Here is a 267,737-nt window from a genome sequence, read left to right on the forward strand (position 1 = left end):
CCCTGACTGAATAAGTTCCCTGCTTATTTTACTGAATTGCTCCATTTATGCACAACTGAAATTCATAAATACTGTATTGGATTTGATTTAAATACTTTAGAACCCGAGGAAGCCTGACGATCTAGTTGTCAATAACAACAACTATAAAATGTACTTAACCTTTGTAGTGAGTTCATTGAAAGGTGACTGTCAGAGTCAATACTTTACTTGACAGAATGTCAAATTCTCCCTTTATTTTGTGGGATTTCAGGATTTTTTTTAAAACAAGTGCTTTGGTGCTTTTGTCCCATTATTACCAAAATCTTCTCCATTCCTGTCCTGTGACATGAGAATCATAAAATGTTACAGCTTGGCAGACTCAAGCTCATCGAAGGAGACATTCATTTACTTGCATTCCTTCCTCGTACCTTTTTTATCTTTCATGTATTCATCCCTTCTCTTTTAAAGCAGCAACAAACCAAGGCTCCTTCGACAGCACCTTCCAAACCCATGACCTCTACCAACTAGAAGGACAAGGGCAGTATTCGCATGGGAACACCACCACCTGCAAGTTCCTATCCAAGCCATAAACAACCTGACTTGGAACTATAATCGCTGTTCCTTCACTGTCGCTGGGTCAAAATTCTGGAACTCCCTAACAGCACTGTGGGTGCACCTACCCCACATGGACTGCAGCAGTTCAAGAAGGCAGCTCACCACCACCTTCTCATGGGACAATTAGGGATGGGCAATAAATGCTGGCCTTGCCCGTGACACCCATAACCCCCGAACAAATTTTAAAAAGATGCTTTGATAGGATCTACCATGTAGTAACAATTTCCTGTCTTATTTATACAGTATGCCTGCATTCTACCACGGTCCATGATGGTTTATCCTGTTTAATTTGTAGATTGCTGCTTGGTTCGTTCCCATTACATAACATCAGATGTTAGAACAGTTAAAGACCTATTTGAACTGAACAGAGACATGAAATTTTACTTTAGTCCCTTGTTTGGATGTACATTGTCACTTTAGTATGTAACTCATAACACCCTAAACAGAAATAAGCAGAATATACCAAAGGGCAGTTCCATAAATAAATTGTTTATTTTTTCCTCTTAAAAAATTAAATCTATGTACATTTCATTCCAGTATGACATTTTTTTCTGCATCCCAATAGAATTTGCTACATTTTTGATAAATAATGCAACATTGGAAGGATATACTGCAGGATTTGTAAGAACTGATTCTGTTTGCTGTGCTATGCATATTAGACAGCTGTAGCTTTAACAGAGTTGGTTACTAGCTGCCACATAACATGAGCTATTCAGCTCACATCAGAAAATAATGTGACCCACATCCAGCTTGTGTAAGCAAACCAACACAATTTGCTCAGGAAATCTGACCATTATTACATTTTCAATTACAACCATGTTTTCACACAAGCACTTGATAAAAGACAATACACTGCTAATGATACATGTTAAGACATTATATAATAATACAAATATACATCGCTTTGTTACAAATAGAACAAAAACTGGGAAAACTATGCTCCAAAATGAAGCTATCTCCTCGCTCCAATAAATTGAAGCTTTCATTTAACCTTGAGGGTTCACTGTTCCCTCAGTCTCAGTTGCCACCAAGGGCAATGCTGCACAGTGCATATAGGTATAGCTACAGTATAATAACAATCACTGACCAACCCCTCCCCTTCCCTTTTCGCATTGTTGCATGTATGATGTGTAAAAATTTTTTTTTTTTTAAACTACACAACAGCCCCTTTCTAAAACCCCAGTCTTCTCAAAAGCATTCACCAATTCCAACATTAAGTTGGAACTGATATGGCATTGAGTTGGGGAAAACATAGCTGGGGCAAGTGCAAAAAGGTATATAGATACGATTTGTGCAGGTTATTCATATAACCATGACAAAACCTATCTCTTTCAAAGTGAAAAAAGAAAAAAAAGAAAATAATTCCTGCTCCTTTAAGAGCTGCATTGCCATCCCATTTTGATTACATCCCTTTTTTCTAATTCATGCTGCCCAGTTGACTCTTCCTCTACCTGCCCATTCCTGCCTCATCCCAACGCCACTACCTACACAGCTCGTCAATCTAGGAACTTGTGAATGTCGTTGTGCAACATGACGTAAGGATTGGAGGCCTCATTATAGTGGGGGCAGTTGTAATTGCATCTACAGGACTGAATCATCATCATGTTCTTGGTGAAGGTCTCCCCATCATCGCAGCGGAAGCGAATGCGAACAGTTCGGGTCAGTTGGGGGGTGCAACAACGTCCATCAACACATGAACCACAGTGCTTGGAACGGTATCTCTTCACACTGGCACAACCCGCATAGGTGAAGTGCACCGCTGTACTGGATTTCTTGGTTCTGTAGCACTTCTTTCCTTTCTGGGATGGCAGGAGGTGCAATAAGAAAAAGAGGAAAGACAATTAGCAAATGTATGGATTTGTTCCAGATTAGAGTTACTTGAACATCATAGAGTCGCATGCTTGCTCTGGTTGTGGAGGAGCGGAGCTTACTTTAAGGTTAGGAGACGCCGACTGGTCGCAAGGACGGATTTCACAGATTCTTGTCTCTTTTCGAAGTTTGCAGTCAGGGTTGTCATTGGTGACTCTTGTGGAGATGCCTGTCCCACAGGTCCTGGAACACTGCGACCATTCGGTTGTCTGAACAAAACATTTGGGTCTCCAAGCTGAAACAACAGAAATTGGAACGAAGACTGTTTAGAAACTGGAGAGAAACAATGGTTTTTCAAGGCATTTTTACAAAACATTGTCCTGTTTCAATAGTTATACGCAAGGCTTTTATTGCCGTTTGACGCAGTTTATGGTGTACACCAACGTGAGTGTCTGCCTAAGAAAGGCTTGTACAGCTGGGCTATTGGAAAGTATCCATTTCAATTCATAACTTCTGGCAGTTTTCCAAAACCTTACTAACTTGTAAGCATGGCGCCTGTTGATGATGTCATTCCTGTTGCTGGTTCAACATGTACATTTGGATTTTTCAACCCTTTTTAAGACCTAATTTCCTGAAGTAGATGGTGGTTCAGAGATCATGAAGATCAAAGTTTAGTGCTTGCAGTAAACATTGGCAATAAACCTCAGGGAGTATCAATGCGTGCCTGTACAGTACAGCAAAAGGAATGACAGGCTCTCAGACCAGAAAGATATAAAATAATCTATAATAATGCTAGCTGGTGTAGACACTATAATGGAGAACTGGATGCACCTTACTATTGGAGCTATGTGCAGCATTTACAAATGGAGCTCATAAAATTAGGTGACATTGAATTAAGGTGATTGCCAAAAGAAGCAGAGGGGAAATGTGTTTTTTTTTTAAAAACACAGTGAATAGTTGGAATCTGGAACGCGCTGCCTGAAAGGGCGGTGGAAGTAGATTCAATAATAACTTTCGAAAGGCAATTGGATAAATACTTGAAGAGGAAAGCACTGGAGATCTCTGGGGGAAAGAGTAGGGGGATTGGGGTGAATTGGATCGCTCTTTCTAAGAGCAGCAAAGCCATGATGGACAGAATGACCTCCTTCTGTGCTGTAAAAATCGATAACTTACCAGGTAGTCTCTTGAGACCGCCTCTGAGTAGAGAGAGTAATTCATTGTTGTAGAGTGCTCCATTCTGCCATGGCTTTACCACAGTCTCTTGACTGAAGTGGTCCTCCGTGTCCTCAGCCTCCGACACTGCTTTGGTTCCGTCACAAACCCATTCCTCGCAGCACTGGCCTGGGACCTTAAGCAGCCGTGGGTTAGGGCAGCCCATATTGGGCAGTGAGAGTTCCTGAGGGCAGAGAGGGATACAGCCCACTGCTCCGTCGATACAAGTGCACTGATGCTTGCAATTGGGCTGAAAGATCTCCCCATTTTGATAAATTTTACTGTTGTACTCACAAGGTCTTCCTTCAGCTCTGGCTGTGAAAACACAAAGTAAATAGAAAGAACTTTAAAAAATAATTTGGGAACAGATGGGCCTCTCACATTCATTAAATGAAGACTGGTTTGTGCTGCTCACATATACATATATATTTAAAAGTGTGGAAATTCTAAGCACAGGTCCCTGGAGGCATGCAGGAACTGAACAATGGATTACTCAGGAATCACTTTCCCTTCAAACATCCAAACACAGTGAATTACATTCCTGACTGCTGAAATCACATGCCTTACTGCCAATAGATGGCCAAAGAACAATAAAACATAACCATACATGGTTTTAAAAATGACAGAACTCCTTTTTTTTTTGGACTAGACTAAACGGCAGGAGACATTCCCAACGGTTTTAATAAGTTCTGAATAAGCCACAAGAATCTTACCTCTGCAGATCCCCTGAAGAGCGCTGGGACTTGCGCCGAAATTACACTGCAGCCCCTTGGTGTGATCACAGGGCTGCGCTTTGCTGCAATCTTCATTTAACTGCTTGGCACAGACCCGGCAACATCCACAGCCATCCAGAACCAGGCTGACCCCTGGGGGGCACCTTGGCATCTCCTGAGGGCACTGACATCCCAGCGGGCAGGCAAATATCACCTGTGGGGACAAGGCAACAAACACACTGCTCAGTCTCCTTGCAATCAAGGTATAACATGGCGAAGCACTTAGCAGATACAAATACCCCCCCCAAAGACATCATAAAAGTTTTTTTAAAAATCAGTGAGGCCATTCGAGCCATCCTGCCTGTGCTGGTTTTTTTTGAAAGAGCTATTCAATTATTTCCATTCGCCCACCCCCCCCCATCCCCAATTGCCCTGCAAAAATAAAACCCCATCAAGTATTTCTCCAACTCCCCTCTGAAAGTTATTATTGAATCTGCTCCCATCACCCTTTCAGGCAGTTACATTGGTTTGTATATAAATTACAGAGGGTTTCTAAACGAGGAGACTCACCTTCACCATGAGCAGGACAGCGATGGCTGTAAAGTGGATCATTTTGAGGATGACTCCAAGTTCTTCTCTGAAATGGCACAATCTGATTTTCAAGGAGTTGCTGATCTCCCCTCTGTTGAATCTCTCTGTGTGTCTGTGTCTCTGTTTCCCTTTCTGTGTGTCTTTATGTGATTCTCTCTCTGTGTGTCTCACTCTCTCTGTCTCTTTGTGATTCTGTCTGTGTGTCTCACTCTCTGTATGTGTCTCACTCTCTCTTTGTGATTCTGTCTGTGTGTCTCACTCTCTCTGTGTGTCTCACTCTCTCTTTGTGATTCTGTCTGTGTGTCTCACTCTCTCTGTGTGTCTCACTCTCTCTTTGTGATTCTGTCTGTGTGTGTCTAACTCTGTCTCTCTCTCTGTGCCTCACTGTGTGTGTCTCTCTCTCTCTCTGCCTTACTCTCTGTGTCTGTGTGTTTCTTTCTGAGTCTGTCTCTATCTGTCTGTCTGCAGGCTGCTCTCAGTGGTTTTGCCGCTGGCTGCTCCTCTCCTCTCCTCTCCTGTTCTGTTATGTAGCTGCCGACCGAAGTTAAACCCTGGGCAGTCTGCTTGCCTCTGGCTGCTTTGTGCCGAGGCCGCCGAAGTGCTGCTGTTTTTATAAGCGACTGGACTGTGTCGGCTGACGTTCCCCCGGCTGTCTGGGGCTTGTTTGATTTCAGTAACAAGAATGTCAGGAATGTTTCTGGCGCGTTTTTCTCAGACACCGCCCCAGCTGAACAGGGAGAGGGGTGGAGAGAGGGAGAGAGAGAGAGAGAATTTCCAAGTTCTTCTCAGCTTTTCCCTCATCTCAGCCAAATTAAAACACCACCAGCATTGGAGCAGGAAATTGGGGGGAAATACTTTGAAGTTTGCATAATAAATAATTTACAAAATCATTTCGTTTTCACTACAGAGTGGGAAAGTTTATGGCTTCTATTCTTGGCCTCTTTTCCTTTTTCCCATCCCTCTTAAGTATTTCCAGATGAATTATCTACCACGACGTAACATTATTTCCATATTTGGTAGTGCAGAAGTCTGCCTTTTCCACATTTTTTTTGCCTGCCTTTCGACCACAAAGTATTGTTGACATCTCGAGACTTCTTTTAATATGAAAGGGTTTGATTGATGCTGCAGTGAGGGATCAGTTTGAAAGATTCCTCGCCTTGTATGATTTTGCTTTTCATTGCAGCTATGTAATTTACTGGGAGAGATTGGGGGGGGGGGGTGTTTGGGGGGGGAGAGTTACTAACTTTGACACTTACAAAGCTCATGTTATATTTTACACACTAAGGAATGCGGTTTAAGATCTATCACAGTCACATGTGAATAACGAGCCACATTACCAGGAGGGTTTACAAACAATTTAACGCCTTTAAGTGGCGGCTTTTGTTTCCGAAGAGTGATTCATTCAGAGATAACATGTAGCCCCACATGCACAAGATTGTGCAGTGAATGGTACTGGATCTGTGCTGGGACTGTGCTGGAACTGTAGTGGATCTGTGCTGGGGCCGATCTGTGCTGGGTCTGTGCTGGGATTGTACTGGATCTGTGCTGGAACTGTGCTGGGACTGTTCTGGATCTGTGCTGGGACTGTAGTGAATGTGTGCTGGGATTGTGCTGGTGCCGATCTGTGCTGGGTCTGTTCTGGATGTGTGCTGGGGCCCACCTATGATCTGTGCTGGATCTCTGCTGGGATTGCGAAGGGCTCACCTGAAGGGACTTAAATGAATACGTCATGTTTCTAGAAAGACCACAGTGATACTTGGAGACTCATTCCTCTTTTATTAAAGGGAAAAAAACGTTACTGAAAGCCTTTTTTATCGTGGATAAAATTCCAAGAATTTTCCTTGGCCGAAGATCAGATGAGGGTTACAGGCAAATTCAGTCTCAGGATGTTGTCAGGATGAGTTTTAACCTCAAATGCGTAACATATTAAAGATCTGATCAGGAATGCAAGAGCAATCCTATGGATTTGTGAGGCTGGTGCGGACTTTGAAGGGGTAAGTTTGCCTTTCCATTTAATTAGTGGATGTTGACTTTCATGTTCAAGATGAAACTCCGTTACACAACAGTCCTGTTCAAGCACTGCTGCAGTGTAAGAGACAGTGAATGGAGATTACCCTGTGCGGAATGGATCAATTCAATCTGATAGGAGGAAATGTTTGTTCGGATCAGTGGGAAACAAGACTTAGTAGTTCTATAAATGTGTTTGTCATTAATAGGAATGTTATTCCTTTTAATAAGCAGCGTTAATATAGAGTCTTTGTTGGGAAATCTCCAGTAATGCACTCTTGCTGATTGTCTATTATTGTGGAGAGGTGCGAAATTCTGTAGATTGTTCCCTTTAATGAGATTCTGAGATGTTCTGAAGTTTTCTTTGAAGTTACTCCCAGAACTCGTCGGCCAGGAAATACCAAATAAGCACATCTTAGTTCCGAGACAGTCTCTGTCAAGGTTCAGTGACGATGTGTTCTATACTTGTCTAATACTTGACGCTGTCTTTTGCCTTGAATTTTATTTTTTCAAAGTTATCAACTTTTTTTTTACACAAACTGGACAAGTTGCCATTTCAGTCCTGATTTCTGATGCGACTATTTAAATTCGAGATGATTTTTCTCTGAATGAATCCTGTACCGGATACACTGCCGGGATAGTTGGATCTGGTATGGTCCCGTTTGACTGGAGAGGGGAAACTCCAGTGCAGCACAGAGGGAGCCCTACACTGCCTGAAGTGCCATCTTTCAGATGAGACTTTGAACTGAGGCCTGATTTGCCCTCCCAGGTGGATGTAAAAGATCCCATAACACTATATTGAAGAAAAGCAGGAGAGTTATTTAGAGATACAGCAGTGAAACAGGCCCTTCGGCCCACCGAGTCTGTGCCAACCAACAACCCTACAGTAATCCCATATTCCCTCCCTACACTAGGGGCAATTTACAACAGCCAATTTACCTATCACCTGCAAGTCTTTGGATGTGGGAGGAAACCGGAGCACCCGGCAAAAACCCACGCAGACACAGGGAGAACTTCCAAACTCCACACAGACAGTACCCAGAATCGAACCTGGGTCCCTACAGCTGTGAGGCTGCAGTGCTAACCACTGCGCCACTGTGCCACCTGTAGGATAGTGCAGGAAAATGGTGTTGAATTACAAGATCAACCATTGAATGGCAGAGAAGGCTGGAGGGGCTGAATGGCCTGCTCCCGCTCCTATTTCTTATGTTCCTATCCCTCAGTCAATATCACAAAAACAGATAATCTGGTCATTATCACATTGCTGTTTGTGGGAGCTTGCTGTGCTGTCACTTGTACTGCTGTACTTATGTGGCTAATACTAATGTATTAGCCACGCATACTGGCTGTCACGTTTCCTACATTACAACAGTGACTACACTTCAAAAAATACTTCATTGACTGTAAAGCACTTTGAGGTGTCCGGTGGTCACAAAAGGTGCTATATAAAGGCAAGACCTTTTTTTCTGCTTCAGTAAAATATTGAGAATTCAGAAGTAGGTGTACTGTAGATTATGGTCAAGAAGGATTTAGAGAGGGTGCAGAAAAGATTTACAAGAATGCTTCCAGGGATGAGGGACTTCAGTTCCATGGATATATCAGAGAAACTGGGGCTGTTCTTCTTGGAGAAGAGAAAGTTGGGGGGAGATTTGATAAAGTCATGAGGGGTCTGGACAGAGTAGATAGACAGAACCTGTTCCCATTGGCCGAAGGGTCAAGAACCAGAGGACACTGATATAAGGTGATTGGCAAAAGAACCAATGGCGACATGAGGGAAAACATTTTTACACAGTGAGTGTTTAGGATCTGGAATGCGCTGCCTGAGAGTGCGGTGGAGGCAGATTCAATCGGGGCTTTCAAAAGGGAATTGGATAATTATCTGAAGAGAAAAAATTTGCAGGGCTATCGGTAAAAGGGCAGGGGGGTGGGACTAGGTGAGTTGCTCTTACAGAGAGCTGGCATGGACATGATGGGCCAAATGGCCTTCTTCTGTGCTGTAACCATTCTATGATTCTATGACAATCTTTCTGGAGGTGCACTTTCCAGGAAATGTAATATTATTGACACTTTTTTGTGTTTTTTTTCACTGTTTTGATACGTTTTCCATATCCATAAAGATTTTACTCTGCATCACGATAAGACAAAACATCATACAGTTTAAAGACACTGAACCTGTTCTCTGAATTTTATCGAGTGAGCAATTAAGACTTACAGACTAGCTCACCCACTATTGACTATCTGCTGCCAAATTCCACCTGCATATACCCACAAGCTATGAGCAGAAGCCAGAAGTAGCACCACCAGCAGGCTGGTGACTAGAGAGATCCTAATAACCACTAGAGGTCACTCATTCAGAAGCAGCAGCAGCCAAACCAAGTCACCGAGACATCTATCAGCAGCCAGACAAGTTTAGTCACTCAGACACCCACCCAAATAAAGAACCTGCATTTATATAGCACCCTTCGCAACCTCAGGATGCCCCAAATTGCTTTGCAGCCAATGAAGTAGTATTTTGAAGTGTAATCACTGTTGTGATGTCGAAAATGCAGCAGTCAATGCGCACACAGCAAGATCCCACAAACAGCAATTTGATCATGAACAGATCATCTGTCTTGAGTGATGTTGTTTAAGTGATAACTATCGGCCAGGACACTGGAGAGAATGCCCCTGCTCTTCTTGTAAAGTGCTATGGGATCTTTTATATCCACCTGAGGGCTGACAGAGCCTCTGCTCAACATCTCCTCTGAAAGACAGACCTCCAACGATGCACCACTCCTTCAGGACTGCACAGAAATCTCAGCCTAGATTACAAGCTCAAGTCTCTGTAGTGGAACTTGAACTCCTAACTCTCTGACTCCGAGGCAAGAGTGCGGCCGTTGTGTCATGGCTGACTCCACCATCAGTTAGCTAACCCCTTTCTCCTTGGCCATCCACCATCTGACCATTTGCTCCACATCATCAGCAAACAGTCCACAGGAAGCTGACAGGAGAGAGCTTGTGATGTCAGGGGAGAGGCAAGGGATGAGATTGGGAGCTGACAGTCCAGCAGAGAGTTCACGTCTCTGACTTGTGAAGAAGGCCACAGATTGTTATCGATGTGAAGGGTCATTCAATTCATCTTAATTCATCAATCCAGAGAGGTCCAATCCCCTTTCACACTGTAGCATCCAATAGTTTCTTAAATAATGCCAGGATTGTTGCTCCCACTGTTGCATCCGTCTTTTGAATGAGATATTAAACTGAAGCTCCGTCTGCCCTCTCAGATGAACATGAAAGATCCCATGACACTATTTCGAAGAAGAGCAGGGGAGTTCTTCCTGGTGTTCTGGTCAATATTTATCCTTCGATCAACATCACTAAAACAGATTATCTGGTCATTATCACTTTGCTGTTTGTGGGAGCTTCCTGGGTGCAAATTGGTTGCTGTGTTTCCTATATTATAACAGTGACTATACTTCAAAAGTACTCCATTGGCTGTAAAGCACTTTGGGGAAGTCCTGAGGTTGTGAAACGTGCTATAGAAATGCACGTCTTTCTTTCTTTTTACTGCTGTAGACGGATGACAATTCCGTATGTTGTCACTCTGTGTGTGAAGAAGAATTTCCTGAAATCTGTCTGAAAACTACCCTACTCTTGATTGATCTTCTGCCCACTAGTTCTACACCTGAAATTTTTTTGCTTTATTCATTCATTCACAAAATATGGGCATTCCTACAAGGCCAGCACGTATTAATCAACCTTAGTTGCCCTTGAGAAGGTGGTGGTGAGCTGCCTTCTTGAACCGCTGCAGTCCATGTGGGGAAGTTTACACCCACAGTGCTGTTAGGAAGGGAGTTCCAGGATTTTGACTCAGCGACAGTGAAGGAGCAGCGATACAGTTCCAAGTCAAGATGGTGTGTGACTTGGAGGGTAAATTGCAGGTGGTGGTGTTCCCATGCGTCTGCTGCCTTTGTCCTTCTAGAGTCATAGAGTCATAGAGTTGTACAGCATAGAAACAGGCCCTTCAGCCCACTGCGTCCATGCCGACTATAATGCCTTTACTAATCCCACCTGCCTGCATTAATTTCTAGTTGGTAGAGGTCACGGGTTTGGAAGGTGCTGTCTAAGGAGCCTTGGTGCATTGCTGCAGTGCATCTTGTAGATGGTACACACTGCTGCCACTGTGCGTCGGTGGTGGAGGGAGTGAATGTTGTGGATGGGGTGCCAATCGTCCTGGATGGTATCGAGCTTGTTGAGTGTTGTTGGAGCTGCACCCATCCAAGCGACAACAACAATTTGCATTTATATAGTGCCTCTAATGTAATAAAGTGTCCCAAGGTGCTTCACAGATGCATTATAAAGCAAAATAGGACACTGTTCCACATAAGGGGATATTAGGTCAGGTGACCAAAAGCTTGGTCAAAGAGGTAGATTTTAAGGAGTGGCTTAAGGAAGAGGGAGAAGTAGAGAGGCAGAGATGTTTAGGGAAGGAATTTAAAAGCTTACGGTAGCAGAAGGCATGGCCACCTGGTGTAGCAATTAAAATCAGGGATGTTCCAGAGGCCGGAATTAGATAAGTGCAGATATCGCGGAGGGTTGTGGGGCTGGAGGAGTTTACAGAGATAGGGAGGAGCAAGGCCATGGAGGGATTTGAAAACAAGGATGTGAATTTTAAAATCGAGGTGTTGCTTAACCAGGAGCCAATGTAGGTCAGCAAGCACAGGGGATGATGGGTGAACGGCATTTAGTGCAAGTTAGGACACAGGCAGCAGATGTTTGGATAACCTCAAGTTTATGGAGGATAAAATGTAGGAGGCCATCCACGTGTGCATTGGAATAATAAGCCCAGAGATAACAAAGGCATGTATGAGGGTTTCAGCAGCAGAAGAGTTGAGATAGGGATGTACGCAGGCGATACTACAGAGGTGGAAATAGGCAGTCTTCATGACAGCGTTGTTATGACCAGGTGAGAAAGGGGTCTAGGGGTTCCCTCTCAGCCTTTGCCTGGTTTGACTGTAACAGGGTTTAATTTTTAAAACACCGCGTTTTTAGCTCCGCCTCAGTGAATCCTTGTTCACTGCTCTCCAATTGTAAGGCAAAGAAATCAACCAGACATGTTTTCTTAGATTTAAACAAGAAAGGTGTAAGTTTATTAACATTAAACTCTAATTCGGTTAAAGACTATGAATACGTGACGTGACCATGCTAGCATGCATACGCGATAAACACACGCAGATAGAGACAGAAAAGTAGAAAGAATAAAGGGGAAAAGTTCAAGGCTGGGATTTATTTATAGTCCTTTGAGTTTGATGTAGAGTCTTTGATTACCGGTAAGTCTTTCGTTGGGGCCCAGTGCATGCATTAAAACTTGTTTTGATGTAGGAGACATTTCTCTCTTGAGGTTTAAATGACTTCAATGGATCCGGAGATTCATGAGAGAGAGAGAGAGAGAGCTAGCCAGGAGAGAGGCTCTCTTCTTCCAAATTCAGTTATAATCTGACCCAAACTGTGCTGTGAGCAGTTCAAACAAAAACCTGGGTGACTAGCTGTTTTAACTAACTCCTGCATTTGTGAATTCTCCATCTTAGCAGACACCCTGGAATGCTGGCTTTCTTACACATTCAATGTCTGGTGATCAAAATCCATTTGGGTTAATTGGATCGGGTAGCAGTTCTATTGTCTCTCTAGGCAACTGTCTCTTAGTATGCAAATTTTTCCAGCCACCGCTGATCTCTTTAAACAAGTCATCTCTTCATTCCAGCAACAGTTTAAAATTAATGTTCATATGATGAAATTAATATGCCTCATTCTTGGCAGGTGGGGTCTTCATGACAGCATGGATATGTAGTTGAAAGCTCATTTCAGGGTTAAATATGACATTGAGGTTGTGACCAGTCTGCTTCAGCCTCGGAGAGTTGCTAGGGAGAGGGTGAAATCAGTGGTGAGGGAGTGGAGTTTGTGGTGGGAAATGAAGACAATAGCTTCAATCTTCCCAATATTTAATTGGAGGAAATTTCTGCATGTCCAGAACTGACAACTGGAAAGTATTCCATCACATTCCTGACTTACATACAAACATACAAATTAGCAGCAGGTATAGGCCATTCAGCCCCTTGAACCTGCTCCACCATTTAAGAAGATCATGGTTGATCTGATTGTGGCCTCAACCCCACTTTCCTGCCTTCCCTTTGACTCCCTTGTTCGTCAATAATTTATGTACCTCTGCCTTAAAAATACTCAATGACCCTGCCTCCACCACTCTCTGGGGAAGAGAGTTCCAAAGACTTGCAACCCTCTGAGAGAAAACATTTCTCCTCATCTCTGTCTTAAATGGGAGACCCTTTATTTTTAAACGGTGTCCCCTAGTTCTAGATTCTCCCACAAGGGGAAAACATCCTTTCAGCATCCACCCTGTCAAGTCCCCTCGGGATCTTGTATGCTTCTAAACTCCAATGGATCCAGACCCAACCTGTCCAACCTTTCATCATAAGATAACCTCCCTCCAAACCACCCCCACCCCCCCCCCCACCCCCCAATCCCAGGTATCAGTCGACTGAACCTTTTCTGAACTGCCTCTAACACATTTATAGCCTTTCTTAAATAAGGAGACCAAACGAGTACACAGTACTTCAGATGTGCTCTCTATATACCAATACCCTATACAACTGTAGCAAAACATCCCTATTTTTATATTCCATTCTCCTCGCAATAAATATCAACATTCCATTTGCCTTCCTAATCACTTGTGCCTTGTAGATGGTGGACAGACTTTGGGGAGTCAGGAGGTGGGTTACCTGCTGCAGAATTCCTCTTGTAGCTATAGCATTTAGGTGATTGGCCAGTTAAGTTTCTGGTCAATAGTGATCCCCATCATGTTGACAGTAGGAGATTCAGTGATAGTGATACCATTGAATTAGACTCTCTCTTGTTGGAATCATTCCAATGATCTCCTGGCTAGCCTCCAAACTTGCATCCGCTATAGACTTGAGCTCATCCAGAACTGTAACCCAACTCAAACCAAGTCCCATTCAACAATCATCCCTGTGCTCGCTGACCTACATTGGCTCCCAGTCCGGCAATTCCTTGATTTTAAAATTCTTATCCTTGTTTTGAATTTCCTCCATGGCCTCACCTCTCCCTATCTCTGTAACCTCTTCCAGTCCTACAACCTTCTGAGATCTCTGCATTCCTGCAATTCTGCCTCCACCATTATAATTCCCTGCCTAAGCCTTTCATCTCTCTCTCCTCCTTTAGACACTCCTTTACAACTTACTACTTTGACCAAGCTTCTGGTCACCTGCCCTAATATCTCCTTATGTGGCTCAATGTCAAATTTTGGTTTGACCATTGATCCTGCGAAATACCTTGGAATGTTTCACTACAGTAAAGACACTAAAATAAATGTTGTTGCAGTTTAATTTAAAGTAACATGGGGAGGTGGTGGTGTAGTGGTAATGTCACTAGACTTGTAACCCAGAGCCCCAGGCTTATGCTCTGGGGGACCATGGGTTCGAATCCCACCACAGCAAATGATCGAATTTGAATCCAATTCATAAATCTGGAATTAAAAAGCTAGTCTAGTGGTGACCATGAAACCATTGTTGATTGTTGTAAAAACCCATCTGGTTCACTAATGTCCTTTAGGGAAGGAGATCTGCGGTCTTACCTGGTCTGGCCTATTTATTTATTTAGAAATACAGCACTGAAACAGGCCCTTCGGCCCACCAAGTCTGTGCCAACCAACAACCACCCATTTATACTAACCCTACAGTAATCCCATATTTCCTCCACCTACCTACACTAGGGGCAATTTACAACAGCCAATTTACCTATCACCTGCAAGTCTTTGGCTGTGGGAGGAAACCCGGAGCACCCGGTGAAAACCCACGCGGCCACAAGAAGAACTTGCAAACGCCGCACAGGCAGTACCCAGAATCGAACCCAGGTCCCTGGAGTTGTGAGGCTGCGGTGCTAACCACTGCGCCACTGTGTCGCCCTACATGTGACTCCAGACCCACAGCAATGTGGTTGACTCTTAAATGCCCTCTGAAATGGCCTATCAAGCCACTCAGTTGTATTTAACCGCTACAAAGTCTAAGAAAAGGAATGAAACTAGACGGACAACCCAGCATCGACCGAGGCACTGGAAACAATGGTAAACCCAGCCCTGTTGACCCTGCAAAGTCATCCTTGCTAATATCTGGGGGATTGTGCCAAAATTGGGATAGCTGTCATACCTTGCAGACAATATCCCAGCCACCACCATCACCATCCCTGGGTATATCCTGTCCCACCGGCAGGACAGAGCCACTGGAGGTGGTATACAGTCGGGAGGGAGTGGCCCTGGGAGTCCTCAATATTGACTCTGTACCCCATGACGTCTCATGGCATCAGCTCAAACATGGGCAAGGAAACCTCCTGCTGATTACCACCTACCGCGCCCACTCGACTGATGAATCTGTACTCCTCGATGTTGAACGCGAGTTGGAAGAAGCTCTGAGGGTAGTAAGGACACTAAATGTACTCTGGGTGGGGGACTTCAATGTCCATTCCCAAGAGTGACTCAGTAGCATCACGACTGGCCGAGTCCTAAAGGACATATCTGCTAGACTGGGTCTACGGTAGGTGGTGAGGGAAAAACATACTTGAACTCATTCTCACCAATCTGCCTGCTGCAGATGCATCTGTCCATGACAGTATTGGTAGGAGTGACCACCGCACAGTCCTTGTGGAGACAAAGCCCCGTCTTCACATTGAGGGTACGCTCCATTGTGTTGTGGGGCACTATCACCGTGCTAGATAGGATAGATTTCGAACAGATCTAGCAACTCAAGGCTGGCCTGGATGTGTGCACCACCAACAACACTCAAGAAGCTCGAAACCATCCAGGACAAAGCTGCCCGTTTGATTGGCACCTCATCCACAAACATTCACTCCCTCCACCAGCGATGCACAGTGGCAGCATTGTGTACCATCTACAAGATGTACTGCAGCAACTCACCAAGGCTCCTTCGACAGCACCTTGGAAACCCACAACCTCTACCACCTAGAAGGAGAAGGGCAGCAGATGCATGGGAACACCACCACCTGCAAGTTGCCCTCCAAGTCACACACCATCCTGACTTGGAACTATATCACCGTTCCTTCACTGTCGCTGGGTCAAAATCCTGGAACTCCCTTCCTAACAGCACTGTGGGTGTACCTACCACAAATGGACTGCAGCGGTTCACGAAGGCAGCTCACCACCACCTTCCCAAGGGCAATTAGGGATGGGCAATAAATGCTCGCCTGGCCAGCAATGCCCAAATCCCATTAACGGATAAAAAAAACGAACAAAATCTAAGCTCTGCAGTCCTGTCAGTTGTGAATGGTGGTGGACAATTGAACAACTAACAGGAAGAGGAGGCTCCACAAACATCCCCATCCTCAATGATGGGGGAGCCCAGCACATCAGTGCAAAAGACAAGGCTGAAGCATTTGCATCAATCTTCAGCCAGAAGTGCCGAGTGGTTGATCCATCTCGGCCTCCTCCTGAGGTCCCCAGCATCACACATGCCAGTCTTCAGCCAATCAGATTCACTCCACGTGACAGCAATAAAAGCTAATACTGCTAAAGACTATGGGCCCTGACAATATTCCGGCAATAGTACTGAAGACGTGCTCAGAACTAGCCACACCCCTACCGGTACAGCACTGGCATCTACCCAACAGTGTGGAAAATTGCCCAGGTATGTCCAGTGCACCAAAAACAGGACAAATCCAACCTGGCCAATTACCGCCCTATTACCGCCAATCATCAGTGAAGTGATGGAAGGGATCATCGACAGTGCTATCAAGCGGCACTTGCTTAGCAATAACCTGCTCAGCGATGCTCAGTTTGGGTTCCGCCAGGGCCACTCAGCTATTGACCTCATTACAGCCTTGGTTCAAACATGGACAAAAGAGCTGAACTCAAGAGGTGAGGTGACAGTGACTGCCCTTGACATCAAGGCAGCATTTGACCGAGTATGGCATCAAAGAACCCTAGCCAAACTGGAGTCAGTGGGAATCAGGGGAAAGGTCTCCGCTGGTTGGAATTATATCTACTGCAAAGGAAGATGGTCCTGGTTATTGGAGGTCAAACATCTCAGTCGCAGGACATCACTGCAGGAGTTCCTCAGGGTAGTGTCCTAAGTCCAACCATCTTCAGCTGCTTCATCTATGACCTTCCATCCATCATAAGGTCTGAAGTGGGGATGTTTGTTGATGATTGCACAATGTTCAACGACTCCTCAGATACTGAAGCAGTCCGTGTAGAAATGCAGCAAGACCTGGACAATAACCAGGCTTGGGCTGATAAGTGGCAAGTAACATTCACACCACACAAGTGCCAGGCAATGACCATCTCAAACAACAGCAAGTCTAACCACCTCCCTTTGATGTTCAATGAAATTACGATCACTGAATCCCCTACTATCAACATCCTGGGGGTTATCATTGACCAGAAACTGAACTGGACCAGCCACATAAATGCTGTGGCTACAAAAGCAGGTCAGAAGCTGGGAATTCTGTGGTGAGTAACTCACTTCCTGTCTCCTCAATGCCTGTCCACCATCTACAAGGCACAAGTCAGGAGTGTGATGGAATACTTTCCATTTGCCTGGATGGGTGCAGCTCCAACAACATTCAAGCAGCTCGACACTATCCAGGACAAAGCAGCCCTCTTGATTGGCATCCCATCCACAAACATTCATTCCCTCCACCGCCGATGCACAGTGGCAGTAGTGTGTACCATCTACAAGATGCACTGCAGCAACTCACCAAGGCTCCTTAGACAGCACCTTCCAAACCCGCAACCTCTACCAACTAGAAGGACAAGGGCAGCAGATGCATAGGAACACTATATCGCCGTTCCTTCCCTGTCACGGGGTCAAAATCCTGGAACTCCCTTCCTAACAGCACGGTGGGTGTACCTACCCCACATGGACTGCAGCGGTTCAAGAAGGCAGCTCACCACCACCTTCTCAAGGGCAATTAGGGATAGGCAATAAATGTAGGCCGAGCCAGTGTTGCCCACACCTCAGAAACAAATAAAAAAAATAATGCCAGGTTAAATTTGCTGTACCCTTAACAATCTTGCACACCTCTAAATGATCACCTCTTGGGTATGCCCTTTCCAGGATATATAGCCCAAGTTTCTTTCGTGCTTTCTCATAACTCAGACCCTGCCATTGCGAATCAGCCTGGTGGCTTTTCTCTACATTATCTCAAATGGTTCAATGTCCCACTTTCTTCCTTGTTTCTTGGTAGCCGGAGCTGGTTGCAATATTCAAGGTGTGGTCTGATAGAAGAACTCTAAAGTTTGGTCACTGCCTCTTATGATTTTTATTTTGGTTTCGTAGTTCAATGTTATATAGGCTTTGTTGGTTGCTGCTGATTTCAGCTGGTAACACTCTTGCCTCTAAGTCTGAAGTTTGTGGGTTCAGCTCCCACTCCAGAGACTTGAGCACAACAATCTAGGCTGATGCTCCTCGTGCAGTACAGAGGGAGTACTGCATTATCAGAGGTGTTGTCCTTCGGATGAGATCATAAACCAAGGCCTCCTATCTGCTCTCTTAGGTGGATGTAAAAGATCCCATGGCACTATTTCAAGGAAGATCAGGAGAGTTCTCCCCGGTATCATGGCCAATATATATCCCTGAATAAACATCCCTAAAATGTATGATCGGGTCATTATGACATTGATGTTTGTGGGAGCTTGCTGTGTGAAAATTGGCTGTTGGGTTTCCTACCTTACAACAATGACTACACTTAAAAAAGTATTGCATTGGCTATAAAGCCTTTTGGGATGTCCTAAGATTGAGAAAGGCACTATAGAAACGCAAATCTTTTTTGCTCTGCATTGGTTAGAAATGTTTAATATTATGTCTAATAAGGTTAACAGGTCTCTCTTAATTTCACCATAAGATACTTGAATACCATTTATGGAATCTGGGTGTTGTCCAATTTTCCTTCCTTTGTGTAGCACTTAATACTTGTTTACATTGTATTTTATCTGACATTATTCTGTCCAACTCATTCTATTCATTCTGTAATTTGCACTGCCCTCCTAGTTCAGTATCATTTTCAAATTTCAATTATTTAGGAACAGCAGTAGGCCATTCAGCCCCTCGAATCTGCTCTGCCATTCTATTACATCGCGGTTGATCTGCGCCTCAACACATTTAATCTCCTTTGCTCCATGTCCTTTGATAGTCTCACCCAACAAAAATCTATTGCTCTCACTGTCAAAAGCTCCAATTGCACCCCCCGCCCCCAGCATCAACATGCATGCTGGGAGGCAGGGGGGCACAAAGTGGGTTGGCATCAGGTGGCATGCCCAACATTGTCCTGTCCGCCATGTCATTTTGTCCATGGCGGGCACCGCAGGGATGGGATGTCCGCCGGGCGGCAAATTAAGCCACTGAAGCGGTCATTAAGGGCCGCCTCCCACCTACGCTGGGATTTAGGAGTCAATGTCAGAGGGGCCCGTCACCTTGTGGAGACACCACCAGGTGAAACCTTGCTGCCTACTAGTGAGCTGCGGGTGGGTCCCTCCTTTGGGGGCAATCCATGTCTCATAGAGGGCCCTCCCAAGGCGATAGCCACCCCCATGGCAAGATTCCCACCCCCAGATACCCCCACCCTCACCAACCGCCCCTGTAGTATATTGTAATAGCTGAGCATTTTGTTATACTGCCCTCTCTGCTGCCCTCTCTGTTGGGGAGGTGTAAATAAAGTTCATTCAATAGTGGCTGCTTGATGTGAGTCCACATGTTAGTCTTACTCAATGAAATACAGAACAATTGCCCCCACCCCTCCCCTCCAACCCTCTTGCTTGAGTCTGCCTGAGTGCCTCTGGTGAGCCCGACCCCACTTACCTTGGTTCCAGCGTCACCTCCTTCCTCACTGTTCCGGGCCTCCTGCAGTACCGGCAGTGGCCACTGGGCCCAGTAATGCTGCTGGTACTGATGAGCTGCCAGGCCTCTGATTGGCCGGTTGCTGTTGGCAGTGGGATTTTGTCCCTTAAAGGGACGGCGTCTCCAACGGTGGGCAGTTAATTGCCTGCCTGCCATTGAATTTGGACAGGGTTCCAATGGAGGGCAGAGGCAGGGTGGTCCCCTGACATCTGGCTCGTTGCCGGGTCCCCCATCACCCATATAAAATACAGCCCAACATTTCAGGTCGATGTCCTTTCATCAGAACTGTGAAAACTTGAAGAGGGAAAAGCCTTTATATAGCTGTTTCCAGCAATTTATTACAGTTTTCCAGCATCTGCAGAGTTTGGTTTTTGCTCTAAATTTGCAAACTGCTCACGTAGCCCCAGTGAGCACTTTTTAAATCAGATGTCGAAGCTCTTGTGTCCAGGTGGATGCCAGACAGCCTCCTCCAGACTCTGCTCAGAATCTGACTCTGTGACCATGCATAACTGCAAAGCAAAAACAGCTTCACAAATAATTGCACCTCAGCTTTCCCAGTGGCTTAGCAATTAAGTGGCCTTGTGTATCTGAACAGTATGGATCAGAAGTTTCCAGATTCGACCCTTCGTAAACTTGAGGTCATTCAAAACTCTGATGCCCATACCCTAACTTGCACCAAATCCCATTCCCCTATCATCCCTGTGCTCTTTGACCCACATTGGCTCCCGGTTAAGTAATGTCTCAATTTCTAGAGTATGTTCATGAGAATTTTCTACATCAGTGTGTATCTAGTCCAACGAGGAAGGAGGCATTGCTGTATCTGGTTCTGGGGAATGAATTGAGTCAAATGAATCAAGTGTCAGTAGGGGAACACTTAGGAAACAGCGATTATAGCATCATAAGGTGTAGGTTGGCTATGGAAAAGGACAAGGAACAATCCAGGGGAGGGCCAACTTCAAAGGGGTAACTAAGGTTGTGGCCCAGATAAATTGGAATCAAAGATTGGGAGGCAAAACTGTAACAGAGCAATGGGCTGCCTTTAAAGAGGAGATGGTTCAGGTGCAGTTGAGGTACATTTCCACAAGGGGGACAAATCCAGAGCTCCCTGGATGACGAAAGAGATAGAGAGTAAGATGAAGCAGAAAAAGGGTGCAAATGATAGATGTCAGGTGGATGATACAATTGAAAATCGGTCAGTATTTTTTTGCCAGTTCTTGAGACACAGCCCCTAAGCTTCAAAATTCACCAGCCAATCATCTACCTGCTTCCCTGTAATGTCATACCTCTTTTTTCTCTTTCCGAATGTGGGCTCCGCTGGTCGCGCTGATTCACGTTGCTTGGACCGAGCTCTCTCCTTCCTTCTCCTTGCTGTTTATGGCCTCGCTGGTCTCGCTGTTTTGCATTGGTTAACTGGGATAGTTTTAGTGTTAAAGGAATTGAGCGAGCAGAATTCTTGAGGAGAACATTTTTGGCCAGTATGTAGCAAGTCCAACTAGAGACGGCACAATTTTAGACTTAGTTTTAGGAAATGAAGCTGGGCAGGTGGAAGGAGTGGCAGTGCGAGAGCACTTTTTTTAAAGAGATACAGCACTGAAACAGGCCCTTCGGCCCACCGAGTCTGTGCCGACCATCAACTACCCATTTATACTAATCCTACATTAATCCCATTGCCCTCTCACATCCCCACCTTCCACCTATATTAGGGGCAATTTACCTATCAACCTGCAAGTCTTTGGCTGTGGGAGGAAACCGGAGCACCCAGCGGAAACCCATGCAGTCATAGGGAGAACTTGCAAACTCCACACAGGCAGTACCCAGAATCGAACCCGGGTCACTGGAGCTGTGAGGCTGCGGTGCTAACCACTGCGCCACTGTGCCGCCTATTTTGGTGGCAGTGATCATAATTCACTCATTTTTAACATAGTTATGGAAAAGGACAGAGATAGAACAGGAGTTAGAGTTCTAGAGTTGGGAGGACTAGCAAGGCAAGGGAATACACAATGGATGGTAGGACCGTAGGAAGTACAGAGGGTCAGAGGGACCTTGGTGTACTTGTCCATAGATCACTGACGGCAACTGCACAGGTAGATATGGTGGTTAGGAAGGCATATGGAATACTTGCCTTTATTAGCCGAGGCACAGAATATAAGAGCAGGGAGGTTATGATGGAGCTAAAACACTAGTTAGGCCACAGCTGGAGTACTGTGTACAGTTCTGGTCACCACACTATAGGAAGGATGTGATTGCACTGGAGAGGGTGCAGAGGAGATTCACTAGGATGTTGCCTGGGCTGGAGCATTTCAGCTATGAAGAGAGACTGGATAGGCTAGGCTTGTTTTCCTTGGAGCAGAGAAGGCTGAGGGGGGACCTGATTGAGGTATACAAAATTATGAGGGGCAATGATAAGATAGATAGGAAGAAACTTTTTCCCTTAGCGGAGGTGTCAATAACCAGGGAGCATAGATTTAAGGTAAGGGGCAGGAGGTTTAGAGGGGATTTAAGGATTTTATTGTTTCACCCAAAGGGTGGTTGGACTCTAGAACACACTGCCTGAAGGGGTGGTGGAGGCAGGAACTCTCACAACATTTAAGAAGTATTTACATGAGTACTTGAAATGCCATAGCATACAAGGCTACGGGCCAAGTGCTGGAAAATGGGATTAGAATAGATGTGCTAGATGGCTGGCAGGGACACGATGGGCCGAAGGGCCTGTTTCAGTGCTGGATATCTCTATGGCTCTAAGACTCAATTAGGGCAAGGTCAATTTTACTAAACTAAGGAGTGATTTAGTGAAAGTGGACTGGAAACAGCTACTTGAAGGTAAACCAGTGCCAGAACAGTAGGAGGCATTCAAAGGGGTGATTCAAGGGGTTCAGAGTAAACATGTTCCCACAAAGAGAAAGGATGAGATGGCAAAATCTAGAGCCCCATGGATGACAAGCAGCCTGCCTGGTAAGATAAAGCAGAAAAGGAAAGCTTATGTCCAACACCGACAACTCAATACTACAGAAAGCCGAGAGAAGTATAGAAAGTGAAGGGATGAAATCAAAACGGAAATTAGGAAAGCTAAGAGAGGGCGTGAAAGAATATTGGCAAGCAAAATCAAGGTGAACCCAAAAATGTTTTATCAATACATTAAGAGTAAGAGGATAACTAAGGAGAGAATAGGGCCCATAAAAGACCAAAAAGGTAACCTACGTGCAGGGGCAGAAGCTGTTGGTATTGCTCTTAATGAATACTTTGCGTCTATCTTCACAAAAGAGGGGGACAATGCAGATAGTTAAGGAAGAGGGGGTGTGAAGTACTGGATGCGATAAACATAGGGAGAGAGGAAGTATTAATGGGATTAGCATCCTTGAAAGTTGATAAACCACCAGGGCCAGATGAAATGTACGTGAGGCTGTTAAAAGAAGCCAGAGAGGAAATAGCAGAAGGTCTGATCATCATTTTCCAGTCCTCACTGGATACAGGTGTGGTGCCAGAGAACTGCTCACGTTGTACCTATTTAAAAAGGGAGCGAGGGGTAGACTGAATAATTACAGGCCAGTCAGTCTAACTTCAGTAGTGGGCAAATTATTGGAATCTATTCTGAGAGACAGGATAAACTGTCACTTAGAAAGGCACAGGTTAATCAAGGATAGTCAGCATGGATTTGTTAAGGGAAGATCTTGTCTGACCAACTTGATTGAATTTTTTGAAGAAGTAACAAGGAAGATAGATGAGTGTAGTGCAGTTGATGTTGTCTACATGGATTTTTGCAAGGCTTTTGACAAGGTCCCACATGGCAGACTGGTTAAAAAAATAAAATCCCATAGGATCCAGGGAAATGCAGCTTGGTGGATACAAAATTAGCTCAGTGGCAGGAAACAAAGGGTAATTGTTGACATCTGTGAGATGCTGCCAGACCTGCTGAGTGGTTCCAGCATTTCTTGTTTTTATTTCAGATTTCCAGCATCCGCAGTATTTTGCTTTTATTTTCAGGCAATTGTTGACGGGTGTTTTTGCGACTGGAGGCTGTTTCCAGTGAGGTTTTGCAGGGCTCAGGACTGGGTCCCCTGCTTTTTGTGGTGTATATTAACGATTTGGACGTAAATGTAGGGGGCATGATCAAGAAGTTTGCAGACGACACAAAGATTGGCCGTGTGGTAGATGGTGAGGAGGATAACTGTAGCCTGCAGGAAGATATTGATGATCTGGTCAGATGGACAGAAAAATGGCAAATGGAATTCAACCTGGAGAAGTGTGAGGTGATGCATTTGGGGAGGTCAAACAAGGCAAAGGAATACACGATTAATGGGAAAATACTGAGAGGTGTAGAGCAAGTGAGGGACCTTGGAGTGAATGTCCACAGATCCCTGAAGGTAGCAGGACAGGTCGATAGGGTGGTTAAGAAGGCATATGGAATCCTTTCCTTTATTAGCCGAGGTATAGAATATAAGAGCAGGGAGGTTATGCTGGAACTGTATAAATCATTGGTTAGGCCACAACCTGAGTACTGTGTGCAGTTCTGGTCACCTCATTACAGAAAGGATGTAATTACACTAGAGAGGGTACAGAGGAGATTTACGAGGATGTTGCCAGGACTGGAAAAATGCAGCTATGAGGAAAGATTGGATAGGCTGGGGTTGTTCTCCTTGGAATAGAGAAGGCAGAGGGGAGATCTGATTGAAATGTACAAAATTGTTAGGGGCCTGGATAGAGTGGAGGTGAAGGGTCTATTTACCTTAACAAAGAGGTCAGTGACGAGGGGGCATAGATTTAAGGTGATTGGTAGAAAAATTAAAGGGGAGATGAGGAAAAGTTTTTTCACCCAGAGGATGGTAGGGGTCTGGAACTCACTAACTGAATGGGTAGTTGAGGCAGAAACCCTCAACTCATTCAAAAGGAGTCTGGAGATGCACCTCAAGTGCGGTAATCTGCAGAGCTACGGACCAAATGCTGGAATGTGGGATTAGAATAGATGGATCGTTTTTCGGCTGGCACAAACACGATGGGCCAAGTGGCCTCTTTCTGTGTTTTAAACTTTCTATGATTCTAAGAGACTGGCAGCTAACATAAAAGGGAATCCAAAAGTCTTCTATAGGCATATAAATCGTAAAAGGGTGGTAAAAGGGGGAGTCGACTGATTAGAGACCAAATAGGGGATTTACACAGGGAGTCAGGGGTCATGGCTGAGGTACTAAATGAGTACTTTGCATCTGTCTTTACCAAGGAAGAAGATACTGCCAAAGTCATCGTGAAAGAGTAGGTTTCTGAGACACTGAATGGGCTAAACATTGATAAAGAGGAGGTGTTATAGGTTGGCTGTACTTAAAGTTGTAAAGTCACCAGTACCAAATGAGATGCATCCAAGGTGACTGAGGAAAGTAAGGGTACAAATTGCAGAAGCACTGGCTATAATCTTCCAATCCTCCTTAGATACAGGGATGGTGCCAGAGAACTGGAGAATTGCAAGTATTACACAACGGTGCAAGGATAAGCCCAGCAACTACAGGGCAGTCAGTTTAACCTCAGTGGTGGGAAAACTTTTAGAAATGATAATCTGTATTAAAATTAACAGTCACTTGGACAAATGTAGATTAATTAAGGAAAGCCAGCACGGATTTGTTAAAGGAAAATTGTGTTTAACTCACTTGCATAAGTTTTTTTGATAAGGTAACAAAGAGGGTTGATGAGGGTAATACAGTTGATGTGGTATGCATGATCTTCCAAAAGGTATTTGATAAAGTGCCACTTCACAGGCTTGACAGCAAAGTTAGAGCCCATGGAATAAACGAGACAGCAGAGCATGGATACGAAGTTGGCTGAGTGACAGGAGACAGAGTAGTTGTGAATGGTTGTTTTTCAGCCTGGACTAGGGTATATATTGGAGTTCCCCAGGGGTCGGTGTTAGGAAACCTGTTTTTCTTGATATATATTAATGACCTAGACCTGCGCATACAGGGGAGAATGTCAAAATTTGCAGATGACACATAACTTGGAAGTATTGTGAACTGTGAGGAGGATACTGTGTCCTCAGTACCTTGCTCTATGGCAGCAAGGCCTGGACAACGTATGTCAGCCAAGAGCGACGTCTCAATTAATTCCATCTTCGCTGCCCCTGGAGAATCCTTGGCATCAGGTGGCAGGACCGTATCTCCAACACAGAAGTCCTCGAGGCGGCCAACATCCCCAGCATATACACCCTACTGAGCCAGCGGCGCCTGAGATGGCTTGGCCATGTGAGCCACATGGAAGATGGCAGGATCCCCAAGGACACATTGTACAGCGAGCTCGTCACTGGTATCAGACCCACTGGCCATCCATGTCTCCGCTTTAAAGATGTCTGCAAACGCGACATGAAGTCCTGTGACATTGACCATAAGTCGTGGGAATCAGTTGCCAGTGATCCCCAGAGCTGGCGGGCAGCCATAAAGGCGGGGCTAAAGAGTGGCGAGTCGAAGAGACTTAGCAGTTGGCAGGAAAAAAGACAGAAGCGCAAGGGGAGAGCCAACCGTGTAACAGCCCCGACAACCAATTTTATCTGCAGCACCTGTGGAAGAGCCTGTCACTCTAGAATTGGCCTTTATAGCCAGTCCAGGCGCTGCTCCACAAACCACTGACCACCTCCAGGTGCTTACCCATTGTCTCTCGAGACAAGGAGGCCAAAGAAGAAGAAGAAGAAGAAGAAGAAGAAGAAGAAGAAGAGGTGGATAGTGATAAACTTCAAGAGGACGTAGACAGGCTGGTGGAATGGGTGGTCAGGGTGGCAGATAAAATTTAATACAGAGAAGTGTGAGGTGATTCATTTTGGTAGGAAGAACAAGGAGAGTCAATGTAAAACAAAAGGGTACAATTCTAAAGGGGGTGCAGGAGCAGAGAGACCTTGGGGTATCTGTGCACAAATAACTGAAGGTGGCAGGACAGGCTGAGAGAGCGTTTAATAAAGCATGTGGGATCCTGGGCTTTATAAACAGGGGCATAGTGTACAAGGACAAGGAAGTTATGATAAACTTGTATAAAACACTGGTTTGGCCTCAACTGGAGTATTGTGTCCAGTTCTGGGCACCACACCTTAGGAAGGATGTGAAGGCATTAGAGAGGGTGCAGAGAAGATTCTTGAGAATGGTTCCAGGGATGAGGAACTTCAGTTACATGGATAGGTTAGAGAAGCTGAGATTGTCGTCCTTGGAGAAGAGAAGATTTGTTAGAGGTGTTCAAAATGATGAGGGGTCTGGACAGAGTAGATAGGGAGAAACGCTTCCTGTTGGTGAAAGGATCGAGAACCAGAGGACACCAATTTTAAAAAAAGCCACAGTGACCTGAGGAAAAACATTTTTCACAGCGAGTGGTTAGGAACTGGAATGCACCGCCTGAGTGTGTGGTGGAGGCAGATTCAATCGAGACCTTCAAAAGAGAATTAGATAATTATCTGAAGAGGAAAAATTGGCAGGACTACAGTGAAAAGGTGGGGGAGTGGGACGAGGTGAGCTGCTCTTGCAGAGAGCTGACATGAACGTGATGGGCTGAATGGCCTCCTTCTGTGCTGTAGCTATTCCACAATTCTATGATCGCAATATAAGTTGTTGATTTATTCCCACCACGTGCTATGTTCAGCCAGGTGGCTGGAGAAACATCATATTTGACCTCCGTGTTTTGGGAAAAAAAGCCAGCCCTGTCTACTATCTACCAACCCTCGCTAAAAATGATGTTGAGGTGCCAGGTGTGGCTCAATGGATAGCACTCACACCTGTAACGTAGAAGGTTGTGGGTTCAATTCTCACTCCAGAGATGTAAGGACAAAAATCTAGACTGACACCACCCCTGCACACCAACCCCACCCCCCCAACACCAACTGCACAAGTGAGGGAGTGCTGCACTGTCACTGATACTGTCTTTTGGAAGTGATATTAAACTGAGGCCCTGCCCTTTTAGGTGGATGTAAAAGATCCCAAGGCACTATTTGCCTTGCCTTTCACAACCTCAAGGGTGTTGCAAACAAAGAGCTTTTTAGCCAATGAAGTACTTTCAAAGTGTGGTCACTGTGGTAATGTAGGAAAAACAGCAGCCAGTTTGCACACAGCAAGATCCCACAAACAATAGTGTGCAGATAATCTGTTTTTCAATGAGGTTGATTGACAGATACATTTTGGCCAGTACACCAGGGAGAATTCTCCTGCTCGTCTTCAAAATAGTGCCACGGAGTCCTTAACGTCGACCTAAGAAAGCTGGGGATGGGGGGATGGTGTCTTGGTTTAATATCTTATTCAAAAGGAAGGACCTCTGATGGAGTACTGCACGCACACTGCAGCAGAGCAGCAGCCTAGACTATGTGCACAAGTCTCTGGAGTAGAACTTGAACCCATGCCCTTCTGACTCAGAGGTGGGAATGCCTCTCACTGAGCCATGGCTCGCCCAAGAGCAGAGATGTTCCTCTTGCTACTGTGTTTCCTAAATTACAACAGCGACTACCCTTGAAACATATTCCGTTAATCGTAAAGTGCTTTAGGAAGTCATGAAAAGCGCTATATAAATTCAAGTCTTTCTTATTACATGAAGGCAGGATTTGTCTTACTCATTCTTGAGATGTGAGCATTGCAGTCAAGGCCAGCATTTATTACCCATCCCTAATTGCCCTTGAGAAGGTGGTAGTGAGCCGCCTTCTTGAACCACTGCAGTACTTGCGATGTAGGTATACCCATGGTGCTGTTAGGGAGGGAGTTCGAGGATTTTGGCCCACCAACAGTGAAGGAATGGTGATATGTTTCCAGGTCAGGATGGTGTGTGACTTGGAGGGGAACTTGCAGGTGGTGGTGTTCCCATGCACCTGCTGCCCTTGTCCTTCTAGGTGGTGAAGGTTGTGGGTTTGGAAGGCTCTGTCGAAGGAGCCTTGGTGTGTTGCTGCAATGTATCTTGTAGATGGTACACACTGCTGCCACTGTGCGTTGGTGGTGAGGGAGTGAATGTTTGTGGATGGGGTGATAATCAAGTGGGCTGCTTTGTCCTGGATGGTGTCGAGCTTCTTGAGTTTTGTTGGAGCTGCACTCATCTAGGCAAGTGGAGAGTATTCCATCACACTCCTGACTTGTGCCTTGGACAGGCTTTGGGGATGCAGAAGGTGCATCCTTGCCACAGAATTCCCAGCCTCTGAGATTGTAGCCACAGCATTTATGTGGCTGCTCCAGTTAAGTTTCTGGTCAATGGTAACCCCCAGGATGATGATGGGGGGGGGGGGGGGGGGGGGGGGAGGGGAACTCAGCGATGGTAATGCCATTGAATACCAAGGGGAGATGGTTAGAGTCTCTCTTGTTTGAGATGGCCATTGCCTGGCACTTGTGTGGCAGGAATGTTTTTTGCCACTTATCAACCCAAGACTGAATGTTGTCCAGGTCTTGCTGCATGTGGGCATGAGGAGTTGCTAAATGGTACTAAATGTTGTGCAATCATCAGTGAACATTCATCACCTGATCTTATGATGGAGGGAAGGTCCCTGATGAAGCATCTGAAAATGTTTGGGCCTAGGACACTACCTTGAGGAACTGCTGCAACAAAATCCTGGAGCTGAGATAATTGGCTTCCAACAACCACAACCATCATCCTTTACACTAAGTATAGCTTCAACCAGTGAAGGTTTTCCCCCCGATTCCCATTTACTTCAATCTTGCTAGGGCTCCTTGATGCCATATTCGGTCAAATGCTGCCTTGATTTCAAGGGCAGTCACTCTCACCTCATCTCTGGAATTCAGCTCTTTTGTCCATGTTTGGTCCAAGGCTGTAATGAGGTCTGGAGCCAAGTGGCCCTGGCAGAACCCAAACTGAGAATTGGTGAGAAGGTTATTGCTGTATAAGTGCCGTTTGATAGCATTGTCGATGACACCTCCCATCGCTTTACTGATGATTGAAAGTAGACTGATGGGGCGGTAATTGGCCAGATTGGAGTTATCCTGATTTTTGTTTACAGCACAAACCTGGGAAATTTTCCACATTGCCGGGTAGATGCCAGTGTTCTAGCTGTACTGGAACAACTTGGCTGGGAACGCGGCTAGTTCTGGAGTACAGTTCTATAGCCAGGATGTTGTCAGGGCCCATAGCCTTTGCAGTATCCAGTGCCTTCAGCCTTGTCTTTTGCACTGATGTGCTGGGATCCCCCACCATTGAGGATGGGGATGTTTTCGGAGCCTCCTCCTTTGGTTAGTTGTTTAATTGTCCACCACCATTCACGACTTGATGTGCAGGACCGCAGAGATTAGATGCTATCTGTTGGTTGTGGATCGCTAAGCTCTGTCTATTGCATGCTGCTTCTGCTTCTGCTGTTTAGCATGCAAGTAGTCCTGGGTTGCCGCTTTCCCAGGTATCACCTGACCCTGAAAACCATGATTAGGATCTACTGCTCTGAGTATCCATATGACTAAGACAGGGGTTTAGGTTTCCTGCTATTTGTGACCAGGGACTCTCCAGGTGGGTCCACGGCTTCTGTTCTAAGTCTATCCCATTTAGCACCGTGGTAGTGCCACTTAATGGGGGTGTCCGCAATGTTAAAATGGGACGACGTCTCTATAACGACTGTGTGGTGGTCACACCTACCAATACTGTCATGGGCAGATGCATCTGCGACATGACAGGTAGATTGGTGAGGATGAGGTCAAGTAGGTTGTTCCCTCATGTCGGTTTCCTCACCACCTGCCACAGACCCAGTCTAGCAGCTATGTCCTTTAGGACTCGGCCAGCTCGGTCAGTAGTGGTGCTACCGAGCCACTCTTGGTGATGGACATTGAAGTCCCCCACCCAGAGTACATTCTGTGCTCTTGCCTCCCTCAGTGCTTCCTCCAAGTGCTGTTCAACATGGAGGAGTACTGATTCATCAGCTGAGGGAGGGCAGTAGGTGGTAATCAGCAGGAGATTTCCTTGTCCATGTTTGACCTGATGCCATGAGAATTCATGGGGTCCAGAGTCAATGCTGAAGACTCTCAGGGCCACTCCTTCCCAACTGTATACCACTGTGCCGCCACCTCTGGTGGGTCTTTCCTGCCGAAGGGACAGGACATACCCAGGAAAGGTGATCTTGGTGTCTGGAACATTGTCTGTAAGGTATGATTCTATGAGTATGCCTATGTCAGGCTGTTGCTCGACTAGTCTGTGGGACAGCTCTCCCAACTTTGGCACAAGCCCCCAGATGTTAGTGAGGAGGACTTTGCAGGGTCGACAGGGCTGGGTATCCTTTGTCATTTCCGATACCTAGGTTGATGGCAGATGGTCCGTCCAGTTTTATTCTTATTTGACCTTTCTGTAGCACTTAGTACAACTGAGTGTCTTGCTAGGCCGTTTCAGAGGGCAGTTAAGAGTCAATCACATTGCTGTGGGTCTGGAGTCACATGTAGGCCAGACTGGGTAAGGACAGCAGATTTCCTTCCCTGAAGGACATTAGTGAACCAGATGGATTTTTTTAATAATCCAACAGTTTCATGATCATTATTAGTGGCTCTAGCATTTTATTCCAGTTTTAATTAATTTAATTTAAATTCCCCCAGCCACCATGGTGGGATTTGAACTCAAGCATTAGCCTCGATTTTGGGATTATCAGTCCAGTAACATTACCACTATTCTACTAACCCCATTATTGGTTTAGAGTCTTGGCTGTGATGCCTCTCATGGTGGGATAGCCCACCGACACTCACTGCCTGAGCACAGACTCACCACTTTGACAAGTTACTAGGAGGCTGCCGGAAATGGCTAATTGAGGCCCAGCAAGGAGTCAATGGCCCACATTTTGCAGACAGCGGTGAAGCAAGGGCACTTACCATTGTCTGCGAAAGAGGATTCACTGAGAGCTTTAAATCTCTCACTGTATAATTGACTGTAGCATTGTTTCATAGAGATTCCCTGTGTAGAGTAGCACTGATGGCACAAAACTATCCAGGAAGCCAATCACATTCAATAATTTTTATAGACAGTCAACCAAGAGATGAAAAGCACTAATAATCAAATCATTGAAAACATTTTTTATAGGGAGCACAATGACGTTTGGGACATACACATATGGTGAAGGTAGAAGCTGAAATATCATGAACAAACTTTAAAAAAATGTTAAAATCTAGTTTAAAAATCTAGTAATTCATTATAATGGAAACATTTTAACAATATTCCATAAATATAAAATTATTTTTTCAGGGCTAGATAAGTTGATCAGTAGTAATTATTCAGATCACCGTTAAAAACCCAGTTACACCTGTTACGAACAGGTAGTTCATTTTGAAAAAAAAAATCTCTATATGTTCAACAACCTGTCCGTAAGCAGATTGTGATTTACATTTTTTTCTTTTTTTAAAAAAAAAAAGGAAAATCCCGATGGTGTATTTCTCCACTCCCTCAGTTTGTGAACCCTGATTTGTAAAGGACAGCAACAACACTGTTGTTAAAGTTAAAATAAAGAAGTAAGGTTTATTAACACACACTCTTAAACTCGGGAGGGAGTTAACTTTGCAACGCATGCTTACAAAAATACAAGGAAAGGTAAAGGCATCAAAAGGGCGAGGACATTTACCAAATAGAAAATAGCTTAACGACAAATTAATGGGAGTTCCAGTCGAAACCAGAGTCCATTTTTAATTAACATAAAGTCCAAAGCTGGAGTTAACCAACTGGAAATGCCGAGTGGGGTTAGAGTCGTAGAAAACCTTGTCTTTTACACTTTCTTCTTCTTGCACTTTCGGAGATAAGCTGAGGAAGCTTAGTTTCTGATTTCACCCTTTTCATCGAGAGAGAAACTGGCAGCGAGCAGAGAGATTTTCCTGCTGCTTTGCAAACTGTGGCTTCTTCTTCTTGCAGGCAGGCCCCAGAGATAGGCAGGTGCACAGCTTCCAGGCAGCTGCTTTCCTGTACGAGCTGTTCCCTCCAACTGAAGCTTTTTCAAAACCAGGTTGAAATAAGGGTGGCTTCTAGGTCATGTGACTGGACCCCTTCAAGTAGCTGTCCCACCTCCTGCTGGTGAAGTGATCTCCCCCCTCCATTTTAAACAAGTTGAACACAGAAATAAATCAACTTAACATGCTGTGAATAATGGCAGCTGACAATAATACCCAAGTGCGCAAAAACACAATTTACAGTTGGTTCTCATCTGTTCATGACACCGTTCCTCCTCGGAGAAAAAAACTGAATTCTACTTCATTTCTTTTTCTTCACATGTTTTTCATTAAGAGGAAAGAAAGAAGTAAAGAGGTATTCATTCTCTCATTCACACTTAAAGGTTTGCTGAAGTCTGGAGCAGCTAATACGGGCTCACTTACTAGGATGGTTTTCAGTTTTGTAAATGCATCCTGGCACACCTCTGTCCATACCACCTTTGCTTTTTTTCATTGCATCTATTATGGGGCGGATAGGGTGCTAAGGTTTGGGACAAACTTTCTGTAATCAATACAGAACCGTGTAGATCCTTCCGGCTTTGGCACCAGTACAATAGGGGAACTCCAACTACTATGGCTAGGCTCAATTATGTCATTATCCAGCATGTACTGGATTTCCTGCCTAACCTGTGTTAGCTTGTCTGGGCTCAGCCGCTAGGGGTTTTGTTTGAATAGTGATATGAGTCCCACATCCACGTCGTGAACTGCTAGGGCGGTACCCCTGGCTGATCTTTACAGATCTCCTTAAATTTTCCCAGCAGGGTGGACACGTCCTCCTGCTGCTTTTGGGTGTGGTGTGTCAGCTGGGTGGTTAAGTCTTTCAACACTTCCACGTTTGCCAGTCTGATAGCTGGGGTTCAACAGGACTCTCCTCCTCCTCGACTAACTCATCCTGGCTGCCCTCAGATGTTTCCACCCTCTGGCAAACACCCACCGGCTGACTGGGCTGTCGGCTGTAATATTTCATAAGCATGTCAATGTGTCATAACTGGTGCTTCTTCCTCCTTTCAGGGGTGTGGATCAGGTAATTAACTGTGCTGACTCATTTGGCCACTTGATATGGGCCACTGAATGTGGCTCGGAAAGGGTCAGTAGGTAGGGATAGTAGCACCAGGACCTGGTCTCCTGGTTGAAGGGCATGCCTGTCTGCTTGTTGTTTCATGAATTTCTGAGAGGTTTTTATATGCTCTTTGGCCGCTGCGCAGGCATTGAAGAGACATTCCCGGAAGATGGAAAGATACTCCCACGTGGAGGTATCCTCCAGGTATTCCAGCAATTTCTCTTTCAGGAGCTTAAATGCCCCGCACCTCATTCCCCTAAATTAATTCGAAGGGGTTGAAGCCGTGGACCCACCTGGAGAGTCCCTGGTCACAAATAGCAGGAAACCTAAACCCCTGTCTTAGTCATATGGATACTCAGAGCAGTAGATCCTAATCATGGTTTTCAGGGTCAGGTGATACCTCTCTAGCACTCCCTGGGACTGAGGGTGATACGCCGAGGACTTCAGCTGGCTGATTCTTAAGCCATGTACGACCTCCTGAAACACTCAGGACATGCAGTTGGATCCCTGTTCTGATTGGATCTCCCTCAGAAGACCTTACTGGGTGAAGAACTGGGTTAGTCTTTTGATCAGGGTGTTAAATTTGAACAAAAGAAATTATGATGGTATAAGGGGCAAATTGGCTGAGGTGGATTGGGACAATACATTATAAAGTATAAGTATAAAAGTATAAGTTTATTCCTTGTTCCCAGATGAGAATTCAACAAATTGTGTACTGACCAAAATGCTATCCTCGGGGCATATGAATTAGTACCCGAAGCCTACTGCCAAAAGTTTAGAACCCTCAAAAAGCAAGTTAATCAAACTTATCTGGAGTTTAAAAGAAGTAAGCAGCTGGCTTTTGACCAGTGGCTGAGGGCTCTTAAAATACAGCTCAGCTGTGAGAATCTCAGAGAAGTAATTCTGTTAGAGGAATTTAAAAACTCTCTCCCACTCTCAATAAAGACCCATGTAGAGGAGCAGGGGGTTCAGGGAGCCTGGCAAGCGGCCGTTCTGTTCAATCAGTTTGCTTTAATTTATAAGTCGGTTTCCCAGGGGAGAACCTTCCCTAATCACCCCCACAAATCCAAAAAGGATTTTTGATATCTGCCCAGACAATCCTGGAAGAGAAAGGAAAGCAGGAGACACAGGGGGCATTCCTTCAGCCAAAAGGGAAGGTGCTGTGAGTAAGAGTGAGACCCGGAGACCTGTGTGCTTCCATTGTAATAAAGCAGGGCATTTAAAAGCTGACTGCTGGAAACTAAAGGGAAAACCAGTTGGGTTAATCAGGGCACACCCACTCAGTGAAGACAGGGACCCAAAACAAAGCACAGCAGAATAAGCTGTGGCTTTAACTGCAGTAAGAGTGCAACCCAGGAAGCTTACCACGGACAGTGCAGGAAAAGTTAATAGGATTCCTGAAGGCTATCAGGGTTTTGTGTCTGAAGGGAGATTAACCCCACACCCCTCGAGTGTGGCAGGCAAGCCCATAGTGATCCTCAGGGACATAGTGGCCTCTAGATCTCTTCTACTGGGAAAAGGCCTAACCTTTGCCCCAAAGAGTGCAGTGAACACCAAAATGGTGGTGAATGGTATTGGAGGGCAGTGTATGCCTGTACCTGTACACCGGGTGCACCTGGAGTGCGACCCAGTTTCAGGAACGGTAACTGTAGGGATTGTCCCTAGTTTGCCTGTGGACAGAGTTGACCTGCTCCGAGGTAATGACCTGGTGGGAGTGAAGGTGGTAGCCCCCACATTAGTGAAAGAAAGATCGCAGGAGGTCAGAGAGACAGGGCGATGACAGGAGATGGTCTCCTGTAGTTTCCCTGAATGCGTAGTGGATCAGGCCATGATCAAACCAGCTCCCCCAAGCAGGCGCATGACCATGAGGTCTGTCTGTCGGAGACTTTCTTTGGAAAGTTAGGAGACTCAGGGATTGAATTAATGGATTTTCCCTTGCTGAGGCTCAGCGAGCCGACCCAGTATTGTGAGAGTTAGCACAGGCTGCCCAGTCTGAAAGTGAAGCTGAGGGAGTCCCTGATTGCTACCATTTAAAGAATGAGGTACTGATGAGGAAATGGAGTTCTCCTCACAGACCTGAGGACAAGGAGTGGACAGTGGTTCACCAGTTAGTGATGCCGGAGAGGTACCGGGGAGAAATATTAAGAAGGGCCCAGGAGACCACAGTAGCTGTACATACTGTGAGGGAGGGAGGGGGAAGGGCAGGAGGGGGAGGTGGAGGAGGGGGAGAACGGGGAGAACGGGGAGGGGGCGGAGAAGGCGGAGGGGGAGAAGGCGGAGGGGGAGAAGGCGGAGGGGGAGAAGGCGGAGGGGGAGAAGGCGGAGGGGGAGAAGGCGGAGGGGGAGAAGGGGGAGGGGGAGAAGGGGGAGGGGGAGAAGGGGGAGGGGGAGAAGGGGGAGGGGGAGAAGGGGGAGGGGGAGAAGGGGAGGGGGAGAAGGGGGAGGGGGAGAAGGGGGAGGGGGAGAAGGGGGAGGGGGAGAAGGGGGAGGGGGAGAAGGGGGAGGTGGTGACCAAACAGGTGGATGAGGGTAAAGCAGTGGATGTGGTGTATATGGATTTCAGTAAGGCGTTTGATAAGGTTCCCCACGGTAGGCTATTGCAGAAAATACGGAAGTATGGGGTTGAAGGTGATTTAGAGCTTTGGATCAGAAATTGGCTAGCTGAAAGAAGACAGAGGGTGGTGGTTGAAGGCAAATGTTCATCCTGGAGTTTAGTTACTAGTGGTGTACCGCAAGGATCTGTTTTGGGGCCACTGCTGTTTGTCATTTTTATAAATGACCTGGAAGAAGGTGTAGAAGGGTGGGTTAGTAAATTTGCGGATGACACGAAGGTCGGTGGAGTTGTGGATAGTGCCGAAGGATGTTGTAGGTTACAGAGGGACATAGATAGGCTGCAGAGCTGGGCTGAGAGATGGCAAATGGAGTTTAATGCGGAAAAGTGTGAGGTGATTCACTTTGGAAGGAGTAACAGGAATGCAGAGTACTGGGCTAATGGGAAGATTCTTGGTAGTGTAGATGAACAGAGAGATCTTGGTGTCCAGGTACATAAATCCCTGAAGGTTGCTACCCAGGTTAATAGGGCTGTTAAGAAGGCATATGGTGTGTTCGCTTTTATTAGTAGGGGGATCGAGTTTCGGAGCCACGAGGTCATGCTGCAGCTGTACAAAACTCTGGTGAGACTGCACCTAGAGTATTGCGTGCAGTTCTGGTCACCGCATTATAGGAAGGATGTGGAAGCTTTGGAAAGGGTGCAGAGGAGATTTACTAGGATGTTGCCTGGTATGGAGGGAAGGTCTTACGAGGAAAGGCTGAGGGACTTGAGGTCGTTTTTGTTAGAAAGAAGGAGGAGGAGAGGTGACTTAATAGAGACATATAAGATAATCAGAGGGTTAGATAGGGTGGATAGTGAGAGTCTTTTTCCTCGGATGGTGATGGCAAACACGAGGGGACATAGCTTTAAGTTGAGGGGTGATAGATATAGGACAGATGTGAGAGGTAGTTTCTTTACTCAGAGAGTAGTAGGGGCGTGGAACGCCCTGCCTGCAGCAGTAGTAGACTCGCCAACTTTAAGGGCATTTAAATGGTCATTGGATAGACATATGGATGAAAATGGAATAGTGCAGGTCAGATGGTTTCACAGGTCGGCGCAACATCGAGGGCCGAAGGGCCTGTACTGCGCTGTAATGTTCTAATTCTAATCTAATCTAAGGGGGAGAAGGGGAGGGGGAAGGGGGTGAAGGGGAGGGGGAAGGGGGAAGAGAAGGGGGAAGAGGCGGAGGAAGGGGTGGAGGGGGAGAAGGTGGTGTGGAGAAGGTTGGAGGGGGAGGAGGTGGGAGGGGGAGGAGGTGGGAGGGGGAGGAAGGGGGGAGGGGGAGGAAGGGGGGAGGGGGAGGAAGGGGGGAGGGGGAGGAAGGGGGGAGGGGGAGGAAGGGGGGAGGGGGAGGAAGGGGGGAGGGGGAGGAAGGGGGGAGGGGGAGGGGAGGAAGGGGGGAGGGGGAGGAAGGGGAGGGGAGGGAAGGGGAGGAAGGGGAGGAAGGGGAGGAAGGGGAGGAAGGGGAGGAAGGGGAGGAAGGGGAGGGGGAAGGAGGGAGGAGGAAGGGAGGGGGAAGGAGGGAGGAGGAAGGGAGGGAGGAGGAAGGGAGGGGGAAGGGGGGGAGGGAGGGAGGGAGGAGGGAGGGAGGGAGGGAGGGGAAGGGGGAGGAGGGCAGGAGGGGAGGGGGGAGGAGGGCAGGAGGGGAGGGGGGAGGAGGGCAGGAGGGGAGACGAGGGGAGGGGGTGAGGCGGGGAGGGGGAGAGAGGGGGAGAGGGGAGGAGGAGAGGGGGAGGGGTGGAGAGGGGGAGGGGTGGAGAGGAGAGGGGGAGGGGTGGAGAGGGGGAAGGGGGTCGGGGAGGAGAGGGGGAAGGGGGTCGGGGAGGAGAGGGGGAAGGGGGTCGGGGAGGAGAGGGGGAAGGGGGTCGGGGAGAGAGGGGGAAGGGGGTCGGGGAGAGAGGGGGAAGGGGGTCGGGGAGAGAGGGGGAAGGGGGTCGGGGAGAGAGGGGGAAGGGGGTCGGTGAAGAGAGGGGGAAGGGGGTCGGGGAAGAGAGGGGGAAGGGGGTCGGGGAAGAGAGGGGGAAGGGGGTCGGGGAAGAGAGGGGGAAGGGGGTCGGGGAAGAGAGGGGGAAGGGGGTCGGGGAAGAGAGGGGGAAGGGGGTCGGGGAAGAGAGGGGGACGGGGGGGGGGCGAGAAGGGGACGGGGTGTGGGAGAAGGGGACGGGGTGTGGGAGAAGGGGACGGGGTGTGGGAGAAGGGGACGGGGTGTGGGAAAGAGGACGGGGAGTGGAAAGAGAAGGGACGGGGTGTGGGAAAGAGAAGGGGACGGGGTGTGGGAAAGAGAAGGGGACGGGGTGTGGGAAAAGAGAGGGGACGGGGTGTGGGAAAGAGAAGGGGACGGGGTGTGGGAAAGAGAAGGGGACGGGTGTGGGAAAGAGAAGGGACGGGTGTGGGAAAGAGAAGGGGACGGGGTGTGGAAAGAGAAGGGGACGGGGTGTGGGAAAGAGAAGGGGACGGGGTGTGGGAAAGAAGGGGACGGGGTGTGGGAAAGAGAAGGGGACGGGTGTGGGAAAGAGAAGGGGACGGGGTTGTGGAAAGAGAAGGGGCCGGGGGGGGGAAAGAGAAGGGACGGGGGGGGGGAAGAGAAGGGGTCGGGGGAGGGGAGGGGAAGGGACGGGGGAGGGGGGAGGAGGACGAGAGAAGGGACGGGGGGAGGGGGAGAGACGGGGGGAGGGAGGAAGGGCGGGGGGAGGGGGAGAGAAGGGACGGGGGGAGGGGGAGAGAAAGGGGACGTGGGGAGGGGGAGAGAAGGGGACGGGGGGAGGGGAGAGAAGGGGACGGGGGGAGGGGGAGAGAGGGGCCGGGGGGAGGGGAGAGAAGGGGACGGGGGGAGGGGGAGAGAAGGGGACGGGGGGAGGGGGAGAGAAGGGGACGGGGGGAGGGGAGAGGAAGGGGACGGGGGGAGGGGAGAGGAAGGGGACGGGGGGAGGGGGAGGAAGGGGACGGGGGGAGGGGGAGAGAAGGGGACGGGGGGAGGGGGAGAGAAGGGGACGGGGGGAGGGGGAGAGAATGGGGACGGGGAGAGAAGAGGGGGAGAGAAGGGGACGGGGGAGGGGGAGAGAAGGGACGGGGGGAGGGGAGAGAAGGAGGGGCGGGGGGAGGGGGAGAGAAGGGGACGGGGGGAGGGAGAGAAGGGGACGGGGGGAGGGGAGAGAAGGGGACGGGGGGAGGGGATGGAGAAGGGGACGGGGGGGAGGGGGAGAAGGGGACGGGGGAGGGGAGAAGGACGGGGGAGGGGGAGAGAAGGGGACGGGGGGAGGGGGAGAGAAGGGGACGGGGGGGAGGGGGAGAGAGGGGACGGGGGGAGGGGGGAGAAGGGGACGGGGGGAGGGAGAGAAGGGGACGGGGGGAGGGGGAGAGAAGGGGACGGGGGGAGGGGGAGAGAAGGGGACAGGGGGGAATGGATGGGTGATGGGGGGATGGGAAGAGGGTGGAGAAGAAGAAGAGGAAGAGGGAGGGAGGAAAGTTTCAGTCAGAGGAGAGAGTGAGGGGAAGGGACAGACGTGATTGAGGGCGGAGTGAGTAAGGAGCGGGGCCGCGCAGAGGTGTGTTTGCGCGCTCCCGGAAGCTTGATCCAGTAAGAGAGCGGGAGACAGTAACAGTGTGAGTGTTACAGTGAGAGTATTGATACACTGTGATACAGAGTGTCTATTTCACAGTAACAGTGTCTATTACACAGTAACAGTGTCTATTACACAGTAACATTGTCTATTTCACAGTAACATTGTCTATTTCACAGTACTGACCATGGCCGGGGCTCCTGTCTTTGGTACTTGTACCCATGCTGTGGTGCGGGATATCGCGGACTCTCTGGGTGCAGAGGCGTTGCGGATGAGCGGAGGGAAGACGGTGGATATGGAGCGGGCTCGGAAGGAGCACCAAGTCTATACCGAGTGTCTGCGCTACAAGCTGGGTCTGGAGGTGCTGCAGCTGCCGGCCGATCTCAGCCTCCCGGACTGCGTCTTCGTGGAAGACACTGCGGTGGTTTGCGGCGACACCGCTTTACTCACCCGAAGCGGGGCACTCAGCCGGCGCAGAGAGGTAACATCCTCAATCCTCTCCTCCATCCCCTTCCTGTGTCAATCTTCATCTTGCATTCCTCTATCTTGTGTCTCTCCATCCCCATCCTGCATTCCCGCTCCCTTCTATCCCTCCACCTCTCTCTGTGTCCTTCCTGCACCTCTCCTCCACTCTTCCCCACCATCCCTGCAACCCCTCTTCCTCCTCTCTCCCCTCAGTGCACCTCCTCTTGTTCTTTCTGCATTCATTCAGATGGAGAACTCTCTGGGATCACGTGTGCTTTTCACCCTTTCGAGGAACTTCCAGATTTTATTTTTTGTGCAAGTCCGTCAAGAGACTGTTTCCTTTGCTTCTCACTCTCGCCCAACCTTTACGCTCCCTCACTCTCTTTCCACGCTCCCTCACTCTCCTTACAAGTTAAACATTAATATTGATCATACATTAATTCAAATGTGTACCTGATGAATTAACCTTCTTTCTCCCAGATGCTTGTGCAAATGACACCTCCTTCGAAAACGAAGTCAATCAATGCTTGCCCCCCCCCCCCCCCCCCCCCCAGTTCTGCAGTTTGATCCTTGGTTTGTTAACTGTCTATTTAAATCTAGTTAATTATTTCCCTTAGTGTAGTGGGTGTTTTTCGGCTGTGAACACTGTTGTGCTATTGAGTCTATTTACTGATGTGTATGTGAATTAACTTTTGATATTTCTGAGCCACTGGCTGGTTTGAAATTTAAAATGTGAATAAATGTACAATAAGATCTTTTGAAATCCTTTCATTTCAGAGATGTAAGGGGCAGGTAGTTACCAGGAATGATTTACTATGGAAAGCTAATGGAGCAAGGTGACAATTTAATTGAGAAAATGACCACCCGCATTACAAGCTGTGTCTTTTTTATGAAGCTGCTGAAAATTGGCTTCCATTTTTTGTTACTTTCCATTAAGTGGAGTTGGTACTGATCAAAACAGCAAATGCTGAGCTTCCATGTTACTTTTAGAATAAGGGGTCGGCCATTTAGGACTTAGATGAGGAGAAATGTTTTTGCTCAGAGGGATTTGAATCTTTGGAATTCTCTATCCCAGTGAGCTGTGAATCCTCAGTCGTGGTATATATTCAAACGATAGATTTTGTCTATTCAGGGATATGGGGATAGTATAGGAAGGTGCAGTTGAGGTAGAGGATCGGCCATGGTCTTGTTGAATGGCGGAGCAGGCTCGAAGGGCCAAATGGCCTCCTCCTACTCTTTCTTATATTTTGTGCTTCAGTATAGAGGGCTACACGAGCTTTCAGAGAATGAGAAATGTAATCATTGTTTTGTTTTTAAGCATGTTGAATAAGTCTTACTTTTCCTCCCGAATGTTTTCAAAAGCGGGTATTTCAAACTGTAGATTAGTTCGGGTTGATGCGATGTAGCAATTTTTAAATATTACATTGCAATCTGAAGGGCCTAGTTTTCCTTATCTAATGTATCGTGTCTACAAGTCTCAGCTGTTTTGGGAATAAAAATCATTCATGAGGTGAAGCTGTTTCTTTGAGCAAAACCTCAGCCTTTGGAATACATGTGTGTGGGATTGTGTTGTTACATTATAGTCAGTGCTGCAAAATTGCACATTCCGACAGTGGCTTTATTTCTTTCACTTCACCAAATGTATCTATGACAGTAAAAATAAGGAAACAAAATCGGCTATAGATACCACACACACAAAGAGGTTCAAAAATACCTTTTTAGCAGCTTAAGTGCTGTGTTTGAATGGTTAACATTTCAGTTCGATGTTAAATAACTCTTTTATAATCTACTCTAGTGTTAAGACCTTGGTATTGTATATGAAAAGCTGGGTGTTTCATGAGGATTATAGGTCTTGGCAACAGTCTATCTGTTTCAGGAACTGATGCAATCTAACTTAGCAGAACAGGACGTTTTTCTTTTTGGAAAAAGTGCAACGTTTCATTTCTCAACGAGAATTAATGGGACTAAAGGCTGACAAGTCCCCTGGATGTGATGGCCTGCGTCCTAGCATCTTAAAATAAGTGGCTGCAGAGATAGTGGATGCATTGGTTGTAATCTTGCAAAATTCTCTAGATTCTGGAAATGTCCCAGCAGACTGGAAAACCGCAAATGTGATGCCCCTATTCAAGAAAGGAGAGAGACAGAAAGCAGGAAACCATAGGCCGTTTAACCCAGCGTCTGTCATTGGAACAATGCTAGAATCCATTGTTAAGGAAGTAGTAGTATTTAGAAAATCATAAAGCAATCAGGCAGAGTCAACATGGTTTTATGGAAGGGAAATTGGGATTGACAATTTTATTAGAATTCTTCAAGCAGGGTGGATTAAAGAGAACCAGTAGATGTAGTATATTTGTATTTCCAAAATGTATTCGATAAGGTCCCACATAAAAGGTGGTTGCACGAGATAAGAGCTCATGATGTTGGCAGTAATATATTAGCATGGATAGAGGATTGGCTAACTCACAGGAAACAGAAGAGTCAGGATAAATGGAGCATTTTCAGGTTGTAAAACTGTAACTAGTTCCACAGGGATCAGCGCTATTTATGATCTGAAGTAATGATTTGGATGAAGGGACCGAGTGTATTGTAGCCAAGTTTGCGAATGATAAAGATAGGTGGGAAAGCACATTTCAAGGAGGACACACAGTGTCTGCAAAGGGATATAGAGAGTGGGCTAGTGAGTGGGCAAAAATCTGGTAGATGGAGTATAATGTGGAAAATGTGAGGTTGTCCATTTTGGTGGGAAAAATAGAAAAGCAGAATATTATTTGAATGGAGAGAGACTGCAGAATGCTGCGGTACAAGGGGATCTGGGTGTCCTTGTACATGAATCACAAAATATTAGCTTGGAGGTACAGCAAATAATTAGGAAGGCAAATGGAATGTTGGCCTTTATTACAAGTGAGATGGAGTATAAAAGTAGGGAAGTCTTGCTACAACTGTAAAGAGCATTGGTGAGACCACACCTAGAGTACTGTGTACAGTTTTGGTCTGCTTATTTAAGGAGGGATATACTTGCATTGAAGGCAGTTCAGAGAAGGATCACTAGGCAGTTTCCTGGGATGAAGGGATTACATAGAACATAGAACATAGAACATAGAACATACAGCACAGAACAGGCCCTTCGGCCCACAATGTTGTGCCGATCCTTTGTCCTCTGTCAAGGACAATTTAATCTATACCCCATCATTCTCCTTTATCCATATACCTATCCAAAAGCCTTTTGAAAGTCCCTAAAGTTTCTGACTCAACAACTTCCCCGGGCAAGGCATTCCATGCCTCGACCACTCTCTGGGTAAAGAACCTTCCCCTGACATCCCCCTTATATCTCCCACCCTTCACCTTAAATTTATGACCCCTTGTAACGCTTTGCTCCACCCGGGGAAAAAGTTTCTGACTGTCTACCCTATCTATTCCCCTGATCATCTTATAAACCTCTATCATGTCACCCCTCATCCTTCTCCTTTCTAATGAGAAGAGGCCTAGAATGTTCAGCCTTTCCTCGTAAGACTTATTCTCCATTCCAGGCAACATCCTGGTAAATCTCCTCTGCACCCTCTCCAAGGCTTCCACATCCTTCCTAAAATGAGGCGACCAGAACTGCACACAGTACTCCAAATGAGGCCTTACCAAGGTCCTGTACAGCTGCATCATCACCTCACGGCTCTTAAATTCAATCCCTCTGCTAATGAACGCTAACACCCCATATGCCTTCTTCACAGCCCTATCCACTTGAGTTGCAACTTTCAATGATCTATGCACATAGACCCCAAGGTCTCTCTGCTCCTCCACATGCCCAAGAACCCTACCGTTAACCCAGTATTTTGCATTCATGTTTGTCCTTCCAAAATGGACGACCTCACACTTTTCAGGGTTAAACTCCATCTGCCACTTTTCAGCCCAGCACTGCAACCTATCCAAGTCCCTTTGCAGACGACAATAGCCCTCCTCGGTATCCACAACTCCACCAACCTTTGTATCATCTGCAAATTTACTGACCCACCCTTCGACTTCCTCATCCAAGTCGTTAATAAAAATCACAAACAGGAGAGGACCCAGAACTGATCCCTGTGGCACGCCACTGGTAACTGGGCTCCAGGCTGAGTATTTACCATCTAAGACCACTCTCTGCCTTCTATCAGTTAGCCAATTCTTAATCCAACTGGCCACATTCCCCACTATCCCATGCCTCCTGACTTTCTCCATAAGTCTACCATGGGGGATTGTCTTATGAGGAAAGGTTGAGAAGGTTGGGCCTATACTTATTGGACTTTGGAAGAATGAGAGGTGATCTTACTGAAAGATATAAGATTCTGAGGGGGCTTGACAGGGTAGATGCTGAGAGGATGTTTCCCCTCATGGGGGAATCTAGAACTAGGGGGTGCAGTGTCAAAATAAGGGGTCTCCCATTTAAGACAGAAATGAGGAGGAATTTCTTCTCTCAACAGGTCATTAATCTTTGGAATTCTCTTCCCCAGAGAACAGGGCTGGGTCATTGAATATGTTCAAGGGTAAGTTGGACAGATTTTTGATCTACGAGGGAGTCGAGCATTATGGGGGAAGGCAGGAAAGTGGAGTTAAGGCTACAATCAGATCAGATCTTATTGAATGGCGGAGCAGGCTCGAGGGACTGAATGGCCTACTCCTGCTCTATTTCTTATGATCTTATGCTGTGTAATACCCCAAGCAAATGTGGTATGTGGAACATTCAGATAGGAACTCATTGAGACTAATGATTAGGTTAAATTATGCTTCATTCTCTTTTGACTCTTTAGATATGGAATGTAACGTCTTCTATTTAGGAACAGGAGTAGGTCATTCAGTCCCTGAAGCCTCTTCCTTCAAATTTTCCAGTTAACACTTGTTGAGCAATGAAAGGAACTCACCAAGCTTTATTTATCATTGTATTAAGTTTGTCAGGCAACCACCACCACCCCCCCCCCCCCCCCCCCCAAAGACTGAGGCACACATTATTTCGCCACATGAACAAAAACTTAAAAATTGCAAGCCCTGACTGGAAGGACATTTGCATAGTACCAGACAATGTTGAAACAAGGGGGACTTCAAAACATAGAAGTGGTCAGTTCCGAAGAAGGGTCACTGCTTCTCTTTCCACAGATGCTGCCAGACCTGCTGAGTGATTCCAGCATTTCTTGTTTTTGTTTCAGATTTCCAGCATCCGCAGTATTTTGCTTTTATTATAGAAGTGGTCAGACCAGTTTTAGTCACATGATTATGGCTGTTGCAGAGAATTTGTATTTTAGTCACATGACTATGGCTGTTGCAGAGAATCCAACAAAGGATTTTGAATAGACTGTTCCATATAAGGAGTTAGTCAAATGACTCGCCTGCTGGGCAACCTGGGAGGTTTTGTTTTTGATTTGAATAGAGACAAACCCGTGTGCTCGTGGAGTAAAGATCTCTCTTGGGACTGAGAACATCTCTCCTGTCTGCCTGCTTCATCTCTTCCCACAGAACTGACTCTTGTGAACACAGGTGAAACTCAAAGAGAGAACAGTTTCCTATGTGAAAAGGTTTTTAAGTAGACTACTGGGCCCCAACGAAATGCAAGACTATATCTTCAATCAAGGACTACAGAGAGCTTGAGAAACAATAACAAGATATTGCCTCAAACTGTTCTACTTATCTTTTCTTCTCTTTTCTATCCCTATCTGCATGTTTATATTGCGTTTGGGGGTGCATTGTATATCCATAGGTGTGAACAGTATTAGATTTTTAAGTTTAAGGTTTAATACATTTCATCATCTTTAATCCTGTTTTTGTTAATTTCTTTGCCTTATAATTGGAAAGTTGTGAACAAGGATTCACAAAGGGGGAGCTTAAAACTCATTGTGTTTAAAATTAAATTCTATTACAGTAAGACCAGGTAAAGACAGCAAAAGACTCCTATACACATTGCTCACCTGGTCGGAACAAGTTGAACAGACATTCCAGAGATGATTTCTAAAATGTAAACAAATTAGGCTTCAGCTGAAGTATTGCACACAGATCTACGTCACGTGTTCTAAGGAAGATACTGGGGAGACAAAGTGAGGATGCATATTATCGTTATGAAAGTTGGCAAAATGATTTTTTTTTTCATTGGAACAGAGAAAATTAAGGACTAGTTTGGGTCTAATAGAGGTTCCCAATTATGATCTTTGAAAGGGAGAACAGCAAAAGATTGTTGAGTTGGTAAACCAGAAATAGCATGGGAAGTTAGCATTTATTTGTCAACAGATGGTCATTCGAACAAGGAATGCATTGCCATGAGTGGCTGATTGGGGCACAGCCTATAGTATAATTTAAAAGGAAATTCGAGAGCTGTTTGAGAAGGTAATTACACAGCAAAAATTCCTGTTGTAAAAGCAAATACTGCATCATTTCGCAAAAGAAACACGCCTTGTTCTGATAAATCAGGTTGCGTCACTAACTGACATGGATATATAGATGCCAAGACCTATAATCCTTACAAAGGAGCAGGCAATGGTCAGTGAAGACTCAGTGGTTGACAGGAGAGCTGGATACTTTTCTTCACTGCTGTAATTTCTGGGATTTTTTGAAATTTAATATTGATCCACTGTTTGGTTTCACCATGATTTCTGTGAAAAATTAGGTCCCATCATTTTCTGTCGACTTGTTGTACAGCCTTAAAGGATCCTCTACTAGTTAAAACGCCAAATGCTTGTTGTCCTGTTCTGCGGTCCAGTGTAGAGGGCAGTTTCTATATAAAACAACACTGGGTCTCGGACAATGAGAAATGTAGACATGGTCTTTTTTAAACCAAGTTTTTCCTCCCACTCAGAAGTGACTAATTTTCTTTACCTAATTTATGGTGTCTACATGTCTCAGCTGTGTTTGGGGGGAAAAAAATGATCATTAACGAGATGAAGCAATTCATTTCACGGAACAAAACGCCCATCTTTGAAATATACTTGTGTGGGATTATGTGCACAGTTACGTAATAGCCGCCCTGGTATTCTAGGTGATATCTCTCCCTCAAACAACATCACTAAAACAGATTATCTGGTCATTATCACATTACTGTTTGTGGGAGCTTGCTGTGTGCAATTAGCTGCTGCGTTTCCTACATCACAACAGTGACTACACTTCAAAATAACTCCATTGGCTGTAACACTTTTTGTGTTGTGCTGAGATGGTGAAAGGCACTATATAAATGCAAGTCTTTTCTTCCCTCAGTACCACTGCATTGTCAGCCTAGATTTTGAGTTCAAATTCCCTGGAGTGCGGCTTGAATCTGTAACCTTCCTTTGCCAAAGTGGGTGGAGTATAAAAGTAGGGAAGTCTTGCTACAGCTAAACAGGGTGTTTGTGAGGCCACACATTGAGTACTGCATACAGTTTTGGTCTCCATATTTAAGGAGATATACTTGCATTGGAAGCAGTTTAGAGAAGGTTCACAAGGTTGATTCCTGGGATGAGAGGTTTGTCTTATGAGGAAAGGTTGAGCAGGTTGGGCCTATACTCATTCAGGTTTAGAAGAATGAGAGGTGATATTATTGAAACGTATAGGATTCTGAAGGGGCTTGACAGGGTCGATGCTGAGAGGGGAAATCTAGAACGAGGGGGCACAGTTTCAGTATAAGGGGTCTCCCAATTAAGGCAGAGATGAAGTGGAATTTCTTCTCTCAGGGTTGTTAATCTTTGGAATTCTCTTCCCCAGAGAGCAGTGGAGGCTGGGTCATTGAATATATTCAAGGTTGAGTTAGACTGATTTTGGATCTATAAAGGAGTCAAGGTTTATAGGGGGCAAGCAGGAAAGTGGTGTTAAGGCCACAATCTTATTGATTGGTGAAGCAGGCTTGAGGGGTTGAATGGCCTACTCCTGTTCCTGATGTTCATAGTGTCATGCTCATGTGAAGTGCAACCAGGACAGAACCAAACTGAAGACTTATAAAAATTGGAACATTTTTTAAAAGACTGGTACATGAGCTGTCAACAAAATGGAGGACAAGACCCATGAGTCTCAACATCTCTTGCACTCAAATCCATATCCATGTATCTTCTTTTCTTCTTTGGCCTCCTTGTCTCGAGAGACAATGGATACGCGCCTGGAGGTGGTCAGTGGTTTGTGGAGCAGCGCCTGGAGTGGCTATAAAGGCCAATTCTAGAGTGACAGACTCTTCCACAGGTGCTGCAGATAAAAATTTGTTTGTCGGTGCTGTTACACAGTTGGCTCTCTCCTTGCGCTCCTGTCTTTTTTCCTGCCAACTGCTAAGTCTCTTCGACTCGCCACACTTTAGCCCCGCCTTTATGGCTGCCCGCCAGCTCTGGTGATCATATCCATGTATAATAAGACAGAAAAGCAATTAAGCCCCGCCTGCATGGAAATGCAATAGATAATCACACTTGGAGGTGAGCCATACTCAAAACACAATAGGACAAAACCTTTCGCAGACTTCTCGTCTCTGAATAATCGCCATTATAATGGAGACTGAACCAACCTCATCTTCTCAGAATGGGGCCATCGTCAAGTCCAGCCAGGACCGAAACCTGAAGTCACATGGGCGAAGCCAACCCTTGTAAAATTCACCTGAAAAGATAATAGGTTTGAGTAACAAAGGGGATTCTTTACAGGACAGGACTACAGACAACAATATCAGTCTGGTCTCTCCTCAGCCACACAGTGCAACAAAATGCCATCTTGAATTCAGCAAGGCTGAGCGAGCGAGAGATCATTTCCAGCCAATTGAACAGTTGAACCCTGCTGCGACAAGTTGGAAGCTAGCGACAGCAGAGTTAAGAGAGTGCCTTTGTAAAAATGACTTTTCTATTGATGTGAATTGACCTAAGACATCAGCACCATCTTCAACCCAAAGGGAACTGCCCGGAGACAGTAACAGCCCAACGAATACCAGTCAACCAGCAAACAGGCCTTCGACTTTAAAATTCACCTCCCGAGGGCATCCCACAGGTTATTCCTGAAACAACAGACTTTTACAACCTGAACTCTGGATACCTTTTACCTTGTACTTTTCTATCTGTGGATTCTTGAGAGTGCATGTGAGGGTGAATGCGTGTGCACATAGTGTTGCAATCATTTCGGGATTTGTTTTAAAATAAATAGTTATCTTTTTTTACCTACCAGAAAACCTGTTATCTGTGTGGTTATTTCACAAATGGAACACAAAGGGTTAAAACACTAGTTTTAACACAAGGGGCGGCACAGTGGCGCTACGGTTTCCTCCCACCACCAAAAGACTTGCAGGTTGATAGGTAAATTGGCCATTATAAACTGCCCCTAGTATAGGTAGGTGGTAGGGAAATATAGGGGGAGGTGGTGGAATATGGAATTAGTGTAGGATTAGTATAAATGGGTGGTTGATGGTCGGCACAGACTCGGTGGGCCGAAGGGCCTGTTTCAGTGCTGTATCTCTAAACTAAACTAAACTAGTAACAAAAACTCTTGCTGTGGTCAGTTGGCAGGTGAACAATGGAAACTAGTCATGCCATCACCCACCAGGTCATAACAATAGTGAGAGTGCCACCACTGAGGCAAGGCTGACACATTAAAAGGGAATCGGGAAGCTATTTGAAAAGGATATTGCACAACCAGAATTCTAGTTGAGAAATCAAAAGTTGCACTTTTCCCAAAACAAAGGCATCTTGTTCTCCAAATTAGATTGCCCAATATTTGAAATGGACACATAGTTGTCTGGATGTGTAGGCTTATGAAATAAATGTAATGTTGAGATGCTATTTGATTTCACTGTAACTTTTGAGGATGAGCTGCCATTATATTTATACCTTTTTAATATTGCCCATCTCCACCCCTGCTTCAACCCATCTTCGATGCTTTCACTGAAACACTTTATTCGTGATTTTGCTACCTCTAGACTCAACTATTCCAACACTTTCCTGGATATCTTCTCTTGTCTTCCACACTCCCTAAACCTGAGGTCATTCGCTGCTGGCTGTATTCTAACTGGCACCAAGTCCCGTTCACCCATCACCCCTGTGCTTTCTGGCCTACATTGACTCACAGTCCTCCTATGTTTCAATTTTAAAAATCTCATCTTCTTCATGTTTCTATCCATCCGTGTCCTCGCCCCTCCCTATCTCTGTAACCTTCACCAGCTCTACAGCCCTCCAAGACCTTATCACTCATCCAAATCTAGCCTCTTGTACAAACACCCCACTTCCTAAGTCTCACCACTGGCAGCCGTACCTCCGGCTGCCTGGGCCCAAGACTCTGGAGTTCCCTCCCTAAACCTCTCCACCTCTCCTCTTTTGTTATCTTTGTCCTCTTTGAAACACAGGATCAGCTGCAACCAGTCTGGTGGGTATGTTGAGTTTAATCGGAGTTTAAAACGAGATATAACACACTAGTTATACAGCAAAAACATACAACTGTGATAAGTAGCAAGTACTGATCTAGATTAGCCAGGACGACTGGCTGGTGCAAACAGCTCTTGTTCTCTTCCTTTTTTCTTCTCAGTACCTTACTTCTTCTCAGAGTCTTTTCAAAATACCCGAGCATTAGACAGAAGTCAGCATAGATCCACTCTTGGGAGTCCTCCCCGTCACATGCTACTACACTAGTGCCCTTCCAAACCTTTTGCCTTTATACCCTTTTTCAGGGGCGGACCTGGGGTCATGATTGACAAGACCTCATCGTCCAATAGAGGTTCCCCTTTAACACAAGGTGCCCAATAGTAAATCCAATTCTTTATTCAAACCATGGAGAAAAGCCCACCCTTATCATGCCCTTAGAGCATGCTAAGGACTGTTTCCCCATGATCATAGGAACAGGAATAGGTCATTCAGCCCGTCAAGCCTGCCCCGCCATTCAAACAGATCATGGCTGATCTACCTCTGTGCCATTTTTCCCCACTATCCCCATATGCCTTGATGTCATTAGTATTTAGAAATCTATCGATTTCTGTCTTGAACATGCTCAATGATTAAGCTTCCACAGCCCTCTGGGGTAGAGAATTCCACAGATTCACCATCCTCCGAGTGAAGAAATTCTTCCTCATCTCGGTCTTAAATGGCCTACCCCTTATTATGAGACTGTGTCCCCTGGTTCTGGACTCACCAGCCAGGGGAAACATCCTATCTATATCCACCCTGTTACGCCCTGTAAGAATTTTGTAAGTTTCAATGAGATCACCTCTAGAGAACACAGGCCCAGTTTCTGCAATCTCTCCTCATAAGACAATCCCGCCATCCCAGGAATCAGTCTGGTGAACAGCAGTTGCACTCGCTCTGTGGCAAGTATATCCTTCCTTAGATGAGGAGACCAAAACTGTACACAATGTGTTCTCTAGAAACACATCAGCCTTCAAATTTAGTCAGCATCCCCATTCTTTGTTTCTGTCTGTTATCACTTGTTTGTGCTTAGAGCTGCTCATAGGCCAGTCGTCCAGTCTGACTCTTTTACTTCCTGCTCAAACTATTTTACCATAGAATGATTCACTATGTTTAAAAAAAACCCCCCACCTATTTTCACACAATTCTTAAATTTATGCATTTTAGCAAACATCCTTGTTGAACAAGGTTAAAAGATAATCCTAACACAGCTTTATAATATGTTTGTTTATTTAGCCATCTACCCAGTTACTTTTGCACTGTTGCAGAGACATTGTTTGGCCACGCCCCCATGCCCAGCCTCCTGGGGCCATTGTTATATTACTATATTAATAATTTCACCATTGTTAGACTGATATCTCTATTAACATCAATGTGTCAGAAAAGATGGTGAAAAACAGATGCCTATATCAATCTGTCTGCCTGTCTGTTAAATGTACTTACCACAGTCAACTGAGACTCAGTGATTTAAAGTTGCACCATCAATGGAATCAATACAAGAAAGAAAGATTTGCATTTATATAGTTCCTTTCAGGACATCCCAAAGCACTTTCCAGCCGATTAAGTACTTTTTGAAGTGTACTCGTTATTGTGACGTAGGAAATGCGGAAACTAATGTGTGCACAGCAAGCTGCCACAAACAGCAATGTGATAATGAACAGATAATTTGTTTTAATGATGTTGGTTGAGGGATGAATATTTGCCTCAGGACACTGAGGATAAATCCCCTGTTCTTCGAAATTGTGCCAGGGGATCTTTACATCACCCATCCTTGTGCCTTCCCACAGCCAATCGGAAAGCAAACAGACACTTTATCTGATTGGATGATTCTTGATATGTTATTCAACAGCTTTTTTTTGGTATAATTAGTAATATTGCAGAGGCTGATTTTTCACCTGTGAGGCATGCTCACCAACAATAAACTAACTTCATCCAATCTGACGCTGAATGAACTGTCATAAAGTGCCCCACACATTGACATTAGTGCATGCCCACAGATTCATAGGTGCCCAACGTCAATACAAGCCATTCACAAACCAGAGATCAACTAAAGTGCACAGATGCTATTTATATGTCAATGCATCAATCCATCAGGTTGAGGCACTCAAATAATCAAGCAGGAAAAAAATAAACTATGCCCTTCACATGACCAGTGACCCACTTCTTACATGTGAATAGATATGTTAAGTAATTTTGTGGGATAAAGTTAAATATTGCCTGTCACTCCACCAGCCCTATCAGCTTTACTATGATTTGCAGAGCCCATCGGCTTGTAGTATTTCTCTCATATTTATAAATATCCACATTGGTTGTAAAAACAGAAAGGCAGATTATTATCTGAATGGTGATAGATTGGGAAAGGAGGAGGTGTAATGAGACCTGGGTGTCCTTGTACCAGTTGTATTCAAAGAATAAATAAAAGAAAAATACTGCATATGCTGGAAATCTGAAATAAAAACAGAAATTGCTGGAAATACCTTGCAGAGGCTGAGTGCCAAGTCTCTCACACTTCTTCCTACCTTCCCCTGGACCATCACCCCACCACAGAACATCAAGCTACTATCCACAGGACTGTCACTGACCTCATCTCCTCTGGAAATCTTCCCTCTACAGCATCCAACCTTATAGTCCCACAATCCCGGACAGCCCACTTCTACCTCCTTCATAAAATCCACAAATAGGACTGTCCTGGTAGACCCATCATTTCAGCCTGTTCCTGCCCCACTGAACTTATTTCTTCCTATCTTGAATCTATCTTTTCTCCCCTGGTCCAGTCTCTTCCCATCTACATCCATGACTCTTCGGAAACCCTATGTCGTTTCCAAGTTTGCACACAAAGCTGGAGGGAAATGTGAGCTGTGAGGAGGATGCAAAGAGGCTCCAATGTGATTTGGACAAGTTGGGTGAGTGAGCAAATGCATGGCAGATGCAGCATAATGTGGATAAATGTGAGGTTATCCACTTTGGTTGTAAAAACAGAAAGGCAGATTATTATCTGAATGGAGATAGATTGGGAAAGGGGGTTGGGGTGCAACGAGACCTGGGTGTCATTGTACACCAGTCGCTGAAAGCAAGCATTCAGGTGCAGCAAGCAATTAGGAAGACGAATGGTATGTTGGCCTTCATTGCAAGGGGGTTTGAGTACAGGAGCAAGGATGTCTTACTGCAGTTGTACAGGGCCTTGGTGAGACCACATCTGGAGTATTGTGTGCAGTTTTGGTCTCCTTATCTGAGGAAGGATGTTCTTGCCATGGAGGGAGTGCAAAGAAGATTTACTAGGCTGATTCCTGGGATGGCATGATTGGTGTATAAGGAGAGATTGGGTTGACTAGGCCTATATTCACTAGAGTTTAGAAGAATGAGAGGGGATCTCATAGAAACCTATAAAATTCTAACAGGACTAGACAGGCTAGATGCAGGGAGGATGTTTCCAATGGCTGAGGAGTCCAGAACCAGGGGTCACAGTCTCAGGATATGGGGAATGCCATGTAGAACCGAGATGAGGAGAAATTTCTTCACTCAGAGGGTGGTAAACCTGTGGAATTCTCTACTGCAGAAGGCAGTGGAGGCCAAGTCATTAAATATATTCAAGAAGGAGATAGATATATTTCTTAATGCCAAAGGGATCAAGGGATGTGGGGAAAAAGTGGGAACAGGGTACTGAATTAGACCACCAGCCATGATCTTTTTTGAATGGTGGAGCAGGCCCGAAGGGCCAAATGGCCTACTCCTGCTCCTATTTTCTATGTTTCTATGACAATTTCCAGTTTCTTGGCCCTAACCGCCGCCTCTTCAGTGTGGACGTCCAATCTTTCTACACTTCTGTCCGCGACCAGGACGGTTTGAGGGCTCTCCGCTTCTTCCATGAACAGAGAGCCAACCAGTCCCCATCCACCACCACCCTCCTCTGCCTGTCTGAACTTGTTCTTACATTGAACAACTTCTCCTTCAACCCCACTCACCTCCTTTAAATAATAGGTGTTGCTATGGATACCTGCATGGGTCCTAGTTATGCCTGTCTTTTTGTGGGGTGTGTTGAACATTCCGTGTTCCAGTCCCATTCAGGCCCCCTCCCTCACCTCTTTTTCCGGTATTCAAAGAAAACATGGGGAAAAAACTTCAACCGCTCAATGATTTTTCTCCTCGGACTTTGCTCGCCGCAGTTTCCTGGAGATTAATCTTCAACTCCTGGAGACACAAGGTCAATCCTGCAGGATTGACAACTCTGATCCCAGCTGGTCAAGATTTGGATGGTAGAGAATAAGAAAGACGAGGTGAGGATGCTATAGCAATTCCAGCGCATGTCTGAACCCAGGAGGCCTGAGGTTGGCCTGAAATTAGACCTCAGACCTCATGGTAATAATTTCAGTGAGCTGTCAGCACCAGTTCTGCAGAAGAGTCATATCCAACTTGAAATGTTAACTCTGCTTCTCTCTCAACAGATGCTGCCAGACCTGCTGAGTATTTCCCGCATTTTCTGTTTTTATTTCAGATTTCCAGCATCCGCAGGACTTTGCTCTTGTGTTGACGTTCTGTAAAATGTTGCCTTTAGCAGATATAGCTACAGTCAAAGGAGAAATGTCTGTAGATAGATGACAGGTACAAAATGCCCATGTAATGGGGTAACATTGCAATCAACTGGAGTCAAAATCTGTTTTGAGAGTTGCTCAGGGCTATTTGATTTGCACGAAGAGTGCCACAAGTATGTACTCCAGAAATGTACAACTCTAGATTTTACCTCAATGCTATCACCAAGAGTAAACTTTTGACAATAGTGCGTTGATTGCCAAGACACTGTAGTGTGCCATTACCTCAGTTGCTGGCAAATTTATGTCGGTAGAAAGCACTCTGCCATAGAATCATACAAAAAGATAACATGGTACAGTACAGTGGAGTAGTGACTGATACATATCACAGAATTTTCTTTTCATATATTTCAATGTATTGTAGAACACTGGGGAATTGATTTGAAGTGAAAAGAAATTCTGTTTCAGTATCGTAACAGACAAATCTTTTATTCTCTGGAAGTTCCACAATTGCAACAACAACTTGCATTTACATTGCATCTTTAGCATAATAAAATGACCTCAGGTACTTCACAGGAATGTTATAGAGCGAAATCTGACTCTGAGCCGCAGAAGCAGATATTAGGACAGATGACCAAAGGCTTGGTGAAAGAGGTAGGTGTTAAGTATCATCTTAAAGGAGGAGAGAGAGGTAGAAAGGCAGAGAGGTTTAGGGAGGGAATTCCAGAGCTTCGGGCCCCAGGCAGCTGAAGGCACGGCTGCCAATGGTGGAGTGATTGAAATTGGAGATGCTCGGGAGATCAGAATTGGAAGTGTGGACATCTTGGAGGTTTGTGGGACTGGATGAGATTACAGAGATAGGGAGGGTGAGGGGCTGGAGGGGATTACAGAGATAGGGAGGGATTTGAAAACAAGGATGAGAATTTTAAAATCAAGATATTGCTTGACTGAGAGCCAATGTAGGTCAGTGAGCCCAGGGATGATAGGATAATGGGACTTTGTGCAAGAAAGGACATGGGCAGCAGAGTTTTGGATGATAAGTTTATGGAAGGTAGAATGTGGGAGACCAGTCAGGAGTGTGCAGGAATAGTCAAGTCTACAGTTACCAAAAACATCGCTGAGGGTTCTGGCAGCAGATGAGCTACGGCAGGGCAATGTTACGGAGACGGAAATAGATGGTCTTTCTTAGTGATGGCGTGGATATGTGTCTTCTTGGGGTCAGATATGACACCAAGGTTGTGAATAGTCTGGTTCAGCCTCAGCCGGTTGCCAGGGAGAGGGATGGAGTCGATGGCTCGGGAACGGAGTTTGTAGCGGGGAACTAAAGACCATGGCTTCGATCTTCCCAATATCTGATCGGAGGAAATTTCTGCTCATACAGTACTGGATGTCGGACAAGTGGACTGACAATTTAGCAACAGTGGAGGAGTCGAGAGAGGTGGTGGTGAAGTAGAATGATGTTGCAATTGTGATAATCCCAAAAACAGTTTCAGTCGATAGGCTGGTTTACTTGTGTACAACAGTACTATGCAAATCCACTTGTTGAATGAGCATCCATTTCCTTGTGTTTAGATCTAATCCCAATTTTTAGCATGCATTTGGCAACATTTCAATAAATAATCAATTTGTACTTCATTCTATAGCCTGGCCATACAAATCTGTATAAATGGGTTATTTATCATTAACATGATTACTATGATATCATGATCGGCCTTTGGTCTATATTATACATTCTCCCCTCACTTGTACTTCTTTTTAAAACTTTTTAAAACTGAATTTTATGCTCTTCTGGACAATGAAACACTTCCATTGAAACACCGAGTTTCCACATCAAGGACTGCATCTGATACAGATACACAGTTAGATGCAGTAGCATTTCCTTGTAATCGTGCATTTTTCTCTAGTTTCTTTCCTGTCTCCCCTCAAGCTCTCTTTGAGCTACTCTTTGTCAGCAGCTTCACCTCCTGCTAATCCCACTAAATTGCTGACCATCCACCCTCCCTTCCAGATCCCTACATTAGCTGATATTGTTAACATTTCCCTCTCCTCTGGTACTGTCCTCCTCCCCTTCAAATCTGCCTTCATCACCCCTCTCCTCAAAAAAACAACCCTTGACCCCTCTCCATCCTTGCAAACTACCACCCCATCTCCAACCTTTCTTCCATCTCCAAAGTCCTTGAACATATTCTCGCCTCCCAAATCAGTGGACATCTTTCCCGGAGCTCCATGCTTAAATCCCTCCAATCAGGTTTCCACTCCCTGCCGCAATATCAGAATGGCTCTCGTCAAAGTCACAAATAACATCCTAGGTGTCTGTGACTGTGGTAAACTTTCCTCCTTGTCCTTCTCGACCTGTCTGCAGCTGTTGATACGGTTGACCACACCATCCTCCTCCAACGCCTCTCCACTGTCATCCAGCTGGGTGGGACTGCTCTCACCAGCTTCCATTCTTATCTAATTGCAGCCAGAGAATCACCTGCAAAGGACTTTCCCCCTGTTGCTGTTTCTGCTCCTGCACCATTACCTCTGGTGCCCCCTATTTTGGGACCAATCGGGGAAACTTTCATCCTATCACCGAGCAATCTCTTCAATCAGAGCAACATACAGCACAGAGGGAGACCATTTGGCCCATGTTTGCCTCTGTTAGCTCTGTGAAAGTCCCCCATTCCTACATTTGTGTGGAGCAATATATGGGACTGGACAATAAGAGTAACCAGAAAAAAATAGAGGTCTGATTTATCCAGACCGGAAATATAATTACTGGGTCACCAAACTTTGGAATAGATGTCACGTACTGCTCATCAACTGCTCCTAAAGGCAGAGCGACATAGGAGCAGGAAGAGGCCATTCAGCCCCTCCAGCCTGTTCTACCATTCAATGAGATCATGGTTGATATCAAGAATATGGTAACAAGGAACTTAGAAAATCATAGTATGATTAGGCAGTTAACACAGTTTTATGAAAGGGAAGTCGTGTTTGACAAATCCATTAGAATATTTTTGAAGATGTAACTAGTAGGGTAGGTAGGTGGAACAAGTGGATGTCAACTATTTGAACTTTCAGAAGGCATTTGATAAGAGGATATTACACAGAATTAAGGCTCATGGAATTGGGAGTAATATATCAGCATGGATTGGTTAACAGAGAAAATAGAGGGTGGGAATAAATGGGTCATTTTCGGGATGGCAGGCTGTAAGTACTGGAGTGCATGAATCACAAAGTTAACACGCAGGTACACAAAGCAGTTAGGAAATCAAATGGTGTGTGAGCCTTTAGTGTAAGGAGGTTGGCCGATAAGAGTAAGCAAGACTTGACACAATTATATAAGACTTTGGCGAGTCCGCATCTGGACTACTGTGTCCAGTTTTCGTTTCCTTACCCAAGAAAGATATACTTGCTTTTGAGGGGGTGGCAACATAGGTTCATCAGCTGAGAGGACTGCCCTATGTGGAGAGATTGAGTAGAATGAGCCCATATTCTCTGCATTTTAAAGGGCTGAGAGGTGGTCGCAATGAAATATATAAAATTCTTTGAGGGCTTGACAAGATAGTTGCGGAGAGGCTGTTTCCCCCTGGCTGGAGAATTTAAAACTAAGGGCCACAGTCTCGGGATAAGGGGCCAGTCATTTAGGACTGAGATTAGGAGAAATGTCTTCACTCGGAGTGTTGTGAATCTTTGGAACTCTCTACCCCAGGGAGCTGTGGATGCTCAGTCATTGAGTGTATTCAAGACTGAGGTCAATAGATTTTTGGGCACTAAAGGAATTAAGGGATGTGGGGATAGTGCGAGCGATGAAATTAATGTAGAATTCTGGCTATCATTTTATTGAATGGGTGGAACAGATTCGATGGACAGTGTGGCCTATTCCTGTTCCTATTTCTTATGTTTTTATGATCTGTATCTTAACTCCAGCCACCCGTCTTGGCTCAATATCATTTTTATTGAGCCTTGTTAGATAGTCAGCTCCAGCCCTCATTATAGTCTTGTTTCAAACATGGACAAAAGAGCTGAATTCAAGAGGTGAGATGAGAGTGGCTCACCACCACCTTCTCAAGGGCAATTAGGGATGGGAAATAAATGCTGGCCTGGCCAGCGATGCCCACATCCCATAAATGAACATGTAAAAAAGGGACATATCTTTGTTTAGCAAAAATGTATTGATCCCAGATTTAAAACTGTTAATTAAACCAGCATCTACTGCTCTTTGTGGGAGAACATTCCACGACAACCACCCTTTGCATGAAGGAGTTTTTCCTAACTTATCTCCCTAATGGCCTGTCTCTGAATTAAAGGTTACGTCCCATTATCCTAGGTTTCCCCCACCAATGGAAATAGCTTCTCTATCTCTTGAATCAATTAATTTCATAATCCTAAAAAATTCAATCCAATCACCCCTTTAGCTTCTTTATTCCGTGCAATACAAACATGGTATCAGTAATCTCACCTCATAATTTAACATTGAAGTCCTGCTAACATTGTGCTGAATCTGTGCTGCACTCCTTCCAAGATCAGTATATCCTTTCGAAGGTGCAGTGCCCAGAACTGCTCCAGATGTGGTTCAACCAGGATTTTGTATCGCTGTAGCTAAACATCCTCCCTTTTATATTCTCCCCCTCTCAATACAAAGGCTAACATTCCATTAACCTTTTTTGACCCACTTCATTTTCCTGCTCTGGGTGCACTTTCCCCTAAATCTCTTTTGAACTTCTTACTTTTCACCATTTGCCTTCAAAGTTATGTTCCAGCAATCAAATATACTTAATTGAGATCCGACTATTTATTTCCCCCACCCACCCTGCTCTTTTTGAATGCAGTGACTTGTATTTGGTAGAATTTCCATGGACCTCTCACTTTCAGCTGTGCTCACCCTGAGAGGAGCCATTTTCCTTTATGAGTCTGGCCGTCCCATGTTGGCGGCCAAATTAGCCATTTGGGGGAGGGGAAGGGGAATCCCTCCTTGCAGGTAGGCAGTATTTAGAACATTTTTTTAACAGTTTATCTAGCGACAAAGTCAATCCATCAACTTCAACTACTCTGCTCCCTGAAGAACATATTTGCTTTTCTGTATTTCCATAAGAGATTACATTTTGAAGTAATTTTCTTTGTGCGAATCACTGCCAAGAAGAAGTTACTTTACCCGGACAATTAAATTTAACCAAAAATATGGCAAATTGCTAACTGGCAGTTCATACACATTGCAGATCGTAAGCACAAATCACGGTCATATCACTATTGGATTTGTGCTAAAGACCAAAGACCATGCTAATGTACTGAATAAGATTAAGTGCATAATTGGCATTGTTTCAAACTTGCAAAACTTTTGGGTGCATTGCTCCATCAATACAGTATACTGTAATTATAATACTGTGTAATGTATCCATATTCACCTGTAGAACAGTTTCACAATAATAGTTCTTGAAAAAACCCACTGCACTCAGTCACCTTTGTGGCATTGCTATCTTGCTATCTTTTAGTGGTCGATCTGCATTAACTTCTTAGCTGATTTAGATGAATGGTTGCAATTAATGTTTTGACCGTTACTATGTTTCACATTCCTTGATGCACATTTTTCTCACAACCTTATCTATCTTTCCATCTGAGCTTAGAATGGCAAGTTAGGAACAATTCTCAAAATTTTTTTAAAAAATGCGTTAAGGTAACGACCACAATATGACGAGACAAAATGACTTGCAATTCCATAACACCTTTTACCACCTCAGGATATTCCAAAGCACTTTATGGCCAAGCAAAAGTACTTTTTGAAGTGTAGTCACTGCTGTGATACAGGGAAACGCAGTTACTAATTTGTGCACAGCAGGATCCCCCAAAGAGCAAGATGGTAATGACCAGGTAATCTGTTTTTAGCTGCTGGGGGATAAATGTTGCCCGGGACACTGGGGAAACCTCCCTGCTGTTCTTTGAAATAGTGCCATGGGATGTTTTATGTCCAGCTGAGAGCACAGACAGGGTTTCAGTTTAACATCTCATCCGAGAAACAGCACCTCTGACAGTGCAGTGCTCCCTCAGTAGTGCAGCTGCAACAGTGCAGCGCTCCCTCAGTACTGACCCTCTGACAGTGCAATAATTTCAGAGTATGACGGGCACCCCCTTTTTATGTTAGTTTTTCTTTTTTTCTTCTATTAATTTGGTTATTTTCTTTTAGTTTTTTTTTTGTTTGGTTTGTTTGTTTCTACTGTGCCTACCCACTGTTCCTGTTATTTTAAAAATTAAAAAAAAATTCTGTATGTTGTTCTTGGAATGCTTTGTGCTTGAGGGTGCTATTCACACTCTCTCTGTACGAATGCTTTGTCATTCAGCACATCATTAACATACCGTTTGCCTTTGCTCCATGGCCTTCTGGTCAGTTATTCTTTGTGACCTTGTCCTATCAACACCTCTTTTGTTATCTCTTGCCCCACTCCCTGCATTTCTTGCTTGAAACCTTTTACATTTCTAATATTTGTCAGTTCTGAAGAAGGGTCACTGACCTGAAATGTTAACTCTGCTTCTCTCTCCACAGATGCTGCCAGTCCTGCTGAGTATTTCCAGCATTTCTTGTTTTTACTTTAGCACTTCCTCAGTACTGACTCTCCGACAGTGCAGCACTCCCTCAGTACTGACTCTCCGACAGTGCAGCACTCCCTCAGTACTGACCCTCCGACAGTGCAGCACTCCCTCAGTACTGACCCTCTGACAGTGCAGCACTCCCTCAGTACTGACCCTCTGACAGTGCAGCACTCGCTCAGTACTGACCCTCTGACAGTGCAGCACTCCCTCAGTACTGACCCTCTGACAGTGCAGCACTCCCTCAGTACTGACCCTCTGACAGTGCAGCACTCCCTCAGTACTGACCCTCTGACAGTGCAGCACTCCCTCAGTACTGACCCTCTGACAGTGCAGCACTCCCTCAGTACTGACCCTCTGACAGTGCAGCACTCCCTCAGTACTGACCCTCTGACAGTGCAGCACTCCCTCAGTACTGACCCTCTGACAGTGCAGCACTCCCTCAGTACTGACCCTCTCTCTGACAGTGCAGCACTCCCTCAGTACTGACCCTCTCTCTGACAGTGCAGCACTCCCTCAGTACTGACCCTCTGACAGTGCAGCACTCCCTCAGTACTGACCCTCTGACAGTGCAGCACTCCCTCAGTACTGACCCTCTGACAGTGCAGCACTCCCTCAGTACTGACCCTCTGACAGTGCAGCACTCCCTCAGTACTGACCCTCTGACAGTGCAGCACTCGCTCAGTACTGACCCTCTGACAGTGCAGCACTCCCTCAGTACTGACCCTCTGACAGTGCAGCACTCCCTCAGTACTGACCCTCTGACAGTGCAGCACTCCCTCAGTACTGACCCTCTGACAGTGCAGCACTCCCTCAGTACTGACCCTCTGAAAGTGCAGCACTCCCTCAGTACTGACTCTCCGATAGTGCAGCACTCCCTCAGTACTGACCCTCCGACAGTGCAGCACTCCCTCAGTACTGACCCTCCGACAGTGCAGCACTCCCTCAGTACTGACCCTCCGACAGTGCAGCACTCCCTCAGTACTGACCCTCCGACAGTGCAGCACTCCCTCAGTACTGACCCTCCGACAGTGCAGCACTCCCTCAGTACTGACCCTCCGACAGTGCAGCACTCCCTCAGTACTGACCCTCTGACAGTGCAGCACTCCCTCCACTTGGATTATTGGCTCAAGTCTCTGGAAGGTCATACAATCTACTTCGCAATAAAAAGATTTCACTCGAAGCACACATGAACAAGTAATCAAGAAATGTCAAACCCCCACATCCAGTCCTTGCCAAGACTGCTGTTTGTCACAATCAGACCCATTGATGACCTTAACTCGTCCTCACTGTTGCCAAAACCCCAGTCCATGCTTTTATGACCTGAACATTGAATGTTTTCAGTTCTCTCCTCCGCCTGAAATCTCCTCACAAAGTGTTCTGAACTCTGCAGCCCTTATTCTCCCTTGCACAAAATCCCTCCCCCGCCCCCCACCCCCCCCCAAACCCCCCAACCCCCCAAACACAACCACAAATTGGCTTGCTTGTCGCCTATTTTTTTAATTGTTGGATTGTTGGTGATGGTCGCGTTTATTAGCCATTGCTAGTTCCCCTGTGAGATTGGTGGTATAATTTATTTTAAAATGAGCTTGACCACACCCTGTCTCATTCACCCAGTACACCTGTCCTCGCTGACCTACATTGGGTCTCAGTCCACCAATGCCTTGACTTTAAAATTCATATTCTTGTTTTCAACCCCCTCCATGGCCTCGCTCCTCTCTATCTCTGTAACCTCCTCCACCTCCACAACCCTCCGAAATCTCTGCATTGCACCAATTACAGTCTCTTACACATCCCTGATTTTAGTTGTTCCACCATTGACGGCCATGATTTCAGCTGCCTAGGCCCTGACCTCTGGAATTGCCTCCTTAAACCACTCTCTCTCTCTCCTTCTTTAAAGACGGCCCTTAAAACCTACCATTCAGACTGAGCTTTTCTGCCCTTTTTTTAATTCTTATATGGGATGTGGGCGTCGCTGGCCAGGCCAGCATTTATTGCCCATCCCTAATTGCCCTTGAGAAGGTGGTGATGAGCTGCCTTCTTGAACTGCTGCAGTCCATGTGGGGTAGGTGCACCCACCGTGCTGTTAGGAAGGGAGTTCCAGGACAGTGAAGGAACGGCGATATAGTTCCAAGTCAGGATGGTGTGTGGCTTGGAGGGGAACTTGTAGGTGGTGGTGTTTCCCATGCATCTGCTGCCCCTGTCCTTCTAGGTGGGTGGTCGAGGTCGCGGGTTTGGAAGGTGCTGTTTAAGGAGCCTTGGTGCGTTGCTGCAGTGCATCTTGTAGATGGTACACACTGCTGCCACTGTGCATCGGTGGTGGAGGGAGTGAATGTTGAAGGTGGTAAATGGGGTGCTAATCTGGATGGTGTCGAGCTTCCTATGCTTACATGGCTCTGTGTCAAATTTTATTTGCTAATCGCTCCTGTGAAGTGCATTGGAATGTATTGCTATGCTAACGGTGCTATTTAAATGCAGGGTTTTTGTTATGGCATGTTAGTCCGATCTTGTACTGAGGGACAGGGAAATAATGCAAGTTACAGTGACTCAGGGAATGGGACTAAGTCTTCACAAAGCTCCCCTATCAAGCTGTTCTTTTGATCACCTGATTGCCCTCAGACTGGGTACACAGTCTCACTTTTGTACATTTCTGTCACAGCCTTCTGTACCTTGTACGCAATGCAGAGTGACAGCCTGGCACAGCGGCTTGTGGGTGAAAGCTTCCAGTTATCTGCCTGACCTGCTGCATTTGCATCGTACTTAAGCACGGAAATTAAGCAACTGTCCAGCCTGTTGAGTAAGAGCAGGGCATTTTCTGGCAGAGATGAATACATCAAGTAACGCACTATCTAAGTAACCTGTCACCCTCCCTATAATTTGTGATTATAAAAAGACAAGAATGGCATTCACTATTGTTCTACACTGTACAATGACATTAGTGTGTTTGGATGTGGCACAGCTGGTTGCTGCCTTTGGAAAAGAGATTGAAGTGATGTCATTAAAAAAAAAACTTCCTCTGTAATGACTAATGAGATTAGAATTCCTTCTAAAGCTGCTCAGTAACCAGACACCTTCCTTCCCAGCAGATGATGTAAGCAGTGAGTTTCCAGGCTACTTGTCACTCTTGTTATGACCAGGTGAGCAATGTGTCTCGGGGTCTTTTGCTGTCTTTACCTGGCCTTATCGTAACAGGGTTTAATTTTAAACACAATGTGTTTTGAACTCCCCTCTTTGTGAATCCTTGTTCACAACTTTCCAATTATAAGGCAATGAAATGAACACAAACAGGCTTTCTGTGGTTTAAAGAAGAAAGATGAAATTTATTATACCTTAAACTTAAACTCTAATATGGTTAACACCTATGGATATATGATGCACCCACGCTAGCATGCACACGCGATACACATGTAAATAAGGACAGAAAAGAGCAGAAGAAAAGATAAGTAGAACAGTTTGAGGCAATTTCCTGTTACTGTTTCTGGATCTCCCTGTAGTTCTTGATTGAAGATTTGGTCTTGTGTTTCGTTGGGGCCCAGTATTCTTCATAAACCTTGTTCACGTAGGAGATTTTTTCTCTGAGTTTACGTGTCTTCACAAGATTTAGTTCCTGGGAAAGAGATGGAGGCAGGCAGAGAGATTCTGCTTCAGCTCCAGGATCACAGCCTTCTTCACTCGTGATCACCAAGGCTTCTCTGCTCCGAAGCCTTTGTTGGGAGCTCAAATTCAAAAAACCTCCGGGGTTGCCCAGCAGGTTAGTCATGTGACTAGCTGCTTATATGGGACAGTCTCTTCAGAATCCTTTGTTGGAAGTTCAAATTTTCTGCAACAGCCCATTAGACATGTGACTAAAACTGGTTTGACCACTTCTGTGTATTGGGGAAGTAACTGCTGGGTCCCCATTGTTTCAACATTGTCTGGTACTATGCAAATGTCCTTCCAGTCAGGGCTTGCAATTTTAAGTTTTAATGTTCATGTGGCAAAATAATGCGTGCTTCAGTCTTGGCAGGTGAGGGGGGGTTGGTTTGCCTGACACTCTGTTCAATGCTTTTCACCATCGATAAGGTTTTGACCACATTTTTGTAGTGATAAAAATTTAGTTTTAAAGAAAAAGTTATTTATCTGTTTAGGATAGCTCGCCAAGAATTATTTTTAATTAAATGATTGACATCTGCCCCAAAATGTCTGTTGAATCAATTTCTCAGTTGTGAGGAAAAATATCAACAAGATAAGTAAATAGTAAGCTGGATTCATGATGTTTTTTGACAGCACCTTCTAAATCCATTACCTCTACCAACAACAACAAGAAGTTATATTTATCCAGCATCTTTAACATATGAAAACGTCCTATAGTAATAAAACCACCGAGAAGGACAAGGGCAGCAGATACGTGGGAACACCACCACCTGCAAGTTCCCCTCCAAGTCACACACCATCCTGACTTGGAACTATATCACCATTCCTTCACTGTCGCTAGGTCAAAATCCTGAAACTCCCTTCCTAACAGCACTGTGGGTGTACCCGCACCCCAAGGACTGCAGCGGTTCAAGAAGGTGACTCACCACCACCTTCTCAAGGGCATTTAGGGATGGGCAATAAATGCTAGCATTGCCAGCGATGCCCGTATCCATGATTAATTTTTTAAAAACACATTAAAGTTCCTGCCCAAGAAAGCAATTATCACTGATCCAGTAGAGAGGTTATTAGTATTGTGTAAGGATTCCTCTGGAAAATTCAGTTCGCCTACTTCCATTTTTGTGGCTGAGCTCAAACATCGAATATAAAACCTACTGCATCATGTGTAATCAAAATGAAATGTGCTTATTGTTCACTCCCCAGTCCACCCATTTAATTGTATGAAACTAAACTAACTTGTCTGCAAATGACCCACCCTTGTGCTTTCATAGATATGCAGTAGCCACATTTGTAGCTTCCCTTGAATGTGGAAGATCTAATTGAGGTGCTTAAGATGATTAAAGGAGTTAGTGGGGATCGATTGAGAGAAACTGTTTCCCCTTGTGATGGGACTCCAGAACAAGGGGCATAAACCTAAAATGAGAGCGAGATGAGTAGAGTGTCCACTTTGGGTGCAATTGGCAATCAGAGCATAAATTACACCCCATTTTCTCTCGTGTTTCTGTTCAGACTTATTTGCATATTGCTCAATGCAAATTCTGCCATGAACCAGCACAATTGGGCAGCTTTTGAATATGTTCTATACTTTTCAAAAGTTTGCTTTTTAAAATATTCCTTGATGTATTTAAGAGTGGTAACTTGGTGCAGTTTGATGAATACAACTGAAAATGGGTTTGCCACAAAAAAAAATAAACATTTTTAATCAGTGTCAATCCACCACCTGTGAGTAACCTGATTTTAATCGACTGAAAATGGCTTTTTAAAAAGTATACAGAACCATTTGCTACTTAGATTGGGGTACAGTGATCAGTTTCTTAGCAAATTCAAAAACAGTTACATTCAGAAGCTTGTAAAACATTCCCATCAGCGTCCTTGTGCTCAAAATAACTTTCTTAGTTTGTTGGTCTTCAAGGAGGTTCCACAAATTATCAGAACTGGTGGAAATTCCCAGTGGTGATTAATTCAGCCTGGGGGTGTGGCCAGGGCCAGCTTCTAGCACAATTTATTATTTTTTATTTTATTTAGAGATACAGCACTGAAACAGGCCCTTCAGTCCACTGAGTCTGTGCTGACCATCAACCACCCATTTATACTAATCCTATCAGTAATCACATATTCCCTACAATTCTCCTACCTACACTAGGGGCAATTTACAACGGCCAATTTACCTATCAACCTGCAAGCCTTTGGCTGTGGGAGGAAACCTGAGCACCCGGCGAAAACCCATGCGGTCACAGGGAGAACTTGCAAATTCCACACAGGCAGTACCCAGAATTGAACCCGGGTCACTGGAGCTGTGAGGCTGCGGTGCCAACCACTGCACCACTGTGCCGCCCAATGGCTTTTAAATGTTGTAAATTTGTGCAAAAGTGCAGTGGAAATCTGTAACGCACTCCCCACAAAAAAGCTGTTGGCGCTGGGGGCCAATTGAAAATTTCAAAACTGAGATGGTTAGGTTTTAGTTCTGAAGAAGGGTCACTGACCCGAAACGTTAACTCTGCTTCTCTCTTCACAGATGCTGCCAGACCTGCTGATTGGTTCCAGCATTTCTTGTTTTTATTTCAGATTTCCAGCATCCACAGTATTTTGCTTTTATTTGGTTAGGTTTTTGTTGGGTAAGGGGATTAAGGGTTACAGAACTAAGGGGGGGGGGGGGTAGATGGAGTTAAGATACAAATCAGCCTTGATCTAATTGAATGGTGGAAAAGGCTAGAGGGGCTGAATGGCCTCTCCCTGTTTCCATGTTGTTAGTTATATGGCACTGAATGTTAACATGGGAGTGTTTTATATTACTACAAGAGTCATTAGGTAGTACAGAACTTGAGTATTGCTGAAAATGGAGACATTTTGTCAAAAGCTTTGTGTCTTGCACTCATCAGGACAATTTGCAAGAATACCAATGTAAGAGAAAGCAACAAACTTATACTGTATGAGAAGAGAGTGCTGATTGCTTGGCAAGTGAACTCATTGATAGAGACGTTGCCATGGAGAATGTGCCAGTTTATGGTGACTGCCAAGCTTTGGGATTCTTACAGTTCCACATGCTATAAGTTTGGCCGTATCGGCAACCTTGTAAATAGGACCCGAGCCATTTGTTCACCGTGCAAGCTTGATGCTGAAATAGGGTGAATCGAAGGCATCCTGCGTGACAATGGCTACCCTGATCAGATAATTTCTTGCTGTATATCGCGCAAACTTATGAACCAGCCTAAGGCTGTCATTTTTGGCCTTGAAAGGTGCCCAGTCTACCTCAAATTACCCTGGAAGGGTAATGTAGCCCAAAAATTTGAGCAACAGGTGATGCTAGCTGTTTCACACTGCTACTATGCAGTAGCAACACGTGTAGTGTTCGCCACTAGCAGGATGCTGCCGTGAAGCCAAAAAGACGTTCTGCCTATCACACAAATCAGTAATGTGATATATGAATTTCAATGCCAGTGTGATGCTAGGTATATAGGCCGTACATCCCAAAGACTGGCGGATCGTATCAAACAACATGACCCTTCTGCTGTTCGAAATGGGCAAGGGACAGGCCATACCCAACCAGCCCGTGCTTGCAAAACTCAAAACACAGTGTTCAACATGAGATGTGATTCCGCGATTGGATAACATTTGCTAAATAATCCTCAGTGTGCTAAGAATTACACTGACTACTAATTTAAGATTGTCAGTAGGGCTCGCAGTGTGGCACATTTACGTGTACTGGAAGCTACATATATTAACACATAGGGCCCTGTTCTTTGCAGACAGAAAGAACATGTATACACATTGTGCCTGTTTCGGCTGAACAAAATAAGTGACAGCCATTCGTTGGTTCATTCCTTAGGGCAATGACTTGACCAATCAGAGTCCAGCTGCCTGGTTTAAATTTCAAACAAAGCTTGGCAGTGAACTGGCAGTCACCATAAACTGGTGCATTCTCCATGGTAATGCCTCTGCCAATCAGAGTTCGCTTGCCAACCAATCAGCACTCCTCTCATACTGTTTAAATTTGTTGTTTTCCCTTACATTGGTATTCTTGTGTGTTGTCCCGATGAGCGCAAGACGAAAAGCTTCAAAAGGGCGGCACAGTGGCGCAGTGGTTAGCACCACAGCCTCACAGCTCCAGGGACCCGGGTTCGATTCCGGGTACTGCCTGTGTGGAGTTTGCAAGTTCTCCCTGTGTCTGCGTGGGTTTTCTCCGGGTGCTCCGGTTTCCTCCCACAAGCCAAAAGACTTGCAGGTTGATACGTAAATTGGCCATTATAAATTGTCACTAGTATAGGGAGGTGGTAGGGAAATATAGGGACAGGTGGAGATGTTTGGTAGGAATATGGGATTAGTGTAGGATTGGTATAAATGGGTGGTTGATGTTCGGCACAGACTCGGTGGGCCGAAGGGCCTGTTTCAGTGCTGTATCTCTAATCTAATCTAAAATGTCTCTATTTTCAGCAATACTCAAATTACTACAAGACTTGCATACTATCAGTATATTTTGTCCCATAGAGGGGAAGGTACATCCCAAACACAGTTAACTGGTTCTCATGCAATAGTAAAATACTCTGGTTCAGGAGAGGAAAAAGCTAATCCCATCCCACTGTCTGGAACCCTTCTGTGAAATGGTGGTAGAGCAATAGAGATAAGTCTGCTGTATATTAATACATAGAGCAAAATACTGTGGATGCTGGAAATACTCAGCAGGTCAGGCAGCATCTGTAGCAAGAGAAACAGAGTTAATGTTTCAGGTCTGTAACCCTTTGTCAGAATAGGAAAAAGAGGTACATCAGGCTTTAAGCAGGTACAGAGGCAGGGAAATGGGAGGACGGGCAGCATGAACAAAAGGGAAGACAGGAGTGAAGCTGAGGCCTCTTATGCACTGTCTGAACCTCTAGTGAAGTAAAGGGCATACATGAAAAAAGCCTCAGATGCAAAAACACACCAGATAGATTTGTCATGGTCCTATTTAAAATGACCAAGAAGGTGTTGCATGTGAACTAGGACTTGCTTGCAAAGAATGGCTGTGGCATTTGCAAATAAACTTTCCTCTGCAGCTGCCTCAAAAGTGGAAATTTTATTATCCTTCCTTTTGAATCAAGTTCAGACACATCGGATGAAAATTTCGCTCTGCCAACTCAAAGTCTTGAGAGAAATTGATTCAACAATATCAATTTATTGCAGATTGGCACAGCCTGCCATCATGAAACTGACCAAACGTCAGTACAGATTGGCCCTAAATTATTAGTCTTGCTGACACAGGCTAGAAAGGTGGATGGCGTAGGAAGTAATGATATAAGACGGGCTCTATCACTAATTAGTGATAGAAATGTCAGTTAGAGGGGTGAAGTGCTTCACCTTTGAGATGTGGGAAGTCCGTGACACTTCCAGCGTTCCGGACGACTACATCTGCAGGAAGTGTACCCAGTTGCAGCTCCTCACAGACCGCATGGATCGGTTGGAGCGGCAACTGGATACACTTAGGAGCATGCAGGTGGCAGAAAGCATCATAGACAGGAGTTTTAGAGAAGTGGTTACACCCAAAGTGCAGGCAGATAGATGGGTGACTGCTAGAAGGGGCAGGCAGTCAGTGCAGGAATCCCCTGTGGCTTTCCCCCTCTCTAACAAGTATACCGTTTTGGATACTGTTGGGGGGGATGGCCTATCAGGGGAAAACAGCAGCAGCCAGAGCAGTGGCAACACGGTTGGTGTTGTTGTTCAGCAGGGAGGGACAAAGCGCAGAAGAGCAATAGTTATAGGGGACTCTATAGTCAGGGGCACAGATAGGCGTTTCTGTGGACGTGAAAGAGACTCCAGGAAGGTATGTTGCCTCCCTGGTGCCAGGGTCAAGGATGTCTCTGAACGGACAGAGGGCATTCTGAAGGGGGAGGGTGAACAGCCAGAGGTTGTGGTACACTTCGGTACCAACGACATAGGCAGGAAGAGTGATGAGGTCCTGCAGGGGGCGTTTAGGGAGTTAGGTAGTAAGTTAAAAACAGGACCTCTAGGGTTGTAATCTCTGGATTACTCCCTGTGCCACGTGCCAGTGAGGCTAGAAATAGGAAGATAGTGCAGCTAAACATGTGACTGAGCAGCTGGTGTAGAAGGGAGAGTTTCAGATATCTGGACCATTGGGCTCTCTTCAGGGACAGATGGGACCTGTACAAGAAGGACGGGTTGCATCTAAACTGGAACGGCACTAATATCCTGGCTGCAAGGTTTGCTAGCGTCACTCGGGAGGGTTTAAACTAGTGTGGCGGGGGTGGGAACCAGAGCAGTAGGACAGCTAGTGAAGTAAATGAGGAGGGCATAGTAAATAAGGCCAGGAGGACTAAGAGAAAGAGCAGGCAGGGAGATGTTGCTGAGCACAGCGGGACTGGTGGTCTGAAGTGCATTTGTTTCAATGCGAGAAGTATAACAGGCAAGGCAGATGAACTTAGAGCTTGGATTAGTACTTGGAAATATGATGTTGTTGCTATTACAGAGACTTGGTTGAGGGAAGGGCAGGATTGGCAGCTAAATGTTCCAGGCTTTAGAAGCTTCAGGTGGGATAGAGGGGGATGTAAAAGGGGTGGGGGCGTTGCATTACTGGTTAAGGAGAATATCACAGCTGTACTGCAGGAGGACACCTCAGAGGGGTCATGCAGCGAGGCAATATGGGTGGAGCTCAGGAATAGGAAGGGTGCAGTCACGATGTTGGGGGTTTACTACATGCCTCCCAACAGCCAGCGGGAGGTAGAGGAGCAGATATGTAGACAGATTTTGGAAAGATGTAAAGGTAGGGTTGTAGTGGTGGGTGATTTTGACTTCCCCAATATTGACTGGGACTCACTTAGTGCTAGGGGCTTGGATGGGGCAGAATTTGTGAGGAGCATCCAGGAGGGCTTCTTGAAACAGTATGTAGATAGTCCAACTAGGGATGGGGCCATTCTGGACCTGGTATTGGGGAATGAGCCCAGCCAGGTGGTCGAAGTTTCAGTGGGGGAGCATTTCGGGAGCAGTGACCATAATTCCATATGTTTTAAGGTACTTGTGGATAAGGATAAGAGTAGTCCTCGGGTGAAGGTGCTAAATTGGGGGAAGGCTAATTATAACAAAATTAGGCAGGAACTGCAGAATTTAGATTGGGGGAGGCTGTTTGAGGGTAAATCAACATCTGACACGTGGGAGTCTTTCAAATGTCAGCTGATTAGAATCCAGGACTGGCATGTTCCTGTGAGGAAGAAAGACAAGTTTGGCAAGTTTCGGGAAGCTTGGATAACACGGGATATTGTGAGCCTAGTCAAAAAGAAAAAGGAAGCATTTGTAAGGGCTGGAAGGCTAGGAACAGGTGAAGCACTTGAGGAATTTCAAGGCAGTAGGAAGGAACTTAAGCAAGGAGTTAGGGCTGAAAGGGGACATGACAAGTCATTGGCAAACAGGATTAAGGAAAATCCCAAGACTTTTTATACATATATAAAGAGCAAGAGGGTAACCAGGGAAAGGGTTGGCCCACTCAAGGACAGAGATGGGAATCTATGTGTGGAGCCAGAGGAAATGGGCGAGGTGCTAATTGAGTACTTTGCATCAGTATTCACCAAGGAGAAGGACTTGGTGGATGATGAGCCTAGGGAAGGGAGTGCAGATAGTCTCGGTCATCTCATTATCAAAAAGGAGGAGGTGTTGGGTGTCTTGCAAAGCATTAAGGTAGATAAGTCCCCCGGGCCTGATGGGATCTACCCTAGAATACTGAGGGAGGCAAGGGAAGAAATTTTTGCATCATCATTGGCTACAGGTGAGGTCCCAGAGGACTGGAGAATAGCCAATGTTGTTCCTTTGTTTAAGAAGGGTGGCAAGGATAATCCAGGAAATTATAGGCCGGTGAGTTTACGTCAGTGGTAGGGAAATTATCAGAGAGGATTCTTCGGGACAGGATTCACTCCCATTTGGAAACAAACAAACTTATTAGTGAGAAGCAGCATGGTTTTGTGAAGGGGAGGTCGTGTCTCACTAATTTGATTGAGTTTTTTGAAGAAGTGACGAAGATGATTGATGAGGGAAGGGCAATGGATGTTATCTATGTGGACTTCAGTAAAGCCTTTGACAAGGTCCCTCATGGCAGACTGGTGCAAAAGGTGAAGTCACATGGGATCAGAGGTGAGCTGGCAAGATGGATACAGAACTGGCTCAGTCGTAGAAGACAGAGGGTAGCAGTGGAAGGGTGCTTTTCTGAATGGAGGGATGTAACTAGTGGTGTTCCGCAGGGATCAGTGCTGGGACCTTTGCTGTTTGTAGTATATATAAATGATTTGGAGGAAAATGTAGCTGGTCTGATTAGTAAGTTTGCGGATGACACAAAGGTTGGTGGAGTTGCGGATAATCATGAGGATTGTCAGAGGATACAGCAGGATATAGATCGGTTGGAGACTTGGGATGAGAAATGGCAGATGGAGTTTAATCCGGACAAATGTGAGGTAATGCATTTTGGAAGGTCTAATGCAGGTGGGAGGTATACAGTAAACGGCAGAACCCTTAGGAGTATTGACAGGCAGAGAGATCTGGGCGTACAGATCCAGGTCACTGAAAGTGGCAACGCATGTGGATAAGGTAGTCAAGAAGGCATTCGGCATGCTTGCCTTCATCGGTCGGGGCATAGAGTATAAAAATTGGCAAGTCATGTTGCAGCTGTACAGAACCTTAGTTAGGCCACACTTAGAATATTGTGTGCAATTCTGGTCGCCACACTACCAGAAAGACGTGGAGGCTTTGGAAAGGGTACAGAAGAGGTTTACCAGGATGTTGCCTGGTCTGGAGGGCATTAGTTATGAGGAGAGGTTGGAAAAACTCGGATTGTTTTCACTGGAACGGCGGAGGTGGAGGGGCGACATGATGGAGGTTTACAAAGTTATGAGTGGCATTGTCAGAGTGGATAGTCAGAAGCTTTTTCCCAGGGTGGAAGAGTCAGTTACTAGTGGACATAGGTTTAAGGTGCGGGGGGCAAAGTTTAGAGGGGATGTGCGAGGCAAGTTTTTTTACACAGAGGATGGTGAGTGCCTGGAACTTGCTGCCTGGGGAGGTGTTGGAAGCAGATACGATAGCGACGTTTAAGAGACATCTTGACAAATATATGAATAGGAAGGGAATAGAGGGATACGGGCCCCGGAAGTGCAGAAGGTGTTAGTTTCGGCAGGCATCAAGATCAGCGCAGGCTTGGAGGGCCGAATGGCCTGTTCCTGTGCTGTACTGTTCTTTGTTGTTTGTTGCAGATGAGGTGCATTGTTGGGGCAGTGTAGAGGAAGTTACTCTACTTTTAGCCTATGATGTAGTCAAAGGCTAAAAATGGAAAGCTGAGCTCAATTCCAATATTACTCTCCTACCTTGATAAGCCTCCAAAATGTGCCCCACAACAACAACTTATATTTATAAGCTGCCCTCGTTTAATAAAACAACCCAAGATGCTTCACAGGAGTGTTATAAAGCAAGATTAGACACAGCCACATGAGATATGAGGACAAGTGGCCAAAAGCTTGGTCAAAGAGGTAGATTTTAAGGAGCATCTTTAGGAAGAAAGAGAATGTGTTAGGGAGGTTTAGGGAGGGAATTCCAGAGTTTGGGCCCAAGCAGCTGAAGGCACGGCCGCCAATGGTGGAGCGATTAAAATCAGGAATTCTCGAGAGGCCAGAATTAGAGGAGTGCAGACATCTCAGAGTGTTGTCGGGCTGGAGGAGATCACAGAGATAGGGAGGGGCGAGGGGCTGGAGGGGTTTACAGAGATAGGGAGGGGTGAGGCCATGGAAGGATTTGAAAACAAGAATGAGAATTTTAAAATCAAGACATTGCTTGACCGGGAATCAATGTAGGTCAGCGAGCACAGGGGTGATGGGGGGGATGGGACAGGATACGGACAGCGGAGTTTTGGTTGACCTCAAGTTTATTTTGAGTCACCCTGTGTTGCGTCTGTTTGAGCGGTTGTGTAGCTATAGTTTGCATTTGGCATTCTTTTGTGACAGGTATGGGCAACCTCGCTCAGACTAGGAAGGAAAATGAAACTTGTTCACAGCGAGCCTGGTCTTGCATGAGGACATGGACTAAACATCGGTGACCAGAACGTAGCAATGGACTTGGACATTTAAAGCGTTGAGGTGGCTGGCTCATTGAGGCATTCCATAACATTGAAGGGACATGCTCATCAAATGAATGAGGAAATAGTGGGCTAGGATGGCAGGAACTGCGAGCCATGTGTGTAGTCGACAGGAACAGAACATAATCAGAAAGGCTAATGGAATGTTAGCCTCTAAAATGAGCAGGATACAATCTGAAGGGGAAAAGCTTTTGCTACAGCTATACAAAGCCCTGGATAGACCACATCTGGAGTAACTGTGTACAGTTCTGGGCACAGCACCTTTAGAAAGGATATGTTGGCATTTGAAGGAGTGCAGCACAGATTCACCAGAATGTTAGCAGGGCTCCAAGGTTTAGATTCTGAGGTGAGATGACATAAACTAAGCTTGAATTCCCTGGAATATAGAAGATTAAGGGGTTATTTGATTGAAGTTTCTGGATTGTAAAAGGAATTGATAGGGTTGATGGGGTTTCCCACTAGTGGGGGGAGTCCAGTCAAGGGGACATAACATCAAAATCATTCAGGAAAGAAGTTAGGAAACCCCATCAGAGAAAGGGTGGTGGAAATGTGGAACTCTCACAAAAACAGTATATGTTAGGTCAATTAATTTTAATTCTGAGATGGAATTGTGCGAAACAAGGGTATAAGAGGAGGTAATGTGGATAAATGGAGTTAAATTCCTTTGTGAGTGTGTGCTTCTTTATCCAGAGTTCGGTATCTATTTTGGTTGCATTGCGGAGAAATGAGCGGCTTTGTGCCTTTAACTTGTGAAATCCTCTCTTTCCCCCCCCCCCCCCCACCCCCCCACAATGGGGTAAGGTCTCTTTCCATGCTATGGTCAAGCGGATAATGATTGAAATGCAGTTGTATACTTTATGGTGAGTTGTGCCATTCACATGAGGGTTTTCGATGTCTGTCGCCCACCGAGCAAGTTCTCAAACCTACACTCAACAATTATTTAACGGTCAACTGTTGAGAATATTGGGAGAAAGCTAAGCAGAGATTGGCGTGTGTCAAGTTAATTCCAAGTTTGTATGCCTGGCAATGGGAGAGCAGAACTTATTTGGTTCTCTGGAGTGCAATTGATAATCCGATATCTGAGGCTGACAGCTGTCCTGTACAGTTCTGGTGATTGCTCATCTATCTTGGTTCATTAATGGGATGTGTGGGTGCATGTGCATGTATCTGTATCTGTCACTGGAGTCTGCTATTCTTCCCACTCAACTCCTGCTGACCTTGCAAGCCAGTACCTTATTGTGTAGGGTAAACCGGGAAAAGCAGCGGCAAGCTTACGATTATTGTGGGATAGTCAGTAGCACAGTTTTACCTGGTTAAGCTCCACATATATATGTTGTCTACACACACTTGGAAGAGCCATCAGGAAACACTTTCACACCATAGGGGGCGGAACTGTGGAACTCTGTCTCACAAAAAGCAGTTGATGCTATATAATTTAAGGTAATTTAAATCTGAGTGGGTAGATTTTTGCTAGCCAAGGGTATAAAAGGATATGGAACCAGGATAAGGGGCTGGAGTTAGGATCCCGATCAGCCATGATCTCACTGAATGGTGAATGGCCGTGATATGGGCTCATTTGCACTTATGTTTTTCAGGCCAGGGAGAGTGGCGTGCATTCCTATTGGGAGAAAGCGTGTACTCCATGTAACTCTAATTGTGCGTTTCTTTGGCAATAGTTTAGATTGGAGACTGTTAAACCTGTTGATGGGGATGTGTTGGATACCTGGCTGTCACAAATTTAAAAAAATTTAGATTCCCCAAACAATCCAAGTTTAACTAAATTCCTCTTTTACCATCCCATTATAAACAGACAAGAAACACCCCTTATCCTAAAAACAAAACACACGCTCAACAAGTAATGGAGAAAAGTAACCATTTCACAACAGGTCATAGCTTTCTCCATCCTTGCTCTCAATATAATAGGTAAACTAGTTCCCAAATTGTGATTGGTACAATTAATGAAGATCAGCGACATTACAGAGGAGTCTGTTGCACAATGAACATCATAGAAGAATGGACATTATCAGTATGTTAAACATGGGTCACATTAATGTAACAGACATTTATCATATCATTATATTTCAACAAGAACTTGTATTTATATAGCACCTTTAAAATAGTACAATGTTCCATAAGAATGTTATCCGGTAAAATTTGATAGCGAGTCATCAAAGGAGATATTAGGACTGGTGACAGGTTTTAAGGTGCGCCAAAGGAGAGAGAGAGAGAAATTGAGTTTGTTAAAAAATTCATTCATGGGATGTGGGTGTCGCTGGCCAGGCCAGCATTTATTGCCCATCCCTAATTGCCCTTGAGAAGGTGGTGGTGAGCTGCCTTCTTGAACCGCTGCAGTCCATGTGGGGTAGGTACACCCACAGTGCTGTTAGGAAGGGAGTTCCAGGATTTTGACCCAGCGCCAGTGAAAGAACGGCGATATAGTTCCAAGTCAGGATGGTGTGTGACTTGGAGGGGAACTTGCAGGTGGTGGTGTTCCCATGTATTTGCTGCCCTTGTCTTTCTAGTTGGTAGAGGTCGCAGGTATGGAAGGTGCCATCTAAGGAGTCTTGGTGCATTGCTGCAGTGCATCTTGTAGATGGCACACACTGCTGCCACTGTGCGTCGGTGGTGGAGGGAGTGAATGTTTGTAGATGGGATGCCAATCAAGTGGGCTGCTTTGTCCTGGATGGTGTCGAGCTTCTTGAGTGTTGTTGGAGCTGAACCCATCCAGGCAAGTGGAGAGTATTTCATCACACTCCTGACTTGTGCCTTGTAGATGGTTGCCAGGCTTTGGGGAGTCAGGAGGTGAGTTACTCGCCTCAGGATTCCTAGCTTCTGACCTGCTCTTGTAGCCATGATATTTATATGGCTACTCCAGTTCAGTTTCTGGTCAATGGTAGCCCCTAGGATGTTGATTGTGGGGGATTCAGCGATGGTAATGCCGTTGAATGTCAAGGGGAGATGGTTAGATTCTCTCTTGCTGGAGATGGTCATTGCCTGGCACTTGTGTGGCGCGAATGCTCTTGCCACTTATCAGCCCAAGCCTGGATATTGTCCAGGTCTTGCTGCATTTCTACACGGACTGCTTCAGTATCTGAAGAGTCACGAATGGTGCTGAACATTGTGCAATCATCAGCAAACATCCCTACTTCTGACCTTATGATTGAAGGAAGGTCCTTGATGAAGCAGCTGAAGATGGTTGGGCCTCGGACACTACCCTGAGGAACTCCTGCAGTGATGTCCTGGAGCTCAGATGATTGACCTCCAACATCCACAACCATCTTCCTTTGCACTAGGTATGACTCCTGCCAGCGGAGGGTTTTCCCCCTGATTCCCATTGACCTCAGTTTTGCTAGGGCTCCTTGATGCCATACTCGGTCAAATGCTGCCTTGATGTCAAGGGCAGTCACTCTCACCTCACCTCTTGAGTTCAGCTCTTTTGTCCATGTTTGAACCAAGGCTGTAATGAGGTCAGGAGCTGAGTGGCCCTGGCGAAACCCAAACTGAGCGTCACTGAGCAGGTTATTGCTAAGCAAGTGCCGCTTGATGGCACTGTTGATGACACCTTCCATCACTTTACTGATGATTGAGAGTAGGCTGATGGGGCGGTAATTGGCCGGTTTGGACTTGTCCTGCTTTTTGTGTACAGGACATACCTGGGCAATTTTCCACAATGCCGGGTAGATGCCAGTGTTGTAGCTGTACTGGAACAGCTTGGCTAGGTGTGCGGCAAGTTCTGGAGCACAGGTCTTCAGTACTATTGCCGGAATATTGTCAGGACCCATAGCTTTTGCAGTATCCAGTGTCTTCAGTCGTTTCTTGATATCACGCGGAGTGAATCGAATTGGCTGAAGTCTGGCATCTGTGCTGCTGGGGACTTCATGAGGAGGCCGAGATGGATCATCAACCCGGCACTTCTGGCTGAAGATTGTTGCAAATGCTTCAGCCTTATCTTTCGCACTGATGTGCTGGGCTCCCCCATCATTGAGGATAGGGATATTTGAGGGAATTCCAGAGGCTAGGACCCTGGCACAACTGCTAGTGGCTAATGGTACCGCAATGAAAATTGGAGAAACCCAAGAGGCCACATTTGGAGAAATGCAGAGATCACGCAGAGTTGTAGACTGGAGGAGGTTACAGAGGAGCAAGGCCATGGAGGGAGTTGAAAACAAGGATGAGAATTTTAAAGTTGAGGCGGTGCTGTCCCGGCCAATGTAGTTTAGTGAACAGAGGCGGTGACGGGTGAAAGGTGGAAGTTAGGAGTTGGCAGCAGAGTTTTGGATGAACTCACGTCTATGGCAGGTGAAAAATGGGAGGTTGGCCAGGAGAGCATTGGAATAGTCAAGTCTAGAGGTAACAATGGGATGGATGAGGGTTTCAGCAGCAATTTAATTTTTCAATTCTCTTGGAAGTCTTATTTCACATAAATGTGGTTAATGTAACCAGACATACACTGCCAAGAACTGGGATAACTCGGATAATGACCCCATTGCAGTAATGGCAACATCCATCCCATAAATCAGGAGGTCATCTCTTAAAAATTTAGATTTTATGTATAAATTATGTGTCACTATTTCTTGTTCAAACATAACCCAATAGAGAAAATAAAACCTGAAAAGACGGATATAGAATTGTCAGAGATAAGCCTATTTCCTTGTAATCTACTGTGAAATATTAACAAGAACTAATGAGCTCATTAAGCATTCGAGGAAAAGTACTTGAGTAATGATGTAAATCAAGGCAATACTTAAATTGAAATGCTTTCCAAGGCAATATTATCAAATCCCAAGGTTCAGTAATCCAGTGGAGATGACACTGAGCTGGAAAACAGTAGGCGATGGAGATGGAAAGCCTGCTGAATGCAAAGTGCAGTTATTCACACAAATAGTTTCACCTGTACGGGCTGGTTCTCAGTCTAATAAAATATTAAGTGTTCGTACCTTATTAAATAATCTTGGAAATGTGCACCCCGTAGGCCTTGCAAATCTTTCACTAACCTTCCACCGTAAAATCTAAACAGTTCAGACAAAGTGAGTCTGAAGTTTGACGATGTTAAAACCCATGCAGATCTGATCATTAGCAGACTGGTCACTAATGATCACCGACAGCCACAACCCAGCATCAGCTGTTCACCCCACAGTGCTGGAACCACTGACCCAGTAAACTTCAGGAAAAGCCTCGGCCTCTTCCACGGGCATGTGTGTTTAGGAAAAAAAAAACAAATTTGTGAGGTTTGAAAGTGTCGGTGCGCTCAGTGAGGCTCAGAAATCACGCCTCTGAATATGAATCCGTGAGAGGCAGCATGTCTACTGTTGAGACTATCGTGATTTAAGTTGAGCTGAAATCGATGCTAGGCCATCGTATTTACATAAATTGTCTACTCTCCCTGCTAACCGTGGCTCAGAGACAGGGAGTCTACACTTGGTGAATGGTTGGTATGTCCTTTATAGGACTCCTGGGTAAATCTAAAGGGTTGTGGCCTTTTTAGAAAGAATGAACTTTCATTGATATAGTGCCATTTGCAACTTACGAGTGTCCCAAAGCACGTTACAGCTGATGAAGTACTTTGTCTTGAAATGCAGTCGCTGTTGTGAGGTAGGAAATGAGGCAGCCAATTTGTACACAGCAAGATCCCACAAACAGCAACGTGATAGAAAACATAGAAAACTTTTGGCACAAATGGAGGCCATTTGGCCCACTGTGTCTATGCTGACTGTAAAATAGTTATCCAACCTGCCAAGCTCTTGTTCTGTAGCCCTGTGAGTTACGGCACCTCAAGTGCATATCCCAGTGTTTCTCAAATGCAATAAGTGTTTCTGCCTCGACCACCCTTTCTGACAGTGAGTTCTAAACCCCACCACACTCTGGGTGAAAAGGTTACTCCTCAACTCCTCTGTATTCCTTATATCAATTATCAAGTAATCTGTTTTAGTAGTGTTGCCTGACAGATAAATGTTGGCCAGGAAACTGGGAAAAACTCCCCTGCACTCTTCCAAATAGTGGCCATGGCATCTTTTACCTTGACCTGAGAGGGCAGAGAAGGTCTCTGTTTAATAAATCATCTGAAAAGCAGCATCTCCAACAGTTGCAGTATTCCCTCAGTCCTGTACTGCAAATGTCAGCCTAGAATTTTGTGCTCAGGTCTCTGGACTAGGACTAGAAACTTGGGCCTTTGGAGTCAAAGGCAAGACTTCTACCCACTGAGCCACGGCTGACAATTTTACACAGTTGGAGGGAGGTTCCTAAAACTTATCAAAAACTCAAAAATCAGCAGCACAGTGTGAGGCTGCATTTATTGCTCATCCTTAGGCACGTTAATAAGGTAGAGCTGGTGGGTTGCCTACTTGAACTGCTGTAGTCTTTGTGGTGATCTTCCACATTTTACATGGATACATTATATATTGGGCACATATGTCACTATATATATATATATATATATATATATATATATATATATATATATATATATGATGGTTACAGCACAAAAGGAGGCCATTTGGCCTGTCAAACCAGTGCTGACTCTCTGCAAGAGCAGTTTAGCTTGTACCACACCCTTGCCCTTTCCCCTTGGCCTTGCAATTTATTTCCCTTCATGTGTTTATCCAATTCCCTTTTGAAAGCCATGATTGAATCTGCCTCCATCACACACTCAGGCAGCGCAGTCCAGATCCTAACCACTCGCTGCATAAAGATTTTATTTACTAATTCCACTTTTAATTCTTTTGCCAATCTCCTTACGTCTGTGCCGTTTGGTTCTCGACCCGTCTGCCAGTGGGAACAGTTTCTCCCTATCTACTCCGTCCAGACCTCTTGTGATTTTGAACACCTTTCTCAAATCTCCTCTTAGCCTTCTCTCCTCCAAGGAGGACGACCCCAACTTCTCCAATCTATCCTCGTAACTGACGTCCCGCATCTATTCTTGTAAATCTTTTCTGCACCCTCTCTAAAGCCTTAACATCCTTCCAATGCTCCAGTTGACATATGCCCTTTCAATTTAAAATGTCTCAACAGTATCTCTTTGTGTGCACAACAAGGTGACATATGATAGAAGGGAACAGGTCTAAATCAGAGAGGGGGTCAAAAATGAGCTTGACCCTCTTGGAGGAGGCCACTCTCAAATTCATTGCATCTAAATAGCAGGAAGGTTGTAGGAGGAAGCGAATCCACAAACCTCCCTCAAACCTGGGTTTCTCTTACCTCTTGTGCCCCTTCACAATTCCTCAACTCCATTGGCCTACCTTTGACCTATGGTCCCTTAATAGAATCTTGCAGCACATAAGGAGGCCGTTTGGCCCATTGTGCCTGTGCCAGCTCTTCAAAAGAGCTATCCAATTAGTCCCACTCCCCAGCTCTTTCTCCATAGCCCTGCAAATTTCTCCTTTTCACGTATTTATCCAATTCCTCTTTGAAAGTTATTATTGAATCTGCTTCCACCGCCCTTTCAGGCAGCACATTCCAGATCACAACAACTTGCTGTGTTTAAAAAAAAAAATGTATCTTTGCTCTGGCTTTTATTTGTGATTACCTTAAATCTGTGTCCCCTGGTTACCGACCCTTCTGCCAGTGGAAACGCTATCAAAACCCTGAACATGATTTATGGAGAATAATCCCAGATTCAGTAGTCTCTCCATGTACCTCAACACTGATACCATCCTACGCTAACATAACGAAAATTGATCGATCTCAGTATTGAAAGCTCTAATTGGCGCTCAGCATCTACAGCCTCTTGGGGGGGAATAACTCCAGATTTACACTTCCCATTGTCTGGAAAAAGCAAATCCCAATTTCCCTCCTAAATGACCTGGCTCTAATTTTAAGATTATGCCCCTCATTCTTGATTTCATTATCAGAGGAAGTAGTTTATCCGAATCTACCCTATTTTTTTCTTTGGTCTCCTTGTCTCGAGAGACAATGGGTAAGTGCCTAGAGGTGGTCAGTGGTTTGTGGAGCAGCGCCTGGAGTGGCCATGAAGGCAAATTCCAGAGTGACAGACTCTTCCACAGGTGCTGCAGATAAAATTGGTTGTCATGGCTGTTACACAGTTGGCTCTCCCCTTGCACTTCTGTCTCTTTTCCTGCCAACTGCTAAGTCTTTTCAACTCGCCACTCTTTAGCCCTGCCTTTATGGCTGTCCGCCAGCTCTGGCGATTACTGGCAACTGACTCCCACGACTTGTGATCAATGTCACAGGACTTCATGTCACGTTTGCAGACGTCTTTAAAGCGGAGACATGGACGGCCGGTGGGTCTGATACCAGTGACGAGCTCACTGTACAATGCGTCCTTGGGGATCCTGCCATCTTCCATGCGGCTCACATGCCCAAGCCATCTCAAGCGCCGCTGGCTCAGTAGTGTGTATAAGCTGGGGACGTTGGCTGCCTCGAGGACTTCTGCGTTGGAGATATGGTCCAGCCACCTGATGCCAAGGATTCTCCGGAGGCAGCGAAGATGGAATGAATTGAGATGTTGCTCTTGGCTGACATATGTTGTCTAGGACTTGCTGCCATAGAACAAGATACTAAGGACACAGGCTTGATACACTCAGACTTTTGTGTTTCGTGCCAGTGCGCCATTTTCCCACACTCTCTTGGCCAGTCTGGACATAGCAGTGGAAGCCTTTCCCATGCGCTTGTTGATTTCTGCATCTAGAAACAGGTTACTGGTGATCGTTGAGCCTAGGTAGGTGAACTCTTGAACCACTTCCAGAGCGTGGTCACTGATATTGACGGTTGGAGCATTTCTGATGTCCTGTCCCATGATGTTCATTTTCTTGAGGCTGATGGTTAGGCCAAATTCATTGCAGGCAGCCGCAATCCTGTCGATGAGTCTCTGCAGACACTCTTCCATGTGGGATGTTAATGCAGCATTGTTAGCAAAGAGGAGTTCCCTGATGAGGACTTTCTGTACTTTGGTCTTCGCTCTTAGACGGGCAAGGTTGAACAACCTGCCATCTGATCTTGTGTGGAGGAAAATTCCTTCTTCTGAAGAGTTAAATGCATGTGAGAGCAGCAGTGAGAAGATGATCCCAAACAGTGTAGGTGCGAGAACGCAGCCCTGTTTCACGCCACTCAGGATAGGAAAGGGGTCTGATGAGGCGCCGCTATGCTGAATTGTGCCTTTCATATTGTCATGGAATGAGGTGATGATACTTCATATCTTTGGTGGACATTCGACCTTTTCTAGTAGTCTGAAGAGACCATGTCTTCTGACGAGGTCAAAGGCTTTGGTGAGATCTATGAAGGCAACGTAGAGGGGCTTCTGTTATTTGCAGCATTTCTGCTGTAGCTGGCGAAGAGAGAACAGCATGTCAATGGTGGATCTCTCTGCTCGAAAGCCGCACTGTGCCTCAGGGTAGACCCGCTCGGCCAGCTTCTGGAGTCTGTTTAAAACTACTCGAGTGAAGGCTTTCCCCACTATGCTGAGCAGGGAGATTCCACGGTAGTTGTTGCAGTCACCGCGGTCACCCTTGTTCTTATAGAGGGTGATGATATTGGCATCGCGCATGTCCTGTGTATTGAATCCATTTAAACCCCTCAATCAGATCAACCTTCAATCTTCTCTACTCAAGAGAATTCAAGTGAGGTTTAAACAGCCTGGCCTCATAATTGAAAGGAATAACAAGTGAGGTTGACAAAGATTGTTACTGGTTGAAGACATGATTGGCATTTATGGCTACAGACATTTAAGTGTGGGGTAAGTGTTTATGGTACAAGAAACACCTAGATCAGATAGGAACGACCATTAAATTATACCTCTGGTCTGTGAAAACCAGTGTAGAAAGCCAAGCAAAAATAATAGTGACAGATTAGGGTTGTAACAAACAGACGGTTAGGGTGTTTCAAAGCTGTAACATTATCTGTATGGTCAGAAAAAAATGAGAAGAGAGCAAACATGTTTTTATCTCCATTATCACAGCCATATGTTTCCGCGTTGCAGCATTTAACTCTCTCTGCAGCAATTTGCTGTTTTATGCACATTTGCGAGGTGTGCACTAAGCCTGTTGGTCTTGCAAGAGACCATTTAAGACTGAGATGAGGAGAAATTCCTTCACTTAGAGGGCAGTGAATCTTTGGAATTCTCTACTCCAGAGAGCTGTGGAGGCTGAGTCATTGAGTATTTTCAAGACAGAGAGCGATAGATGTCTAGATATTAAAGATATCAAGGGATATGGGGATAGTGCAGGAAAATGGCGTTGAGGTAGAAGATCAGCCATGATCTAGTTGAGTGGTGGAGCAGGCTTGAGGGGCTGAATGGCCTACTCCTGCTCCTAGACTAGACAGGAAGGACCTGTTTCCCCTAGTCAGTTACCAGGGAGCACAGATTTAAGGTGATTGGTGGAAGGATTAGAGGGGACATGAGGAAACACCTTTTCACCCAGAGGGTGGTGAGTGTCTGGAATTCACTGCCAGGAGCGGTGGTGGAGGCAGAAACTCTCAATCTCTTAAAAGGTACCTGGACCTGCACCTGCAGTGCTGTAACCTGCAAGGCTATGGACCAGGTCCTGGAAGGTGGGATTAGATTGGCCGGCTAGTTTTTTTCCGGCTGGCACGGACACGGTGGGCTGAATGGCCTCCTTCTGTGCCGTAATTTTTCTGTGGTTCTATTTCCTATATTTGAAGTGTGGTGACCCTGGGAGGGATGTGATCAGGTGATAGTAGTGGGGGAGAAGCAGTGCCACCATTCAAGTGGCTCAGTGGGTAGCACTCCCATTTCTGACGTCGTGGGTTCAAGTCCCACTCCAGAGGCTTCAGTACAAAAATCTAAGCTGACACTCCCAGTGCAGTACTGAGGGAGTGCTGCATTATTAGAGGTGCCTTCTTTTGGATGAGACGTTAAACCCATCTGCGCTCTCAAGTAGTCATAAAATATCCTATGGCACCATTTTGGAACAAGAGCAGGGTTGTTAACCCTGGTGACCTAACTAATCCTGTCCTAAATCAACATGACAAAAAAATTATCTGGTCATTATCACATTGTTGTTTGTGGGAGCTTGCTGTGCGCAAACTGGCGACTGCGTTTCCTACATTACAACAGTGACTACACTTTAAAGAAGTGCTTCATGGGCTGTAAGATGCTTGGGTGGGCCTGTGATCATGAAAGGCGCTATATAAAGGCAAGTTCTTTCTCTCTTGCTCCCGACTCCATGGCAACCGTTCCTGAATTCTTTTTTTTGCAAAGCACGAACTTTGTTGGTCAGAATGCTGTGTCTGAGAGGTCTGGCAACAGTCCCACTCATCCATGACTGATTTCTACAAGGGAGACCTGGAAAAGGCTTTAGGCCTATTGTTTACCCGTGTAAGGAGCCTACTGCCTGCTTTAGAGGCTGTTGGAGACAGCCAGAGAATGAAATAGATGATTTTAGCAGCTGCCCAGAAGGCCTTGCGGATTGTGTGCATGCTGCCGAGCTGCTAAAGCTGCCATTGCTGTATCGCTGTTTACACACTAAAATAAGCTGCCACATTTAAACCCAATGCTACCCGAATAGAACGACTTGTATCTTTGCTCGAAGTCGCTCTGAACAGGACGATTGGAGCCACTGCTAGTAATCAGAGGGTCAGAATGAAGCCTCCTCCACTCTTGGGCAGTTGCAGTTGAGGAAATTGATTGGGCATTTCTAAGGATTAAAACAGTCAAGACACATCATATTACTACTTTTAAGATACAAACTTTATTCAATGTGGAATATTTGAAATTGACTTTTCGTTTTAAAACGTGGACAATGTGCTACAAAATGGTCACCGAAGTTCAAGTAACCTGGCCTGCTTACTCGAACATTGCCTCACTGTCTCAAAAGGACAAAAGGATACTTTCCAGACTAAGAGGTGTTGACCACACCCATCCTGAAACTGTCGGGGGACATTCCTGAATTGAATGGATTTCTTCTGAGAGAAAGAAGGTGTGAAGTAGACATATAACAGAATTATATTCATTTAGACGTTAATGGATGGCCATGGAGTCCACATCCTGGTCTATTGTGTGGTCACACCAGGGGAGAAGACCACGTCAGGTACCAGAGACTGTAATTTGATGGATTTTTGACCTTAAAGGTAACCCTCTGGAGAGAGAGAAAGAGAGAGAGTGATCACAGCAGCATCACTGAAAAGCAGTCCAGAAGTGCTGTGGAGAGATCCAGGCTAAACAAGAAGCGGCCCTGCTGCTAATTCTACACTTCAACTTGGTGCAGCAGAGAACTGGAAGTGACCACCACCTCCAACCTAAAGTCTTAACCACCAGAGATTACAACACCTCAACATGTTCAAGACCACAAACACCCAGGCCTGCATCTTTAAAAGAGACTGACCTACTGAAGAAGATTCAACAGGTTTACTGTAAACCTCGAACATCTACCACACTTTGAACCCTTATCCTTTACCTTCCATCTATCTTCTCTTGAGAATGCATGTGAGAGTGAATGCGTGTGTAAGTGGTGTTGCGAACATTTTGGGGAATGAATATCGTTCAATAAATAATTACTCTTCTATTTTAAACCTAGAAGAGATCCAGTCTCTATTTATTTGGCAAATAAAACACTCAGGGGCTAACTCATCATTTAAAATAAAACACGATTGCGGTCAGTTGGGAGGTGAACAGTGGGAACCCCCGCACCCGTACCACTTGTCCGTAACACTTTCAAGAAGAATCCAGTGATCCATATTCCCAGCTTGTTAAAGATGCTGAGCTAACGTTTCTGCAATTGGAAACTGGGGCTCAAAATGCACCTGACATTTGCGCTGGTTAGTTTACAGTTCAGTTTCAGACAAAACCTACTTGCATAATCCCAAACACAAAATCTTCTATGAATCAGCACAATCGGGCAAGGTGATAGAATATTGTACGTAAAGTTTTTCATTATCAAGTATTCCTTGATGTAATTATGAGTGTTAACCTGGTGCAGTTTTATTAATACAGCTGAAAATGCTTTTATGAGGAAATATGAGGATTTTTAATTAGGATGTCCAGTTCTCAAACTGTGTGTAACCAGATTTAAAATCACTGAAAATGACAACTATTAAATGTCTCAGTATATGTTTTTTTTTTAAATTTGGTGTAGGCCGGTCAGTTTCTTTGTAAATTAAGTATATTTTGATGGAAAAAAGCTTCTAAAACGTGCCGACGAGTGCCTGTGCACCTCAGAAAATGAACGCAATTTGCAGAGCCTTCCCAAACCAGCACAATCGATGGAATCTCACAATTGTGATCTGGGGGCGGGGCCTATTTTGTGGGAGGGGCCTGGTTTGGGTCAATTGAATCTTGAGCCACCGGAAGAGATCGCCATATACACAAGCGTAAATGGTTTTGGGCGTAACTCACTTATGTTTAAAGTTCCCCGATCTTTTGCACTGGTTGAGCCCCAATTCCTCTGATATTGCTGGTGTAATCGAATGGAAACTTTACCCCAGTGAACGATTCCCGATGGTGAGGAGCTGAAGTTTATTTGGGCACTGTGTAAAATCTGAAGACACTAATGCTACCATTCGGAATGATTGTAATGGATGTCACGTATTCCTGAGAAGTAGATTCAACTATTAAATATGATGGTCCAGTTGCTTTAGCCGAAAATGACCCTGCCTCAGTTACCCAACACCCCCTACTCCCCAACCAATGTCGCCTCCCACTAAAGTCAACCTAATGGCCCAAATGAACCTTGAAAAATAACAGTCTTAATGACACGTGGCATTATGAATGCACAAACTGACCAGTGAGTTTAGTGCCATACTTGTTGTAAAAGAGTTGTTCGCTTTGCACATTAATTGCCCATTAATATTGGCAGAGGAAGTAAGGACACTGCCTGAAAGGGTGATGGAAGCAGTTTAAATAGTTGCAGCCAAAAAAGGATTGGATAATGCTTGAAGGGAAAAATAATATAGCAAGTCTGCAGGGAAAGAGCAGGGAGTGGGATTAATTGGAGAGCTCTTGTAAAGAGCCAGCACAGGCACAATGGGCCGAATGGCAGCCTCCTGTGCTGTAAGATTCTATTAACTTTTTCGACTCCAAGGACTGTAGCAGTTCACCACCACCTTCTCATGGGCAATAAATGCTGGCCTAGCCAGCGACACCCACCTCCCATGAGCGAATAAGAAACCTTGCAGCAACGCAGAAATCATACTGTAACTCTGGATTTGGCTCCCAATCAGACCCTAAAGAATAGCAATGAGCAAGTCTTACAGCTGCCAACCTGACATCACTTGGCCACTTGGTTTGATATTGCAAAGAGTATTTTGCAATGAGTTTAAAAAGTAGAGGAGTCACTTTTACCCTTGTGGAGAGCTTATTAAGCTTTAGCATCCTTGTACGACATGACTTTTCTTCGTTATTTGCTGAGGAAACTGGGATTGAATAAGCCTAGACATTTATACTGTGCAGTCACACTCTTACACGGTTAATTCTTACAGATTTTAAAATGATCTCTTTTCTTGCTTTTCTTTCCTGTCTCTTGTTTTTCTCTCTCTTTATCCATCTCCCTTTCACTCTCTTTATTCCTCATTCTGGATCTGATTTGACTCTAATTCACCTTGTTTCCTTCTCTGTAGTTCCCCTAGTTTCTTTCTCTATCCCTAAATCTCATTGGTTAAGGGTATAATTTGATTCACTCCAAGTGATATAGAGAAACCAGGATGGTGGGACTGTCCTATGAAGAGAGGTTGGGGAAACGGCCGGTATTCTCTAGAGTTTCGAAGAATGAGAGGTGATCTCATTGAATCCTACAAAATATTTAAAGGGATAGACAGGGTGTTGCAGGTAAGCTGTTTCCCCTGGTTGTGGAGTCTAGAACCAGGGGACACGATTTCAAAATAACGGGGGGAAGCCACTTAGGACAGAGATGAGGAGAAATTTCTTTACTCAGAGGGTTGTGAATCTTTGGAATTCTCTACCCCAGAGGACTGTGGAAGCTCAGTCATTGAGTATGTTTAAAGCAGAGATTGACAGATTTCTAAATACCAATGACATAAGGGGATATGAGGAAAGTGTGGGAAAAAGGCATTGAAGTGGACGATCAGCCACGATCGTATTGAATGGCGGGGCAGGCTCAATGGGCTGAATGGCCGACTTCTGTTCCTATGTTCCTATGAAACGACTGAAGGCACTGGATACTGCAAAGGCTATGGCCCCTGACAATATTCTGGCAGTAGTACTAATGACTTGTGCTCCAGAACTTGCCACGCCCCTAGCCTAGCTACAACACTGGCATCTACCCGGCAATGTGGAAAATTGTCCAGGTATGTCCTGTACACAAAAAGCAGGACAAATCCAACCTGTCCAATTACTGCCCCATCAGTCTACTCTCAATCATCAGTAAAGTGATGGTAGGTGTCATTGACAGTGCTATTAAACGGCACTTGCTTAGCAAGAACCTGCGCAGTGACGCTCAGTTTGGGTTCTGCCAGGGCCACTCAGCTCCTGACCTCATTACAGCCTTGGTTCAAACATGGACAAAAGAGCTGAACTCAAGAAGTGAGGTGAGAGTGACTGCCCTTGACATCAAGGCAGCATTTGACCAAGTATGGCATCAAGGAGCCCCAGCAAAACTGGAATCAATGGGAATCAGGGGGAAAACTCTCCCTTGGTTGGAATCGTACCTAGCGCAAAGGAAGATGGTTGTGGTTGTTGGAGGTCAATCATCTCAGCTCCAGGACATCACTGCAGGAGTTCCTCAGGGTAGTGTCCTAGGCCCAACCATCTTCAGCTGCTTCATCAATGACCTTCCTTCAATCATAAGGTCAGAAGTGGGGATGTTCACTGATGATTACGGAATGTTCAGCACCATTTGTGACTCCTCAGATACTGAAGCAGTCCGTGTAGAAATGCAGCAAGACCTGGACAATATCCAGGCTTGGGCTGAGAAGTGACAAGTAACATTCGCGCCACACAAGTGCCAGGCAATGACCATCTCCAACAAGAGAGAATCTAACCATCTCCCCTTGACATTCAATAGCATTACCATCGCTGAATCCCCCACTATCAACATCCGAGGGGCTACCATTGACTAGAAACTGAACTGGAGTAGCCATATAAATACCGTGGCTACAAGAGCAGGTCAGAGGCTAGGAATCCTGAGGCGAGTAACTCACCTCCTGACTCCCCAAAGCCTGTCCACCATCTACAAGGCACAAGTGTGGAGTGTGATGGAATACTCTCCACTTGCCTGGATGGGTGCAGCTCCAACAACACTCAAGAAGCTCGACACCATCCAGGACAAAGCCGCTCACTTGATTGGCACCCCATCTACAAACATTCATTCCCACCACCACCGACGCACAGTGGCAGCAGTGTGTACCATCTACAAGATGCACTGCAGCAACGCACCAAGGCTACTCAGGCAGCACCTTCCAAACCCGCGACCTCTACCAACTAGAAGGACAAGGGCAGCAAATGCATGGGAACACCACCACCTGCAAGTTCCCCTCCAAGCTACACATCATTCTGACTTGTAACTATATTGACGTTCCTTCACTATCGCTGGGTCAAAATCTGGAACTCCCTTCCTAACAGCACTGTAGGTGTGCCTACCCCACATGGACTGCAACAGTTCAAGAAGGCTGCTCACCACCACCTTCTCGTGGGCAATTAGGGATGGGCAATAAATGCTGGCCTGGTCAGTGATGCCCACATCCCATGAAATGAATTTTAAAAAAAAGCCTGCTATGGAAAGATGTAGGAGCAACAGGATTATGGAAAGATGTAGGAGCAACAGGGTGGTGGTGATAGGAGATTTTAATTTTCCCAACATTGACTGGGATTCGCTGAGTGTTAGAGGTCCAGATGGAGCAGAATTTGTAAGGAGCATCCAGGAAGGTTTTCTAGAGCAGTATGTAAATAGTCCAACTCGGGAAGGGGCCATATTGGACCTGGTGTTGGGGAATGAGCCCGGCCAGGTTGTTGAAGTTTCAGTAGGGGACTACTTTGGGAATAGTGATCACAATTCCGTAAGCTTTAAAATACTCATGGACAAAGACGAGAGTGGTCCTAAAGGAAGAGTGCTAAATTGGGGGAAGGCCAACTATACCAAAATTCGGCAGGAGCTGGGAAATGTAGATTGGGAGCAGCTGTTTGAAGGTAAATCCACATGTGATATGTGGGAGGCTTTTAAAGAGAGGTTGATTAGCGTTCAGGAGAGACATGTTCCTGTGAAAATGAGGGATAGAAATGGCAAGATTAGGGAACCATGGATGACAGGTGAAATTGTGAGACTAGCTAAGAGGAAAAAGGAAGCATACATAAGGTGTAGGCGGCTGATGAAAGACGAAGCTTTGAAAGAATATCGGGAATGTAGGACCAATCTGAAACGAGGAATTAAGAGGGCTAAAAGGGGTCATGAAATATCTTTAGCAAACAGGGTTAAGGAAAATCCCAAAGCCTTTTATTCATATATAAGGAGAAAGAGGGTAACTAGAGAAAGGATTGGCCCACTAAAGGACAAAGGAGGAATGTTATGCTTGGACTCAGAGAAAATGGGTGAGATTCTAAACGAGTACTTTGCATCGGTATTCACCGAGGAGAGGGACATGACGGATGTTGAGGTTAGGAACAGATGTTTGATTACTCTAGGTCAAGTCGGCATAAGGAGGGAGGAAGTGTTGGGTATTCTAAAGGGCATTAAGGTGGACAAGTCCCCAGGTCCGGATGGGATCTATCCCAGGTTACTGAGGGAAGCGAGAGAGGAAATAGCTGGGGCCTTAACAGATATCTTTGCAGCATCCTTAAACACGGGTGAGGTCCCGGAGGACTGGAGAATTGCTAATGTTGTCCCCTTGTTTAAGAAGGGTAACAGGGATAATCCAGGTAATTATATACCGGTGAGCCTGACGTCAGTGGTAGGGAAGCTGCTGGAGAAGATACTGAGGGATAGGATCTATTCCCATTTGGAAGAAAATGGGCTTATCAGTGATAGGCAACATGGTTTTGTGCAGGGAAGGTCATGTCTTACCAACTTAATAGAATTCTTTGAGGAAGTGACAAAGTTGATTGATGAGGGAAGGGCTGTCGATGTCATATACATGGACTTCAGTAAGGCATTTGATAAGGTTCCCCATGGCAGGCTGATGGAGAAAGTGAAGGCGCTTGGGGTCCAAGGTGTACTAGCTAGATGGATAAAGAACTGGCTGGGCAACAGGAGACAGAGAGTAGCAGTAGAGGGGAGTTTCTCAAAATGGAGACGTGTGACCAGTGGTGTTCCACAGGGATCCGTGCTGGGACCACTGTTGTTTGTGATATACATTAATGATTTGGAGGAAAGTATAGGTGGACTGATTAGCAAATTTGCAGATGACACTAAGATTGGTGGAGTAGCAGATAGTGAAGGGGACTGTCAGAGAATACAGCAGAATATAGATAGATTAGAGAGTTGGGCAGAGAAATGGCAGATGGAGTTCAATCAGGGCAAATGCGAGGTGATGCATTTTGGAAGATCCAATTCAAGAGTGAACTATACAGTAAATGGAAAAGTCCTGGGGAAAATTGATGTCCAGAGAGATTTGGGTGTTCAAGTCCACTGTTCCCTGAAGGTGGCAACGCAGGTAAATAGAGTGGTCAAGAAGACATACGGCATGCTTTCCTTCATCGGACGGGGCATTGAGTACAAGAGTTGGCAGGTCATGTTACAGTTGTATAGGACTTTGGTTCGGCCACATTTGGAATACTGCGTACAGTTCTGGTCGCCACATTATCAAAAGGATGTGGATGCTTTGGAGAGGGTGCAGAGGAGGTTCACCAGGATGTTGCCTGGTATTGAGGGCGCTAGCTATGAAGAGAGGTTGAGTAGATTAGGATTATTTTCATTAGAAAGACGGAGGTTGAGGGGGGACCTGATTGAGGTGTACAAAATCATGAGAGGTATAGATAGGGTGGACAGCAAGAGGCTTTTTCCCAGAGTGGGGGTTTCAATTACTAGAGGACACGAGTTCAAAGTGAAAGGGGAAACGTTTAGGGGGGATATGCGTGGAAAGTTCTTTACGCAGAGGGTGGTGGGCACCTGGAACGCGTTGCCAGCGGAGGTGGTAGACGCGGGCACGATGGAGTCTTTTAAGATGTATCTAGACAGATACATGAATGGGCAGGAAGAAAAGAGATACAGAACCTTAGAAAATAGGCGACATGTTTAGAGAGAGGATCTGGATCGGCGCAGGCTTGGAGGGCCGAAGGGCCTGTTCCTGTGCTGTAATTATCTTTGTTCTTTGTTCTAGGTGCATTGGTCACTGAGGTCCCAGATGACCTCGCATCTTATTAGCTCGAACATCCAGCAAGCTGCAGGGCGAAGGGCTGAGCTGAGGGGCTAGGTCTAACAGGGCACACTGCGAGATGCCCCACTCCAGCAAAATCGGCTCCAGTAATGCTTACATCGGTTTCAAAAAAGGGCTTGTGTTGTGGAGCCTGTGTTGTCATGGTAAATTCCAGAAATGCAAAAAACTGCCAGTGTCTAAAATTACAGCAACCCTTTCTTACATTGGATACATTGAATAGTTATTTTAAGCTCTTCATTCTGTAGCCTGCAGCAATCTTTCGTGACAATGAGCCTTCCCTATCTGACATGACTTTGCAAAACCAAGTGAATGAATGGAATCATTGATTCAGTCATATCCTCGTGTTACGACCAAGTGAGAAAGGTATCTAGGGGTCCCGTTTCAGCCTTCACCTAGTCTTACTGTAACAGGGTTTTTTTTAAACACTGTGTTTTGAGCTCCCCTTTGGTGAATCCCTGTTCACCGCTGTCCAATTATAAGGCAAAGAAATTAGCACAAACAGGCTTTCTTAGGTTTAAAGAAGTAAAGTGAAATTTATTAAAGATTAAACTAAAACTAATTCGGTGAATGCCTACGGATGCACGCCGCGCCTCACACTCGCGTGCATACGTGATATGCTTATGCAAATAGAGACAGAAAAGAACTGAAGAAAAATGAAAAAGTTTGAGGCAATCTCTGAGGAGGGGTTTTTGTTACTGTGCTTCAAGCTCAGTCATCCTTGATTGAAGATATGGTCTTCCTTTTCGTTGGGGCCCAGTATTTTTCTTAAACCTTGTTCACTGTAGGAGACTTTTCTCTCTTGGGGTTCATGTGTCTTCAGTGGATCCTCAGTTCTGTGAGAAAGAGATGAGAGCAGACAGGAGAGAGATGTTCTACAGTAAATGGAAAAGTCCTGGGGAAAATTGATGTACAGAGAGATTTGTGTGTTCAGGTCCATTGTTCCCTGAAGGTGGCAACGTAGGTCAATAGAGTGGTCAAGAAGGCATACGGCATGCTTTCCTTCATCGGACGGGGTATTGAGTACAGTTGTATAGGACTTTGGTTCGGCCACATTTGGAATACTGCGTGCAGTTCTGGTCGTCACATTACCAAAAGAATGTGGATGCTTTGGAGAGGGTGCAGAGGAGGTTCACCAGGATGTTGCCTGGTATGGAGGGCGCTAGCTATGAAGAGAGGTTGAATAGATTAGGATTATTTTCATTAGAAAGACGAAGGTTGAGGGGGGACCTGATTGAGGTGTACAAAATCATGAGAGGTATAGACAGGTTGGATAGCAAGAAGCTTTTTTCCAGAGTGGGGGATTCAATTACTAGGGGTCTCGAGTTCAAAGTGAAAGGGGAAAAGTTTAGGGGGGATATGCGTGGAAAGCTCTTAACGCAGAGGGTGGTGGGTGCCTGGAACGCGTTGCCAGCGGAGGTGGTAGACGCGGGCACGATAGCGTCTTTTAAGAAGTATCTAGACAGATACATGAATGGGCAGGAAGTAAAGAGATACAGACCCTTAGAAAATAGGCGACAGGTTTAGATAGAGGATCTGGATCGGCGTAGGCTTGGAGGGCCGAAGGGCCTGTTCCTGTGCTGTAATTTTCTTTGTTCTTTGTTCTTTGTTTAATCAGGAGCTTTCTGAGTTCAAATTCCAAAGCTCAGGTTGTCCAGCAGGTTAGTCATGTGACTAGGGGGTGTGACTATTTCTGTTTGTGTATTCGGCCATCCTAGTAGTCAATCTGGAATGCAAGCTCCTCCACCCTCAACGTCTGGAAATCAGAAGTCCATTATGGATTAAATTGGAGCAGAGAGTGGCCCCTTTGTCCTTTCCAAGTCTTGTCTGTTACTATGCAAGTATTTCCAGTCAAGGGTCTGGGTATTTTTTTAAAAACAAGTTTTTACTCCATTAACAGTTTAAAAATCAATGTTCATGAGGTGAAATTAATATGCCTCATTATTGGCAGGTGGAAGCCTGCATGACACTTGGCACGGAGACCCACCTCTTTTGTTCCACCAAAGCTTAAACCTCCCGTCTCAATAAAATAGGACAGTTTTAACCCTGCAACTGCCTAAGTGAATGCATTTTTTGATAGATCTTTGATGTCTGAAAGCAATTTGTCAGACAGAAATTTGAAATTCCTACAGATTCCAATTAGAAAAGGTGCTTGATGTTTGTGCCACATAATGTAACAACAGGTTTCAGTTATATAATGCCTCTGTAGTGCCAGAGGAGATTACAGAGATCGGGAGGAAGGGAGAATTTTAAAATTGCAGCATTGTCAGTCAGCGAGCACAGGGGGCGGTGATGAACGGGACCTGCATAGTATTACATAGATAATACAGCACAGAAACAAGCCATTCGGCCCAACTGGTCCATGCTAGTGTTGAGGCTCCAAATGACCCTCCTTTCCCCCACCACCCCACTTCATCTCGCCCTATCAGCACAGCCTTCTAGCTTAAATATCACTGCAGTCTAGAATTTGAACTGGGCATTCAGTATGGGTGTCTACATATCAACCGTGTCACAACAGGACTGTACTGTTGGTGTGTAATTCTGATAATACAGCAACTATTACCTACAATAACAACTTGTATCTATACAGCGCCCTTAATGCAGTAAAACATTCCAAGATGCTTCACAAGAGTGTTTTCACAGAGGACATTGATTTAAGGTGATTGGCAAAAGAACCAACAGCAACATGAGTAAAACTTTTTCAAAGCAGTGACTGGTTGGGATCTGGAATGCACTGTCTGAGAGTGTGGTGGAGGCAGGTTCAGTGAGTGTTTAGGATCTGGAATGCACTGTCTGAGAGTGTGGTGGAGGCAGGTTCAGTGAGTGTTTAGGATCTGGAATGCACTGCCTGAGGGTGTGGTGGAGGCAGGTTCAGTGAGTGTTTAGGATCTGGAATGCACTGCCTGAGAGTGTGGTGGAGGCAGGTTCAGTCAGTGTTTAGGATCTGGAATGCACTGCCTGAGAGTGTGGTGGAGGCAGGTTCAGTGAGTGTTTAGGATCTGGAATGCACTGTCTGAGAGTGTGGTGGAGACAGGTTCAATTGGGGCTTTCAAAAGGGAATTGGACAATTATCTGAAGAGAAAACATTTGCAGGGCTATGTGGAAAGGGCAGGGGGAGTGGGACTAGGTGAGTTGCTCTTGCAGAGAGCTGGCAGGGACATGATGGGCCGAGTGGCCTCCTTCAGTGCTGCAGCCATTCTCTGATTCTAGGTAGGAGCAGAACTTCCGTAGAGGAAGGGATCAGCAGTTTGTAGTGAGGAGGGAAGGAAATCTGTGATAGAATGTTCACACATGGACTGTGAATGGGCTGACTGGGACTTTCTTTACTATGGATTTTCTTGGTGTTAAATACATAACTTATGTGTATTGTGAAGTTGAGTTTCTGCTCGTTTCCAGCAGTAATATCAGTGCAATCTGAGCAGAATCAGCCCAACTACCACGAAAGAGCGAGGAACTTTTGATGTAAATCAATTACACCTAAAGCCAATTTTGGGTCACGTTTTCTGCCTTTGTTTTCCCCACTGGTTCAGGATTCAAGTCACCTGGAACGGGCCCCACCCCCAGGTTGAAATTGCAACATTCCACAGATTGCGCTGGTTCATGAAGGTTCTTCGAATTGTGCTCATTTCCTTAGAGACGCTGCCACTGGTTGGCACACTCATTAATAATCCTCCGGTTGGATTGGGGAAGTGGTTCACAGGGGCTTGTGCTGTCCGCACAAGTTCCACTTGTCCTGTGGAGGGTGCTGCACGGTTTAGATTTCCCGCTGACAGCAAGTTGCTCAGCAAACCTCCACAGAACGTCACTCAGTCTGTGTAAGCGAAACAAAAGGGCCCGCTCAGGGCAATACCCAGACCATTGTCTCATTGTTTTATGAAATGAGTAATATTCCAGAACACAGCAAGCACAAGCACATTGCACAAGCTCACAGACTCCTGTCAGAGCTGTGGACTGGGCTGTCTCCCTGGGCCAGACAGTTTTATACACTTGCAGATCACGAAATGTGATGATAAAACAAATGCTAATATTCAAACAAATCTACTCGGATTCCAGGAGAAGCTTTATTATCCTGTAATAACATTAAACCATGGGGACAAGAAAACATTAAAAATACGGAGGCAGTCAGTGACATCTAGGAACGCAGAAACAGGAAGAGGCCATTCAGCCCATTGAGACTGTTCCATCATTCAGTCAGATCATGCTTGATCTATATCGTAACTCCACCTGCCCACCTTGGTTCCGAACCCTTAACCTCCTTACCCAACAAATCTATCAATCTCTGTTTGAAATTTTCAATTGACCTCCAGCCTGGACTTTTTGGGGGAGAGAGTTCCAGATTTCCACTACCCTTTGTGTGAGGCTTCCCGACATCACCCCTGAACGGCCTGGCTCTAATTTTAAGGTTCTGTCCCCTTGTTCTGGACTCCCCCACCAGAGGGAATACTTTCTCCCTATCCTATTAACTCCTTTGCCATCTTAAATTCCTGAATTGGATCACCCCTTAATCTTCTATACTCGATGGAATAGAAGCCTGGCCTACACAACCTGACCTCGTAATTTAACCCTTTTAGCCCTGGCATCATTCTGTTGAATCTTCACTGCACCTCCTCCAAGGCCAATATATCCTTCCTGAGCTGCAGTTCCCAGCACTGAACACAGTTACTCCCGATAGGGTCTGAGCGCTGTACCATAACAGTTTTCCAATGTATTCTCAAGGTGAAGGTAATGTCATCCATAAGAATTTATCATAGAGAAGAATGAGTTTTTTTTAATGGAAGAAACTTGCATTTGTATAGCACCTTTTGTGACCCAAAGCACTTTGGGACAATGAAGTATTCTTTCAAAGTGTAGTCACTGTTATAATATAGGTGCCATGGCAGCCAATTTGTACACAACAAGCTCCCACACACAGGAATGTGATAATTACCAGATAATCTTTTTTCCTTTTGATTGAGGAATAAATATTGACCAAAATAGTGCCGTGTGACCTTTTACATCCATCTGAGAGCATAACACAGCATCTCGGTTTAACATTTCATCTGAAACACTCTAATCTGTCTATCAGTTTAAAACTGCAGTTCCCCACTACCTAATTAATATTCAGAAGTGATTTAAAACTCACAGGATTTGTGTTATCAATGTGCAAGCTATTTTATTGGAGGGAATATTGAGCAGTTATACTGGCTGTCAAATAGTTATAACTTGAAAATTGTTCTTTCTTTCTTTGGCCTCCTTGTCTCGAGAGACAATGGGTAAGCGCCTGGAGGTGGTCAGTGGTTTGTGAAGCAGTGCCTGGAGTGGCTATAAAGGCCAATTCTAGAGTGACAGACTCTTCCACAGGTGCTGCAGATAAAATTGGTTGTCGGGTCTGTTACACAGTTGGCTCTCTCCTTGCGCTTCTGTCTCTTTTCCTGCCAACTGCTAAGTCTCTTCGACTCGCCACACTTAAGCCCCGCCTTTATGGCTGCCCGCCAGCTCTGGCGAACGCTGGCAACTGACTCCCACAACTTGTGATCAATGTTACAGGACTTCATGTCGTGTTTGCAGACGTCTTTAAAGCGGAGACATGGACGGCCGGTAGGTCTGATACCAGTGGCGAGCTCGCTGTACAATGTGTCCTTGGGGATCCTGCCATCTTCCATGCGGCTCACATGGCCAAGCCATCTCAAGCGCCGCTGACTCCGTAGTGTGTATAAGCTGGGGATGTTGGCCGCCTCGAGGACTACTGTGTTGGAGATGCGGTCCTGCCACCTGATGCCAAGGATTCTCCGGAGGCAGCGAAGATGGAATGAATTGAGACGTCGCTCTTGGCTGACATACGTTGTCCAGGCCTCGCTGTCGTGGAGCAAGGTACTGAGGACACAGGCCTGATACACTCGGACTTTTGTGTTCCGTGTCAGTGCGCCATTTTCCCACACTCTCTTGGCCAGTCTGGACGTAGCAGTGGAAGCCTTTCCCATGCGCTTGTTGATTTCTGTATCTAGAGACAGGTTACTGGTGATAGTTGAGCTTAGGTAGGTGAACTCTTGAACCACTTCCAGAGCGTGGTCGCCAATATTGATGGATGGAGGATTTCTGACGTCCTGCCCCATGATGTTCGTTTTCTTGAGGCTGATGGTTAGGCCAAATTCATTGCAGGCAGCTGCAAACCTGTCGATGAGACTCTGCAGGCACTCTTCAGTGTGAGATGTTAAAGCAGCATCGTCAGCAAAGAGGAGTTCCCTGATGAGGACTTTCCGTACTTTGGACTTCGCTCTTAGATGTGCAAGGTTGAACAACCTGCCCCCTGATCTTGTGTGGAGGAAAATTCCTTCTGAAGCCTTGAACGCATGTGAGAGCAGCAGGGAGAAGAAAATCCCAAACAGTGTGGATGCGAGAACACAGCCCTGTTTCACGCCACTCAGGATAGGAAAGGAATCTGATGAGGCGCCGCTATGCTGAATTGTGCTTTTCATATTGTCATGGAATGAGATGATGATACTTAGTAGCTTTGGTGGATATCCGATCTTTTCTAGTAGTCTGAAGAGACCACGTCTGCTGACGAGGTCAAAGGCTTTGGTGAGATCAATGAAAGCAACGTAGAGGGACATCTGTTGTTCGCGGCATTTCTCCTGTAGCTGACGAAGGGAGAACAGCATGTCAATGGTCGATCTCTCTGCTCGAAAGCCACACTGTGCCTCAGGGTACACATGCTCGGCCAGCTTCTGGAGCCTGTTTAAAGCGACTCGAGCAAAGACTTTCCCCACTATGCTGAGCAGGGAGATTCCACGGTAGTTGTTGCAGTCACCGTGGTCACCCTTGTTTTTATAGAGGGTGATGAGATTGGCCTCGCGCATGCCCTGTGGTACTGCTCCCTCGTCCCAGCCCGGACAAAGCAGTTCGTAGAGTGCTGAGAGTATGGCAGGCTTAGCACTCTTGATTATTTCAGGGGTAATACCGTCCTTCCCAGGGGCTTTTCCGCTGGCTAGAGAATCAATGGTATCACTGAGTTCCGATTTTGTTTGCTGTGCGTCCAGCTCATCCATGACTGGCAGAGACTGGGCTGCATTGAGGGCGGTCTCAATGACAACATTTTCCCTGGAGTACAGTTCTAGGTAGTGCTGCACCCAGCGGTCCATTTGTTTGCGTTGGTCAGTGATCGTGTCCCCTGATTTAGATTTGATGGGGGGGGTGCGATCTTCTTGATGGTTGGCCCAAAAGCTCTCTTAATGCCATCATACATTCCTCTGATGTTTCCGGTGTCTGAGGCCAGTTGAATATGGCTGCATAGGTGTTGCCAGTAGTTGTTTGCGCAGCGCCTGGCTGTTCTTTGTGCAGCGCTTCTGGCTGCTTTAAGTGCTACGGATGTTAACTCGCTGGGGGCTTTTTTGTAGTTCAGCAGTGCAATGCGCTTAGCGGCTATGACAGGTTCCAGCTCTTCAAAGTGAGATTGAAACCAGTCTGCATTCTGCTTCACACGTTTGCCAGAGGTGGTCATTGCTGAGTCATAGATGGCGTCTCTGATGTGGGCCCACGTGGTCTCAGCATCCCCTGTGGGAGTGGTTTGAAGGGCTTTTTCAAGTGAATTTAGAAATTTTTGTAACAGCTGTGGGTAATAAGTTCTGCCCGTGTTGATGCGCAGGTGGCCCTTCTGCTTGGAATGATGCAACTTCTTTGGTCTGAGTCTAACCTTTCTGCACACCAGGGAGTGGTCGGTGTCGCAGTCCGCACTGTGGAAGCTGCGTGTGATTTGAACACAGTTTAAGGAGGCTCGCCTTGTGACGATGAGGTCCAGCTGGTGCCAACGACGTGATCTTGGGTGCCTCCAAGAAACCTGGTGGCAGGGTTTAGTGTGAAAGAACGAATTGGTGATGCAGAGATTATGATAGGTACACAACTGCAGCAGTCTCTGTCCATTCTCATTCATCCTTCCAGTGCCATAGCGCCCAAGGCAGGAGGGCCATGAGTCATGGACGGCCCCAACCCTGGCATTAAGTAATTAAGTAATACATTAAGTAATAAATGTTGTAAAGCTACTGTATGTGTGCATTAGAACAGATAATCACACAAGGAGCAAACTGACGGCTTCTCCCACACTGAGTGTTCCGAGGCATCATCGCAGTTTCTGTGCTTGCTCAATCTGGGTGAGCAGATGGGCGTAGACTTTGATGAATAACATGCACCTGATCCTCGAGAGTCATTCTTTCCCCAAATGTGGCTCAATTGGTAGCACTATTGCCTCTGAGTCATAAGGTTCTGGGTTCAAGTCCCACTGTCTGCCTTGAGCACAGAAATGAGGGAGTTCAGCACTGTTGAAAGTGCTGTCTTTCAGATAAATCATTGAACTGTCTGTCCTCTTGGGTGAAGTTGAAAGATCATATGACATTGCTTTAGAAAAGAGCAGGGGCATTCTGGCCAATTTTAACCCTTAACCAAAACCTAAAATGAATTATCTAATCTGTACTCCTTGTGGCAGTTTTTTGTGTGCAAATTGGCTACTGGGCTTACTATAATTAACAGTGACCACATTTCAAAACGTACTTGGCCATAAAGGGCGTTGGAATATCCTCGGGTATAAATGCAAGTTTGCCCTGTTTTTTTTTCTTTTTTCATTCTTTCCTAGGATGTGAACTTTGCTGGAAGGTCAGCATTTGTTGCCCATCCCTAATTGCCCTTTACGCTTGAGTGGCTTGGGTTATGTGCTTACGGCCCTGCAGTGAGGCCTGTATCCTTAGCTTTCTGTCTCAAGAAACAAGAGTCAAGCTGACACTTGTGTCTGAGTTTCCTATTGCATAAGTTTTGTTTTTAATGGTACGATAACATCGGTTTTTCCCTGAGATTCACAAACGCCAGCAAATCTTCATTCAGACACACCGAGTAATCTAAGTGTTTCTGCAGCAAGGTCTGGGTTTATCAGACTTGTAACAGCTGCAGGAAATATGTTCCAAAACAGAGATTGGAAAGAATGTCATCTTGTGTCCATATTAGGCAAAAGACAGGAAACTGGCCATTCTTCTTCTTGTGCATATCATTTGGGTCTGGCTTCACGCTGACCTGTAGTCTCTCGTTATTGGGTGATTTAATATAGGTTGCTGAAAAGAATTGGAAATGTATTCGGAAATCTTTAGACAATTGTAGTAAACGTGTCTCTTCAAATTTGCAGGCCATCCTTCTGGTGGAAAAGGGCTGCTTGCACTGCAAGAATGGGGGAGCTGGTGCGGTGTCAGGGTTAATGGGAGGCCAATCATCCAATGTTGGTTGTGTGGCCATGGCTGCAGCAGTATTTCCTGCAGTGAGCTGTGTGATAGGCCCATTTAAAATGGAAAATCCAGGTACGCCTCGCACCCCGATTGTCACTTCAGGATTGAACTGCTGCGGGGGAGTTGGCTGGTGACCAGGACTCTAGAGGCTCTCTAAAGTAAGTTCCTCTTCGTTCCACGTTTGCAGACTCCACAAAACCAGGCTGGGCTGCTGCTGCTACTCTCAATTACCCTCTCCCACCATCTCCCCCCCCCCCACTCCCCCTCCCAGCACCTCCCCCCCGCGAAATATCAGATCGCACCTCGAACCCCACTCGCTTCTCCCCCGCACATGGGTCATTCAACAACAATTTGCATTTATATAGCACCTTTAAAGTATTGAAGCGTCCCAAGGTGTTTCACAGGAGCGATTATCAAACAAAATTTGACGCTGAGCCATATAAAGAGATATTCGGGACAGGTTTTAAGGAGTGTCTTAAAGGAGGAGAAGGAGAGATGGAGAGGTTTAGGGAGGGAATTCCAGAGCTTAGCGGGCCAGGCAGCTGAAGGCATGGCTGCTAATGGTGGAGCGAGGGATGTTAGGAATGCACAAGAGGTCAGAATGGGAGGAACAGAGAGAATGCAACCCTCCAACTCACAGACAGCCCAGTAATGTTGGCGGGCTACCCCAGGATATATGATCACTGGCTAGTCACCTAAAGTCCACTTGGTGAGGTTGGCGAGAGTTTGGGTGGTGGAGGGGAGGGGATGTGGGAGCGGAATCCACCAATCTTTATCTGTAAATTCATGGCTTAGATTGATTCCAATAGCTCCAATAGGATTCGTCTTCAGAAATTCTTTCATTTTTTATTCACAGTGGTATTTTTACTTAATATGTATGCAAGGGAACTTAACCAGACTGTAGTATTTTGTTTTAAATGTCCCCTGATGGAATATTCTTGGCCTGGCACAGGAACTTGAAACAGAGTCTAGCTATGGCTTCAAGAGCAGGTCAGAGGCTGGGAATTCTGAGGCGAGTAACTCATCTCCTGTCTCCCCAATGCCTGTCCACCATCTACAAGGCACAAATCAGGAGTGTGATGGAATACTCTCCACTTGCCTGGATGGGTGCAGCTCCAACAACACTCAAGAAGCTCGACACCATCCAGAACAAAGCAGCCCGCTTGATTGGCACCCCATCCACAAGCATTCACTCTCTCCACCACCGATGCAGAGTGGCAGCAGTGTGTACCATCGGGGGAGGCAATGGTGTAGTGGTAATGTCACTGGACTAGTAATGCAGAGGACTAGGCTCATGCTCTGGGTTCGAATCCCACCGTGGCAGGCGGTGAAATTTGAATTCAATTAATAAATCTGGAATTAAAAAGCTAGTGTAATAATGATGACCATGAAACCATTGTCAATTGTTGTAAAAACCCATCTGATTCACTAATATCCTTTAGGGAAGGAAATCTGCCGTCCTTACCTGGTCTGACCTACATGTGACTCCAGACCAATGTGGGTGACGCTTAAATGCCCTCTGAAATGGCCTAGCAAAACACTCAGCTCAAGGGCAATTAGGGATGAGAAATAAATGCTGGCCTAGTCAGCAATGCCCACATCCCCTGAACAAATAAAAAAAGATATACAAGATGCACTGCAGCAACTTACCAAGGTTCCTTCGACAGCACCTTCCAAACCCGCGACCTCTACCAACTAGAAGGACAAGGGCAGCAAATGCATGGGAACACCAACACCTGCAAGTTCCCCTCCAAGTCACACACCATCCTGACTTGGAAATATATTGCTGTTCCTTCACTGTTGCTGGGTCAAAATCCTGAAACTCCCGAACAGCACTGTGGGAGGACCTATTAGCCCAAGGACTGTAGCCTCTCAAGAAGGCTTCTCAAGGTCAATTTTGGATGGGCAATAAATGCTGGCCTAACCAGCAACGTCCACATCCCACGACTGAATTTAAAAAAAGTTGGTTTTCTGGTTTTGCTGCTTTTGACTTCTCAGATAGTTTGCAGTTTTCCCCCGTCTGTTCTTTTAATAAATCACAGATGTAAATTGTCAGAGAAAGGACCAAAGCGGAAAAGGTGTTGTACTGTATTATTCTTTTCCTAGAAGGATGTTACAAAGGAGGTAACTCAATTCGCTGCCTCCTCTGATCTTGCCTTCTACTCCTGCCTGTCATCCATCTGTAAAACCTTCCAAATTTTATTTTTCGTGTCAGATAATTCCCTTCAGTAACTTTCATTTAACTAGTTTTGAAGCCTTATTTTGTCCAGGATAGGCACTATTCTCATTTCTGGGAAGTTAATCCTTTCTGCTTCGACCAGGCGCCAAGACAATGCTTGCCAACTAATGGCTTTCGTGTCTAGCCACCAATCTCCCTCACTGCCCAGCCTCTCTGTCTCATCACTACTGCAAGGATTGGTTCCTTAGATCTTCTTTGTTTTGCTTTGCCTATGTTCCAATTAAAATCAAGAATTGACACATCCTGCTCCAGACGTCTGAGGTCTGTGATCTTAAAATTGGAATTGATTCAGAATTACCTATCCTATTTCCAATGGTTTCAACATTGGATTTGTGGAGAAATAGTTGATATACGAGTAATTTTATTTTACCTTTGCCGGTGGAAATGGGTTGGAGCTGGAGTCAAACGCTAATGAACCTCTATCATGGTCTTGGATTTTCCAGTATCCACCTTCATTACTCGATGGTGTTTCCTCAGATGCAATTATGGGTCTAATTCAATAATAACATAGAGTCAGATGAGGAAGGGTGGGCGGAGAGTCATATGGAGCATAAAGACCAGCCTGGATCAGCTGGGCTGAATGGCCTCTCTCTGTGCTGTACATTGTATGTAACATTTGACACTCCTCCATTTGTCTTCATTTGTTTCCGCAAACCTATGGAATTCTTTACCTCTTTGATCTTCCTCCTACAATTTCTGGCACCTAATTAATTGTTAATTTACCTGACCACCTCCTTAAACTTCTTGGTGCCCTGTACTATGCATCTCGGCCCTCTTATCTTGAAGTCTCAATACTTAAAATGCTAAAAATGCACCATGTGATTTCCTGGACTGGTTTTGATCACCTGAGGGAATTGGAGAGGAATTTCCCAGGGTGTTTTTTCCCTAAATTACCCTGGGTTTTTCTCTATTTTTGCCTGTCCCCCAGGTGATTACACAGCTGCAGAGGGAGGGAGGGAATGTGAGATTTTAGTCAATAATGCTCCAACCATTCCCATGTTGGGAGGCAGGCTTGAAGGACCAGCTGATTCTTTCCTGCCCGTCAATTTTGTATGTTTTGTAAAAGAACCATACAATGGTTGGTACTGGATTTATTGTTGTGATATTAAGGACCGTATCGCCAACACAGAAGTCCTCGAGGTGGCCAACATCCCCAGCATATACACCCTACTAAGCCAGCGGCGCCTGAGATGGCTTGGCCATGTGAGCCGCATGGAAGTTGGCAGGATCCCCAAGGACACATTGTACAGCGTGCTCGTCACTGGTACCAGACCCACCAGCCGTCCATGTCTCCGCTTTAAAGACGTCTGCAAACGCGACATGAAGTCCTGTGACATTGATCACAAGTCATGGGAGTCAGTTGCCAGGGATCGCCAGAGCTGGCGGGCAGCCATAAAGGCGGGGCTAAAGAGTGGCGAGTCCAAGAGACTTAGCAGTTGGCAGGAAAAAAGACAGAAGCGCAAGGAGAGAGCCAACAGTGTAACAGCCCCGACAGCCAATTTTACCTGCAGCACCTGTGGAAGAGCCTGTCACTCTAGAATTGGCCTTTATAGCCAGTCCAGGCGCTGCTCCACAAACCACTGACCACCTCCAAGCGCTTACCCATTGTCTCTCGAAACAAGGAGGCCAAAGAAGAAGAATATTAAGAAAAATGGCCTGAGGAGAAGATACCATCTTGTTCTTAGATGCACTGTGAACAACTATAAAATAAAATACATGTCATGAAATGATGAAGGTTATTGAGTGGACTAGTCTTGTATTCCCTTGAGTTTAGAAGAATGAGAGGTGATCTCATTAAAATGTAGAACATTCTTAAGGGGCTTGGCAGGATAGATGCTGGGAGGACATTTCCCCCTGACTGGGGAATCTAGAACATGGGGACACAGTCTCAGAATAAGGGGCTGGTCATTTAGGACTGAGAGGAGGAGAAATTTCTTCATTCAAAGGGTTGTGAATCTTTGTAATTCTCTACCCCAGAGAGCAGTGGATGCTCAGTTGTTGAGATGGATAGATTTTTGGATACTGAGGGAATTAAGGGACATGGGGAAAATGTGGGAAGGTGGAGTTGAGATAGCAGATCAGCCATGATCTTATTGAATGGTGGAGCAGGCTCGAAGGGCCAAATGGCCTGTTCCTGTTCCAGTTTCTTATGTTCTTATATTAATAGAAAGAGGAAATCGCTTGTATTTGTATAACACTGTCTGCAGCTAGCAGTGTGGAATGAGGATGTGAATGTTGCTGTCTTTGAGAGGAAATTTCCAGTTCTGTTGGGGTACAGACTTTTTTGAATGGCTGCAAGAAATGGACGTTGGGCTGGTTAAATGCGCAAATCGTGTCCTACACAGGCCATTGCCTTCTGCCTGTCTGAAAGGATCCACTAAAATTTAATCAATAAAACAAGAAACATGAGGTAAAATGTAAATGTAACAAGATAAATGCAGTCATGTACCTGCCAATATTTTCCGCCAAAGCTTCTTCATCCCATGCAAATATTTTCATTCTAATACATTATTTTTATCTTATTACAATGTGTACATTGGGGTCCTTGGGGAAGCATGGCATGATTTATGCCTCTTTTGATCTAACAAGAAGGTTGCCAGTAAAGAGTAACCAAGTGCCCCACTTGAAAGGGGCACCACTAATATACTACAACAAAAAGGAAATCAAATTAAGGTGACATTCCCAGGGGTGACGATGCATTCCTGTCTCCTGGGTGCCCACCAGTCACGGAAGGCCTCAAGCGTATCGGGGGACTGCGTGCGCTCCCTCTCCGGCGACACACGGGCATGGATGTAACCATGCTAGAGAGGCAGGCAGTCGGGCAGCATGACTGCCTACTGCCTGGACTTGTTGATGACCACCGTGGCCAGCCGAGGAGCAGTCCTACGAGGAGGTCCCCCGATGTGCCAGCTCCCCTCCACACCGGGCGGTCAGCGATCAGGAGCTTGGGGCTGAAGTGCAGCCAGGAATTGAGGAGCAGCCTTTCAGATAGGGAAAGGGGGACTGCAAACTCTCACATTTTGTATAGATTTGAAACACGGACTCCCGCTGGGGGCCCCGCCTCCTCCAGACGACAGGATAGAACACCACCGTGACCGGATTGCCGATGAGGGCAAGGAGGTGGAGGGTGTGCAAGAGCAGCCCTGACAGGAAACCCCTCCACACCAAGTGGAATGGCATGGAGGGGATTTCCGAGAGAGGACTCCGGTTGTGGGGCTGTGGCTTTCGTGGGAGGTTTTGGGGCATGACACCAATGAGAATTTCTGTACAAACAGCAGTCAGCTCGGACAATAAATAAGAACAGCCGAAACCCAAGGTTGGACCCAGTCTAATGCTCTCCCAACTGAGCTATCTTGCCCATAAATTCATAAACTTATGGTTACTGTCCCAATGAATCTTGTCTGTTTGCTGGTCCTAATAACAGTCTGCTTTATTCGAATACCCAGGTAATGTATCTAAGTAATGGTGAACATGAAACTATCATCGATTGTGTAAAAACCCATCTGGTTCACTAATGTCCTTCAGGGAAGAAAACCTGCCATCCTTACCTGGTCTGGCCTACATGTGACTCCAGACCCACAGCAATGAGATTGTCTTTAACTGTCCTTTGAAATGGCTTAGCAAGCTACTCGTATTCAAGAAGGCTGCAAGGGCAATTAGGGATGGGCAATAAATATTGTCTTTTCCAGCGATACCCACATCCTGTGAAAGATTTCTTTAAATATCCAGGTCATTGATATAGGTGAATTTTGTAGCATCTTAAATGTTATCTTTTATGGGTTTGCTTTCATCAAATAGGAATGTTGTTCTAATTCAGCCTTTATAAGTGTTGTGTTGGCATCATTTGACATGCAAGGAGGTTCATTGAAGAGTGCAGGAGGGCATGCCAGGAGCAGCACCAGGCATACCTCAAAATGAGGTGTCAACCTGGTGAAGCTACAACACAGGACTATCTGCGTGCCAAATAGCATAAGCAGCATGCAATAGACAGAGCTAAGCGATCCCATGGCCAATGGATCAGATCTAAGCTCTGCAGTCCTGCCACATCCAGTCATGAATGGTGGTGGACAATTGAACAACTAACTGGAGGAGGTGGCTCCACAAATATCCCCATCCTCAATGATGGGGGAGCCCGGCACATCAGTGCAAAAGATAAGGCTGAAGCATTTGCAACAGTCTTCAGCCAGAAGTGTCAAGTTGATCACAGAATCACAGAATAATACAGTGCAGAAGAGGCCCTTCGGCCCATCGAGTCTGCACCGATGCATTAAAGACACCATCTCGGCCTCCTCCTGATGTTCCCAGCATCACAGATGCCAGTCTTCAGCCAATTCGATTCACTCCACGTGATATCAAGAAACGACTGAAGGCACTGGATACTGCAAAGTCTATGGGCCCTAACAATATTCCGGCAATAGTACTGAAGACCTGTGCTCCAGAACTTGCTGCACCCCTAGCCAAGCTGTTCCAGTACAGCTGCAACACTGGCATCTACCCTGCAATGTGGAAAATTGCCCAGGTTTGTCCCGTACACAAAAAGCAGGACAAGTCCAACTTGGCCAATTACCGCCCTATCAGCCTACTCTCAATCATCAGTAAAGTGATGGAAGGTAAAGTTGACAATGCGATCAAGCGACACTTGCTTAGCAATAACCTGTTCAATGACGCTCAGTTTGGGTTCTGCCAGGGCCATTCAGCTCCAGACCTCATTACAGCCTTGGTTCAAACATGGACGAAGGAGCTGAATTGAAGAGGTGAGGTGACTGCCCTTGACATCAAGGCAGCATTTGACTGAGTATGACATCAAGGAGTCCTGGCAAAACTGAGGTCAATGGGAATCAGGGAGAAAACTCTCCGCTGGTTGGAATCATCCCGAGCGCGAAGGAAGATTGGTGCAGCTTCAACAACACTCAAGAAGCTCAACACCATCCAGGACAAAGCAGCCCACTTGATTGGCACCTCATCCAACACCTTAAACAATCACTCCCTCCACCACCGACGCACAGTGGCAGCAGTGTGTACCATCTACAAGATGCACTGCAGCAATGCACCAAGGCTCCTTAGACAGCACCTTCCAAACCCGTGACCTCTACCACCTAGAAGGACAAGGGTAGCAGATGCATGGGAACAGCATCACCTGCAAGTTGCGCTCAAAGTCACACACCATCCTGACTTGGAACTATATCATTGTTCCTTCACAGTCGCTGGGTCAAAATCCTGGAACTCCCTTCCTAACAGCACTGTGGGTATACCTACCTCACATGGACTGCAGCGGTTCAAGAAGGCAGCTCACCACCACCTTCTCGAGGGCAATTAGGGATGGGCAAAAAAAGCTGGCCTGGCCAGCGACACCCACATCCCATGAATGAATGGATAAAGAAAAGGTGTTGCTCAGAGTGGCCCAGAGCTGTGGCAGTCCTAACTGCTGCTGGCTGTAAAGACTTCCCTTAACAGAATGTACTTTTTTTCCTGTTTGACGTTTCGAGCCATGCTTTGAGCTTTGAGCTTTCACACTTTAGACTATTAGTTCAGTAAATTGGAGTCGCTGCCTGAGCTTCTGTTTATAAATCGGTCCAAGAGTGTGCACTAATAGATCTGCAGTTATCTCACAATCTTTGGAAATTGGATGGGATTTTTTTTCTTTCACCCAGTCTCTGCTTAGAAAGTTTCAGCCTCAGGCACTTAGAGTTTCTTTACTTTCTTAACTTCTTTTCCCGGAGAGTGGTTAGAATGTGGAACTCACTATCACATGGAGGGGAATAGCTTAGATGCATTTGAGGGGGAGCTAGATAAGTACATGAGGAAGAAAGGAATAGAAGGTTATACTGAGTTTAAAATGAAGCAAAGTGAGAGGAGGCTCATGTGGAGAATAAACACTGACATGGACCAGTTGCAAAGTGGCTTGTTTCTAATTCTGGCCTCCTAATTGATCCTCCATTGATGGCCATGGCTTCCTTGATGTAACATGACTTTTATGGACCTCACCTACTCTTCTCATTCACTTGTCCATCTAAAGGAGTGAATGTACACCATTTATGTTTAACAGGCTTTCATAATCTCTCTTTAGTCATGTAGAAATGACTGAACAAAGGAACAGAGAGCTGTATGTCTTAAGTTTGTTGATGACACTAAGTTAGTTGGCACAGCAAGTAATGCAGATTGAAGGATCAATTGCAAAGGGTCATTGTTAGATGATGTGGGTCGGCAAGATTGTGGCAGATGCAATTTAATATGGGGAAGTGTGAGGTAATTTTGAGTGGTTTAATGTGCCGCCTTGGAATGTGATGGAGACAGGTTCAATCGAGGCATTCAAAAGGGAATTGGACTGTTATCTGAAAAGGAAGAATGTGCAGGGTTACGGGGAGAAGGCGGAATGGAACTGAGTGAATTACTCTTTCGGAGAGCTAGTGCAGACACGACGGGCTGAATGGTCTCCTTCTGTGCTGTAAAAATTCTGTGATTTTCTAAGTGGTGAGAAGTGGGGAACTATGGCTGAGTAGAGAGATTTAGGGATACAAGTACAGAAATCATTAAAACCTAGTGTACAGGTACAAAAAATAATTAAAAAGACTATTAGAATATTGATCTTTATCTGATTGACTGGAATACAAAGGGGCAGAAGTTAAGCTACAGTTATATAAAACATTGATTAGACCCCTTATAGAGTAACTATATTTAGTTCTGTGCACTGCACCTCAAGAAGGATCTGTTGGCTTGGGAGAAGGTACAATGCAGATTGATACCAGGGCTGAAAGGGTTAATTTATCTGGACAGGTTGCAGAGAGTAGCCTTGTATTCCCCCAGGTTTAGAAGATTAACTGGTGACCTAACTGAGGTGCTTAAGATGATTTAAAGAGTTGACAGGGTAAAGAGAGAAAATCTATTTCCTCTGATGAGGACAGTCCAGAACAAAGGGGCAGAACCTTAAAATTAGAGCCAGGCCGTTCAGGGGTGATATCAGGAAGTGTTTCTTCACACAAAAGGTAGTGGAAATCTGGAAAGCTCTCCTGCATAAAGCTAGGCTTTATAAGGCTGCAGATCAAATGGACTTTTCAAGCCTGTGATTGATAGATTGTTGTTGGGTCAAGGTATTGAAAGGTTTCAGAAACAAGGCAAGTCAATGGAGTTGAGCTGCAGGTCAGCCATGATGTAATTGAATGGTGGAACAAGCTTGAGGGGCTGAATGGCCTCCTCCTTTTCCTATGTTCCTTCAGGTGATAGACCAGAGCAACTGTTGGTCAAAGTACATAAGGACATAAGAAATAGGGGCAGGAGAAGGCCATTTGACCCTTCGAGCCTGCTCTGCCATTCAACAAGATCATGGCTGATCTACCTCAACCCCACATTACCTCACTATCCCCATTTGCCTTAATTTCCATAGTACCCCAAAATTTATCAACCTCAGTCTTGAATATGCTCAACGACTGAGCATCCACAGCTCCCTGGGGTAGAGAATTCCAAAGATTCACAACCCTCTGAGTTTAGGAATTTCTCCTCATCTCAGTCCTGAATGATCGACCCCTTATCCTGAGACTTGTGACCCTGTGTTCCAGGCTCTCCAGCCAGGGGGAATGGCCTCTCAGCATCTACCCTGGCAAGCCCCTTAAGAATTTTAGTGTTTCAATGAAATCGCCTCTTATTCTTCTAAACTCCAGGGAATAGAAAGTCTCCTCAAGTGAAACATACCCAAAGAATGGTTCAGTGGTGACCTGTCGATAGAATGGTCGAGGAAGAAAAAAATGTCTTGTGAATTTATAGTTCCAAAATTACATTCTTTTATATCCTTTGTTTTTGAATAGCACCTAATTTAACAGCCCTTCAAGTTTTGCTGACCAACAGAATTGTGCAATACTTCAATCAGCCCCAGCATATCAAAGTTATAAAACATTTGCATCAGAAAACCATCATTTTGTATTGTGATAATGCTAGTTTAAAACAAGACCACACTCCAATTCTTCCCCTCCCCTCTCCAAAAGCCCTGTTTGAAGAACATTGAATCTATCTTCAAAATAGAATTGTATAAATCTTGAAGGGCAGAAAAATATCTTTTTTTTTGTTCGTTCATGGGATATGGGCATCGCTGGCCAGGCCAGCATTTATTGCCCATCCCTAATTGTCCTTGAGAAGGTGGTGGTGAGCTGCCTTCTTGAACCGCTACAGTCCATGTGGGGTAGGCACACCCACAGTGCTGTTAGGAAGGGAGTTCCAGGATTTTGACCCAGTGACAGTGAAGGAACGGTGTTATAGTTCCAAGTCAGGATGGTGTGTGATTTGGAGGGGAACTTGCAGGTGGTGATGTTCCCATGCATTTGCTGCCCTTGTCTTTCCAGTTGGTAGAGGTCGCGGGTTTGGAAGGTGCTGCCTAAAGAGCCTTGGTGGGTTGCTGCAGTGTATCTTGTAGATGCTACACACTGCTGCCACTGTGCATGCCCTTCTTTCAGTATACAGATAGGGGTGCAATCACATCCAGGGTCTCCTACTAACTGCTGGACTGAGTGGGGAACCTGGGTTGACATTCCTGGCTGGTGCAGATAATGGCGAAGAGGATCGGGGTTCAGAAGAGGCCCTAACTGGAGAGATTTAAAAAAAAACTTGGGGTGAGGAGGAAAAGCTCATCTCCGATTTCCTTCGCTAAATCATTGGTGGCCATGTTTTCTGCTGCCTTGTCTCTAAGCTCTGGAATTTCTCCCTAAACCTCTCCAGCTCTCTCCCCCCTTAAGATAAACCTTAAAACCTATGTCTTTGACCAAGCTTTTGGTCAACTGTCCCAATATCTCCTGATGTGTTTCGGTGTCAAATTCTGCTTGATAACAATCCTGTAAAGCGCCTTGGGAAACTTTACTGTGTTAAAGGCACTGTATAAATGCAGGTTGTTGTTGTAACTACAGGGCATAAATTCAAGATCAGCAGTAAAAGAGTGAAAGGTGAAGTTGGAAGCATTTCTTTTTCCTTCTGCAGTGCTGTTAGGATGTGTAATAACCTGCCAGATAGAGTGGTAGAAACAGAATCCATAGTAATGGCTTTTAAAAGCCAAGTAGATCAATATTGGAAAAATAAAAAGGGAGCTGCTGAATGAGACTAAGTGGGTCGCTCTTTCAGAAAACTGACACAAGCACAATAGGTCAAAGTGCCCCCGCCAGAGCTACAAACATTTATGATTTCCAGGAGCATAAAGGCAAAAGGAGGACAAAGATTTGAGTCGACTGAGGTACTTCTTACTCATTGCTCAAACATTTCATAGAATGTTCCAGCACAGAAGGAGGCTATTTGGCCCCTTGTGCCTGTGCTGGCTCTTTGGTCGAGCTATTCGAATAGTCACACTTGCCCTGCCCTTTCCCCATGACCCTGGTTATATATAACAGAAAATACCTTCCACTATTTATCCAATTTCCTTTTGGAAGTGGGAAAAACCAAACCACATAGGGAAATTAAAAATTTAATGTCTCATTTGAAGGATGTCACCTGCAACAAGGTAGCACTCCCTCAGTACAGCACCTGAATGCAATCTTGGGGATTTTAAGAACACTATTAACAGGAGAAGGAGGAGGCCATTTGGCCCCTTGAGCCTGCTCCACCATTCAATAAGATCACTTTCCCACCTCATCCCCATATCTCGATTCCCTTAGTGTCTGAAAATCTGTTGTATCCACAGCTCTCTGGGGTAGAGAATTCCAAAGATTCACAACCCTCTGAGTGAAGAAATCTCTCCTCATCTGAGTCCGAAATGGCCGACCCCTTATCCTGAGAGGATGACCCCATGTTCTAGACTCCCCAGCCAAGAGAAGCCATCTCTCAACATCTTCTCTGTCAAGCCCTCTAAGAATTTTATACACTGAAATCTGGACTAGGGGCTTGAAACAATCAACACCTGTGCCAGAGATGAAACTGCTATTAACTGTGCCAGGCTGACACATATCCCACATCAACTGCAATTTCTTTTATACTTCCAAGTCAACCACATTGCTGTGGGTCTGGAGTTACATGTAGGCCCAGGTAAGGGCAGCAGATTTCCTTCCCTTAAGGACCTCAGTGAACCAGATGGGCTTTTACGACAATCGATGATCGTTTCATGGCACCATTACTGAGACTAGCTTTCAATTCCAGATTATTATTAATTAACTGAATTTAAATTCCACCAGCTGCCGTAGTGGGATTTGAACCTGTGTCCTCAGATATCAGCCTGGGCCTCTCTATTACTAGTTCAGTGACATTACCACTATGCCAACATCTCCCCCTAACAACAATGGCACTCTTGGGAAGAGCATCAATAAGTGAGACAGCTAATACATCCTGCAGTCGTCACTGATGCCTTGCAGTGAAGATTGCGGGTTGTGTAATATGATCTTGACAGGCAATATTTAACAAACAAAGAGGTGAGAATAGCATGCAGCCACATAAGTAGACAATCCATAATGAAGTGACAAGGGTTAGTTTTCCAGAAATGGGGTCAATCCTAAAACAAATTACATTTGCAAAGTGATTCCTGACAACGCAGCCGGCCGCTGACGTCATCAGGCTGCGCCACGGTCCGCACATGCGCAGACGGGCTCCTGCTCTCTGCACGTGCGCTGCGTTCCGACTTGCCAGGACTGGTTAGCGCATGCGCCGATGACGTCATCGCGTGACGTGTGCATCTTCGGGCAACGCGCCTGGTCGGTCTCTGCGCCATGCGCTTTACGCGTACAACAATGCAATGCCAACGGGTATTCACGCATGCGTCAAGCTCCACTCCCCTCCTCCACCTCGCTGCTCTCTCCGGCCGCTCTGCTCTTTCGGCCACTCCGCTCGCTCGCTCTCTCCCTCCCGCCATTATGTGCTGCCGTGTGTTTAGGTCAGGTTGCCTTCGTGTGATTATGTGAGCAGCGCCATCTTTAGTCCTGGCAGCTGCCTGATGTCACAGACTGTGACGTTTTAGTGGCACAGGCTGCATTTGCGCTTGCGTCACTGAAGCGCCACCTAGTGGTAGTGTTGTCAGCAAACGCAGCCTTACATTTAATCATGAAGGGGAACAGCAAAACAGTCCATTTCCCTTTAACTCCTAGCCCACAGCAGGGGCAAATGATTTATGTTCAGCATTGTGTGGCCGCAATAGTGTCTCGCTCTCCCTAATACAATTGACTTGGAGTTATATCAAGTGCACAGCTCAAACAGGCCATTCAGCCCAACTGGTCCACGCTGGCTTTTATACTACACATGAGCCTCCTCCCACCCCTCTTCATCTCACCCTATCAGCATATCCTTCTATACCTTTCTCCCTTTATCCAGCTTCCCCTTAAATGCATCTAACGTCAGCCGTCTAGCCAACTGCGATAACGTACCCCCCAAGACTTTTAGGTAATCTCATCGAAACATCAGGAGGTCAGTGGAGATCTCTGTTTGTGCCTCTGTCATGGCCCTGTTGCCATGGGTATTGGCCATGGCAGAGCAGCTTTTAAAAGTTCATAGGCAAGGATACACATACCTCCAAGACAGAACAATCAATTTACAATTCTTAACTACACTTTCCTGACTTTTACTGGAATGTATTCAGATACCAGATTATAACCTTCCAGTGAATTATACCCAGGTGATTAATTGGAATTCAACTCAGAAAATGATTTCAGAAAAATTCCTAATTGGTGATATGATTTTCCCCTCTTTAGCTTCTATTTTCAAAGATTTCCTCTCATTCTATTTTTAAACACCTCATTAGTTACCATTCGATCTCATTCATGAGTCCTGGAGGAACTTTGCTGTCCAATACAATATTCTCATAATACCTTTAAAACCTCAAACAACATTGCCAGATAATCCCAGGCTTTGACACATTCTGTTTGTTTGTTCTTTATTTTATCATTTCATTATTATCTCAATCTAAATAGCAGTATTATTTTCAAAACCTGTCAGGCTAATGTTCATTTATACTACCCCCACCCCCAAAAACATTCTTCCATGGTGCACGGAAACCACCTAGACTGCTTTCCATTAGTTTCCTTTAATAAAAGTTTGATTATTCCCTTAAACTTAAGATAAAGATTCCCTTTTCAAGTGTTTGAAACAACAACTCATATCAATTTATATTATCAATTCCAATCTCCAAAGCAAATTGATGACCTCATAGTGAAGGTCCCCCCTAGGTAACAGTGATCATATGATTGAATTTTACATTCAGTTTGAGGGAGAGAAGAATGGGTCCAAGACTAGTATTTAAACTTAAATAAGGGCAATTATGAGGGCATGAAAGCAGAGCTAGCTCAAGTGAACTGGCAAATTAGGTCAATAGAGATGTAGTGGCAGACATTTAAGGGGATATTTCAGAATACACTGAATAGATACATTCCAACAAGGAAGAAACATTCCAAGGGGAGGACTCACCATCTGTGGTTAACTTAAAAAAAAAAGTTAAAGACAGTATCAAACTTAAAGAGAAAGCAAATAATTAGTCAGAGTCATACAGTTATACAGCACAAAAATAGGCCCTTTGGCCCATCGTGTCTGTGCCAGCCATACAGCACCCAACTATTCTAATCCCATATTACTGCGCTTGGCCCGTAGCCTTGTATGCTATGGCATTTCAAGTGCTCATCTAAATACTTCTTAAATGTTGTGAGGGTTCCTGCCTCCACCACTTCTTCAGACAGTGCGTTTCAGATTCCAACCACCCTCTGGGTGAAAACATTTTTCCTCAAATCCCACAAAATTGAGCAAAGTTGGGTGGCAGATCAGAAGATTAGACAGAATATAAAAAATAGCAAAGAATGACTAAAAGATTGATGAGGGAAAAAATAGAGTACAAGAGAAGACGAGCTAAAAACAGATCGTAAAAGTTTCTATAGATCTTTAAAAAAGAAAAGAGTTAACAAAGTGAGCGTCGGTCCTATAGAAAGTGAGTCTGGGCAATTCTTTGGCCTCCTTATCTCGAGAGACAATGGATAAGCGCCTGGAGGTGGTCAGTGGTTTGTGGAGCAGCGCCTGGAGTGGCTATAAAGGCCAATTCTAGAGTGACAGGCTCTTCCACAGGTGCTGCAGAAAAATTTGTTTGTCGGGGCTGTTGCACAGTTGGCTCTCCCCTTGCGCTTCTGTCTTTTTTCCTGCCAACTGCTAAGTCTCTTCGACTTGCCACACTTTAGCCCCGCCTTTATGACTGCCCGCCAGTTCTGGCGATCGCTGGCAACTGACTCCCACGACTTGTGATCAATGTCACAGGACTTCATGTTGCGTTTGCAGATGTCTTTAAAGTGGAGACATGGACGGCCGGTGGGTCTGATACCAGTGACGAGCTCGCTGTACAATGTGTCTTTGGGGATCCTGCCATCTTCCATGCGGCTCACATGGCCAAGCCATCTCAAGCGCTGCTGACTCAGTAGTGTGTATAAGCTGGGGATGTTGGCAATTAGTAATGGAAAATAAGGAGATGACAGATGAATTGAGAAGGAATTTGCATTGGTCTTCACCATAAAGCATACAAATAACATCCCAGAAATAGCTGCAAATCAGGAAATGGAAGGGAGGGAAGAACTTGAGAAAATTACAGTCACCAGGGAAGTGGTACTGAGCAAATTAATAGAGCTGCGGGCTGACATGTCCCCTGGTCCTGATGGACTTCATCCTAAGTTCCTAAAAGAAGTGGCCAGTGACATAGTTGATGCGATGGTTTTAATTTTCCAAAATTTCCTAGATTCGGGGAAGGTTCCATTAGATTGGAAAATGGTGAATGTAACTCCTTTATTCAAAAAGGGAAGGAGACAGAAAGCAGGAAACTACAGGTCAGTTAGCTTAACATCTGTCTTAGGGGAAATGCTAGATGCTATTATTAAAGATGTTATAGCGGGGCACTTAGAGAAATTCAAGGTGATCAGGCACAGTCAACATGGTTTTGTGAAAGGGAAATGATATTTAACCAATTTATTGGAGTTCTTAGAAGAAGTAACGTGCTGTGGATGAAGGGGAACCGGTGGATGTACTGTACTTAGATTTCCAGAAGGCATTTGATAAGGTGCCACATCAAAGGTTATTGCAGAAAATAAAAGCTCATGGTGTAGGGGGTAACATATTGGCATGGATAGAAGATTGGCTAGCTAACAGGAAACAGAGAGTCGGCATAAATGGGTAATTTTCTGGTTGGCAAGATGTAACGAGTGGTGTGCCACAGGGATCTATGCTGGGGCCTCAACATTTTACAATTTATATAAATGACTTGGATGAAGGGACCAAAGGTATGGTTGCTACATTTGCTGATGACACAAAGATAGGTAGGAAACTAAGTTGTGAAGGGGACATAAAGAGGCTTCAAAGTGATATAGATAGGTTAAGTGAGTGGACAAAGATCTGGCAAATGGAGAATAATGTGGGAAAATGTGAAATTGTCCATTTTGGCAGGAATAATAAAAAAGCATTTTATCGAAATGGTGAGAGATTGCTGGGCTCTGAGATGCAGAGGGATCTGGGTGTCCTAGTGCATGAATCACAAAATGTTAGTATGCAGGTACAGCACGTAATTAGGAAAGCTAATAGAATGTTCTCACTTATTGCGAGGAGAATTGAATACAAAAGTAGGGAGGTTATGCTTCAGTTATACAGGGCATTGGTGAGACCACATCTGGAGTTCTGTGTACGGTATTGGTCTCCTTATTTAAGGAAGGATGTAAATGCGTTGGAAGCAGTTCAGAGAAGGTTTACTAGACTAATACCTGGGATGGGCAGGCTGTCTTATGAGGAAAGGTTGGACAGGCTGGGCTTGTATCCGCTAGAGTTTAGAAGAGTAAGAGGCGACTTGATTGAAACATATATGATCTTGAGGGGTCTTGACAGGGTGGATGTGGAAAGGATGTTTCCCCTTGTGGGAGAATCTAGAACTAGGGGTCACTGTTTAAAAATAAGGGGTTGCCCATTTGAGACAGAGATGAGGAGAAATTTCTTTCTCTGAGGGTCGTGAGTCTTTGGAACTCTTCCTCAAAAGACGGTGAAAGCAGATTCATTAAATATTTCTAAGGCAGAGGTAGATAGATTCTTGATAATTAAGGGGGTGAAAGGTTATCAGGGGTAGGCGGGAATGTGGAGTCAAGGTTACAATCAGATCATCCATGATCTCATTGAATGATGGAGCAGGCTCAAGGGGCCGTGTGGCCTACTCCTGCTCCTAATTTGTCTGTTCATCTGTAAATGATGTCCAGGCTTGGTGGTTTTACATGTTTTTTTTGAACATTAGAGACAGAAGTGCTTGCAGCTAGTTTGGAGGTAACGTCCATATTTCCCTTTCTTGAACATTATGTCTCGGAAGATAACCAATGACTTGCAAGTCTTTGAAAGGAAAAGCCTTTAGTCCAAATTGTCACCATGCTGTGATATTTGATGTCTACTAATGTCTGCAGATAAATTCTTAAATTCTTATAATTGCTGGATCTCTTGCTGTGCCTTGAGGATTCATGCAGACCTGAAAACCATGGTCACCTTTTTACAAGAAAAACAAGTATCTGGTGTGGCTCTGCTTAAGAGCCCAAGGGGTTCCTTTGTCAAATTACAATTTCCTTCTGTCAATTTAGAAGTTTAAAATTTAATTATTCCCAATATATGTAATTTTACATTCAACAATTCAGAACTGGCAATTTTTATATGTGCAAATCTTGCGTCCAGATTTAAAGACGCCCTCACATAATTTAAAATAATAATAACTAGAATTTCACTTGACTGCAATGAAGTTCAGAGTTTCGCAATTTAATAGGTTATTTAACCTCCATAATTCCAATTTAATTCAGACCAAGATTTTATTAACTGAACACAGCACCGAACAAATGATACAAAACGGCACGTGCTCATAGTCATTTACGGCACAGGAGGAGGCCATTCAACCCATCGAGTCGATGCTGGCTCTTCATGGAACTATCTAGTCAGTCCCACTTCCCTGCTTGAATCCCGTAGCTTACAAAAATAAAAAATTATGGCATCTGTTTTTGTTCTTCAGTGACCATTCCGAATGACTGCAATATCACTGCATTATAACTGAAGAAAAGGTTTCACAGTGAAATAAAACCTTCAACACTTACGTTAGAGTTAAAAGGCTGGAGCTTCTCGTAGCTTGTGAACGATGGAACATCCACACCAGATTCACTAATTAAAAATGTAATCACAAACCTCCCCCGTTCTTGTATTGAAATGAACACATTGAACAATCATTTCCACATTTTCATAATTCTATGCAACTTAGAAATATTAACTGAAAACAAATGTAACTTTGAAGACAGTCTTTCATTCACAATTCGGGAAGCTTATCCACATGCACATACACTCTCAGAACCAAAAACAACATTGAACTGCCTTTTTGCTTAAAACATAACGGGCAGCCTGTTTCTTTCTCACAGCAGTTTTAACTTTTGCTGTGGGCCTTTTTAACTTACTTTTCTGAAATCAAACTTTTCCCCAACTCTTCTTTCGCCAAATCTATTTCTGCCCTCATTGAAGAGACGGGTCAGGACTCGGGTTCCACCAGGTCCCATCCCCTTCTCCTGGACTGTCTGCGTGCACACATTGGCAGAATTTAATGGCCCCGGGAGACGGATTAGGAGTTGGGCGGGGGGGGGGGAAAGTGGGCGATAGAATTGCAAAGACCTTCCCGCCCAGAGGCCATTTGAGACCCTTTGGCGCCCAAACATAGGCCACTTAAGGGCCTTTTTCTGGCGCCACTGGAATTAAACCAGCAAGTGGTGAGGCTCCGCCATGCGGGAAGGTCACCCAGTAAAACAAGGCAACCTCCCTGTGGGCTTGGGAGGGGGACCCTCCTCTATGGTCAATCTGTGGCAGAGGTCACACCCACCCCCCCCCTCAGTGCTCTTCACCCCCCCGCCCTCCCAATCACCAAGGCCTGCTAGACTCGCCTTGGGGTCCTGGCTTAGTTACCTCTAAGTCTGGGGCTCTGGCGTTGGCCTGCTCCAAGGCCTCCTGTAGTCCCAGCAGTGGCCACTGCTACCACTGAGCTGCCAGCCCTCTGATTGGAGGCAGGATCCTATCCTTAAAGGGACAGGGATGCTGGTGCCAGGCACTTAAGTGTCTGAGTGTCAGTGAATAGAGCGTGGGGGCGGGGGGGGGTGGGGGGTGGTGTTGCTGGTGGGGGGCTCTGAAGGCCGAGGTGGGGTTCCCCTCACCTTTTTGGCACAGTGCTGGGGGCCCCACCAGAACAACGAAAGGCAGCCCATTAGGCCGAAGTTTCAAATATAAAAACGGAAAGTGCTGGAAATACTCAGCAGGTCTGGCAGCATCTGTGGAGAGAGAAGCAGAGTTAACGTTTCAGGTCAGTGACCCTTCTTCAGAACGGCCGAAGTTTCATATCCCTAGATGTTCTAAGGTGGCATTCAGAAGGTCATTGACCTCTTGCTACCATACACTCATGTTGAAATTAGCCTTAATGTTGCTATCTAGTGCACATAAGTAGACTTTCCTCAGGTCCTCTACGTCTAATGTTCAATGTTTCTGTTTAAAATTACACCACCATCTAGTGACAAATCCTGTTTAAATGAGTAAAAGGATTCTTTGCATGCAAATCAATCCTTGATAATCTTAGTCTTTGTTTTAGAGGATAGAGCCCCAATGTGTTCAGTCTTTCCTGATAAGTATATCCTTTCAGTTCCGGTATCATCATTGGAAATCCTTTTTGCACCTTCTTCAATGCCTGTATATCCTTTTCGTAATATGGAGACTAGAGCTGTGTACAGTACACTCTGGAGTGCTTTTAAATTTATAAATAAGTGATGACTCAGTTATTGATGAAACAAAAGTGCTGAAGGATCACAACAGGTGCAGGATATCTTTACCATATTGCTTAAAACCATACTAGGCTGCATTCAGTGACAAATGAAAGGGATTTGCCATCTGCAACTGAAATTAAGAGGAGAATTACAACATTTATGGAATTAAGAAAGTTCTCTTACATATGTAGCTCTTGCAAGGCAATTATCTAATTCCACATTCAAACACCGGCAATTTCTTTTTTAGTACAAGCTAGATCAGTGAGGCAACATCCTTTAATATTGTAACTTTTGTTTGTAATTCCCAACTCTCTCTCAGAAGGTTGGAGTATTCTCTTGCTTGTATGAATGCACTTCCCCATTGTGTGTCGATTTATCTACTAATGTGAAGGACAGATTTTGCAATGGTTCTGATTTCAGCCAATGAGTTGGTGAACTGGTAACTATCCATCCCTGATCTAATTAAGTGTTGGCTTGGCTCACTGGGTGAAACTCTGCTTCTGAGTCTGAAAGCTTTAGATTCAAGTCCCACTCCAGGTTTGGAGCACATTAACTAGGCTGACACATAAGTGCGGTACAGAGGGAGTGCTGCACTGTTGGAGGTGCCATCTATCAGCTGAAATGTTAAACCGAGGCCCTATCTGTCCTCTCAGTGCAATGGGATCTTTCACATTCCCCTATTTCAAAGAAGGACAGAGTGTACTAACATCTCTTTATTCCTCAGCAACTTCACAAAAACAACTCATCTTGTCATTGGCTTGTTGCTGTTTGTGGGAGCTCTGCAGTGCGCAGACTGCTTAACTGCTTTCCTACATATCTAAATGGAGAGAAACTTCAGAGTGCTTCGGTACAGAGGGATCTGGGTGTCCTCGTGCATGAATCGCAGAAAACTAGTATGCAGGTGCAGCAGGTGATAAGGAAGGCAAATGGAATTTTGGCCTTTATTGCTAAAGGAATCGAGTATAAAAGTAGGGAAGTGTTGCTGCAACTGTACAAGGCATTGGTGAGATCGCACCTGGAGTATTGAGTACAGTTTTGGTCCCCTTACTTGAGGAGGGATGTAGTTGCATTGGAGGCAGTTCAGAGGAGGTTCACTAGATTGATTCCAGAGATGAGGGGTTTGTCTTATGAAGAGAGATTGAGCAGTTTAGGTCTTTACTCTCTAGAGTTTAGAAGAATGAGAGGAGATCTAATTAAGGTATATAAGATGATTAAGGGGATTGACAAAGTAGACGTAGAGAGGATGTTTCCTCTTGTGGGGCAATCTAGAACGAGAGGTCATAGTTTTAGGATAAGGGGTAGCAGATTTAAAACAGAGATGAGGAGAAATTACTTCTCTCAAAGGGTCGTGAGTCTGTGGAATTCACTACTCCAGAGTGCGGTGGATGCCGGAACATTGAGTAAATTTAAGGAGGCGATAGACAGATTTTTAATAAGAAATGGTTTGAAGGGTTATGGAGAATGGGCAGGAAAGTGGAGTTGAGGCCGAGATGAGATCAGCCATGATCGTATTGAATGGCGGAGCAGGCTCGAGGGGCTGAACTGCCTACTCCTGCTCCTAGTTCTTATATCATAACACTTCGAAAATCTTTACAACACTTTGGGACATCCTAAGGTCCTGAAAGATGCTATAGAAATGCACGTCCTTTCTCTCTAGGGGGCAACTTATGCCTCGTCGTCTGCACTGAACATGTTATCTCGTTTAAGAAATGACCAGTCCATATTTCTGACATCCCAATAAAAAAAAGCAAAAGCACTCCTGTCTAGACAGAACTAAGAGCTTCAGGAAATCAAGCAGCTACTTGTGTCCTACTGAAGTCTGTCTCAAAAAGTAAATGGCTAAGTGGTTAATGGAATCTGTTCACTGCTGCTTGGTGGCGAGAGAGTCTACTGTTAAAGTTAATGCTCATTCAGCAGAACTGTACCCTGTGCATGAAAGAAGTCGAACGTGTGTGTTGCCTTAAAAGATACTTGTGAAGCAGCACACTACAGCAATCATCACACATTCTCCAAACATTACTATAACATTACTGTTGCATTACGTTACTCTTTGGTCTCAGCTCCAAGTGTTGATTTGCAAGTTTGGCAGGGCTTCGGGAGCCTCTGTTTTATCTCTTTCGCAGACAGGCCCTTTGCTTTCATACATTGTATGACGTTGTAAGAAATACTGACATTGTTACTAAGCGTTCCAAATAAATAAAGATCACTCACCAAACTGAATTCAGTCCTACACTGTGAGCTAAGATTCCCCTGCGCTGGGTTTGTGTTGACTGCGATTGAAGGAGAGATTTGTATTCCAATGTTTGTGTGTAATAACTGTTGCACTTTGACTTACAAAAGGAGATCATTCTGCAGAGTTCAGTGTCCAAGATATATTTAAAGACAAGTATGTGTTCAAAGAAAATTTACAACCTTTTTGGTCAATAATTACCACAACAACTTGCATTTATATAGCAGCTTTAACAAAACAAAATTTGACACCAAGCCCTATAGGGAGATATTAAAACAAGTGAGCAGAGCTTGATCAAAGAGTTGGTTTTAAGGAGCATCATAAAGGAGGCGGAGAGGTTTGGGGAGGGAATTCCAGAGCTTTGGGTCCAGGCAGCTGAAGGCACAGCCACCGATGGTGGAGCGATTAAAATCAGGGATGCCCAAGAGGCCAGAATTGGAGTAGCGCAGAGATCTCGGAGGGTAGTGGGGCTGGAAGCTACAGGAATAGGAAGAACGAGGCTGCGGAGGGACTTGAAAACGAGGATGAGATTTTGAAATCAAGGCATTGCCAGACCAAGAGTCAATGTTGGTCAGTGAGAAGAGAGGGTGACGGGCGAATGGGTCTTGGTGCGAGTTAGGATACACACAGCAGTTTTGGATGAGCTCCAGTTTATGGTGGGTGTAAAGTAGGAGGCTAGAAAAATGTAGTCAGATCTAAAGGCACGAATGAGGGTTTCAGCAGTGGATAAGCTGAGGCAGGGGCGGAGTTGGGCAATGTTAGAGATGGAAATAGGCGGTTTTGTTAATGGAGAGAGATATAGGATTGGACGCTCAGCTCAGGATCAAAAGGGTGTCAAGATTACAACCAACAGAAAACAACAGTCGGGAGCAATTTAATTTGTTATTTGTGGTTGTGTTTAAACCCTGCTATACGATGGGAGACCTAACTTATCCATTGACCAGGAAACGGAGTTACTGCTATGGGAATGGTGAAATTAGCAACACTATTGTAATCTGGCTTCTAACTGTTGAAAGAACTAAGAGAGGAATGAGGTGATGAACAAAACATTCTATTCTGGAATGTGTTGGCTTTGATCCATCATTATCCTTTGAACTTGATTTGAAAGACGAGTGCTCTGCTTTTCATGTGTGGTTTCTTTAGCTCATTATCATTTCTTTGCTATTATTTCCCTCTTTATTTCAATCAAACATTCCCCCCTCCCCATCCTCAACCCACCCATTCCCCACTCTACCCAAACCAGTGGCTTAGTGTCTGCATGTGACGAATGGACGTGTGCAGTGCTGGTTCTTCCCTAATGTGTGTGTTGTAATCTTGGAAGGCATATCTGAGAGGAGGCAGTCGGAGATTAAAGCACTTCCTCAAAGGTAGAGAGCTCATCGTCTGATGAGGGACAGGGTATAACCGAGCTCCTCCTAGTGGCCAGTATAAATATAAGTAAAGAGCATTCTCCTTGGAGATTGGTGTATTTTTAATTCATCCATGGATGTGGGTGTATTTACAGTACAGAACCAGATGGTTTTATGATGTAAAGGGGAGATGGACATACTCATTCAAATTTGCATTCAACGGCAGCTTGCATCTGTATAGCTTCTATGGCTTAATAAAAATAGCCCAAGGAGTGTTATGTAACAAAATTTGACACTGAGACACATGATGTTAGGACAGGTGACCAAACTCTTGGTCAAAGAGGTAGGTTCTAAGGAAGATCTTAAAGGAGGAGAGAGAGGCAGAGAGGTGGAGAGAGGGAATTCCAGAGTTTAGGGCCCAGACAACTGAAGGCATGACCGCCAATAGTGGAGCGATTAAAATCGGGGATGTGTAAGAGGGGTGCAGAGATGCCGGAGGGTTGTGGGGCTGGAGGAGGTTACGGAGATAGAGAGGGGCAAGGCCATGGAGTGACTAGAACACAAGGATGAGATTTTAAAAATCAAGGCAATATTGGACCGGGAGCCAGTGTAGGTCAGCGAGCACGATGTGGGGAGCAGTGGTGATAGATGAACGGGACTTGGTGAGAGTCCCGATTCAGACCCGAAGTCCATGGTGTAGATTGAACAAGGTATTTGTGACAGAAAAGTTGCTTAATTCATGATATTAAATAATTCACATTTTTTGCAGTAAATTACCACTTTGTTAAGCTGTTAGATTTGCTTAATTTGGTTTATTGGATATTATCTGGCATTTTTGGCCCCCAGAACTGATGGATATGCTATATAGCGTCACCCAGTGTCAGAAACTAGATACTGCAAGTACAATAATATAACTCGTTGAATTTATCCTGTGACAATCCTGGATAGATAATAGGGAAGGAAGATAATTGGAATATAAATTATGCAGGTTCCAATGATATTTGAATAATAATCAACTGTAGTCAAATATTTATTGGTGTCAATGACAAACAACCCAATTTCAGGCTTTGACAACAAGCAACTGGATACTTCAAGACATTAATTTCGACTGTGAAGTTTCCAATGTTTGATAAATGTCACAGGGTAGAAATTCCCACTTTTGTTGCAATTGGAAAATTGCGCCCAAAATGCGCTTGAAATTTGTGCTGGTTAGGTTACGCTTTTAACCCATTCAAAACCCATCCACTGAAACAGAGTTAAAATCAGGCCCCAGGTTTTTGTCAGAAAACTTATTTTAATTTTCACAAATGTAAAATCTTCCATGAGCCAGTGCAAAGGGCTGTGTAGTTTTCGTTATTTATGTCTGTTTATTGTTCCTTGATGTATTTAAGGGCGATAACCTGGCAGAGTTTTATTGGGTTGAGGTTATTCCTGAAAATTGGTTTCTCACCAAAAATAAGCCTTTTAAATCAAGGTGTTCAGTTCTTCACCTGCATGTAACCTGATTTAAAACCACTGAAAATGATTTGGAAAAACCGTACTGAACCATTTAATTGGTATACACGAGGAAGCAATTTCGTAAATTATTTGATATATTTAATTTTGATGTGAGGGAACTTAAAACACGCCTGCACATCTTAGAAAATGCGTGTTCAATTGAAGCATTCAAAAGGGTATTAGACTGTTATATGAAAAGTAAAAATGTGCAGGGTGACGGGGAGAAGGCAGGGGAGTGGAACTGAGAGACTTGCTCTTTCAGAGAGCCAGTGTGGACATGATGGGCCGAATGGCCACCTTCTACGCTGTAACGATTCTGAGATTTGAAGAGCCTTCCCAAAACCAATGCAGAATTGTGGAATTTTGACCGGGGGTGTGGCCAGTTTTGTGTGCGGAGCCTTATCCATGTGAATTGAATCTTGAACCAGCGTAAGTGGTTTTGGGCGTAACTCACGTTTGAAATTCTCCAAGCTTTTGTGCCAATTCGACTGATTGTGCTGGAATCTGGGAGTAAAACTGAGTTGGAACTCAACCCACCACCAGCCCCCACTACAGTCCTCAAAGTAACTTTTTGGTCCATTCGTCCTTACCCAGTGCACAATGTGGGCATGAGTAACTTTGCATCCTGCTCTTTCACAATCTCTTTGGAATAATGGCTTCATTGGCCCTGAACATTTTAGATACTAAGTTCATCTCTAGGATAAAACAATTGAAGGAAACACATTACTCTCTGGCCAACTATTGAAGATATGTTTGTTCACAATCGGAAGGTTTTCTCTTCTTGCAGTCCCATCTCCACTTGTCATATTGAGCATCTCTGACTCTTCCAGTCTTTTATCCGCGGGTCTATAGGATAAGAACAAAGAACAAAGAACAGTACAGCACAGGAACAGGCCATTCGGCCCTCCAAGCCTGCGCCGATCTTGATGCCTGCCTAAACTAAAACCTTCTGCACTTCCGGGGACCGTATCCTTCTATTCCCTTCCTATTCATGTATTTGTCAAGATGCCTCTTAAACGTCGCTATCGTATCTGCTTCCACCACCTCCCCTGGCAGCAAGTTCCAGGCACTCACCACCCTCTGTGTAAAGAACTTGCCTCGCACATCCCCTCTAAACTTTGCCCCTCTCACCTTAAACCTATGTCCCCTAGTAACTGACTCTTCCACCCTGGGAAAAAGCTTCTGACTATCCACTCTGTCCATGCCGCTCATAACTTTGTAAACCTCTATCATGTCGTCCCTCCACCTCCGTCGTTCCAGTGAAAACAATCCGAGTTTTTCTAACCTCTCCTCATAGCTAATGCCCTCCAGACCAGGCAACATCCTGGTAAACCTCCTCTGTACCCTCTCCAAAGCCTCCACGTCCTTCTGGTAGTTGGGCGACCAGAATTGCACGCAATATTCTAAGTGTGGCCTAACTAAGTTTCTGTACAGCTGCAACATGACTTGCCAATTTTTATACTCTATGCCCCGACAGATGAAGGCAAGCATGCCGAATGCCTTCTTGACGACCTTATCCACCTGCGTTGCCACTTTCGGTGACCTGTGGACCTGTACGCCCAGATCTCTCTGCCTGTCAACACTCCGAAGGGTTCTGCCAATTACTGTATACCTCCCACCTGCATTTACCTTCCAAAATGCATTACCTCACATTTGTCCAGATTAAACTCCATCTGCCATTTCTCCGCCCAAGTCTCCAACCGACCTATATCCTGCTGTATCCTCTGACAATCCTCATCATTATCCGCAACTCCACCAACCTTTGTGACATCCGCAAACTTACTAATCAGACCAGCTACATTTTCCTCCAAATCATTTATATATACTACAAACAGCAAAGGTCCCAGCACTGATCCCTGCGGAACACCACTAGTCACATCCCTCCATTCAGAAAAGCACCCTTCCACTGTTACTGTCTGTCTTCTGTGACCAAGCCAGTTCTGTATCCATCTTGCCAGCTCACCTCTGATCCCGTGTGACTTCACCTTTTGTACCAGTCTGCCATGAGGGTCCTTGTCAAAGGCTTTACTGAAGTCCACATAGATAACATCCACTGCCCTTCCTTCATCAATCATCTTCGTCACTTCCTCAAAAAACTCAATCAAATTAGTGAGACACGACCTCCCCTTCACAAAACCATGCTGTCTCTCGCTAATAAGTCCATTTGTTTCCAAATGGGAGTAAATGGCAGCACAGTGGTGCAGTGGTTAGCACCGCAGCCTCACAGCTCCATGGACCCGGGTTCGATTCTGGGTACTGCCTGTGTGGAGTTTGCAAGTTCTCCCTGTGTCTGCGTGGGTTTCCTCCGGGTGCTCCGGTTTCCTCCCACATGCCAAAGACTTGCAGGTTGATAGGTTAATTGGCCATTATAAAATTGCCCCTAGTATAGGTAGGTCGTAGGGAATTAGAGGGACAGGTGGGGATGTAGTAGGAATCTGGGATTAGTGTAGGATTAGTATAAATGGGTGGTTGATGGTCGGCACAGACTCGGTGGGCTGAAGGGCCTGTTTCAGTGCTGTATCTCTAAACTAAACTAAACTAAACTAAATCCTGTCCCGAAGAATCCTCTCTAATAGTTTCCCTGCCACTGACGTAAGGCTCACCGGCCTATAATTTCCTGGATTATCCTTGCTACCCTTCTTAAACAAAGGAACAACATTGGCTATTCTCCAGTCCTCTGGGACCTCACCTGTAGCCAATGAGGATGCAAAGATTTCTGTCAAGGCCCCAGCAATTTCTTCGCTTGCCTCCCTCAGTATTCTGGGGTAGATCCCATCAGGCCCTGGGGACTTATCTACCTTAATGCTTTACAATAAGTCTGCTCTTTTAAAATATCAGGTTTTTTTCTGGATAAAATCCATCTATATCATATATTGAAGTCTTTATTTGTGACCATTTTGGAGTATTGTGAAGTGATTTCTTCACTTTAACTTATAGTGAGCTGTGATCATTCTGTAGTCACTCGTTGACCATCACGATATCGATGGAATCTCTCGAGTCTCAGTGTCTAAGCAGGTTGCTTTTTTTCCAATTGAGACCATTGAATCTCTGTAAATGCTGTTCTTTCTGTGAGATCAAAGGAGTAAGGAGCAACAGTTAACTTAGCCTAATGAAAGAGGGGTGGAGTTAGGTGACAAAAATGAGAGCTGCATTTATGTAGCGTCTTTCGTGACCTCTGGATGTACCAAAGCACTTACAGCCAATGAAGTACTTTTGAAGTGTAGACACTGTTGCAGCAGCCAATTTGCACACAGCAAGCTCCCACAAGCAGCGATGTCATAATGACAAGATAACCTGTTTTTGTGATGTTGACTGAGTGATAAATATTGGCCAGGACACCGGGGAGAACTCCCCTGCTCTTCTGCAAAATAGATCTGAAAGATGGTACCTCTGACAGTGTAGCACTCCCTCAGTACTGGCCCTCTGACAATGCAGCACTCCCTCAGTACTGCCCCTCTGACAGTGCAGCGCTCCCTCAGTACTGACCCTCTGACAGTGCAGCACTCCCTCAGTACTGACCCTCTGACAGTGCAGCACTCCCTCAGTACTGACCCTCTGACAGTGCAGCGCTCCCTCAGTACTGACCCTCTGACAGTGCAGCGCTCCTTCAGTACTGACCCTCTGACAGTGCAGCACTCCCTCAGTACTGACCCTCTGACAGTGCAGCACTCCCTCAGTACTGACCGTCTGACAGTGCAGCACTCCCTCCGTACTGCACTGGGAGGGCCAACTTAGATGTTTGTGCTCCAGACTCTGGAGTGGGACTTAAACCCACAATTTTCTGACTCGGAGGCAAGTGTGAGCCACAGTTAATGAATTGTGGGAATCCATCCGGCCATGTCAGGAAGAAGTAGTTGCCACTTATTTGAGTATTTAATATGGGAGGACGAGCGAGGCCAGGATTGTGTGCTGTGTGTGTAATGTGGAAGGTTTTAAATATCCAGAAAAAACACAAATCAAGAAACATCTCTGAATATACTTGCTCCAGCTCAAAATCAGTGGACTTGGACCGAACTGGAAATACTTTGCAGCCTATTGAGGGGCGGCACAGTGGCGCAGTGGTTAGCACCACAGCCTTCACAGCTCCAGCGACCCGGGTTCAGTTCTGGGTACTGCCTGTGCGGAGTTTGCAAGTTCTCCCTGTGACCGCGTGGGTTTCCGCCGGGTGCTCCGGTTTCCTCCCACAGCCCAAGACTTGCAGGTTGATAGGTAAATTGGCCGTTGTAAATTGCCCCTGGTGTAGGTAGGTGGTAGGAGAATGGTGGGGATGTGGTAGGGAATATGGGATTAATGTAGGATTGGTATATCAATGGGTGGTTGTTGGTCAGCACAGACTCGGTGGGCCGAAGGGTCTGTTTCAGTATCTGTCTATGACTCCATTGAAGGGTTTGTGGAAAATACTTTATGGATCATTATCCCATGACTTAAGCAGCATGCCAGGTGGATACGAGATTGCCATGGTACTGTTTCAGAGAAGAACAGGGCAGTCCTCCCAGTGCCCTGATCAATATTTATCCCTCAACCAACATCGCTAAAACAGATTATCTGATAATTATCACATTGGTGTTTGTGGGATCTTGCTGTGTGCCATTTGACTGCTGCGTTTCCGACATTACAACAGTGACTACACTTCAAAAGTACTTCATTGGCCTTAAAGAACTTTGGGACATCCTTTACTGACTGGGATTAGAATAGTTCGCTGTTTGATGGCCGGGACAGACACGATGGGCCGAAGGACCTGTTTCTGTGCTGTATAACTCTGACTCTATGACGAAAGGTGATAGAGAAAGAAACTTGCATTTCTCTTTTACTTTTTATTTCCTGGTTTGACCTTTTTAAATCTCATGGGCCTAGAGGGTGGAAATAATTTTTATTTTGCATTATTGCTCTTGTTTGAAAAGTCCTAAATCAAAACTCTCGGATCTGTTTATATTGGATATTTGAGATATTTGGATATGCTAAATGAATGGAAACATGGACTTAATCTGCAAAACCGGAGATTCCATGGTGCTCGTAATTGGGTGAATGTTTGGACTCCCCTGATCTAAGTGAGTGCAGGTACAGCCAAGGAACAGGAAAGGGTTTAAAATAGTGCTGAGCATATTGAAGTGTCACCGGTGGCTCAGTGGGAGCAGTCTTGCCTCTGAATCAGATGGTTGTGGGATCAAGTCCCACTCCAGAGATTTGAACACATAATCTTGGCAGAATTGAGTGCAGGACTGAGGGAGCACTGCACAGTATCTCAGACACAATGTAAAAGATACTATAGCACTATCTGAGGAAGTGCAGGACAGTTCACCTGGTGTCCTGGACAATATTTTCTGCAGTATTTCCTATAGTGTTGAGAATCAGGGAACAAGCCAGCACAGAAGGAGGCCATTCGACCCAGCATGTGCATGCTGGCTCTTTGGTATATCTATCCAATTAGTCAAATTGCCCAGCTCTTTTCCTACAGCCCTGTAATTTTTTTTCCCCCAAGTATTTATCCCATTCCCTTTTGAATGATTTTGTTGGATCTGCTTCCAATGCCTGGGTAGCTGACCAGCTTCTGCAGATTCCCCTCCAGGCCACACACCGTCCTGACTTGGAACTATATCGGCCGTTCCTTCACTGTCGCTGGGTCAAAATCCTGGAACTCCCTTCCTAACAGCACTGTGGGTGTGCCTACCCCACACGGACGGCAGCGGTTCAAGAAGGCAGCTCACCACCACCTTCTCAGGGTAATTCAGGATAAGCAATAAATGCTGGCCCGGCCAGTAACACTCCCTTTTCATGAGGAAATTTTAAAAAAACCTTTCAGGCGGTGCATTCCAAGCACAACTCACTGTGTAAATGTGTTTCCTCATGTTGCCTCTGGTTCTTTTGCCAGTTACCTTAAATCTGTGTCTTCTGGTTACTGACCCTTCTGCCACTGGAAATGGTTTCTCGCTATCTTCTCTGTCAAAGCCCTTCATGACTTTGAACACCTCCATCAAATCTCCTCTTAACCTTCTGTGCTCCAAGGCAAACTAAAAGTGCTTCATTGGCTGGGAAGTGCTATAGAACGTCCTGCGGTTGTGTAAAGTGCTATATAAATGCAGGTTTGTTCTTTATTTTAGAGATTTTCTGACTGAAGACACAAGAGGAATGTTTGTAGTTTCAAATCAGGAAGGCCTGCAAGAAGCAAATATTGCAATACTGGAAGATTTTAATTTGCATATAGATTGGGAAAGCAGCAGGAAAGAAATTAGATTTATTGAAATGAGTTAAGATTGTTATCTGAAGTAGCAGGTCTTAAAAACCGAAAGAGACCAGGCGATTATTGACTTAGTTATGAAGTGAGGAGGGCCACCGTCACTCCATTGTCTCACAGGCAATTAGGGATGGGTTCCATGTGATGCTCACATCCTGTGAATAATCTTTTTTAAAGTATCTGTGTTAAGAGGATTACATGATGGAGAACAATAATATCCAGAATAATTACAAAAAGCAACAAAGGCCAAGGAAATAATGTGCAAAAAGCAGGGAGTGTAAAAAAAAAATATATAGTTGGTATTGAAGTTAATAGCAAAGGGTGTTACAAGGAGATGACGGAATTGATACCTGGGATAAAGAGATAGAAGGTGTACAAGATGATGAGAGGCATAGATAGAGTGGATAGCCAGAGACTTTTTCCCCAGGGCGGAAAGGGCTATCACCAGGGGGCATAATTTTAAGGTGATTGGAGGAAGGTTTCGGGGAGATGTCAGAGGTAGATTCTTTACACAGAGAGTGGTGGGTGCGTGGAATGTGCTGCCAGCGGTGGTAGAAGCAGATACATTAGGGGCATTTAAGCAACTCTTGGATAGGTACATGGATGATAGTAGAATGAAGGGTATGTAATTAGTTTGATCTTAGAGTAGGTTAAAGGTTCGGCACAACATCGTGGGCCGAAGGGCCTGTACTGTGTTGTACTGTTCTATGTTCTATAACTATGATGAGAGCACGGAAAAACCTGGCAACTTGACTGCACTTTTTTTTGAAGGTGAACTGTTTTGGCATGTCCTGAGGACGTGTCCGCATGCTATATAAATGCAAGTTCTCTCAATAATCATACTTCTGTTACTTGCAGTGCTTTACTGGCTTTGGCAGTAGCTGCTGATATACTCATTTCCTGGACAGACAATTGCGGGAATGAGGCTTTATAGTTAAGAGGAGAGACGAGTAACGGAGGAAGCTTTCATTAGAGAGCTAAGAGTGTAGGGGATTCTCTTCCTCACTCAAAAACGCCCCCCCCCCCCCCCCACCACACACCCACACAACACTCGAGTTCATGACACCAGAATTACAAATGTATGACTTGAACAGAATAACCAGCGAGACAAGTTTCTTCTGATAACTCAGAATTACTTAATTGAATTATCCACAATCCGTAGAGAAGGGTTATACTCAACAATCACAAGTTAGAGTTGCAACTACAATTACATGATGCAGGACACTGTCCTGCTAGAGGCTAAACATAGGTTAAAACCCCCTATTCCTAACTTAGTTTCCTAGCTTAAAATTTACGATCACCCCTCGGTTGGTCTGCCAATGTTGTTTGTAGGTCCCTCAGTGAAGATGACCAAGCTCTACTGTCTTCCTTGACTGCCTGCAGGAACAGTAACATATCCTGATCTCCGTGTACATTTATACATTCCTTGCTGCTGTCTCAGCTATCTTGTCTCCACATTTGACAATCCTCCAAACCTTTAGTTCTGATTGGCAACTTATGTCCTCAATCTTGATATTCCTTTTTTGTTACAAAAAAGATCTTCTGCTAAGGACGTAGAATCTAACATTTCCTGCTGCTGATCAATTTCAGGAAGGCCAGTCTTTCACACCTCTTCAATCCTTAGATTTACACAGTACTTGAGCCCATCTCCTTTCATTGTCTGGTTCTAAAGGTCATCAGGCGCTAATCCCTTCTTCTATTGTGGTTGCAAGACATATATATGCTTATTGCACTCTTGAATTTTGACTGGGCTATGTGACTGTCTGTTTCCACTGAAACTTGTAACTTCAGCAGAATCTCAAACAAGGAGTTAACCCCATGTTTGTCCTTCAAGAGGAGCTCTGACAGAGGTGATCAAAATTCGAAGAATTTTTGATGAAGCAATTTCCCATGGTTGAAGAGCCAGTAACTGAAGGGCCTGCTCAGATGATCTCCTTTCATGTTGTATCGTTCTATAAGAAGCAACAGAATGAAGAGAGTAGGAGACCGAGAATTACGATTGACACAATCTCACATTAAATCAATACCTTTATTGAGAATTTTAAACACAACAGTTTCAACTAAATCATACAGTTACCCCTCAGTGGTCAATCTCAGATGACTGAGGAGTGATCTTTGATGGAGATCTTCCTGCTTTGTTCCCCGGACTTGTCCTGTCGATTCGTATCTTCTGTGTTCTTTCTGCAAAGACTTTATTGTTTTAGTTCTATTTTTTCCGGCTGCTAATTCAAAACCAAACTACTGTTAGTTTGAGTATATGTATGTGAATGCGGGTGTTAGATTTTTCAATAAGTTACAAGTTCTTTAGATATTGGTTTATCTTAGTGTTTAAGATTTTAGTTTTTAAAAAAATAAATAGTCAATTTGTTGATATTGAAAGATACCTAGTTTTATGTCGCCTCATTTGGGGGTTACTGGATTGTTTCAATTCGGCTGCTGCTTTCTTTGATTTGGGAAAGCTTAAAGATATATGATGCGACCGGTAGAGCAATGGGACTGAATGGACAGTGCATTGCTCCCACCGCGATCAAGAACCATATATTTTGATTGGGGACTTTGTCCTGAGCAGTTGTAACAATGCTGGGTTACTGAGGTTAGTTTGTAATATCTGATTTAACTCAGAGCAATGCAGATATCACACCTGTGTTAAATAACCAACTGATTTATTTACAATACTTGAACTATAAACGTTCTTACAGAATTTCAGTACAATCAGAGCAATGTGTTCTGTAGAAGCCTCTCACTGTGTGGCTGTCTTAGTTTCACTTTTGCTCTGCAGCCCTACCCGGAGGCTTAAGCAATCAAACACAGTGAACACAGATAGTGGACAGACTGATTACAATCAAACCCTGATCAATCAAACACTATAGGAAGGATCAGATTTGGCCAGGAGCCCTTTCTTAGCGTGTTAGCACTTGGCACTTATAAGGAATAGCAACCTAGGCAATGTTCTGGGGGATAAAAACAAGAAATGCTGAAAATACTCAGCAGGTCTGGCAGCATCTGTGGAGAGAGAAGCAGAGTTTCTTGTTTTTATTTCATATTTCCAGCATCTGCAGTATTTTGCTTTTATTTTAAGGTTCTGGGGGAGTTGGTGATCAGGGTGGGTGCAGGGACTGGTAGTCCCAAATGAATCATACCCTAAGAACAGTGTCTACCTTAGGGGGGAGAAAATTTTCAGATCACTGTTTTCTCAATTATCCTATGTTAGTACATGTGTGATCTGCACCCTTGGCTAGGATCAGACATGTATGGCCAAGTTAAGTGACAGAGTAAATGGTGTAGGTGGCAACAGATAGTTGCAAAGGGTCATCGATACATTAAGTGAATGGGCAAAGCTGTGACAAATGGAGTTCATTGTGGGGAAGCTTGAGGTTATACACATTGGATCCAAGAGAAATATATCTGAATATTTTCTAAATGGCAAGAAGCTAGCAACTGTTGAGGAGCAGTGAGATTTAGGGGTGCAGGTACAGAATTACAAAATGTAATTCAAAATGTTTGTGGAATTTTGGACTTTATCTCAGAAGGACTGGAATACAAAGTGATGGATGTTATGCTACACTCTGTTTAGACCCATTTAGAGCACTGTGTTCAGTTCTGGGCACTGCACCTCAGGAAGGATACAGATTCACCAGACAGTGGGCTAAAAGGATTAAATTATGAGGTCAGATGCATCGACTAAGCTTGTAACCCTGGAGTATGGAAGGTTAAGGGTGATCTAATTGAGATGAGTAAAGGAGTTGATAGGGTAGATAGAGAGAAACTATTTCCTCTGGTGGGACAGTCTAGAACAAGGGGGAATAGCCTTCAATTTAGAGCAAGGCCATTCAGGGCTGGTGGTAAAGGTCAAAAGGGGAGTGGAAATCTGGAACTCTACCCCCAAAAAGCTGTTGAGGCTGATGGAGTCAATTGAAAATGTCAAAATTGAGATTGGTGGATTTTTGTTGGGTAAAGGTATTAAGGGTTATGTATCTAAGGTGGCACCACCACCTCCTTGAGGGCAATTAGGGATGGGCAGTAAATGCTGTCCTAGCCAGTGATGCCCACATCCCGTGAATGAATTAAAAAAAAAAATACAGACCCAGGCACGATCTCATTGAATGGCAGACCTGTACCCCTGTCGGTGGGTTTCTCCACTAAGGGGTACTCAATGTCTGTAGCTACATTAGATGCTTGATTCAACATTTCCACTTTTGTTTTAATTTTTATTTTAAGTGAGCTTTGGAGATACAACATACTTTTTAATGGGTTACTGTGTGCATTAGAATTTCAATTAAATATATTTTTCATTTTGATGTGTGTGTAAGTTTCACAGTGTACCATTAGCCTCATGTTCTGTGTGCTCACTAGTGCATCACAAAACCCTTTGCATTTATTTAACATTCCCCATGTTCGAGGGATGCCTCTGAGTTAGTTCTTCACAATAAACAGAGTAATATTACTACTACTTCATCTGTTTTTGTTTAAGTGCTTCAAGCCCACTCATTCTGATTCTCAGTTGTGCATGAGCTCACTAATGGGCTGTGCTCTGTTTATTTTATTTTTATTTTGTTGAATCGCCCAATGTTTGTTGAAACTATGCAGCATGCGTGCCTATCTGCATGTGCACGTATGTACATTTTGTGTCTCTGGGATAATCATACACACACACACACACACACACACACACGTGTGCACACACACAACTGCTGCTCAAGAAGATTTTCTTTTCTCTTATGAAACATGGTGCCTGGTTTAACGTGGCTCTGTAAAGTTGGACTCAACAGCATACATTAATCTGTTGTCATGGCATCAAATAGTACGTCTGTTAGTTACTGCATCCAAGACTAACAAGAGCTTTTTTTTTTTCCGTCTTCTGTGCATATTTCAGTCCCACATATTTGCCATTTAATTGTACAATAACCTTTTTAGAACTGTTTGGAGGATTAGATATTAGATTCCACTTTGTCCCTCTAACTGATGATCTCATGTCTGGTGATTATATAAACTGTTCCTCAGTTGAAGGTAGTGGATGGATTAATGATGAAATAACCCAACCGATCTTGTTAATGAAAGAAAAATGAAGACCAACACTTGCTGTTAGCAAGATGTTAGGCAGTGAGCGGTTGATAACATTTAATAAGCAGGATCCCGTTTGCTCGGCATTTGCTCAGACTTTTATAGAACAATTCTAGTGGAAGGAAAATGAAAGATTCTGTTGACGTTTTCTTCCGTGTGCTCCTTAAAGGAGGAGTGTTGTAATTTATTTACCTGCAATTTTTTTAGTAAGACGTACTGAGGGAAGGTTTCCTCCGCTTTGTATGATGAAGTAGAAGGAACTTGTCTATAATTTCACTACACATGCTGTGGCAAATAGGCCTCCCGAATGACTTAAAACTGGCAGGTGAGCTGCCGAGATGCCAAATGATGTAGGTCACCGGATTGAGAGCTTCAGGATCTAGTCGAGAAGCTAAGTTGAAATAAAAACAGAAAATGCTGGAATTACTCAGCAGGTCAGGCAGCTTCTGTGGAGAGAGAAGCAGAGTTAACGTTTCAGGTCAGTGACCTTTCATCAGAACCGCTAAATTGAGATCGGTGGGGGAAGGGGATGTAAGGTTCTTGGATTTGACAGCAACTTGATTGCAAATAATCTTTATCAAGTTCACCCAAGTCGTGACGCACTTAATGTCATAAGCAAAAGTCATAGAGAGAAATGACATTAGCCGATTTCTATCTGGATAGAGAATGTAATCTTCATCCATTCTTTCATTCTTGTCCATCACGACCAATTGTGAAGAAAAGCTTGAGATTTTAAAGCACTCTAGTGATGGACGGCCATCGTGTAAAACGAGTTGTTTTCCAGTTTCCCGGCTGATCTGTTGATTGTCTTACAATCATTATTTTACCTATACTAGGGGCAATTTCTAATGGCCAATTTACCTACCAACCTGCAAGTCTTTTTGGCTGTGGGAGGAAACCGGAGTCCCCGGAGAAAACCCACGCAGACACAGGGAGAACTTGCAAACTATATATATAGACTACCCTCTTAGCTAGGAAACCACTGAATCTTTATTCAGCATTCCTTGATAACAAAAGACCCTCTCCTCGCTGACCAAGCTTTTTCTGCTCAATTTTATCCATACCCTGAAGAATTCAGAGAATGAGCAACTTGACTATTTCATTATTTCTACCTACAGTATAAGTCTACAAGCTATAAGTTAAATCGAAAGCTAAAACCTTAAGCACGAGAATAAACCAAATCCTATCTATGTATGTATTTAATAAGGTATCTTGCAGGGTGAGGGGGAGTCATGATGACAGAGGACAAGGGCCACAGTTGAGGAGGGCAGGGGTCATGTGCTGACCTCGGAGGAGCATTCCTTTTTTTATTCGTACGTGGGATGTGGGCATTGCTTGCTCGGGCAGCATTTATTGCCCATCCCTAATTGCCCTTGAACTGAGTGGCTTGCTAGGCCATTGCTGTGGGTCTGGAGTCACATGTAGGCCAGACCAGATCAGGATGGCAGATTTCCTTCCCGAAAGGACATTAGTGAACCAGATGGGTTTTTACAACAATTGACAATGGTTTCATAGTCACCATTTAGACTAGCTTTTTAATTCCAGATTTATTAATTGAATTCAGATTTCACCATCTGCCTTGGTGGGATTCAAACCCATGTCCCCAGAGCACTAGCCTGGGCCTCTGGATTACTAGTCCAGTGACCGTACCACTATGCCACCACCTCCCCAATTCCTAAACATTGACCTTTAGCAGGCCTCTTCAGTTCCATCGCCGGTGGGATTGCGCAAGCTCCAGCCAGTTCCAACTGGCAGTTCCTATTTACGGTATTGGACTGCCAATTTCCAATGTTAAAGGGGATCTCGTGCCCTGAAAGGAGCAATTGCTTTGGACATCCGGTGGCAGGATCCCTTTCAACCATTGATGCGAACAAGTCTGATGTCTGTTGATTGCCTTCTGCACGAGACTCACGTTTTCCAGCAAAGAAACTATTTCCATAACCACAATTGGAGTTCTGTGCATAGTTCCACTTTATAAAAAGGATATAGGAGCAGTGGAGAGAGTGCAAAAAGATTTACAAGCGATACCAGAACTGAGGAGAAAGGCTAAACAGACTGGGGCTCTTTTCTCGAGGGAAGAGGAGACTGCAGAGTGACTTGATACAGGTCTTTAAGATTATAAAAGAATTTGATAGGGTAGATGTTTTCACTTGTGAGGGAGAGTAACATGAGGGGCCATAAATATAAGTTAGTCACCAATAAATGCAAAGGTGAATTCAGGAAAAATTCCCAAAGTATGGTGAGAATGTGGAACTCACTCCCACAGGGAGTGGTTGAAGTGAATAGTATAGATACATTTAAGGGGAAGCTGGATAAACACACGAGAGAGGAAGGAATAGAGGGATATGTTGATAGGGTGAGATGTGGGAGAATGGGGGAGGTTTGTGTGGAGCATAAACACCAGCATAGACTAGTTGGGCCAAATGGCCTGTTCCTGTGCTGTAGACACAAAGTAATGCCCAATTTGTGCTATTTTATTCAGAGTTGTGCTGTTTTATTCAGGGCGGCACAGTGGTTAGCACCGCAGCCTCACAGCTCCAGTGACCCGGGTTCAAATCTGGGTACTGCCTGTGTGGAGTTTGCAAGTTCTCCCTGTGACCGCGTGGGTTTTCGCCGGGTGCTCCGGTTTCCTCCCACAGCCAAAGACTTGCAGGTTGATAGGTAAATTGGCCATTATAACTTGCCCCCAGTATAGGTAGGTGGTAGGGGAATATAGGGACAGGTGGGGATGTGGTAGGAATATGGGATTAATGTAGGATTAGTATAAATGGGTGGTTGATGGTTGGCACAGACTTGGTGGGCCGAAGGGCCTGTTTCAGTGCTGTATCTCTAAATAAAATAAATAAGTATGTGAGAATTAAGTCAAATTGTGCTATTTTTCTGTCTAATCATTGCAGCAGCAATAGCTAGCACCGGTGATGGAATATATGCACGTCAGGAGGTCCCAGGTCTCCGCTGTTAGCTGTCCTCAGTTGGGTAGAATTGGTCTCAGTGTCTTGGGCTCGGGAGATGGGGGAAAAGTAAATAAACCTGGGTTCCTGTTCCCACTGTGTCTGCTGAAAGCGCCAGTATGTGGCGAGAGAGAGAATGGGATCAAACTGAGCTGTGAAGATAGCCATCTCGGCTCAAATACAAGAAGCGACCTCTTCCAGAAATACCAAAGGGTCAAATTGTACCTGTAAAACCACATCCCAGCTCCAACTAACGTCTTCAGGAGAGAGAGAGAATTCATAGGGGATTATAAAAATGTGAACAGCAATTCTTTCCTGATACGTACATTATAAAATGTGGCTCGACTCCAGATTTTAAAGAGTCGGAAAAATTTATTCCACTTTCTGTCAGAAAAAGTGCATCACACAGTTCTGGAATTTAGTTGAGTAACTAAAAGGCATTTTTTTTGGATGTCATTCAAAAAAATAACATCACCAGCATAACTTCTTTTATTTATAAGCGTGACCTTTTCTAGCATGCTTGCCCCATAAGATAGTTTATTACATAAATACACTGGCAAATCACAGGGAATTATTGAGGAAAGCTCAGGAAAGAAATGTTCTCAACTGTAGCAATAAGAGAGAAAGAACTTGCATTTAAATAGCACCGTTCACATCCGGAAAGCACCATCAAAGCTCATTAATTACTTCCGATGTGTAATTGCTGTAGCTTTTATAGGCAAATACAGCAGCCAATTTGCACACATTAAGGTCCTGCAAACAAAAAAGGGGATAAATTGATCATTTTATCTATTAGTGGTGGCGTTGTGCAGGACAGAATGTTAAAACCAGAAGATGTTGCTCACAAATAGTTCCATGAGGTCTTTTACGTCTACCTAAACGAGCGAGTAGTGGCACGACTGAATCTCATCTGAAGGATGGCATTCCCCAGTTATGTATCTGATCAAGTCCCACAAACGCATGAATCAGAGCCAAGAGTGCTACCTGACAAGCCAGACCACACAGGGACGTGGTTTGGGACAGGCACTATATAAATTCCAGTTGTTGCTGTCATAGTAGTAAGTCGTTAGAATTCCAAAATGCCACCGTTGCTGTGTCACATTCCATCACCCATCCTGTCCCATGTACACTCAACATCTGGGCATTCAGAGAGACTGTCTAATGATTTCTCCTTTGTGAATGACTAATACAGCATGTATCTACTGTACAAGTAAGCAACAAACTTATTAGGACATCCCTTAAAAGGATAGTTTCGTGGGCAAGGCTGTGACTGCAAGAAAAAAAGGCAAATATAGGAGACTCCACTTGAGACCAAATTTGCTGCTTGCATGAATTTTCTTTTTTTTGTGTGTATGGGGACATTGAGCTTTGACCAGCCTTGCGAGGGTCTGAAACTTAAGCAAGCTGCCACATCTCCACCCGACATCTAAAAATTTCACTGGGCCTCTGATGAACCTGCAATTTTGTTTTCAGAAATAACATTGCAAGGGAGGAAAGTCGGGAGATGAGATCACGTTGCAGCTGCTTTGTGAAAGGAGAATGCCCTGGAAATGCGTGATTCAAAAACCCCAGCCCCAGAAAATGAATCTGTTGGGCAAAATGCCAAATGAGGTTACATTTTTTTGAGCAGAGTGCAATTATGCATTTTGTTAATAATAGTTTTAATTGATACCTGAGCTAATATATTCAGGGGCACTGCAATACTGACCCTGGTTAGTTTGCAGCACAGCCATAATGAATTAACAATGACTTAATTGTACTGTACATTTTAAACACTAACTTATTAAACATATTTTGGAATGTCAACAGGAGAAGTTAAATTCAAAATCGTTAACCACTTCCTCAGCCATTTTGTTATGACTAGCGTTTCTTTTTCAACTGCTTCCAAAATACACACAGAGTTTCTCAACCTCATTACATTTCAAAGATTGTGTGGAACAGTAAACTTTAAGGCTTGATGTCAGACTGCCTGCGTCTATTGAATTGATAAGGTTTTGCAGCGTGGCAGTTTTTATTCCCCCATCACAATCTCTTCTGTGACGGGGGAGAGGTGGGGAGTTGTAGGAGTATTTCTATTTGGTTTAACATCAGGGTGGAATTTTATTTCACTCCTTCTGCACATCAGGATTGTGCTACTGATTGTTCAAATTCTTGGTGGCTGAAACTGTTAATCTAATCTGCTCTGTAACTCGTTATTTCTTCATTGTGAATTGACTGACTGATCTTGGCTGCATCATGAAAAAAATGTCAACTCTGACATAGAAACAGAGCATAGTTTTTTATTTCTAGCATGAGGCAAGATGTATTCGAATTCTGAAGAATTGAAAAACCACAGATGCAGTATAACAGCAGATGATAGATTCTCTTGGACTGCCTTAGGCAATTTGGGCTTTCTCCCAACATGTTAAACTTGTGGTCGCAGCAAGAAAGACAACTGAATGTTGGATTGTTATGTATTTTCTTCAATGGGATAGCAGGCCACAATAATGACAGTGGACCTTTTACATACTGCAGACTGCATGGGCTGCTTTCCACAGCATGAACATATCCCCACTCTGGCCTCCTGTCTACTCAAAGTGCTAAACATCACACTTTCAGGTTAAATCTAATACTCCAATTGATTTTCAAGTAAGATAAACAAGAAGCACAAGATTTCAGCAAGAGACCATCAGTCCAATATTTAATGCACAAACTCTTCCTAAACTGTAAAAGGCCTAGAAAATTAGTAGTACTTTTATGAAGGTTAGTCAGAGTTTCTGATGTCATGTCATGTGAACGATGACTGCACAAGATCCAGCTTTGGCCTCATCATATGGATTGACCATATATTCCTGTCTTAATTTTCTTTGAAGCCCAAACAGCTAGATTGGAAGGTCAAATAGATTCTTCCTCGATGGTTGGTCAATTAACAACAACAATATCTTGCATTTATGTAGTGCTTTAACATAATAAAACCTCACAAGGCACTTCACAGGAGGGCTGGCAAGCAAAACTGGCACTGAGCCTCAAATGGAGATATTAGGGCAGACGAGCCAAAGCTTGGTCAAAGAGGTAGGTTTTCAGGAGTGCCTTAAAGGAGTTATAAAAGTGGAGAGGTTTAGGGAGGGAATTAGAGTTTTGGGCCCAGGCAGCTGGAGACAGGGCTGCCAGTGGTGGACTGGATAACATCAAGGAAATGGAAGAGGCCAGAATTGGAGGTGCACAGAGATTTTGGAGGGTTGTAGGGCTGAAGGAGATTACTGAGATACGGAGAGGTGAGGGCATGGAGAGATTTAAAAACAAGGATGAGAATTTTACAATCATGGCATTAGTACAGGTTGTATTTGCACAGTAGATACAAACTAAACTCACTGTGGAAAGTTAAAGCTGATTTGGTGATACAAGGAGCCTGAAATGAAGCCATTAAAAGGTCTGCTATTTAATTCAGCAGAAAAATGAACTGTTACAAGTTTGGAGTCGCATCCCTTTCAGGTCTTAATTTATGTTGGAGATTCTAAAAATGAGAAATTTAGTTTTTCTTCCCCTTTTTGTTTGTCTTTTTTTCTCTCTCCCTTAATCTAATCTTTCTTTCCCTCTCTTTATTTCCCTTTCTGTACCTGATTTGACATTGAATTTACCGCTTTAATTCCTTCCTAGGCCTTGCGCTATTTATTCCTCAATGCTTCAATCTGATTGGTTAAGGAGATACCCTTGCCCTCTTCACTCAGGTCCCAGATGCCCGATTTACCCTCGTTGCACAGTTATCAGCTCAAACGTTCATCCACTTGCAGCGCAAAATATCAGAGATTAAACGGGCAAGGGCACATCAAATTATGGTGTCAAATTAAAATCAGTTTGATTTACCTGTCCAGCAAATTGGGGCCCCATTGTATCTTGACCCTTTACCTTGGCGTCACAGTTTAAAACAATGATGAGACAGCACATTACCATAAACATCCTAACTCATGGTCCAGCACACACAACACTGGAATGTCATGGGAGGACATGTGTGATGGATGAGGGTGGTGTGTACAAAGTATGCATGGCTCTACTGTGTCAAGTGGAAAGGCATTAGAACTACTTTAACCCTATGTATACTGTGCAGTGAAAGGAATGCCATAAAAAGTATGTCTAGGTGTTGGGGATTAAGCAATTTCCTCGGGAATTATCCCAATCGGGTGCCGCAATTTCAGCAGAAACGCAGGATACGTGGATTTCCAATGAGGCCATGGTGTCAGGAAAAACAGTGAGGAAATTCCGTTGCTTATTCTGCACTTTAGTTCCAATGCTAATAACCAGCTTAAATGGAAGAGAAACAATAGCTAAGATTGTAGTTTTACACAGCAGTGTTTCGAGGTGTACAACCTTGTCTTATTGTGTGCCAGTACTACTCAATTCAAACTCCGTTCCAGCCCTTGCTGACCATCCCCCTCCCTGCCAAATATAAGAAATAGGAGCAGGAGTAGGCCATTTGGCCCTTTGTGCCTGCTCTGCTGTTCAATAAGATCATGGTTGTTCTCATACCTCAACTCCACCTTCCTGCACTATACCTACTATCCTCTGTTTTGAGCATACTCAACGGTGGAGCATCCACTGCTCTCTAGACTAGAAAATTCCAGAGATTCACAACCCTTTGAGTGAATAAATTTCTCCTCATCTCACTCCTGAATGGCCGACTTCTTATTCTGAGAGTGTGACCGCATGTTTTAGATTCCCCAGCTAGGGGAATCATCCTCCCAGCATCTACTCTGTCAGGCCCTTTATACATTTCAATTAGGTCATCTATCATTCTTCTAAATCCTCGGGAATATAGGCTTAGTGTGAAAATAATACTAGCAGGGTACACCGTTATATAGCCTTATAGTGCAGAAACAGGCCAACGTGTCTATGCTGGCATCTTTTACTGCACATGAGCCTTCTCCCACCCCTTTTCATCAAACTCGATCAGCAAATCCTTTAACGTCCCACTTATTTTTTAGGTTTGATATTCCTGTGAATTGTTTGTATTTTCTGCTTCAGCTCTTCAATTTGACGGGGCACTTCATTTGTTTCTTTGCAACTGGGGGTGTATGTAGATATCTTTGAAGGTGGCAGGACAAGTTTGAAAGACTGTTTTATTCGTTCGTGCGATGTGAAGCTGGTGGTGAGCTGCTTTCCTGAGTCGCTGCAGTCCATGAGATGCAGGTACAGACACAGTGCTGTTAATAACGCATGTGGGATCCTTGGCGTTATTAATAGAGGCATAAACAACAAAAGCAAGGAGTTATGCTACACTTTTATAAAACACTAGTTAGACTCCAGCTGGAGTATTGCATCCAGTGCTGGCCGCCACACTTTAGGAAGGGTGGCAAGGCCTTCGAGAGGGTGCAGAGAAGATTTACTAGGATGGTACCAGGGATGAAGGATTTCAGTTATGTGGAGAGACTGGAGAAACGGGGGGGGGTTTTCTCCGTAGAGCAGAGAAGGTTAAGAGGAGATTTGATCGAGGCATTTAAAATTATGAGGGGTTTTGATGGAATAAATGAGGAGAAACTGTTTCCAGTGGACGGAGGGTCGGTAACCAGAGGGACACACATTTAAGGTAATTGGCAAAAGAACCAGAGGGGGAGATGAGGAGAATTTCAACACAGTGAGTAGTTGTGATCTGGAACGCGCTGCCTGAAAGGGCGGTGGAAGCAGATTCAATAATAACTTTCAAAGGGGAATTGAATAAATACTCGCTTCTGTTTAAGATATCCGGCATCTTCTGATTTCATTTCAGATTTTCAGCGTCCTGCACTTTGCATTCACCCGTATAATGAAAGTAATGATCCTGATGGCTATTCAACAGGCACACAATGAGAGATTGAACTCCCATCATATAGCTCATTCACTGCAATAGACAAAGAGACTTTAATACCAGAAATGCCAAATATAAGGGCAAAATTCTTCTACACACAAGAAAAACAGAAGTGTGCCCCAGCAACGACCACTTTTGAAATTGCATTCGCAGAAACTGCAATTCTCAAAGCCATACATTCACACGATTTTATAATGAACATGTATTGCCTAATTTTGTGCGGTATTTTATGATCTCCCCTGTGGTGAGTTTGGAGGTGGGGAGGGCATTTAATCGGGCGGGTATGATGGCAGGTGGGGTCCCCACCACCTTCCCGTCTCCACCCTGATTAAGTCCGTGGCGGGAAGGCCCCTGGTCGACCATCCCACTCCGCTGCCAATTGAGGCCCTTAAGGGGCCAATTAAGGGCCTCTTCCCGCCGCTGCTGAGCAGGCCTGTCGCCACGCGGGGAACCTGACATGCAAATATGTACGAGGTTGCTTGTAGTCTCCTGGGGGTGGGCGGTCCCTTGTTCAAAGACACTCAGTGCCTGACCAAGGGGGGCCCATAGAGAGCCACCCACCAGCCCTTGCTGCCACACCCCCCCACACCCTACTTCCCCATGGCCCCACCCCACGAAACCCCTCCCACCGTCACGTATCTCTGTCCTGGGCCTCCGGTGGGTGTCCTTCCGACAGCAGCTACTGCCTCCCCAGTGGAACTGCTGAGCAAAAGAGCTGCCGGCCTCTGATTGGCCAGGAACTCTCAGTGGGCGGGACTTCCCGCCCCGGAACACTGATCCCAGGAAAGGCCCACCAGTGACCTCTCGAGTGCCTGATTGGCTTGTCATATGGCGGGCCTTCCCCAAGGAAGCAACGCGGGTCTCTCACCAGCTCTCCAGTCGGTGACTGAGATCCCCCAATGCCTTAATAAAATTACCCCCTTTATAGAGCAAGAAGGAACAAAAAAAGAATTGATTTCCATAAAATCAGTCTCCTTGAATCTATACATATTCTTCTTAAATTCTAAAATGATGCCCTGTCACTGAGACTGATAGTCACCACTGCCCAGGGGATCAATACTCGAAGCATCAGAAAAACACTTAACGGCCATCAATAATGTGTGGGTCATTTAGAATCCATTTAAAGAAATATTTTAGGGACTAGAATGGACTGGGCACTTACAGATAAGCAACAGAAAAAGGGTCCGCAGTGACACTAATCGCCATGGATTCTTTTACTTACATGAAAGACAATCGGAGGCAGTCATGACAGAACTGTCACAACTCTGCCTGGCTGCTGAGAGTTTTGTCTCCTGTAAAATAGAATTTTACAGCACAGAAACAACTCATTCTGTCTGACTGGTCCGTGCTGCACACGAGCCTCCTCCCTGCCCGTCAGCACATCCTTCCATTCTTTTCTCCCTCGTGTAGCTATCTAGCTTTCCCTTAAAGGCATTGATGTGAGTTGCTCCCACAGCTCCATGTGATGGCAGCTTCCACATTCTCCCTACTCTCTCTGGGTGAAAAATATTCATTCCCGTTCAGCGAGCAGGAGTGTCACAAAGAAACCATGGGCCTTCCCATTCCCCAGGAGTCGTCTTTCCCCTTTTGAATACGCCGATCATGATCCCTGTCGCTACCTCCCTTGAGGATTTACCTCTGTGCCAGGACACCATTCCCCCTGGTTCCTCTGCTGACCGACTGTACCAGATGCCAGCTTGCAGTTCAGGAATTTGGCCTGTGGTGCCCTGGGGGTTACAGTTGGCTGTGGCTCTAAGCCAGGCTGGCACTTGCTAGGGCTGTGTTTCCTCCCAAGACTTAAAGTTGACCTGTTGATATGGTTGTGATGCCAGAAACAGTAGAACTGGGTGGAATGGGGACACGGACTTGGGGTTAGAAGAGGCAAGTTTACTAGCACAGTTTATTAACAGTTTAAGGCAGGACAAGACCTCCTGCCTATCTAGCCCAGCTCTCCACAATATTCCTTTGGTGTGTTTCTACTAACTGTGCCTACATTACAACTGCGACTACACTTCATAAACATTTCATTGACTGTAAAACACTCGGCCCAACAGATCCACATTGGTGTTTACACAGCATACGAGTTTCCTCCCACTCCTCTTCATCTCAACCCATCAACACATTCTCTAATTCCCTTCCCCCCTCATGTACTTCTCTAGCTTCCCCTTAAATGCATTTATGTTATTCACCTCAACTATTCCACGTGGTAGCTTTGGGATGTGCTGAGGTTATGAAATGCACTATATAAAAATGCAAGTTTAGTTTAGTTTAGTGTAGAGATACAGCACTGAAACAGGCCCTTCGGCCCACCGAGTCTGTGCCGACCATCAACCACCCATTTATACTAATGCTACACTAATCCCATATTCCTACCACATCCCCACCTGTCCCTATATTTCCCTACCGCCTACCTACACTAGGGGCAATTGCTAATGGCCAATTTACCTATCAACCTGAAAGTCTTTGCCTGTGGGAGGAAACCGGAGCACCCGGAGGAAACCCACGCAGACACAGGGAGAACTTGCAAACTCCACACAGGCAGTACCCAGAATTGAACCCGGGTCACTGGAGCTGTGAGGCTGCGGTGCTAACCACTGCACCGCCCAAAGTTCTTCCAATAAACCTGAATCCTCGATTTAAATAAAAACAAGAAATGCTGGAAATACTCAGCAGGTCTGGCAGCATCTGTGGAGAGAGAAGCAGAGTTAACGTTTCAGGTCAGTGACCCTTCTTCAGAATTAAATACTTTACACAAAGAGCTATGAGTTCAGGGAATAGACTGCCTAAAGAGAAAGAAGCAGTAGATACTATTAGGTGCATTGGATATGCATTTTGGCAGAAGGGATAGGGATCAATATATACTAAATGGTGCAGTTCTAACGAGTGTGCAGGAACTGAGGGACCTGGGGGTTCATGTACATCAATCTTTGAAGGTGACAGGACATATTGAGAGAGTGGTTAGTAAAGCATATGAGATCTTGGGATTCATAAATAGAGGCATTGAGTACAAAGCCAGGGAGGTTATGCTGAACCTTTATAAAGCTCTGGTTAGGCCCCAACTGGAGTATTGTGTCCTGTTCTGGTCACCACACTTTAGGAAGGATGTGAGGGTTCTTGAGAGGGTGCAAAGGAGATTTACCAGAATGGTTCCAGGGATGGAGGACTTTAGTTACAAGGTTAAGTTGGAGAAGCTGGGATTGTTCTCCCTGGAGCAAAGGAGATTGAGGGGAGATTTGATAGAGGTGTACAAGATTATGACAGGTTTAGATAAGTTAGACAAGGAGAAGCTGTTCCCATTAACAAATGGTACAAGGACTAGGGGACACAGATTGAAGGTTTTGGGCAAGAGATGCAGGGGGATGTGAGGAAGAACTTTTTTATGCAGCGAGTGGTAATGACCTGGAACTCACTGTGCATGAGGGTGGTGGAAGTGGAGACGATCAATGATTTCAAAAGGAACTTGGAGGAAATAAATTTGCGGGGCTACGGGGATCAAGCAGGGGCGTGGGACTGACTGGATAGCACCGTGGAGAGAAAGCATGGACTCGATGGGCCGAATGGCCTCCTTCGTTGTCATAAATGACTCAATTAAGGAACAATTGGATGGATATTTGGAGGAATGAGTCATTTATTTATTTAGAGATACAACACTGAAACAGGCCCTTCGGCCCACTGAGTCTGTGCTGACCAACAACCACCCATTTATACTAATCCTACATTAATCCCATATTCCCTACCACATCCCCACCATTCTCCTACCACCTAACTACACGAGGGGCAATTTATAATGGCCAATTTACCTATCAACCTGCAAGTCTTTGGCTGTGGGAGGAAACCGGAGCACCCGGCAGAAACCTACGCGGTGTAAACTCCGCACAGGCAGTACCCGGAATTGAACCCGGGTCGCTGGAGCTGTGAGGCTGCGGTGCTAACCACTGCGCCACTGTGCCGCCCCTAATAAATTAATCATTGTCACCAGCCAGATGACCTGCAGAATCTGTCATGTTCTGGTATTTTCCAATGTTTCTCATCAAGTTCAGCAGCAGTATCCTTAAAAACATGGAGGCTTTGAGCTTTCTCTGTGTGCAATAATATTTAGCCCATCGATTATGACATTGTTATCAAGTTCTTCTGGAAGCTTATTTATATAGAAAAGTGCTTGACCCATTTGTTTTGAAGTGCTAAAATTTGACAATTCACTAAAAGAAATGTGCAAGGAGGAATTAAAAACCCCTCCTGGCGTTTTCAATAGCAGCCCTTCACTCAACAGGAGATACCATTGCTCCTCAGTGGGGAAGTAGGGCAATAGGGGTGAGACAACCTCTACTTTTACCTCGTACAACAACAACTTGTATTTATATTGTACCTCCAAGTAGAGCGTGGCTACCCGACCCAAACCCGACGGGACCCGATGACGTGTTGGGTCGGATGTGGTTCTGTTGGGCTCGGGTCAGGTTTCATTTGCAGACACGCACCGGCCTTTACCTCCAATGTTATAAAACGTCCCAAGGCACTTCACAGGGGGGCGGGGTTACAAAGCAAAGTTAGACACCAAGCCACATAAGCAATATTAGGGCAGATGGTCCAAAGCTTGGTCAAAGAGGTAGGTCTTAAAGAGTGTCTTAAGGGAGGAGAGTGAGGTGCAGAGGCAGGCAGGGTTAGAGAGAGAATTCTGGAGCTTAGGCCCCATGGAAGCTGAAGGCAGGGCCACGAATGGCGGAGCTATGGAAATTGCGAATGCTCAAGAGATACTGTTGGAACAGTGCACAGATAAACCTAAACTTCTCTGCCTCTCCTCCTTTAAAACACTCCATTAAACCTAAATCCTGTCTCAATATCTCTTTACGTGTCTCAACCTTAGGTTTTGTCTGATTACGTTTCTGCGAACATGTTTTACTATGTTCAGGGTGCTATATGAATGCAATTTGTTGTTGTTAGCCCAGACCCGTCTGTTCCTCTATTCCAGGGTTAGCTATCTGAATCCTTCCTACAGCCCCATAAGGAACTGGCAAACCATTCAGAGGTTGCCCCTGCCCCATTAGGATAGACTGACTAGGTGAACTTAAATCTCTTATCCGTGGGACCAAGTGGCTGTGACTAATTGTAATTTGATGCCATCTGACACAGGAACCCAATAGACCTGAAGATGTAACTCAGCAAATTGGTTTTGTGTTGGAACCTAGGAGATTAAATTCAAATTCAATCAATGTAATATGATCCACATTTCATTTCCTCTCTCAAATAGACATCATAAATATGAAATAAGAACTGAAAATGCTGGGAATACCCAACGTCCAGCAGCATTTGCGGAGTGGGAAAGAGAGTTAATGGCCGGGATTTTATCCGGGAGCAGGGATCTCGACCGCTGGCAAAAATGCTGCCGAGAACCTCTGCGTTGCCACTTCTGTGGGAGGCCCGCCGAATCGAGTGCAAATTAGGCACTTAACTAGACAGCGGCGGGCCTTCCATAGGATCAACAACCCCGGCGACAGAAGTCCCGCCCTCTGAGAGCTGCTGCCAGTGGGGCACCCACCCAAGGCCCAGGAGCGGCACTGGACCCAGGCCACAGGTAGGTCAGGGCGGGAGGAGTCACTGTGGAGGAGGAGGGTGTAATGGGAGGGGGTCAGCAGCAAGGATAGGAGGTTGGCTTGCAGAAGGGCCCCCCCCCCCCCCCCCGCCTTCCTGATGTCGGGTCCCTCGTTTAGACACTAGGTGCCTTTTAACGAGAGACACCTCCTCACCCTCCTCAGAGCTGGGAAGCAACCTGCAGTTTTTCTTGCCCGCCTGCTGCTCAGCGGATTGCAGTGGAATGAGGCCCTTAATCGAGCATAATTGACCACTTAAGGGCCTTAATCGGCGGCGGGACGGGAAAGTTGCTCGTCGGCCTTCCTGTCCTGGACTTAATTTCGGCAGAGATGGAAAGGTGGCAGGATCCCCCCCCCCACCCCACTGCCATCCTGCTCGATTATATGCTCTCCCCCACCTCCAAACCTAAAATTCCTCCCAGTGTTTCATGTTGCAGACCTTTCATCAGATACTTGCTCACTATGAAGGCTTGTGTGACTTGAAGATATGATTGTAATAACAAACGGATCAGCTGTTTGTAGACAGCAGCGAGATAACATTGCACAGCATTTATAAATTTGACACTGTGATTTGTACAGTATATTATTTGAAAAATTCCATACATCGCATCATCACGCCTGGATACTCTGTGATTAATGTTCCCTTTCAATGTTTCTTTACCATTCATTCTCTGGCTGTGGGTGCTGCTGGCAAGCCTGGCACTGTTTGCTTGTCCCTAGATGATGGCATTGTTACATTGATCTAATGACGTCCCAAATCACTTTGTGCACAGCGAGCTCTCTCAAACAGCAGTGTGATAAAACGACTAGGTGACATTGTTGTTTGAGGGATAAATATTTGGCTCCAACAAGTAGAATATTCAATATAAGAAGATATGTCCAAGAATATTTCATTGCTTTTTTGTTTTATTTTCAAAGCAAATGTGACTTAAGCCAGTGATAGAGGCAAGAAACAGCAATCATTTTGTCTGCTATATTCTGGGACATTGCACTGTCTAAATGACACTGAATGCTGTGTGTATGCAGTGCATTCCTGGTGTATATTCAGACAAAATAGACAGGCGTCACCATTCAATTGATCATCTTGTATTTGTAAAGAGACTGTTTTCAAAATTACTTTGCACAGTAAGCTTGTGCGTGAATCCTATTTCTCATCACCTCGCGATGGAAATCTCTGCAGGAATGTTTTAGGTTTATCTGATTCTTGGGCTTTTCTAGATTAACGGAGGTGAATTGTGTTCTCCTGCTCAGAAGAAAGTTTATTCCCCAGCTGCATGCAGCTAATTCCAATATTCTTTGCTTCTCCCATGCTGTGCAGCTGATATTTGTCAGCCTGCTAGTTATTGGCAATGATCACCTGGTGTAATTGAGAATCATGGTTTTCTTTTTAACGTGGATTACGTTTAACATTCTTCCTTTATTTTCGATTATTGCTGAAAATAGAGATACCAGTGTGATGCTAGGTAAACAGGCCGCATGTCCCAAAGACTGGCGGATCGTATCAAACAACATGTCCCTTCCGATGTTCACAACGGGCAAGGTACAGGCCGTACCCAACCAGCCCGTGCTGGCAAAACTCAACACAGTGTCCAACATTAGATGTCATTCCGCGATTGGACAACATTTATTAAATAATCCTCAGTCTGCTAAGAATTACGCTGACAACCAATTTAAGATTGTCAGTCAAGCTCACAGTGTGGCGCATTTACGTGTACTGGAAGCTACATATATTAATATACAGGGCCCTGTTGTTTGTAGACAGAAAGAACATGTACACACATTGTGCCTGTTTCAGCTGAACAAAATAAATGACAGCCATTCACAGGTTCATTCCTCAAGGCAATGACTTGACCAATCAGAGTCAAGCTGCCTTGTTTAAATTTCAAACAAAGCTTGGCAGTTAACTGTCAGTCACCGTAAACTGGTGCATTTGCCATGGTAACACCTCCACCATTCAGAGTTCACTTTCCAACCAATCAGCACCCTCTTCTCCTACAGTATAAATTTGTTGTTTTCCCTTACATTGGTATTCTTGTGGATTGTCCTGATGAGTGCAAGACAAAAAGCTTCAACATAATGTCTCTATTTTCAGCAGTACTCAAGTTCTGTACTACCAAACGACTATAATTTTAGATTATTTCATTCACCAGCTTAAGGCTGTGGTTGGCACAGTATTACTGGTCTGAAATGAGTGGATATAAGATTTAGCCAATAAATGATTATTTCCTTGATTCATTCACTGATTGCATCACCTGCTCTCCTTGCAAGTCTGTAAAAGCATTGTTCATGCTCTTCCAATGAATATTGCTTTATCATCTTTTACTCATTTTGGGGATGTGGGCCAGGTCAACACTTATTTCCCATCTCTAATTGCCCTTGAGATGGTGGTGGTGAGCTGCCTTCTTGAACTGCTGGAGACAGTGTGGTGAAGGTGCTCACCACAGCTAGTGACAGAGGAAGCACAAGTTTACACTTCCTAAGAATAAGACAAGCAGAGAGCTTCTCCTACCATCAACAAGGCCAACAGAGAATTGGATGAGTACCCAAGAAACAGTTTGATGTGGAGGATTATGACTGGTATGGTGAGATATGATATTGTGTAGCCGCTGGACCATGGTCAGGTGGACGGCAATGGTCCTGAATACTCCCAATCCCAGTGTTCTCTTATACTCATAAAAGCTTCATATATTCATAAACTCAGACATTGGTATGCTATATCATCACATGCTGGTGCACATAATGCCACATACCTTAGGGAGGACATGAAGGCGTTTGGGAGAGGGTAAAGAAGAGATTTACATACGAACATATGAATTAGGAGCAGGAGTAGGCCACTCGGCCCCTCGAGCCTGCTCCGCCATTCAATAAGTTCATGGCTGAACTGATTACTCCACATTTCCACCTACCCCCGATAACCTTCCACCCGCTTGCTTATCAAGAATCTATCTACCTCTGCCTTAAAAATATTCAAAGACTCTGCTTCCACTGCCTATTGAGGAAGAGAATTCCAAAGACTCATGACCCTCTGAGAGAAAAAATTTCTCCTCATCTCTGTCTTAAATGGGCGATCCCTTATTTTTAAACAGTGACCCCTAGTTCTAGATTCTCCCACAAGGACCAAAGAACAAAGAAAATTACAGCACAGGAACAGGCCCTTCGGCCCTCCAAGCCTACGCCGATCCAAATCCTCTATCTAAACCTGTCGCCTATTTTCTAAGGGTCTGTATCTCTTTACTTCCTGCCCAATCATGTATCTGTCTAGATACATCTTAAAAGACGCTATCGTGCCCGCGTCTACCACCTCCGCTGGCAACGCGTTCCAGGCACCCACCACCCTCTGCGTAAAGAACTTTCCACGCATATCCCCCCTAAACTTTTCCCCTTTCACTTTGAACTCGTGTCCCCTTGTAATTGAATCCCCCACTCTGGGAAAAAGCTTCTTGCTATCCACTCTGTCTATACCTCTCATGATTTTGTACACCTCAATCAGGTCCCCCCTCAACCTCCGTCTTTCTAATGAAAATAATCCTAATCTACTCAACCTCTCTTCATAGCTAGCGCCCTCCATACCAGGCAACATCCTGGTGAATCTCCTCTGCACCCTCTCCAAAGCATCCACATCCTTTTGGTAATGTGGCGACCAGAACTGCACGCAGTATTCCAAATGTGGCCGAACCAAAGTCCTATACAACATTAACATGACCTGCCAACTCTTGTACTCAATACCCCGTCCGATGAAGGAAAGCATGCCGTATGCCTTCTTGACCACTCTATTGACCTGCGTTGCCACCTTCAGGGAACAATGGACCTGAACACCCCAGGGGAAACATCCTTTCCATATCCACCCTGTCAAGACACCTCAGGATCTTATATGTTTCAATCAAGTCACCTCTTACTCTTCTAAATTCCAGTTGCTACAAGCCTAGCCTGTCCAACCTTTCCTCATAAGACAGCCCGCCCATTCCAGTTATCAGTCAAGTAAACCTTCTCTACTGTCTCCAACGCATTTAGATCCTTCCTTAAATAAGGAGACCAGTACTATACACAGTACTCCAGATGTGGTCTCACCAATGCCCTGTATAGCTGAAGTATAACCTCCCTACTTTTGTATTCAATTCCCCTTGCGATAAACAATAACATTCTCTTAACTTTCCTAATTCCGTGCTGTACCTGCATACTAACCTTTTGCGATTCATGCACTAGGACACCCAGATCCCTCTGCATCTCAGAGCTCTGCAATCTCTCACCATTTAGATAATATGCTTTTTTTATTCTTCCTGCCAAAGTGGACAATTTCACATTTTCCCACATTATACTCCATTTGCCAAATCTTTGCCCACTCACTTAACCTATCTATATCCCTTTGTAGCCCACTTATGCCCCCTTCACAAGTTACTTTCCTACCTATCTTTGTGTCATCAGCAAATTTAGCCACCATACCTTCAGTCCCTTCATCCAAGTCATTTATATAAATTGTAAAAAGTTGAGGCCCCAGCACTGATCCCTGTGGCACACCACTCGTTACATCTTGCCAACCAGAAAATGACCCATTTATGCCTACTCTGTTTCCTGTTAGCTAGCCAATCTTCTATCTATGTCAATATGTTACCCCCTATACCATGAGCTTTTACTTTCTGCAATAACCTTTGATGTGGCACCTTATCAAATGCCTTCTGGAAATCTAAGTACAATACATCCACCGGTTCCCCTTTATCCACAGCACATGTAACTCCCTCAAAGAACTCCAATAAATTGGTTAAGCATGATTTCCCTTTCACAAAACCATGTTGACTCTACCTGATTACCTTGAATTTTTCTAAATGCCCTGCTATAACATCTTTAATAATAGCTTCTAACATTTTCCCTATGACAGATGTTAAGCTATAGGCCTATAGTTTCCTGCTTTCTGTCTCCGACCCTTTTTGAATAAAGGAGTTACATCCACTAATTTCCAATCTAATGGAACCTTCCCCGAATCTAGGGAATTTTGGAAAAGGAAAACTAATGCATCAACTATCTCACTAGCCACTTCTTTTAACACCCTAGGATGAAATTCATCAGGACCCAGGGACTTGTCAGCCTGCAGCTCCGATAATTTGTTCAGTAACACTTCCCTGGTGATTGTAATTTTCTTGCATTCCTCCCTCCCTTCCATTTACTAGAATGGTTCCAGAGATGAGGGTTTACAGTTACATGGATAGACTGGAGAAGCTGAGGTTGGTCTCCTTAGAGTAGAGAAGGTTAAGAGGAGATTTGATAGAGATGTTTAAAATCATGAAGGGTTTAGACAGAGTAAATAAAGGGAAATTGTTTCCAATGTCTGAAGTTTCGATAACCAGGGGGCACCGATTTAAGGTAATTGACAAAAGAACCAGAGGCGACATGAGGAAAAACCTTTTTACACAACGAGTGTTTGGGATTTGGAATGCCACTGCCTGAGGAGGTGGTGAATACAGATTCAATAGTAACCTTCAAATGGGAATTGGATAAATACTTGAAGGTGAAAAAATTGTTGGGATATGGAGAAAGAGCAGGGCAGTGGGTCTAATTGGATTGCTCTTTGAAAGAACTGGCACGGAATTGATGGGCCGAATGGACCCATTCTGTGCTGTACAATTCTCTGATTCTACGCCAGGCAGCTCCTTTTACTGGAAAGGTCGACTGTGAGGCATGATTGATTGGAATGGAAAAGCTTTTATTCCCCGCAGTTTACGAGCAACTCATCAAGCTGAGACAGCCTATCTGTCCTCTGTCCTTTACCTGAAACAAGACCATTATTGGAATACACACTAGTACGGTCAGAGCAATGTAAAAACTGACAGCCATTTAGTAACTCGTCAAAGCAAATCAACCATTTGCCCCACACTCCTCAACCCAATCACTGCAAAGTGCATTTATTACAATCTTGAATTTTAATATGAAAAAATAAAAATTTGCTGACTAATCTAATCTCATGATCAACCAGAAGTACTAAGTGTTGGATCTCTTCCTCTTGTGGCTGTGGCTGTACAATAATATCATAGTCTAGACGCCTCATAGGAAAACTGTTACCTGGGAAGACACCAGTCTGATCAATGTGTTCAAATTCCTCCATTGCCTCACGTCCCCTCCCCTCCCCTCCCTATCTCTGTAGCCTCCTCCAGCCCTACAACCCTCCGATATCTCTGGCCTCTTGCGTATCCCCGATTTTAATTCACTCCACCATTGGCAGCTGTGCCTTCAGCTGCCCGGGTCCGAACTGTAGAATTCCCTCCCAAATCCGTTCGCCCCTCTACTTCTCTCTTACCTCCTTTAAGACACTGATAAACCTACCTCCAGCTGTCCCAATATCTCCTTATGTTTCTCAGTGTCAAATTTTGCTTGATATCGCTGCTGTGGAGCACCATGGGATGTCTTACTATGTTAAAGACACCATGTCAGTGCAAGTTGTTGCTGCAACATATTGCCAAAAAGCAGTACAAATTGATGTGTGCAGAATGCATGATTGCAATGTAGAAGGCCTGGCAATACTGAAAGTTGGACTTGTGAAGAATAGTGACCCATCTGCTTGGAGCAATCAGTCATAAATTTGGGTTTTGTGCCATGTCAGCCACCACAAGATATCCTATGTTATTTGACACAATGAGGTCAGGCTTGCTGGGGGGAGCAGGATGTGCTTTCAGTTTGCAGCTAATTAACTTTATTTTATGGGCCTGGAGCCAAGAGCTCAATCAGAGCACTCCAGAAGAAAAGCAATACAAAATTCATTGCTTATGAGTGAATATTTGGTGTCAGTGGGCCTTCAGCTTCAAGCGTGCGCAGGAGAAAACATTGTCATTTTCATCATTTTCTTAATCACTTCATTCATTGTATCTACTCCGAATCTGGATACCCTGTCAAAGGCCCTTGTCGGGCCTCTCCAATTTGCAGTAACCTCAGCCCATTACCCCCATCCTTATTTCAGTAAAGTGGTCGCTGTAATTTAATTCACTTAGCTTCTGCATGGAAGGTTTTTAATGTCGTTTAAATGAGATGGACAAAGAAGGAGCACATTTTGTTTGGAACATAGAGAAATTTATGGCCCATTGTATCCATACCAAATGCAAAACAGCTATCCAGCCGAATCACACCTGACAGTTCTTGGGCCGTAGCCCTGTCGGCTACAGTACTCCAAGTCTAACAGGGCACACTATCACATGCAAATTCCGGCCCCTATATTTTTAGCCACATAGATATTGGGAGAGCAGTTATAACTGCATACAGTTTCCAGTCACTGCATTACAAGAAGGATGTGATCGCACTAGAGAGGATACAGAGGAGATCTACGAGTATGTTGTCAGGTAAATTTTAGCTATGAGGAAAGATTGGATAGGCTGGGGTTGTTTTCTTGAAACAGAGGAGGCTGAGGGGAGATTTAATTGAGGTGTATAAAATTATGAGGGGCCTAGATAGCTGGATAGGAAGGACCTATTTCTCTTAGCAGGGAGATAAATAACCAGGAGACAGTGTGAGCTGATAACAGCATCACGAGAGTAACAGGGCATCTGGGTCCTTGATGAAAGACAGGACCAACAGTTCATCTCCTTAACCAATGAGATTTAAGGATTGAGAAATAAACAGAGGAATGGCAGAGAATGAAATAGGGTGAATTAGAATCAAATTAGGTTCAGAAAGATGAATAAAGAGAGGGAAAGAACAATTTGAGAGAGAGAGAGGAAGGAGATTAAAAAATTGTTATCTCTAAAATCTCCAACAACTCACAACCTGAAGAAATGAAACTCCACACTTATAATTGTACTCTTTTGAACTTGAAGGTTGATTGACAGTCAGTAACAATTAGAAAGTCACAGTCATAGAGTCGTACAGCATAGAAACAGGCCCTTCAGCCCACCGCGTCCATGCCGACCATAATGCCTATCTATACTAATCCCACCTGCCTGCATTAATTCCATATCCCTCTATGCCTTGCTCATTCAAGTACCTGTCCAGGTGCCTCTTAAATGTCGTTACTGTTCCTGAATGTATTTAAAAGGGCCCGTACGCTGTTCATTACTAGACATAATTTTCTCTGGCAAGTTTAATGGGCAATTAAAATGTACAAATGCAGCAATTTTATGAAAGTCACTGGGAGGTTGAGGGTGAGATATTGTTTTCATGAGGCTAATGGCGGAGTGCTTCCAATCATCCAGCAACGTGCGGTAAACATAGGGACATAAGAAGTAGGAGATGGAGTAGGCCATTCAGCTCCTTGACTCTGCTCCGTCATTCAATACAATCATGGCTGATCTACCTCACGTCTACCATCTCATATTATTCCCATATCCCTCAATTCCCTTAGTATTCAAAAATCTTTGACCTCTGTCTTGAATACATTCAATGACTGAGCATCCACAGCTCTCTGGGCTAGAGAATTCCAACAATTCACAACATTTTGAGTGAAGAAAGTTCTTCTAAGCTCAATGACCGACCTGAATGCTCCTATACAACCAATCCCTTATTCTGAGACTGTGACCCTTCTATTTATTTATTTATTTTTTAAATTTAGAGATGCAGCACTGAAACAGGCCCTTCGGCCCACCAAGTCTGTGCCGACCAACAACCACCCATTTATACTAACCCTACATTAATCCCATATTTCCTACCTATACTAGGGGCAATTTACAACGGACAATTTACCTATCAACCTGCAAGTCTTTTGGATGTGGGAGGAAACCGGAACACCCGGAGGAAACCCACGCAGACACAGGGAGAACTTGCAAACTCCACACAGGCAGTACCCAGAATTGAACCCGGGTCCCTGGAGCTGTGAGGCTGCGGTGCTAACCACTGCGCCACTGTGCCGCCCCATTCGTCCTAGATTCCTCAGTCAAGGGAAATATTTTCTCAGCAGCTACCCCTGTCAACTCCCATAAAAATTTTTATATGTTTCAATGAGATCACCTCTCATTCCTCTAAAGTCCAGAGAATACAGGCCCATTCTACTCAATCTCTCTTCATAGGACAATCCCCGATACCAGGAACCAGTCTGGTGAACCTTCATTGCACTCCCTCTAAGGCATGTATATACTTCCTTAGGTAAGGAGGCCAAAACTGTACATAATACTCCAGGTGTGGTCTCACCAAGGCTCTATATAAGTGTGGTAAGACTTTGTTACTCTCATACTTGAATCCCTTTGTTAGAAAGGCAAACATTTGCCTATGGAATTGCTTGCTATACCTTCATGTTAACTTTCTGTGATTTATGTACAAAGACACCCAGGTCCCTCTGAATATACTGCTTTTCTATTTTTCCGACCAAAGTGGATAACTTCACGCTTTGCTACTACATTGTATTCCATCTGCCATGTTCCTTCTCATTCACCCAACCTGTCCATATCCTTTTGCTAGCTTTTTGTGCCCTCCTCACAGCTTACTTTCCCAGCTAGCTTTGTACCACCAGCAAAGTTAGACACATGACACTCTGTCCCCTCATCCAAGTCATTGATCTAGATAATAATTGGCTGAGGCCCAAGCACTGATCCTTACGGTATCCCTGCTACTTACAATCTGCTACCCCGAAAATAACTTGTTTATTCCTACACTCTGTTTTCTGTCTGTTAACCAATCCGAAATCCATGCTAATATATTACCCACAAATTCCATGAGTCCTAATTTTGTGTAATAACCTCTTGTGTGGACCTTATTGAATACGTTCTGAAAATACAAATACACCACATCCACTGCTTCTCCCTTATAGATCTTACTAGTTACATCCTCAAAGAATTCGAACAGATTTGTCAAACATGTTTTCCTTTCCATAAATCCCTGTTGACTCTGCCCAATCGTATTGTGATTTTCTAAGTGCCTTGTTACTGCAGTGGGGGTTGGGGGGCTGGGGGAGGATGTTTATGCTCTCCCCGTGGCAGGTTTGGAGGTGGTGGCCGGGGGTGAGAGGTATCGCACCTCAGCCAAAATTTAGTCCAGGGCGGGAAGGCCTGTGAATGGACTTCCCGCTCTGCTGCTAATTGAGGCCCTTAACTGGGCAATTAACTCCCAATTAAGGGCCTCTTCCCACTGCAGCCGCAATTACCCATGCAGCGGGCGACCCCGTAGCTGCATGGGAAGCACGGCACGAAAAACCGTGTAAGCTGCTTCTCAGCTCCGGGGTGGGGGTGGAGGTGGGTCCCTCGTTAGAAGGCACTTAGTGCCTGAACGAGGGAACCGGCATCAGGAAGGGGGGCTGCTGCAATCCCTACCCCATGAGACCCCCTCTCACCCTGACCTACCTGAGGCCTGGGTCGAGCAATGCTCCTCAGCCTCCAGTACAGTCAATTCCAGCAGCAGCCTCTGAGGTAGCACTGCAGCTGCCGGCCTCTGGTTGGCCGGCAGCATTTCAAGGGCAGGACTTCCAGCGACGGGGTCCTAGATCCGATGGAAGATCTGCGGCTGTCCACTTAATTGGCACTAAATTCAACGGATCTACCGGAAAAGAGGGGATCTCGGTTTCGGTTTCTCCGGACGTCAACATCCCTGCCGCCAGGATAAAATTCCCCCCCACCGTGGGCTTCTGCCGGGTGCTCCGGTTTCCTCCCACAGCCAAAGGCTTGCAGGTTGATAGGTAAATTGGCCATTGTAAATTGCCCCTAGTGTAGGTAGGTGGTAGGAGAGTGGTAGGGAATATGGGATTAATGTAGGATTAGTATAAATGGGTGGTTGATGGTCGGCACAGACACGGTGGGCCGAAGGGCCTGTTTCAGTGCTGTATCTCTCTATGACTCTATGACCGTGTTCCTAATAGTTTCTAGCATTTTCCTGCTACTGAGGTCAGGCTAACTAGCCTGTAGTTCTCTGTTTCATTTCTCCCTCCTTTCTTAAATAGCTGTGTTACGTTTGCTACCTTCCAATCCACAGGCACTGTTCCCATATTTAGGGAATTCTGGAAGATCAATGCAAATGCATCCACTATCTCTGTAGCTACCTCTTTTAAAACCCTATGATGTAGGCCATCAGGTCCCAGGGATTTGTTGACCTTTAGTCCCATTAATTACTCCAGTACTGTTCCTTTACTAATACTAATTTCTTTAAGTTCCTCATTCCCACCAAACCTTCAGTTCCCCATTATTTCCAAAATGTTTTTGTGTCTTCTCCCGTGAGTATTTGTTTAATGTCTCTGCCATTTCCTTATTCCCTATTTTAATTTCCCCTGTCTCTGCCTCTAAGGGACTCCCGTTTACTTTAGCTAATCTCTTCCTTCTCACAATGCTATAGAAGCTTTTATAATTTGTTTTTAATGTCTATTCCTAGTCTACTCATGTTCTCTTTTCTCTTTCTTCATCAATTTCTTGGTCTTCCTTTGCTGAATTCCAAAATCCTCCCAATCCTCAGACTTACTACTATTTTTGACAACATTATAAGCCTCTTACTTTAATCTAATACTACCTTTAACTTCTCTTGTTAACCATGGTTAGATCACTATTCCTGTGGGTTATTATTCCTTAAGGGAATATATATTTGTTGCTAATTATGAATTAATTATTTAACTGTTTGCCATTGTTTATCTACTGTCATATTTTATAATGTAGTTTCCCAATTTACCTTGGCTAACTCACCCCTCATACCTATGTAGTTTGCTTTGTTCAGATTTAAGACCCTAGTTTAGGACTTAACTAAATCTGACTCAAACTCAATATAAAGTTCCATCATATTATGATCATTCTTCCCTAGAGGCTCCTTTACTACAAGGTTATTAATTAACCCTGTCTCATTGCACAGTACGAGATCTAAAATAGCCTGTTCCCTAGTTGGTTCCTCAATGTACTTATCTAGAAAACTATCTTGAATACATTTCATGAACTCATTCTCTGTATTGTTGCAAATTTTATTTGCCCAGTCCATATGAAGATTCATGTCCCTCTTGATTACTGTATTACCCTTGTTACATGGGCCTCTAATTTCCTGATTTATATTCCATTTTGCTTCTTATTTTTATCAATTCCTTTATTTTGTTATTTATTTAACTTATTATTCATATGTCCAATTTTAATTCAGTAAAAAATTGGAATCCTTGAATGTTAGTATTCTCTATTAAAGTCAATTATAATTTTATCCCCCGGGTCTGATTAATTAATTAAACACTAAACTTAATTATATAGATTATACACTTGACTCAGTTATACAATAATTAATCACTGATCTTTCGTTCCTCGGGCTCCACCCTCCACTGACGTCACTTTTCCAGATTCTTCCTTGTGTCAGAGAGAGGTCGCTCCTCACAGTGACCTCTCTTGCTTTATGGCCTCACAATTTTGATTTACAGTTCACGGGGCATCTCTTCCTCACCACAATTTTCTGGCTGATTTGCAAATCAGGAACGCCATGCGCTGTTCACACACCATTATTTTCCCAGATAATTTTTTTTTAAAAATAAGTTTGTTTTTCTAAAGATTACTGCCATTTTGATTATGTGGCCAATAGAAGGTTTGGATTTCAGGATTGTTTTTTAACTGATATTTTTATAACAAGGATAATGACTGCAGCGTAGATTTACCCGAATGTTAAGTGGACTCCAAGATTGAACTATGAGGAGAGATTATATAAACTAGGGTTGCATTCCCTGGAATTTAGAAGGTTAAGGGGTGATTTGATCAAAGTTCTTGAAGATATTTGAGGGAACAGATAGGGTAGAGAGAGAGAAGCGACTTCTGCTGGATGGAGAGTCTAGGACTAGGGGACAGTCTAAAAATCAGAGGCAGACCTTTCAGGAGTGACAGCAAACATTTCTATACACAAGGGTTGATAAAAATTTGGAACTCTCTTCCACAAACAGCAATTGATGCTAGATCAATTGTTAATTTTAATCTGAGATTGATAGATTTGTGAGCTAAAGATATTAATGGACATGGTACAAAGGCGAGTATATGGAGTTAGCTTGCAGATCAGTCTTGATCTCATTGAATAGCGCGACAGACACATGGGGCTAAATGGCTTCCTCCTATTCCTTAATTCCTATAATTGAATTAGATCCTGACCTTTTAACCTTTGGGATCTGGGTTCTAGTCCAGACTAGATTGGTAGATAGATGGTTCTTTTTTTTGCCGATTGGTTGTGCCAGTGCTACGCGAAATGAGTTTGAAAGGTCTTAATTTCTGGTGGACTTGGGCCCAAGAAGCAACCAGCAACACCAACTTGCATTTATATAGCACCTTTGATGTGGTAAAAACATCTCAAGGTACTTCACTGGAGAGTTATCAGATAAAATTTGACAATGAACCACATAAGGAGATATAAGCAAAGGTGACCAAATAGTTAGTCAAAGGAGTAGTGCATCATGAAGCAGGAGCTAGAGAGGTTTAGGGAGGATATTCCAGAACTTGGAGCCCAGGCAGTTGACGGCACGGCCACAAATGGTGGAGCGATGAAAATTGGGGATGTGAAAGAGACTAGAATTGGAGGAATGTCGAGCTCTCGGAGGGTTGTGGGGTTGGAGGAGGCTACAGAGATGGGGAGGGTTGAGGCCATAGAGTGAGTTGAAAACAAAGATGAGGATTTTTAAATGGAAGTGTTGGTTGATGGTGAGCCAGTGTCGGTCAGCGAGCACAGCCATAATGGATGAACAGGACTTGCTGCCAGTTCAGATAGAGGCAGCAGGGTTTCGGATGAGCTCAATTATTGGGTACTAACTGGTACTAAATAGATGGTCTTACTTGGAGCATCTACAGGATCACATTGGTACAGCAGTGGCACACTTTACTGAAGTTATTAAAGAGTAGCAGGTGTTTTACTCTGCATCTGTCTGTCTTATGCCTGGCCTGGAAGTGTTTGCTTCAGATATTGAATACCAAAATGAAAAATATTCCATTTGTGTGGCACTAACAGCCTCTACCTGGGTGAAATCAAAATGGGCATGTTTACTATTCCTACCCATATTGATCGCTGTGATGTCACAATGATGGGCTACTAGGGATAACCTGAAGCCCATACCTACCTGGGCTCCTGTCAGCTTCACCTGAGCCGATCCGTTCCAGGAGTATTGTTTAGGGAAGGAGCGCATCAGAGAATCAATACTTGATGCTAAGAGCTTTGTCAGAAATCAGTAGGGCCAGATGCATGACAAGGAGGTCTACCTGTGAAGCAGCAATCCATGTTGACTTGCCATAACACATAATTTATTCAGCTTTCAAACAGAGTGAACAATGATAAAGATCACAAATTCAGTAGGGGTGGTAGAGACAAAAACTGTACAACTGCTATAAAGTCTTCATATCTATGTAATCGATGATGCCGGCAAAAATATACCAAGAATGTGATGATATCTTTGAACAGAAATAACGTTCACTGAAAGGACCAACCACTGAAAGATAATACTTCATTTACTGATTGAGTAGCACATAACAGCTAAGAGTACATCATTGATTATGAGACACGGAACCTGCCTGTTATGCAAGCAGGGGCAATGCACCTGTCAGGTGTGCTTCTGGTCAGTGACACTGCTGAGGATTTCCTGGCGAGTGAGCTAAAATAACGCAACTGCTCCGTGCTAAAGTTGTCCTCGACAAGTTTCACGAGTCATTGCACTTTTTTTGCTTCTGTAGTTTTTTCTTGTTGAAATGAATTGTAATTAAATTCTGCATTGGAACATCAGTCACAGGAATGGGTCATTTAGCTCCTCAAACCATCACAGCTGATCTCTACCTCTGTTCCATTTCCCTTAATTGATATGGACAGAAAGGATTATAAGACAGTCACTAATAAATCCAGTCGGGAATTCAGGAGAAACTTCTTTACCCAGAGAGTGGTGAGAATGTGGAACTCAATAATACAGGGAGCGATTGAGATGAATAGGATAGATACAGTTAAGGGGAAGTTGGATAAACACAGAGGAAGAAAGTTTATGTTGATAGGATTAGATGAAGTAGGGAGCATGAACACCAGCAAGGATCTGTTGGGCCGAATGGCCCGTTTCTGTGCTGTAAATTCTATGTAATCATTTCAGTCACAAAGACTAAGCATTCCAACAGTGAACTCTAGTTCACGGTTGTTAGCATTTTAATCTTCCACCAATTTTATTCCCTTCCCTTTTCCTCTAAAGGGTTTGACTTTGTTGGGTTAAAGTTCCACAAACACTCAGGTGTCTACCTATGTCTAAGGCTGGCTAACAAATGCCAGCAGCCAGCAAAGAGCCCACAGCCAATTCTGACACTTGTCCTCAGCGAATGTTTACAGAAAAGGAATTTCAGGCGGGGTTATTTTCCAGTGATATTGAGCAGTCCATCTAACCCAGTGGTGCCAGTGATCCTTCCCCAGCTGTGATCATAACCTCAGCAAAGACTAGGGTCAGCAGAGTCTCTTTTAACTTTTCACTAAAATTTATTTTCAAGAACTTTCAGCCCCAATGGATTATTAAAGGCATTCTACAGTCTGACTGTAGTAGTTGTGATCTGGAACGCGCTGTCTGAAAGGGCGGTGGAAGCAGATTCAATAATAACTTTCAAAAGGGAATTGGATAAATAGTTGAAGGGGAAAATTTACAGGGCTATGGGAAAAAAGCAGGGGAGTGAAACTAATTGGTTAGCTCTTTCAAAGAGCTAGCACAGGCACAAAGGCCCAAATGGCCTCCTCCTGTGCAGTAAGATTCTATGACTGCGTGGTGCATGCAGGATAAGTACATTAATATATTTGTTGAGTGCAGTAAAAGAGGTTTGCGGGTTGGAGCAGTTTATTTTGTTCGTGCAGTCTGCAGTCTGGTTGTGTCAGGGGACGGGGCATTGGCTGACTGTATTTGATGTGGTTACATTGATCAAAGACAGAATACCAGTTCCATTAAGTTAAATGTGTTACAGGCAACACATAATTATATTGAACAGAGGTTGGGGCTGTCTAGAAAAGAAAAAGCTGAGGGGTGATCTGAGAGAGGTCTTCAAGATTATGGAAGGGTTTGTTGGGGCAGGCATAGAGAAAATGTTTCCACGGTGCAGGAAGGCATAAACATAAGATAGTCCCTAATAAATCCAATCGGGAATTCAGGAAAATCTTCTTTACCCAGGGAGTGGTGAAAATGTGGAACTCCCTACCACAGGGAGTGTTGAGGTGAATATTGTCGATACATTTAAGGGGAAGCTGGATAAACACATGAGGGAGAAAGGAATAGAAGGATCTGCCGATAGATGAGTGGAGATGAAAAGAGGTGGGAGGAGGCTCGTGTAGATCATAAACCAGTTGGGCCAAATGCTTCTGTGCTGTACATTCTATGCCATTTGAGACCCAACTTTTCCTTTTTTTGTTAATAGGTGGAAGCTATGAAGAAAGTTCTGGAAGACCTTAATCTTAACGTTGTAGAAATGACAGATGAGGCAGCAACTCTTGATGGTGGTGACATCCTCTTTACAGGTACATGTTCTATTTATTCAGATAATTGTCAAGCAGTGAACAACTGAAGTGAACACACTCGGAGCTGGATTCTGTCACGCTGGTGGGGAAAACCCGCTTCTGCCTTTCGGAGACCTCCCCCCAGCACGATCTAATGGCGTGAAGGCACTTAAGTGCCTGGTGCCAGGATTCCTGTCCCTTTAAAGATGGGGGATCCCGCCTCCAAGTGCTGCTGGCCAATCACAGGGCCGGCAGCTCAGCAGTATCGACAGCGCCGCTGGGCGCAGTGGCCACTGCCAGTATTACAGAGACCTTGGACAAAGGCCCAGTGCTGGAGCCCGGATCCCAAGGTAAGTGACCGACGGGCACTAGTGGGGGTGGGAGGCCATGTAGTGCAGGGTGAAGGGGGGTTAAACCATGTGGATTTTTTCTCAGTGGGGGCCCTCCGTGGCCCACAGATTGCCCGCAGAGGAGGAAGACCCCCTCTAAGCCCGCAAGGAGGTTGCCTTGTTTCACTGGACAACCTCCCCGCGTGGTGGAGGCCACCTCCCCTCCCCTCCGCCCGCCCGCCGCTGGTTAAATCCCAGTGGCGGGAAGAGGCTCTTAAGGGCCTCAGTTGGCCTTGGGCGGGAAGGCCATCATCAGCCTATCCCAGCCCCAATAAAATCACATCGGAACAGGGAGGCGACGGTCACACTGCCCCCATCGTAATTCTCCGGGCCCCCCCTCATCTCCCCACCCATCTCAGGGGGGCCTATAAAATTCAGCCCTCAGCGTCTGTCTGTCAGTCACCAAATACTGCCGGTTGTGTAGAACATATAGAACATAAGAGACATGAGGAGGAATTGGCCATTCGGCACCTCAAGCCTGCTCTTCCATTCAAAAAGATAGTGGCTGATCTGATCTTGGCCTCAACTCTACTTACCTGCCTTCCCCACCCCCCCCCCCCCCCATAACCCTTGACTCTCCTTTAGAGACCCCGGTAGTATTACATAAGAACATAATAATTGGATCAGGAGAAGGCCTTAAGGCTGCTCAGACCTCCTCCGCCATTCAGTAAGACTATGGCTGATCTTTCACATTAAGTTCACTTTCTTGCCCAATTCTCATATCCCTTGATACCTTCAGTATCGAAACATCTATTGATCCCAGTTTTGAATATATCAATGACTGGTAATCCACTGCTCTCTGGAGTAGAGAATTTCAAAGATTCATAACCCTTTGAGTGAAGAAATCTCTCCTCCTCTCAGTCCTGAATGGCCGCCCCCTTATCCTGAGGCTGTGCTCCCGTGTTTGAGACTGTTCAGCCCCGTGGAACAGCCTGGCTGTTGTCCACCTTATAGTGACATTTCAAAGCATGTTATTGCATGTGAAGCATTTTTGGGTATTTCTGTGAGATGTGATGAGCTGCTATATTAATGCAAGTTCCTTCTTTAAAAAATGTTCAAATGGTTACTCATCAGCAAAAGTTTAAATTTCTCGAATTCCTCACAATGTTTTTGGCATTTGATGTCTCGTTTTGGGTCTGTGAGATTAGGAGTTTGGACATTTTTGAGGGCATTTCCCTTCCCATGTTACTTCCCATGGCCCGGGGAGCCTGGGACTCTATTATAGATTGTGCAATATGGGAAAGTAGCCCATTCTCCTGGACTAATGACCCTCCACCCTGAGAAACCCCAGTTCAGGTCCAAAAAAGGCAATTGATAATTTGGGTTAGAGTTAGATGTAACTGAACAGTTCTGAAATGATCATTGTTGTATCAAAAATATTTAACACTATGGCTGAAGGGATGATAACCCGAAGCCACAGATTTAAGCTGACTGGCAAAAGAACCAGAGGCAACATGGGGAATCTATTTCTAACCGTAGATGTTAATCTTTTTTTCCAGCCTGTATTTGAAAAGTGCATCAAGTGCACAATATTTTAGCCCATTATTGCAATGTATTGTTGAGTTTAACCATCATATCAACTGAATTATAGAATCGTAAAATAGTTACAGCTCAGAAGGAGGCCATTCAGCCCATCATGTCTATGGCGGCTCCCTGCAAAAGCATCCCACCTAGTCTCGTTCCCCTGCCTTTTCCCTGTGGCCCTGCAATTTTTTTTTTCTTCAGATAATTATCCCATTCTCTTTTGAAGGCCTCAATTAAATTTGCCTCTGCCACAGTCTCTGGCAGCACATTCCAGATCCGAAACACACACTGCGTAGAAAGGTTTTTCCTCATGTCACCATTGGTTCTTTTGCCATTTACCTTAAATCAGTGTCCTGTGGTTCTGGATCCTTCTGCCAATGAGAACAGTTTCTCTCTGTCTGCTCTGTCCCGACTGCTCATGATTTTTAACACCTCTCTCAAATCTCCTCTCAACCTTCTCTTCTCCAAGGAGAACAGTCCCAGCTTCTCCAATCTATCCTCGTAACTGAAGTTCCTCATCCCTGGTACCATTCTCATAAATCTCTTCTGCACCCTCCCTAAAGCTTTCACATCCTTTGTAAAGTGTGGTGCCCAGAACTGAACACAATTCTCCAGTTGAGGCCGAACCAGTATTTTATAAAGGTTCACCATAACTTCCTTGTTCTTGTACCCTATGCCCCTATTTATAAAGCCCAGGATCCCATATGTTTTTATAATCGCTTTCTCAACCTACACTGCCACCTTCAATGATTTATGCACATATACACCAAGGTCCCTCTGCTCCTGCACCCCCTTTAGAATTGTACCCTTTATTTTATATTGTCACTCTGTTCTTCTTACCAAAATGAATCACTTCACACTTCTCTGCAATAAATTTCATCTGCCACATTATCTATCATTATCCTCCTCACAGTTCACAATACTTCCAAGTTTAGTGTCGTCCGCAAGTTTCAAAATTGTGTCCTTTACGCCCAAGTCTGGATATTGTGCTTTTGTTATTCGGTGAATAATGATGAGAGAAGCTTTTGATAATTACCATGATATAGCCGAGAACATTGTTTTCACACATAATTAAGTAATTTAACAACTTTATGTTTACAGACTCTGACAGTTTGCAGTTTGTTCTAGTTACTTATTTTTATGAATCTCATTAGTTGCTACATAGCTGACTACATTGCTGTTAATAATGAGGTGTTTTCACATTGATGCTGGGGTGAAGATTTGTAACTTATGAGCAAAGCTTTCCTTTTTTCTTAAATTATTGTGCCCATTGGAAGAAGACTAAACAGTTGATGAGCTTTTTCAGCCCCTCTAACTGCTGCCCTCGGCAATCTCTCCCCTTAAAATCCTGACCTTGGACATTGTTGGAGGTTTGGGTTGCTAATTCTGGTTGGACGTATTCCTGGAGGTTTCATCACATGACCTCCTGCCATTAAAACACCACGCCCCTACACTCCTGTCATTGGTCGTCTGACACCAACATCCTCGCAGTGCTCCGCCTTCCCACAGCTAATTGGTAAACGAACACACTCCTCCTTAATGGATTGGATCATTATTGACTCAAACAGCCTCCTCCCTCCACCAACCCGACCCCCCCTCACCTCCATCTCCAACTAATAAACAAGCGTTCAAAGACAATGAACAAAAAAATAACTTTTTTTTTGACGCCTGGATGATATTTCTCCCCGGTCTGCTCCCAGCAGTGCCCTGGTAATGGATTTTCAATTCCTGGAGGGCTGGGAATCCCAAGCCCAGGTGCTCAAGATTTGGGGGGTAGGTAGAGGGTTACAAGCTGTGGAGTTTGTTAGCTCCAGTGACGTGGGAAGAGTAGGCTGCTGCTGTAATCAATGCTGTTTTTCTACTGGTACATAACCTCTGTGATAGATGCCGTTCCAATACAGTTCTTTGGCCTCATTTGTCTTCAGGTAAAGAATTCTTTGTGGGTCTTTCGAAGAGAACTAACCAGCGTGGTGCAGAATTTCTGGCTGATGTTTTTAAGGTGAGTGAATTTAAAAAAATATAAAATTAAGATGCCTGCAGCAAAGAGAAGGGTGAAGGGTAACCTAATAGATGTCTTTAAAATTATCAAGGGATTTGGTAGGAGTGGTCATAAAGAAAATGTTTCCACTTGTGTGTGGGGTGGGGTGGGGTGGGTGCGGGAGACCAAAACTAGAGGGCAATAAATATAAGACAGTCATTAATAAATCCAATTGGGAATTCAGGAGAAACTTCTTTACCCAGAGAGTGGTGAGAATGTGGAACTCGCTACCACAGGGAGTGGTTGAGGTGAATAGTATCGATACATTTAAGTGAAAGCTTAAACAAATGAAGGGGTAAAGAATAGAAGGATAGGGTGATAGGGTGAGAGGAAGAGGGGTGGGAGGAGGTTTATGTGAAGCATAAATTCTGGCATGGACTCGACCAAATGGCCTGTTTCTATGCTGTAAATTCTTTGTAATTATATAGTATAGAGGGTTAGTATATAGTATATAGTAATTATATAGTATAGAGGGTTAGTATATAGTATAGAGGGTTAGTATATAGTAATTATATAGTATAGAGGGTTAGTATATAGTAATTATATAGTATAGAGGGTTAGGCGGGCGGTAGCTGTCCAGTGAGGTGGGAGTCAGTTGCCAGCGTTCGCCAGAGCTGGCGGGCATCCATAAAGACAGGGCTAAATTGTGGCGAGTCAAAGAGACTTAGTAGTTGGCAGGAAAAAAGACAGAGGCGCAAGGGGAGAGCCAACTGTGCAACAGCCCCGACAAACATATTTCTCTGCAGCACCTGTGGAAGAGCCTGTCACTCCAGAATTGGCCTTTATAGCCACTCCAGGCGCTGCTTCACAAACCACTGACCACCTCCAGGCGCGTATCCATTGTCTCTCGAGATAAGGAGGCCCAAAAGAAGAGGGTTAGTATATAGTATATAGTAATTATATAGTATAGAGGGTTAGTATATAGTATAGAGGGTTAGTATATAGTAATTATATAGTATAGAGGGTTAGTATATAGTATAGAGGGTTAGTATATAGTATAGCGGGTTAGTATATAGTATATAGTAATTATATAGTATAGAGGGTTAGTATATAGTAATTATATAGGAAAAGGTTGAATTTGTTCAATTAAGTATTTATTATTAGAAAATAGTATAAGCTTCCTTGATGGCTTAATTTCTGAAGGCACAGCCCAGTGTAGTACAAAGCAATACCAACTAGAGATTTAATTCTCAGACAGGGCCAGTATTTGAGCTTGTGCTATGAGTGGATGAGTCAGGCAATGTTCGTGCTCCCAACAGCTATTCAGTGACTCACACGCAGGTGTTTGTGTATATATCGTCATAGAATCTGACAGTGCAGGAGCTCATTCATACCTGTGCCGGGTCTTTGAAGGGTCTATTCCCCTGCTCTTTCCTCATATCTCTGTAAATGTTCCCATTGCAAGTATTTATCCAATTCCTTTTTGAAAGTTACTATTGTATCTGCTTCCACCGCCCTTTCAGGCAGCGCGTTCCAGATCAAAAAAAAGAATCCTCATCTCCCCCTCTGGTTCTTTTGCCAATTACCTTAAATCCGTATCCTCTGGTTACCGACCCTCCTGCCACTGGAAACAGTTTCTCCTTATTTACTCTATCAAAACCCTTCAATGTCAATTAGGTACAGAATCTTGACTGTAATTCTGCTCCTTCCTCAGTACTGAATAGCGCACAGATATTCATTGCCCAGATGGTCACTTAGATGAGGTAGCGTAGGGCAGCCGTGTCCTGGGGAATCATTCTGCAGCAAGACCCAACAAAAATTCCCACTGATGGTGGCTATCCGGTGACTCCTGCTGGTATCTGGCTGGATCTTTTGGTTTGTGTGGGTGGGTTTGCTGGCTTGAGCGTGTTGGCATGTGCAGGTGTTTGCATTGGCACATGTCAGCATGTGTGTGTGGCAGCGAACATATGTGTGTGTGGGTGGGTTAGTGCATTGGTATGTGTCAGTTGGTGTATGTTGGCGTGTGTATCTGTGGGTTAAAGTATATGTGTCAGTTGATGTCTATTGGTATGTGTGTCGGTTGGTGTGTGTTGGTGGGTGTTAGCATGTGTATTTGTTGGTTGGGTGGGGGGGGGGACGGGGGTGTGTGTCTGTGTGTGTCTGTGTGTGTCTGTGTGTCTCTGTGTGTCTCTGTGTGTCTGTGTGTGTCTGTGTGTGTGTGTGTGTGTGTGTTAGCTGTGATACCATCTTCCCTGCACTAAATACTCTGCTCACACACTCACTGTCCAAGCCACAATGAAAGAACAGATGAAGCACCAGAAGATTAATGCCACCCGTACTGCAGAGAAAGAAAAATCAGCACTTTGAGGAGAAAATTGGAGGCAAAAATCAATCTTAAAGCAGTAGATGAATATAATTCTTCTTGTGCAGAATTGGCTGTGGTTTTAAAGGCATTGTTTTGATTCAGCACTTATGTTAAAAATGTTCCAATTATTTTCTTTTTCAATACAGGACTATGCTGTTTCCAAAGTCACCGTCACGGGTACTTTGCACTTGAAGAGTTACTGCACTATGGCTGGTCCTGGACTGATCGCTATCGGCTCCAGCGAACATGCACAGAAAGCACTGAAGGTACGTAGGTAGGAATAGGAAGAGGCCATTCAGCCCCATGAACCTGTTTGGCCATTCATTGAAATTATTACTGATCTGTATCCTAACTCTATTTAACTGCCTTGGTTCCAGATCTCTCAATACCTGAGGCATAGCAAAAAACGATTGATCTTAGAGTTTACCGTTATGGATTAAGCCCCAGCATCTACTGCTTTTTGTGGGAGAGAGTTCCACACTTCTACCCTTTGCATGATGAAGTGTTTCCTAACTTCTCTTCTGAGTGGCCTGACTCTGTTGTTCTGATATTGTAATAGTGACAGCAATTCAAAAGTATTTCACTGGCTGTAAACACTTTGGGGGATCCTGAGGTTGGGAAAGACACTATATAAATGCAAGATTGTTCTTTCTTTGGAATGAAGTACGAGGGCACTTCTGTGGATTATGTGCCACAGTGGGGGCATTTCCTCTGCTAAGGTCAGTTGGCGGGTCCCCAACAAATTTTAATCTTGCACGCATGGGTACAGCAATACACCACGTAAGGGAAGGAAGACGAGTACAATCCAGAGAACAAAATAAAAATGACAATGTTTTATCCAGCAAGGAAGGAAACAATTATGAATAAGTAATTGTGAGCAGCTGGGCAATGAAGAGTTAACTGGTTCCACAAGTAAAAAGTTGAAACAACAGTTTTCTGATGTGCTTGGCTTTGAATATAAATTGGTAATGTTAGAATGTTAGTTTTGGACTGTGCTTTTTCTTGTCTGAAATGTTGAATTATTGCTTCTAGTTATTGCCCTTTCCACAGTGTCATGGAGGCACTGAATATTGATGTGCAGCATAATTAAGATTTCCAAAGTAATTGTTGGCTATGTGCTCAGCTGCTGAATCTCTGCTGGAAATGTTCCAACCTACAGCAGGCAAAAGCCTCTGTTAATCTGCTGTATCCTGATATTGAAACACAGGGCTTTGAGAAAAGGAAGCCTAATTAATGTGAGAATTTTGTTTTCTTTCTTTGAGCCCAGTGAGTTTGTCAGAATCCCTAGCTTAGTGTCCCCAATGGCTCAGCTGGTTGGGATAATGTGTAACAAATTCATACGTTAACCCCAGTAGATCCCCAGTTCAATTTGGAATATGTGCTAGGTTAATTGATTTCAGTTTGGGGGTGACAGGAGAGGCACAATGGTTAATCTCAGTGTCCCTTGGGAGTAGGAATAATGAGTTTATTAAGAATGGTCTTAGCCAACTATTGGCAATTTAGAATTTCACAGTTTATTTTTTAACTGTTGGAATGTTATAATCAGCTTCACAACTGTTACAACTTACACAATTCATCAAAATGTTTACAAATGCTAACGGACTTTGGATAGTCCTCCTCTTGTAGACATGTTAGGCACACCTCCAAAAATCCAGCATATTGTTTATTGTCATGAAATTTTGCGGATTCTGTGCCTGGATGGATTTTCTGACACGATATTTTGCTTACAAGCCTTCAGCTGCCTAGGCCCTAGGAATTCCTTCCCTAAACCTCTCTACCTCTCTTTCCTCCTTAAAGACACTCCTCAAAATCCTACCTCTTCTGATCTAAAAGCTTTTGGTCACCTGACCTAATATCTCCTGATGTGGCTCGGTGTCGAGTTATGTTTGCAACTGTCCTGTGAAGCTCCTTGGGATGTTTTAAGAACATAAGATCATGGGAAATAGGAAAAGAATAAGAACATAAGAAACGGGATCAGGAGTAGGCCAAAGAGCCCCTAGAGCGTTCACTACAGCTGCTGTGCTGCACAGCATGATAGTGATCATTAGTTTTTGCTTTTTGTTTTTAATTACTCACACCAGTGTTCAGCCAGAAAAGCAGGCCAGCAACCTGCTCCAGGCCTCTGCCACTATGTAACTGCAAGGCTCCTCTGCACTTTGCTGGCTTGTTTATTCTTGATTCATTTTTAAGCACTGCCACTTTCTGAAAAGTTGTAGCGTTTGGTGCACTTGATTACCAAGATGCTGATCATCTGAGCTGCCTCGAAGGGGAAAAGTCCACTGGTCCTTGGAAATGGTCAGGTAGCTGAGCATTTCGAAATTTAGTTTGTTGGCTTTAACTCCAAAATTCAGCCAAGGTTCCTTGGCCCTTTCATTTATTTTTGCTGGTGTCAGAACAATACTTTAGTTCTGGTGGTTTATGTCTGCCTTGTATTAGCCACATAATTTAGTATTAATTTAATTCAGATAATTAAATATTGTTAAAAAGCAATTCTTTAATATCTATGCGGAAGCCATGATAAAAGAAGCACGGGGTGAAGTACAGAAAGGAGGTCAATTGGTGAAGGCAGTGAGATTTGCAGATGACCAGGCCCTAGTGGCTAGTACAGCAGAAGATCTACAGATACTAATGGATAGAATGAATGAAGTGGTGAAAGCTTATGGAATGAAAATTGATGTAAAAACAATGACATTTATGAAGCTTGGAAGAAATAATGGTGGGAAAGTAGGAAACTATAGACCAGTTAGTTTGACATCTGTCGTTGGGAAATTGTTAGAATCCATTATTAAGGAAGTAATAACAGGACATTTAGAAAGTCAAAAGTCAATCCATCAGAGTCAGCATGGTTTTATGAAGGGTAAATTGGGTTTGGCTAATTTGCTAGAGTTCTTCGAAGCTGTAACAAGCAAAGTGGGTAATAGGGGATCCTGTAGATGTCATTTATCTGGATTTCCAGAAGGCATTTGATAAGGTGCTGCGCAAAGGTTAATACACAAGGTAAGATCACATGGGGTTAGGGGCAATTTATTAGCTTGAATAGAGGATTGGCTAACCAACAGAAAACAGAGAGTCGGGATAAATGGGTCTGTTTCTGGTTGGCAAGATGTAACTAGTGGGCTGCCACAGGGTTCGGTCCTCGGGCCCCAACTATTTACAATCTAGATAAATGACTTGGATGCAGGGATAGAAGGTACTATAGCCAAATTTGCGGATGACACTAAAATAGGTGGGTAGTAAGTTGCAATAAAGAAATAAGAAATGTACAAATGGATATGGATAAATTAGATAAATGGGCCAAAATCTGGCAGATGGATTTGAACGTGGATAAGTGTGAGGTTATCCATTTTGGTCGGAAGATTAGAAAGGCAAATTATTATCTAAATGGAGAGAAACTTCAGAGTGCTTCGGTGCAGAGGGATCTGGGTGTCCTCGTGCATGAATCGCAGAAAACTAGTTTTCTAGGTACAGCAGGTGATAAGGAAGACAAATGGAATTTTGACATTTATTGCTAAAGGAATAGAGTATAAAAGTAGGGAAGTGTTACTGCAACTGTACAAGGCATTAGTGAGATTGTACCTGGAGTATTGCGTACAGTTTTGGTCCCCTTACTTGAGGAGGGATGTAGTTGCATTGGAGGCAGTTCAGAGGAGGTTCACTAGATTGATTCCAGAGATGTGGGATTTGTCTAATGAAGAGAGATTGAGCAGTTTAGGCCTTTACTCTCTAGAGTTTAGAAGAATGAGAGGAGATCTAATTGAGGTATATAAGATGATTAAGGGGATTGACAAAGTAGACGTAGAGAGGATGTTTCCTCTTGTGGGACAATCTAGAATGAGAGGTCATAGTTTTAGGATAAGGGGTATCAGATTTAAAACCGAGATGAGGAGAAATTACTTCTCTCAAAGGGTCGTGAGTCTGTGGAATTCCCTACCCCAGAGTGCGGTGGATGCCGGGACATTGAGTAAATTTAAAGGAGGAGATAGACAGATTTTTAATTGGAAATGGGTTGAAGGGTTATGGAGAATGGGCAGGAAAGTGGAGTTCAAGATGAGATCAGCCATGATCGTACTGAATGGCGGAGCAGGCTCGAGGGGCTGAATTGCCTACTCCTGCTCCTAGTTATGTTCTTAAAGCAGAGGGCAAGATAAATGGTCAAAAAGCTGGAACAAGTATCACTATTTAAGTACCCGGGAAGTATCTTGTCAGAAGGTGGATACTGTCATAAAGAAAGCCGAGCTAGAATAGCAATAGCAAAGAATGTATTCTCCAAACTTAAAGAATTGTTCAGTATAGGAATGAGTAGAGATCCTAAGAAAAGAATTCTCAAGACTGTAATTTGGAGTATCTTATTGTACGGGGCTGAAACGTGGAGCTTGAGAAAAGGGGACGTCCAAAAATGAGAAAGTTGTGAAATGTGGTTCTGGAGAAGGATGGAGCGAGTCACTTGGAGAGAACACAAGAGCGATGAAGATGTTCTCAGGATGGAGGGGGAGGGTAGATCATTTGTGAATGTCATCAAGAAAAGGCCAGAAGGATGGATTGACCATATTCTAAGGCATGAGAACTTGCTGAGGGAGGTGATTGAAGGAAGATTAGAGGGATGTAGACCAAGAGGGAGAAAGAGAATGATGATGTTAGACAACTTGATATTGAAAATTGGAGGCTTCTACGAGCAACTGAAGAGGAAAGCGCAAAACTGCAAGACATGGAGAAATTAGCAGAGGAACTGCCCTTAGGTAGATCAGTATAACAATTAATGCAAACATAAGAACTAGGAGCAGGAGTAGGCTATTCGGCCCCTCGATCCTTCTGCACCATTCTATAAGATCATGGCTGATCTGATGGTGGACACGACACTTACCCCTGATACCCTTTGACCCCCTTGTTTGTCAAGAATCTGTCTACCTCTGCCTTAAAAACATTCAATGACCCTGCCTCCACCACTCTGTGGGGAACAGAGTTCCACAGACTCACGGCCCTCACAGAGAAAACATTTCTTCTTAAATGGGAGATGCCTTATTTTTAAACTGTGCCCCTAGTTTTAGTCTCCTCCACAAGGGAAAACATCCTTTCAACTCCACCCTGTCAAGTCCCCTTAATATCTTATATGCTTCAAACACCATTGAATACAGACCCAACCTGTCCAGATTTTCTTCATAAGAGAACCCTCTCATCCCAGGAATCAGTCAAGTGAACCTTCTCTGAACTGCTTCCATTGCATTTACATCCTTCCTTAAGTAAGGAGACCAAAACTGTGCGTGGTACTCCAGATGTATGATATATATACTCTCTATGACTCTATGTGGTCTCACCACGGATGTCAAGGCCTTGGAGAGGGTGCAGATGAGATTTACTAGAATGGCTGCAGGGATAGAGTCGGCACAGTGGCGCAGTGGTTAGCACCGCAGCCTCACAGCTCCAGGGACCCGGGTTCGATTCTGGGTACTGCCTGTGCGGAGTTTGCAAGTTCTCCCTGTGTCTGCGTGGGTTTCCTCCAGGTGCTCCGGTTTCCTCCCACATGCCAAAGACTTGCAGGTTGATAGGTTAATTGGCCATTATAAATTGCCCCTAGTATAGGTAGGTGGTAGGGAAATATAGGGACAGGTGGGGATGTGATAGGAATATGGGATTAGTGTAGGATTAGTATAAATGGGTGGTTGATGGTCGGCACAGACTCGGTGGGCCGAAGGGCCTGTTTCAGTGCTGTATCTCTAAACTAAACTAAACTAAACATATACGGCACAAAAGGAGGCCATTCAGCCCATTGAGTCCATGCCGGTGCTCCACACGCTATCCAGTCGGTCCCAGTCCCCCGCTCAATCCCCGTAGCCCTGCAAGTTTATTTCCTTCAAGTGCCCATCCAATTTCCTTTTGAAATCATTGATTGTCTCTACTTCCACCACCCTCATAGGCAGCGAGTTCCAGGTCATTACCACTCGTTGTGTAAAAAAGTTTATCCTCACATTCCCTCTGCATCTCTTGCCCAAAACCTTCAATCTGTGTCCCCTCGTCCTTGTACCATTAGTTAATGGGAACAGTTTTTCCTTGTCTAACTTATCTAAGCCTGTCATAATCTTGTACACCTCTTATCAAATCTCTTTTGTTCTAAGGAGAACAATCCCAGCTTCTCCAACCTAACCTTGTAACTGAAATCTCCCATCCCTGGAACCATTCTGGTAAATCTCCTCTGCACCCTCTCGAGAACACTTGCGTTCTTCCTAAAGTGTGGTGACCGGCGCTGGATGCAATACTCCAGTTGGGGCCTAACCAGAACTTTATAAAGGTTCAGAATAACTTCCCGGCTTTTATACTCTATGCCTCTGTTTATAAAGCCCAAGATCCCATATGCTTTACTAACACTCTCTCAATATGTTCTGCCACCTTCAAAGATTGATGCACGGCAGTGGTGTAGTGGTATTGTCACTGGACTAGTAACCCAGAGACCCAGGGTATTGCTCTGGGGACATGGGTTCGAATCCCAACACAGCAGAAGGTGGAATTTGAATTCAATTAATAAAATCTGGAATTAAAAAGCTAGTCTAATGATGGCCATGAAACCATTGTCGATTGTTGTAAACACCCATCTGGTTCACTAATGTCCTTTAGGGAAGGAAATCTGCTGTCCTTACCTGGTCTGGCCTACATGTGACTCCAGACCCACAGCAATGTGGTTGACTCTTACATGCCCTCTGAAATGGCCGAGCAAGCCCTCTCAGTCAAGGGCAATTAGGGATGGGCAATAAATGCTGGTCTGGCCAGCGACACCCACATCCCATGAATGAATAAAAAAAAACCTGCTTCCTCTGTTCCTGCACACACTTTAGAACTGTGCCATTAAATCTATATTGCTTCACCCTATTCCTTCTGCCAAAATGCATCACCTCACACTTTTTCGCATTAAATTCCATCTGCCACCTGTCTGCCCATCTATGTCCTGTTGCAGGTGGTTTATACCATCCTCACTGAGGGACTTCAGTTATCTGAAGAGACTGGAGAAGCTGGGATTGTTCTCCTTGGAGCAGAGAAGGTTTAGGGGAGATTTGATTGGGATGTTCGGAATTATAAATGGTTTTGATAGAGCAAATAAAGGGAAACTGTTTCCAGTGGCAGAAGTGGTTAGGCGGCGCAGTGGTTAGCACCGCAGCCTCACAGCTCCAGCGACCCGGGTTCAGTTCTGGGTACTGCCTGTGCGGAGTTTGCAAGTTCTCCCTGCGACCGCGTGGGTTTCTGCCGGGTGCTCCGGTTTCCTCCCACAGCCAAAGAATTGCAGCTTGCTAGGTAAATTGGCCATTGTAAATTGCCCCTAGTGTAGGTAGGTGGTAGGAGAATGGTGGGGATGTGGTAGGGAATATGGGATTAATGTAGGATTAGTATAAATGGGTGGTTGTTGGTCGGCACAGACTCGGTGGGCCGAAGGGCCTGTTTCAGTGCTGTATCTCTTTAAAAGAAACAAAGTGTTGATACCCAGAGGATGCTGATTTAAGGTAATTGGCAAAAGAACCAGAGCTGATATGTTTTATTCATTCATGGAATGTGAGCATTAGTGTGGCTAGGCCAGCATTTATTGCCCATGAGGTGGTGGTGAGCTGCCTTCTTGAACCTCTGCAGCCCATGTGGTGTAGGTACACCCACAGTGCTGTTAGGAAGGCGAGCCACTCACCAGCGAATTCTCAGCCTCTGACCTGCTCTTGTAGCCACAGCATTTATATGACTCCCCATGAGGAGAATTTTTCTACACAGTGAGTTGTTGTGATCTGGAACGCGCTGCCTGAAAGGGCGGTGGAAGCAGATTCAATAATAACTTTCAAAAGGGAATTGGATAAAAACTTGAAGGTAAGAAAATGACAGGGCTATAGGGAAAGAGCGAGGTAGTGGAACTAATTGGATAGCTCTTTCAAAGAGACAGTATAGGCACGATATAAGCCGAATGGCCTCCTCTTGTGCTGAATCATTCTGTGGTTCCTGTATTATCACCATTTCACATAGTGATTGTTATAACTCAGGCTTTTGTATGGGCTAAAAACTGCAACTGCTTTCCACACTCAGACTAAGCTCTCAAAACTGACATTTTTTTTTTAAAACACAAATTTGATGTCTTTTAACCACTGTTGACTTATCCTTATTTAACCACTGTTAATGTACCCTATCCTCTCCTCAACTCCTTCCAATGACAGTGTTAGTGTACACTATGAGCCTTGGAATCTTCTCTTAGCTGTTGGATAAAAGTAAATAAATGTTTACTATTCTAACACCACCAGTCCTTTGCTGTAACAGTTTCTCGTGTCCGACTTCTCATTCTTCTTGGTTGATGCATCTGGTGCGAGTTCAGAAGGGCAACAAGAACAAATAAGAGATTATCTGATTATCTGATGATGAGAAAGTCACAGAGGAAAAGTTACAATAAATATAACAATTTAAAAGGCTGATGGGATGTTGACCCTTTATCTCAAGTGGGATGGAATACAGTGGGATGGAAGTGATGTAACAGTTACACAAGACTCTGGTTAGACTCGATCTGGAGTAACTGCATTCAGATCTGGACACTATAGTTCAGGATAGGCCATGTGAGCCGCATGGAAGATGGCAGGATCCCCAAGGACACATTGTACATCGAGCTCGCCACTGGTATCAGACCCACCGGTCGTCCATGTCTCCGCTTTAAAGACGTCTGCAAACGCAACATGAAGTCCTGTGACATTGACCACAAGTCGTGGGAGTCAGTTGCCAGTGATCGCCAGAGCTGGCGGACAGCCATAAAGGCGGGGCTAAAGAGTGGCGAGTCGAAAAGACTTAGCAGTTGGCAGGAAAAAGACAGAAGAAGCGCAAGGGGAGAGCCAACTGTGTAACAGCCCCGACAACCAATTTTATCTGCAGCACCTGTGGAAGAGTCGGTCACTCTAGAATTGGCCTTTATAGCCACTCCAGGTGCTGCTTCACAAACCACTGACCACCTCCAGGCGCTTACCCATTGTCTCTCGAGACAAGGAGGCCAAAGAAGTTCAGGAAGGATATATTGGAGACGGTGCAACCCAAATTCACCAGAATTATACTGGGGCTAAAAGGGTTTAATGATCAGGACTGGTTTTAGATTAGGATTGTATTTTCCTGGAAGATTAAGGGGTGATCTAACTGAGGTGTTTAACACAATTGAAAGACTTGATACGGTAGAAAGAGAGAAGCTATTTCCTCTGGTGCGGGGGAGGGGAGTGGAGTCCAGAACAAGGGGGCAGAACCTTAAAATTCGAGCCAGGCCATTCAAGGATTATGTCGAGAAGTACTTCTTCACACAGAGGGGAGTGGAAATCTGGAACTCTCTCCCACAAAATGTTGTTGATGCTGGGGCTCAATTGAAAATTTCAAAACTTAGATTTTTGCTAGGCAAGGGTATTAGGGGATACAGAATCAAGGAGGGGAGATGGAGTTAAGGTGCAGATCAACCATAATCGTGACAGAACTGACCCAAAGGGCTGAATGGCCTCCTCCTGTTTCTATTATGCAAACAGAAATTGAGAGGGGAACACAATGTAGATGCTCCTGGCTATTTGATCTGCCCTGTAAGTGCAGTAGTGCTTAGAACAGAGATGCAGTCACTATTGATGGTAAAGAAGTAGCAGGAATTACAGACAAATTAAGCCAGTACGGATCAACTGAAAAACACGAATTCAGCTTCATTCCTATTTATCGATCAGTTTGGATTTTCCACCTCCCAATTCTGTTGCAATTTTCCTCCTTCTGCTCCCCACCTGATTAAAACATGGGCTGGTGTATGTATCCCATCACCCACTCATGTTCAGTCCGTCTGGTGGCAAGTCTTGAAGTCAGCACCATTACCCGTGGAAAGAATTGCTGTACCTCGAGTTATGTAAACAACAATGACTGCACTATGGAAAGAAAGAAATTTATTTCCCAAAGAGACTGAAAGCAGTGTATGTGATGCACATCTCTCAGAGGTGTGAAAGGACTTGGTCGAAATGTCCATTCCTTCTTTCTTAGTCATTAATGCCAAGTCAACCACTCTCAGATAACATCAGTACAAGAGAGAATCTGGTTTAAAATGACCAGATTTGCCTTGACTCAGGTTGGCCTTTTCCCTCATCCCATCGCTAACATCACTCCAAAGAAAAAGTAAATGTAAAATATGAACATTTTTTTCCTGAACTTTGAGGTCTAAACAAAATGGAGATAAGCGTTACTGCCTTGCAGCAATTGGGAAATTGCATCTGAAAGATGCTTGAAATTTTTGCTGGTTAGGTTCGGCTTTCAAGCTTCCCTGAAAAACTAATTTGCGTAATCGCAGACGTAAACTGTTCTGTGAAACAACTCAATCAGGCAGTGTATTAGAACCGAATTGTTCCTTTTCCCGGTTGCAATTTTATTGATTCAGCTGAAAATGGGTTTACAATCAAAAATACGTGTTTTTAATAAACATATCCCAGTCTTCCACCTGTGAGTGACCTGATTTAAAATCACTGAAAATGACTTAAATAGAACCACACTGAACTGTTTAATTGGTGCACACTCGTCGGTTTCTTAGCAAATGAAAGAGTTTGTGATGTGAGGGACCTTTTAAAGCCAAGTCGTGCCTGTGCACCTAATGGTGTGGTTATTGTAGCATAGTTACGGAACTAGTAATCCAGAGGCCTGCACTGAACCAGAGTTCAAATCTCACCGCAGCAGCTGGGAAATTTAAATTCAATTAATTAAATAAATCTGGAATTTAAAAAAAACTAGTCTCCGTAATGGTGACCATGAAACTACCGGATTGTCATTAAAAAAAAAACCCATCTGCTTCACTAATGTCCTTTAGGGAAGGAAATCTGCCGTCCTTACCTGGTCTGGCCTGTATGTGACTGCAGATCCTGGCAAGGTACTCAGCTGCATTCATGAAGACAGCTCAGCACCACCTCAAGGGCAATTAGGGATTGGCCAGCAACGTCCACATCCCGTGAATGAATAAATTAAAAGAAAAAGGACATGACCAGCTTAAAAGATTGTGGAAAGCAGGAGTGCAAGTGGTTTTTGGATATAAGTCACTTACAATTAGAAATTCCCACATCTTTTGTGCTGGTTTACCCGATTGTGCTGGAATCTGAGTGCAAAACTAGCAGAAACAAGTCCTCGTTCCCCGAAGTTGTAATGTAGGAAATGAGGCAGCCAGCTTGCACACATTCTCACAAACAGCAACGCCACATAACCAGATAGTCGCCGGCCCTCTTGAACAGGGCATTGGTCACCTCCTTGATGCCTATGGCCTGGAGTCCCCACACCCACCGGGTGGATCACTGGAATGATCCAGGCGTGTAACAGTTTAGTGCCACAGTGATCTTCAAATCCACTGGCATAGGGTGACCCCCAAATCTCACAGGCCGCAACTCGTCCTGCAGCAGGACACATAAGGCGGTGACGCCCTCCCTGGACAGCTGCAGTTTTCACTGACCATACTGCTCGGGCATTTGGAGGTAGCTGATTCGGGTCCGGTGCACACGCTGGCACAGTGGGTCCTTCTTGGCACGGCCAGCTGCTGTCACTCTCATTGTGGAGTTTCACGGGCAGGCACAGTTGCCTCTTGGCCCTCCCTCCATCAGAGGCGACTGGGGTGTCCTAAAAGACGGGGTGTATGAGGCCCATGCCAGGTGATCAATGGGCCCCCAGAGCGCTGTCGATGCAGAGACAACCCTGCCTAGCCAGCTGTGCCATTGCTAGTTCTCCTGGAAGACTCCCTGATGGCCCTCAGTGCCCACGCTGGCTGATAGCAGACCCTCACCCACTTACCCAACAGTTTGGACACCCAATACAGCCGCCAAAACCAAGCCACCCCCCCCAACCTGGCAACGACACCCAAGTCCCTGCTCACCCTGACTCCCACGCTCACCCCGACTCCTACCCTCACCCTGCTCACCCCGACTCCTACCCTCACCCTGCTCACCCCGACTCCTACCCTCACCCTGCTCACCCAGACTCCCACCCTCACCCTGCTCACCCCGACTCCCACCCTTACCCTGCTCACCCCAACACCCACCCGAGACCCTCTCACCCAGACTCCCATCCGAGATCCTGCTCATCCCCGACTCCCACCCGAGACCCTGCTGTCCCCGACTCCCACCCGAGACCCTGCTGTCCCCGACTCCCACCCGAGACCCTGCTCGTCCCCGACTCCCACCCGAGACCCTGCTCTCCCCGACTCCCACCCGAGACCCTGCTGTCCCCGACTCCCACCCGAGACCCTGCTCGTCCCCGACTCCCACCCGAGACCCTGCTCGTCCCCGACTCCCACCCGAGACCCTGCTCGTCCCCGACTCCCACCCGAGACCCTGCTCGTCCCCGACTCCCACCCGAGACCCTGCTCGTCCCCGACTCCCACCCGAGACCCTGCTCGTCCCCGACTCCCACCCGAGACCACGCACCCTCCCTTGCAAATCTCACACCACTGTAGTCTGACAATGGCATCCGCTCTCCTCTCTTCCCCTTTCCAGTTCTGGTCTTGGCTGTCTACCTGTTGTGGCATTGCAGCCTTGGCTCAGTACCGCCAGCTTTCAATGGTCAGGAATTCATGGGATGTGGCATCCCTGGCTGTGCCAGCATTTATTGCCCATCCCTAATCCCCTGGACATGGTGAATGGTGAGCTGCCTTCTTGAACCGCTGCAGTCTGTCCTAGCTGTTTTGATAGGGACAGAAGGAGGCCGTTCAGCCTATTGCACCTTCCAGTTAGATCATGTCTGAAATGTATCTTCACTCCATTTACCCTTCTAAACAAAAATTTAAATCAGTTTATTTAAAAATAGTCTTCCTTACTTAAACTATTGTTTTTTAACAAGGAGATTTTTCTTTAAGTAATGGGCAAATCCATTATATCTACATTTATCAGTTTCTGACAGTGCACATAACATTACAAAGTGGAGCATTTGCAATCAAGCTGCTGCCTGCTACTGGCAGCAAAGGGATATCACACCGGTCATTTTTTAATGATGGGAATTGTTTTACCTTCAAGCATTTACTTAGTTTCCTTTTACATGAACATTTCTTTGCACACTTATGGGGCTGGATTTTATTGTGGGTTTCGGGACCCCGATGTCTGAACCGAATGGGGGTTCCGGGACCACACTTGCCAGCAGTGAGACCGTTTCAGCAAGCGTCCCAAAGGCAGCCTCCTAATTGGCCACTGCCGCACTCGCCGTCCTTAACCATCCAATTAAGGATGGCGGGCAGGCTCCCGATGCTGGAGGGCCAATAGGATGCCCCCCAGCTCTGAAAGATCGGCAGCTCCACCTTCAGAGCTGGGCACTGCTGACATATGTCGGAAGGCAGGACGGGCTCTTCCGTTCCCAATTGCCAGACACTAATGGGAGATATAAGAAGGGCCAAAAGTGTTAGCGTCATCGGACAGGAGGGGGAAAGCACCCGCCCCCCCCCCCCACCCCCCACAATACCGAGCTCTGCCGCGAATGTGACCGTATATTAACGCGTCGCCTTCCCCATTGAATGGAGCCTCTGGCTCTGGTGCAACCTGGCCTGCTGCGGGAGGCCCCCACTGTTTCATAGACGGCCTCCTGGCTCGATGGGTACCCCACATGCCAATTGGAAAATCCAGATGGTGTCGGGAGAGTGCCCTCAATTGGCACTTTAATCGGTTACCTGCTGTTGGAGAGTGAGGAGCTGTCACCTCACAGAACCAGCCTCCCTGAAAATAGATTGAAGGTAAGAACATGCCTGGCAGGCCAGTTCACGAGCTGGTAGTGTGAAATTGCCAGCACATCGGCCTTCAAACCCACCTCAGGCTGTAAATTCAGCCCAGGGTCTGGATGGTAATCAGGAACTCCGGTTGCTTATATTCTTTCTGACAGAATAGAGGTGGCAGTGAATTATTTTGCTGCAGTGTGATAGTGGTGAATTTTTAAGGGTTGTATTATAATTAGTAAGGTACCAATCTTGCTATTGGAATGTAAGATATTGGGATTATGAACACATCAGGTGTTCCAACTGAAAGTCCCCGTTCTACTACTTTATCATCAGGGCTGCAAAATCATGAAATGATACAGCACAGAAGGAGTCCATTCCACCTATCATGTCTCTTCCAGCTCTTTGAAAGAGCTATTCGATTAACTCTCACTTTCCCCATAGTCCTGCAGGTTTTTTTTACCCTTTGAAATATTTATTCAGTTCCCCTTTTGAAAGTTGTTATTGAATCTGCTTCCACAGTGCGTTCCAGATCACAACAACTCGCTGTGTAAAAAAAAAAAAATTATCCGTCATCTCCCTCTCTGGATCTTTTGCCAATGACCTTAAATCTGTGTCTTCTGTTACCGACCCTCCAGCCACTGGAAACATTTTCTCCTCATTTACTCCATCAAAACCCTTCATAATTTTGAACATCTCCCTTTAACCTTCTCTGCTGGAAGGAGAATAATCCCAGTTTCTCCAGTCTTTTGGAATATCCAGATGTAGTTCATATTAGCAAAACTCCCCCAGTACCCCCACCCCCCCCCCCCACTGTGGTTGACAGGGCCCTCAACTGTGTCCGGCCCATTTCCCGCACCTCTACCCTCACCCCTTCCCCTCCCTCCCAGAACCGCGACAGGGCTCCCCTTGTCCTCACTTTCCACCCCATCAGCCTCCATATCCAAAGGATCATCCTCCGCCATTTCCGCCACCTCCAGCGTGATGCCACTACCAGTCGCATCTTCCCCTCCCTTCCCCTGTCAGCATTCCGAAGGGATCGTTCCCTCCGCGACACCCTGGTCCACTCCTCCATTACCCCCACCACCTCGTCCCTTCCCACGGCACCTTCCCCTGCAATCGCAGGAGGTGTAATACCTGCCCATTTACCTCCTCTCCTCTCTGCTCACTATCCTAGGCCCCAAGGTGAAGCAGCGATTTACTTGTACTTCTTTCAATGTAGTATACTGTATTCACTGCTCACAATGTGGTCTCCTCTGCATTGGGGAGACCAAGCGCAGACTGGGTGACTGCTTTGCGGACCACCCCCGCTCAGTCCGCAAGCAGGACCCTGAGCTTCCGGTTGCTTGCCATTTCAACACTCCCCCCTGCTCTCATGCTCACATCTCTGTCCTGGGATTGCTGCAGTGTTCCAGTGAACATCAACGCAAGCTCGAGGAACAGCATCTCATTTACCGATTAGGGACACTACAGCCTGCCGGACTGAACATTGAGTTCAATAATTTCAGAGCATGATGGGCCCCCCATTTTACTTTTATTTTTATTTTTTTTTGTGTTTATTTTATTTTATTTTATCTTAGTTTGTTCAGTTTTCCTACCCACTTTTTTCATGTTTGTGCTTGTGCCATTTCAGTTTTCAGTCCATTAACACCCTATCTGTACTAATGCTTTGTCTTTCACCACACCATTAACATATTGTTTTCCTTTGCTCCATGACCTTCTGGTCAGTTATTCTCTGTGACTTTGTCCTATCAACACCTTCTCCTTTGTTCGTTCTCGCCCCACTCCCGCTTTACTTGCTTATAACCTTTCACATTTCTAATATCTGCCAGTTCTGATGAAGGGTCACTGACCTAAAACATTAACTCTGCTTCTCTCTCCACTGATGCTGCCAGACCTGCGGAGTATTTCCGGCATTTCTTGTTTTTATTTCAGATTTCCAGCATCTGCAGTATTTTGCTTTTATTATCCCTCAGTATGAAGATAGTCAAGAAAAGAAATACTGAGTGTAAAAGATAGTCAAAAAAGAATAGCTTGGCATTAAGATTACAACCATTTATTGTATTCTATCTGTGTGTGTATATGTATATATGTGTGTGTATCTATCTATCTATATAATATATATATATTAAAGAAAATAATAAATTTGCTCATCGAAGATTAGAGATTCTGTGAAGGTTTAAGATAATCCCAGCCTGTAAAATAATCACGATGGGCAGAGTATGTTAACTGTATATTAATTGCATGAAGGTGGTGGACATTAACTTGGGGTTTCACGTGTGTATCTCTTTAAATAAGTGTGTAAAGATTAGACTCCAATTCTAACCTTCGCTGCCTGACTAACAGGAATAGAACACAGTACCAAAAGATTACCTGAATATTAAGATAATGCTCCCAAAGGGAGTTGGGAGATAGCAGCATAGCAACAGCAGCGTTAGTCAGGAAGGTAGAAAGGATAAAGTAAAAAGAGTGGGTATTATATCTAGAAATTATGATGAAATAGCAAACCTTAATGAGCTGTGACTCACAAGAGCTCTGTTAAGATTCTAAAATGTAAGGTGAGAACAGAATTAGGGGTGATAAATATAAGATAGTCACTAATAAACCCAATAGGGAATTTAGGTGAAATGTCTTTACCCAGTGAGAGGTGAGAATGTGGAACTCGCTACAACAGGGAGTGGTTGAGGTGAATAGTATCGATACATTTAAGGGGAAGCTGGATAAGCACATGAGGGAGAAAGGAATAGAAGGATATGTTGATGGGGGGAGATGAAGAGGGGTGGGAGGAGGCTCGTATGGAGCATAAACGCCAGCGTGGAGCAGTTGGGCCGAATGGCCTGTTTCTGTGCTGCAAATACTATGTAATCTATGCCTTGATATTTCAGAATGTAATTACAAACATGCATATATCTTTATTATTTTGTTTCTATATGGGGAAACTGGAAATGTAGCCAACTGTCCCTAGTTGGATACATGATCGACCAGGATCTAATTAAATTGCAGGACAGGCTGAATGGTTTTATCCTGATCCTATCGGAAGATGCAAATAAAGGAAGTGGTGTCTCTGTTAATTGAGCCAATTAGTGGCGTTCGTGATAGTTGGGTTTGATTTAACCTCTTTTACTCAACAGAGCATGCAGGAGATGAGTGAGCACCGTTACGACAAGCTTACACTGCCAGATGATGAAGCTGCAAATTGTGTTTATCTGAACATACCAAATAAGGGGCATGTCCTGCTGCATCGGACCTCAGAGGAGTTCCCTGAGAGCGCAAAGGTAAATGAAGCATTGGCTTTATTTTGGTGAACTTCAATTTGAAGCACTTTTTTCATAAAGGCAACTTTAATTTACTGTTCTTTGTGTTTTTTTAATTATTATTCAGAACCTAAGGTCTAGGAACCAGCCTGTGGTGCAGACACTGCCATATTAAAATCACACAGCACAGAAACAGCCTGTGTCAGCTCTGTGAAAGTGCTAACCAATTTAGACTCACATCCCAGCCTCTGAGGACAGCTGATAGTCATAAATTCGGGAATCAGAAAACACTTACAAATGCTCGAAATAAATAGATTACTGAAACTACACACTCAGTACCTGCAAAGTCTTCGGATGCCACCCTTTAGAATTAGGGAATTTTTGAAGAAGGAAACATTTTTTGTTTTAAACAGTGGCAAGCTTAGAGTAACTTTAAAATAATTTTTGTTCATGTAAGAATCATGAAAATTGCATCAATTTCTCTTTTTGACGAACATGTCCCACAAAACCAAAGTACATATGCTAACAGGAATGATATTGTAGTATTGTTTTGTTTTGCACAGCCAGCGGCATACAGTACAAATATAGATGGAAGTATAATTTGTCAGAAGGTCCAGATCTAATTCCTGCAGTCATCAACAAAAATTAGAGATGGAGTGCAGTCTCTCATCTGATTAAAACTCATCCGTTCAGTACATCACCTCTTCCACCATGCCATGTGATTGCATTTTGAATCATCCCTGTCCTTTTACTTTTATTGACTGTCTTGGAAGATTGTTTTAATCGTTTATCACCCAGAGTTAACAAGTTTTTCCTGATATCTGTTGTAAATTTACTTTTCAATGATTTTCACTTGCATCCAATGGTCCTGTTTTAATTGTATCAGCCCTATCTCAGTTACTAGCACTCTTGCCTCTCAATTAACAAGGTAGTGGGTTACAGTCCCATTCCAGATACTTGAATACGTAATCTACATTGACACTCCCAGTGCGGTACTGAGGGAGTGCTGCATTGTCGGGGTGCCGTCTTTCATATGAGATGCTAAACCAGGTGTTAATTCCCGGGGGGCAGAATCCTTCCGGGTGTTAAATATGGTGGGGGGGGCGAGGAGTTTCTCGGTGGCTTAATTCTGTGGGGGGGGGGGGGGGGGGGGAGAGAATTTGTCTGAGTGTTAATTCTTGGGAGGGGGGTAGATTGGGGCGATCTCTGCGGGTGTTAATTCTGGGAGGGGTATCTTTCCGGATGTTGATACTGGGGGGAATTTCTCCGGGTGTTATTTCTGGGGGGGGTGGGTGACAGGGTAGATGCAGGAAGGATGTTCCTGATGGTGGGGGAGTCCAGAACCAGGAGTCATAGTCTAAGGATACGGGGTAAACCTTTCAGGACTGAGATGAGGAGAAATTTCTTCACCCAGAGAGTGGTGAGCCTGTGGAATTCGCTACCACAGAAAGCAGTTGAGGCCAAAATATTGTATGTTTTGAAGAAGGAGTTAGATATAGCTCTTGGGTCTAAAGGGATCAAAGGGTATGGGGGGGAACGCGGGAACAGGTTACTGAGTTGGATGATCAGCCATGATCATAATGAATGGCGGAGCAGGCTCGAAGGGCCGAATGGCCTACTCCTGCTATTTTCTATGTTATCTATTTATGTAAACTGAGGTCCCATCTGCTCTCTCGGGTGTAAAAGATCCCAAGGCACTGTATTGAAGAAGAGCAGGGGAGTTCTCCGCAGTGTCCTGGGGCCAATATTTATCCCTCAATCAACATCACTAAAACAGATTATCTGGTCATTATCACATTGCTGTTTATGGGAGCTTGCTGTGCGCAAATTGGCTATCACATTTCCTGCATATTACAACAGTAACTACACTTCAAAAATACTTCATTGGCTGTAAAGTGCATGTGGTTGTGAAAGGCGCTATAGAAATAGCGGCACAGTGGGGCGGCACAGTGGCGCAGTGGTTAGCACCGCAGCCTCACAGCTCCAGCGACCCGGGTTCAATTCTGGGTACTGCCTGTGTGGAGTCTGCAAGTTCTCCCTGTGTTTGCGTGGGTTTTCTCCGGGTGCTCCGGTTTCCTCCCACAAGCCAAAAGACTTGCAGGTTGGTAGGTAAATTGGCCATTATAAATTGTCCCTAGTATAGGTAGGTGGTAGGGAAATATAGGGACAGGTGAGGATGTGGTAGGAATATGGGATTAGTGTAGGATTAGTATAAATGGGTGGTTGATGGTCGGCACAGACTCGGTGGGCCGAAGGGCCTGTTTCAGTGCTGTATCTCTAAACTAAACTAAGAAATGCCAGTCCTTTCTTAGCTAAGGTAATTTGGTAGTTCCAACAATAAATCACGGCCATATGCGATCTCTCGGTGGTGTGGTTGAAATGATTGTTAATCAGAGTAAACGCTGGATGCAATGGGAATTCCAAAACCATTTTGAGCCAGTGTGACAAATGTTTCCTTGTATTCACTGAAACAGATTTGACAAAGTCTACAAATCATTTATAGTCAAAAAAATATATTCCATTTTCAGCCTTGAAAGTCCTCAACCAAGTGATTGTTAGATTGTGAATTTTTGTAACCTTTCAAGAGGATAACTAGGTAGTGTGTGATTTAGAGACGATTTGAAATAAGTCATTGCATATTTTTTTAAATAACTTTTTTCCTTCCTAGGTGTTTGAAAAACTGAAAGACTACCTGCTGATCCCAGTTTCCAACACTGAACTGGCCAAAGTAGATGGGGGCCTCACCTGCTGCTCCATTCTCCTTAACAAAAAGGCTTAAGGATATAAAGCTCCTTTTTTAAAAGAAAAAGAAAATCCTTTTGATTGGCAACAATGATTATTATACAACTGAGCCTATTCTGAAAAGTTATCCTATCTTTATGTTGGTTCCAGACCTTTAACTTTCACTGTGCGATGAATCCTGGTTTTTAAAAACTGAGATCAGGTAGTCCTTTACTGCCACCTTGTGATTAAAACTATATATAACTTTCTTTACTGTGGATGAACTGCTGTAGAATTAATGATGAGTAGGATATATAGATATATATATATATGTGCATGTGTGTATATACATATATATATTCAGATGTTAAAAGGGTGAATTCAATCATATAAGAAAGAATTAATATAATTTTCACTTGGGTACTGTCGTTGATTATTTTATAAGTGGGATTTAGTTTTATTTATTGTTAATTCTGTAGGCAGCTTTCTTAGCTTTTCTTTCCATTCAGCAAAATAATTGCTCATGAGTATTTAGCAGCATCAGTATTGTAACACAGTGCTTTGGTACTTACATGCCTAAACGAGTCTACCCCTTCTGCATTCCATAGCAGCAGCACATGCTTTGAAATTGAGTAGACCTGCATTAGTCAGTATTTCTGGATGACCTACTTCCTTTTGCTTTGGACTTTTCCTGGGATGATGGTTCTGATTAAGTTAGCCTGGCTTGTTCGCCTAGTGACTGTGCCAAAGCCATCAGTGCATTCAGTTTGGGGTTTCAGAAAGTCACCACAAGACATGATCAGTACTCACTCTTGCCAAGTTTAATTGCTTGATGTGGTTTTCATCTGCTTCATATAAATTAAATAAAAGTCATTATCAATGCTACATCAACGTGTTTAGTCCATTTTACTTGCTCCGAACTTGTACCACGTTCATAATTTCAAACAAATATGCTTTCAACACAGCATTGCAAGTGTGCTACTGTTTTACAAGAAAGACTTATCTTTTCAAATTTAGTTGCATTTTCAAATAACTTTGCCATCACATCCATGCATTTTACATTGCCATTAGCCATTTTTATATTCCATGCATAGTCGTTGATTCAGATTCTTCAAACACCCTTTTAACAGTGAAATTATTGCTGCATTTTAATATAAATTAAAGGTATTTAAATACTTCAAATACTGCCAAGGAAAAATATAGATGTGCAGTTTTTGTATGGACTTTTTCTGTAACAGTCTTTTATCTAATACTTGAATTTCATGTTTATTCATGTGACAACCAATCTTAAATAAAAAGGTCATATACTTTTAATTTAAAACACCAGTTTTTAATAAAAGAAAACTATACCTTTTTTGATATAGAGTCATAGAGAGGTACAGCACCGAAACAGGCCCTTCGGCCCAACGAGTCCATGCCGACCATCAACCACCCATTTATATGTTCTATGGGAGAAAGAAAAATACAGGTTTAAGTTTGTAAAAATTAGAGGGACTTGTATTACTACCCTACAGACTAATTAATTCTATAAACGAGGGCAGAAATTATTGTTGGTGATGCTATTTTATAAATATTCGAGGAGCTTGGACCAAATTCCTCCCTCAGATATTTTTTTTTTAGAGAGATGCTATTTTAACCAAGTTAATGAAAATGTATTAAAATGGACGAGAGTGCAATTTGATGTGACTTCAAGCATTATGAAGTAGAATATGCTGTTTGCAATTGTTTTCTTGCATGTTCATACGATCAGGTCCCCAGCTGTAATCTCACCATAATGTGTGAATGATATTGAGGAATCTCTCCTCTGTCAATCAGCTAATCTTGTATTTTCTTTGCAGGCATAGTTGAACATTTTCTGCCTGCTGGTTGGTGTTTTTGACTGTTTGAAAGGTTGTGTATGGTGAAAATGAACAGTTATAGATAGTTAATAGATACTTAGTGACTTTTTTTGTTAGAATTCAGAATTTCTCAGGTATTTTGAGAGCTTGTAATAAGATGCCAGGAAATCTGGGTTTCCAATAAGCCTCTTTTGTAAATCCTCAACAAGCTTTGCTCCATTTATTACTATTCTCATCTGTGTAAGCTCCAGATTGGAGAGGCGTCAATGACCAGGTTTGTGTCTTGTCAAATGTAACTACACAGGGAAAATATTTGAGTGATTGCAAGTTTTGTGCTACATTGTATGTTCCCCACCACCACCACCACACTTTACTTTGCATTTTTTAATGCATTAATACATATAATTGTCTGCTGGGTGCAGAAAGTTTGCTTTCCAGTCAATTACCCTTGTGACCTTTTACCCTATCTCAGCATCATCTCATTTTGAATCTTTCTTGGTTTTCTTTAAATCTCACACCTTCCACCGACAGTGGGTCTTTGTTCACTATCGGAAGGAATAAGATGCTAACAACAACAACTTATATTTATATAGGACCTTTAACGTAATAAAACATCCCAAGGCACTTTACAGGAGCATTATAAAACAAAATATGACACCGAGCCACAAAAGGAGATACTAGGACAGGTCAAAGAGGTAGGTTTTAAGGAGTGTCTTAAAGGAGGTAAATGAGATGGAGAGGCAGAGAGGTGTAGGGAGGGTATTCCAGAGCTTGGGGCCTCGGCAACTGAAGGCACGGACACCAATGGCAGAGAGAGTAAATTTGGGGATGCACAAGAGGCCAGAATTAGATGAGCACAGATGTGTTGAAGGTGATTACAGAGATAGGGAGGGGTGAGGCCATGGAAGGATTTGAAAACAGAGATGAGAATTTTTAAATCAGGACATTGCTTAACTGGGAGCCAATGTCGGTCAGCGAGCACAGGAGTGATAGGTGAAAAGGACTTGGTGCGGGTTAGGACATGGGCAGCAGAGTTTTGGATAACTGGAAGGTAGAATGTGGGAGACCAGTCAGGTGTGCATTGGAAGAGTGAAGTCTGGAGGTAACAAAGGCATGAATGAGGGTTTCAGCAGCAGATGAGCTGAGGTTGGGTCGGGTAATGTTACAGAGGTGGAAATGATAACAATTTGATGGTATGCTGCACTTGTCATAGTCGTGAAATGTCCCAAAGCATTTTGCAAGGTGAATGATAAAGGATATCAAGCCAGAGTTTGGAGATTGGAAAGGTAGTCAAAGAGAGTTTCAAATGTATTTCTACAAACATAGAAAATTGATGGGCAAGAAAACACCAGGTGATCCACAATGCCTTCCCAACACACCATAATGGCTGGAACATCATGACTAGACACTCCTCCTCCTCCACACCTCAGCCATGTAATCTCTGGTAGAGGCAGAAAAAAACTCAAGGGGCAAAAAAACAGGACCAGTAAGGGGTAAAGTATTCCTCTGACTCTCCCGTCCCCACCCCACCAGGTCATTGAAACCAGCCCAGGAACGGTAACAGAGTGGTAATGTTCCTGGACTAATAATCCAAATGCTCAGACTAATATCCAGTGACACGAGTTCAAATCCCACTACAGCAGCTGGGGAATTTAAATTCAGCTAATTAAGGTAAATCTGGAATAAAAAGCTTGTTATCAATGATGATGACCATGAAAGTACTGGATTGTGGTTAAAAAATCCATTTGGTTCACTGATGTCTTTTAGGGAAGGAAATCTGCTGTCCTTACCCGCTCAGGTTGATATGATGACTCCAGTCCCTCTGAAACGGTCTAACACGTCATTCAGTTAAGTGCAATAAATGATGGCCTTGTCAGCAATGTATACATCCAATGAACAAATTAAAAAATGAATGTGGCACTTACACAAAGGTCAAGACTGAAATTGGTAAGCTGAAATACTGTAAACCTTCATTACCAGATCTATAAAATATTTTTCAGGAGAAGAAAAGTTCACCCTCCAGTGTTCATGAGCATCTACAGAAAACAACAGAAGCAGCTGGAGATCTACGGGAGTGTTTTGTAAGACGTTAGACCCAACATGGTGGCCTCTCAGTTCTCACCATATCCTCAGTCCCATCTCTCACCTAAATGCATCCAGTTGTTACTTGACTGCACTGGCATTAACTGCTTCAGTGATCATCCCTCACAAAGGATTCCTAGGGAATTCAGGAGAAACTCCTTTACCTAGAGAGTGGTGAAAATGTGGAAGGAACTTGCTACCACAGGGAGCGTTGAGGAGAATAGTATAGATACTGCATTTAAGGGGAAGCTGGATAAATTCATGAGGGGGGAAAGGAATAAGATATGCTGATAGGGTGAGAGGAGGCTTGTGTGGAGCATAAATACTGGCATGGACCCATTGGGCTAGAGTCATAGAGAGCACTGAAACAGGCCCTTCGGCCCACCAAGTCTGTGCCAACCAACAACCACCCATTTACACTAATCCTACATTAACCCCATATTCCCTACCACATCCCCACCATTCACTTACCACCTACCTACACTAGGGGCAATTTACAATGGCCAATTTACCTATCAACCTGCAAGTCTTTGGCTGTGGGAGGAAATCAGAGCACCCGGCGGAAACCCACGCGTTTACAGGGAGAACTTGCAAACTCCGCACAGGCAATACCCAGAATTGAACCCGGGTCATTGGAGCTGTGAGGCTGCGGTGCTAACCACTGCACCACTATGCTGGGCTGAATGGTCTGTTTCTCTGCTATCAATTTGATGGAATTCTATGTCATTAATATTGCTTACTTGAACTGCTGGTGTCACCCACTTGAACATCCTACAACAACCTATGGTATTTCTGTGTGCAGCACAGCACACCTCCCAGCTAATTGAGGCCCAAATGATAAAGAATTTAGTGGATCATATTAGTTGATTACATCCGTCTCAGAAAGCGATCCAATTAACAAGACCCAATACAATTATAAAGCCTCATTCTGGAAATAACCAGAAAGATATTCAAGAGAAGTGGTGGAAACATCTAGTTGTCACTGATGTACAGACCACATTCTGCTCCTCAGGAAATAACCAATGTGAGTAATCACACAGATAATGGCAAAAGCAAGTTTCAACCTCAAATTGCTGCTGCTACTAAAGAAGCTTTTTGGCTTTTATTATTGCAATAACATAATTGTTATAATCAGTGTTATTTATGCACATAGCTTAGTCAATGAAATATATAATTTGAAATGAAAGGTATATGAAATGAAAGCATAATGTTAAACACTCCATCCCTGGCGCCCAGTGGCAGCAGTGTGTACCATCTACAAGATGCACTGCAGCAACGCACCAAGACTCCTTCTACAGCATCTGCATGGGAACGCCACCACCCGCAATTGCCCCTCCAAGCCTCTCACTATCCATGCAGAGAAAGTATCCAGCAAATGGTAAAAATAAAAGAATATCTATTAAAAATGAACAGCTTCAGTCACAGTGCCTACTCCTCCCCAACCATATGACACTTGGGGCGGTCTTGTTCGTTCATCAAAACCAAAAATGTAACCATGAATCTAGTTCAACTACTCAAAAAAAAACATGACAGACAGACACACCCCAGGGAATTAGAAAGCCTGCCAGTATGAAAATGCAAGAACTCATTATAAACAAACCCATCCGTTGATATAAACATTAATTAGAGTCCAAGAAAGTGATATCTAATAGACATATTAGATGTTTTAATGATCTAACCAGGTCAGTGGATAAAGGAATATGCTGAATATTGGCCTGAATTCCACAAAGCATTTGACACAAAAGGGGATCAAGAATGAAGTTGAAAATTGAATCCAGAACTGTCTTGACAATAGGAAGAGAAGGAAGCTAGAAAATGAAGTCATTTAAGTTGGCAGACTTGACTAGTGCCAACCCTCTAAGGTTGATTCTGAGGCCTCAAATGTTCCATTTATTAATAACCCAAGCAAGGATATTGTGAACAAAATGTTTGTTTTGGTTACAATACCAAATTCAGAATGACAGTAACATCTATAGAGGGAATTGTGTACACAGAATTAGTATCTGCAATGACAGCAAACACTGGCAAATGAAAGGTAATGTTAGCACTTAAAAATGACAACTGTTATACAATGACAGCTATGATCTTACAAAATGTGAAGATGACAGCTGAACAATCATTAACGCTTGTGCACAGATGGGAAAAGAGGATTGTTAATATTTGATAATGATTGGCTAGACTGCATTTGGAGTGCGGAACCTATGTCTGGGTACGATACCTGGATGCAAATGAGGTCCATTTAATCCATGGATGTAACATTGGTATGAAGTAATTTTCCTTTGCAGTGATACTTCAGTTATAGTGTGAATACAGCCTGAATCCAGAGCCAAGAGTCTCAAATGACATGGGAGTGAAGTGTCGCTCGATTCCCTACAGCAGGATGTCTCACTCCAACTTGTTCCCAAGGCATGTTCTTCAAAACTCAAGTTATACTACCAAAGTTTAGCCAAACGTGAAGTGCAAATCCACCTAAAAGCAAACAGTTCAAACCAGTGAGGACAGCCACTTGGAGTAGCTTATGGACAAATAGTGTGCTGATCAGACAGAGGCAGCATTGATTTGTAACAGGCAAGTCATGTCTAACAAGTCTAGTTGATTTCTTTGAGGAGGTAATTAAAGCGGTAGATAAGGGAGTCCCTACAGATGTTATTTACATAGACTTCCAGAAGGTAGAATCGTAAAAAGTTTAAGGCACAGAAAGAGGCCACTTGGCCCATCGTGTCCATGCCGGCCGAAAAACGATCCACCTATTCTAATCCCACCTTCTAGCAATAGAATCATAGAAAGTTTAAGTATTCAACAAGGTTCCACATGAGAGACTGTTAATAAAAATGAGATTGCATGGAGTTGGAGGCAGCTATTGACATGAGTAGTGAATGATTAGGAAGTAGGATACAGGACAGTGAGGATAACCAGTATGTACCTAAATTGGCTGGATGTGGTTATTTGTGTCCCCTAGGAATCTGTACTGGGGCTGCAGCTTTTCACGAGATTTGTAAATGGCTCGGATGAAGGAATAGAGAGTCATTTATCTAAGTTTGCTGACGACATTATGTTAAATAACACAGTAGATAGTATAGATGGGAGCAGAGGTTCAAAGGTGTATTTACTGATGAGGTGAGTGGGCAAATCTGTGGCAGCAGCACGGAAGCATTATCAAACAAAATATGACACCGAGCCACATGAGGAGATATTGGCACAGATGACCAAACACTTGGTCAAAGAGGTAGGTTTTAAGGTGTATCTTAAAGGAAGAAAGTGGGTGGAGAATCAGAGAAGTTCAGGGAAGGTATTCAAGAGCTTGGGGCCTAGGCAACCGAAGGCACGGCCACCAATGGTGGAGCAATTAAAATTGGGGATGCTCAAGAGGCCAGAATTAGAGGAGTGCAGATATTGGAGGGTTGTGGGGCTTGAGGAGATTACAGAGCTAGGGAGGGGCGATGCCATGGAGGGATTTGAAAACCAGGATGAGAATTTTAAAGTCAAGACTTTGCTTGATTGGGAGCCAATGTAGGTCAGCAAGCACAGGGGTGATAGGGGAATGGGACTTGGTCCAAGTTAAGACATGGGTCAAGAGTTTTGGATGACCTCAAGTTTATGGAGAGTACCATGTGGGAGACCAGCCCAGAGTGCGTTAGAATAGTCAAGTCTAGAGGTAACAAAGGCATGAATGAGGGTTTCAGTAGCAGATGAGTTGAGTCAGGGGCAAAGCCAGGGGATGTTATGGAGGTGGAAATAGGTGGGCCGGGATTTCACATTGGGCGGACCAAGCTGGCCATCGACTGAAAAGTCAGTGGCGAGCCAGCTTTCGCCTTGCCTGGGGATCCGATCCATATTTTACGGGTCCCCAGGCTTTAATTGTTCCGAGGTAGGACATCCACCCAGCCAACCGCAGAGGAAGATAGGGAGGCAGGAGTCCAGGTAAGTTTTGGTTGCCTCACGGGCTGTTTTTCGACCCCCCCCCCACTGTCCTATGTTAAGGGGGACGGAGACGGGAATGGGTCGGGAAAGCCTCCCAGAGCCTCCTGCTCCATTTCATGCCACCCCCCCACCACCCCCCACCCCCCCGTCCACCATCCGACTCGTTGTGCTGGCGTAAAATTCTGGCTGTCGTCTTAGTTATGGCGCTAATATGAGGTCGGAAGCTCATCTCAGGGTTAAATGTGACCCCGAGGTTGTGAACAGTCTGGTTTCGTCTCAGACTGTTGCCGGGGAAAGGGATGGAGGCGGTAGCTAGGGAATGAGTTTGGAGCAGTGTCTGAAGACAATAGCTTCAGTCTTCCTAATGTTTAATTGGAGGAAATTTCTGCTCATTCAGTACTGAATGTCGGATACGCAACAGTGGAGGAATTGGGAGAAGTGGTGGTGAGATGCTGAGTGACGTCAGCATACATGTGAAAATGAACGCTGTGCTTTCAGAGGGGCAAAGGGTTAAATTGTAAGGGCCGGTTGCATACACGAACCTTGTATTTCCTTAAATATAGAAGATTAAAGGGTTGATCAAATTAAGGTGTTTAAGATGATTGGATTTGATAGGGTAGATAGAGATGAACTATTTCATTAAAATTAGTGCTGGGCCACTCAGAAGTGAAGTCAGCAAGGGACGTCAGGATCTGAGCCACTAAAAATAACACCTTTAGCAGATAAGGCCATAAAAAAGTCAATGGAATAGTTGGTTTTAAGACGAGGGGGATAGAACATAAAAATCACGTTGTTTTGGTGAATTTATAAAACTTACCAAGACCACAGTTAGAGTGGAGTGTGTGGTTTTCGGTTTCACACGACAGGGCCGACAGCACAGATTTATCAGGATGACGCCTGAAATACAAATGAGAAGAAAGATGTGAAAAATTGAGGCTGTTTTCTCTTTATGCTACCGCACTGTTAGCAAGCTTCACTCTGAGGGTTGTGAATCTTCTGAATTCTCTACCCCAGGGAGCTGTGGATGCTCAGTCGTTGATTATATTCGAGGCAGAGATCAATGGATTTTTGGACACAAAAGGGACATGGGAATAGGGCAGGAAGATGGAGTTGAGATAGAAAATCAGCCATGATCTTACTGAAAGCTCTTCTTTTAGTCATTCATGGGATGTCGGCGTTGCTGGCAAAGCCAGCATTTATTGCCCATCTCTAATTGCCCTTGAGAAGGTGGTGGTGAGCTGCCTTCTTGAACTGCTGCAGTCCATGTGAGGTAGGGACACCCACAGTGCTGTTAGGAAGGGAGTTCCAGGATTTTGACCCAGTGACAATGAAGGAACGGCGATATAGTTCCAAGTCTGGATGGTGTGTGATTTGGAGGGGAACTTGTAGTTGGTGGTGTTCCCATGCATCTGCTGCCCTTGTCCTTCTAGGTGGTGGAGGTCGCGGGTTTGGGCGGCGCTGTCTCAGGAGCCTTGGTGCGTTGCTGCAGTGCATCTTGTAGATGGTACACACTGCTGCCACTGTGCGTCGGTGGTGGAGGGAGTGAATGTTTATTGATGGGGTGACAATCAAGCAGGATGCTTTGTCCTGAATGGCCAATTGGCCTCCATCAATATTCCCGTTAAAATTTAGTTGTTGTGCACGGCCAGTTTTTATTTAGCGTAATTTAATTTAATTTTTAAAAATTTATTGTGTATTTATCAGAGCTCACGGCCTGCACGGTATCTTCCAGGCTGCGTGCAGTTTGGTGGGAATACTGGCTTGTTGCCGTTCCTATTTCTCATGTACGTATTGTGGGGGAGGTGAAAACTAGAGGTCATAAATATAACCTGGTCCCTAATAAATCCAACCGGAAATTCAGGAGAAGTTTTTTTTTTAACCAAGAAAGTGTTTAGAATGTGGAACATGCTGCCACAGAGTGCTTAAGGTGCATAGTATAGATGAGGGGGGGAAGGGAAAAAGGTCACTGACCTGGACTGGAGAATAGCCAATGTTGTTCCTTTGTTTAAGAAGGGTGGCAAGGATAATCCAGGAAATTATAGGCCGGTGAGCCTTACGTCAGTGGTAGGGAAACTATTAGAGAGGATTCTTCGGGACAGGATTTACTCCCATTTGGAAACAAACGAACTTATTAGCGAGACACAGCATGGTTTTGTGAAGGGGAGGTCGTGTCTTACTAATTTGATTGAGTTTTTTGAGGAAGTGACGAAGATGATTGATGAAGGAAGGGCAGTGGATGTTGTCTATATGGACTTTAGTAAAGCCTTTGACAAGGTCCCGCATGGCAGACTGGTGCAAAAGGTGAAGTCACACGGGATCAGAGGTGAGCTGGCAAGATGGATACAGAACTGGCTCAGTCATAGAAGACAGAGGGTAGCAGTGGAAGGGTGCTTTTCTGAATGGAGTGATGTGACAAGTGGTGTTCCGCAGGGATCAGTGCTGGGACCTTTGCTCTTTGTAGTATATATAAATGATTTGGAGGAAAATGTAGCTGGTCTGATTAGTAAGTTTGCGGACGACACAAAAATTGGTGGAGTTGCGGATAATGATGAGGATTGTCAGAGGATACAGCAGGATATAGATCGGTTGGAGACTTGGGCGGAGAAATGGCAGATGGAGTTTAATCCGGACAAATGTGAGGTAATGCATTTTGGAAGGTCTAATGCAGGTGGGAAGTATACAGTAAATGGCAGAACCCTGAGGAGTATTGACAGGCAGAGAGATCTGGGCGTACAGGTCCACAGGTCACTGAAAGTGGCAACGCAGGTGGATAATGTAGTCAAGAAGGCATACGGCATGCTTGCCTTCATCGGTCGGGGCATAGAGTATAAAAATTGGCAAGTCATGTTGCAGCTGTACGGAACCTTAGTTAGGCCACACTTAGAATATTGCGTGCAATTCTGGTCGCCACACTACCAGAAGGATGGGGAGGCTTTGGAGAGGGTACAGAGGAGGTTTACCAGGATGTTGCCTGGTCTGCAGGACATTAGCTATGAGGAGAGGTTGGAAAAACCCGGATTGTTTTCACTGGAACGACGGAGGTGGAGGGGCGACATGATAGAGGTTTACAAAGTTATGAGTGGCATTGTCAGAGTGGATAGTCAGAAGCTTTTTCCCAGGGTGGAAGAGTCAGTTACTAGGGGACATAGGTTTAAGGTGCGAGGGGCAAAGTTTAGAGGGGATGTGCGAGGCAAGTTCTTTACACAGTGGGTGTTGAGTGCCTGGAACTTGCTGCCGGGGGAGGTGGTGGAAGCAGGTACGATAGCGACGTTTAAGAGGCGTCTTGACAAATACATGAATAGGAAGGGAATAGAGGGATACGGACCCCGTAGGTGCAGAAGGTTTTAGTTTAGGCAGGCATCAAGATCGGCGCAGGCTTGGAGGGCTGAATGGCCTGTTCCTGTGCTGTACTGTTCTTTGTTCTTTAACCTGAAACGTTAACTCTGCCTCTCTCTCCACAGATGCTGCCAGACCTGCTGAGTATTTCCAGCACTTTCTTGTTTTTTTTTCAGATTTCCAGCATCTGCAGTATTTTGCTTTCATTATTATGGAATAGAAGCTTTATGCTGATAGGGTTAAATGAAGTAAAGTAGTAGGAGGCTCCTGTGAAACATGAAGCCTAGTATATACTAGTTGGGCTGAATGGCCTGATTCTGTGTTGTTAATTCTTTTGTAACTTTTTAAATTGCCATCAAGAAAGTTCAACTTTTCCCAAAAGACAAAGATTTTTTTTTTAAAAAAGGGATGGAAAGAGTTAAAAGTAAAGAACTTTCATCAGCTCAGAAGGTCTAAGGAGAAAGCTGTAAGTGTTTTCTGGATGTAAAAGTTGTGACAGTGTTCTCTTAAAGTAAACTTCAGCTGAATGGCCAGGGTTCCACATTGAGAAGACAAACACCCAAAAGACTGAAGCTGTAACTTTTTTTTACAGTGTAACATACGTCAGTGTAGCCAGAGGAAACTGGCGAGAATGCGGAGGATGTAATTGGTTACATTTACAACTGGGTTCCCTGAATAATGTAAAAAGAAGCCGGAAGGAAGTCGAGTTTTACAATACAATCATGCTGCTGAATGTAAGGGAGAGTCGCTGAGCTGTTTTCCCACGCCCTCCTGCTTGGGGTTTTGCTGCGATCTTTACCATTGAGCTGCTTTGTTGAGTGTTTGTGTGTGAACAGGGAGGCTCAGACACGCTTTTCCCCGGAGCACCGCACGGATGGAGTCTGTACAACTCACCGAGGACGAGATGGCTGAAATAAAAAAGGAAGTAAGTTGATGCCGCTCCTTTAACATTGTAAAAAGGAGCAGGTTCTCTCCCCCGCCCCCACCGCGGCTTTGCTGGCGCTTACCCGGTCTCTTGCCCGCTTACAGGACAGGCGAGTGAGTGCCAGGATGGCACACCTGGGGCGATGCAGGTCTGGCAAAACGGGGGCAGTGCAAGGTGGCGCACCTGGGGGAATCATGTGGTGAGCATACCTGGTGCGATGCAGGTCTAGCAAACCTGGGGCAGCGCAAGGTGGCACACCTGGGGCACCAGAGCTCTGGCACACCTGGGGGATCATGTGGTGAGCATACCTGGGGCAGTGCAGGGCTGGTACACCTGGGGCAGTGCAAGGTGGCACACCTGGGGGACCGTGCCGCGAGCATACCTGGGGCAGTGCAGGGCTGGTACACCTGGGGCAGTGGAAGGTGGCATACCTGGGGCACCATGCCGTGAGCATACCTGGGGCAGTGCAGGGCTGATGCACCTGGGGCAGTGGAAGGTGGCATACCTGGGGGACCGTGCCGCGAGCATACCTGGGGGACCGTGCCGCGAGCATACCTGGGGCAGTGCAGGGCTGGTACACCTGGGGCAGTGGAAGGTGGCATACCTGGGGCACCATGCCGTGAGCATACCTGGGGCAGTGCAAGGCTGGCACACCTGGGATGGTGCAGAGCTGCCGCACTGGAGCAGCATGGGAAGTGGCTTGTACCTAGGACAGTGAGAGGTTGGAACTCCCACCTTTCGAAGTGCCCCACTAACTGGGCAGTCAGTATCTGTTCTCAGTGTTACCTTTTCCTTATTAAACCCATAAAGAAATTGCCTCACTGTCAACAATCAAAATTTAAAAAAATTCCCCTTGCTTTTGCAAGCCAAATTATAACAAAGCAAAATTATAAAACTAAACTCTTGCCTTTGGTGTGTGTTAACGAAATCCCAGTCACTTGTACTTTCAGTTTCGAGGTAATTTTTTATTTTGCAGTAATGCAGTTTGATAAATCATTTTTTAAAAAGTGTCACATTACTTTCAGCATATTGACATGGGTTTTTTATCTCGATAAAAATGGCCAGTATAACTGCGGTTAGAAGCAGAGTGACACTGCTTGCAGAGAGCTGTGGAGATAACTAACAGGCATGAACTTGTGAACAGACCTCGTGTACCCAAAAGATTATCATTATGGAAATTTTGACACTTGCTTTAAACTTCTGAACACTGGTGGCAAAAAGGAGCATTCCACTTATTTTAACTGTGTTTTGGTTATTTTTCTTTTCCTCCTCTAATATTCACCTTGCAGGAAGTAAGAATTAAAATGTTTTTCAAATTTAGAATTCTCATCTTTGTTTTCCAATCCCTCCATGGCCTCACCCCGCCCTCTCTCTCTAATCTCCTCCAGCCCCACAATCCCTCCTCTTGTGAATCCCCAGTCTTAATCACACCGCCATTGGTGGTCGTGCCTTCAGCTGCCTGGGCCCTAAGCTCAGGAATTCCCTCCCTAAACCTCTCCAACTCTTTCTCCTCCTATAAGACACTCTTTAAAACATAGAATCATTGAATGGTTAGAGCATAGAAGGAGGCCATTTGGCCCGTCGTGTCTGTGCCAGCTCTCTGCAAAAGCGACTCACGTAGATCCGCTCCTTCCCCATAACCCTGCACATTTTTTTCTCCAGATAATTGTCAAGTTCTTTACCTCTTTGATCACCTGTCATATCTCCTCGTGTGGCTCAGAGTGTCAAATTTTGTTTGAAATATTGTTCCTGTGAAGCACTTTGGGACTTGGTGGCCGGAATTTTACAGTGGGCGGACGGGAGCCGGACTCCGACGTAAATGTCGGTGCCTGACCCGCTTCCGCCCAGCCTGGGGATCCGTCCCGTATTTTACGGATCCCCAGCCTTTAAGTGTGTCGAGGCGGGACTTCCACCCACTTGAGGGAGGAGGTCCCGCCTCAGTGAGCTGCCGGCCAATCAGCGGGCCGGCAGCTCTTAGTCTCAGGGCTAGAAGGCGAGGAACAGACGAAGCTCTTGAGGAATATAAAGAAAGTAGGAAGGAATTTAAGCAAGGAGTCAGGAGGGCTAAAAAGGGTCATGAAAAGTCATTGGCAAACAGGATTAAGGAGAATTTTTATACGTATATAAAGAGCAAGAGGGTAGTCAGGGAAAGGGTTGGCCCATTCAAGGACAGAGAAGGGAATCTATGTGTGGAGCCAGAGGAAATGGGCGAGGTACTAAATGAGTACTTTGCATCAGTATTCACCAAAGAGAAGGACTTGGTGGATAATGAGTCTGGGGAAGGGAGTGTAGATAGTCTGGGTCATGTTGATATCAAAAAGGAGGAGGTGTTGGGAGTCTTGAAAAACATTAAGGTAGATAAGTCCCCAGGGCCTGATGGGATCTACCCCAGAATACTGAGGGAGGCAAGGGAGGAAATTGCTGGGGCCTTGACAGAAATCTTTGTATCCTCATTGGCCACAGGTGAGGTCCCAGAGGACTGGAGAATAGCCAATGTTGTTCCTTTGTTTAAGAAGGGTGGCAAAGATAATCCAGGAAATTATTGGCCGGTGAGCCTTATGTCAGTGGTAGGGAAACTATTGGAGAGGATTATTCGGGACAGGATTTACTCCCATTTGGAAACAAACAAACTTATTAGCGAGAGGCAGCATGGTTTTGTGAAGGGGAGGTCGTGTCTCACTAATTTGATTGAGTTTTTTGAGGAAGTGACGGAGATAATTGATGAAGGAAGGGCAGTGGATGTTGTCTATATGGACTTCAGTAAAGCCTTTGACAAGGTCCCGCATGGCAGACTGGTACAAAAGGTGAAGTCACACGGGATCAGAGGTGAGCTGGCAAGATGGATACAGAACTGGCTCGTTCATAGAAGACAGAGGGTGGCAGTGGAAGGGTGTTTTTCTGAATGGAGGGATGTGACTAGTGGTGTTCCGCAGGGATCAGTGCTGGGACCTTTGCTCTTTGTAGTATATGTAAATGATTTGGAGGAAAATGTAGCTGGTCTGATTAGTAAGTTTGCGGACGACACAAAGGTTGGTGGAGTTGCGGATAATGATGAGGATTGTCAGAGGATACAGCAGGATATAGATCGATTGGAGTCTTGGGTGGAGAAATGGCAGATGGAGTTTAATCTGGACAAATGTGAGGTAATGCATTTTGGAAGGTCTAATGCAGGTGGGAGGTATACAGTAAATGGTAGAACCCTTAGGAGTATTGACAGGCAGAGAGATCTGGGCGTACAGGTCCACAGGTCACTGAAAGTGGCAACGCAGGTGGATAAGGTAGTCAAGAAGGCATACGGCATGCTTGCCTTCATCGGTCGGCGCATAGAGTAAAAAAATTGGCAAGTCACGCTGCAGCTGTACAGAACCTTAGTTAGGCCACACTTAGAATATTGCGTGCAATTCTGGTCGCCACACTACCAGAAGGACGTGGAGGTTTTGGAGGGTACAGAAGAGGTTTACCAGGATGTTGCCTGGTCTGGAGGGCATTGGCTATGAGGAGAGGTTGGATAAACTCTGATTGTTTTCACTGGAACAACGGAGGTGGAGGGACGACAAGATAGAGGTTTATCTTGAGTGGCATGGACAGAGTGGATAGTCAGAAGCTTTTTCCCAGGGTGGAAGAGTCAGTTACTAGGGGACATCGGTTTAAGGTGTGAGGGGCAAAGTTTAGAGGGGATGTGCGAGGCAAGTTCTTTACACAGAGGGTGTTGAGTGCCTGGAACTTGCTGCCGGGGGAGGTGGTGGAAGCAGGTACGATAGCGACGTTTAAGAGGCATCTTGACAAATACATGAATAGGATGGGAATAGAGGGATACGGTCCCCGGAAGTGCAGAAGGTTTTAGTTTAGGCAGGCATCAAGATTGGCGCAGGCTTGGAGGGCCGAATGGCCTGTTCCTGTGCTGTACTGTTCTTTGTTCTTTGATAAACCCAGCAACTGGAGGACAGTCAGTTTAACCTTAGTGGTGGGAAAGCTTCTAGAAACAATAATCTGGGACAACATTAACAGTCACTTGGACAAGTGTAGATTAATTAAGGAAAGCCAGTACAGATTTGTAAAAGGTAATTAATGTTTAAATAACTTGATTGAATTTTTTGATGCGGTTTTTTGATCCAAAAGGGTTGATGATGATAATGCGGTTTATGTGATATTTGTGTTATATGTGGACTTCGAATAGGCATTTGATAAAGTGCCACATAACAGAGTGGTCAGTAAAGTTAGAACCCATGGAAAAAGGGGACAGTGGCAACATGGATACAAAATTGATTCGAGGATCGGAAACAGAGAGTAACAGTAAACAGTTGTTTTTTTGGACTGGAGGAAGGTATATAGTGGGGTTCCCCAGCGGCTGGTACTTGGACCACTGTTTTTCTTGATCTATATTCGTAACTTGGACTTGGGTGTATAGGGCACAATTTCAAAATTTGCACAAAACTTGGAAGTTTAGCGAACTTTAAGGAGGATTGTGATAAACTTCAAGAGGACATAGACAGGCTGGTGGAATGGGTGGACACGTGGCAGATGAAATTTAACACAATGAAGTGTGAAGTGATTACTTTTGGTAGGAAGAACGAAGAGAGGTAATATAAAGTAAAGGGTACAATTCTAAAGTGGGTGCAGGAACAGAGAGACCCAGGGTGTATGTGCATAAATCATTGAAGGTGGCAGGGCAGGTTGAGAAAGCGGTTTTAAAAAACAACATACAGAATTCTGGGCTTTATAAATGGAGGCATAGAGTAAAAAAGCAAGGAAGTTATGGTGAACCTTTATTAAACACTGGTTCTTCCTCAACTGGGGTATTGTGTCCAATTCTGGGCATCACACTTTAGGAAGGATGTTAAGGCCTTAGAGAGGGTGCAGATTAACTGGATTGGTTCTAGGAAAGCAGACTTCAGTTACATGGATAGATTGGAGAAGGTGGGTTAGTTCTCCTTACCGAACAGAAGGTTGAGAGGAGATTTGCTAGAGGTGTTCAACATCATGAGGGGTCTAGACAGAATAATAGAGAGAAACTGTTCACATTGGCAGAAGGGTTGAGAACCAGAGGACGACGATTTAAGGTGATTGGCAAAAGAAGCAAAGGCAGCATGAGGAAGACCTATTTTACGCAGTGAGGGGTTAGGATCGGGAATACACTGCCTGAGAGTGTGGTGGAGGCAGGTTCAACTGTGGCCTTCAAAAGGGAATTAGATAATGACCTGAAGGGGAAAAAAATTTGCATGAGAGAGGGACTAGCTGGATTGCTGTTGCAGAGAGTTGGTACGGAATCTACAGGCCAAATGGCCTCCTTCTGTGCTGTAATAATTCTATAATTCTATGTAATAAAAGCAAAATACTGCAGATGCTGGAAATCCGAAATAAAAACAGAAAGTGTTGGAAATACTCAGCAAGTCTGGCGGAATCTGTGGAAATCTGTGACATGATTCTATGTGTCTATCTTGTCTCAGGCCATTATTGGAAACAATCTTTATTGTGGATGTACCTGTGAGTGATGGAGGCTGCAGCCACCGCTCCTAGCAATGTATTGGTAGTTAAGCACCTGCTTTGGTTGTATCTGAGAGACTCAGATCTATGAGAACAGTTTTTGGAAGCATGAGCAGAAAACATCTGGCAGATCTCTACTTCGAGGAATTGGGCCAAAATGTGCTATCAATGTAACAGGGAGACTAACAGCACTCGGGGGTCTAACTAAACATGGGTGTCATTTGCTGAGTACAGCAAATTCTGGGCCCTGGCTTGGTTGATTTGCTAACACCATCCAGCAGTTGAGACACAATAGAGGAGAAAATGGAGAAGGAGTATTCGGAAATTAATAGTTCATGGGGGAGAAAGAATTCATTGAATGTGGGTGAAGTAAAAGAAAAAAAAACATAAATTCAACAGGCCTGTTTTCCTCTAAAGTTAACTCACTTCAGTGTCTGCTCAGCCAAGTGAAGAGGTCAAAGTCAGACAGATGTTGCTTGAATGTAACGCTGTAAGTTATTCCAGAGAACTGAAACTTGCTCCAATTTTAAACCCTTTAGAACCCAGAGTGTAAGGTCAAGCCTAATGAAGGACTGCACACTCTGTGAGAGAAAGGGAGAGATGTTGGCTGATGTAACAGGAGGATTGTCTTATGTGTTTACAATGCATCAATCTGTATTCCTAATTTAAAAAAAAAAAATGTCCAGGTCATTTGTAAGTTGGGCAGTCACCTAACCAAGATTCCAAAGATGCAAGTCACAGGGTCTGAAACTCGCTATCGTTTCTGTCTATGGCTGTTTTTATATTGTGCAAAATATGTTGTCGTGTTACCAGCCTCTGATGTGGGTGTCCCACATCTGTCAGCAACCTTTACAAGAATGATTCCAGGAATGAGGACTTCAGTTACTTGGATAGATTGGAGAAGCTGGGGTTGTTTTCCTTAGAGAAGGTTGAGAGGAGATTTGATAGAGGTGTTCAAAATCATGAGGGGTCTGGACAGAGTAGATAGAGAGAAACTGTTCCCATTGGCGGAAGGGTCGAGAATCAGAGGACACAATTTCAAGTGAATGGCAAAAGAACCAAAAGTGGCATGAGGAAAAAAAAATCTTTATGCAGTGAGTGTTTAGGATCTGGAATGCACTGCCTGAGAGTGTGGTGGAGGCAGGTTCAATCATGGCTTTCAAAAGGCAATTGGATAAGCACATGAAAGGAAAATAAATTGCAGGGCTATCGGGAAAGGGTGGGGGAGTGGGACTAGCTAAATTGCTTTTGCAGAAAGCCAGTATGGGTTTGATGGGCCAAATGGTCTCCTTCTGTGCAGTAACCGTTCTATGATCCTAACCTCCAAATAAACTTAAATAAGAGCAAAATACTGCAGATGCTGGAACTCTGAAATGAGAATAGAAAGTGCTGGAAATACTCAGCAGGTCTGGCAGCACCTGTGGAGAGAGAAACAGAGTTAACGTTTCAGGTCAGTGACCCTTCATCAGAACTGGCAAAAGTTAGAAATGTACCAGTCCTTGAGCAAGTGAGGGGGGGAGAGGGGAAGTAGAACAAGAAGGAAGGACTGTGATAGGATGGAGGGGGTGAGGTTAAATGACAGAGATGTCGTGGAGCAGAATGCTAATGGAGTGCTAAATAGTTGTAGCAAAAGAAAAAGCACGAGTGCAGAGAGAGTGCTAATGGCAGAATAATGAACAGCTCTGTACGAAAGCAAAACAGGAAAAATAAGTTTAAGACCAGCACGTGGTTAAAAAATAAATAAATAAGTTTATAAAAAGAATATCTATAAAAAATAGAAATAATAAATAAACAAAAAATAATGGGGCTCATGGTCTGAAATTATTGATCTCAATATAGAGTCCAGAAGGTTGTAGAGTGCCTAATTGGAAACTGAGGTGCTGTTCCACAAGCTTGCGTTGCTGTTCACTGGAACACTGCAGCAGGCCCAGGACAGAAATGTTGGCATGGGGACAAGGTGGAGAGTTAAAATGGCATGCAACTGGAAGCTCGGGATCATGCTTGCACACCAAAAGCAGTCACCCAATCTGCGTTTGGTCTCCCCAACGTAGAGGAGACCGCAATGTGAGCAACGAAAGTCACTGTATTTACTTTGGTCGTAAAAATAGAAAAGCAGAATATTTTTTAAAAGGTGTGAAACTAGTAAGTGTTGATGTTCAGAGTGACTTGGGTGTACTCGTCAACATGCAGGTGCAGCAGGCTGTTAGGAAGGCAAATGGCATGTTGGCCTTTATTGCAAGGGGGTTGGAGTACAGGAATAAAGAAGTCTTACTAAAATTTTTCAGGGCTTTGGTGAGACCGCACCTGGAATACTGTGTGCAGTTTTGGTCTCCACATTTAAGAAAGGATATACTTGCACTGGAGGTAGTACAGCGAAGATTTACTAAATTGGTCCCTGGGATGAGGGGTTTGTCCGATGATGAGAGGCTGAGTAAAGTGGGCCTATATTCTCTGTAGTTTAGAAGAATGAGAGGCGATCTAATTGAGACATGCAAGATTCTCAAAGGGATTGATAGGGTAGAAGCTGAGAGATTGTTTCCGCTGGTCAGGGAATCTAGAACACGGAGACACAGTCTCAGGATAAGGGGCCAATCATTCAGGACTGAGATGAGGAGAAATTACTTCATTCAAAGGGCTGTGAATCTTTGGAATTCTCTACCTCAGTGGGTTGTGGATGACATCTGTCATTTAATCTCTCCACCCTCTGTCCTATCACAGTCCTTCCTTCTTGTTCTGCTTCCCCTCTTTCCCCCCCCCCCCCCCCCCCCCACTCACTTGCCCAACGACTGTTACATTTCTAACTTTTGCCAGGTCTGGTGAAGGGTTGCAAACCTGAAACGTTAACTCTGTTTCTCTCTCCACATATGCTGCCAGACCTGACGAGTATTTCTGGCACTTTCTGTTCTCACTCCAAATAAACTTGCCAGATTTGGGATGGCTAGCTGCCAGAAAGCCCTTGAATTTTCTAGGGAAGAGCATTTACTCGACTGAAAGATCCTTTTGCGACTGTTGGGTCAATGTGCTACTTGATGGTTGTAATTCAGAGTAAGATTGGTTGAACTTTGTCTGCACCCTGCTGAATAATAATTGGTTAGGCTTTTTTCGTTTTCCCAGTTGGTCAATTCTTGGCTGGAATTCAACAATTTCTTGATTCTTTACTTGTGGAATATTTTTGCCTCATTTACCTTTCACCCTATTAGCTCCATTCCAAGATCATATCCTGCTTCAAGGGCATGTATGTAATAGACATCCGTCCATTTAGCACAACAGTCCTCGGTATCCTGTACAACTCTCCATCTGTCATTGGATGAATTTTCACTCGATTGAGTTGAACAAGGAGTTACCCACCAGGTCTGGCAGCATCTGTGGAAAGAGAAGCAGAGTTAACGTTTCGGGTCAGTGACCCTTCTTCAGAACTGACAAATATTAGAAAAGTCACAGGTTATAAACAAGTGAGGTGGGGGTGGGGCAAGAGATAACAAAGGAGAAGGTGTAGATTGGACCAGGCCACATAGCTGACCAAAAGGTCACGGAGCAAAGGCAAACAATATGTTAATGGTGTGTTGAAAGACAAAGCATTAGTACAGATTAGGTGTAAATACACTGAATATTGAACAGCAGCAAGTGCAAACCTGAAAAAAAACCTGAAAAAAACAGTGGGTAAGCAAACTGAACAAACTAAGATGAAATGAAATAAATGCAAAAAAAATAGTAAAAAATGTAAAAAAGAATGTTTAAAAAAAAAGGAAGAAAAAATAACTAAAAATGAAAGTAAAATGGGGGCTGTCATGCTCTGAAATTATTGAACTCAATGTTCAGTCCGGCAGGCTGTAGTGTGCCTAATCGGTAGATGAGATGCTGTTCCTCGAGCTTGCGTTGATGTTCACTGGAACACTGCAGCAATCCCAGGACAGAGATATGAGCATGAGAGCAGGGGGGAGTGTTGAAATGGCAAGCAACCGGAAGCTCAGGGTCCTGCTTGTGGACTGAGGTGCCAATCAAGTGGGCTGCTTTGTCCTGGATGGTGTCGAGCTTCTTGAGTGTTTTTGGAGCTGCACCCATCCAGGCAAGTGGAGCGTATTCCATCACTCTCTTTGTGCCTTGTAGATGTTGGACAGGCTTTGGGGAGTCAGGGAGTGAGTTACTTGCCGCAGGATTCCTAGCCTCTGACCTGCTCTTGTAGCTGCAGTATTTATATGGCTACTCTGGTTCAGTTTTTGGTCAATGGTAACCCCCAGGATGTTGATAGTGGGGGCTGCAGCGCTCGTAATGCCATTGAATGTCAAGGGGGGATGGTTAGATTCTCTCTTGTTGGAGATGGTCATTGCCTGGCACTTGTGTGGCGCGAATGTTACTTGCCACTTATCAGCCCAAGCCTGGATATTGTCCAGGTCTTGCTGCATTTCTACACAGGCTGCTTCAGTATCTGAGGAGTCGCAAATGGTGCTGAACACTGTGCAATCATTAGCGAACAGCCCCACTTCTGATCTTATGATTGAAGGAAGGTCATTGATGAAGCAGCTGAAGATGGTTGGGCCTAGGACACTACCCTGAGGAACTCTTGCAGTGATATCCTGGGTCTGAGATGATTGACCTCCAACAACCACAACCATCTTCCTTTGCGCTAGGTATGACTCCATCCAGCGGAGGGTTTTCCCCCTGATTCCCATTGACCTCAGTTTTGCTAGGGCTCCTTGATGCAATACTTTGTCAAATGTTGCCTTGATGTCAAGGGCAGTCACTCTCACCTCACCTCTTGAGTTCAGCTTTTTTGTCCATGTTTGAACCAAGGCTGTAATGAGGTCAGGAGCTGAGTGGCCCTGGTGGAACCCAAACTCTGTGTCACTGAGCAGGTTATTGCTAAGCAAATGCTGCTTGATGGCACTGTTGATAACACCTTCCATCACTTTACTGATGATTGAGAGTAGACTGATGGGGCGGTAATTGCCGGATTGGATTTGTCCTGCTTTTTGTGTACAGGACATACCCGGGTAGATGCCAGTGTTGTAGCTGTACTGGAACAGCTTGGCTCAGGGTGCGGCAAGTTCTGGAGCACAGGTCTTCAGTACTATTGCTGGAATATTGTCAGGGCCCACAGCCTTTGCAGTATCCAATGCCTTCAGCCATTTCTTGATATCACGCGGAATGAATCAAATTGGCTGAAGACTGGCATCTGTGATGCTGGGGACTTCAGGAAGAGGCCACGCTGTCAAATTGGCCATGTTCTAGACAAAACTGTTTGGTCTCCTTACCTAGGGAAGGATATACTTGCCTTAGAGGGAGTGCAGCAAAGGTTGATTTCAGGAATGACCAGGTTGTTTTATGATGAGAGATTGAGTAGAATGGGCCTATATTCTCTGGACTTCAAAAGAATGAGAGATGGTCTCCTTTGAAAGGTAGTAAATTCTTAAGGAGAGTTTAACAGAGTAGATGCTTAGAGGCTATTTCCACTGGCTGGAGAGTCTAAAATTAAGGGTCAGTCTCAGGATAAGAGGTTGGCCATTTAGCACTGAGTTGAGGAAATATTTCTTCACCCAGAGGGTTGTGAGTCTTTAGAATTTACGATCCCTGGGTATATTCAAGACTGAGATCAATAGATTTTTGGACACAGAGGGAATTGAGGGATGTGGGAATAGGGCAGGAAAGTGGGGTTGAGGTAGAAGATCAGCCATAATCTTGTTTAATAGCGGAGCAGGCTCGAGGGACAAATGGCTAATCGTGCTCCTATTTCTTATGTAAAATGTCAATTCCCAGGCTACCTTTAATCAAATGTCATAAAATTATTTGAATTAGGAGCAGAAGTAGACCATTTGGCCCCTTCAGCCTTCTCCGTCATTTAATAAGATCATGGCTGATCTGTTTGTCTCGAATTTCACACTCCCATCTACCCCCAATAATCTTTGATTCCCTTGCCTAACAAGAATCGATCTACCTCCGCCTTAAAAATATTCAATGACTCCACCTCCACCACCTCCTGAGGCAGAGAGTTCCAAAGTTGCACAACCCTCTGAGAGAAAAAATTTCTCCTCATCTCTGTTCTAAAAGGGTGACCCCTAATTTTCAAACAGTGTCCCCTAGTTCTGGACTCACCCTCAAGAGGAAATATCCTTTCCACATCCACCTTTCAAGACCGTTCAGGATCTTATAAACTTCAATCAACTCTCCCCTCACTCTTCTAAACTCCAGTGAAAACAAGCCCAGTCTGTCCAACCTTTCCTCATAAGACAACCCGCTCATTCCTGGTATCAATCTAGTAAACCTCCTCTGAACCTCCTCCAACGCATTTACATCCTTCCTTAAATAAGAGACCAAAACTGCACACAGTATTCGAGATGTGGTCTCACCAATGCCCTGTATAACTGAAGTATAACATCCTTTTATTTTCAATTCCTCTTGTAATAAAGGATAGCATTCCATTAGCCTTCTTTATTACTTGCTGTACCTGCATACTAACATTTTGTGTCTCATGTACTAGAACACCTAGATCCCTCTGCACCTCGGAATTCTGCAGTCGGTCTCCATTTAAGTAATACTTTGCTTTTTTATTCTTCCTGCCAAAGTGAACAACTTCATATTTTCCCATATTATACTCCATCTGCCAGATTTTTGCCCATTCACTCAACCTATCTATATCTGTCTGCAACTTCCTTATGTCCTCTTCACAACATACTTTCCTACCTATCTTTGTGTCAGCTGCAAATTTAGCTACCCTATCATCGCCCCCCTCATCTAAGTCATTGATATAAATTGTAAAAAGTTGAGACCCCAGCACAGACCCCTGCGGGACTCCACTCGTCACATCCTGCCAATCAGAAAAAGGACCCATTTATGCATACTCTGTTTTCTGCCAGCCAGCCAATCGTCTATCCATGCTGATATGTTACCACCTACACCATGAGCCCCCACTTTGTGCAATAACCTTTTATGTGGCACCTTGTCAAATGCCTTCTGCAAATCCAAGTACAGTACGTCAACGGACTCCCCTTTATCCACAGAACCTGTTACTCTTTCAAAGAACTCCAATAAATTGGTTAAGCATTATTTCCCTTTCACAAACCCGTGCTGACTATTCCCAATTACCTTGCGTTTTTCTAAGTGCCCAGCTATAACCTCCTTAATGATCAATTCTAACACCTTCCCCACGACAGACGTCAAGCTAACTGGCCTATTGTTACCTGTTTTCTGCCTGCTTCCTTCTTGAATAGAGGGGTTATATTTGCTACTTTCCAGTCTGATGGAACCTTTCCAGAATCTAGCGAATTTTGAAAAATTAACACCAATGCATCCACTACCTCATTAGCCACCTCTTTTAACACCCTAGGATGAAGCCCATCAGGATCCGGGGACTTGTGGCCTGCAGCTCCATTAGTTTACTCAGTACCGCTTTCCTGGTGATTGTAATTTCACTAAGTTCCTTCCACCTCCTGATTTATAGCTGTTACTGGAATGTTTTTTTGTATCATCTATAGTGAAGACAGAAGCAAAATATTTGTTCATTTCATCCGCCATTTCTTTATTATCTACTATTAACTCCTCATTCTCACTCTCTAGAGTACCAACACTCACTTCACTTACTCTTTTCCTTTTTAAATACCTGTAGAAACTCTTACTATCCATTTTTACACTTCTAGCGAGCTTCCTCTCATACTCTAGCTTCTTTCTCCTGATTAACCTTTTAGTCATTCTCTGCCATTCTTGATATTCTGACCAATCATCTAACCTGCCACTCGCCTTTGCACAATTATATGCCTTTTCATTAAGTTTGATGCTTTTCTTAACTTCTTTAGTTAACCACGGATGGTGGATCCTCCCCTTAGAATTTTTCTTTATAGTAGGAATACACTTATCCTGAGTATTCTGAAATATCCCCTTGAATGTCTGCAACTACTTCTCAATTGATCTATCTCCTAGCCTAGTAACCCAGTTCACTTCAGTGAGCTCAGCTTTTATGCCCATACAGTTGCTCTTATTTAAGTTTAAAATAATAGTCTTAGACCCACTCCTCTCTCTTTCAAACTGGAAGTAAAATTCAGTCATATTTTGGTCACTGCTACCTAGAGGTGCCTTTACTCTGAGGTCATTAATTAATCCTGTCACATTACACAATATCAAGCCTCATATAACCTGCTCTCTGGTTGGTTCCAGAACCTGCTTCTCTAAGAAACTCTCTTGAAAGCATTCTATAAACTCCTCATCCAGGCTATTATTGCCAATCTGATTTTTCCAGTTTATATTTAGATTAAAATCACCCATGATTATTGCCGCTCCTTCATCACAAGCACCCAATATTTCTTTTTGGATACTTCGTCCTACATTGTGATTACTGTTCGGGGGGCCTGTAGACCACTCCCACTAGTGACCTCTTTCCCCTACTATTCCTCATCTCCACCCAAATCGATTCTACATCCTGATCTCCTGAACCAAGGTCATCTCTAACTATTGGACCAATGCTATCCTTGATTGACAATGCTACCTTTACCTAGCTTCCTATTCTTCTTGAATGTTATATACCCCTTAATATTGAGGACCCAATCCTTGTCATCCTGCAGCCATGTCTCTGTAATGGGCTATCAGATTGTATTTATTTACTTCACTGTGCACTATCAGTTCATCTACTTTGTTATGAATGCTACGTGCATTCAGATACAGTGTATTCAGAGAAGTGTACTGATCTTTGCATAATTTCCTGACTATTCAAGTGGAATAAAACATCTCATCCAAGTCTTTGTTACCTCGAGACTTGACTATCCCAGTGCACTCCTGGCTGGCCTCCCACATTCTACCCTTCATAAACTTGAGGTCATCCAAAACTCTGCTGTCTCGCAACAAAGTGCGTTAAGCAATCACCTCTGTGCTCACTGATCTACATTAGCTCTTGGTTAAGCAACACCTTGCTTTTAAAATGATCACCCGAGTTTTCAAATCCCTCTGTGGCCTCGCTCCTTCCCTATCTCTGTAATCTCCTCAGCCCTACAACCCTCTGTGATCTCTGAGCTCCTCCAAATCTGGACCCTTGTGAATCCCCATTTTTAATCCATTCACCATTGGTGGCAATGTCTTCAGCTGCCTGGGCCCTAAGCTCTGGAATTCCCTCCCTAAACCTCACCGACTCTCTATTTCTCTTTTTTCCTTAAAGATGCTCCTTAAAACCTACCTCTTTGACTAAGCTTTTGCCATCTGCCCTACTACTGTCTTATGTGGCTTGGTGTCTAAATTTGCTTTATAACGCTCCTGTGGAGCACTTTGGAATGTTTTATTACAGTAAAGGCGCTTTATAAATATGAGTTGTTAACAGGTTTTTAAGACTAATTCACCTGCAATGTAAAATATCTTGAGATAAATAAACTTTGGATCGGTTTTTATCCATGTTCATAGTAAGTTGGATGACTTGTTGCTCTTACAAGGAGAGGAATGTTCTACTGAAAAAAAAGTGGTGCGGGGAGTGTTGCACTAAGTGAGTGTTGCACTCTGAGTGTTGGATTTCAGGCTCTTACTGTTTCTGATCCATGTAAATGAGCTGGATTCAGAAACTCAATGGGCCCGATTTTGTGGTAGAAGTAACAGTGAGGCTGTTGACCTTCACTATTATTTAGGTAGAAATCAGACCGCAATTTTTTGGCAACATATGCACAGTTAAAGTCAGAAATCTGGATGTTTCTGCCCAAGATGCCAGGCTGCAAAAGCTTCCCAGAAGCAAAATCTTGCCGTCTGACTTAGCATTCAAATACTTTGAACAGTGTGAAGTTGCTGCACTGACCTCCTAGATATGGACTAAACTTGCCCAAGAAAAATCCATTCCAGTCTAAGTTCCTTTTAATGACATGGTCAGTCTTAATTACTGCCAAACAACCTCTCTGGCACTGAAAATTAACTTTTACAAATGTAGAGTCTCATTCAAAGAACAAAGAACAGTACAGCACAGGAACAGGCCATTCGGCACTCCAAGCCTGCGCCGATCCTGATGCCTGCCCAAACTAAAACCTTCTGCACTTCCGGGGACTGTATCCCTCTATTCCCATCCTATTCATTCCTTCAACTTATAATTATTGTTGGAGATTCTTTTAAGAAGAATCAATAAAAATTTATTTACAATTTCTTTCTGTCTTTCTCTACTCTCTTTTGATCTAACATTTCTTTCCCTCTTTATTTCACTTTCTGTACCTGATTTGATATTGAATTCAATATTTCATTTGACACATCCTGGTTAACTCTGTGCTGCTCACTAACGATTCTGCAGTCTGATTGGTTAAGGAGATGTGCAGTTGCTTGTCCTGTTGACGCTGGTCCCAGTTGCCCTGTGGGGGAGCTGCGCTGTTTGGATGTCAAGCTGAAAACAATTTGCTGTGCAAAAGACCACAGAAAGTCGATGAGCAAGTGCAAGTGTAACAAATGTTGGTCACTTAGAATAAAATGCAAAGCTATGCAAATTGTTCAGATGTACCAATGATACCAGGCTGAAGGAATGGTCTGTCGAGTCTGGTAAAGGGGCTGCAGAATCATGTATGAGAAGGGAGCCCTGTAGAGTGTGCAAGATTTTAAATAGAATAGTCCTAAGTATTGGTTTAGGTTAAAAGATGACTGCTCAACAAGGGCCATAAGTTTTAAAAGCATGTGAGAGGCAGGTTTAAGACTGATGCAAAGTAATTGAAGTATTGGAAGGCAAATTACTGGAGTAATTTAAGAGGCAGTTGGATACAGATTCACCCAGAATGATACTGGGGCTAAAAGGGTTAAACTATGAGGCCAGGTTGCAAAGACTAGGCTTGTATTGCCTTGAGTATAGAAGATTAAGGGGTGATCTAATTAAGGTGTTTGTGATCACGGAAGGAGATAGGGTAGAAAGAGAGAAACGTTTTCCTCTGGTGGGGGGAGTCTAGAACAAAGGGTGTGACCTTAAAATTAGATCCAGGCCATTCAGGGGTGACAACAGAAAGCACTTCTTCGCACAAAGTGGAAATCTGGAACTCTCTCCCCACAAATGTGTTGAGGCTGGGGCTCATTGAAAAATTCAAAACTGTGAGTGTTAGATTTTTTTTGGTCAGGGGTATTAGGGGTTCAGAACCAAGGTGGTTAGATAGAGATAAGATACAGATCAATCGTGATCTATTTGAAAGGTGGAACAGGCTTGAGGGGCTGAATGGCCTCCTGTTCCTATGTTTGGAGAGGGTTGGTGATTGTAGGTTTTTAAGGAGGGACAGTCTGGTTCATGTGGACTGTAAACTCTGGCAATGTACCAGTTGGGTTGAATGTCTTGTTAACTGTGCTGTACATTAGAAGCAATAGCCAGCTGCATCAGTATGAACATAGTGCAGTAAAATCCCTTTAAGATCACATAACACACGCTCAGGTCAGGGGACTTTGTGCATTGGAGTTGGCGGTCACTTTCACGCTGCGGCTCAAACGCCCTCAAATTGAAGATTGTTTTGCAGCTGTCACAATTTATGCGTGCTGATGTCAGTGGGGCTGAGTTGGTCACCTGAGAGTCAGAGTCATGGGTTCAAATCCCAGTCCAGTGACTTGAGCACAAAATCCAGGCTTGACACTCCCAGTGCAGAACTGAGGGAGCGCTGCACTATTGGGGTTAGTGCTGAGGCAGTGCAGCACTGTCGGAGGGTCGTTAATGAGGGAATGCTGCACTGTCGGAGGGTCGTTAATGAGGGAATGCTGCACTGTCGGAGGGTCAGTACAGAGGGAACGCTACACCATCGGAGGGTTAGTACTGAGGCAGCACAGCACTTTCGGGGGATTAGTACTAAGGGAGCACAGCACTGTCAGAGGGTCAGTAATGAGGGTGCGCTGCACTGTCGGGGTGGGGGGTGGTTAGTACTGAGAGCTCCTCACACTGTCGGAGGGGCAGTGCGGAGGGAGCGCTGCACTGTCGATAGGCGGTGCTGAGGGAGTGCTGCAATGAGGTGTTGTACTTCAGATAAGATATTACAGTGAGTCCCTGTCTGCCCCCTCGGATGAATATGATAGATCCCATTGAACTGAAATAGGGATTATCCCCAGTGTCCTGACTATTAATTCTCCCTCAACCAACAGAATAACAGAGAAGATTGATGAAGGGAATGCAGTGGATGTTGTTTATCTGGATTTTAAGAAAGTGTTTGATAAAGTATCACATAAAAGGCTGGTTAACAAAATTGAGGCTCATGGAATAGGAGGGCCAATGTCCAATTGGATAAAAAAATTGGCTTAAAGACAGAAAACAGCGAGTCATGGTAATTTGTTGTTTTTTTTCAGACTGGAGGATGGTAGACAGTGGTGTTCCCCAAGGATCAGTGCTGGGACCACTGCTTTTTTTTTGCTGTATATAAATGACTTAGATCTTGGAATACAGAGTAGAATCTCAAAATTTGCAGATGATACCAAACTTAGAAGTGTGGCAAACAGTGAGGATGATATGAACCGCCTTCAACAGGACATAGATAGGCTAACAGAATGGGCAGACAGATGAAATTTGATACAGAGAATGTGGGTTGATGCATTTTGGCAGAAGGGATAGGGTGAGGGAATATAGACTTTAGTTCTAACGAGTGTGCAGGAACAGAGGGACCTGGGGGTGCATGTGCATCGATCTTTGAAGGTGACAGGACATATTGAGAGAATGGTTAGTAAAGCATATGAGATCTTGGGATTCATAAATAGAGGCATTGAGTACAAAAGTAGGGAAGTTATGCTGAATCTTTATAAAGCTCTGTTTAGGCCCCAACTGGAGTATTGTGTCCAGTTCTGGTCACCAGACTTTAGGAAGGATGTGAGGGTCTTTGAGAGGGCGCAGAGGAGATTTACCAGAATGTTTCCAGGAATGAGGGGTTTTAGTTACAAGGTTAGGTTGGAAAAGCTGGGATTGTTCTCCTTAGAACAAAGGAGATTGAGGGGAGATTTGATGAGAGGTTTTACAAGATTATGATAGGCTTAGATAAGTTAGACAAGGAAAAACTGTTCCCGTAACTGATGGTACAAGGACTAGGGGACACAGATTGAAGGTTTTGGGCAAGAGATGCAGGGGGAATGTGAGGAAGAATTTTTTTTTACACAGTGGGTGGTAATGACCTGGAACTCGCTGCCCATGAGTGTGGTGGAAGTGGAGACAATCAATGATTTCAAAAGGAAATGGGATGGGCACTTGAAAGAAATAAACTTGCGGGGCTACAGGGATCGAGTGGGTGAATGGGACTGATGGACAGCTTTGTGGAGAGCCAGCATGGACTCTATGGGCCGAATGGCCTCCTTCTGTGTCGTACATGACTCTATCACTAAAACAGATTGGAGGTGAAATTCGTTCGCGTAGCACCTGCTTCTAGTGGCAATGATATCAATGAAGAATGCCATGTGACCCCTGCGGATAGCAGTCTGTCCCAGTAAAACAACATCAGTCTGCATACTGCTGCTGTACCCAGATTTCTCCCACGCTATCTGGTCATGTTCATGCTTGTTTGTGGGAGCTTGCTGTGCACAAATTGGTTAACGCGTTTCCTACATCACAATAGTTGACTGTAAAGTGATTTGAGAAGTCCTGAAGTCAGGAAAGGTGCTATAGAAATGCAGTTTATTCTTTCTTTCGGTCTCTGCTTCAATATAATTACTTGTGGGTTTCCTGTAACTCTGCTTGCAGATACCCCGAACAAAGTAAATTTCCTTTGTTGTTTCAGGTATAGATATGGGTTCTGAAGCTTCATACCGTGGTTGAAGTATGTGGTTGTAGGTGTGATTTGTATCATACAATAGTGATGCCCAAATAAGGAGTACATGACATTGCGAATTTGATATATAGATAAAAGCAATAAACTAGATGTGCTTGAATTTCCTGTCTGTCAAGTCATAGAATCATAGAATGCTTACAGCACAGAAAGAGGCCATTCAGCCCATCGTGTCCCTGCCAGCTCTCTGCAAGAGCAACTGTGCTAGTCCCACTCCCCCTGCCCTTTCTCCGTGCCCCTGCAATTTTTTTTTTCTTCAGATAATTATGCAATTCTCTTTTGAAAGTCACAATTGAATCTGCCTCCACCACACTCTCATTCCAGATCCTAACCACTCACTGTGTAAAAGGATTTCCCTCATGTCACTGTTGCTTCTTTTGTCAATCACCTTAAATCGGTGTCCTCTGGTTCTGGATCCTTCCGCCAATGGGAACAGTTTCTCCCTATCTACTCTGTCCAGACCCCTCATGATTTTGAACACCTCTATCAAATCTCCTTTAATTTTCTCTTCTCCAAGAAGAACAGCCCCAGCTTCTCCACGTAAATGAAGTTCCTCATCCCTGGAGCTGTTCTTGTGAATCTTTTCTGCATTCTCTCCAAAGCCTTTACATCCTTCTAAAAATGTGGTGCCCAGAACTGGACACGATATTCCAACTGAGGCTGAACCAATGTTTTATACAGGTTTGTCCTAACTTCTTTGTCTTGTACTCTATGTCTCTATTTATAAAGCCCAGGATCCCGTATGCTTTATTAACCACTTTCTCAATCTGCCTGCAACCTTTAATGATTTGTGCACATATGCCCCCAGGTGCCTCTGCTCCTGCACTCCCTTTAAAATAGTATCCTTTATTTTATAATTTTTTAATGTTTGTGCTTGGAATGCTTTGTGCTTTACAGACTATCCAAACACTCTCTGTACTAACGCTTTGTCTTTCAGCACACCATTAACATACCATTTGCCTTTGTTCCATGACCTTCTGGTCAGTTATTTTCTGTGACCTTGTCCTATCAACACCTTCTCTTTTGTTATTTCTTGCCCCACCCCCCGCTTTACTTGCTTAAAACCTTTTACATTTCTAATATCTGCCAGTTCTGAAGAAGGGTCACTGACCTGAAACGTTAATTCTGCTTCTCTCTCCACAGATGCTGCCAGACCTGCTGAGTATTTCCAGCATTTCTTGTTTTTATTTCAGAGTTCCAGCATCTGCAGTATTTTGCATTTATCCTTTATTTTATGTTGCCTTTCTTCATTCTTCCTGCCAAAATGAATCACTTCATGCTTCTCTGTATTAAATTTTATCTGCCACCTGACCACCCATTCCACCAGCCTCTCTATATCCTCTTGAAGTCTATCACTATCCTCCTCACAGTTCGCTGTACTTCCAAGTTTTGCGTCTTCCGCAAATTTCAAAATTGTGCCCTGTACACCCAAGTCTATTTACATAATGTTACATAATCTCTGTTAGGCATTCAAATCTGCCACAGATCCTTTCTACTTCAGTGATGTCAGCTGGTCTGGTAAACAGCAACAAAAACTTGCATTTCTTTAGTGTCTTTAACATTCCAAGGCGATTCACAGGAGCATTTATCAAACAAATTTTGGCATAGAGCCACACAAGGAAATATTTGAGCAAGCTTTTCTCATCTGCTCTATGAGGTATGGGTATAGTAGCAGAGTGGCTGTGTACTGGACTAGTAATCCAGACACCTGGATCAAACATCTGGAGACAGCTGGGGAATGTAAATTAAATTAATTAAACAGAATTTGGAATAAAAAGTCAGTATCAGTAATGGTGACCATGCAACTACCGTTTTACTGTTGTAAAAACCCACTGGTTCACTAATGTCCCTTAGGGAAGGAAATCTGCCGTCCTTACCTGGTCTGGCCTACATGTGACTCCAGACCCACAGCAATGTGGTTGACTCTTAACTGCCCTCTGAAATGGCCTAGCAAGACACTCCATTCTCTCGAAGGCTGTTAGAGATGGACAGTAACTACCATCATGGCCAGTGACGCCCATAACCTGTGAATGGATTAAATAAAGTAAGTTTTAAGGAGCATCTTAAAGGAGGCGGAGAGGTTTAGGGAGGGAATTCCAGAGCTTTAGGTCTAGGTAGTTGAAGGCATGGCTTCCAGTGGTGGAGCAATGGAAATCAGGGATGTGCAAGAGGCCAGAATTGGAGATTTGAAAAGGGTTAGGCATCTTGTTTCAATGAGAGACCTCTCAGACTGCTCTATATCGCTATGTGACCAGTAGCAAGACCTGCAGGGGCAGTAAGCAATAGGATCCGCAGCGATCTGGGCCTTATATCAGTCTGCTTTTGTACAGGTCTGTCTCCAGTCTCTGAAAGGCCAGACTGAGCTGACACTGAGATTAGGTAAAGGTCAGTTGGAATCATAAACTGCTTTATTCTACAGTAATGTACGTGTCAGTCAGTGCAACTTGTAAATATGTAATGATGCAAAATAAAGAGGATGTGACATTATCCCACTTTTTGGTGAGCCGTGTTGCTCAACTTCAAAGGAAATAATCCCCGTGCATTCTGTCTGACAGTCCTGGGGAAGAAACCTCTTTCTTGGTATATGTTTGTAGCATCCTGTGTCCAAAAAAACAGATTGCCTTTGGTTTCAGCTTTTGAAAAAAAAACCCTGACTGCAGCATTAGTTTTGAGTCAAGAGGGCAGAGTGCAATGGCCTAACTCAGCAATGGCCCCTGCTGAGTTTAAATGAGGAAGGCTATCACAGGTTGGTCTCTGGAATGCCACTTTTTATTCCTCCTTCCCCATCCTATCTCCAGGATGCTAGTTTGAGCTTCCCTGTTAACTGGAGTAATGGGGCCGATTATGCTGGATTTGGGTATCATGCAGTGTGTTCCATTAGTTAGACATAGTTTGTGCACTTTTAGGTTTTTTAAAAACAAATTTACCTTCAAAGTTGCTGGAAGTGTGAACTGATAATGATGTGACAAAGCCAACAGGGCATCTGGAACCTTGGTAAACGAGGGGCCTAGCAGTCTATCTCCTGAACCATAGTGAGATTTAAGTGTTCAGAAATAGACAGCGGAAGGACTGAGGAAGGGGGTGAATTTAATGTCAAGTCAGGTACAGAAAGACAAATAGAGAGGGAAAGAAATGTTGGTTTAAGCGAGAGAGAAATAAAGAGCCGCCTCCTTAAGTAATTTATTATTTATTTGACATCTTTGGAATCTAAAACAATTCACAAGCTGAAGGAATGAGACTCCACACTTATAATTGTTTCTTTCTGGACAGTTTTTAATAATTATCACAAAATTAAAGGATACGTCCGCTGTTAATTGCTAGACATAATTTTCGGCGGCACGTTTAATGGACAATTAATATGCAAATACAGAAATTTCATAACTCACTGGGAGGATTAAGCTGCCATTTTCAAAGAGCAGCAACAACTGTGCCGCAACTTCCTGCGATTCATGATTCGCAGAGTATCTTTCTCATCAGTTGGCCAATTGCCGACCAACTTTCACATTAACAATGGTGAGCATTGTTCACACACAGTTATTTTTTACAACAAAATCTGTTCTGTTACATTTTGGAACCAACAAAGGAACAGGCCAGACTAGATTTAATGATTAGTAATCAACTAGAGTTAGTTAACAATCTGACAATAAAAAAATCTTAGAAAACATAGAAAATTTATGGCATAAGAGGAGGCCATTCAGCCAATCATAGGATCATAGAAAGATTAAGGCACAGAAAGAGGGCCATCGTGTCTGTGTCTGCCGAAAAACGATCCACCCATTCTAATCCCACCTTCCAGCATATGGTCCATAGCCCTGCAGATTACGGCACTTGAGGTGCATATCCAGACTCCTTTTGAATGAGCTGAGGGTTTCTGCCTCAACTACCCTTTCAGTTAGTGAGTTCCAGACCCCCACCACCCTCTGGGTGAAAAAGTTTTTTCTCATCTCCCCTCTAATCTTTCTACCAATCACTTTAAATCTATACCCCCTAGTCACTGACCTCTCTGCTAATGTGAATAGACCCTTCACCTCCACTCTATCCAGGCCCCTCAAAATTTTATACATTTCAATCAGATCTTCCCTCAGCCTTCTCTGTTCCAAGGAGAACAACCCCAGCCTATCCAATCTTTCCTCACAGCTGCATTTTTCCAGTCCTGGCAACATCCTCGTAAATCTCCTCTGTACCCTCTCTAGTGCAATTACATCCTTTCTGTAATGAGGTGACCAGAACTGCACACAGTACTCAAGTTGTGGCCTAACCAATGGATTATACAGTTCCAGCATAACCTCCCTGCTCTTATATTCTACACCTCGGCTAATAAAGGAAAAGACTCCATATGCCTTCTTAACCACCTTATTGACCTGTCTTGCTACCTTCAGGGATCTGTGGACATTCACTCCAAAGCCCCTCACTTCCTCTACGCTTCTCAGTATTTTCCCATTAATTGTGTATTCCTTTGCCTTGTCTGACCTCTCCAAATGCATCACCTCACACTTCTCCGGGTTGAATTCCATTTGCCACTTTTCTGCCCATCTGACCAGACCATCAATATTTTCCTGCAGCCTACAGCTATCCTCCTCTCTATCTACCACACGGCTGATCTTTGTGTCGTCTGCAAACTTCTTAATAATGCCCCCTACAAATGGTTAATATACACCGCAAAAAGCAGAGGACCCAGTACTGAGCCCTGCAGAATGCCACTGAGAATGAAACTAAACAAGTCTCCCGCATCTTATGATTTCAATTCTGATTGTTGGAGGAAATTGTCTATCTGCTTGTTATTTTTTAAAAAATCCTTTGGATTCTGAAATTGTTCCTTTGAAAATGGCATGTCTCACTTCATTATTTAAGTCTGCAAGGAGTATACAGGTAACTGAAATTGTGGCAACCAACAGGGACAGAGTAACTGAGCACTTGGACAAGTGTGCACTGATGAGTGATTCGGCATGGATTTATAAACAGTAAATCATGCCTGCCTAACTAATGAAGTCTTCAGTAAGGAAGTCACCAGTATGGTGGTTAGGGGGAGTGCCTGTGTAGACTGCCAGGGGCAACTGGTCAGATTCCGTGCAAGAGATTATTAGAAAAAGTGAAAATGCACAGAATTGGAGCTAACTTTGTTGAGATGGGTTGGTAATTGATTGGGAGGTAGGTGAGTAGAAATGTTTTTTTTAAACTGTTCATTGCTTGGCAGGATTTGCCAAGTGGTGTTGGCTTCCAATCTGCCCTGGGGTCTCAGCTGATCGACGATAGAGGGATATATGTTTGTGGGAATGCATGTATGCTTATATGAAGGAATAGAGTGTTGTGTATTGAACAATGCAGATGACACTAAGTTCGGAAGCTTAGTAAGTTGTGTAAATGGGATCAGTAATTATAAAGGCTAATAGAATGTTGGCCTTTATCTCAAGGAGATTGGAATATGAAAATGAGGAAGTGATATTATATAGAGCCTTAGTCAGGCCCCATCTGGAATGCATTCAGTTTTGGGTTTTGCACCTCAGGCCAGCCTTGGAGGGATAAATCTGGTCCTGACACCAGTTTGGTTACCAGTGATTTTTATTAAATACTAATCCAAATTTATAACCCACATGTCTAAGCAATACTGTACATTGATCTGAGGCTGATTACCCACTGTGTCCCTGGTCAGAGTGTTTCATCTCTTTTTGATGTCCTTTGCTGCTGTGTCTCTCCGGTATTGTGTTCTTGTATCCCTGTCAGTCAGTCACATGACCCCCGCCCCCCCACAAACCATCGAAACTTTCATGGTTTATATCCTCCCTACCGGGCTGTGTGTGTGTGCTGTCTGCTTTCTGGCTTTCCTGTTTGATCAGGTTAACTTTTTTTTTGTTTCCTTTTGGCATATCAGAAGGGCATGAGATGTCACACTCACAGCCCAGGTGGCTAATGTGATCAGCAGCCATCTGTTTACCAGTTCTGCTTTTCCCTTTGTCTCAAATACCAGCACTTCCTAATCTGATGATGGCCAAATGATGTGATTAGTTTCTCACTGGTATGCAAGTTCCACTCAGCTTTGTCCTCTCTTAGTGCAGCAGTGGTTGTCTTTAGGTTTAGAGGAGGCCTCGTCCCCTGCCTATCTCTGGCACATTCCAAGGTCCAGGACTAGGTGCTGAGGGACGCACTAAAGCTGGGGCAGCCGCCTTCAACTGTCAAGGCTGTAAGCTCTGGCATTCCCTCACTAAACCTCTCTACTTCTCTCTCCTTTAAGATGCTCCTTAAAACCTCTTTGACCAAGCTGTCGGTCATCTGCCTGACATCTCCTTATGTGGATCGCTGTCAAATTTTGTTCAATAATCGCTCCTGTGAAGCACCTTGGGATGTTTTAATGCATGAAAGATGCTAAATGAATACAAGTTTTTATTGTTGTATTCAACTTTGTAAGGCATGAAAGTTAAGTTGACAGCAAAAGATGTCAGTTTCTGAGAGTAGAGCAGAGATTCACCGGAATGATACCAGGCTTAAAGAGTTAAACTATGAAGGCAGGTTGTATAGATTAGATTAGATTAGATTAGAGATACAGCACTGAAACAGGCCCTTCGGCCCACCGAGTCTGTGCCGAACATCAACCACCCATTTATACTAATCCTACACTAATCCCATATTCCTACCAAACATCCCCACCTGTCCCTATATTTCCCTACCACCTACCTATACTAGTGACAATTTATAATGGCCAATTTACCTATCAACCTGCAAGTCTTTGGCATGTGGGAGGAAACCGGAGCACCTGGAGAAAACCCACGCAGACACAGGGAGAACTTGCAAACTCCACACAGGCAGTACCAGGAATCGAACCCGGGTCCCTGGAGCTGTGAGGCTGCGGTGCTAGCCACTGTGCCGCCCTCAAGATTGCACTTGACTCCTATTCCCTTGTGTTTGGCAGGTAGATAAAGGGATTTGATAGAGTAGGTACAGAGAAACCATTTTCCCTGATTGGGGAATCTAGCACAAGGGGACACAGTCTTAAAATTGGAGCTAGGCCACTTGGAAATAGAAGTTTGGAACCACTTGCAAAGGCTAGCGGAAATCTGAAACTCTCTGCCCGCAAAAGGCTGTGAACACTGGGACAATTGAAATTTCCGAGACTGAGATTGATGGATATTAGATAATAGTATCAAGTGGAATGAAGCAAAAGCAGGTAAATGGCATTGTACACGTCAGACAAGGTCTGCCTTAACGGCCGAACAGGTTGAATGGCCGTCTGCTGCTCCTGTATGAAATCTAATAAACACCAGCCAGCCCTGCTGTCCTGTGAATTTGAACCTTTTAATGTGGAACTCGCTACCACAGCGGGTGGTTGAGGTGAATAGTATAGAGAAGCTGGATAAACACCTGAGGGAGAAAGAAATAGAAGGATATGCAGGTGGGGTGAGATGATGTGGAGCATACATGCTAGCATGGGGCAGTTGGGTTGAATGGCCTGTTTCTGTGCTGTGGATTCTTTGTAATGTGAACTTCAGCTCCAAAGCACATTTTTGAAATGACTCGTGCATCTAAACCACAGAAAAATGCTCAAATGTTTCAGAGTGATATTTCTGCTTGTCAAGTGTATTCTAGGCAAATTTCACAAAGCTAGTTGGTTAAATGCAAATTTCTTCCAAGTTTTTTTTTAACGGGTAAGTTATTTTGAATGTACAGAGAAACTCCCTTGGCATCAGAACATGCCGAATTAACGCACAAAACACCTTCTGCAGCAAAATATATCCGATTAATACAGGGTTCAGAACATTATAGCCTGTGATTTAAAATAATCTTCACAACTATACCAAAAAAAAAGCACTTATTTCATCCTGGATTCTCACTTGCAACTTTAAGAATTGTAGTCCTGTCCTACACTATTTTTTCGCCAAACAATTAAACTGCAAGCTGAGGCTGACAAATATATTGTGCATTACACATCACAACAGTTGTGACCTTTGATAAATCTGCATGTGTTGGGACTGCTGTGAGCAATGCCACAGGTCTTCTCCTGTTTGTCCATTGCACCCTGTGTTGTGTATTTCACGAATCACCACCCAGCAATCAGAAGTCAGGTCAAACAGTAGCTTTATTCTGCAACATGCATGAGGGAGGCTATGACTACAGGACAAGCTCTGAAGCCGAGCCCTCCCGAAAAACAGATACATCCACTTTTATATATTTAGGTCGTGTCACACATTTATCTTCATATCTGATCTTGACCGAAAATGTTCCAGACCTCGTTCTAACACATTCCCCAGTCTATCTAAATCAGATCCTGACCGGTCTCTGCTAACTCAATTAGTCGCTCTTTCCCCAGTCTAATGTAATCAAGCTCCCTTATCTGACATTTAGTTTAAAGTTCATCCTTGCATTACGTATTTTGCAATGTCAATCTTATTGAAGTTAACCCATTCGTTCCCACTTCAGTCCTTCCTGTTGGCCATCTCACAGTCTAGTGTGTTTAAGGCCACTATAAAACCTCCCAGAGAGCCAGTGTAGTTTCAGAGCAAACAGAGGCACCACAGACATGGTATGTGCACTCAGACAATTACAAGAAAAGTGTCGTGAGCAACACAAAGACCTCACCAAGGTATTCGACACTGAGCAGAGATGGACTTTGGAAAATTCTTGAAAAACTTGGATGCCCACCCAGGTTCCTGGCCATGGTGAAGCAGTTTCATGAAAATCAGAATGGACAAGTCAAGCAAAACAGCGACCTCTCAAGTCCCTTCTGTATCTCCAATGACATGAAGCAGGGACCTGTGCTGGCCCCGACCCTTTTCACCATCTTTTTCAGCATGGTGCTGCAGCAGGCAATGGAAGACCTTAAGGAAGAAGTTTACATATTTTCCGGTCTGATGGAGGCCTTTTCAACCTCAGGCATTTTCAGGCTCACACAAAGACACAAGAAAAACTCATCCATGAACTTCTTTTCGCCGATGACTGTGTTCTCCTGGCCCACAGTCAATCAGACCTGCAACGTAGAACAACACAGTTTTCCGAGGTGGCGCAACTCTTCAGACTAAAAATCAGTTTAAAGAAAACTGAAATCCTGCATCAGTCTGCACCCCAAGAGGAATATAGACCACCAAGCATTGTCATCGAGGCAACTGAATTGACTGCCGGCAAGCAATTTACTTATTTGGGGGGCATCATCTCATTTGATGCCACCATAGACAAGGAAGTGGATAACAGGCTTTCAAAAACAAACAGTACATTCAGCAGACTCTACAGACGTGTGTGGAGCAACCACAGCCTCAGAGCATAGACCAAACTCAAAGTGTACAAAGCTATCGTCCTCACCACACTTCTGTATGGCGCTGAGTCATGGGTCCTGCACCGCCATGTACACTTTCTAGAGTGCTTCCATCAGTGCTGCCTCCACAGTATCCTCAAGTTCCGCTGGCAGGACCGCATCACAAACATTGAAGTCCTGGAAAAAGCCAACATCACCAGCATGGAGGCCATCCTCCTGCAAAGCCAATAGCTTTGGGTGGGTCACGTTGCCCGGATGGACGACAGTCGCCTGCCCAAGATCGTGTTGTATGGAAAGCTGACCACGGGTAAAGGAACAGAGGGGCTCCATGCAAACCTTTCAAGGACTCCCTGAAGAAGTCCTTCTCTGTGTGTCACATCAACCATCACCAGTGGGAAGCGCAGGCCATGGAGTGTGATGCCTGCAGATGCTACATCAGGAGGGCTACAGACACCTTTGAGACCGAGCGTAGAACCAGCATGAAAGAGAAAAGGAGGACAAGGACAGATCTAATTGCCCCCGACAACGACTACAAGTTCACTTGGACCCGCTGTGGGAGAATCGGCAGGTCAAGGATAAGCCTGACTAGCCACCAGCGGGCCTGCAACCGATGACTACAACCTTCCCAAAGTCTTCGTCCGCGAAGAAATGACAAGAGACCTTCTTTCAATGGTCCACCCAGAGTCCCAGAGATTCCCATCCTTAGCCTTTCCCGCTTCTGTCGCATTGTGCTGCTAGTCAGCATGTCTGGACTGGGGATTTGGCCGTTTGCCCCTAGATGTCCTAGTCCCCTTAGTTATATTCATCCTTCCTTTCCTGTTTCTTGTTGACAATAGTCTGATATACTCATCCTCAAGAGTGGCCTGTGTTTGTTTGATTTTGTGGGTTTTCTTCTTGAGTAAGCTCAAGAGTATAGTAAGTGTTAGTAATAATAGTAACTATTAATAGTTTGGTATCCTGTTCACATCCCTCAAGGGTCGTTTCTATTGTCCTCCACTCCCCTTATATGGCAAACGGAGGGCTCTGATAAGACTGGCAATGATGTCCTTGTCTCACCACCCCAATATTTTTGACTCTATAAACCTTACTTCGTACAGTATACTCAGTAATCACGGGGATGACTAGAAAGAGCCCGAGTATTACATTGTTTTTTTACATCACATCCTGCTACAGCAGGAGATACTTGCGTCAGGGCTTTGATCTGACATCCCATCATATTCATCCTTCCTGTTGGACAATCACAGCTAGATTGGCATTTGTTATCCAAGATGGTACTTCTCCTTCATGTATCTGCAGTAGGTTCTCCCTCATTTATTCTCTAAGCCATCCTCCCCATGTGGCGCATACTTCTCCCCGACCTATTTTATCTATAGTTAGACGGAAATCCTTAATTACCTCGTGAATGGTTTTGTCATGTGTTTCTAGAATGTCTACTCTGTCTTGGTCTCCTCGCACTAATTCCTGGTCGTTGATTAACTGGTCTTCCTTCGCAAGCTGTTGTTCCCTGAGAATGTTTATTACCTTGTCATCCAGGGTGGCCAAATCTAGGGTATTAACTATGCCTGTCCCTCTATTAAATACCATGGCTACGTCATTGGGGAGACCTCTGCTGACCTGCCGGCCTCTCCGGGTTCGTTGCTGACCGCCTCCAAACGCTGTGGCCTGACGGAGCACCTGCTTTATCAGTATAGGGTGCAAACCCCTGACTGGACCTGAAAACCATTTGGATTGCCCCAGGGCAGATACATTTTGATTACACTCACAAGGTCATGTGATACATTCTCGAGATCTTCCTTCCCTTCATCAATTAATACTAGTCCATTTTCCGGCCCTGTTTGTTGGGCAGAGCATTCTGGCTCTGCCTCAGCGGCTGTTATGGCCGTCGCTGCCACAGTGGTGGCTTTGAGGTGGTGGTGTGTTCCGTGCTGTCAATCCGGAGGATTCGGATTGCTTCCCTTGTACACCGTCCGGGGGGCCGCATATAGGTTGTCCGTCAGGACATTGTCCTGGCCAGCCGTTGGTGAAGTTGACTCCTGGTGTCCCAGTTATCCTGTTATTTTTAACTAACATTATTGGGTATTGACTGGGACAATGTATACATGTGCTTTGATTCTCATGCAATGTTATTTCACTCACAGTTTCTTGGTGCTAGCATGCCGAGTCAAAGAATCTTCCCGGGCTGGTTAGCCTCGGGGAATAGCTGACTTGTATGTTGCTTTCTTTGACAGTATTCACCTGTCTCACCACCAGGTGGGAAACCAGGAGCATCAACATCGTGGTGGGGCCCATCTATATTTACCTGCAACGAGGTATTTAATACGTTGGTGTCTGTTCCCTCATCCTGTGGATAAATCACATTAGGGGTTAAATGGTTTACCCTGTGACCAGTACTTACCTCGTTCATCAACCGTGAAGCATGTGTCGCTGGTCAATACTACTTCATACGGTCCATTCCAGCTGGCTCGCCACCCTGGTTTCTCAGGGAGGACTTTGACCATCACCTTATCCCCTATACCCAGCAATGGAGGCTCCTGCGTTCCGACTTCTTCCCAATCTCTGTCCTCCCTATCTTGTTGGTCCTGTACATCTTGCCTCATCTCCCGTAATTGTCGGCATAACTCAGTAACATATCTGCAGACTCTGTCCTTCTCTGGTCCTACATCATCACTCCCTCCCACCGTACCGTCTGGCAGTCTCATGGCTCTCCCTGTCATTAGTTTGTAGGGCATCAGGCAGGTAGTTTTGTTCGGCGTTGCTCTAAGACGCATTAGGATAGCGGGCAAAACCTCTGTCCACCCTTTCCCACATTCAGTTATAGTCTTGGCATTAGCTGTTTTCAGGATCCTATTCCTTTCTATTGGGGATGGTACGGGATGTTGTTTCGCTGTTGTACTCCCAAGATGCGGCATGCGTGTTTCATAGCCTTCCCTGTGAAATGTGTTCCCTGATCATTATCTATCTGTCGTGGCACTCCCTAACGGGGTATCACGTCTTCCACCAGGATTCTTGCCCCTTTGGTAGCAGCACTGTCCCTGGTCGGAAATGCTTCTACCCATCGAGTTAATTGATAAGACACTAAAAATCTTATGTTTGGGGTTTAATCCATCAAGTATGGTGACGGGACTAGCCGTACTCGGATGTTGCCGGGGAATAACTTTGTTCAATTCTGTATAGTCTATGGTGAGGTGGTAGGTGCCATCTGGCTTCGGCCATATGGGGGAATTGGTGGTAGATTCCATGTACCTGATTACTCCCTGTTTTAGGAAGTTTTGCACTATATCCCTGCAATGCGGCTGCTTTGATGGAGTACTGCTTCTTGGGAGTATGCTGTGAACCTAGAGCTTTAATGGGTGCCATGTTCACTCTTCCACAGTCCAGTTTTGTCTGTGCCCAGACGTCTTGTCATTTGGGAAGATATTAACCCAAAGGAAGGCTCCCTCCTGTTTCCAATTCCTGGTAATTGCCTTTGCAGTGCCCACTTGGACTGTGGTGTCGGCTGTCACACGCCCTCTTTCCTATCATGTATGATATCTGTGTCTGGGATCTACCAGGGCTCCTACCTCACGTAGTATATCTGTTCTTTGATTGTTCCCTCAGAGTTGGGGCATACCCAAAAACAGACGGGCAGGTATAAATCTCCTAATTCCAGAAGCGTCAGTTTGCTCTGGTACGCTTCTACTGTCTTTCCTCCTATTCCTACAATATTTATTTTATGCTTAGTTACTGCAATGTCTTGGTCAGTTATTGACATGGAAGCTCCCATATCCACCAACATTCCGCACTGCCGGCCCCCTAACAGCACGTTGGTAATTATCCTTGGATCTCCCAGCCCGATGTGACTTTTGCCAACCCAGGGGCCGGTACTTCCTATTTTTGAGATACCAGTGTTAGCAGTACCATGACCTGCTCTTCCGTAAGTCTGGTTTTTCTGGATTCCCCCTGACTATTTCCGTTAATTCCTCCCTCTCTCTGTGCCAGAAATCGGGATTTTTGTATCCTCTCTTACCGCAATGATCACATCTAATGGGGCCTCCTGATTTTCTCTTACATCAATCTCATGCCATGTAGCCCAGTTTGCCGCATTCATAGCAGCTGAGTCCCCTTGGTGTCACTGTCGTCACAGGAGCTGTCAATGCTTTGGTATTGGGTCACACCTCACTCACTGATCTACCTCACTTGCCCAAGAGGCGATTTGACTGAATGTATCCCCGATTGGTAATCCCATGTCGAGAACTAAGACCTTCCTTAAGTATCTTAAGAAAGACACTATCATCTCTGTCTGGGTGCTCTACCCTTGTGTATTCAACATCAGCATTCTACTTCCTCCCTGCATATTCAATAGATGGTTCTCCCAGGCCTCTGCACTATTCCCATAACTGCACCCCAGTTGCTCTCACCTTCCCCCAACGCCTCTGTAACTTAAAAAAAATCTTTGTACTCTCGTATATCATCGTCTGTCCAACTCCGGGTGCTGTGTTCGATTGGGAGTTCCTGCCATACTCCCATTGGCATGATGGCTCGTACTGGGGTGTGCTGATCCTTCTTATGCAAATTGTGCATCTCGCTTGCTTCATCTAGATTTTTCCAAAATTCTAAGTTATTTTGGTTGAACCCCCAAAATCTTTCAAGATCATCTGTTTCTCGCCTGGTGGAAAGGGTCTGTAAGTCTGTCTCATTAGTGCCTTGGAGCTCGAGACCCCTTCCTGTATCGAGGTCCCTCCATTTCATTGTTGAATCTCTGCCCCTTTTAGTTGTGGTTTATCCTCTCCTTAGTTTCCTCTTCATCGGTATAAGTATATTCATTGTGAATTGAAGCTGCCGGCAGTGATGGATGTAACAGGGGTGCTGACAGCCCCGGGGATTTCTTTACTTGTTTATTGGTCCTGTAAAGGGGTGGGTCATTGTCCCACTTGTCTGGCCAGTCATCACCACGTCCCTATCTGCTGCCTCTTTTCCGAAATTCTCCCAGTCAAGTTCGTCACTGTCCTTAGACGTCTGTCTCTGTGTTAATACAGTACTTCCTATTTTCTGTTCTCTAAACGTTTGTCACGACATTGGTTTTTGAAAATCTGACATACTATTATAATTCCTTTCTCTTCTTTAACCTTCTTTTGAACTATCCACCAATCTGTGTCTTCTCATCCCACCTGGGACTCCACCCATTTTCTTTCATTTTTGTTTCAACTTTCTTATATTTTCCTCGTAAATACTCAAATAGGGTTGGTCCCCCCCACCCGAGTCCTCATTTTCCCTTACCACTTTTCTCTTCCTTCTTTGACATTCTCCTACACCCACAACTCAAACTTTCTAAACTCTTCTAACCTTTCTGAATTTTCCTAACCGTGTTGCAGACCCTGCAATGGCTTGGCCGGCCAACCACCTTGTACTACTTTTGCCGACTTCTTTAATACAGTCTTCCATTCAAATCCAACCAGTTGGGTCTCACCCTCCTTGACTACACAATCGGGTAGCATGTGTACTCACCTGTCCATGTCTTCAGAACAGCACCTGCATGTTGAATCCTGCCGACTACGCCAATTGTTGTGGTGTATTTCACAAATCACCGCCTGGAGTTCAGAAGTCGGGTCAAACAGTAGCTTTATTCTGCAACATGCATGAGGGAGATTATGACTGCAGAGCAAGCTCTGAAGCCGAGCCCTCCCGAAAAACAGTTACATCCACTGTTACGACCAGGTGAGAAAGAGGTCTAGAGCTCCCTTTCAGCCTTCACATGGTCTTACGTAACATGGTTTAGTTTTAAACACACCTTGTTTTTAGCTCCCCCTTGGTGAATCTTTGTTCACCGTTTTCCAATTATAAGGCAAAGAAACCAACACAAACAGGCTTTCTTAGGTTTAAAGAAGAAAAGTTGAAATTTATTAAGCTGAACAAAGAACAGTACAACACAGGAACAGGCCATTCGGCCCTCCAAGCCTGTGCCGATCTTGATGCCTGCCGAAACTAAAACCTTCTGCACTTCCGGGGTCCGTATCCCTCTATTCCCATCCTATTCATGTATTTGTCAAGATGCCTCTTAAACGTCTCTATGGTACCTGCTTCCACCACCTCCCCCGGCAACAAGTTCCAGGTACTCGCCACCCTCTGTGTAAAGAACTTGCGTCGCACATCCCCTCTAAACTTTGCCCCTCGCACCTTAAACCTATGTCCCCTAGTAACTGACTCTTCCACCCTGGGAAAAAGCTTCTGACTATCCATTCTGTCCATGCCGCTTATAACTTTGTAAACCTCTATCATGTCGCCCCTCCTCCTCCGTCGTTCCAGTGAAAACAATCCGAGTTTATCCAACCTCTCCTCATAGCTAATGCCCTCCAGACCAGCCAACATCCTGGTAAACCTCTTCTGTACCCTCTCCAAAGCCTCCACATCCTTCTGGTAGTGTGGCTACCAGATTTGCACGCAATATTCTAAGTGTGGCCTAACTAAAGTTCTGGACAGCTGCAGCATGACTTGCCTATTTTTATACTCTATGCCCCGACTGATGAAGGCAAGCATGCCGTATGCCTTCTTGACTACCTTATCCACCTGCGTTGCCACTTTCAGTGACCTGTGGACCTGTACGCCCAGATCTCTCTGCCTGTCAATACTCCTAATGGTTCTGCCATTTACTGTATACCTCCCACCTGCATTAGACCTTCCAAAATGCATTACCTCACATTTGTCCGGATTGAACTTCATCTGCCATTTCTCCGCCCAAGTCTCCAACCGATCTATATCCTGCTGTATCCTCTGACAATCCTCATCACTGTCCGTAACTCCACCAACCTTTGTGTCGTCCGCAAACTTACTAATCAGACCAGCTACATTTTCCTCCAAATCATTTGTATATACTACAAACAGCCAAGGTCCCAGCACGGATCCCTGAAGTTAAACTGTAATTCGGTTAACGCCAATGGATACATGACACGCCCATGCTAGCATGCATATGCGATACACAGGTGCAAATAGAGACAGAAAAGAGCAGAAGAAAAATAAAGTGAAAAGTTGGAGGCAATATCTAATGAGTTTTTGTTACGGTTCTTCGAGCTCATTGTAGGAGTCCCTGATTGTCGGTAGATCTTGCGTTTCGTTGGAGCCCAGTATTCTTCTTCAACCTTGTCCGCTGTAGGAGACTTTTCTCTCTTGGGGTTCATGTGTCTTCAGTGGATTCAGAGGCTTGTGAGAAAGAGATGGGAGCAGACAGGAGAGAGATCTTCTCAGTCCAGGAGCAAACAGACTCTCTGCCCAAACTGTTTGTACAAATTCAAAAAACTCCGGTTGCCCAGCAGGTTAGTCATGTGACTAGCTGGTTTGACCATGTCCCTTTGTGTATTCGGCCATCTTAGCAGTCAACCTGGAATGTGAGCTCCCCCACCTTCAACGCCTGATGACGAAAAGTCCATTGTGAGTTGAATGTCAGGGAATGGCTGCTTTATCCTTCCAAACACAATCTGTTAATATGTAAATGTCTTTTCCAGCCACAGCTGATCTGTTTAACAAGTCCTTTCTTCACTGCAGTAACAGTTTCAAATCAATGTTCATGACAAAATTAATGTGCTTCGTTCTTGGCAAGTGGGAGCCTAACATTACACCTCCGCACCCAGCAGAATGAAATGCAATTTAAGAAAAACACACATTTCATTAAAAGGGTCCAGAGAAAAATGTAAGATACAGAAAAACCCATGCATTTCTCTCATTCATTCCCATTCGTTCATAAATCCTAAAACTTATTACAGCGTGACTTCTGTTGGTGCCAGTGCTGCTTTAGTTGCCCCCTTTTGACATCCCAGTAAACATGTGGTTCTTTTTAATTTGGGAAGTTTCTTTTCCGTTTGCCCGTTTCCGTGGCTGCCTCGGGTGTTAGTTCCTGCTGAGGTAATTTTTTGTTAAAATAAAGAGTCAGTAGTGTGCGGATCTATCCTGAACTCTCTCTCAGTGCTTTGCTGAGTCACGCAAAGGCTTTTGACTTCAGGGGATGGGTGGTTCGCTTTTTTTCTGACTGTGGGGGAGGATTCTTTGCTAATCTCCCCTTTGTCCCAGAGGACATTCCTGCCTACAGGTATTTGTGCAGACTCTACTGCATGCCCCTGTAGCACTTCGACTAGGTGAGGCATCACCCTCATGGTTGCTCTGCCCCCTAGAGGTCTTTCTTTGTCTCAGGCTCCTGTAAATGCTGTTAGCAACTCTGGTGGGGTGCTTCTAGAGTCTGCATTTACGTAGGAGGATGTGGGGTCTAACTTTTCACATTTTCCGGGGTTGGCTCTCCAGACTGTAGGGGTTTTCATCTGGGATTCCTCCCGGACTTCCTTTAACCTGCCCTCTTGGTCACTTTTTACCATTCTCTGTCTAAGTTTTTACCAGCCGTGTGCCTGCCTGTCCCCTTTTGTTCTCAGCGAGGGTCCCTTACAGTTCACCAGCCCTCTGCTAGAGGGTCCTCCTAACACTGGTACAGGACTTAGGGGTGCAGGTTTCACTGTAGGTTGGGGTTTCCCCTCAACCTGGCACATGTGTCAACTCATGCAGTACTCCACCACATCCTTTGGGAGTTTTGGCCAGTCAAACTGCTGTTTTATGCAGCTTTGGTCTTTCGTACACCGGCATATACAGCCACCATAGTCTCGTGGGCCCTTCTTAATATTTCTCCCCGGTACCTCTGTGGCACCACTAACTGGTGAACTACTGTCCACTCCTTGTCTTCAGGTCTGTGAGGAGAACTCCATTTCCTCATCAATACCTCATTCTTTAAATAGTAGCAATCAGGGACTCGCTCTGCTTCACTTTCAGACTGGGCAGCCTATGCTAACTCTCTCAATACTGGGTCGGCTCGCTGAGGCTCAGTTAGGGAAAATCCATTTAATTCATTCCCTGGGCCTCCTAACTTTCCAAAGAAAGTCTCGGACAGAAAGACCTCATGGTCATCTGCCTGCAGTGCCAATGCACTCTCCACTGGGGGAGCTGGTTTGGTCATGGCCTGATCCACGACACATTCAGGGAAACTGCAGGGGTCCGTCTCCTGCCACTGCCCTGTCTCTCTGACCTCCTGCGGTCTTTTTCTCACTACTGGGGAAGCTACCACCTTCACTCCTGCCAGATCATTGCCAGGAGCAGGTCAACCCCTTCCACAGGCAAACTAGGGACAATCCCTGCGGTCACCGCTCCTGAAACTAGGTCGCACTCCAGGTGCCCCCAGTGTACAGGTACAGGCATACACTGCCCTCCAATACCATTCACCACCATTCTGGAGTTTACTGCATTCTCTGGGGGAAAGGTCAGGCCTTTTCCCAATAAAAGGGATCTAGTGGCCCCTGTGTCTCTGAGAATTACTACTGGCTTGCTTGCCTCACTCTAGCGGTATGGAGTTACTTTCCCTTCAGACATAAAACCCTGATAACCTTCAGGAATCCTATTAAATTTTCCCACACTTGCAGCCGTAAGCTTCCTGGATCTCACTCTTGCTGCAGTTAAAGCCACAGCGGGTGTGCCCTGATTAACTTGACAGCTTTTCCCTTTAGTTTCCAGCTGTCGGCTTTTAAATGCCCTGCTTTATTACAATGGAAGCACACAGGTCTCTGGGTCTCATTCTTGCTCACAGCACCTTCCTTTTTGGCTACAGGAGGGCTCCCTGTGTCTCCTGCTTTCCTTTCTCTCCCAGGACTGCTTGGGCTCCTATCACCTTCCAATCCTTTGTCCTTCTCGGATTTGTGGGGGTGATTAGGAAAGGTTCTCGGCTGGGAAACCGAGTTATAAATTAAAGCAATAAATTAAATCATTGGCCAGAACGGCCGCTTGCCGGGCTCTCTGGACCCACTGCTCCTCGACATGGGTCTTTATGGAGAGTGGGAGAGAGTGTTTAAATTCCTCTAACAGAATTACTTCTCTGAGATTCTCATAGCTGAGCTGTATTTTAAGAGCCCTCAGCCACTGGGCAAAAGCCAGCTGCTTGCTACTTGTAAACTCCAGATAAGTTTGATTAGCTTGCTTCTTGAGGGTTCTATGCTTTTGGCAGTAGGCTTCAGGTACTAATTCATATGGCCCGAGGATAGCATTTTTGGTCAGTTCATAATTTGATGAACTCTCATCTGGCAACAGGAATAAACCTCATAGGCTTTTCCAGTTGGCTTGCTTTGTAGTAAAAGAGGTCAGGTCTCAGCCGGCCATTTTAGCTGCCTTGCCAGTTTCTCAACGGACACAAAACACGCCTCCACATCCTGCTCATTGAATTTTGGAATTAGTTGAGTTAGTTTTAACAATTTTGTACCCAGCCCTGATTTACGCTCCTCCATATTGGCCATGCTTTCACTGGGGTTACTCTCTTGCCCCCTAGTAAACTCAAGCCGCTTCAGCTCTCTTTCTTCGCATTCTTTCTGGAACATTCTTTCTCTTTCTGTTTCTTCTCTTTCTGTTTCTCTCTCCTGTCACTTTCTCTTCACATTCCCTCTGGAAGGCTCCTTCTTTCTCCCTCTCCTGCCGCTCCCTCTTTTTCCTGTCTCTCTCTTTCTCTTTCCCTGTCTTCTAATTCAAGTTTCCTTTGTTCCAATTGTATCTTTGCTAGCAGTACCCTGTCTGGGTCTACTTCTAACCTTGCTTCTGCTTCTGCTTCTTCAGATTCAAGGGAATAATGGTTGGCCACTAGCCTTAGGAGTTCAGACTTCCTAGCCTTGCCACGTACAGTGATCCCACACTGCTCAGCCATTTTCCTCAACTCCTCCATAGACAGTGCTTTTAACTTATCCCAAGTTACTTCACCCTGGCTTGGAGAGCTACTGGTTTTAATCACAGACATGTTAGTATTCAATCACACACAACCACAAGAAAACCTGTATTAAAATCTTGCTCTTTTTTGATTGGGAACAATTTGGCTTCTCACTTCCAATTTCTCTCGTTTGTCTGTGGGTCAATTCCGGACGCTAGCACCCAAATTTCTGTGATGACCAGGTGAGAAAGAGGTCCAGGATTCTCTCTCAGCCTTCACCTGGTCTTACCGTAACAGGGTTTAATTTTAAACATACCGTGTTTTTAGCTCCCCCTTTGTGAATCCTTGTTCACCAATTGTAAGGCAAAGAAATGAGCACAAACAGGCTTTCTTAGGTTTAAACAAGAAAAGTTGAAATTTATTAAACTTGAACTTAAACTCTAATGCAGTTGACACCTACGGATACATGACGCACCCACGCTAGCATGCAAATGCGATACATGCAAATAGAGACAGAAAAGAGCAGAAGAAGAATAAAGTGAAAGGTTTGAGGCAATATCTGAAGAGTTTTTGTTACGGTTCTTTAAGCTCACTGTAGAGTCCTTGATTGTAGGTAAATCTTGCTTTTTGTTGGGGCCCAGTATTCTTCTTAAACCTTTTCTCTCTTGGGATTCATGTGTCTTCAGTGGATTCAGAGGTTTGTGAGAAAGGGATGGGAGCAGACAGGAGAGATCTTCTCAGTCCAGAAGCAAACAGACTCTGCCCAAACTGTTTATACAAATTCAAAAAACTCAGGTTGCCCAGCAGGTTAGTCATGTGACTAGCTGGTTTGACCATGTCCCTTTGTGTATTTGGCCATCTTAGCAGTCAACCCGGAATGCGAGCTCCCCCACCTTCAACGTCTGGTGATGAAAAGTCCATTGTGAGTTGAATGTGTCAGGGAATGGCTGCTTTGTCCTTCCAAACACTGTCTGTTAATAGGCAAATGTCTTTTCCAGCCAAGGCTGATCTGTTTAACAAGTCCTTTCTTCACTCCAGTAACAATTTCAAATCAATGTTCATGACAAAATTAATGTGCCTCATTCTTGGCAGATGGGGGCTGAGCATGACACCGCTTTTATATATTGAGGTCGTGTCACACTGCATTGACTTCATTTGAAACAAACAATATCTGATCTTGACTGAAAATGTTCCAGACCTCGTTCTAACACATTCCCCAGTCTATCTAAATCAGATCCTGACCGGTCTCTGCTAACTCAATTAGTCGTTCTTTCCCCAGTCTAATGTAATCAAGCTCCCTTATCTGACATTTAGTTTAAAGTTCATCCTTGCATTACATATTTGGCAATGTCAATCTTATTGAAGTTAACCCAGTTCCCTTCCTAACAGCACTGTGGGTGTGCCTACCTCACATGGACTGCAGCGGTTCAAGAAGGCAGCTCACCACCACCTTCTCAAGGGCAATTAGGGATGGGCAATAAATGCTGGCCTGGCCAGTGACGCCCACATCCATTGAAATGAGCAATAGTATAAAAAAATTTGTTCCCACTTCACTGTAAACTATGCAAAATAATGTGGTACACTTGCAATTCATAGGGTGAAATTTTAAATTCATAGATCAACAACACCTTGCATTTATATAGCACTTTTAACATAGTAGAATGTCCCAAGGAGAATTATCAAACAAAATTTGATGCTAAGCCAGATGAGATATTAGGGCAGGTGATTAAAAGCTTGGTCAATGAGTAGGTTTTAAGGAGCTTTTTAGAGGAGGAGAGAAGGGGAGAGAGCCACATTACAAGTTGACATATTTCCTGTTATCGGCTTTCTTTTTGTGTCATATTTTTGTGCTACTTATTTTCATGATAAATTCTTGCGTCACTTTATATGGAAAACTGCTCTGTTAACTGTCACATTTATAAATGCAAACTCTGGCCACGTACTTTGTGGGCAAAACCTCTGAACTGTTTCTCCCACTCCCACATCATTCTGTTTTTGGTAAACTTCCCTAAGGTAAGTTTATATTTTAAAAAAATAAATTATTTTATACAAGATCTCTTCTAAAAATGTTAATTTCTTTATCTAAATGTTAACCATTTCCTGCATTACAACAGTGACTACACTTCAAAAAGTACTGCATTGGCTCTAAAGCACTTTGGGACACCATGTGGTCATGAATGGTGCTGTAGAAATGCAAGACTTGAAGACAATTAACCCTTTTAATGCTGTGAATTTAAAAAACTAACACTTCCAGTTAGGAAGAGGAGGAGGCCATTCAGCCCCTCAAGTCTGCTCCACTGTTCCACAATTCAGTTCGATTATGGTTGCTCTGTATCTTAGTTCCATTTGCCCACCTTGGTTCTGTAACCCTCTAAACCCAATAAAAATCTATCAGTCTTAGTTTTGACATTTTCAATTGACCCCCCAGCCTCAACAGCTTTTTAGGGGGGCAGAGTTCCAGATTTCTACTACCCTTGGTGTGAGGAAGCGCTTCCCGATGACACCCCTAAATATCCCAGATCTAATTTTAAGATTGTGGGGTGGGTTTTAAGAACCACCCGCCAATCTCAGCGGCAAGCTCAAAAGATGGGGCTGCACACCAAAGGGCTACTTCAATCTAGAGCGCAGCGGCTCATTTAAATAGCCAGGGCGCTCAACCCTCCACCCCCCCCCCCCCCCCCCCCCCACAAACTGCACAAAGTTTAAGGTTCAACCCTTCCCACCATCCCCTACACCCATTAAGTGTATTTGACCCCGCTCCCCCCAAACCCTGCACTGATAAACTTTCCTCCACCCTCCAGTGTGGCGCCTCGTTTCCCCAGACGGGAATCTGAAGGCGCGGGAGTGCTGGCCACTGCATCGAAGATCACAGGGGGGCCCTGAGGATCGCAGGTAACTCAGTGTAAATTTACTAATTTGAATATTGTAATTGTGGTCCCGTCACCTAGCGGCAGGGGGGTGGGGTGCGTTGCTATGGAGCCTCGCTGCCACCGTGAGGATTGGGCCAGGCCCTCCCGGACGTTGAGGTCCGTGCCGGGCCTCATCCAGAGCCATCTTTAGGCCCCCTTCCCCCCCCCCCCCACACACCGCCATGGAACCCACGCCTGGGGGAGAACAAAATCCAGCCCTGTATCTCCTTGTTCTCCAACCCCTTCAACCAGAGGAAGTGGTTTCTCCCCATCTACTCATCATTTTTTAATTATTTTAAACACTTCTGTTAGATTACCCCTTAATCTTCTACATTCGTGGGTCGACAAGCCTAGTCCATACAACCTGCCCTCATAATTTAACTTTCATTGCTCCGGAATAATTCTGATGAATTTTGTCCCTCCGAAGGCCAATCCATCCTTCCTGAGGTGTGGTGCCAGATCTGAGCAGAGTGCCCGAGATGGGGTCGAACCAGAGCTCCGTACAACTGTGATGTACTTTCCAGCCCCTTATTTTGTGTCGTGATTTCTGTATTTGAACCCCAGAATCCCTTTGCTCACTCGCAGTTTCTGATCTCCCCCCAGTTACAAAATAGTCTATCCTTTTCTATGTGTCAGTGGTGAAGAAATCCTGAATTGTGACAGTGTGAGTGTAAAAGAGGTCAGGGACTTCAGAAAGCTGTCAAATATTTGAAAACCTGAAGATTGTAGGAGGAAGAGAAGACTGAAGCCAATAAGAAGTTCTGTAGCATTGACATTCAGTGATGAAATGAGTTGAAAGTTGGAGACTTATGAGTCGTAATTCTGACAGTGAGCGTTTAGATACTGTGGGGAGTCGCTAATGAATCCAGTCACTTTCCTGATGCAAATCAGAAGCAGAGAGAGTTGTCACTAAGCATACCCTGGTCATGAAATTAGGGAAAAGGGAGAGAGAGACTAATTTTTGAGGAATCTAGCTTTGCTCAAAAAGAAAGAAAAATGATAGTGGCAGTTTCCATCTTGTTGCAGTTTGCCAAGATTTTTCCAAAAGCTGCTCCTCTGAATGGCTCCATTTAAAAGACAAATACTTTGCTAAATGACTGAAGGTGTGGATCAGTGTTTGACATAAGAGCTTGCTGCATGTATTTGTTAATATCTTTACCTTTTGTTTGCAGGCTTTAGAGAAACTGAGGCCGTATTTATGTGATAAGGTTATTGCAGAAAGACACTTTGATTACTTGCGAGCAAAAAGGATCCTGTCGAAGGAAGATACGGAAGAGATTTCTTACCAGATATCGAGCAGGCGAAAGGCGGGAAAGTTATTAGATCATCTAACAGAAAACCCAAAAGGCCTGGATACGCTAATCAATTCCATCAGGCGTGAAGGAACGCAGAACTTTCTGGTTCAGAGAATAACCGATGAGGTGCAGAAGATTAAAAATGAAAAACTGATCCAAAAAGGTAAAAGTTTGTTTTTCTTCTCTCTCTCCTCATCAAAGCCTGTGAGAATATTTTTTTTCTTTGGGAATAGAGTGAAACCTCCATTATCCTTCATCTTTTGAACAGGAGAAAGCCTTGTGCACTCCATCTGCTTCCAGCATGTTGTTTCAGTTAGTGCCTTTGACGAATTACACTGCAGATTCTTTTTGTATTCTTGTTTTCATCCCTGTGACTGTGCACTGGGTACGATCGTACCCTTAAAGCAAGTCTAAAATTGATGATTTATTCTCCCATGGCTGTGCTCACAGTTGGTGGGAAATTCTGGGTTGGAGTCTCTGCTTTGGTCGCCATTGGGAAGTTGCACCTGAAATTGCACTGGTGAGGTTAGGCTTCAAGTTTCCGCCAAAATTCATCTGCATAATCGCACGTAAATCCTTCTATGAACCAGTGCAACGGAATAAAACGCAATTGTTTATTTATTTTTTTCATTCCTTTAAAAGGTATTCCTTTAATAGTGTTAACCTGGCGCAGTTTGATTGATACACCGAAAATGGCTTTATCACCAAAAAAATAACCATTTTTATTGAAGTGGTAAGCTCCCCGCCTGAGTAATCTGATTTAATATGCCTGATACCTTCAGAAAACTTGTGAGCCATTTAATAGTTTCATTGATATAAATGAGTCAGTTTCTTAGTAAATGAAAGATTATTTTGATATGGGAAACATTTAAAAATGTGCTGACTTGTGCCTGTGTGTCTCAGAAAATGAGCACAATTTGAAGAATCTTCCCCAACCAGCACAATTGGCAGAGGTTTGGAATGCTGATCTGGCACTGTGCCTAATTGTGTGGGTGGGGCCTGATTGGAAGGAATTGAGTCTTGAACCAGCAGAAAAGACGGTGGAAAACACAAGTGCTTTGCGAATAACTCACTTGGGTTTAAAGTTCCCCTATATTTTGCACTAGTTCAGCCAATTCTGCCAATGTAATTAGTGGAAACTTGGCGCCTCTGCTTTTTCGCTGCCTGAGGTATTCGAGCACCATCTCTGGACCATTACAGCGTAACCCACTGATTTCGGTGCGACAGGGGCATAGCAGTATTACAAATAGATAGATAATGGAGGTTTAACTGATTACTGACTCTTTATTTTTTTAAACCAACTGACTTGCTTTCTACTCTTGCCAACTAATGTTGAATTTTATTCCTGAACATGATTTGATAAATACATCAAGGTACTCCCATGATCAGCAACCCTAACTGGCCCATCCTTCCCACCCAGTATGCCCGCTGGGGACTAATATTGCTCCCCGCCTTCCTGTCCCACTCATAACCTCTGATCACTGAGTTTGAGGACTCGGCCAGCAGGTCAGCAATCATTTCCCCTCTTTGCATCTCTCTCTAGATTGTCTGTTAACCCACAAGCAAGGCCGTTGTCATCAATGAGCTTATTGTTGATGGTTGCATTGACGTCACGGCCTTGGTGGAAGCTTAGTTTGCGGGCGATGACACCTTTGTCCTGTCAAAGCCTCCCGGCCTGTCTACATCTTCTGCCTGGCCCATTAAAACAGCCATGGTGGCAGCACAATCCTCATCACCAAATTTCATCTTGCACCATCCCTCTCATCTCTGCTTTTTGAAATCCTCAGTATCTGCCAACCAGCCAAATGCCACTCCCTTGTTTCTCAGAGGTCCTCACTCTTTTTTCCCCTCATCTTCAGCGATTTCAACCTCTATCTCAGCACACCTTGCTGTTTGAGTTCATTGTCCTCCCTTAACCTCTTACTCCATATAAACGCTCCTACCCAAGTATCCATATTCATGGCCACTGCCTGCACCTTGCCATCTCTCTGCCTATTGTCCCAATCACAGTCAAGGTCATCTGTGGTTACCACCTTGTCCACTTCACCACTCACTTCCTCCTTTCTCATCCACCCTTGCGAGAAAAAACTCTTCTCTTTCCAACATCTTATTCCCACCCCTCCCCATCACTTCAAACCATACGTCCAAACTCTCAACTATCTGTCTTTGACCCACTGTTCACCCTGATGTCTTTGCAGCTATTGGTCTGTTCAGTCGTACCCACTCCTCCACCTTCATTGCAGTTGTTCCCAGTTAGACCCTTTATTCTGTCACCCGCCATGATCATTTCTCTTCATGTGGCTCCTATCTACACTCACTCAAGTCCAGGAGAAGCAGACCTGAATCTTTATGGCACAGCAGGTTTAACCAAATCATTGCTGTATCTGGCTGAGCCACATGAAGCATTATTGGGCCTTGCTGTACTCTGCCAAAACTGCTCACTACTCCAGGCTGATCCTAGAATGCAAAGCTAACCCTACTTTTCACTATTACTGGTCTCTTTTTAAACTCCTCCCCCCTCCCTCTCCATCCTCACCTCCAGCAGCAAGTGAGAGGAGTTCATGGACTTTGTTGTCACTAAGATTAAGGTACTGCCCCTCAGCCTTGACCCCTCTGTCCTTGCAAGGTACCGCTCCATCTCCAAACTTCCTTTCCTCTGCAGAGCCCTTGAATGTGTTGTCACCTCCCAAATCTGTGGACATTTTCCCTCAACTCTGTTTGAAACTTTCTTCAATCTGGTTTCCAACCCAACCAAAGTGTGAAAACAGCTCTTATCAAAGGCACATGATATCCCAGGTGACTGTGACTGTGGTAAACTTTCCATCCTCGTCCTTCTCGACCTGTCTGCAGCCTTTGACACGGTCGACCACACCATCCTCCTCCAACACCTCTCCACTGTCGCCTAGTTGGGTGGGACTGCACTCACCTGGTTCCATTCTTATCTTTCTAATCATAGCCAGAGAATCACTTGCAATGGCTTCGCTTCCTGTTCATATACCGTTAAATCTTTTCCGAAGGATCTATCCTTGGCCCCCTCCTATTTCTCATCTACATGCTGCCCCTTGGTGAATTCGCCCAACAACATCAGGATCCACATGTACATTGGCGACACCCAGCTGTACCCCACCACCTCTCTCTCAGCCTCCGCTACCCCGTATTGTCAGATTGCGCGTCCAATTCTGCCGCATTCTGCCCCATTTCAACATTGAGAAGACTGAAGCCGTTGTCTTTGGTCTCCATCACAAACTCTGTTCTCCAGCCACCCACTCCATCACCCTCTGTGGCCAATGCCTCAGATTGAACAGTCTGCCCACAGCCTTGGATCCACAGCCAAGCTTCAAACCCCATAAACTCTCCATCACAAGGGCCACTTAATTCCACCTCCATAACATCTCCTGTCCCCACCCCTGCACCAGCTTATCTGCTGCTGAAACCCTCATCTATGCCTTTGCTATCACCAGACTTGCCTATTCCAATGCTGTCCTTTCCAAACTGACTGGAGTTAATGAGTTCCCCTTCGCCCTCGCACCTCAATGTATTCAGCCTGCATGTCCTTATGGCTCTGTTACTTTGGCAAGGAATTGTATTTCTCTAATATATTTCCGTTTCCAGTTAAACAATATAATTGTAAACCACATCAAATCAATATTCATTTAGTGTTGTGTATCTCTCTCTCCATTTCTTTTCTTCCCCTTAAAGCAGGAGCCTTTTCGAGCAGTTGTGAGATGTCGAGAGATTTGTCTTTAACAAACAACCTGTCCAGATTTTGCTCCATTGAATCTAACACTCAGAGGACAGAAGCAAATATTCTGTTTCATCCTGAAGGAGAATTTAGTCCTGTGCCATCAGCCTCGCCGACTCTCTCGCCATTAGATTTACAATCTGCGTCCTTGCTGGAGAAGGCGACCATAATGAGCAATGTGGAAACCATGCCGACGACATTAAGTCTACCCAAGCCGGGGGAACCTGGAGCTCCCTCTCTCCCTCCTGAACTCCAAGCTGAAGCTGAGGGAGGCTGTAGTAATTCCACTGACACTGAATTTTTACCTTTAAGGTCGCGGTCTCCATGACCGATTATAATACCTACCCAAAAACTCACTACGTTGAAGACGTATAGATAATGGTGTAGATAATTATGCATGCTCTGACTTTTATGGTACTAATATGTCCTTGTTATATCTACAAAACTAATTCCTTTTCGAATGTACAGTTGCCTTAAATTTCTGCGTATCATTTCTCCACAAGTAAAACCCATCTCTGCCACACCAAGCAGTGCTATTTCTATCTTCATAAGCTTTTCAGCTGCACTGTGAGCAGACAACAGCGGTGAAGGGAGAGGGGATTGGCGCAGTTTGTGTGTAAAGGAGAGTACCGCATGCCAATAACTTAATGTAAGGGGGAGAGAAGGAAAATTGTTGGACCAGTTGGGTCTTTACATTTTGATGACAAGTCTTTGGACTGTTTGAGTTACTTTAAAAGCCGGAGCAGGAACAGGGCTGTGAACTGTAGCTGGGGTGCCACGATAATGGTGCAGCTGCATTACTGCCGTTTGTGCTAACTAGTGCACAGATGCTCCAATTCAGCAGAGTCTGTCCACACGCTTTGGGTTAGTGAGGTGTAGGAAGCCCGAGAGGTTGTACCAGCCGTTATGATCAAGGGTGAGTATGGACAGAGGTTGAAAAGTGGGGCAAAGTGCCAGCCATGTCCACCCACACCAACGCCAGGCCTGTGGTATGATGGAAACTAATCCTGCCGTCTCTAAAATAATGAAGCGTGGATTTTGCTGGAGTGGGGCATCTTGCAGTGTACCCTGTTCGTGAAATTTCAGCTGAAAAATGTATTTGCACTGCAAGTGCGAGCTGATAATGGTGCAGCGAGGAGTGAGGGCAACGGGGCATCTGGGACCTTAGTGACAAGCAATGTATCACATAAGAGAAAGAAACATTGGAAGGACTGTGTATTAGTGAATGATACAGCACAGAAGGAGGTCGTTTGGCCCATTGTGCCTGTGCTGGCTCTTTGAAAGAGCTATCCAATTAGTCCCACTCCCCTGCTCTTTCCCCAAAGCCCTATAGTTTTTTTCCCCTTTTGAAAGTTACTATTGAATCTGCTTCCATCGCCCTTTCAGGCAGCGCGTTCCAGATCACAACAACTCACTGTACCTAAAACAAACTCTCCTCTTGTTCCTTCTTCTTCTGGAGAATCAGGTACTGAGAAGAGAAGTAAAGACAGGGAAAGAAAGATTGTATTACAAGATAAACAAAGACGAAGGATAAGCAAGGAAAATAATGTCGAAATTTAAAGTTTGACATTTTATTAAAAATCTCCAAGAACTATTTACCACCTGAAGGAATGAAATGCAGGGTTAAAATTGTTTAATTTCTGGGCCACAGAGGTTGATTGGCAGTCATTAAGTTATCATCTTGTTAAAAGGTATTTGTGCCTGTAATTACCAATCAATGTGAAAATCCAGGAAGTTCTTGAAAATGGCAAGAAGACTAAGGGCAAATGGAAGAGCAGCGTAAATCCACCAGCAAGTTCTGGAGATTCCCAACCCATGGCGTATCTCTTTGCCCTCTGAACTCATTGACTGGTTTGAGCATTAATAACAGAATGTGGCATTAATGCACTGTTCTTGTTCCAGCATGTTTTGGTTGGTATTATTTCAGATCCTCGATCCGAATTGTGCATCTGTCATTTTAACAAACTAATTATAAATTGCTCAGGCTTGACCTACCGACGTGGAAAAACTTTATACAATGACCTGCAGCGTGTTGCAGGACAACTTGTCTAAACCTGTTTGAGTTTAAGGCGGTTTGTGAGAATAAAAATGAACCATTTATTCTGGCTTTATGGTAAACAGTAATCTGTGTATATAAAATCCCCCGTGTCTGGAGAATCTCCGACACAGCCATTGTCTGCATATGAGGTATGTACATTTTTTTCTTGCTTCCTACCAAAACATGCCCAATGCAGCTTCTCTCCTCCCCTTCTTCGCTGTAATTGTCCTTCTGGAAGAGAAGCAGCAGACTAACTGTTCCATTTGTGCATCGTCTAACATAGACCCTCAGCAGAAATTTCACTAACGAGTGAAGGGGGAATAAAAAGAAATGCTTTGGATTTATATCGCGTTTTTCACAACCTCAGGATGTCTCAAAGTGCTTTGGAGCCAATGATGTACTTTTGAAGTCTAGTCTCTGTTGTCATGTCAGAAATGCAGCAGTTGATTGCTGTTTGTGGGAGCTTGTGTGGGGATTTTTGTTGTGAACTATTTTATATACGAGTAAGTGGATTCCAGCAATGTATCTGGGTTTATGTAATAATTATTCTTGCTATCTTATTATGACTGGAAAACAACTACATTATTTAGAAGTCCATGATTGTGACAATAATAGCCAATGGTATAACCCCTCGATGCCAAGTACTGTGCCCTGAGAAAGGGAACGGGATGAATACTTGAAGGGGGAAAATTTGCAGTGATATGGAGAAAGGGAAGTATAATGGAATTAATTATATGGCTATTTCAGCAAACCATCACAGGCATGATGGGCTGAATGGCCTCCTTCTGTGTTGTATCATTCTATGAAAACATAGCAAAGCAGAAGAAGATATCTTCTTGGGTGCTCTGTCAGCAACGAGAAATAAAGGAAGTCACAAAACAATCCTATTGGTTTACTTAAAACTGCCGGAAGATATTTAATGCTTTAAGCTCATTTTATACTGCAAGGCTTGTTTAGTTTCAACTGTGGGTTTATATATATATATATAGTTATATCATTCGTTAAGAACGAGCAGCTAATTAGCTCAGAACTAATTCTTATGTCTTCTAAGCAGAAGACATAAGAATCAGTTCCCAGCTCTTCACGCAAGATATAACAATATAGAACCATAGAAAAATTACATCACAGAAGGAGGCTGTTCAGCCCGTCATATCCATGCCAGCCATAAAAACGAGCCGCCCAGTCTAATCCCACCTTCCAGCATCTGGTCTGTAGCCTTGCCGGTTACAGCACTTCAGGTGCAGGTCCAGGTACCTTTTAAAAGAATTGAGGGTTTCTGCCTCCATCACTGTTCCTGGCAGTGAATTCCAGACACCCACCATCCTCTGGGTGAAAAAGTTTTTCCTCATGTCCCCTCTAATCCTTCTATCAATCACCTTAAATCTGTGCCCCCTGGTAATTGACCTCTCCGCTAGGTGAAACAGGTCCTTCCTGTCTACTCTATCTGGGCCCCTCATAATTTTGTACACCTCAATTAAGTCACCCCTCAGCCTCCTCTTCTAAGGAAAACAACCCAAGCCTATCCAATCTTTCCTCATAGCTGCAATTTTCAAGCCCTGGCAACATTCTTGTAAATCTCCTCCGTACTCTCTCCAGAACAACTATGTTCTTCCTGTAATGTGGTGACCAGAACTGTACACAATACTCCAACTGTGGCCTAACCAGCATTTTATACAGTTCCAGCATTACATCCCTGCTTTTGTATTCTATATCTCGGCCAATAAAGGAAAGCATTCCATATGCCTTCTTCACCACTCAATCTACCTGTCCAGGGGACCTGTGGACATGCACTCCAAGGTCTCTCACTTCTTCTACCCCTCTCAATATCCTCCCGTTAATCGTGTATTCCCTCGCTTTATTTGCCCTCCCCAAGAGCTTTACCTCAAACTTCTCTGGATTGAATTCCATTTGCCACTTTTCTGCACATTCAGCCAAACCATTGATATCATTCTGGAGTCTACAGCTATCCTCTTCACTATCAACTACACGGCCAATTTTTGTGTAATCAGCAAATTTCCCAATCATGCCTCCCACATTTAAGTCCAAATCATTAATATATACCACAAACAGCAAGGGACCCAACACTGAGCCCTGTGGAACGCCACTGGAAACAGTTTTCCATTCACAAAAACATCCGCTGACTACGACCCTTTGTTTTCTGTCAATGAGCCAATTCTCTATCCAACCTGTCACATTCCCCTGTATCCCATGGGCTTTCATTTTACTGACCAGTCTGCCATGCGGGACCTTTTCAAATGCATTACTAAAATCCATGTTGACAACATCCACTGCACTACCCTCATCAATCCTCCTTATCACTTCCTCAAAGAATTCAATTAAGTTAGTAAGACATGACCTTCCCTTAACAAATCCATGCTGACTATCTCTGATTAATCCGTGCCTTTCGAAGTGGCAGTTTATCCTGTCCCTCAGAATTGATACTAATAATTTACCCACCACTGAGGTCAGACTGACCGGCCTATAATTATTTGGTCTATCCCTCGCACCCTTTTTAAACAATGGTACAATGTTCGCAGACCTCCAATCTTCTGTTACCTCTTCTGTATCCAGTGAAGATTTGAAGATGATCCTCAGCACATCTGCTATTTCCTCCCTGGCTTCCTTTTACAACCTGCGATGCAATCCATCCGGCCCTGGCGATTGATCCACCTTCAAGGATATCAGACCCTCTAGTATTTCCTCTCTCATTAGGCTTATCGTATCTAATATTTCACACTCCTCTTTAACGACAATGTCTGCATCAACCCTCTCCTTTGTGAAGACGGAGGCAAAAAACTCATTAAGAACCCTGGCCACATCTTCTGCATCAATGCATAAGTTCCCTTGTACATCTCGGATAGGCCCTACCCTTTCCTCAGTCATCTTCTTGCTCTTAATGTACCGATAAAATATATTTGGGTTTTCCTTGATATTTCCTGCCAATAATTTTTCATGTCCTCTCTTTGCTTTTCTAATTTCCTTTTTAACTTCACCCCTACACTTTCTATACTCCTCTAGGCTTTCTAAAGTATTAAGTTTTTTGTGATCATCATAAGCTTTCTTTTTCTGCTTTAACTTACCCTGTAACCCTCTAGATAACCAGGGCACTCTAGATTTGACAGTACCACCCTTTATCTTTGTGGGGACATGCCTACACTGTGCCTGTAGAATCTCGCTCTTGAATGCCTCCCACTGGTTTGCCACTGATTTTCCTTCAAGTAGTTGTATCCAGTCCACTTTCGCCAGATCACCTCTCAGTTTCGTAAAATTTGCCTTCCCCCAATTTAGAACCTTAACTCCTGTCTTATCTTTGTCTTTTTCCATGATTATGCTAAAACTATTATGATCACTATCTCCAAAATGGTCACCCACTGTTACTTCATCTAAAGTAATATATAGCAAGACTATTGTGGGCGGCACAGTAGCGCAGTGGTTAGCACCGCAGCCTCACAGCTCCAGCGACCCGGGTTCAATTCTGGGGACTGCCTGTGTGGAGTTTGCAAGTTCTCCCTGTGTCTGCGTGGGTTTCCTCCGGGTGCTCCGGTTTCCTCCCACATGCCAAAGACTTGCTGGTTGATAGGTTAATTGGCCATTATAAATTGCCCCTAGTGTAGGTAGGTGGTAGGGAAATATAGAGACAGATGGGGATGTGGTAGTAATGTGGAATTAGTGTAGGATTAGTATAAAATGGGTGGTTGATGGTCGGCACAGAGTTGGTGGGCCGAAGGGCCTGTTTCAGTGCTGTATCTCTAAACTAAACATTCCATTCAATCCACTGCTGCAGTTGAAACACTGGTAAGAAGCATGGAGCTGGCAGGTGAGGACAAGTGGTGACATTTTTGTTCGGGAAGAATATTGTTTTTAAAGGAATTCTTTAACTTTTGTAAGTGACTTTTTTTTTTAAAGAGATGTAAATAGCAAGCATGGTTCCACAATATGTTTACATTGTTTTAATTCACTTTTCATTGCAGCCAGACCTAAAGATGTAAAATAAAATTCCAAATGCTTATAAAAAGCTAAAATAAAATCAGAAGGAGCTGGAGATACACAGCAGAGTCGGTCAGCATTTTTAAAGAGAAAAATAGATTATTGACACTGCAAGTCCCTTTCTGGGATGTGGTGAAAGGGCCTATCCTTAAAACAGCAACAACCATTGTTACTCTCTCTTTACCAGTGGTGACTAATTTGCTGTATAATTCCGCCTTTTTTTTTGTTTTAATGAACGGTAGGTTATTTTCTCATTTCAAATTGCCAGATTCTAGTTAAGTTGTTCTTGCCAACAAATGGCACAAGTTTAGTGAGCCAATGAGTCTCCTTCTGTGCTGTAACCATTCTACAATGCTACAATAACTCAATGCACGTACAGTAAATTGACATGACCAATTTAGTCACGTTCTCTCGCTTGTGTTTTTTAAATCTCCAAATAAATAAGATTGAAATCGATTTTTAAAAAAAATTAGATGTGTAGCTTCAAAGATAAATCTTGGCAGTTTGTTTAGTGCCAGCTGATAGCTGTGATAATAGGTAAGTTGGTGTTGGGCTGATTAAAGTGATGTATGTTCTTCTGATTTATAGATGTATTAAAATGTGGTAAACCAACCTGAGAAGGAATTATGTTCTCAAATCTTTTATTCATTCAGATTCCTTTTGGGTGGGGCTGGAAGGATCTGAGTGGGGTCCTTTTTGTTACTATAGAGTTAAATAGAAAAAAGTTAAGGATTGCAATTATTAAGCACCTTTATCACGGTCTCCAAACACCTCCAAGGCACTTTGTACAGAACTAATTATTTTGGAAGTACGTTGCTGGCTGTTATATAGCTAAACCTATTAGCCATTTAGTGCACAGGAAGACTTCAAACATCAGGGAGGTGAATAACTAGGAGATTAATAACCAGTTCATTTGTCCTTGATCGCAGTTAAGAGCGGGATGTTGTCCAACAAACACTGAGCTCCCTGCTGCTGTACGAACAGTGCCATTGTCTGTCTGAAACAGGCAGGCCTGTGGTTTAATGTCTCATCTGACGATGGGATTGTCAAACAATGGAGCATTTTCTCAGTACTATACTAACATATCAACCTATATGTGCGTTGAAAAGTATACAGTACATTTTGTGAAATTTTCGCTTTAGGATTAGAAATGTTCGTGCTATTTTTAATTAAAACTTTATTTTGCTTATGTTACTGTTTTATTCTGTCTACTATGAAAAATGTTTTCTCATATTTGAATGTATCAGACAGTGATCTGAGTATAATAACAATATATGAATTTGTTCAGCTATCTGCATTTGTTTGAATGCCAATATAGTTTCCAATTATAAAGCAGTAGATTGTATTTGATTTCAGTCCTATTTTAAATTGCTTCAAATATGGAAGCCAACTCTACAGAAACTACAAAGGACAGAGATTTCCATCTTTACCAACTGAGCCATCAGGGGAGAGTAAAGGTGAGGCTTGTCCGAGCCCGACACACCAGTGGGTGGAAGAGTTCAGCAGGGGTGAACACGGGGGCGTGGGACGGTGTAACAGTCAGTCTGTGGATTCCTGGGCTCAGGACAGAGTAGTCTAGATGGGGTTACTGCTGTTGAATTGTTTCTGGAGAATGCACCTGAGTCCTGCCTATAACCCCTCCCTTAAAAGCCAACACTTAACAGGTGGCAACCCCTCATCCTGCAGAATTGGCTGACTAGTCGTGTGCCCATGACATCAGTTCCCCAGCAGGAATCGATCCTTCAGGGAGGAGTTAGGAGAGGATAGGCCAGAAAATCCTCAATACCACCTTCATTGGGATTCATTTGTATTTCAACCCATTTAATACAAAATTATTTTTTAAAACATTAACTGCTGTCACGTGCCTGAATCTGAATCCACGTACTCTGGCTGTATTTGTAGTTATTTGATCCCACCATGTAATTCCAGAAATAGCACCATATTTTTGCACGATATGTTGTGACCAGTATCTGTGTACTTTTCAAATCCTGGAAATAGTGTAATTACAATGATTCTGCAGGGCAATGCGCTACTCATAGTTCCGCTGGCCAAGCTTTTAACCACTATCTATCTTTATGGAAAGAGAAGCAGAGTTAACGTTTCGGGTCAGTGACCCTTCATCGGAACTGACAAATATTAGAAAAGTCACAGGTTATAAGCAAGTGAGGTGGGGGTGGGGCAAGAGATAACAAAGGAGTTCTAGATTGGACCAGGCCACATAGCTGATCAAAAGGTCATGGAGCAAAGGCAAACAATATGTTAATGGTGTGTTGAAAGACAAAGCATTAGTACAGATTAGGTGTTAATACACTGAATATTGAACAGCAGCAAGTGCAAACCTGAAAAAAAACAGTGGATAAGCAAACTGAACAAACTAAGATGAAATGAACTAAATGCAAAAAAAAAAGTTGTAAAAAATGTAAAAAAGAATGTTAAAAAAAAAAGAAGAAAAAAATAACTAAAAATGAAAGTAAAATTGGGGGCTGTCATGCTTTCAGAACTTTCAGAGCATGACAGCCCCCAATTTTACTTTCATTTTTAGTTATTTTTTTCTTTTTTTAACATTCTTTTTTACATTTTTTACAATTTTTTTTTGCATTTAGTTCATTTCATCTTAGTTCGTTCAGTTTGCTTACCCACTGTTTTTTTTCAGGTTGCACACTGTTCAATATTCAGTGTACTAACACCTAATCTGTACTAATGCTTTGTCTTTCAACACACCATTAACATATTGTTTGCCTTTGCTCCGTGACCTTTTGGTCAGCTATGTGGCCTGGTCTAATCTAGACCTCCTTTGTTATCTCTTGCCCCACCCCCACCTCACTTGCTTATAACCTGTGACTTTTCTAATATTTGTCAGTTCCGATGAAGGGTCACTGACCCGAAACGTTAACTCTGCTTCTCTTTCCACAGATGCTGCCAGACCTGCTGAGTGGTTCCAGCATTTCTTGGTTTTTATTTCAGATTTCCAGCATCCGCAGTATTTTGCTTTTATATTATCTATCTTTATGGAACTGAATCCGAGTGAGGAGATGGGAGTCTCCATTTTAAAACCTTCCCGCTATTTTGGAAACATTTGGATGCTGTACTGGGATGAGCTAAGATTTTGTGTATTTTGTAGGCCTATTGAAACTGAATAATAAAAATGTTCAAGTGATTGTCGTTCAATTAGTCTGTTTTAGAATTTGAGTGAGACTTTCTCATTGGTACTGACATGGGTACTTAATTCCACATTACATGCTAATATGGTTAACTCAGGGTGTAAGGATGACTGTGGACACTTGTATCAATCACTACTCGATTCTGGGTTTGAGTTCTACATGTTATTTGTATTATAATAGTCAACAGTTAAATGGTGGAATGAGATGCATAAGACTGTGCAACCTACTGTTAAATATTGATGGACGTTTTGTTTTGATCAGTTAAAATAAAAGTCCCTTTTTCTAAATCCTAATCTTTCCATGATTCTTCATTCATCATTCTCCATGTATCCTTTGATTTTCAGACTCTATTCCTGGTGCAGCTATTACTCTTAATAAATTTCTGAATGAAGCTTCAAATAGAGTGTCATGAGAAAGCAGTCTGTCACTTACTCCTTTAATCAACCCTTTGAGGACCCCAAGGTGCCCACATTAAATAAAGTGACACACAGGCTTCTACCAGGGTTCATTTCATTGTCAGTGCTTCTGTTTATATATTAACCATGATCACATGCACAAAACAATGTGTCCTTGGTGCACAAACAGTCCATTATAACCTTGAGGTCTATTAGTTCGTTCATTTCCAGCAAGACCCATCCTGCTTTTCTGTCACATTTTGATCATAACTCGTTACATAGTTTTGGATATCTGTTCTTTCCCTTTATCTGTTCATGTTATTAGTCCATGTCACAATGTGGTTCTGATTGACTTAAACTGTATAGGCACCTTTTTTTTTTCAGTAAGGCTCTTCATTTACCAAATGCTTATACAAAACACACATATATATTAAAGTACGTAAAATTTATAACACAAAAAGATACAAAAAAGTCCACATTTCCTACAGTGATGATCTGCTTTCTTGAACCGCTGCAGTCCGTGTGGGGTAGGTACACCCACAGTGCTGTTAGGAAGGGAGTTCCAGGATTTTGACCCAGCGACAGTGAAGGAACGGCGATATAGTTCCAAGTTCAGATGGTGTGTGACTTGGAGGGGAACTTGCTAGGTGGTGGTGTTCCCATGCATCTGCTGCCCTTGACATACCCATTGGCAGAAGTCAGTTCCGAAGAAGGGTCACTGACCAGAAACGTTAACTCTGCTTCTCTTTCCACAGATGCTGCCAGACCTGCTGAGTGATTCCAGCATTTCTTGTTTTTGTGGCAGAAGTCATGGGTTTGGAGGGTGCTGTCGAAGGAGGCGTGGTGAGTTGCTGCAGTGCATCTTGTAGATAGTACACACTGCTGCCACTGTGAGGGAGTGAATATTGAAGATGGTGGATGGGGTGCTGATCAAGTGGGCCACTTTGTCCTTGATAAGTTGAGATTCTTGAGTGTTGTTGGAGCTGCACTCTTTTTAAATTCTTTCATGAGATGTGGGTGTCACTGGCAAGTCCAGCATTTGTTGTCCATCTCTAATTGACCTTGATAATTGAGTGGTTTGCTAGGCCATTTCAGAGGGCATTGCTGTGGGTCTGGAGTCACATGTAGGCCAGACCAGGTAAGGACGGCAAATTTCATTTCCAGAAAAGCATTAGTGAAGCAGATGGGTTTTTACAACAATCAATGATAGTTTCATTGCACCGTTAATGAGACGAGCTTTTAATTCCACATTGTCATTATTAATCAAGTGGAAAAGTTTGAGACAATATCTGAGGATGGTTTTGGTCACTGTTCTTTGAGCTCACTGTAAAGTCCTTGATTGTAGGTAGGTCTTGCTTTTCGTTGGGGCCCAGTATTCTTCTTAAACCTTGTTCGATGTAGGAGACTTTTCTCACTTGAAGTTCATGTGTCCTCAGTGGGTCCAGAGGCTTGTGAGAAAGAGATGGGAGCAGACAGGAGAGGTCTTCTCAATCCAGGAGCAAAAAGTCATAGAGTCGTACAGCATAGAAACATGCCCTTCGGCCCTCCGTGTCCATGATGAACATACTGCCTATCTATACTAATTCCACCTGCCTGCATTAATTCCATATCCCTCTATGCCTTGTTCATTCAAGTACCTGTCCAGATGCCTCTTAAATGTCGCTACTGTTCCTGCCTCCACCACCTGGGTTAACTAGCCCTGGCTTTTGTGGATTCTATCACCTTAGTAGTCTCTGGATTGTCCTTCAATGTCTGGTGATCAAAATCCAATGTGGGTTGAATGTGTCAGTGAATGGTCCTTTTGTTTCCACAAGCACTTTCTGTTAGTATGCAAATATTTTTCAACTAAGTGTCCTGCAGTCCTTGTTCCAGGCCTTCTCCTTCCCAGCAAGTTTAAAATCAATGTTCATATGACAAAATTAATATGCCTCATTCTTGAATGGTTGGGGCCTGCATGACAGCAGACAAACAATAAGTTCCAAATTATGACCAAACGTTCCAAACTATAATTTTGTTCCATGTGTCCACTCTGCACTCCACTCCCGCTGGTGGTCAACGTTCGTGAAAAAATGA

General features: G+C 44.5%; 3 protein-coding genes and 1 long non-coding RNA gene across 6 annotated transcripts; 2 read left to right on the forward strand and 2 right to left on the reverse strand.

Moving 5' to 3' along the window:
* Positions 1–1,063: 1,063 nt before the first annotated feature.
* Positions 1,064–5,563, reverse strand: ccn1 (cellular communication network factor 1). Its single transcript, XM_068036588.1, has 5 exons — positions 4,899–5,563; positions 4,329–4,542; positions 3,577–3,930; positions 2,526–2,698; positions 1,064–2,393 (listed from the first exon to the last, which is right to left on the reverse strand). Exons 1-5 carry the CDS (start codon positions 4,938–4,940, stop codon positions 2,091–2,093), a joined length of 1,086 nt encoding a protein of 361 aa, XP_067892689.1. The 5' UTR covers positions 4,941–5,563; the 3' UTR covers positions 1,064–2,090.
* Positions 5,564–39,871: 34,308 nt separating this feature from the next.
* Positions 39,872–198,241, forward strand: ddah1 (dimethylarginine dimethylaminohydrolase 1). Its single transcript, XM_068036589.1, has 7 exons — positions 39,872–39,974; positions 40,111–40,412; positions 170,936–171,035; positions 174,853–174,926; positions 177,417–177,536; positions 194,077–194,220; positions 196,868–198,241. The coding sequence occupies exons 2-7, from the start codon at positions 40,119–40,121 to the stop codon at positions 196,976–196,978; spliced, it is 843 nt and encodes a 280-aa protein (XP_067892690.1). The 5' UTR covers positions 39,872–39,974; positions 40,111–40,118; the 3' UTR covers positions 196,979–198,241.
* On the reverse strand, positions 48,496–126,257 carry LOC137372630 (uncharacterized). The gene is made up of 3 exons (XR_010975465.1): positions 126,180–126,257; positions 48,861–48,949; positions 48,496–48,736 (listed from the first exon to the last, which is right to left on the reverse strand). It is a non-coding gene; the product is annotated as an uncharacterized lncRNA (long non-coding RNA).
* A 10,327-nt stretch (positions 198,242–208,568) lies between the features above and the next one.
* bcl10 (BCL10 immune signaling adaptor) lies at positions 208,569–264,234 on the forward strand. 3 transcript variants are annotated; one of them, XM_068036590.1, is made up of 3 exons: positions 208,569–209,022; positions 252,219–252,504; positions 256,041–264,234. In XM_068036590.1, exons 1-3 carry the CDS (start codon positions 208,972–208,974, stop codon positions 256,409–256,411), a joined length of 708 nt encoding a protein of 235 aa, XP_067892691.1. In that variant the 5' UTR covers positions 208,569–208,971; the 3' UTR covers positions 256,412–264,234. The 3 variants fall into 3 exon arrangements, with proteins under 3 accessions (XP_067892691.1, XP_067892692.1, XP_067892693.1); XM_068036591.1 differs by having other exon boundaries at positions 208,570–209,022; positions 256,044–264,234; XM_068036592.1 differs by lacking the exon at positions 208,569–209,022 and adding an exon at positions 212,045–212,165.
* The last annotated feature ends 3,503 nt before the right edge of the window (positions 264,235–267,737 follow it).

Source organism: Heterodontus francisci, chromosome 8, assembly GCF_036365525.1.
Source record: "Heterodontus francisci isolate sHetFra1 chromosome 8, sHetFra1.hap1, whole genome shotgun sequence".
Lineage (NCBI taxonomy): Eukaryota > Metazoa > Chordata > Chondrichthyes > Heterodontiformes > Heterodontidae > Heterodontus > Heterodontus francisci.

What these genes read in the sequence shown, in the direction of transcription:
- ccn1 (XM_068036588.1), bottom strand. Translation starts at nt 4,940, where the DNA reads ATGATCCACTTTACAGCCATCGCTGTCCTGCTCATGGTGAAG. An exon ending in CTGTCCTGCTCATGGTGAAG is followed by an intron (nt 4,543 to 4,898) that starts GTGAGTCTCCTC and finishes TTGTCCCCACAG; the next exon opens with GTGATATTTGCCTGCCCGCT. An exon ending in TCTTCAGGGGATCTGCAGAG is followed by an intron (nt 3,931 to 4,328) that starts GTAAGATTCTTG and finishes GTGTTTTCACAG; the next exon opens with CCAGAGCTGAAGGAAGACCT.
- ddah1 (XM_068036589.1), top strand. Translation starts at nt 40,119, where the DNA reads ATGGCCGGGGCTCCTGTCTTTGGTACTTGTACCCATGCTGTGGTGCGG. An exon ending in CACTCAGCCGGCGCAGAGAG is followed by an intron (nt 40,413 to 170,935) that starts GTAACATCCTCA and finishes TTTTGTTAATAG; the next exon opens with GTGGAAGCTATGAAGAAAGT. An exon ending in ATGCACAGAAAGCACTGAAG is followed by an intron (nt 177,537 to 194,076) that starts GTACGTAGGTAG and finishes TTTACTCAACAG; the next exon opens with AGCATGCAGGAGATGAGTGA.
- bcl10 (XM_068036590.1), top strand. Translation starts at nt 208,972, where the DNA reads ATGGAGTCTGTACAACTCACCGAGGACGAGATGGCTGAAATAAAAAAG. An exon ending in TGGCTGAAATAAAAAAGGAA is followed by an intron (nt 209,023 to 252,218) that starts GTAAGTTGATGC and finishes TTTTGTTTGCAG; the next exon opens with GCTTTAGAGAAACTGAGGCC. An exon ending in TGAAAAACTGATCCAAAAAG is followed by an intron (nt 252,505 to 256,040) that starts GTAAAAGTTTGT and finishes TTCCCCTTAAAG; the next exon opens with CAGGAGCCTTTTCGAGCAGT.